The 288,358-nt window shown below is 46.6% G+C and overlaps 3 protein-coding genes across 5 annotated transcripts; 1 reads left to right on the top strand and 2 right to left on the bottom strand.

Moving 5' to 3' along the window:
• Nucleotides 1-72,195: 72,195 nt before the first annotated feature.
• LOC139232757 (ciliary microtubule inner protein 2A-like) lies at nucleotides 72,196-104,785 on the top strand. Its single transcript, XM_070863260.1, has 8 exons — nucleotides 72,196-72,251; nucleotides 79,944-80,042; nucleotides 84,789-85,009; nucleotides 87,205-87,353; nucleotides 88,162-88,297; nucleotides 93,759-93,853; nucleotides 96,574-96,682; nucleotides 104,686-104,785. The coding sequence occupies exons 1-8, from the start codon at nucleotides 72,196-72,198 to the stop codon at nucleotides 104,757-104,759; spliced, it is 939 nt and encodes a 312-aa protein (XP_070719361.1). The 3' UTR covers nucleotides 104,760-104,785.
• A 28,662-nt stretch (nucleotides 104,786-133,447) lies between these two features.
• On the bottom strand, nucleotides 133,448-137,277 carry LOC139232557 (tubulin beta-4B chain-like). The gene is made up of 4 exons (XM_070862978.1): nucleotides 137,156-137,277; nucleotides 135,581-135,689; nucleotides 135,390-135,500; nucleotides 133,448-134,660 (listed from the first exon to the last, which is right to left on the bottom strand). The coding sequence occupies exons 1-4, from the start codon at nucleotides 137,210-137,212 to the stop codon at nucleotides 133,600-133,602; spliced, it is 1,338 nt and encodes a 445-aa protein (XP_070719079.1). The 5' UTR covers nucleotides 137,213-137,277; the 3' UTR covers nucleotides 133,448-133,599.
• A 35,125-nt stretch (nucleotides 137,278-172,402) lies between these two features.
• Nucleotides 172,403-278,466, bottom strand: LOC139232556 (tubulin beta-4B chain-like). 3 transcript variants are annotated; one of them, XM_070862974.1, is made up of 5 exons: nucleotides 278,371-278,466; nucleotides 238,125-238,280; nucleotides 215,976-216,084; nucleotides 207,017-207,127; nucleotides 172,403-174,019 (listed from the first exon to the last, which is right to left on the bottom strand). In XM_070862974.1, the coding sequence occupies exons 1-5, from the start codon at nucleotides 278,425-278,427 to the stop codon at nucleotides 172,962-172,964; spliced, it is 1,491 nt and encodes a 496-aa protein (XP_070719075.1). In that variant the 5' UTR covers nucleotides 278,428-278,466; the 3' UTR covers nucleotides 172,403-172,961. The 3 variants fall into 3 exon arrangements, with proteins under 3 accessions (XP_070719075.1, XP_070719077.1, XP_070719078.1); XM_070862976.1 differs by lacking the exon at nucleotides 238,125-238,280; XM_070862977.1 differs by lacking the exons at nucleotides 215,976-216,084; nucleotides 238,125-238,280 and having other exon boundaries at nucleotides 278,371-278,452.
• Nucleotides 278,467-288,358: the final 9,892 nt, after the last annotated feature.

The following is a 288,358-nucleotide window of genomic DNA, read 5'->3' as shown; positions in this document are numbered from 1 at the left end:
TGCCAAATCCCATGACTTTACATTTCCCGGTTCATAAACTGCCTCTGCCATAGCTCCGCCCACTGATCGAGGTTGTCCAGATCCTTTTTGAATTCACCATTTGCCACTGCTCCCAGATTGGTATTGTCTGTAAATGAGGGTGTCTCCTGTTGCCATGGATTGTACAGGAGCCCTCACTCCACCAGACCTGGAACAGCCAGGACTTTATCTGTGCTATTGGGTTAATGTTTGCCTGACCTCTGATTGGACCGATAGGGAGGCCTTTGATCCATTATATAAACTCCTCTCTAGCCATGGTGGCATTTTATAAGTATTTACAGCACTGGTTAGAACAAAATGAGTAATTCCTTGAACTGAATGCTTGTAGATGGGGGTCATCAGTAGTTTTGCTCGTTTCCTCATTAGATGTGCTGATTATGTCTGTTATAAACACTTGCGTCAGAACTCCAGTTACTGTCTGATAATACGGCTAATATCTTACCAATAGCATCTTCATGGCCAGATCCTTCTCACATTTGCAATTTTATTAATGCTCGTAAACCAAAGTCCAGCAGAGGGCCTTGTTTACCGTACCGTCTGTTTCCAATCTCCTCTCTCTCCTGAAGCCATTGTCTCTGGCAAGGGAATGTTCTGGGAGCTTGGATCGCCATCTGATACCCTGGCCCACTCCTCGTGCGTTAATCTGAACAGTCTGGATATTCAACTGTGAAAATCAACCTTCCCCTCCTTGACCCAGGGTACTGAGGCCAAATGTACAGCTTCCATTGCTGCACAGTCTGAACTCAACTAATCCTGTGGCTCAGTTCCTCTTTTTATGAAAGCTGTTTTGGTGAAGATCAAAACACTTTCCTTGGAAGCCCAGATGTAGCAGTGCGACCACTCCTGATCTTTAGGCACCCTGTGCGGAGGGGAGCGGGTAGGTCCGAAGGCCTCCTCGTAGGACTGCTCCTGGGCACAGCGAAGGGCGCCATCAGCCGGTCCAGGCAGCGGGTGGTTGAGGGGGTCGTTCAGCCCGACTGCCTGCCTCTCTTCCGCGGTTACATATGAGCCAGGGTGTCCCTGGAGATGGAGCACGCGGTGTCCACCGGTACGCTCACGGCCTTCCGCGAGAGGTGGGCGCCGAAGGGACTGGAGTGCATCATCACCCCCGGCAACTAAATTTTAATTTGATTTTATATGTTTTAAAGTTTAATTTGTTTTATTGTTTCAGGTTTTAGTGTCCCCTCCCTTTTAGCCAGGGGGCACTTGTATAATTTGTGGTTTTAGTGCCCCAAAAAAAACACAAAAAAAGAAAAAAAAACACAAGAACAAACAAAGAGGGGCACTTGTAATCTGGTTGGAGTGTACCCTCCTTTAATCAGGGGGCACTTGATTTAATTCATTTATTGTTTTACAGCCAAAAAGAGTTGTAGCAGTGCGACTGAACTGAGTATGAGTTTCCGAACTGGATTCTTGCATGATAGAGTATTTGTATGCCTTGCATCATATAATTAACAGTTGCTCTCAGTGCTAACCCTTGGCAAATTGCAACGCCGCCTACAATTCTTAGACACTCTGCTCGTCTGTAGGTTGTCCTTCAACCACTTCACCTCCCCTCACACCATCCACAATAATTCAGTAAGGCTGTTTGCTCTATAAATGCTCCAGTATCTGCACTCCACAGCTGAACAGACCACTGTGTGTATCTATAGTCGTTACAGATGGTCACCAGGTAGGACAGCAGCTTTATTGGAGGCGCATTCTGATAGTCAGTTCCAACACAAGTCTCAAAGACTCACACGTCTAGGCCAGCCCTTCAGTGCAGCACCGAAGGAGCGCTGCACTGTCAGAGATGCCGTCTTTAGGGATGAGACGTTAAACCGAGCCTCCGTCTGCCCTCTCAAAGGTTGATGCCAGGAATGCGGGGCCTCAACATTGTGCATCGGTCCAAGAGGGTTACAGTAGGAAGGCACCACACACCACTGCTCCCCCCTCTCCCCCAGCCTCAGGGCCAGGAACGGGGACCTTTTCAATGCCAAAGTGCTCCCACGCAATTCATTGGCTGCATGAATCAGCAGGAGGCCTGATATCATGAGTGGCTAACGCCACTTAAAGGCAACCTGCAGCTCTTAAAGGGGAGGTGCATTGTGGCTCTAATAGATGATGGCTGTTCTTTATGAACTGAATCTGCCTTGTGAAAGATTGAAGAATGGCTGAACATGGTAGAGTGTGCACCAAGATTTTAAGACACTGCACTGGAGGTCTTGGAGAAGCTGGAAAGAACTAGAGATGTCCTGTATCCACAGTGGGGCAGGAGGCCCACCAGACACACACTCAGGAGGCAGTGGGAATAAGTAGCAGCAGTGGTCAATGCCGGGAGTATTGATGTGAGAACATGGATACAGTGCTCAAAGTTTAATAAGTTGTTAAGGTAAGTGAATTCATCCTACCAAATGCACCAATAGCTTCATCCACTGCTCAATTCACCACACCCCTATTACTCACCTACCAATAATCTCGATCAATCAGGACTCAACCCTAAAATTCATCTGCTTTACCTCACCCTAACACACTGTTGCAAGCCTTGCGCCCACAATTCACAGCTCACACACACTGGCAACTATTCAACCATGACAGCCACATTACCCAACAGATTGCACGACACACTTCACTCTTTCTTGCAGGAGAAAGTGGCGCACAACCAGAGGCAGCAGCAATTAACAGGAGGGGGAGAGATGCGTCTGCATGCTGTAACACCATGGGGGAGATGGTGCTGGCAATCAGGGGAAGGGGCATTGCTGAGGCCTTGGCCACCAGTGGGGCTGAAGCAATCAATGATGAGGGTATCAGCATCCCTAATCATCCTTCTCTCATCCCACTTCTCCCTCATCCCTCAATGTCTTCTGATTGAGAAGCTACAGAGGGTATAAGCACGTAGTTCTTTCTTTCTCCTCTCCCCTCACCACAACCCAACCCTTGTCCCTTTTTCATATCTGATACCCAAAAACTGGAATCTGCAGTGGAGGAAGAGGAAGAAGATGGTGAAGATGAAGAGACACCATCATTCGATCATACACTCAGAGCCACCAGCACAGACACTGACACTGCGTGTATTTTAGAGGTTCGGATAGAGGAGGGCATGCATGTGGTAAGACACCGGGCACAAGTGCACAGGTGCCAAGGCTGGAGGAAAGGATAGCGCTGGTGCCAGCTCATCAGAGGGCGAGGTCGCACACTAGTTCTGCTTCAGAGGTCTCAGATGAAGACTTTGATCGGCCAGGATACAGAAGAAGGATGTACATAACCAAATTCTTGGTGCGCTGGAAAGTCTTCCAGAAAGCTTGTGCATGATGTCACGGTGCATGGAAGAATTTGGCACCAACTTGGCACAGGACTTTGCACAGAGCTTGGAATCCATCCTTTCCAACATGGAACCTCCATTACCACACCTGTGGAACACCATGATACAGCGCCTGATGACCAAAGTCACAGCTTCCATTGCAGCACAAACAGATTCCATCAAAGGTCTGAGTGGTGCAGTAGAAGCTCAGATTGCTGCCATCATGGCTCTGGACAAAAGGAGCGGCAAATGGCAGCCATGGGCAGTGTGGAGGCCCTGACCTGCAAGAAACATCAGCGGCAGGTCGGGGCCATAAAAGGAGCGGCATGCGGCCCAGGGAGCAGCGTGGAGGCATGCCAGTACAAGGTACAGAGCAAGCTGGTGCAGGAGGGCAACGGCAGCGAAGAGTGATGTCAGCAAGGTCCAGGTCGGTGATTGGAGTGTGGGCAGATGCAGCAGGAGCGGCGAGATCGGGGCAAAGGAGCTGTGAGAGACTGTGGAGGGATGTGATCAGGGCCCAGAGGAGGCGTGAGTTTGGGGCCAGGGGCCCAGGGGCAGCACGGACCAGCCCACACTGCAACAGGTCTCCAGTGGCCTTAGATAATCCTTGCCACTGGACCAAGTCCTAGCTCTGTCAAGCCCGTGTGGTGGCTGGTGTGCAACGGTTATCACACGTTAAAAAAATCCACACACAGGCATTTTCCACCCTTGAGGATGTAGTTTGGGTCCTTCGTTCGAAACAGGTTTGAACTCATCCTTTTTTTTGTCATGGAAGCAAGTCATCCTCGTTTCGAGGGCCTGCCTATGATGATGATGATGATGGACACCAGTGTTCAAAGGGGCTTCCAGGACGTCACAGCGGTCCACCTATCTGTTCTCCAACAGATCTGTAGGATTGCTGAGGTGCCGCCCTGGGTGAATGGCAGTGGCTGCATGGAGAACAAATCTGCTGTCCTCTCTCAGGATGGCAGCGTTTCTGCACCCACCCATGCCACTCTGCCAGTGCCCTTGCTGTTTCCTGTCAGCCTGCTAGCCCAGTCTGCTGCAGTCCAGGTGCAGTCTGAAGCCGGGCCTTCTAGAGCCCAGAGCTCCTTGAGGTCGTCCTCCAAGGCTATCTGCAGTCTCCTCAAGTGGAGGTCAACAGCCTTCCACCAACTATTCTGCATCCACTTGGGAAACACCTCGTAGGAACGCTAGGAGAGGAAAAGGCACACAGAAGACAGGCACCAAGGGAATGACCAAGGACGATTAGTTTAATTTTGTATGCACTATGTCAAAATTTTATTTATAAATTTAGATTGGAATGTGCATTTTCTGCTGGTTTTTATTTTTGTGTTGTCGGAAAGAGGACAATGTGATGGTCAGTGATTGAGGAAAGGTAAGGAGTGTGGGACTGTTCGTGAATCAATCCGGCCAATTACCACCCCATCAGTCTCCTCTTAATCATCAGCAAAGTGATGGAAGGTGTCATTGACAGTGCTATGAAGCGACACTTATTCACCAATAACCTGCTCACCGATGCCCAGTTTGGGTTCTGCCAGCACCACTTGGCTCCAGACCTCATTACATCCTTGGTCCAAACATGGACAAAAGAGCTGAATTCCAGAGGTGAGGTGAGAGTGACTGCCCTTGAAATCAAGGCAGCATTTGACCAAGTGTGGCATCAAGGAGCCCTAGTAAAATTGAAGTCGATGACAATCAGGGGGAAAACTCTCCACTGGCTGGAGTCATACCTAGCACAAAGGAAGATCATTGTGATTGTTGGAGGTTGATCATCCCAGCCACAGGACATCACTGCAGGAGTTCCTCAGGGCAGTGTCCTCGGCCCAACCATCTTCAGTTGCTTCATCAATGACCTTCCCTCGATCATAAGGTCAGAAGCGGGGATGTTTGCTGATGATTGCAGTGTTCAGTTCCATTTGCAACTCCTCAGAAAATGAAGCAGTCTATGCCCGCATGCAGCAAGACCTGGACGACATTCAGGCTTGGGCTGATAAGCGGCAAGTAACATTCGCGCCACACAAGTGCCAGGAAATGACCATCTCCAACAAGCAAGAATCCAACCACCTCCCCTTGATATTCAATGGCATAACCATTGCTGAATCCCCCACCATCAACATCCTGGAGGCCACCGTTGGCCAGAAACTTAACTGGACCCACCACATAGATACTTTGCCAACAAGAGCAGATCAGAGGCTGGATATTCTGTGGCAAGTGACTCACCTCCTGACTCCCCAAAGCCTGTCCACCAGCTCCAAAGCACAAGTCAGGACTGTGATGGAATATTTTCCACTTGCCTGGATGAGTGCAGCTCCAACAACACTCAAGAAGCTCGACACCATCCAGGATAAAGCAGCCCGCTTGACTGCCACCTCATCCACCACCTTCAACATTCACTCCCTCCACCACCGGCGCACCGTGGCTGCAGTGTGTACCATTTACAAGATGCACTGCAGCAACTCGCCAAGGCTTCTTTGACAGCACCTCCCAAACCTGTGACCTCTACCACCGAGAAAGACAAGGGCAGCAGGCGCATAGGAGCATCAGCTCCAAATTCCCCTCCAAGTCACACGCCATCCTGACTTGGAAATATATTGCCGTTCCTTCATCGTCACTGGGTCAAAATCCTGGAAATGTGGGAGTACGGACTGCAGCGGTTCAAGAAGGCGGCTCACCACCACCTTCTCAAGGGCAAGTAGGGATGGGCAATAAATGCTGGCCTTGCCGGCACTGCCCAGATCCCATGAATGAATAAAAAATAAATAAACCCAATTAACTAATCCAATAGAACAATCTGTCCAATCAGTGCCATAAAGACAATAATGATCGGCAGAAAACATTTTCATATATGTTACATCCAATAAATAATGCGCTATAAAAACATGTAAATGATGCTCCTATAATCCATTTCTAAAAAAAAAAGTAAAGAGAGCGAAGATAGAGTATGAGAATAAACTAGCAAGAAATATAAAAACAGACAGTAAGAGCTTCTACAGCTATATAAAAAGGAAAAGAGTGGCTAAAGTAAATGTTGGTCCCTCAGAGGATGAGACTGGGGAATTAATAATGGGGAACAAGGAAATAGCAGAGACATTGAACAAATATTTTGCATTGGTAGAAGACACTAAAAACATCCCAATAATGGATAATCAAGGGTTATAGGGAGGGAGGAACTGAATACAATCACTATCACTAAAGAAGTAGTACTCGGTAAAATAATGGGACTAAAGGCGGACAAGTCTCTTTATTATTTTTTTAGTCGTCCTTTGTTGTTTTTTTTAAATTTCCCAATCCTCTGGCCTCCCACTAATCTTAGCCACTTTGTATGCCCTTGTTTTCATAGAAACATAGAAACATAGAAAATAGGTGCAGGAGTAGGCCATTCGGCCCTTCTAGCCTGCACCGCCATTCAATGAGTTCATGGCTGAACATTCAACTTCAGTACCCCATTCCTGCTTTCTCGCCATACCCCTTGATCCCCCTAGTAGTAAGGACCTCATCTAACTCCTTTTTGAATATATTTAGTGAATTGGCCTCAACAACTTTCTGTGGTAGAGAATTCCACAGGTTCACCACTCTCTGGGTGAAGAAGTTCCTCCGCATCTCGGTCCTAAATGGCTTACCCCTTATCCTTAGACTGTGACCCCTGGTTCTGGACTTCCCCAACATTGGGAACATTCTTCCTGCATCTAACCTGTCTAACCCCGTCAGAATTTTATATGTTTCTATGAGGTCCCCTCTCATTCTTCTGAACTCCAGTGAATACAAGCCCAGTTGATCCAGTCTTTCTTGATAGGTCAGTCCCGCCATCCCGGGAATCAGTCTGGTGAACCTTCGCTGCACTCCCTCAATAGCAAGAATGTCCTTCCTCAGGTTAGGAGACCAAAACTGTACACAATACTCCAGGTGTGGCCTCACCAATGCCCTGTACAACTGTAGCAACACCTCCCTGCCCCTGTACTCAAATCCCCTTGCTATGAAGGCCAACATGCCATTTGCTTTCTTAACCGCCTGCTGCACCTGCATGCCAACCTTCAATGACTGATGTACCATGACACCCAGGTCTCTTTGCACCTCCCCTTTTCCTAATCTGTCACCATTCAGATAATAGTCTGTCTCTCTGTTTTTACCACCAAAGTGGATAACCTCACATTTATCCACATTATACTTCATCTGCCATGCATTTGCCCACTCACCTAACCTATCCAAGTCGCTCTGCAGCCTCACAGCATCCTCCTCGCAGCTCACACTGCCACCCAACTTAGTGTCATCCGCAAATTTGGAGATACTACATTTAATCCCCTCATCTAAATCATTAATGTACAGTGTAAACAGCTGGGGCCCCAGCACAGAACCTTGCGGTACCCCACTAGTCACTGCCTGCCATTCTGAAAAGTACCCATTTACTCCTACTCTTTGCTTCCTGTCTGACAACCAGTTCTCAATCCATGTCAGTACACTACCCCCAATCCCATGTGCTCTAACTTTGCACATCAATCTCTTGTGTGGGACCTTGTCGAACGCCTTCTGAAAGTCCAAATATACCACATCAACTGGTTCTCCCTTATCCACTCTACTGGAAACATCCTCAAAAAATTCCAGAAGATTTGTCAAGCATGATTTCCCTTTCACAAATCCATGCTGACTTGGACCTATCATGTCACCTCTTTCCAAATGCACTGCTATGACATCCTTAATAATTGATTCCATCATTTTACCCACTACCGATGTCAGGCTGACCGGTCTATAATTCCCTGTTTTCTCTCTCCCTCCTTTTTTAAAAAGTGGGGTTACATTGGCTACCCTCCACTCCATAGGAACTGATCCAGAGTCAATGGAATGTTGGAAAATGACTGTCAACGCATCCACTATTTCCAAGGCCACCTCCTTAAGTACTCTGGGATGCAGTCCATCAGGCCCTGGGGATTTATCGGCCTTCAATCCCATCAATTTCCCCAACACAATTTCCCGGCTAATAAGGATTTCCCTCAGTTCCTCCTCCTTACTAGACCCCCCGACCCCTTTTATAACCGGAAGGTTGTTCGTGTCCTCCTTCGTGAATACCGAACCAAAGTACTTGTTCAATTGGTCCGCCATTTCTTTGTTCCCCGTTATGACTTCCCCTGATTCTGACTGCAGGGGACCTACATTTGTCTTTACTAACCTTTTTCTCTTTACATATCTATAGAAACTTTTGCAATCCGTCTTAATGTTCCCTGCAAGCTTCTTCTCATACTCCATTTTCCCTGCCCTAATCAAACCCTTTGTCCTCCTCTGCTGAGTTCTAAATTTCTCCCAGTCCCCAGGTTCGCTGCTATTTCTGGCCAATTTGTATGCCACTTCCTTGGCTTTAATACTATCCCTGATTTCCCTTGATAGCCACGGTTGAGCCACCTTCCCTTTTTTATTTCTATGCCAGACAGGAATGTACAATTGTTGTAGTTCATCCATGCGGTCTCTAAATGTCTGCCATTGCCCATCCACAGTCAACCCCTTAAGTATCATTCGCCAATCCATCTCAGCCAATTCACGCCTCATACCTTCAAAGTTAGCCTTCTTTAAGTTCTGGACCATGGTCTCTGAATTAACTGTTTCATTCTCCATCCTAATGCAGAATTCCACCATATTATGGTCACTCTTCCCCAAGGGGCCTCGCACAACGAGATTGCTAATTAATCCTTTCTCATTACATAACACCCAGTCTAAGATGGCCTCCCCCCTAGTTGGTTCCTCGACATATTGGTCTAAAAAACCATCCCTTATGCACTCCAGAAAATCCTCCTCCACCGTATTGCTTCCAGTTTGGTTAGCCCAATCTATGTGCATATTAAAGTCACCCATTATAACTGCTGCACCTTTATTGCACGCACCCCTAATTTCCTGTTTGATGCCCTCAATTTGATACCATCCCTTATTTCCTTAGTTAGCCACTTGTGGTTCTCCCTTCTCTTAAAATCTTTCCTTCTCACTGGAATATATTTTTGTTGAGAGTTATAAAATATCTCCTTAGAAACATAGAAACAGAGAAAATAGGTGCAGGAGTAGGCCATTCGGCCCTTCGAGCCTGCACCGCCATTCAATAAGATCATGGCTGATCATTCCCTCAATACCCCTTTCCTGCTTTCTCTCCATACTCCTTGATCCCCTTAGCCGTAAGGGCCATTTCTAACTCCCTCTTGAATATATCCAATGAACCGGCATCAACAACTCTCTGCGGCAGGGAATTCCATAGGTTAACAACTCTCTGAGTGGAGAGGTTTCTCCTCATCTCAGTCCTAAATGGCCTGCCCCTTATCCTAAGACTATATCCCCTGGTTCTGGACTTCCCCAACATCGGGAACATTCTTCCCGCATCTAATCTGTCCAGTCCCGTCAGAATCTTATACGTTTCTATGAGATTCCCTCTCATCCTTCTAAACTCCAGTTTAGGCCCAGTTGATCCAGTCTCTCCTCATATGACAGCTCAGCCATCCCTGGAATCAGTCTGGTGAACCTTCTCTGCACTCCCTCAATAGCAAGAACGTCCTTCCTCAGACTAGGAGACCAAAACTGAACACAATATTGCAGGTGAGGCCTCACTAAGACCCTGTACAACTGCAGTAAGACCTCCCTGCTCCTATACTCAAATCCCCTAGCTATGAAAGTCAACATACCATTTGCCTTCTTCACCACCTGCTGTACCTGCGTGCCCACTTTCAGTGATTGATGAACCATGACACCCAGGTCTCGTTGCACCTAATCTGCCGCCATCCAGATAATATTCTGCCTTCGTGTTTTTGCCCCCAAAATGGATAACCTCGCATTTATCCACATTATACTGCATCTGCCATGCATTTGCCCACTCACCTAACCTGTCCAAGTCATCCTGCAGCCTCTTAGCGTCCTCCTCACAGCTCACACCACCACCTAGTTTAGTGTCATCCACAAACTTGGAGATATTACACTCAATTCCTTCATCTAAATCGTTAATGTATATTGTAAAGAGCTGAGGTCCCAGCACTGAGCCCTGCGGCACTCCACTAGTCACTGCCTGCCATTCTGAAATGTTTGCCACTGCTTATCAACCATCTTACATTTTAATCTATTTTCTCAGTTCACTTTAGCCAACTCTGCCTTCATACCTTTGTAATCGCCTTTATTTAAGATCAGGACATTGGTTTGAAATCCAAATTTCTCACCCTCCAACTGAATTTGAAATTCAACCATGTTATGATCACTCTTTCCTAGAGGATCCTTTAATCCTGTCCCATTACATAGTACCAGATCCAGGATAGCTTGCTCCCTGGTTGGTTCTGCAACTTACTGTTCAAGGAAACCATCCCAGATACACTCTATGAACTCTTCCTCAAGGCTACCTTAGCCAATTTGATTTGTCCAGTCAATATGAAGAATAAATTCGCCCATGATTATTGCTGTACCTTTCTTACAAGCCTCTATTATTTCTTGATTTATACTTCATGCAACTGTGCAGCTACTGTTAGGGGGCCTATAGACTACGCCCACGAGTGACTTCTTCCCCTTATTATTTCTTATCTCCACCCAAATTGATTCTACATCTTGATTTTCTGAGCCAATATAATTTCTCACTACTGCACTGATCTCATCTTTTATTAACAGAGCCACCCCACCTCTTTTTCCTTTCTGCGTATCCTTCCGAATTGTCAAATGCCCTGAATATTCAGTTCCCAGCCTTGGTCACCTTGCAACCACGTCTCTGTAATGGCTATCAGAACATACCCATTTATATCTATTTGTGCTGTCAACTCATCTATCTTGTTGCGAATGCTGCATGCATTCAGATAAAGAGCTTTTAATTTTGCCTTTTTACCATTTTTTCCTGCTTTGACCCCACTTTCTGATACACTCTTATTTTTATACATTCTGTCCTTTCCTGTCTAGTTATCATTTCCCCCACCACTACCCTGCTCTATTGCCTTCTCCTTGCTCTTTGACTTTTTAAATTTTTGCTCACCGGAATCCTCCCCCCCACCATCCGCCCCCCACTATTTAGTTTAAAGCCTTCTCTACAGCCCTAGTTATTTGATTTGCCAGGACACTGGTCCCAGCACGGTTCAAGTGAAGTTCGTCCCAATGGATCAGCTCCCTCTGACCCTAGCACTGGTGCCAGTGCCCCATGAATCGAAACCCAATTCTCCCACACCAGTCTTTGAGCCACGTGTTCATCTCTCTGATCTTATTTACCCTGTACAAATTTGCTCATGGGTCAGGTAGTAATCCAGAGATGGCCCTTGCAGGTTGGGGCCGCCTGCAAGGACCATCAGCAGGTCGGGGTGTTCAAAGGAGCAAACCACTTCAAGGTACAGCGCATACAGGAGAGCGACGGCTGTGAAGAGGGTGACTGGATTGAGTGTCACCAAGGTCCAGGTCGCTGATTGGAGCGTGGGCAGGTACAGCAGGAGAGGCGAGGTCGGGGTGAAGGAGCAGTGAGAGTTTGCAGAGCGATGTGATCGGGGCCCAGGAGAGGCGTGAGTTCGGGGCCCAGAAGAGGCGAGGGTCCAGGGGCAGCACGGGCCAGCCCACACTGCGATATGTGTGCACACCAGGTCCGTGCAGCAGAGCTGATCTCCAGTCGTCTTGGTTAACCCTTGCCACTGGACCAAGACCTAGCTCTGTCAAGCCCGTGTGGTGACTGGTGTGCAACGGCCACCACACGTTAAAAAAATCCACGCACAGGCATCTTCCACCCTTCAACATGTAGTTCGAGACCTGGAATATTAGGTCCTTCATTGAAACACCTGTAAGCTTATCCCTTTTTGGCGTGAAAGCAAATCATCCTCGATACGAGGGACCGCCTAGGATGATGAATCCCTTTCTGTACCCTGTGAAACTGATGAATCCCATACCCACTTTCTAGTGACTAACTAAATTGAAAGATGCCAGTGAGACAGCTCATTCTTGTTGCTGAGGCTCTTTATTGCATCTCACATTTATTGCTTAAGGTGTGTCACTGTCACGAAGGATAATATCCACTCTCCTCACCCCGTTTATGAATAGTTTTACTGGAGCGCCCCCTGTTGGTTTTCCTGAAAGAGAGTGCACAGAGATTACCTGTTATAGTTAGGAATACGTCAATCAAATGCAACCCGATACAGTAAATCTCACAGGTTCTATTCCTATTAGACTTCATTGAGTTATACTGTCAGCCATGGCTCAGAGGTAGCACTCTCACCTCTCAAGTCCTAAAGGTTGTGGGTTCAAGCCCCTCTCTAGAGATGCGAGCCTATTGTCTAGGCTGACACTTCAGCAGAGTGCTGCTTTGCCAGATGTGCTGTCTTTTGAATGAGAGGTTAAACTGTTTGCCTCTTAGGGGGATGTAAAAGATCCCATGGATCTATTGGAAGAAGAGCAGGGGAATTCTCTCGGTGTCCTGGCCAATGTTTATCCCTCAACCAACATCACTCAAACAGGTTCTCAGGTCATTTATTTCATCGTTGTTTGAGGGACTTTGCTGCGTGCAATTTGGCTGTCCTGTTTCCTACATTACAATAGTGATTATACTTTAAAAGCAGTGAAGTGCTTTGGGATATCTTGAGGATGTGAAAGGCACTATAGAAATGGAAAATGTTTCTTTTTTGTATATGCCAGGTGTGCCAGGGCAGAAGACTTTCCATTAGGGTGATCAACAGCAGCAAAAGACACTCTACCACTGTGAATAGCTACCTTTTACCCCTACTCTCTGCTTTCTGGCTGAAGCCAACTAGCTATCCATTCTGCGACTTGTCCCATGACTCCACATTCTCTGACCTTGTTCATCAGTCTATTATGGGTACCTTATCGAAGGCCTTTTGAAAATCTAGATAAATTACATCTACTGCATTACCATTATCTACTCTCTCTGTTACCTCTTCAAAAAATTCAATGAGGTTGCTCAAGCAAGACTTTACCATTTGAAATCCATGCTGACTGTTCATCATTATATTTTTGGTTTCTAGATATTCTATTTTCTCCTTTAGTAGTGATTCCATTATTTTTCCTACCTCCAATGTTAAGCTGACTGGTCTATAATTCCCTGGACATGTTCTATCCCCCTTCTTAAATATAGGTATTACATTAGCTATCCACCAGTCGTCTGGCACTACACCTATTTCTAACAAATTATTAAATATGTATAGTAAGGCCTCTGCTATCTCTTCTCTAGATTCTTTTAAAATGCATGGATGCAAACTATCCGGATCAGGGGTTTTATCCTCTCTGAGTTTGATGAGTTTATTTACTATATCCCCTCTTTTTATTTATATGCACTTATCTCATTACTAATCTCATCATCCAATGTCATGTCCACCTGTTCTATCTCCCTGGTAAATACTGAAGCAAAATCATTATTTAATATTTCTGCCATCTCTCTATCGTTACCTGTGGTATTATCCTGTCTATCCCTTAATGGCCCTATTCCCATCCCAACCTTCCTTTTTTTATTGATGAGCCTGTAAAATATTTTACTATTTTGTATTATGTTCCTTGATAATTTAATTTCATAGTTCCTCTTTGCCTTCCTAAATGTTTTTTGACCTCTCCTAATCTTTTCGTATTCTCCCTTATCGTGCACTCCCCTGCTATCTATGTACTTAATATATGCCTCTTTCCTTATCCTCAATTATTCCCTTATGGCTTTAGTCATCCATGGAGTCCAATTAGTGTTTAGATTGTTCTTTCTTTTTAGCAGAATATATTGTTCCTGCACACTGTTGAACACAGTTTTAAATGTTTCCCATTGCTGCTCCACATCATTTTTTGCCAATATTGTTGCCCATTTTATTTTCTTAAGTTCTATTCTCAGCCCTTCAAAATCAGCTTTTCTTCAATTTATTACCCTGGTTTTCATTATCCTTCTGTCCTTCTCAATTATTACCTTAAAATGTATTACATTATGGTCACTATTGCCGAGATGTTCCCCTACTTTTACTTCTCTTCTCTGCTCTGGTTCATTCCCCATTACTGGATCCAACAGCGAATCCTCCCTTGCTGGGCTTTTTACATATTGGGTTAGAAAGGAGTCCTGTACACATTGTATGAACTCTATTCTCTTATCCTCTTTACCTACCTCTTTTGTCCAATTAATATCAGGGTAGTTGAAATTCCCCATGATTATTATTCTATGTTTTTTATTCATTTCCCTAATTTGGCTACATATTTCTTCCTCCACCTCCCTTCCACTATTAGGTGGTCTGTAGAACGCACCTATTTGTGTGATTGATCCTTTATAATATTTTATATCTATCCATGTGGATTCCATTTTTGTCTTGCTGATAGCTGCGTCACTTTTTTCTACTGCCATTATGTGATCCCTAATAATACAGCTGCTCCACCTTCCCTTTCATCCCGCTCTATCTTTTCTAAATATGTTATACAGGAGGGTCAGGAAAGGCCAGAGGAAGATAGTTACAGTGAGGCTGAGAAGGTGTCAGTGTGGTAAGTGAAACTTTGCACTGGCTGTGTATTTTGTAGTCAGTTAGAAGCAGTTGTGGCTGTTGAATCTTTCATTCATGTCTATCAATATGTACCTGAGAGAGACATAAACAGAAACAGCAGAAATACAATCACAACTATACTCACAGGGGTCAATTTAAACTCAATCCGTCTGGATGAAACGAGGTGGGACGCGGTTAAAATGGAGTGAGTGGGTTGGGGGATCTGACCCATGCCGTTCCTGTCAAGATCTGGCCAACTGCAAGAACACCTGCCCAAAACCTGTGGAGGTTCCCCTTTAAATATGCAGTTTGGGCTCCAATGACGTCATTGGGGCCTGATCTGTTATTTTAACTTGAGGCCTGAGCTGTGAGCAGTGCTGGCATCCTTGGTAACTGAAATTAATAACCGTACAAGTCACCCTTCGCACTGCACTCTGATGAAGGGGGCATTAACTTACAATATGTGCCCCCATCGCCCCAAACAGCAATTCCACACATGCAGAAACTTACATAGAATGTACAGCACAGAAACAACCAGTCCATGCTGATGTTTATGCTCCACATGAGTCTCCTCCCACCCCTCTTCATCTAACTCTATCAGCATAATCTTCTATTCCTTTCTCCATCGTGTTTATCTAGCTTCCCTTTAAATGCATCAATGCGATTCATCTCAACTACTCCTTGTAGTAACGCGTTCCACATTTTAACCATTCTCCGGGTAAATATGTTTCTCCTGAATTCCTTATTGGATTTATTAGTGACTACCTTGTATTTATGGCCCTTAGTTTTGGATTCCTCCACAATTGGAAACATCTTCTCTACGTCTCCTCTATCGAATCTCAGAGAGCTGCCCCACTGTGAGGAGTTGACCCAGGAGCTCCCAGGATGGCCCTCTGCTCCCTGGGAGATGGCACGTATTGTGTTGCGAGCACAGATGAGACTGCACAGAGAGGTTAAAGTAACAGTGACCTCAGTCTTTATTAAGATACTCCAGAGTGAGTAACAGGTCTTAAGGGCCGGCTTATATACAGTGCTCCCAAGGGATGCTGAGATCCTTGGAACTTCAGGGGATGCGCTCCCTGGTGGCGGAACATGGGGGTGCATGCTTTACAGATGCACAACATCACTCCCCCCAAAAGTCAAAGTGAAAACTATTTACAAGGTGAGGCGGTCGGGAGCCTTTCTTTCCCTGGTGGACCGCCTCGGTACAAATGTCTGTTCTGGTGTGTTGGCAGTGCCCTCGCTGGGCTGGCGTGTTGTTGGCCCGACAGGGCTGCTGGGTGAGCCTGGCCTTGCTGGGCTGTTGGGCGTGATGGGTTAGATTTCCTGGTCCGGCGTGGTGTCGTTGATCCTCTGGGTGTGTGTTCTGGGCTCGGTAAAGGTGGTGTCTGCTGTGGGTTGTTCAGGGCAGTCTGTGAACCGCAGCCTCCTTTGGTCCAGGTGCTTTCTGCAAATTTGTCCATTGTCTAGTTTGACTACAAACACACTACTCCCTTCTTTAGCTATCACCATGCCCGCGATCCACTTGGGACTATGTCCATAGTTTAGCACATACACAGGATCATTCAGCTCAATTTACGTGACACAGTGACGCGACCATCATTTACATTTCGTTGCTGCCGCCTGCTCTCTACCTGATCATGTAGGTTGGGGTGAACCAGCGAGAGTCTGGTTTTAAGTGTCCTTTTCATGAGTAGCTCAGCCGGGGGCATCCCTGTGAGCGAGTGGGGTCTCGTGCGGTAGCTGAGCCGTACTCGGGACAGGCAGGTTTGGAGTGAGCGTTCTGTGACTCGTTTAAGGCTCTGTTTGATTGTTTGTACTGCCTGCTCTGCCTGCCCATTGGAGGCTGGTTTAAACAGTGCCGAGGTGACATGTTTGATCCCATTGCGGGTCATGAATTCTTTAAATTCGGCACATGGTAAAACATGGCCTGTTGTCACTGACCAGTATGTCAGGCAGGCCGTGGGTGGCAAACATGGCCCTCAGGCTTTCAATGGTGGCGGTGGCAGTGCTTCCTGACATTATTTCACATTCAATCTATTTTGAAAAAGCATCCACCACCACCAGGAACATTTTACCAAGAAACGGGCCCGCATAGTCGACATGGATCCTTGACCATGGTCTGGAGGGCCAGGACCACAAACTTAGTGGTGCCTCTCTGGGCGCGTTGTTCAACTGAGCACACACGCTGCATTGCCATACACAGGACTCTAAGTCAGAGTCAATACCGGGACACCACACGTGGGATCTGGCTATCGCTTTCGTCATTACTATACCCGGGTGTGTGCTGTGGAGATCCGAGGTGAACGCCTCCCTGCCCTTTTTGGGTAGCACTACGCAGTTACCCCACAACAGGCAGTCTGCCTCAATGGACAGCTCGTCCTTTCGCCGCTGGAACGGCTTGATTAGCTCTTGCATTTCAACGGGGATGTTGGCCACGCTCCCATGCAGTACACAGTTTTTTACTAGGGACAGCAGAGAATCATGGCTGGTCCAAGTCCCAATCTGGCGGGCCGTGACAGGTGATTTATCAATTTCAAACGCTTCCATGACCATCAACAACTCTGCGGGCTGCGCCACCATAAACAAGTTTACAGGCTGCGCCATTTCCACCCCCGTGGTGGGCAATGGTAGCCGACTGAGAGCATCCGCACAGTTCTCGGTGCCTGGCCTGTGGTGGAAGGTATAGTTATACGCTGATAGCGTGAGTGCCCACCTTTGTATGCGGGCTGAGGCATTAGTCTTTATCCCCTTGTTTTCAGTGAACAGGGATATGAGGGGCTTGTGATCGATTTCCAGCTCAAATTTGAGGCCAAACAGGTACTGATGCATTTCCTTTACCCTGAACACAAACGCTAATGCCTCTTTCTCAATCATGGGGAGGGCAACAGCAGCCAAGTTCATGGCACCGTGGCTGGCTCTGTTGCACAGGAGGGCAGGAAAAAGAGTGGGAGAGCGATAGTGATAGGGGATTCAATTGTGAGGGGAATAGATAGGCGTTTCTGCGGCCGCAACCGAGACTCCAGGATGGTATGTTGCCTCCCTGGTGCAAGGGTCAAGGATGTCTCGGAGCGGGTGCAGGACATTCTAAAAAGGGAGGGAGAACAGCCAGTTGTCGTGGTGCACATTGGTACCAACGACATAGGTAAAAAAAGGGATGAGGTCCTACGAAATGAATTTAAGGAGCTAGGAGCTAAATTAAAAAGTAGGACCTCAAAAGTAGTAATCTCGGGATTGCTACCAGTGACATGTGCTAGTCAGAGTAGGAATTGCAGGATAGCGCAGATGATTACGTGGCTTGAGCAGTGGTGCAGCAGGGAGGGATTAAAATTTCTGGGGCATTGGAACCGGTTCTGGGGGAGGTGGGACCAGTACAAACCGGACGGTCTGCACCTGGGCAGGACCTGAACCAATGTCCTAGGGGGAGTGTTTGCTAGTGCTGTTGGGGAGGAGTTAAACTAATATGGCAGGGGGATGGGAACCAATGCAGGGAGACAGAGGGAAACAAAAAGGAGGCAAAAGCAAAAAACAGAAAGGAGATGAGAAAAAGTGGAGGGCAGAGAAACCCAAGAAAAAGAACAAAAAGGGCCACTGTACAGCAAAATTTTAAAAGGACAAAGGGTGTTAAAAAAGCAAGCCTGAAGCCTTTGTGTCTTAATTCAAGGAGTATCCGCAATAAGGTGGATGAATTAACTGTGCAAATAGATGTTAACAGATGTGATTTGATTGGGATTACGGAGACGTGGCTCCAGGATGATCAGGGCTGGGAACTCAACATCCAGGGGTATTCAATATTCAGGAAGGATAGAATAAAAGGAAAAGGAGGTGGGGTAGCATTGCTGGTTAAACATAGAAACATAGAAAATAGGTGCAGGAGCAGGCCATTCAGCCCTTCTAGCCTGCACCGCCATTCAATGAGTTCATGGCTGAACATGAAACTTCAGTACCCCCTTCCTGCTTTCTTGCCATACCCCTTGATCCCCCGAGTAGTAAGGACTTCATCTAACTCCCTTTTGAATATATTTAGTGAATTGGCCTCAACTACTTTCTGTGGTAGAGAATTCCACAGGTTCACCACTCTCTGGGTGAAGAAGTTTCTCCTCATCTCGGTCCTAAATGGCTTACCCCTTATCCTTAGACTGTGACCCCTGGTTCTGGACTTCCCCAACATTGGGAACATTCTTCCTGCATCCAACCTGTCCAAACCCGTCACAATTTTAAACGTTTCTATGAGGTCCCCTCTCACTCTTCTGAACTCCAGTGAATACAAGCCCAGTTGATCCAGTCTTTCTAGATAGGTCAGTCCCACCATCCCAGGAATCAGTCTGGTGAATCTTCGCTGCACTCCCTCAATAGCAAGAACGTCCTTCCTCAAGTTAGGAGACCAAAACTGTACACAATACTCCAGGTGTGGCCTCACCAAGGCCCTATACAACTGTAGCAACACCTCCCTGCCCCTGTACTCAAATCCCCTCGCTATGAAGGCCAACATGCCATTTGCTTTCTTAACCGCCTGCTGTACCTGCATGCCAATCTTCAATGACTGATGTACCATGACACCCAGGTCTCGCTGCACCTTCCCCCTTCCTAATCTGTCACCATTCAGATAATAGTCTGTCTCTCTGTTTTTACCACCAAAGTGGATAACCTCACATTTATCCACATTATACTTCATCTGCCACGCATTTGCCCACTCACCTAACCTATCCAAGTCACTCTGCAGCCTCATAGCATCCTCCTCGCAGCTCACATTGCCACCCAACTTAGTGTCATCTGCAAATTTGGAGATACTACATTTAATCCCCTCGTCTAAATCATTAATGTACAATGTAAACAGCTGGGGCCCCAGCACAGAACCTTGCGGTACCCCACTAGTCACTGCCTGCCATTCTGAAAAGTACCCATTTACTCCTACTCTTTGCTTCCTGTCTGACAACCAGTTCTCAATCCATGTCAGCACACTACCTCCAATCCCATGTGCTTTAACTTTGCATATTAATCTCTTGTGTGGGACCTTGTCGAAAGCCTTCTGAAAGTCCAAATATACCACATCAACTGGTTCTCCTTTGTCCACTTTACTGGAAACATCCTCAAAAAATTCCAGAAGATTTGTCAAGCATGATCTCCCTTTCACAAATCCATGCTGACTTGGACCTATCATGTCACCTCTTTCCAAATGCGCTGCTATGACATCCTTAATAATTGATTCCATCATTTTACCCACTACTGAGGTCAGGCTGACCGGTCTATAATTCCCTGCTTTCTCTCTCCCTCCTTTTTTAAAAAGTGGGGTTACATTGGCTACCCTCCACTCGATAGGAACTGATCCAGAGTCAATGGAATGTTGGAAAATGACTGTCAATGCATCCGCTATTTCCAAGGCCACCTCCTTAAGTACTCTGGGATGCAGTCCATCAGGCCCTGGGGATTTATCGCCCTTCAATCCCATCAATTTCCTCAACACAATTTCCCGACGAATAAAGATTTCCCTCAGTTCCTCCTCCTTACTAGACCCTCTGACCCCTTTTATATCCGGAAGGTTGTTTGTGTCCTCCTTAGTGAATACTGAACCAAAGTACTTGTTCAATTGGTCTGTCATTTCTTTGTTCCCCGTTATGACTTCCCCTGATTCTGACTGCAGGGGACCTACGTTTGTCTTTACTAACTATTTTCTCTTTACATATCTATAGAAACTTTTGCAATCCGCCTTAATGTTCCCTGCAAGCTTCTTCTTGTACTCCATTTTCCCAGCCCTAATCAAACCCTTTGTCCTTCTCTGCTGAGTTCTAAATTTCTCCCAGTCCCCAGGTTCGCTGCTATTTCTGGCCAATTTGTATGCCACTTCCTTGGCTTTAATACTATCCCTGATTTCCCTTGATAGCCACGGTTGAGCCACCTTCCCTTTTTTATTTTTACGCCAGACCGGAATGTACAATTGTTGTAATTCATCCATGCGGTCTCTAAATGTCTGCCATTGCCCATCCACAGTCAACCCCTTAAGTATCATTCGCCAATCTATCTTAGCCAATTCACGCCTCATACCTTCAAAGTTACCCTTCTTTAAGTTCTGGACCATGGTCTCTGAATTAACTGTTTCATTCTCCATCCTAATGCAGAATTCCACCATATTATGGTCACTCTTCCCCAAGGGGCCTCGCACAATGAGATTGTTAATTAATCCTCTCTCATTACACAACACCCAGTCTAAGATGGCCTCCCCCCTAGTTGGTTCCTCGACATATTGGTCTAAAAAACCATAACTTATGCACTCCAAGAAATCCTCCTCCACCGTATTGCTTCCAGTTTGGCTAGCCCAATCTATGTGCATATTAAAGTCACCCATTATAACTGCTGCACCTTTATTGCATGCACTCCTAATTTCCTGTTTGATGCCCTCCCTAACATCACTACTACTGTTTGGAGGTCTGTACACAACTCCCACTAACGTTTTTTGTCCTTTAGTGTTCTGCAGCTCTACCCATATAGATTCCACATCATCCAAGCTAATGTCTTTCCTAACTATTGCATTAATCTCCTCTTTAACCAGCAATGCTACCCCACCTCCTTTTCCTTTTATTCTATCCTTCATGAATGTTGAATACCCCTGGATGTTGAGTTCCCAGCCCTGATCATCCTGGAGCCACGTCTCCGTAATCCCAATCACATCATATTTGTTAACATCTATTTGCACAGTTAATTCATCCACCTTATTGCGGATACTCCTTGCATTAAGACACAAAGCCTTCAGGCTTGCTTTTTTAACACCCTTTGTCCTTTTAGAATTTTGCTGTACAGTGGCCCTTTTTGTTCTTTGCCTTGGGTTTCTCTGCCCTCCACTTTTCCTCATCTCCTTTCTGTCTTTTGCTTTTGCCTCATTTTTGTCTCCCTCTGTCTCCCTGCATAGGTTCCCATCCCCCTGGAATATTAGTTTAACTCCTCCCCAACAGCACTAGCAAACACTCCCCCTAGGACATTGGTTCTAAAGGGGAGATTAATGCAATAGTTAGGAAAGACATTAGCTTGGATGATGTGGAATCTATATGGGTAGAGCTGCAGAACATCAAAGGACAAAAAACGTTAGTGGGAGTTGTGTACAGACCTCCAAACAGTAGTAGTGATGTTGGGGTGGGCATCAAACAGGAAATTAGGGGTGCATGCAATAAAGGTGCAGCAGTTATAATGGGTGACTTTTATATGCACATAGATTGGGCTAGCCAAACTGGAAGCAATACGGTGGAGGAGGATTTCCTGGAGTGCATAAGGGATGGTTTTCTCGACCAATATGTCGAGGAACCAACTAGGGGGGAGGCCACTGGGTGTTGTGTAATGAGAGAGGATTAATTAGCAATCTCATTGAGCGAGGCCCCTTGGGGAAGAGTGACCATAATATGGTGGAATTCTGCATTAGGATGGAGAATGAAACAGTTAATTCAGAGACCATGGTCCAGAACTTAAAGAAGGGTAACTTTGAAGGTATGAGGCGTGAATTGGCTAGGATAGATTGGCGAATGATACTTAAGGGGTTGACTGTGGATGGGCAATGGCAGACATTTAGAGACCGCATGGATGAATTACAACAATTGTACATTCCTGTCTGGCGTAAAAATGAAAAAGGGAAGGTGGCTCAACCGTGGCTATCAAGGGAAATCAGGGATAGTATTAAAGCCAAGGAAGTGGCATACAAATTTGCCAGAAATAGCAGCGAACCCGGGGACTGGGAGAAATTTAGAACTCAGCAGAGGAGGACAAAGGGTTTGATTAGGGCAGGGAAAATGGAGTACGAGAAGAAGCTTGCAGGGAACATTAAGACGGATTGCAAAAGTTTCTATAGATATGTAAAGAGAAAAAGGTTAGTAAAGACAAACGTAGATCCCCTGCAGTCAGAATCAAGGGAAGTCATAACGGGGAACAAAGAAATGGCAGACCAATTGAACAAGTACTTTGGTTCGGTATTCACTAAGGAGGACACAAACAACCTTCTGGATATAAAAGGGGTCAGAGGGTCTAGTAAGGAGGAGGAACTGAGGGAAATCTTTATTAGTCGGGAAATTGTGTTGGGGAAATTGATGGGATTGAAGGCCGATAAATCCCCAGGGCCTGATGGACTGCATCCCAGAGTACTTAAGGAGGTGGCCTTGGAAATAGCGGATGCATTGACAGTCATTTTCCAACATTCCATTGACTCTGGATCAGTTCCTATCGAGTAGAGGGTAGCCAATGTAACCCCACTTTTTAAAAAAGGAGGGAGAGAGAAAACAGGGAATTATAGACCGGTCAGTCTGACCTCAGTAGTGGGTAAAATGATGGAATCAATTATTAAGGATGTCATAGCAGCGCATTTGGAAAGAGGTGACATGATAGGTCCAAGTCAGCATGGATTTGTGAAAGGGAAATCATGCTTGACAAATCTTCTGGAATTTTTTGAGGATGTTTCCAGTAAAGTGGACAAGGGAGAACCAGTTGATGTGGTATATTTAGACTTTCAGAAGGCTTTCGACAAGGTCCCACACAAGAGATTAATGTGCAAAGTTAAAGCACATGGGATTGGGGGTAGTGTGCTGACGTGGATTGAGAACTGGTTGTCAGACAGGAAGCAAAGGGTAGGAGTAAATGGGTACTTTTCAGAATGGCAGGCAGTGACTAGTGGGGTACCGCAAGGCTCTGTGCTGGGGCCCCAGCTGTTTACATTGTACATTAATGATTTAGACGAGGGGATTAAATGTAGTATCTCCAAATTTGCGGATGACACTAAGTTGGGTGGCAGTGTGAGCTGCGAGGAGGATGCTATGAGGCTGCAGAGTGACTTGGATAGGTTAGGTGAGTGGGCAAATGCATGGCAGATGAAGTATAATGTGGATAAATGTGAGGTTATCCACTTTGGTGGTAAAAACAGAGAGACAGACTATTATCTGAATGGTGACAGATTAGGAAAAGGGGAGGTGTAACGAGACCTAGGTGTCATGGTACATCAGTCATTGAAGGTTGGCATGCAGGTACAGCAGGCGGTTAAGAAAGAAAATGGCATGTTGGCCTTCATAGCGAGGGGATTTGAGTACAGGGGCAGGGAGGTGTTGCTACAGTTGTACAGGGCCTTGGTGAGGCCACACCTGGAGTATTGTGTACAGTTTTGGTCTCCTAACTTGAGGAAGGACATTCTTGCTATTGAGGGAGTGCAGCGAAGATTCACCAGACTGATTCCCGGGATGGTGGGACTGACCTATCAAGAAAGACTGAATCAACTGGGCTTATATTCACTGGAGTTCAGAAGAATGAGAGGGGACCTCATAGAAACGTTTAAAATTCTGACGGGTTTAGACAGGTTAGATGCAGGAAGAATGTTCCCAATGTTGGGGAAGTCCAGAACCAGGGGTCACAGTCTAAGGATAAGGGGTAAGCCATTTAGGACCGAGATGAGGAGAAACCTCTTCACCCAGAGAGTGGTGAACCTGTGGAATTCTCTACCACAGAAAGTAGTTGAGGCCAATTCACTAAATATATTCAAAAGGGAGTTAGATGAAGTCCTTATTACTAGGGGGATCAAGGGGTATGGCGAGAAAGCAGGAAGGGGGTACTGAAGTTGCATGTTCAGCCATGAACTCATTGAATGGCGGTGCAGGCTAGAAGGGCCGAATGGCCTACTCCTGCACCTATTTTCTATGTTTCTATGTTTCTATGCTGTAGGTCCTCTCGTCCTTAGACAAGCTCCTCGAAGCATAGGCAACAGGTTGCAACTTCCCCACAACGTTAGCTTGTTGTAATACACACTCGACTCCTTACGACGACGCATCACATGCTAGCACAAGTCTTTTACACAGGTTATACAATACAAGCAGCTTGTTGGAGCATAAAATGTTTCTGGCTTTCTCAAAAGCAATTACTTGTTTGTTTTCCCCATACCCAGTTATCACCTTTACACAATAACACATGTAGAGGCTCCAAGAGGGTGCTTAACCGCTGTAGGAAGTTACCAACATAGTTGAGAAGTCCCAGGAACGACTGCAACTCCGTGACGTTCTGTGGCCTGGGCACATTCCTGATAGCCTCTGTCTTGGCGTCTGTGGGCCGAATGCCTTCCGCCGTGATCTTTCTCCCCAAAAACTCCACTTCTGCTGCCATGAAGATGCATTTCGACTTCTTCAGCCGCAGCCCTACGTGATTCAGTCGCTAGAGGACCTCCTCCAGGTTTTGTAGGTGCTCGACGGGTCCCGATCCATGACCAATATGTCGTCCTGAAAACCACCGTGCATGGTGCCGACTTGAGTAGGCTCTCCAAGTTTCTCTGGAAGATCTCTGCAGCCGACCGAATTCCAAACTGGCATCTGTTGTAAATGAACAGTCCCTTGTGCGTGTTGATGCAGGTGAGGCCCTTCGAAGACTCCTCCAGCTCCTGCATCATGTTGGCCGAAGTCAGGTCGAGCTTGGTGAATGTCTTGCCTCCTGCCAGCGTCGCAAATAGGTTGTCTGCCTTAGGTAGCGGGTATTGGTCCTGTAGCGAGAAACGATTAATAGTTACTTTATAATCGCCGCAAATCCTGACCGTGCCATCACTTTTGAGTACTGGAACAATCGGGCTGGCCCACTCACTGAATTCCACTGGGGAGATAATGCCCTCGCGTTGAAGCCTGTCCAGCTCGATTTCCACTCTCTCCCTCATCATGTGAGGTACCGCTCGCGCCTTGTGGTGAATGGGTCGTGCCTCTGGGACCAAGTGAATCCGTACCTTCGCCCCGGAAAAGTTTTCAACACCTGGCTCAAAAAGGGAAGGAAATTTGTTCAGAACCTGGGTGCATGAGGCCTCATCGACATGTGATAGCGCTCGGTGTCATCCCAGTTCCAGCGGATTTTGCCCAAGTCAGCTCCTTCCAAGCAGTGTGGGGCCATCACCCAGACAATCCAGAGTGGCAGTTCGTGCACCGTGCCCTCGTAGGTGACCTTGACCATGGCGCCGCCCAGGACAGTGATAAGCTCTTTGGTGTACGTTCTCAGTTTCATGTGGATGGGGCTCGGGGCTGGTCTGAATGCCTTGTTGCACCACAGTCTCTCAAACATCTTTTTACTCATGATGGATTGGCGCCAGTGTCCAGTTCCATGGCTACGGGTAAGCCATTTAAATTTTCCATTTAGCATTATAGGTGGACCTTTCGTCGAAAATGTGTGCACCCCGTGTACTTCAGCATCTGCCTCCTCTCTCTGAGGCTCGAAATTGCTTTCATCCACCATGGACCGATCTTCCACATGGTGGTTAGCAGGTTTAGCAGAGCTCGCAGCACGTCTGCAAGCTCATTGGAGTGCCCCATTATTCCACAGCTCTTGCAAACATACCCTTTGAAGCGGCATAAATAGGCTGAATAGAAGCCTCCACAACGCCAACAAGGTGTGAATTGCCTTGCATTCATCCTTTGTTGCGGACTCTGTGTATCTGGGTCACCTGAGGCCTGCTGGCAGTTGCAGACTCGTGGTTTCTGCGCTGTACATTTCTGCTCGCAAACACAGTTCCAGTTAATTTATGAACATTGCCAGCACTTGTGTGCTGAGAGATTTGTTTGGTGTTCTCACTGGTGGACATAAATGCCTGTGCTATTGCAATGGCCTTACTGAGGGTCGGTGTCTCTACAGTCAAGAGTTTTCGTAGGATGGTCTCGTGGCCAATGCCCAGTACAAAAAAGTCTCTGAGCATTTGCTCCAGGTAGCCATCAAACTCACATTGCCCTGCAAGTCGCCTTAGCTTGGCGACGTAGCTCGCCACTTCCTGACCTTCAGATCGCTGGTCCTTATAGAACCGATATCTCGCCATCAGCACGCTCTCCCTCGGGTTAAGCTGCTCCCAAACCAATGTACACAGCTCCTCATACGACTTATCTGTGAGTTTCACCAGAGCCAGAAGATTCTTCATGAGGCTGTAGATCGATGCCCCGCAGACCGTGAAGAGGATCGCTCTCCTTTTTGCAGCGTTTCCTTCTCCGTCCAGCTCGTTGGCTACAAAGTACTGGTCTAGCCATTCGACATAGGCTTCCCAGTCCTCACCCTCTGAGAATTTCTCCAGGATGCCCACAGTTTGCTACATCTTTGCGTTGGATTCGTGTACTCGTTGCCAGTTATTGTGTTCCTAACACAGATGAGACTGCACACAGGGAGGTTAAAGTAACAGTGACCTCAGTCTTTATTAATACACTCCAGAGTGAGTAACAGGCCTTCTGGGCTGGCTTATATACAGTACTCCCAAGGGATGCTGGGATCCTTGGGACTTCCGGGGATGCGCTCCCTGGTGGCGGAACATGGGAGTGCATGCTTCACAGATACACAACAGCACGATTGGTGTAGGTAGCATATTAGTGGGTGCAAACCAAACCATCACCATGACATCGCTGTGAAACAGTACAAAAGCCTAACGCCGTCATTAACACTAACACCATCAGTAAACCAGTCATTTACACTAACCATCAGTGAACCAGTCACCAACACTAACAGGGCACAGAATATACTCTATGAGGGGGACTTCAATATCGATAACAATGCTAGATAAACCCAATGGAGAAAGGAATGGAAGGTTATGATGATAGAGCCCAGTCAGTAGCACCACTACTGATTGAGTCCTGAAGGAACATACCTGCCAGACTGGGCCTGCGGCAGGTGGTGAGAGAACCAACATGAGGGAAAAACCTAATTGACCTCGTCCTCACCAATCTACCTGTCACAGATGCATCTGTCCATGACAACATTGGTCGTAGTGACCACCGCACAGTCCTTGTGGGGACAAAGTCCCATCTTCACACTGAGGGCAGCCTCCGTCATGTTGTGTGACACATCCACCGTGCTGATTGGGATAGATTCAGGACAGATCTAGCAGCTCGAAACTTGGCATCCATGAGGTGCTGTGGGCCATCAGCAGCAACAATATTGTATTCCACCACAATCTGTAACCTCATGGACCGGCATATCCCTCACTCTATCATTGCCATCAAGCCAGGGGACCAACCCTGGTTCAATGAGTGTAAAAGAGCATGCCAGGAGCAGCACCAGGTGTACCTAAAAATGAAATGCCAACCTGGTGAAGCTATAAGACAGGACTACACACATGCTAAATAGCGGAAACAGCATGCTATAGACAGAGCTAAGCGATCCCACAACCAACAGATCAGATCAAAGCTGTGCAGTCCAGCCATATCTCGTCGTGAATGGTGGTGGAAAATTCAACAACTAACGGGAGGAGGAGGCTCCATGAACATCCTCATCCTCAATGAAGGCAGAGCCCAGCACATGAGTGCAAAAGACAAGGCTGAAGCGTTCACAACCATCTTCAGCCAGTAGTGCCGAGTGGATGATCCTTCTCGGCCTCCTCCTGAGGTCCCCATCATCACAGAAGCCAGTCTTTAGTCAATTCAATTCATTACTCGTGATATCAAGAATGGGCTGAGCGCACTAGATACAGCTGTCGTGCTGAAGACTTGTGCTCAGAACTAGCTGCGCTTCTAGCCAAGTTCTTCCAGTATAGCTGCAACCCTGGCGTCTGCCCGACAATGTGGAAAATTGCCCAGGTATGTTCTGTCTGCAAAAAGCAGGACAAATCCAATCTGGACAATAACCATCCCTACGCTCAATAATCAGAAAAATTATAGCACTGTCGACGACACTTTCTATCAAGCAGAACTTACTCACCAATAACCTGCTCACCGATGCTCAGTTTGGGTTCTGCCAGGACCACTCGGCTCCAGATCTCATCACAGCTTTCATCCAAACATGGACAAAAGAGCTGAATTCCAGAGATGAGGTGAGAGTGACTACACTTGACATCAAGACACCATTTGACCAGGTGTAGCATCAAAGAGCCCTAGTAAAATTGAGGTCAATAGGAATCATGGGGAAAACTCTCCACTAGCTGGAATCATATCTAGCACAAACGAAACAGTTGTGGTTGTTGCAGCCTATTCATCTCAGCCCTAGGACATAATTGCAGGAGTTCCTCAGGGCAGTGCCCTAGGCCCAAATATCTTCATACTAACATAAGAACATAAGAATTAGAAGCAGGAGTAGGCCATTAGGCCCCACGAGCTTGCTCCGCCATTCAGTAAGATCATGGCTTGCCTTCAACATCAACTCTACTTTCCAACCTAATCCCATATACCTTGATTCCCTTAGATTCCAAAAATCTACTGAGTTCAGCCTTGAATATACTCAACAATTCAGTATCCACAGCCCTTTTGGGTACAAACATTCCAAAGATTCACAACCCTCTGAGTGAAGAAATTCCTCATCTCTGTCTTAAATGGCTGACCCCTTATACTGAGACTATGCCCCTAGTTCTAGCCTCTCGAGCCAGGGGAAAATACCTCTCAACAACTACCCTGTCAGTTCCCCTCAGAATCTATATGTTTCACTGAGATGAACTCTCATTCTTCTAACCTCCAGAGAATATATGCCCAATTCATTCAATCTTTCCACATAGGACAACCCTCTCATCCTAGGAATCAATCTAGCTTCTTTATCAATGGCTTTTCCTCCATCATAAGGTCAGAAGTGGGGATGTTCGCTGATGATTGCACAGTGTTCAGTTCCATTCACCACTCCTCAGATAATAAAGCAGTCCATGCCAGCATGCTGCAAGACCTGGATGACATTCAGGCTTGGGCTGATAAGTGGCAAGTTACATTCGCCCCATACAAATACCAGGCTATGACCATCTTATACAAGCGAAAGTTTAACCACCGCCCCTTGACATTCATCAGCATTACTATCACCAAATCCCCCAACAGCACCATCCAGGGGTCACCATTGACCAGAAACTTAACTGGACTAGCCACATAAATACTGTGGCTACAAGAGCAGGTCAGAGGCTGGGTATTCTGCGGCAAGTGTCTCACCTCCTGACTCCCAAAAGCCTTTCCGTCATCTACAAGGCACAAGTCAGGAGTATGATGGAATACTCTTCACTTGCCTGGATGAGTGCAACTCGAACAACACACAAGAAGCTCGACACCATCCCGGACAAAGCAGCCCGCTTGATTGGCACCCCATCCACCACCTTAAACATTCACTGCCTTCACCACCGACGCACCATAGCTGCAGTGTGTACCATCCAAAAGATGCACTGCAGCAACTCGCCAAGGTTTCTTCAACAGCTCCTCCCAAACCTGTGACCTCTACCACCTAGAAGGACAAGGGCAGCAGGCACATGGGAACACCATCCCAAGTTCTCCTCCAAGTCACACACCATCCTGACTTGGAAATATATCGCCATTCCTTCTTTGTCACTGGATCAATATCCTAGAACTCCCTCCCTAACAGCACTGTGGAAGTACCTTCACCACGCTGACTGCAAAAGTTCAAGAAGGCAGCTCACCACCACCTTCTAAAGGGCAATTAGGGACGGACAATAACTGCTGGCCTTGCCAGAGATGCCCGCACCCCAGGAACGTATATAAAGAAATACTCAGTTTCACTAATACGGTCACTAACACGAACACCATCATCAAAACATCCACTAGCACCATCATTAACACCATCGCTAACATCATCACTAATAATATTACCATGACTAACAATCACACAGTCACGAACACAGCCACTAACAGTAAAATCATCACTAACGCCATAAGAATATAAGAATTAGGAGCAGGAGTAGGCCATAAGGCCCCTCGAGCCTGCTCCGTCATTCAATAAGATCAGGGCTGATCTTCTACCTCAACTCCACTTTCCTGACCTCTCCCCATGTCCCTTAATTTACTTAATGCCCAAAAATCTACCGATCTGTGTTGAATATACTCACCAACTGTGCATCCGCAGACCTTTGGGATAGAGAATTCAAAATATTCACAACCCTCTGAGTGAAAAAATTCCTCCTCATCTCAGTCCTAAATGGCCAACCCCTTATCCTGAGACTATGATCCCTAGTTCTAGACTCTGCAGCCATGGGTAACAGCCTTTCAGCATCTACCCTATTAAGGCTTCTAAATATTTTATACGTTTCAATGAGATCACCTCTCATTCTTCTAAACTCCAGAGAATATAGGCCCAATCTACTCAAGCTACTCAATCTCTCATGGGACAACCCTCTCATCCCAGGAATGAATTGTCAATCTCTGTTGCACCCCCTCTGAGGCAAGTATATCCTTCCTCAGACAAGGAGACCAAAACTGTGCACAGTACTCCAGATGTGGTCTCACCAAAGCCCTGTACAATTGTAGCAAGACTTCCTTACTCTTATATAAAAGCTGGAAATACTCAGCGGGTCAGGCAGCATCTGTGCAGAGAGAAACAGAGTTAATGTTTCAGGTCGATGACCTTTTGTCAGTGTAATGTCTGTAAGCTTGTAATGTTTGTAGCTCCACACTGTGGATGTGGACGTAATGTGTACTGCAAGTGCAGGGTTAATAGTAAACAGAACCAGGCAGATTTCTGGAGACTTCCGAGAGATGTTAGGAAGCTGAGTGTGCTGGGCTCTATGAATATATCACATTTGGCGATGGAAGATGGGATTTTTCAGATGATTTAAAGCTAAAATTTTGTTGGTGAAGGATTCAGCCAGCCAACAGAGAGACTTTGGAATTTTCTGTCTTTGGAAAAAGCTACAAAATCCAAGGTAAAATACAGCACATGGTGTGAACAGCTAGAGATTAAAATGGCAGGTGTAGTTGGAGATTTGGGAGAATATAGACACGACCGGGAACGTTTTAAAATGTATGTGGATCGGCTAGAAATGTATTTCACTGCAAATAACATAATCGAAGTTCCAGACAATGCAGTCCAGAACAGAGCTGTGTTGGAACGTAAGAAAGCGATCTTCTTATCGGAGGCAGGTCCGGCATTATATGACACTCTTGTAAATCTGCTTGTGCCTGACGAGCCAAAGGACACAATGCTTAAAGAGATTTTAACGAAACTGGAGCAGCACTATAACCCCAAACCTTTAGAAATTGCTGAAAGCTATCGTTTCGGGATTCGGAATCAAAAAGCTGATGAAAGTATCAGTGATTACATCGTTGCATTAAAGAAGCTATCGATGCACTGTAATTATGGAAACTTTCAAAACCAAACATTACGGGATTGTTTTGTTTGTGGGGTGAAAAATGATACGATCAGAAGGAAGTTATTGACGACAATGACTTGACTTTTGAGATTGCCTGTCAGACAGCGAGGTCGATGGGCATGGCCGAACAATATTCCCGAGAATTAAATAATGATTACGGTTGTCAATCAACTGAGGTAAATCACCTGCAGGTTCAAAGTAAAAGACGATGGGGGCCCAAAGTCTCAGAAACTGGAAATTCTAACATAGCGTTGAAGTCATGCTCTCGGTGACAACACATTGCTCAAAGTTGCCCATACGTGAAGGCAGAGTGTTTCTTCTGCAGGAAGACTGGACATCTTGTGAAGGCATGCCGACTGAAGGGTAAACCAGTTTTCAAAGCTATGAGTCCAGCGTTCAAAGCTATGAGTAGAAATTCCCAGAGACTACATAGCATGGAAGAACAACAACAGGACGAGGAGATGTTAGAGTTACACGTCATCAGGAGCACAAGGTTAACGGACAGCGATTTGGAAAGCATCAAAATCCACATAGATGTTGCGGGATTCAAGATACCAATGGAAATCGACACGGGTGCATCCGTGAGTGTAGTACTGGAGTCACTGTATCTCAACAAATTGCGTGGTTCCCAACTGGAGAAATCCAAGATAGAGCTGCGAGGCTATTCGGGAGAGAAAATTCCTGTGGTAGGTCGTTTCACTGTACCGATGAAATATAAAGATCAATTTCAGAACTTGCCTCTAATAGTAATGAAAGGAGACAAGCCTGCCTTACTAGGAAGAAATTGGTTGAGCTCACTGAAGCTGGATTGGAGTAATATTTTCTGTGTGAAAGCGAGATTTTCATCAACGGATGAGGTTATCAAGCAGTATCCGAAGGTGTTCTGCGAAACGGGCAGTCCGATCCAAGGCTTCAAGGCGAGTGTCAGGGTGCAGAAGGATGCTAGATCAGTTTACTACAAGCCACGTTCCGTACCATATGCACTCAAGGAGAAAGTTGAGCAAGAACTCAAAAGACTAGAGACTGAGAACATTATTTGTAAGATAGATCGATGTAATTGGGCTACTCCCATTGTTGTTGTACCTAAGTCTGATGGTAAAGTAAGATTGTGTGGTGATTATAAAGTAACCGTAAACCAAGTTCTAGAGGGTAATGTCCCCAATACATTGCCGAATATGAATGTTTGTTCACAACGCTGACAGGTGGTCAGATCTTCTCAAAACTGGATCTTACGAATGTCTACTTACAGCTTGAATTAGATGAGGAGTCCAAGTCATGTTTGATTATAAATACTCATCTAGGCTTATATCAATTTAATAGGCTACCATTTGGAGTGTCTTCCGCCCCTGCCATATTCCAAGGGGTGATGAACCAGATTTTGCAAGGTATTGAAGGGGTAGTATGTTATTTGGATGACATACTAATTTCAGCACCAAATAGGCAAATTCATAATAACATATTGAATGAAGTCCTCAAACGGCTAGAGAAGCACAGAGTACGAGTGTCTGCTTGTAAGTGTGAGTTATTCAAAAACTCAGTGGCGTATTTAGGGTACAGAGTAGACAAGGATGGAAAAATTGGATGCAATTAGAAATGCACCCACTCCCAGGAATGTCACTGAACTTTGTTCATTCTTGGGTCTTTTGAACTATTATGGGAAGTTCCTACCAAATTTGGCTACAGTATTACATCCACTGAATGAACTATTGAAAAAACAGGTCCATTGGAAGTGGTCAAAAGAATGCAATACAGCATTCAAGGAGTGTAAAAGCAAATTGGTAGAGAGCACCATGTTAGTTCGCTATGACATATCTAAGGAGATTAAGCTAGCATGTGTGTGCTGTGCTCTGTGAATATATCACAGTCAGAACTGAAAAACGTTAAAGATATAACAGGTTTTAAGCAAGTACAAAGGCAGGGAAAGGGGGAAGGGGAGGAAAGAACAAAATAGAAAGTCTGTGATAGGGTGGAAGGCAGGAGAGATTAAATGGCGATCATCAACGTGAACACCATGAGTAACGTTAACACTAACACAATCACAAACATCATCACTAACATAGTCACTAACACAGTCACTACCAGTATCACAAATGCAGACACTAACACAGACAGTAACACAAAGACAATCTCTAACACAAACTCTAGCACTAACTTGAACACAGACTCTAACGTAAGCACGAACTCTTAACACAAATTCTAATATAGCCACAATACAAATGCATCTTCAAACACAAAATTTTATTCCATGAGCAATAAAGAGGAAATGTATCTATTTTAATAGCTCGATGTTACCGGCAGCTGAAGGGAGAGTATCTGTACTTATCACAGTATAACAGTCTCCCTATGCTGCACTTTCATGTAGCCGCCAAGAAGCAGTATTGGGAGTGACATCATGATTGGATTAAGCTAGCTGTGAAGAGAACAGACAATGACTAGAATACATAAGAACTATGAGCTAGGAGCCCCTCGAGCCTGCTCCGCCATTTAATAAGATCATGGCTGATCTGATCATGGACTCAGCTCCACTTCCCTGCCCGCTCCCCATAACCCTTTACTCCATTTATCGCTCAAAAATCTGTCCATCTCTGCCTTAAATATATTCAATGACCCAGCCTCCACAGCTCTCTGGGGCAGAGAATTCCATAGATTTACAACCCTCTGAGAGAAGAAATTCCTCCTCATCTCAGTTTTAAATGGGCGGCCCCTTATTCTGAGACTATGTCCCCTAGTTTTAGTTTGCCCTATGAGTGGAAATATTCTCTCTGCATCCACCTTGTCGAGTCCCCTCATTATCTTATATGTTTCGATAAGATCAGCTCTCATTCTTCTGAACTCCAATGAGTAGAGGCCCAACCTACTCATCCTATCTTCATAAGTCAACTATCTCCAGAATCAACCTAATGAACCTTCTCTGAACAGCCTCCAATGCAAGTATATCCTTCCTTAAATACGGAGACCAAAACTGTACACAGTACTCTCGGTGTGGCCTCACCAATACCGTGTACAATTGTAGCAGGACTACTCTGCTTTTATACTCTATCCCCTTGCAATAAAGACCAACATTCCATTTTCCTTCCTGATTATTTGCTGTATCTGCAGACTAACTTTTTAGGTCCCTCTGTACTGCAGCACTTCGCAATTTTTCTCCATTTAAATTATAATTTGCTTTTTTATTTTTTCTGCCGAAGTGGACAACGTCACATTTTCCCACATTATACTCCATCTGCCAAATTTTTGCCCACTCACTGAGCCTGTCTATATCCCTTTGAAGATTTTTTCTGTCCTCCTCACAATTTGCTTTCCCACCCATCTTTGTATTATCAGCAAACTTGGCTACATTACACTTGGTCCCTTCATCCAAGTCAATAATATAGATTGTAAATAGTTGAGGCTCCAGCACTGATCCCTGCAGCACCCCACTAATTACTGTTTGCCAACCGGAAAATGACCCATTTTTCCCGGCTCTCTGTTTTCTGTTAGTTAGCTAATCCTCTATCCATGCTAATATATTATCCCCAACCCCGTGAACTTTTATCTTGTGCAGTAACCTTTTATGTGGCACCTTATCGAATGCCTTCTGGAAATCCAATAGACCAGATCCACTGGTTCCCCCTTATCCACCCTACTCGTTACATCCTCAAAGAACTCCAGCAAATTTGTCAAATATGATTTCCCTTTCTTAAAACCATGCTGGCTCTGCTTTGCCATGCTTTGTCAAATGTCCTGCTGCTGCTTCCTCAATAATGAACTCCAGCAATTTCCCAACCACAGATGTTGGGCTAACTGATCTATAGTTATCTGTTTTCTGTCTGCCTCCTTTTTAAAATAGGGGCGTTACATTTGTGGTTTTCCAATCTGCTGGAACCTCCCCAGAATCCAGGGAATTTTGGTAGATCACAACCAGTGCATCCACTATCTCTGCAGTCACTTATTTTAAGACCCTAAGATGCAAGCCATCAGGACCAGGGAACTTGTCTGCCTTTAGTCTCTTTATTTTACCGAGTACTATTTCTTTAGTGATAGTGATTGTATTAAGTTCCTCCCTCCCTATAGCCCCTTGATTATCCACTATTGGGATGTTTTTAGAGTCTTCTACCGTGAAGACAGATACAAAATATTTTTTCAATGTCTCTGCCGTGTCCCTGTTCCCCATTATTAATTCCCCAGTCTCATCCTCTAGGGGACCAACATTTACTTTAGCCATTCTTTTCCTCTTACCATCTGTTATTATATTTCGTGCTAGTTTACTTTCACAATCTATCTTCCCCCTCTTTATTATTTTTTAATTGTTCTTTGCTGGCTTTTAAAAGTTTCCTAATCCTCTGGCCTCCCACTAGTCTTGGCCACATTGTATGCCCTTGTTTTCAATTTGATACCATCCTTTATTTCCTGAGATAGCAACGGATGGTTATCCCTTCTCTTACATGCAGGAAATGGCGTGATATAGGGTCCTGAACTCTGTCATGTCAGGTGATGGGTGGGTCAGACATTGTCCTGTCAGAGCGTGGGTGGGTCTGTGGGTCAGACACTGTCCTGTCAGGGGGTGGGTGGGTCTGTGGGTCAGACACTGTCCTGTCCAGTGGTGGGTCTGTGGGTCAGACACTGTCCTGTCAGGGGGTGGGTCTGTGGGTCAGACACTGTCCTGTCAGGGGTTGGGTCTGTGGGTCAGACACTGTCCTGTCAGGGATTGGGTCTGTGGGTCAGACACTGTACTGTCAGGGGGTGGGTCTGACACTGTCCTGTCAGGGGGTGGGTGGGTCTGTGGGTCAGATACTGTCCTGTCAGGGGGTGGGTGGGTCTGTGGGTCAGACACTGTCCTGTCCGGGGGTGGGTCTGTGGGTCAGACACTGTTCTGTCCAGGGTTGGGTGGGTCAGACATTGTCCTATCAGGGGGTGGGTCTGTGGGTCAGGCACTGTCCTGTCCGGTGGTGGGTCTGTGGGTCAGACACTGTCCTGTCCGGGGGTGGGTGGATCAGACACTGTCCTGTCAGGGGGAAGGTGGGTCTGTGGGTCAGACACTGTCCTGTCAGGGGGAAGGTGGGTCTGTGGGTCAGACACTGCCCTGTCAGGGGGAAGGTGGGTCTGTGGGTCAGACACTGCCCTGTCAGGGGGTGGGTGGGTCTGTGGGTCAGACACTGTCCTGTCAGGGGGTGGGTGGGTCTGTGGGTCAGATACTGTCCTGTCAGGGGGTGGGTGGGTCTGTGGGTCAGACACTGTCCTGTCATGGGGTGGGTGGGTCAGACACTGTCCTGTCAGGGGGTGGGTGGGTCAGACACTGTCCTGTCTGCGGGGTGGCTCGTTCAATGGGTCAGACACTGCCCTGTCAGGGGGTGGGTGGGTCTGTGGGTCAGACACTGTCCTGTCAGGGGGTGGGTGGGTCCGTGGGTCAGATACTGTCCTGTCAGGGGGTGGGTGGGTCTGTGGGTCAGACACTGTCCTGTCATGGGGTGGGTGGGTCAGACACTGTCCTGTCAGGGGGTGGGTGGGTCTGTGGGTCAGATACTGTCCTGTCAGGGGGTGGGTGGGTCTGTGGGTCAGACACTGCCCTGTCAGGGGGTGGGTGGGTCTGTGGGTCAGACACTGTCCTGTCATGGGGTGGGTGGGTCAGACACTGTCCTGTCAGGGGGTGGGTGGGTCTGTGGGTCAGATACTGTCCTGTCAGGGGGTGGGTGGGTCTGTGGGTCAGACACTGCCCTGTCAGGGGGTGGGTGGGTCTGTGGGTCAGACACTGTCCTGTCATGGGGTGGGTGGGTCAGACACTGTCCTGTCAGGGGGTGGGTGGTTCAGTGGGTCACACACTTTTTGGGGGTCTGTTTGCATCAGTTTTAATACAGTTTTTGGTCACATTTAACGTGTTGTGTGAACAGTATTAAGAATATAAGAAATCGGAGCAGGAGTAGCTCATTTGGCTCCTCGAGCCTGCTCTGGCATTCAATAAGAGCATGTCTGAACTTGTACATCAACTCCACTTTTCCTTCCTATCCCTATATCCCTCGATTCCTTTAGTGCCCAAAAAGCTATCGATCACAGTCTTCAATATACTTATCGACTGAGCATCCACTCTGGGGTAGAGAATTCTAAAGATTTACAGCCCTTTGAGTGAAGAAATCTCTCCTCATTTCAGTCCTAAATGGCCAACCCCTTATCCTGGGTCAATGGTTCCTAGTTCTTGACTCTCCAGCCAGGAAAAGCAGCATCTCAGCATCTATCCTGTCAAGCCCACTAAGAATTTTATATATTTCAATGAGATCACTTCTCATTCTTCTAAACTACACAGAGCATAGGCCCAGTCCACATGATCTCTTCTCAAAGAACAGCCGTCTCATCCCAGGAATCTAGTGAATCTAAGGCAAGTATATCCTACCTGTCATGTACGTATGCTTGGGGTTACTAGCCACTAGGTGGCTCCACTGTTGGAGGTCATTGGGCTGTACGCACGTGTGTGTGGCCCAGGTATAAAAGGAAAGCCATTATGTAATGTAATCACTTTGGGCCCTAATAAAGCAGAGCCAGGTTTGTACCTGTGTTAGTTTACAGTATTCAGTCTATCGAGTTATTACATACATAACATTTGGCGACAAGGTAACTCAAGAACCTTCGCATGCAAAAATGAGCACAATTGGAATTCTGAAGAGATTTGTGGAGGGAGGATTCGTGGGGAGATTTTGTAGCTCGCCTGGACCAGTACTTTGTGGCCAACAAAATGGAATAACCCACTGACGCAATTAGGTGCAGGGCGGTCTTCCTCACGGTTTGCGGTCCGAAAATCTATGGACTCATAAAGAATCTTCTCTTACCTGCAAGTCCAATGGACAAAGATTATGAGGAATTGTGTGCTCTGGTATGTGACCATCTCAAACCAGAAGAAGGCATCATCATTTCACGATATTGATTCTACAAGCACGTTCGTTCTGAGGACCAGGATCTGTCGGAATTCGTTGCCAATCTAAGATGTCCAGCTGGACCATGTAAGTTCGAAAACGCATTGGGAGACATGCTGCGGGACTTCTTTGTAATCTTTGCCACGAGGTGATCCTGCGTAAGCTACTGGTGGCAGAGACATTGGATTTGAGCAAGGCCATCACAATTGCTCAGGCATGCATGATGACAGACAAAAACTTAAAGCAGATAGCATCGAAAAATCGGAACTCGGCAAGTATTGTAAACAAGATTGTATCGTCGTTTGGCAGAGCAGCATATGGCAGGGCCTACTCGACTACATATGCAAAACCTGTGGCTGCCCAAAGTCTGCCAACGGAAATGAATCCGATTTCACAGTGTGGGCATTATGGGGGCAACCATCGGCCTCATCAGTGTCAGTTTAAATAGTGCATTTGTAAAGGCTGTTCGAGACTGAGGCATCTCCAGTGCATGTGTCCGCAACTGAACAAGCGTGCTGCGACACACCACGTGGAGGATGATGACCAGTATAGCGCGGATCAGGATATGCAATCCGGATACCAGAGGAGGAAGTGTATGGACTGTATTCATTCCTAACAAAGAGCCAACCAATAATGATTAATGTGGGCCGGTACCGATAGAATTGGACACGGGTGCGAGTCAATCAATAATGAGCCAGAGGACATTCGACAAGCTGTGGGATACTAAGGCTGTGAGGCCTAAGCTGAGTCCAGTCAATGCCAAGTTGTGTACGTACAACTAAAGAACTCATAACGGTGATTGGCAGTGCAGTAGTCAAGGTGTCATATGATGGCGCAGTTCATGATTTACCATTATGGATTGTTCCAGGAAATGGTCCAACACTGTTCAGCAGGAATTGGCTAGAAAAAAATCAAATGGAATTGGAACGATATCAAAGCGTTGTCTTCGGAGTATGATACTCCATGTGCTCAAGTGCTGAGCAAGTTCCCCTCGCTGTTTGAACCAGGCATCGGCAATTTCATGGGAGCCAAGATGCAGATCCACATAGACTTGAATGCAAGACCTGTCCATCATAAAGCTCGGGCAGTTCCGTACATGATGAGGGAGAAGGTCGAAATCGAACTGGGCAGACTCTAGCGTGAAGGGGTCATATCACCGGTCGAATTTAACGAATGGGCCAGCCCCATTGTTCCTGTGCTGAAGAGTGATGGCACTGTCAGGATTTGTGGAGACTACAAGGTTACGATCAACCGAGTTTCGAAACAGGATCAATACCGGTTACCGAAGGCCGATGACCTGTTTTCAATGCTAGCAGGGGAGAAGTCGTTCACTAAACTGGATCTGACGTCGGCCTACACGACACAGGAGCTGGTCGACACGTCGATGAAACTTACGTGCATCAACACTCATAAAGGACTGTTTATCTACAACAGGTGTCCTATCAGAATTTGCTCGGCTGCAGCCATATTTCAGAGGAACATGGAGAGTCTACTAAAGTCCATCCCTAGAACCGTCGTGTTCCAAGATGACATCCTGGTCACAGGTCGAGACACCGCCGAACATCTGAACAACCTGGAAGAGGTTCTACATCGTCTGGACAAAGTGGGACTCAGTCTGAAATGTTCAAAGTGCGTCTTTATGGCACCGGAAGTCGAATTCCTGGGGAGGAAAATTGCTGCTGACAGCATCAGGCCTACGGACTCGAAAACCAAGGCCATCAAAAATGCACCCAAGCCTCAGAATGTGACGGAGCTGCGTTCGTTCCTTGGTCTACTCAACTACTTCGGTAATTTCCTCCCTAGATTGAGCATTTTATTACAGCCACTGCACATGCTGCTAAGAAAAGGTGACAACTGAGTTTGGGGTGCGGCTCAAGATAGAGCTTTTGAGAAAGCTACTAATCTGCTTTGCTCAAACAAGCTGCTGTTACATTATGATCCGTGTAAGCGTCTAGTATTGGCCTGTGATGCTTCGTCATATGGAGTTGGTTACGTGCTCCAACAGGCTAATGAGTCGGGTAAACTACAACCTGTTGCATATGCTTCTAAAAGTTTGTCAAAGGTGGAAAGAGCCTACAGCATGGTGGAAAAAGAAGCATTAGCCTGTATGTATGGGGTTAAAAAGATGCATCAGTACCTATTTGGTCTTCGGTTTGAACTGGAAACAGATCACAAGTCACTCATTTCATTGTTTTCGGAAAACAAAGGTATAAATACCAATGCATCGTCCCGCATCCAGGGGTGGGCGCTGATATTATCTGCCTATGATTATGTCATTCGCCATAGACCTGGCACCGAGAATTGTGCCGATGCACTGAGCTGTCTGCCATTGCCCACACCGGAGGTGGAGACGCCACAACCTACAGACCCATTGTTAGTCATGGATGCTTTTGAAAGTGAAGGAACCCCTGTCACGGCTCAACAAGTTAAGACCTGGACCAGCCAGGACCCAATATTATCGGTTTTGAAACGTTGTGTCTTTAGTGGTGATTGGTCTGCCATACCCAAGCAACTAGGTGATGAGACCAAACCTACAACTGTCGCAAAGATGAACTGTCCATTCAGTCAGATTGTTTATTGTGGGGTAATCGTGTTGTTATGCCTAAGAAAGGCAAAGAGAAATTTGTACATGATCTACATAGCACTCATCCCGGTATTGTCATGATGAAAGACATTGCAAAGTCTCATGTATGGTGGCCTGGAATTGACTCTGATCTGGAATCATGTGTGCATCAGTGCAACACTTGCATGCAGCTAAGTAAAGCACCAGCGGAATCGCCGCTGAGTCTGTAGTCGTGGTCATCCAAACCATAATCCAGGATCCACATCGACTTTGCAGGTCGCTTCCTGGGAAAGATGTTTTTAGTTGTGGTGGATGCATATTCCAAGTGGATAGAGTGTATAATCATCTCATCCAGTACAGCCACAGCTACCATTGAGAGCCTTCGTGTCATGTTTGCTACACATGGTCTGCCCAACATCGTTGTAAGTGACAACGGACTTTGCTTCACTAGTCTGGAAATTCAAGAGTTCATGAAACTCAATGGTATCAAACATGTGAGGTCAGCGCCATTCAAACCCACATCTAATGGTCAAGCAGAGCGTGCTGTCCAAACCATCAAGCAGAGTATGAAATGTGTAACTCAAGGTTCACTGCAGACTCGCTGGTCATGCATATTGCTTAGTTACAGGACAAGACCCCACACGCTTACTGGGGTCCCCCCTGCTGAACTATTGATGAAGAGAGGTCTCAAGACCAAGCTCTCGCTTGTCCACCTTGACTTGAACAATCATGTTGAATACAGACATCAAAGTCAGCAGTGGTATCATGATCGCTCTGTTGTATCACACGATATTTCTGTTAACGATCCTGTGTATGTACTAAATTATGGTCAAGGTCCCAAGTAGATCGCCGGTGCTGTTACGGCCAAGGAGGGTAACAGAGTGTTTATCGTCAAGCTGAAGAATGGGCAAACATGCAGGAAACACGTTGATCAAATAAAGCTGCAGCACACGGATGAACCGGAACAGTCTGAGGAAGAAACAATCAGTGACCAACCAACCTACCGTCAGTCATCAGAGGACTCTGCTGTGATCAATGAATCTGGACTTTCAATCCCTGACATGGCCATTGTCACTCCCAACAGATCGGCTACCCAGCCCCCAGTCATAACAGACTCAGAACGCTCGCCCAAGGCTAGAGTTGATCTGAGACGATCAACTCGGGAGCAGAAAGCCCCGGATCGTCTCAATTTGTAAAAAGACTGTTACTAATATCTTAAAGGGAGATATTGTCATGTATGTATGCTTGGGGTTACTAGCCACCAGGTGATGCCACTGTTGGAGGTCATTGGACTGTACGCACGTGTGTGTGGCCCAGGTATAGAAGGCAAGCCATCATATAATGTAATCACTTTGGGCCCTAATAAAGCAGAGCCAGGTTTGTACCTGTGTTAGTTTACAGTATTCAGTCTATCGAGTTATTACATACATAACACTACCTTAGATAAGGAGACCAAAACTCTGCATAATACTCTAGGTATGGTCTCACCAAAACCCTATATAATTGCAGCAAGACTTCCTTAGTCTTCTACTCCAACCCCCTTGCAATAAAAGCTAACATACCATTTTCTTTCCAAATTGCTTACTGTACCTGCATGTTACCTTTTTGTGATTCATGTACAAGGACAATCCCATCCCACTACATACCAATATTAAATAGTCTCTCGCCTTTTAAAAAATATTCTGCTTTTCCATTCTTCCTACCAAAGGAAGAATGGGAAAGCATTGATAATGGTTGATAATGAAGAAAAAAGCTGCGGACTGCAGGAAGTTATCAATGTACTGGTCAGGTGGGCAGAACAGTGGCAAATGGAATTCAATCCAGAGAAGTGTGAGGTAATGCATTTGGGGAGGTCTAACAAGGCAAGGAAATACACATTAAATGGTACAGCACTGAAAAATGTAGAGGAAAAAAGGGACCTTGGAGTGCAGGTCCACGGATCCCTGGAGGTAGCAGGACAGATAGATAAGGTGGTTAAGAAGGCATATGGAATACTTGCCTTTATTAGTAAAGGCATGGAATACAAGAGCAAGAAGGTTATGCTTGAACAGTATAAAACACTGGTTAGACCGCAACTGGAGTACTGTGTGCCATTCTGGTTACCACATTACAGGAAAGATGTGATTGCACTGGAAAAAGTGCAGAGGAGATTTACAAGAATGTTGCCTGGACTGGAGAATCTTGGCTATGAGGAAAGATTGGAGATGCTGGGTCTGTTTTCTTTGGAACACAGAAGGCTAACGGGAGACCTGATTGAGGTGTAAAATTATGGGGAGCCTGCATAGTGTGGATAATGTTATGTTCAGAATAAATCCACAAGACTGTATACAGTAAGCTCAAACAGTTGTGACCTTGGTCTCTTTAATGTAACTCCGGAGTGAGGAAGCAGCATGGTAGACTGCCTTTTATACCTGCTTGCCCGCTGTATCCAGGTGACCCTTGGGTCTCCCAAAGGAGCGCCCCACTGGTGGCAAGTCTTACACACTAGTAAGGTTTACATACATAAATTAACTCCGCCCCCCCTCCACCCCGAAAGTCTTAAATTCAAGTTATTTACAAGTTGAGGTGATCCGGGGCTCTACGTTCCCGGGTTGATCGCCTGAGTTGAAGTCCTGGCATGGGTGAGTTGGTCGGATCATTGCTGCACGGCAGCGCAGCTGGTCCGATCGGACTGTCGGGCATGGTAGGTTCATCCTCATGGTTGACCGCGAGGTCGATTGCTGGTTGGGTGTGTGTAGGTGGATCAATGATAGTAATGTCCTCTTCAAACTGTTCTTAGTTGTCAGTGAATCACAGTTTGGTCTGATCCAAATGCTTTCTGCACATTTGTCCATTCAAAAGTTTGACAACAAACACTCTATTCCCCTCCTTGGCTAAAACAGTGCCAGCAACCCATTTGGAACCATGACCGTAATTAAGAACAAACACAGGGTCGTTAACCTCAATGTCACGCGATACAGCCGCGCGATCGTGGTACACGTTATGCCGGTGATGCCGGGTTTCTACATGATCATTGAGATCCGGGTGGACTAAGGAGAGCCTGGTTTTGAGTGCTCTCTTCATTAACAATTCTACAGAGGGAACACCAGTAAGCGAGTGGGGTCACGTCCGGTAGCTGAACAGAATCCGAGATAACCGGGTCTGCAGGGAACCGTCCGTCACGCGTTTCAAGCTCTGCTTGATAGTTTGGACTGCCCGTTCCGCTTGACCATTGGATGCGGGCTTAAATGGGGCAAACCTGACATGCTTGATGCTATTGCGAGTCATGAACTCATTGAATTTCGAGCTGATGAAACATGGTCCATTGTCACTAACAAGGAAGTCGGGCAAACCATGGGTGGCGAACATAGCCCGGAGGCTTTCAATGGTGGCAGTGGATGTACATGATGACATTTTTATAGATTCAATCCATTTAGAGTAAGGTCCACTGCTACCAGGAACATCTTTCCTAGAAAGCGGCCTGCGAAATCTACATGGACTCTGGACCACAGTTTGGAGGGCCATGACCACAGACTCAGTGGGGCCTCCCTTGGTGCATTGCTCAACTGTGAGCAAGTGTTACAAAAGGCCCATCAATCGGGGAGCGGTGACTCGTCGAGGAGGAGGCAGAGCGGGAGATCCAGGAGGCCTACAAAAGGCCCATCAGTCAGGGAGCGGTGAATCGTCAAGGAGGAGACGGAGCAGGAGATCCAGGTGGCCTACAAAAGGCCCATCATTCTGGGAGCGGTGAGTCTTTGAGGAGGAGGCGTAGCGGGAGATCCAGGAGGTCGACAAAAGGGCCATCAGTCGGAGAGCGGCAGCGTCAAGGAGGGGGCCAGCTGGTGCAGCTGCAGCACGGAGAGAAGGCAAAAAAGAAGTAGAAAAAAAATCGAAGGGTGACGTCACAGCCAAGTGGGTAAGTGATTGGCTGGTGATTGGTGAGTAGTTTTTCTTTTTCTTTTCCTTTATCAGTAGGTAACCTTTATCATTGTTGTTGCCAAATTAAGTTAATCTAGGGGCTAAGTCATGGCAGGAGTCCCTGATGACTACATGTGCGAGAAGTGCATCCCCTGCAGCTCCTGACAGACCACATTGCGGCACTGGAGCTGCGGGTGGATTCACTCTGGAGCATCCGCTGAGAATGCCGTGAATAGCATGTTTAGTGAGTTAGTCATACCGCAGGTTACACAGACAGATAGGGAATGGGTGACCAGCAGGAAGAGCAGTGGAAGGAAGTTAGTGCAGGGGTCCCCTGCGGGCATCCCCCTCCAAAACAGATACACCGTTTTGGGTACTGTTGCGGGGGATGACTCATCAGGGGAGGGCAGCAGCAGTCAAATTCATGGCACCGTGGGTGGCTCTGCTGCACAGGAGGGCAGGAAAAGAGTGGGAGAGCTATAGTGGTAGGGGATTCTATTGCAAGGTGAATATATAGACATTTCTGCGGCCGCAATCGAGACTCCAGGATGGTATGTTGCCTCCCTGGTGCAATGTTCAATGATGTCTCGGAGCGGCTGCAAGAAATTTTAAGGGGAGAGGGTGAACAGCCAGTTGTCATGGTGCATATAGGTACCAACGATATAAGTAAACAACGGGTTGAGGTCCTACAAGCTGAATTTAGGGAGCTAGGAGTTAAATTAAAAAGTAGGACCTCAAAGGTAGTAATCTCAGGATTGCTACCAGTGCCATGTGCTAGTCAGAGTAGGAATTGCAGGATAGCTCAGATGAATACGTGGCTTGAGGAGTGGTGCAGAAGGGAGGAATTCAAATTCCTGGGATATTGGAACTGGTTCTGGGGGAGGTGGGACCAGTACAAACCGGATGGTCTGCACCTGGGCAGAACCAGAACCAATGTCCTATGGGGAGTGTTTGCTAGTGCTGTTGGGGAGGAGTTAAACTAATATGGCAGGGGGATGGGAACCTTTGCAGGGAGACAGAGGGAAGTAGAATGGGGGCAGAAGCAAAAGATAGAAAGAAGAAAAGTAAAAGTGGAGGGCAGAGAAATCCAAGGCAAAAATCAAAAAGGGCCACATTACAGCAAAATTCTAAAGGGACAAAGTGTGTTAAAAAGACAAGCCTGAAGGCTCTGTGCCTCAATGTGAGGAGTATTCGTAATAAGATGGCCAAATTAACTGCGCAGGTAGCAATTAACGAATATGATATAATTGGCATCACAGAGACATGGCTCCAGGGTGACCAAGGCTGGGAACTCAACATCCAGGGGTATTCAGCATTCAGGAAGGATAGACAGAAAGGAAAAGGAGGTGGGGTGGCGTTGCTGGTTAAAGAGGAAATTAACGCAATAGTAAGGAAGGACATTAGCTTGGATGATGTGGAATCTGTATGCATGGAGCTGCGGAATACCAAAGGACAGAAAACGCTAGTGGGAGTTGTGTACAGACCACCAAACAGTAGTAGTGAGGTTGGGGACAGCATCAAACAAGAAATTAGGGATGTGTGCAATAAAGGTACAGCAGTTATCATGGGCGACTTTAATCTACATATTGATTGGGCTAACCAAACTGGTAGTAATGCGGTGGAGGAGGATTTCCTGGAGTGTATTAGGGATGGTTTTCGAGACCAATATGTCGAGGAACCAACTAGAGGGCTGGCCATCCTAGACTGGGTGATGTGTAATGAGAAAGGACTAATTAGCAATCTTGTTGTGCGAGGCCCCTTAGGGAAGAGTGACCATAATATGGTAGAATTCTTTATTAAGATGGAGAGTGACACAGTTAATTCAGAAACTAGGGTCCTGAACTTAAGGAAAGGTAACTTCGAAGGTATGAGATGTGAATTGGCTAGAATAGATTGGTGAATGATACTTAAAGGGTTGATGGTGGATAGGCAATGGAAAACATTTAAAGATCACACGGATGAACTTCAACAATTGTACATCCCTGTCTGGAGTAAAAATAAAACGGGGAAGGTGGCCCAACCGTGGCTAACCAGGGAAATTAAGGATCGTGTTAAATCCAAGGAAGAGGCATATCAATTGGCCAGAAAAAGCAGCAAACCTGAGGACTGGGAGAAAGTTAGAATTCAGCAGAGAAGGACAAAGGGTTTAATTAGGAGGGGAAAAATAGTGTATGAGAGGAAGCTTGCCGGGAACATAAAAACTGACTGCAAAAGCTTCCATAGATATGTGAAGAGAAAAAGATTAGTGAAGACAAACGTAGGTCCCTTGCAGTCAGATTCAGAATTTATAATGGGGAACAAAGAAAAGGCAGACCAGTTGAAGAAATACTTTGGTTCTGTCTTCACGAAGGAAGACACAAATAACCTTCCGGAAATACTAGGGGACCGAGGGTCTAGTGAGAAGGAGGAACTGAAGGAAATCTTTATTAGGTGGAAAATTGTGTTAGGGAAATTGATGGGATTGAAGGCCGATAAATCCCCGGGGCCTGATAGTCTGCATCCCAGAGTACTTAAGGAAGTGGTCCTAGAAATAGTGGTTGCATTGGTGATCATTTTCCAACAGTCTATCGACTCTGGAATCCTATGGACTGGAGGTTGGCTAATGTAACACCACTTTTTTAAAAATGAGGAAGAGAGAAAGCAAGGAATTATAGACTGGTTAGCCTGACATCAGTAGTGCAAAAAATGTTGGAATCAATTATTAAAGATGAAATAGCAGCACATTTGGAATGCAGTGACAGGAACGGTCCAAGTCAGCATGGATATATCAAAGGGAAATCATACTTGACAAATCTTCCAGAATTTTTTGAGGATGTAACTAGTAGAGTGGACAAGTTAGAACCAGTGGTGTATTTGGACTTTCAAAAGGCTTTTGACAAGGTCCCACGCAAGAGATTGGTGTGCAAAATTAAAGCACATGGTATTGCGGGTAATGTACTGACGTGGATAGAAAACTGGTTGGCAGACAGGAAGCAGAGAGTCGGGATAAACGGGTCCTTTTCAGAATAGCAGGCAGTGACTAGTGGGGTGCTGCAGGGCTCATTGCTGGGACCCCAGCTATTTACAATATACATTAATGATTTAGATGAAGGAATTGAGTGTAATATCTCCAAGTTTGCAGATGACACTAAACTGGGTGGCGGTGTGAGCTGTGAGGAGGACGCAAAGAGGCTGCAGGGTGACTTGGACAGGTTAGGTGAGTGGGCAAATGCATGGCAGATGCAGTATAATGTGGATAAATGTGAGGTTATCCACTTTGGGGGCAAAAACACGAGGCAGAATCTTATCTGAATGGCGGCAGATTAGGAAAAGGGGAGGTGCAACGAGACCTGGGTGTCATGGTACATCAGTCATTGAAAGTTGGCATGCAGGTACAGCAGGCAGTGAAGAAGGCAAATGGTATGTTGGCCTTCATAGCTAGGGGATTTGAATATAGGAGCAGGGAGATCTTACTGCAATTGCACAGGGCCTTGGTGAGGCCTCAGCTGGAATATTGTATTCAGTTTTGGTCTCCTCAGCTGAGGAAGGATGTTTTTGCTATTGAGGGAGTGCAGCGAAGGTTCACCAGACTGATTCCCGGGATGGCAGGACTGACATATGAGGAGAGACTGGATCGACTGGGCTTATATTCACTGGAGTTTAGAAGGATGAGAGGGGATCTCATAGAAACATATAAAATTCTGATGCGAGTGTACAGGTTAGATGCAGGAAGAATGTTTCCGATGTTGGGGAAGTCCAGAACCAGGGGACACAGTCTAAGGATAAGGGGTAAGCCATTTAGGACTGAGATGAGGAGAAACTTCTTCACTCAGAGAGTTGTCAACCTGTGGAATTCTCTACTGCAGAGAGTTGTTGATGCCAGTTCATTGGATATATTCAAGAGAGAGTTAGATATGGCCCTTACGGCTAAAGGAATCAAGGGGTATGGAGAGAAAGCAGGAAAGGGATACTGAGGTGAATGATCAGCCATGATCTTGTTGAATGGTGGTGCAGGCTCGAAGGGCAGAATGGCCTACTCCTGTACCTATTTTCTATGTTGCTATGTTTCTATTGGTGTACGCATGACTCCAATTCTGAGTCAATGCCGGGCCACCAAACGTGCGACCTGGCGATCGCCTTCATCATGACTATGCCTGGGTGGGTAATGTCTAGGTCACGTATAAACGTTTCCTTGCCTTTTTTTGGCAAAACTACACAATTCCCCCATAGGAGACAATCCGAATGGATGGACAGTTCATCCTTGCGTCGGTAAAACGGCTTAATTTAATCTTGCATTTCCCCGGGAACCGCCGACCAACCCCCATTAAGGACACAGCTTGTTACTAGTGATAGCACAGGGTCCTGGCTAATCCAGGTGCTGATCTGGCGAGCTGTGACGGGTGACCTCTCGCTCTCAAAAGCATCCATTACAAGAAGCAAGTCTGTGGGTTGCGCCATTTCCACCCCGGTGGTGGGCAATGATAGCCAACTGAGGGCATCAGCACAGTTCTCAGTGCCTGGTCTGTGGCGGATTACATATTCATACACAGATAATGTTAGTGCCCATCTTTGGATGCGGGACGAAGAATTAGTGTTAATGCCTTTGCTTTCTGAGAACAACAAAATGAGTGGCTTGTGGTCTGTTTCAAGCTTGAACCGGAGTCCAAATAGGAATTGGTGCATTTTCTTAACCCCGTATATGCATGCTAATGCTTCTTTCTCAACTATACTATAGGCTCTTTCAGCCTTAGATAAACTTCTGGACACATTTGCAACCGGTTGCAGTTTGCCTGACACATTGGCTTGCTGTAACACACCCCGTACGAAGATACATCACAAGTTAGTACTAAATGTTTACACGGGTCATACAATACAAGTAACTTGTTAGACCATAGCAGGTTTCTGGCCTTATTAAAGGCTGTGTCTTGAGATTTACCCCAAACCCAGTTGTCACCCTTGTGTAGCAATAAATGCAAGGGTTCCAGCAAAGTGCTCAACCCCGGTAGAAAGTTACCAAAATAGTTGAGGAGTCCCAGGAACGAACGCAGTTCCATCACATTCTGTGGTCTGGGTGCATTCTTGATGGCCTCCGTCTTGGAGTCCGTGGGTCTGATGGCGTCCGCCACAATCCTTCTCCCCAGAAATTCGACCTCTGGCGCCAGGAAAACAAACTTGTAGCATTTCAGCCTGAGTCCCACTCTGTCCAGTTGCTTTAAGACCTTTTCCAGGTTGTGCAAGTGTTCGGTGGTGTTGCGATCAGTGATCAGGATGTCGTCTTGAAACACCACGGTGGGCGAAACCGATTTCAGCAGACTCTCCATGTTCCTCTGGAGGATGGCCACAGCCGAGCGAATCCCAAAAGTGCATCTGTTGTATATGAACAGTCCTTTGTTCGTGTTGATGCATGTCAATTTTTTCCAAGGTTCAGCCAGCTCCTGTGTCATATAAGCAGAGGTTAGATCCAGCTTGGTGAATGACTTCCCCCCGATAGCGTTGCGAACAGGTCATCCACTTTGGGTAGTGGGTACTGGTCCTGTAACAAGACTCGGTTCATCGTTACCTGGTAGTCCCCGCAGATTCTGACCGTCCCATCTCTTTTCAACACCGGAACAATTGGATTGGCCCATCCATTGAACTTGACTGGCGATATGATCCCCTCTCGTTGAAGTCTGTCCAACTCGATCTCGACTTTCTCTCGCATCATGTATGGAACTGCTCGGGCCTTGTGATGAACGGGTCGTGCATCAGGGACTAGATGGATCTGCACTTTGGCGCCTGTGAAGTTGCCGATGCCTGGCTCAAATAACGATGGGAATTTATTTAGCACTTGGAAGCACGAGGTGTCATCCACCGAAGACAGTTCTTTGATGTTGTCCCAGTTCCATCGGATCTTTCCTAGCCAGCTTCTGCTGAACAGCGTTGGGCCATCGCCTGGTACAATCCATAGTGATAAATCATGCACAGCTCCATCATACGATACCTGCACTGCCAATGACTGGTATGAGCTCTTTGGTGTAAGTGCGCAGCTTGGTGTGAATCGGGCTTAGTTTTGGCATTTGTGCCTTGTTGCCCCACAGTTTCTCAAAAGCCTTCTGGCTCATAATTGACTGACTTGCCCCCATGTCCAATTCCATGGAAACTGGAATGCTGTTTAATTTGACTTTCAACATTATCGGAGGGCTTTTGGTGGTGAAGGTGTGTACCCCGTACACTTCCTCTTCAGCCTTGGGATGAGTTGCCTCTCTTACACGTTCAGCATCGGATCGGTCATCTTCTGCCGACTCTGCCACATGGTGAGTTGCAGCACGTTTGTATATCGCTGGAGGTGCCCCATTGTTCCACAGCCTTTGCACACATCGTGCTTGAATCGACATTGATGGGCCTGATGATTACCCCCGCAGCGCCAACATAGCGTTAATGGATTTGCATTTGTTATATACGTAAACTTGTATATACTCTGTACAGACAGCAGAGGGCTCACCCCCAGGAGCCCCAAGGGATCCCATTATCCCTTGGTGGCACAGGTACTTAAGTAGGCCTCACAGGTTGGAGAGGCACTCTGGAGACCTGCAATAAAAGACTATGGCCACACTTTACTTTGAGCTCACAGTATCCAATCAGACTCTTTATTCATACATAACAACTGGCGACGAGATACAGATAACAAACCCAATGATGCAGAGAACAGTGGGCATCCTGGAGAAATTCTCGGTGGGAGATGATTGGGAAATCTTTGTGGAGTGACTCGACCAATACTTTGTGGCCAACGAGCTGGAAGGAGAAGTGAACACTGCCAAATGAAGGGCGATTCTCCTCACCATCTATGGGGCACCAATGTATGGCCTCATGAAAAATCTGCTTGCTCCAGCGAAACCCACAGAGAGATCATACGATGATTTGTGCACACTGGTCCGGGAGCAGTTGAACCTGAAGGAAAACGTTCTGATGGCGAGGTACCGGTTCTACACCTACAAAAGGTCTGAAGGCCAGGAAGTGGTGAGTTATGTCACTGAGCTAAGATGCCTTGCAGGACATTGCGAATTTGAAGGACGTTTGGAGCAGAAGCTCGGAGACTTTTTCGTACTGGGCATTGGGCTTGAAATGATACTTGACAGAAGAGACCCCAACCTTGAGTAAGACCATAGCGATAGCGGCCAGGTGTTCATTTCCACCAGTGACAATATTAAGCAAATCTCTCAGCATACGAGTGCTGCTACAAGTACTGTGAATAAAGTGATGTTGTTTTCAAATCACAACATACAGGGCAGGCCCCACATGCCTGCAGCTGCACGTCCACAGATGTCTCAGAGTCCACCATCAAGGGTGATGAATGCAAGGCCATTAACAGCTTGTTGGTGCTGCAGGGGTGATCATCATACCTGTTGTGTATCTGCAAAGCATGCACTCCCATGTTCCACCACCAGGGAGCTCATCCCCTGAAGTTCCAAGGGATTCCAGCATCCCTTGGGAGCACTGTATATAAGCCGGCCGCTAAAGCCTGTTCCTCACTCTGGAGTGTCTTATTAAAGACTGAGGTCACTGTTACTTTAACCTCCCTGTGTGCAGTCTCATCTGTGTTAGGAACACAATAACTAGCGACGAGAATACGAATCCAACGCAAAGATGCAGCAAACTGTGGGCATCCTGGAGAAGTTCTTGGAGGGTGAGGACTGGGAAGCCTATGTCGAACGGCTAGACCAGTACTTTGTAGCCAACGAGCTGGACGGAGAAGGAAGCGCTGCAAAAAGGAGAGCGATCCTCTTGACGGTCTGCGGGGCACCGACCTACAGCCTCATGAAGAATCTTCTGGCTCCAGTGAAACCCACAGATAAGTCGTATGAGGAGCTGTGTAAAATGGTTTGGGAGCATCTTTACCCGAGGGAGAGCGTGCTGATGGTTCTCCACGTGCCAGCGATCTGAAGGTCAGCAAGTGATGAGCTACATCGCCGAACTAAGGCGACTTGCAGCACAATGTGAGTTTGATGGCTACCTCGAGCAAATGCTCAGAGACTTTTTTGCACTGGGCATTGGCCACGAGACCATCCTATGAAAACCTTTGACTGTAGAGACACCGACCCTCAGTAAGACCATTGCAATAGCACAGGCGTTTATGTCCACCAGTGATAACACCAAACAAATCTCTCAGCACACAAGTGCTAGCAATGTTCATAAATTAACTGGAACTGTGTTTGCGAACAGAAATGTACAGGGCAGAATCCACGAGTCTGCAACTGCCAGCAGGCCTCAGGTGACCCAGATGACTCAGAGTCCCCAACAAAGGATGAATCCAAGGTAATTCACACCTTGTTGGCATTGTGGAGGCTTCCATTCAACCTATTTATGCCACTTCAAAGGGTATATTTGCAAGACCTGTGGAACAATGGGGCACCTCCAACGAGCTTGCAAACGAGCTGCAAGCTCTGCAAAACCACATGACAGAGGAAGATTGGTCCATGGTGGATCAAAGCAATTTCGAGCCTCAGAGAGAGGAGGCAGATGCTGAACTACACAGGGTGCACACATTTTCGACAACATGTCCACCTATAATGCTAAACATAAAATTGAATGGCTTACCCGTAGCCATGGAACTGGACACTGGCGCTAGCCAATCCATCATGAGTAAAAAGATGTTTGAGAGGCTGTGGTGCAACAAGGCATTCAGACCAGCCCTGAGCCCCATCCACACGAAACTGAGAACGTACACCAAAGAGCTTATCACTGTCCTGGGCAGCGCCATGGCCAAGGTCACCTACGAGGGCACGGTGCACGAACTGCCACTCTGGATTGTCCCGGGTGATGGCCCCACACTGCTTAGAAGGAGCTGACTGGACAAAATCCGCTGGAACTGGGATGACATCCGAGCGCTATCACATGTCGATGAGGCCTCATGTACCCAGGTTCTGAACAAATTTCCTTCCCCTTTTGAGCCAAGCATTGGAAACTTTTCCGGGGCGAAGGTGCGGATCCACTTGGTCCCAGAGGCACGACCGATTCACCACAAGTCGTGTGCGGTACCTCACATGATGAGGGAGAGAGTGGAAATCAAGCTGGACAGGCTGCAACGCGAGGGCATCATCTCCCCAGTGGAATTCAGCGAGTGGGCCAGCCCGATTGTTCCAGTATTCAAAAGTGATGGCACGGTCAGGATTTGCGGCGATTATAAAGTAACTATTAATCGTTTCTCGCTACAGGACCAATGCCCGCTACCTAAGGCAGACGACCTATTTGCGACGCTGGCAGGAGGCAAGACATTCACCAAACTCGACCTGACTTCGGCCTACATGACGCAGGAGCTGGAGGAGTCTTCGAAGGGCCTCACCTGCATCAACACGCACAAGGGACTGTTCATCTACAACAGATGCGCGTTTGGAATTCGGTCGGCTGCAGCGATCTTCCAGAGAAACATGGAGAGCCTACTCAAGTCGGTACCACGCATGGTGGTTTTCAGGACGACATATTGGTGACGTGTCGGGACACCGCCGAGCACCTACAAAACCTGGAGGAGGTCCTCCAGCGACTGGATCGCGTAGGGCTGCGGCTGAAGAAGTCAAAATGCGTCTTCATGGCAACAGAAGTGGAGTTTTTGGGGAGAAAGATCGCGGCGGACGGCATTCAGCCCACAGACGCCAAGACAGAGGCTATCAGGAACGCGCCCAGGCCACAGAATGTCACGGAGCTGCGGTTGTTCCTGGGACTCCTCAATTATTTTGGTAACTTCCTACCGGGGTTAAGTACCTTTTTAGAGCCTCTACATGTGGTATTGCGCAAAGGTGAGAACTGGGTATGGGGAAAAAGCCAAGTAATTGCTTTTGAGAAAGCCAGAAACATTTTATGCTCCAACAAGCTGCTTGTACTGTATAACCCGTGTAAAAGACTTGTGCTAGCATGTGCCGTATCGTCGTACGGAGTCGGTGTGTATTACAACAAGCTAACGTTGCAGGGAAGTTGCAACCTGTTGCCTATGCTTCCAGGAGCTTGTCTAAGGCCGAGAGGACCTACAGCATGTTTGAGAAAGAGGCATTAGCGTGTGTGTTCGGTGTAAAGAAAATGCATCAGTACCTGTTTGGCCTCAAATTTGAGCTGGAAACCGATCACAAGCCCCTTACATCCCTCTTCGCTGAAAATAAGGGGATAAATACTAATGCCTCATCCCGCATTCAAAGGTGGACACTCACGCGATCAGCATATAACTATACCATCCGCCAAAGGCCAGGCACCGAGAACTGTGCGGATTCTCTCAGTCGGCTACCATTGCCCACCACGGGGGGTGGAAATGGCGCAGCCTGCAAACTTGTTGATGGTGGCGCAGCCCGCAGACTTGTTGATGGTCATGGAAGCATTTGAAAATGATAAGTCACCTGTCACAGTCCGCCAGATTAGGACTTGGACCAGCCACGATCCTCTGCGGTTCCTAGTAAAAAACTGTGTACTGCATGGGAGCTGGGCCAGCATCCCCTTTGAAATGCAAGAGCTAATCAAGCGAAAGGACAAGCTGTCCATTCAGGCAGGCTGCCTGTTATGGGGTAACCGCATAGTGCTACCAAAAAAGGGCAGGGAGACGTTCATCTCGGATCTTCACAGCACACACCCGGGTATAGTAGTGATGAAAGCGATAGCCAGATCCCATGTGTGGTGGCCCGGTATCGACTCTGACTTAGAGTCCTGTGTACGGCAATGCACATATGTGCTCAGTTGAGCAACGCGCGCAGAGAGGCACCACTAAGTTTGTGGTCCTGGCCCTCCAGACCATGGTCGAGGATCCATGTCGACTATGCGGGCCCGTTTCTCGGTAAAATGTTCCTGGTGGTGGTGGATGCTTTTTCAAAATGGATTGAATGTGAAATAATGTCGGGAAACACTGCTACCGCCACCATGAAAGCCTGAGGGCCATGTTTGCCACCCATGGCCTACCTGACATATTGGTCAGTGACAACGGGCCAAGTTTCACCAGTGCCGAATTTAAAGAATTCATGACCTGCAATGGGATCAAACATGTCACCTCAGCCCCATTGAAACCAGCCTCCAATGGGCAGGCAGAGCGGGCAGTACAAACCATCAAACAGAGCCTTAAACGAGTCACAGAAGGCTCACTCCAAACCCGCCTGTCCCGAGTACTGCTCAGCTACCGCACGAGACCCCACTTGCTCACAGAGGTGCCCCCAGCTGAGCTACTCATGAAAAGGATGCTTAAAACCAGACTCTCGCTGGATTACCCCAACCTGCATGATCAGGTAGAGAGCAGGCGGCAGCAACAAAATGTAAACGATAGTCGCGCCACTGTGTCACGGGAAATTGATCTTAATGACATGGTCCCAAGTGGATCGCGGGCACAGTGATAGCTAAAGAAGGGAATAGGGTGTTTGTAGTCAAACTAGACAATGGACAAATTTGCAGAAAGCACCTGGACCAAGCGAGGCTGCGGTTCACAGACTGCCCTGAACAACCCACAGCAGACACCACCTTTTTCGAGCCCACAACACACACCCAAAGGATCAATGACACCACGCCGGACCAGGAAATTTAACCCATCACGCCCAACAGCCCAGCAAGGCTAGGCTCACCTAGCAGCCCTGCAGGGCCAACTAGCAAACACACCAGAACAGATATTTGTACCGAGGCGGTCCACCAGGGAAAGAAAGGCTCCCGACCGCCTCACCTTGTAAATAGTTTTCACTTTGACTTTGGTGGGGGGGAGTAATGTTGTGTATCTGTAAAGCATGCACTCCCATGTTCTACCACCAGGGATGCGCATTCCCTGAAGTCCCAAGGGATCCCAGTATATAAGCCGGCCCCTAAGGCCTGTTCCTCACTCTGGAGTGTCTTATTAAAGATTGAGGTCACTGTTACTTTAACCTCCCTGTGTGCAGCCTCATCTGTGTTAGGAACACAATCATTTCCATTCATGCCGGTTCAAAGGGTACGTTTGCAAGAGCTGTGGAACAATGGGACACCTCCAACATATGTGCAGGCGAGCTGCAAATCCTGTTAAACCTGCAATGTTGCAGAGGACAGATCCACGACGAACCAGAGCCTCAGACCGAGGAGGCAGAGGTATATGGGTGGCACAAAGTGTCCCCCGATAATGCTGAATGTTGAACTAAATGGACTCCCGATGTCAATGGAGCTGGACACGGGTGCGAGCCAGTCCATCATGAGCAAAAAGACTTTCAAAAAATTGTGGTCAAGGCCTCAAGGCCAGTCTGACTCCAACTCGCACGAAACTCAGAACTTACACAAAGGAACTGATTCCCATAATCAGCAGTGCTAGGATCAAGGTCTCCTACAATGGAACGGTGCACAAGCTACCACTCTGGGTGGTCCGGGCGATGGTGACGCTGCTCGGCAGGAGCTGGCTGGGAAAGATACGCTGGAACTGGGACGACGTCCCAGCGCTCTCGCCTGCTGACGACACTTCGTGTGTCCAGGTCTTAAACAAGTTTCTTTGCTGTTCGAACCAGGCATCAGGAAATTCCAAGGAGCGAAAGTGCAGATCCACCTAATTCCGGGTGCGCGACCCATTCACCACAAGGCGAGAGCAGTACCGTACATGATGAAAGAAAGAGTAGAGATCGAGCTAGGCTGGCTGCAAAGAGAGGGCATAATTTCACTGATCGAATTCAACGAGTGAGCCAGCCCGATCGTTCCAGTCCTCAAGGGAGATGGCACCGTCAGAATCTGTGGTGATTCCAAAGTAACTATCAATCGTTTCTCCCTGCAGGACCAATACCCACTACAAAAGGCCGACAACTTCTTTGCAATGCTGGCGGGAGGAAAGACATTCACGAAGCTGGACTTGATCTCAGCCTACATGACGCAGGAGCTGGAGGAATCATCGAAGGGCCTCACCTGCATCAACACGCACAAAGGTCTCTTCATTTATAACAGATGCCTGTTTGGGATTCGATCAGCCACGGCGATATTCCAGAGAAACATGGAAAGCTTACTGAAGTCAGTCCCATGCACGGTGGTCTTCCAGGGCGACATCTTGGTTACAGGTCGGGACACGGTCGAGCATCTGCAGAACCCTGGAGGAGGTTCTTAGTCGACTCAATCGCGTGGGGCTCAGCTTAAAACACTCAAAGTGCGTTTTCCTGGCGCTTGACGTGGAATTCCTGGGGAGAAGGATCACGGCGGAACGCATCAGGCCCACCGATTCGAAGACAGAGGCAATCGAGAACGCACCAAGGCCACAGAACCTGATGGAGCTGCGGTCGTTTCTAGGACTCCTGAACTACTTTGCTGACTTCTTACTGGGTCTCAGCACACTGTTAGAACCACTGTACACCTTACTGCACAAAGGAGATGAATGGATATAGGTGCAAAAGTCAAGAAAATGTCTTTGTAAAAGCTAGAAAATTGTTATGCTCAAACAAATTGCTTGTGTTGTATGATCCATGTGTGGTATTAGCATGTGATGCGTCGTCGTATGGCGTTGGGTGTGTATTGCAACAAGCTAATGATTTGGGGAAACTGCAACTGGTTGCTTATGCATTCCAGAAGTCTGTCCAAGGCTGAGAGAGCCTACAGCATGATTGAAAAAGAAGCGTTAGCATGTGTCTATGGGGTGAAGAAAATGCATCAATACCTGTTTGGGCTAAAATTTGAATTGGAAACTGACCAAGAAGCCACTTATATCCCTGTTTTCCGAGAGTAAGGGGATAAATACTAATGCATTGGCCTGCACCCAGAGATGGGCGCTCACGTTGTCCACATACAACTTCGCCATCCGCCATAGGCCAGGCACAGAAAACTGTGTAGATGCTCTCAGTAGGCTGCCATTGCCCACCACAGGGGTGGAAATGGTGCAGCCCGCAGATTTAGTCATTTGTGGAAGCATTTGAGAGTGAGCAATCACCCATCACAGCCCGACAGATTAGAACCTGGACGAGCCAGGACCCCTTATTATCTCTAGTTAAAAACTGTGTGCTTCACGGGAGCTGGTCCAGTGTCCCAGTGGAAATGTAGGAAGAGATAAAGCCATACCAGTGGTGCAAAGATGAAATGTCTGTACAGGCAGACTGCCTTCTGTGGAACAATCGGGTAGTGGTCCCCAAGAAGGGTAGAGACACCTTCATCAGTGACTTCCACAGTACCCACCCAGGCATTGTAATGATGAAAGCGTTAGCCAGATCCCATGTGTGGTGGCCCGGTATCGATGCATAGATGTAACACATGCTCGCAGTTAAACAATGCACCCAGGGAGGCGCCACTATGTTTATGGTCTTGGCCCTCCAAACCGTGGTCTAGGGTCCATGTCGACTATGCTGGCCCGTTCTTGGGTAAAATGTTCCTTGTGTTTGTAGATGCGTACTCCAAATGGATTGAATGTGAGATAATGTCGGCGAGCACGTCCGCTGCCACCACTGAAAGCCTGTGGGCCATGTTTGCCACGCACGGCCTGCCTGATGTCCTAGTGAGCGACAAAGGGCCATATTTTACCAGTGCTGAGTTCAAAGAATTCATGACCCGTAACGGGATCAAACATGTTACATCTGCCCCATTTAAACCAGCATCCAATGGTCAGGCAGTGCAAACCATCAAACAGGGCTTGAAGAGGGTAATGGAAGGTTCACTGCAGACTCGCCTATCCTGAGTCCTGTTTAGCTACTGCGCGAGACCCCACTCGCTCACTAGGATCCCACATGCTGAACTGCTCATGAAAAGAGCACTTAAGACAAGGCTCTCGTTCATCCACGATGCTGAGAATGACGTGAGTATCACGTGTAGCGAGTTGGTCGTACCACAGGGAAAGGGTCCACAGCCAGATAGGGAATGGAAGACCAACAGGAAGAGCAGTGCAAGGAAGGTAGTGCAAGAGTCCCCTGTGGTCATCCCCCTGCAAAACAGATACACTGCTTTGGGTACTGTTGAGGGGGATGACTCATCAGGGGAGGGCAGCAGCAGCCAAGTTCATGGCACCGTGGCTGGCTCTGCTGCACAGGAGGGCAGGAAAAAGAGTGGGAGAGCAATAGTGATTGGGGATTCAATGATGAGGGGAATAGATAGGCGTTTCTGCGGCCGCAACCGAGACTCCAGGATGGTATGTTGCCTCCCTGGTGCAAGGGTCAAGGATGTCTCGGAGCGGGTGCAGGACATTCTAAAAAGGGAGGGAGAACAGCCAGTTGTCGTGGTGCACATTGGTACCAACGACATAGGTAAAAAGAGGAATGAGGTCCTACGAAACGAATTTAAGGAGCTAGGAGCTAAATTAAAAAGTAGGACCTCAAAAGTAGTAATCTCGGGATTGCTACCAGTGCCACGTGCTAGTCAGAGTAGGAATCGCAGGATAGCGCAGATGAATACGTGGCTTGAGCAGTGGTGCAACAGGGAGGGATTCAAATTCCTGGGGCATTGGAACCGGTTCTGGGGGAGGTGGGACCAGTACAAACCGGACGGTCTGCACCTGGGCAGGACCGGAACCAATGTCCTAGGGGGAGTGTTTGCTAGTGCTGTTGGGGAGGATTTAAACTGATATGGCAGGGGGATGGGAACCAATGCAGGGAGACAGAGGGAAACAAAAAGGAGGCCAAAGCAAAAGACAGAAAGGAGATGAGGAAAAGTGGAGGGCAGAGAAACCCAAGGCAAAGAACAAAAAGGGCCACTGTACAGCAAAATTCTAAAAGGACAAAGGGTGTTAAAAGAACAAGCCTGAAGGCTTTGTGTCTTAATGCAAGGAGTATCCGCAATAAAGTGGATGAATTAACTGTGCAAATAGATGTTAACAAATATGATGTGATTGGGATTACGGAGACGTGGCTCCAGGATGATCAGGGCTGGGAACTCAACATCCAGGGGTATTCAACATTCAGGAAAGATAGAATAAAAGGAAAAGGAGGTGGGGTAGCATTGCTGGTTAAGGAGCAAATTAAGGCAATAGTTCGGAAGGACATTAGCTTGGATGATGTGGAATCTATATGGGTAGAGCTGCAGAATACCAAAGGACAAAAAACGTTAGTGGGAGTTGTGTACAGACCTCCAAACAGTAGTAGTGATGTTGGGGAGGGCATCAAACATGAAATTAGGGGTGCGTGCAATAAAGGTGCAGCAGTTATAATGGGTGACTTTAATATGCACATAGATTGGGTTAACCAAACTGGAAGCAATACGGTAGAGGAGGATTTCCTGGAGTGCATAAGGGATGGTTTTTTAGACCAATATGTCGAGGAACCAACTAGGGGGGAGGCCATCTTAGACTGGGTGTTGTGTAATGAGAGAGGATTAATTAGCAATCTCGTTGTGCGAGGCCCCTTGGGGAAGAGTGACCATAATATGGTGGAATTCTGCATTAGGATGGAGAATGAAACAGTTAATTCAGAGACCATGGTCCAGAACGTAAAGAAGGGTAACTTTGAAGGTATGAGGCGTGAATTGGCTAGGATAGATTGGCGAATGATACTGAAGGGGTTGACTGTGGATGGGCAATGGCAGACATTTAGAGACCGCATGGATGAACTACAACAATTGTACATTCCTGTCTGTCGTAAAAATAAAAAAGGGAAGGTGGCTCAACCGTGGCTATCAAGGGAAATCAGGGATAGCATTAAAGCCAAGGAAGTGGCATACAAATTGGCCAGAAATAGCAGAGAACCCGGGGACTGGGAGAAATTTAGAACTCAGCAGAGAAGGACAAAGGGTTTGATTAGGGCAGGGAAAATGGAGTACGAGAAGAAGCTTGCAGGGAACATTAAGACGGATTGCAAAAGTTTCTATAGATATGTAAAGAGAAAAAGGTTAGTAAAGACAAACGTAGGTCCCCTGCAGTCAGAATCAGGGGAAGTCATAACGGGGAACAAAGAAATGGCGGACCAATTGAACAAGTACTTTGGTTCGGTATTCACTGAGGAGGACACAAACAGCCTTCCGGATATAAAAGGGGTCGGAGGGTCTAGTAAGGAGGAGGAACTGAGGGAAATCCTTATTAGTCGGGAAATTGTGTTGGGGAAATTGATGGGATTGAAGGCCGATAAATTCCCAGGGCCTGATGGACTGCATCCCAGAGTACTTAAGGAGGTGGCCTTGGAAATAGTGGATGCATTGACAGTCATTTTCCAACATTCCATTGACTCTGGATCAGTTCCTATGGAGTGGAGGGTAGCCAATGTAACCCCACTTTTAAAAAAAGGAGGGAGAGAGAAAACAGGGAATTACAGACCGGTCAGCCTGACATCGGTAGTAGGTAAAATGATGGAATCAATTATTAAGGATGTCATCGCAGTGCATTTGGAAAGAGGTGACATGATAGGTCCAAGTCAGCATGGATTTGTGAAAGGGAAATCATGCTTGACAAATCTTCTGGAATTTTTTGAGGATGTTTCCAGTAGAGTGGACAAGGGAGAACCAGTTGATGTGGTATATTTGGACTTTCAGAAGGCTTTCGACAAGGTCCCACACAAGAGATTAATGTGCAAAGTTAAAGCACATGGGATTGGGGGTAGTGTGCTGACATGGATTGAGAACTGGTTGTCAGACAGGAAGCAAAGAGTAGGAGTAAATGGGGACTTTTCAGAATGGCAGGCAGTGACTAGTGGGGTACCGCAAGGTTCTGTGCTGGGACCCCATCTGTTTACACTGTACATTAATGATTTAGATGAGGGGATTAAATGTAGTATCTCCAAATTTGCGGATGACACTAAGTTGGGTGGCAGTGTGAGCTGCAAGGAGGATTCTATGAGGCTGCAGAGCGACTTGGATAGGTTAGGTGAGTGGGCAAATGCATGGCAGATGAAGTATAATGTGGATAAATGTGAGGTTATCCACTTTGGTGGTAAAAACAGAGAGACAGACTATTATCTGAATGGTGACAGATTAGGAAAAGGTACGTGCAAAGAGACCTGGGTGTCATGGTACATCAGTCATTGAAGGTTGGCATGCAGGTACAGCAGGCGGTTAAGAAAGCAAATGGCATGTTGGCCTTCATAGCGAGGGGATTTGAGTACAAGGGCAGGGAGGTGTTGCTACAATTGTACAGGGCCTTGGTGAGGCCACACCTGGAGTATTGTGTACAGTTTTGGTCTCCTAACCTGAGGAAGGACATTCTTGCTATTGAGGGAGTGCAGCGAAGGTTCACCAGACTGATTCCCGGGATGGCGGGACTGACCTATCAAGAAAGACTGGATCAACTGGGCTTGTATTCACTGGAGTTCAGAATGAGAGGGGACCTCATAGAAACGTTTAAAATTCTGACGGGGTTAGATAGGTTAGATGCAGGAAGAATGTTCCCAATGTTGGGGAAGTCCAGAACCAGGGGACACAGTCTAAGGATAAGGGGGAAGCCATTTAGGACCGAGATGAGGAGGAATTTCTTCACCCAGAGAGTGGTGAACCTGTGGAATTCTCTACCACAGAAAGTTGTTGAGGCCAATTCACTAAATATATTCAAAAAGGAGTTAGATGAAGTCCTTACTACTAGGGGAATCAAGGGGTATGGTGAGAAAGCAGGAATGGGGTACTGAAGTTGCATGTTCAGCCATGAACTCATTGAATGGCGGTGCAGGCTAGAAGGGCCGAATGGCCTACTCCTGCACCTATTTTCTATGTTTCTATGTTTCTATTCACCCTGATCTACATGAACAGGTAGCGAGCAGGCGGCTTCAACAAAGTAAATATCATGATAGCGCAAATGTGTTACGCGAGATTGAAATCAATGATCCTGCATTTCTTTTGAATTATGGACAAGGTCCCAAGTCCCTTCCCAGCACTGTTATGGCCAAAGAGGGGAGCAGGGTGTTTCAGGTCAAACTTTCAAATGGACTCATTCACTGGAAACACTTGGACCAAATCAAACTCAGATTCACGGACTATCCTGAGCAACCCACCTTGGACCCTATTCTTTGACCCCCCCAACATACACACCAGTGGCAACCGACACCGCGGTTGGCCACGAAGCAGAACCCATCATCCACAGCAGCCCAGCAGGACTCATCACACCAGGCAGCCCAGCAAGGCCAGCTGTACAGCAGCCCAGCGAGGGCCCAACAGATGATTCATCAATACCAGCATTTGCCCCGAGACGATCAACCAGGGCAAGAATGGCTCCAGATCGACTCACCTTGTAAATAGTTACACTGTTGACTTTTGGGTGGGGGGGGGGGGGAGTGTTGTTATATATGTAAACTTGTATCTACTCTGTACAGCTACCAGAGGGCTCACCCCCTGGAGTCCCAAAGGATCCCATAATCCCTTGGGAGCACAGGTACTTAAGGAGGCCTCACAGGTTGGAGAGGCACTCTGGAGACCTGCAATAAAAGACTAAGGTCACACTTTACTTTGAGCTCACAGTATCCAGTCAGACTCTTTCTTCATACATAATAGCATTCACGCCCCACAGCAGCCTCTGAGTCATCCTAGGTCTGGCCTCTGCAGGCTTGTAGGCCCTGCCATGTACAGTTCTGCCTGTTGAAGGCATTATTTTATGCACAGTACTTGCCGGTGATCTTCGATGCTGCAAAGATATCTTTTTAGTGTTATCGTTCGTGGACATAAAAGCCTGGGCTATCATGATGGCCTTGCTCAGATCTAGGGATTCGGCAGACAGCAGTTTGCGAAGAATGACCTCGTGACCGATTCCAAGCAGGAAAAGGTCCCGCAACATTTCCCCCAAAAATCCAGCAAATACGCACAGTCCCGCAATGAGTCTTAGGTCAGCAACATAGCTCGGAACGATGGTGCTTGTAAAAGCGATGCCTGGGCATTAAGATGCTCTCATTTGACTTGAAGTGTTCCCGAACCAGCTTGCACAACTCTGCGTATGTCTTCTCCATTGGTTTCGTCAGTGCTAGCAGATTTTTGATGAGGCCATATATCGTGGACCCACAAACGGTAAGGAGAATCGCCCTGCGCTTGATCGCGGTCTCTTCCGTATCCAGCTCGTTGGCCACGAAGTATTGGTCAAGACGCTTAACAAAGGCTTCCCAATCATCACCCTCAACAAATCTCTCAAGAATGCCAACAGTAGCCATAACTGCATGAAAGTTCATGATCTGTTACTCGTCGCCAATTGTTATGTTCAGAATAACTCCACAAGACTGTATACTGTAAGCTCTAACTGTTGTGACCTTGGTCTCTTTATTGTAACTCCAGAGTGAGGAAGCAGCATGGTTGACTGCCTTTTATACCTGCTTGCCCGGGATGTGCAGGTGACCCTTGGGTCTCCCACAGGTGCGCTCCCTGGTGGCAAGTTTACACACTAGTAAAGTTTACATACGTAACAGATAGGAAGGACCTGTTTCCCTTGGCAGAGAGATCAACAACCAGGGGGCGTAGATTTAAAGTAATTGGGGAGAGGTTTAGAGGAGATATGAGGGGACATTTCTTCAGCCGGAGGGTGGTGGGGGTGTGGAACTCACTGCTTGAAAGGGTAGTAGAGGCAGGAACCCTCACCACATTTAAAAAATACTTGGATGTGCACTTAAAATGCCGTAACCTACAGGGCTATGGACCAAGAGCTGGAAAGTGGGATTAGGCTGGATAGCTCTTAGTCAACCGGTGCAGACACGATGGGCCGAAAGGGCCTCCTTCCAAGCTGTAAATTTCTATAATTCTATGATTCAAGAGCATATTATATTCCATCCGCCACCTTTTTGCCCAATTACTTAACCTTTGCAACCTCTTTACATCCTCCTCACCCCACCTAACTTTGTATCCTCAGCAAACTTGAATATATTACACTCGATCCCCTCATCTAAGTCATTAATATAGATTGTAAATAGCTGAGGCCCAAGCACTGATCCTTGCGGCGCCCCACTAGTAACAGCCTGTCAACCTGAAAATGACCCTTTTATCCCTACTCACCGTTTTCTGTCTTTTAACCAATCCTCCATCCAGGCTAATATATTACACCCCAATCCCATGAGCCTTTAACTTGTGTAACAATCTTTCGTGTGGCATCTTATTGAATGTCTTCCATAAACCCAAATATCATACATCCACTGGTTCCCTCTTATCTATCCTGCTAGTTATACCTTCAAAAAACTCCATTAGATTTGTCAAACACAATTTCGCTTTCCCTGTCCCTGTGTTGACTCTGCCTAATCATATTGGCACAGAAATCACTGCCTCTGCGGGTCCGTACGAGTTTCTGCAGACCCGGGAAGGCATTGGAAAATCCGGTTTTCTGCGCACAATGCACATGCGCTGAAAACCGGCTTTTCTGATCTGTCAAGTTGCCGGCTTGACAGATCTCGCGCATATCGGGAGCGAAGACATTTGCAAGGGCAAGATTGCGGGATTTACGCATATCTTGCCCAGCAAATGTCCTCAAAGCTCTTGTGCCTGATAAAAGCAGGCGCATCGCCTATTTTACAGGCATAAGAGTTTTAAAATACACAAAAACATTTTAAAATAAAGTTATAAAAACACATTTTATTGTTAAAAACCCTCTTCACTACGATAAGTTTATTTTAAAGCATAATTTTAAAACTTTTTTAAAAATCGGGAAAATATATATTTTTTAAATACATTAATAACTTTAATTTAAACTAATAAAAATATGTTGTGCATTTTTTCTATCTTTTATTTGTGATTTGGGGGTGTTTCTCATTCATAGTAACAGGAGTTTCAGACGTACGAAACTCCTATTACTATGATTGAGAATATACGATACCTGATTGGCTGCCCAGAGCCATGTGACTCCAGCTCCAGGCCTGCGAACGTCCCAACGTGCACGTGCTGCGACGCACAGTCAGGAGAGGCCTCAGGACCGGGATCCCTTGTGGCTGCAGCAGCTTCAGGTAGGTACGCATCTTTTCTCCTATTTTTAGTCGAACGCCCGCGGGAAGAAGAAACAGGAATTTCTGGGCCAATGTGTTTTTTCATGTGCCCTGTTACCTGTGTCCTTAATAATCCACGGTGTATCCTTGGACAATGTGGACCATTTTGCATACCTTGGGAGCCTACTATCAGCAAGGGCAGACATCGACGACGAGGTCCAACACCGCTTCCAATGTGCCAGCACAGCCTTCAGTTGCCTGAGGAAGAGAGTGTTTGAAGACCAGGACCTCAAATCTGGCATCAAGCTTGTGGTCTACAGGACAGTAGTGATACCCGCCCTCCTTATATGGCTCAGAGATGTGGACCATATGCAGTAGACACCACAAAGCGCTGGAGAAGTACCACCAGCGCTCCCTCCACAAGATCCTGCAAATCTATTGGGAGGATAGACGTACCAACGTCAGTGTTCTCGATCAGGCCAACTTCCTCAGCATCAAAGCACTGACCACACTCGACCAGCTCCGTTGGGCGGGCCACATCGTCCGCATGCCCGACATGAGACTCCCAAAGCAAGCGCACTATTTGGAACTCCTACACGGCAAGCGAGCCCCAGGTGGGCAGAGGAAATGTTTCAAGGACACCCTCAAAGCCTCCTTGATAAAGTGCAACATCCCCACCAGCACCTGGTCATCCCTGGCCCAGGACCACCCTAAGTGGAGGAAGAGCATCCAGGAAGGCGCTGAGCACGTCGAGTCTCGTCGCCGAGAGCATGCAGAAACTAAAAGAAGACAGCGGAAGGAGTGTGCGGCAAACCAGACTACCCACCCACCCTTTCCTTCAACCACTGTCTGTCCCACCTATGACAAAGACTTTAATTCCCGTATTGGACTGGACAGTCACCTGAGAACTCACTTTTAGAGTGGAAGCAAGTCTTCCTCAATTTTGAGGAACCGTCTATGATGATGATGAATAGATTCTTGCATTTTTCCTACTACTGATCTACAGATGTCAGGCTAACTGGTCTGTAGTTCCCTGCATTCTTTCTCTCTCCTATCTTGAATAGCGGGTTACATTTGCTACCTTTTAAACCACGAAGACCATTCTAGAATCTAGTGAATTTTGGAAGATCGTAACTAATGCATCCAATATCTCTGCAGCCATCTCATTTAGAACCCTCGGATGTGGGCCATCAGGTCCAGGGGATTTGTTGGCTTTTAGTCCCATTAATTTCTCCAGTATTTTTTCTTTACTAATATTAATTACTTTAAGTTCCTCACCCTCAATAGACCCTTGGTTCCCCACAATTTCCGGTATGTTCTTTGTGTTTTCTACTGTGAAGACAGACATAAAATATTTGTTTAACGTCTCTGCTATTTCCTTATTCCACTTTATAATTTCTCCTGTCTCTGCCTCTGTGGAATGTTTATTTTCGCTAATCTCTCCCTGATTACGAGTTTGTAAAATCTCTTACAATCTGTTTTTATATTTCTTGCTAGTTTATTCTCAAATTCTATTTTTTCCCTCAATCAATTTTTTGGTCAACCTTTGCTGATTTTTTAAAAACCCTCCCAATCCTTAGGCATGTTATTCTTTTTGGCAACATTGAAAGCCTCTTCTTTAATTTAATACTATCCTTACCTTCTCTAGTTAGCTCTGGATTTACCACTTTTCCAGTGGAATTTTTATTCCTCAAGGGAATTTGTTGAGAATTATGAATTATTTCTTTAAATGTTTCCCATTGCTTATCTACCATCATACCTTTGAATCGAATTTCTCAGTCTTCCTAGACAACTCACCCCTCATACCTCCATATTGGCATTATTTAAATTTAACACCCTAGTTTCGAACTGAACCACATCACTCTCAAATTAATATGAAACTCTATCATATTATGATCATTCTTCCCCAGAGAATCCTTTAGGATTATAAGATTACTAATTAACCCTGTCTCATTACATTATACTAAACAGAGTGACTGCTGGAAGCTGCTGCCAAAGAACTGGATACTGCGTAGATGCATTCTGCATATAAATCAAGGAGAAGAAAAATAATAAGCGCCATGTGAAGGGAAAGGAGAAGAAAAATAATAAAAATGGACATTTGCTGAGTTCTGCTAGCGTAGGAACCCGCCTCGATCATTGACTCTGTCATTCCCAGAGATGATGACGAGCTCTCTCTCTCTTACCTCAGAAATGCACTGAGGCACCGAAATAGCCACAAAGCTGTGGCTTTTAAAAAATATATATATTGAGTTGTTTACTTTTATTTAACTAGGATTTCTTTTTAAATGTTTAATTTCATAAGCCGATAGAAAAACAAATTCAACTTTTAATTTTAATTTTATTTTCCTGACGTGGCTCAGTTCAGCAGCAGCAATCTCTGGCCACATATCCACGGCATAACTAGAACTGCCTATATCTACCTCCGTAACATTGCCCGTTTCCGCCGCTGCTGAAACCCTCATCCGTGCCTTTGTAACCTCTAGACTTGACTACTCCAACACTCTACGCTAAGTAAACTTGAGGTCATCCAAAACTCAGCAGCCCGTGTCCTAACTCGTACCAAATCCTGCTTACCCATCACCCCTGTGCTCGCTGACCTACATTGGCTCCTGGTTAAGCAACATCTCGATTTCAAGATTCTCATCCTTGTTTACAAATCCCTCCATGGCCTCGCCCCTCCCTATCTCTGTAATCTCTTTCAGCCTCACACAGCCCCCCCCCCCCCCCGAGATGTCTGCGCTCCTTAAATCCTGCTCTCTTGAGCATCCCTGATTATAACAGCTCAACCATTGGTGGCCGTGCCTTCAGCTGCCTGGGTCCTAAACTCTGGAAGTCCCTCCCTAAACCACTCCGCCTCACTACCTCTCTTTCCTCCTTTAAGACGCTCCTTAAAACCTACCACGGCCAAGCTTTTGGTCATCTGCCATAATTTCTTCTTATGTGGCTCGGTGTCAAATTTATTTGTTTTGCCTTATAACACTCCTGTGAAGTGCCTTGGGACGTTTTACTATGTTAAAGGCACTTTGTTGTTGTTGTTAGCAAAGAAGCAAAAAAACACTGGAACTATTTCATTTTGTTGGCAGCAGACATGTCCTATACTAAAACTAAAATAGCCTGCTCCCTAGTTGCTTCCTCAACATATTGTTTTAGAATGTGCATTACATGATTAGGTGACGCAGTCACAATTTCTACTGGAATTGACACTGGTGGAACATAACTTACCCCTCAGGGCACATCTGGTGTCCTCGCTGATTCATTTCACTCTCTTTATGATGTCAGAGTAGCTTCCTCATCATATCATAAAACAATTCAACTGCATGTTTCAAAATTGCATTCGGTAATGGTCCAACTGGGCCCAACACCCAGGGATGCTCTCACACCGGTTCTTTAGAAGCATGGTCTCTTGTATGTATCATACCCAACATTTCATGCATCGACCTTACTGTCAGGAGTGACTGGAATGGTAAGTAGACATTTTCCTGGAGGAAGGGAGATTTATCCACTAGCACTTATTTATAAGAACATTTGAGTATGTCTTTCCGTCATTGAGTGTAGGTGATATTATTAGGGTGTTGAGAGACAATGCATGGGAGGTGTTTTAAACTCAACAGTGTGAAGTAGCTGGACACATCTCTCCTTGATTTGTGCTGATGCCAGGTCGGGGCAGGAACTCCTCAATGATTCACCCAGTATATAATTAACTCAGGCTATGCATACAAAATACTAAAACCATCAACCTAAATAAACAAATAAACAAGTGAGTCAGAGTTCTCCATAACCACCTGATTTTTAAAAGGGGTCCTTTTTCCTCCAAGTTGTGTGTATGATTACCTGATGGTGATGTATCAATCCTTCTATGCTTCAATGAGAGATGTTTCTAAGTTCTCCGGTGGTTCAGGAGATGCTCCCAAGTTCTCCGATGGTTCAGGAGATGCTCCCAAGTTCTCCTGTGGTTCAGGAGATGCTCCCAAGTTCTCTGGTGATCCAGGAGATGCTCCCAAGTTCTCCAGTGGTTCAGGAGATGCTCCCAAGTTCTCCTGTGGTTCAGGAGATGCTCCCAAGTTCTCTGGTGATCCAGGAGATGCTCCCAAGTTCTCCGATGGTTCAGGAGATGTTACCAAGTTCTCTGGTGGTTCATGAGATTCTCCCAAGTTCTCTGGTGGTTCAGTGGGAGATGTTTGCAAGTTCTCTGATGGTTCAGGAGATGTTCTCAAGTTCTCCAGTGGTTCAGTGGGAGCTGTTACCAAGTTCTCTGGTGGTTCAGGAGATGTTTCCAAGTTCTCTGGTGTTTCAGTGGGAGATGTTTCCAATTTCTCTGGTGGTTCAGTGGGAGATGTTTGCAAGTTCTCTGATGGTTCAGGAGATGTTCTGAAGTTCTCTGGTGGTTCAGTGGGAGCTGTTACCAAGTTTTCTGGTGGTTCAGGAGATGTTTCCAAGTTCTCTGGTGGTTGAGCGTGTGATGTGAGCAATGAATCTATTCCCTGCTGGTCTTGTGTGCCCTGTACTGAAGCTCTAGGCCTACATGGACAATAAGCTCGGGTTGTCACCTCGCACGGGCATCGTGGCTGAAATCCTTGTGGCAGGGGCTCTGGGCAGACTGATTCAATCAGCATCCCTCCCTGAAAAAGTCTTCCAGTTCCTTGGCTCTCCAGGCAATATCTCATTTGACCTGTCTCAGAATTGTCAGGGCTCCGAAGCGCTGATGTCGCCTGGCTGTCAGGGGCCTGTGACACTAATGTTCTTTGACTGCCCATGTCTGTCTGGCCTCCTTGGCTGTCCAGCTGAGCTCGCTGGGACTGATCAGCTGTTATGGCTTGACCAGCTAACGAAGGTCGTATCCCAGTTCCTTGAGGGGCTTGCAAAGCTTGAGCCAGAGCCTGCTGCTCCGCTGGGGTAGGGATGTGTACTCCCACACATTCCAGTCCAGGTTGCACCATGGTCCTTGCTTGGTATTGAGCGAGAAGTGTTTGAAATTGTTGGCTGCCATGAGGGAAATATTTCTCTTTGAAACAGCTGCGCCGAGGTGGGTGGAGGGGGGTTCTCCCACGATAGGCGGGTTTGCGGTATGTCGAATTGCCCGCATCATACTTCCCTACATTTGGCCCTGTTACATTTAAGAAATGGCCGTTGCTATCTACACTTACTTTTGGCCAGTGCGACCGGAACGGGATTGATGAGCCCATCATGTTTGCTGAAAGGACAGTGCCTTTATTCCCAAAGATCACCTCAGCAATAAGCAGCAAGTTGAGGACTGCTGACTGGCAGTGGTGCCAATGCTGATGTCATGGGCACTGTAAGCTGGTTGCTTAGTAACTGCTTGACACTGACAGTAAGAAAGGTGTTGTGCCCTGAGGCTCCTAAACATCCAACAATTAGCAACAGACCTGCATCAAGATGATGACTACTAAGAAAGACAATCTCTTCACCCCAGAACCACATTATATACCTGGGTAAGTGACGCACTCAAACTGTCAATAGAAGCACTTCTACGGCGTATAAAACAATAAACTGTATAGTTACTCCTTTAACATGAATTACTGCATTAAGGCTGCCTGACCTGCTGAGTATTTCCAGCATTTTCTGTTTATATTTCAGATTTCCAACATCCACAGTATTTTGCCATTTTCCATTACTGCATCAAGGACCTGTTGGGAACCACCACTCATCAGTCTTTAGCCTGTATTCCACTCCAAATCCTCTCTATCACCTCAGTAACATCGCTCGTCTCCGCCCCTGCCTCATACCATCTTATTGCTGAAACTCTTATCAGTGCCGTTGTCACCTGCAGACTCGACTATTTCAATGCTCTGCTGTCATAGAATCATAGAAATTTACAGCATGGAAGGAGGCCATTTCGACCCATCGTGTCCGTGCCGGCCGACCAAGAGCTATCCAGCCTAATCCCACTTTCCAGCTCTTGGTCCGTAGCCCTGTAGGTTACGGCACTTCAAGTGCACATCCAAGTATTTTTTTTAATGTGGCGAGGGTTTCTGCCTCTACCACCCTTTCAGGCAGTGAGTTCCAGACCCCTACCACCCTCTGGGTGAGGACATTTCCCTTCATATCTCCTCTAAACATCCCCCCAATTACTTTAAATCTATGGCACCTGGTTGTTGACCTCTCTGCCAAGGGAAACAGATTCTTCCTATCCACTCTATCCAGGCTCCTCTTAATTTTATACATCTCAATAAGGTCTCCCCTCAACCTCCTGTGTTACAAAGAAAACAGACCTAGCATCTCCAATCTTTCCTCTTGGCAAAATTCTCCAGTCCAGGCAACATTTTTGTCAATCTCCTCTGCACCCTTTTCAGTGCAATCACATCTTTCCTGTAATGTGGTGACCAGAACTGCACACAGTACGCCAGCTGCAGCCTAACCAGTGTTTTATACAGTTCAAGCATACCTCCTTGCTCTTGTATTCCATGCCTCGACTAATAAAGGCAAGTATTCCATATGCCTTCTGAACCATCTTATCTACCTGTCCTGCTATCTTCAGGGATCTATGGACCTGCACTCCAAGGTCCCTTTGTTCCTCTAAACTTTTCAATGTCGTACCATTTAACGTGTATTCCCTTGCCTTGTTAGACCTCCTCAACTGCATTACTTCACACTTATCTGGATTGAATTCCATTTGCCACTGTTCTGCCCACCTGACCAGTATATTGATAACTTCCTGCAGTCCGCAGCTTTCTTGTTCATCATTAATCACACAGGCTATTTTAGTGTCATCTGCAAACTTCTTAATCATACCCCCAACATTCAAGTCATTGATATATACCCAAAAAGCAAGGGACCCAGCACCGAGCCCTGCGGAACCCCACTAGATACAGCCTCCCAGTCCCCAAAACACCCATCAACCATTACCCTTGGCTTCCTAACTGAGCCACTTTTGCATCCAACTTGTCACTTTGCCCTGGATTCCATGGGCTTTTACTTTCGTGTCCAGTGGGACCCTAACAAAAGCTTTGCTAAAATCCATATACACTACATCATACACACTGCCCTCATCAACCGTCCAGATTACCTCCTCAAAAAATTCAATCAAGTTAGTCAGACGCAACCTTCCCTTAACAAATCCATGCTGATTGTCCTTGATTAATCCATCTCTTTCCAAATGAAAATTTATTCTATCCCTCAGGATTTTTTCCAATAATTTTCCCACCACTGAGGTTAGGCTGACTGGCCTGTAATTAGTCGATCTATCCCTTTCTCCCTTTTTAAACAAAGGTACAACATTAGCACCAGCCTGTAGCCAGAGAGGACTGTAAAATGATGGTCAGAGCCTTTGCTATATCCTCTTTTGCTTCTCTTAATAGCCTGGGATACATTTCAGTCGGGCCTGGGGATTTATCCACTTTCAAAGATGCTAAGTCCCTTAATACTTCCTCTCTCACTATGTTCATCTCGTCTAATAGTTCACACTCCTCCTCCCTGATTGCAAAGTCTGCATCGCCCCTCTCTTTTGTGAAAACAGATGCAAAGTATTCGTTAAGAATCATACCCACATCTTCTGCCTCCATACATCAGGTTTCCTTGATGGTCTCTAATAGCCCCCGCTCTTTCTCTATTTATCTTCTTGCTCTTAATGTATTTATAAAACACCCTTGGGTTTTTCCTGATTTTACTTGCCAACATTCTTTCATGCTCTCTCGTTGCTTTCCTGATACCTTTTTTAATTGCACCCCTGCACTTCTGCAGTATGTCCCTTGACATCCAAGGGGCTCTAGATTTGTTAGACCCACCCTTTTTTTAAGGGAATATATTTGCTCTGTACCCTGATTTACCATCAAGTAACCATTTCCAGTCTACTTTGGCTAAATCCCATCTCAGCTCAGCAAAATTGGTTTAACCCAATTGAGAACTTTTATTCCTGGTCCACCTTTGACCTTTTCCATAACTATCCTAAATCTAACTGAATTATGATCACTAGCACCAAAATGCTCTCCTACTGATACCCCTTCCACCTGCCCCTCTTCATTCCCCAAAACCAAGTCCAGAACCGCCCCCTCCCTTGTTGGACTTGTTACATACTGGCTAAAAAAGTTCTCCTGAATGCATTTTAGGAATTCCGCACCCTCTGTACTATTCACACTGCTTTTTTCCCAGTTAATATTAGGGTAGTTGAAATCCCCCACTGTCCTCCCACCTTGAATGCTCCATAAATTTCAGCTTATCCAAAAATCTGCTACTCGTATCCTATCCTGCTTGCATGCTGTCCCCCAACAGTTTAGTCCCTAGCTGACCTACATTGGCTCCCTCATCTGACGCCTCAAATTTAAAATTCCCATACTTGTGTTTAAATTTATTCATGGCCTTGCCCTTTCCTATCTCAGTAACCGCCTCCAATCCAACTCCACACTCCCAAGTGCTCTGTGTTCCTTTGACTCTGGCCTCTTGTGCAAACTACCTTTCGCTTCACTCCACCATTGGCGGCTGTGCCTTCAGCCATCTAGGCCCTAAGTTCTGAAATTCCTTCCCTCAACATTTCCGCCTCTCCACCTCTCTCTCTCCACTTCTTTGACCAAGCTTCTAGTCACTCCTAATATCTCCATCTTTGTCTAGCTCTCCATTTTGCTTTGGTGAAGTTTCTGTGGATTGCATTGGGATGTTATTCTACTTTAAAGGTGAACTAGATTTGGGCATAATGAGCTCTGCACTGATAAATTAATAGAGATGGAGCGTTACTGGCTGCTGATACTGGCTGCAGTTCTTTAAGGTTGAAACGGTCTTAGAATGAGTGTGTGCGAGACAGCACACATTGAAAAGAGGGGTGTCAGTGCTGGATGATGGATACTCTGCCTCTCTGTCTCGATGCCTCAGTGCTGGGACATATGTTATCAGGTGGTTTGTTTTCAGTTGTCTCCTACTTCAGCTTGGAAACATTAGGAAGAGAAGCATGCCTTGTTTAATGATTTGCACTGCTCTCTCCGTCTGGCCGTTGGAGGCCGGCTTGAACGGTGCTGTCTTGACGTGATTTATGCCGTGGTCAATTATAAAGTCTTGGAATTCTGCGCTGGTGAAGCACGGACCATTGTCACTGACCAATATGTCAGGGATTCCACGCGTTGCAAACATGGTTGCGAGGCTCTCCACAGTGGTGGAGGTTGTGCTCGAGTTTAAAATGGTGCATTCGATCCACTTTGAAAATGCATCTACAACTACGAGGAACATTTTGCCCATGATTGGGCCCGCATAGTCTACGTGCACCCGCGACCACGGTTTGGTAGGCCAGGGCCAGGGGCTCAGTGGAGCCTCCCTGGTGGCATTGCTGAGTTGGGCACAAATGGTGCACCTTCGGACGCAGAGCTCCAAGTCCGCGTCAATACCAAGCCACCAGACATGGGATCTGGCTATGCCCTTCATGAGAACGATCCCCGGGTGCTCGCAGAGGCATGACTACTCGGCTGCCCCACATCAGGCAGTCTGCTTGTAGTGATCGCTCATGCATGCGCCTGTGAAAGGGTTTTAATTCCTCGGGGCAGGCATCGCGAGCCTCTGCCCAGTTACCGGTTAGGACACATCTTTTTACTAAGGATAACGTGGGGTCGCTGGCTGTCCAGGCTCTGATTTGGCAAGCCGTCATGGGTGAACCTGTGGACTCAAAGGCATTGATTGCCATGACTATCTCACAGTCCTGTTCATCAGACCCTTCCGTGGTCGCCAGGGGTAGCCTGCTGGGCGCGTCGGCACAGTTGTCTGTGCCTGGTTTGTGCCTTATGCTTTGTCGTAGGACGCCAGCATGAGTGCTCACCGTTGAATTCGCGCCGAGGCGTTGGCATTTATTGCCTTGCTCTCGGATAGGAGGGACGTGAGGGGTTTGTGGTCAGTTTCTAACGCGAACTTGGCCCCGAAAAGGTATTGGTGCATCTTTTTGACCCCGTACAGGCACGCGAGCGCCTTCTTCTCTACCATTCCGCTCCGCCCGCGAAAGTGACCTGGAGGCATAAGCTATGGGTTGTAATTTGCCCGCACTATTGACATGTTGCAAAACGCACCCGACCCCATACGCTGACGCATCGCATGTGAGAACTAGCTTTTTACCTGGATCAAAGAAAGTCAAAACACTGTTGGAACACAGAAGGTTGCGTGCCTTATTGAAGGTGCGTTCTTGGGTGTCCCCCAAAACCAATCGCACCCCTTCCTGAGTAGCACGTGGAGAGGCTCCAGCAGCGTGCTTAAGTTCTGCATAAAGTTCCCAAAGTAATTGAGTAGCCTGAGAAAGGCGCGCAGTTCTGAGATATTCCAGGGCCTGGGTGCCAGGCGAATTGCTTCTGTTTTGGACTCTGTTGGGCAGATTCCATCAGTGGCAATCCTTCTGCCCAAAAATTCAACCTCGGGTGCGAGAAACAGGCACTTGGATTTCTTGACTCATAGGCCTACCCGATCCAACCGCTTTAGTACTTCCTCCAAATTATGGAGATGGGAATCGGTGTCCCTGCCCGTGATAAGTATGTCATCTTGAAATACAACCGTCCCCGGGATGGACTTGAGCAGACTCTTCATGTTGCGCTGGAATATGGCAGCTACTGACCTGATGCCGAATGGGCATCGATTGTACATGAAAAGGCCTCGATGTGTGTTGATGGTGGTGAGTAGCTTGGATTCCTCGGTCAATTCTTGTGTTTACCTCCAGCCAATGTGGCAAATAAGTCCTCCGCTCTGGGCAGCGGGTACTGGTCCTGTAGGGAAACTCTGTTTATGGTAGATTTGTAGCCCCACAGATTCGTACAGATCCATCAGGCTTCATAACTGGGACGATGGGACTTGCCCAGTCGCTAAATTCCACAGGTGATATATGCCTTCCCGCAGAAGCCTGTCCAGTTCGTGTTCAATCTTTTCCCTCATCACATAGGGTACAGCTCTGGCCTTGTGATGGACTGGTCCAGCATCCTGTGTGTTGTAGATTTTGACTTTGGCCCCTTTGAAAGTGCCCACACCTGGCTGAAAGAGATGTTCAAATCTGTTGAGCAGGAGGTCCATTCCTCTAATGACATGGCATGGACATCATCCCATTTCCAGTTTAGTTTTGCCAGCCAGCTTCTCCCCAGCAGTGCTGGGGGGTCTCCGGGGACAATCCACAGGGGAAGTCGGTTCACTGTCCCTTTGTGTGTGACAGAGAGCATGGCGCTGCCGAGGACTGGTATGATTTCTTTGGTACAGGTCCTTAGTTTGGTGTCGACCCTTGTGAGTTTTGGTCTGTCTCTTTTATGCGGCCACAGTTGTTCAAATTGTTGAGCGCCCATGAGAGATTGACTCGCTCCCGTATCCAGCTCCATGTTGACAGATATCCCATTGAGTAGGACCCACATCATTATAGGAGGCGTCCTGTTGTAGGAGCATCAGTCATTGATCGTGTTGACATCGGTGTCCCGGGTACTGTCCCCACCATCTTCTCGTCCGCTTTCTGACCCATCCGATTCGTATACCAGCCGAGCTGCTGTTTTTTTGCACATGCGGGCCAAATGCCCTGTATATTCACAATTTCTGCAAACAGCCTGCTGAAATCGACATCCCTTTGACGAGTGCCCACCCCCACACCACCGGCACAGACCTATTCCATTGTTCAAAGTGTTCCCAAAAAATGAGCTGCGTCTGGCTGATCTCTCTTGAGCTTCTCTCAGTTTGTAGTTGATTGCTTGCATTGTGGGTTGATGAGGTGTGAACGGCCGTTCCTGTGGCCCTTGATGGCTTCTGCCTGCTGTCGAGAGCCTGTTCTCCCTGTTTTGTCTGTGTGTGGGGGTAGCAGCTTGTTTAGTGCTGTGAACTTCTTGTTCTGATATTTCGTTAGTTGTCGTACCTGCATTGTAAATCAACCTTGTTTCTTCTTCCCCTACCAAGAATGTCTGTGCAACCAGTGCTGCTGCCTCTAAGGTCAGGTTCTTGGTCTCTGTGAGCTTTCGGAATATGCCTGCATGGCCTATTCCTTCAATGAAAAAGTCTCTCAGCATTTCTCTTCTCAGTTCATCGGAGAACTCACATAAACTAGCCAACCTCCGAAGTTCCGCCACGAAGTCGGGTATGCTCTGGCCCACACAGCGTCTGTAGTTGTAGAACCTGTGTCTGGCCATGTGTAGGCTGCTCGCTGGCTTCAGGTGGTCTCTTACCAGTGTGCTCAATTCTTCAAACGATTTGCTTGCTGGTTTCTCGGGTGCCAACAGATCCTTCATTCAAGCGTATGTTTTTGAGCCACAGCTGGTCAAGAGATGGGCTCTTCTCTTGTCTGCCTTATCGTCGCCTAACCAGTCTTTGGTTACAAAGCTTTGCTGGAGCCTTTCTATAAAGTCCTCCCAATTGTCTCCCGCATTATACTTTTCATCTGATCCGTTGTTCACCATTCTGTGGATTCTATAATCCCGTAACTCGTCACCACTGTAAAGTCCTGTCCCCTCAGTACAGATTCACATGAGACATGTAGTGAAGTCAAGGTCACTCTGGACCTGCACCTTTATTTCACAGCTCTGGAATGCTGCACTTGCCTGAGACCTGTCATTATATACCTGTCTCTTGCAAGTGCACCCCTGGTGGTAAGGTATGCTGGTGTTTACAGGTCATATCTTGTTACAGTCATGTATAGCATGTTAGGATACAGTTATATATAATAATGTAAGATACATGACATATATCTATTAGCAACTCTCCAGACATTTGAGCACAAAAATCTAGGCTGACACTCCAGTGCAGTGCTGATGGAATTCTGCACTGTTGGAGCTGCCGTCTTTCAATGAGACCTTAAACTGAGGCCTCGTCTGTCCTCTTAGGTGAACATAAAAGATGCCATGGCACTATTTCAAAAAGGAGCAGGGGAATTCTCCCCGCTGTCCTGGCCAATGTTTATCTCTCAATCAATATCACTAAAAGAGATTATCTGGTCATTATCACATTGCTGTTTGTGGGAGCTTGCTGCGCACAAATTGGCTGTCCCGTTTCCTACATTATAACAGGGACTACACTTCAAAAGTCCTTCATTGGCTGTAAAGTGCTTTGAGAGGTCCTGTGGTCATGACAGGCACTATATAAATGCAAGTTTTTAATTTATTTTTGTACCATTTAGTGTGTATATCTATTAGGGGCAGTGTGTATCATTCAGTGGATATATCTATTCATGTGTCTCAATTTATCATGGTCTGCTGTATTCTCCTCAGCTTGGCCATCATGATGGCACAGCCTTTGCCACCAGGGATATGGCCACCAGCTCAGCAGCAGGAGAAAGAGGAAGATGAGGGGGTGGAAACAGATGGGAGGTTGGAACCCAGACAGCCCTTTTCTTGCTGGGATAGCAAGGATCGAATCATGTGGTACAAGTGACCGCAACCCCACTCCCATATTCAACATTAGTCCCGCACCTTACCTTCCCTCTGTTACTGGCCATCACAGTCATCTTGGCCACAATCTATAATAATAAGTCAGTTTTTGTCTGTCTAGGAGCGCGGGCGAGGCCAGGGGCTGGGAGCACGTGGTGACAGTTGCACTGACCAATGGGCAATCAGGGCCGGCCTGGCCTCACAACCAATCAGGGAGGGGAGCGATGGTGGGACGCTGGGTCTGCTCCAATGAGGAGGTGGCAGTGGATGCGGCGGTGACAGGGCCTCCCAGGTGGTACTGCGGAGCCAAGAGGAGCGCGTGATGGGAGCGGCGGATGGGAGAAAGAGAAAGAGAGAGGAAGGGGAAGAGAGGTAGGCAGGGGAGAGTGGGAGGAAAGGGGAGAGAGAGGGAGGGATGGGGCGAGAGGGAGGGATGGGGCGAGAGGGAGGGATGGGAGAGAGGGAGAGGAGGGAAGGGATGGGGAGAGAGGTAGGGAGGGGGAGGGAGGAGAGAGAGGGAGGAAGGGGAGAGAGAGAGGGTGATGTTGGGAGGGAGAGAGTGGGAGAGAGGGAGGGAGAGGGTGTGAGAGGGTGGAAGGGAGAGGGAGGGTGTGAGGGAGGGAGGGATGAAAAGGGAGAGGATGAGAGGGAGAGGGGGAGGAGAGAGAGGGCTAGAGGGGAGAGATGGAAGGAGAACGAGAGAGGGAGGGGAAAAGAGAGGGTAGGAGGGAGAGAGAGGGAGGAAGGGGAGAGGGAGGGAGAGGATGGTAGGGATGGAGAGGGTGAGAGGGAGCGGGAGTGAGGTAGGGAGGGAGGAAGGGAGAAGGTGGGAGGTAGGGAGAGAGAGGGAGGAAGAGGGTGGGAGGAAGAGGGAGGGATGGAGAGGGTGTGAGGGAGAGGGAGGGTGGGAGAAGGAAGAACAGTGAGAGAGAGAAAGATGGAGGGAGAGGGAGGGAGGGAGATGATGGGGGGAAGAGAGGAAGGGGGAGAGAAGGAAGGAGAGTAAGAGAGAGAGGGAGGGAGAGAGGGAGGGAGAGAGAGAGGGGAGGGAGAGAGGGAGGGAGGACATCAATGTTGATTCTATAGAAGATGATAGTCTAAACAAGTATTGTTGCAATAAAGATACTAATTTGACTACAAATGTTTTGCAGGTCTCTGCTAGTGCTGAAATAAAAGTCACCACAAAGCAAACTTTCCAATCAAACTTTATCCATATATCTATTCAATATGATACCAAAAATTTAACTCACCACCCTTGTGCATTCTGTTAGTGATTATCTTGCGAGTGTCTTTGCCTATCCTAGTGCTCCTACGCAGTGCTACCCGCGGTGGCTGCAGCTTGGCTGGTGGAAGGCTGCTGACTTTCAGTTAGGGAGACTGCAAATCGCCTTGTAGGATGACCTCAAGCAGTTCTAGGCCTCGGGGGCCCGGCTTTAGACTGCACCACCTTGGCAAGGGTGGCTGGTTGACAGACAACAGCAAGGGCACTGGCAGAGTGGCAATGGTGGGAGGACAAATGCCTCCCACCACAAAAAAATCTAGGCTGACTGTTGGAGGTGCCGTCTGCTCTCAGGTGGACGTAAAAGATCCCATGGCACTATTTCAAAGAACAGGGGAGTTATCCCCGGTGTTCTGACCAATATTTATCCCTCAATCAACAAAACAAGACAACAGATTATCCGGTCATTTTTACATTGCTGTTTGTGGGAGCTTGCTGTGTGCAAATTGGCTGCCCGCGTTTCCTACATTACAACAGTGACTACACTTCAAAAGTACTTCACTGACTGTAAAGCGCTTTGAGACATCCGGTGATCGTGAAGTTTTTCTTTTATCCTTTGCTACACCCCAGTGGCAGCACCTCAGCTATCCTATTAATCTGCTGGACTGCTGTGACACCCTTTCCACATTAGTAAACCCAGCCATGAAGGCAGCAGTCTGTGCTTGGATGACTTCAGGCTGAGCTTCCATTGCAGCACTCAGATGTTGAGTGTCTTGGGCTTGTGCTGCAATGGAAGCTGAGACTTCAGCCATCAGACACGGCATCAGCGTAAGGTCCACAAGTGTGTTAATTGATCTGCCCATCCCTTTCACACTGGAAAGGATGGGCTCCAAGTTCCACCCAAAGCCCTTTGCGAGGTTGGAGCTGGACTCCTCTATGCTCCTTGATATTGCATTCAAGCTTTCTAGCAGGGCTGCCAATGCATCAAGCATTTCATTGTGCATACCCATCAGCATTCTTCTGTAGGCCGCACCATTGAAGTCTTCATCAGAGTCCTACGCAGCAGAACTCGTGTGCGACTTCGCTCTCCAGGGAGTTGGCACCTGAGCTACCCTTTCCCCCTGCCCTGGCTGCAGGTTGCTCATGCCCGGTGTTTCACCACATGCAGATCCCGCATGTAACCTATCCTCTAAAGTACGTGGGATTTCGGTACCTGAGCTGGTGGCTGGGAGTGTGAAGGCTCTTGTTCTTCGACCACTGGGTTGGCAGGTTGCATTTCTTGGGTGTCTGAAATGCGAAAGGCACAAGGGTAGAGTTGTGGTAATAGAAGGGTGGAAGCAAGAGCTGCATGCTTACACCATGTGCAGATTCTAAATCAAAAGAGATTGACGGGGAAGTGGGAAGGAGGATGGCGTATGAGAATACCGGCATCTTGCATTCCTTCAGCCCCACCACTGGCCATGGGTTCAGTCATGCCCCTGCCAAGAATGGCCAGCACTGTCTCCTCCAAGGGAGTGAGCTAATGCACATGAGCCTGATCCCCGACGGTTAAGGTCTGTTAAGCACCACATTTTCCTGCAAGTGAAAGGGAAGTGAGTCAGCGAGTGTGGTGTAATGTGTTTAGGTGATGTAGTTGACATGGTTGAATAGCTGACAGTGTGTTCAATCTGTGAGATGTGGATGTGAGGCTTGCAGCAGTGGTAAGTGTGTGCGGGTGAGGTGAAGCTGTGAGGTATGAGTTGTATTTGATAGAAACTGTTAGTAGGTGAGTGGTGGGAATCTGTTGTATTGAACAGTGTGTGAGGCCTGGGGTGCAGATGCTGGGATAAGGCATTTGAAGATGAATCCACTGACCTTGACCATGCGTGTGAGGTCATTAAACTTCTTCCTGCACTGAGTCTAGGTACTCACAGCTATACTGCTGGCAATGGGCTATCTGTTCCCACTGCAATCGTGTCTGTTGTTTGGAGGGCCTCCTGGCCACCTGTGTGAAGAGGACCTCTCTCCTGGAGTTGACCTCCTGGACCAATGCCTCCAGTGCTGCACTGGAGAATCTTTGAGCCCTTTCTTTGGCCTGTTGCACTCTTCTTTTTCAGACAGTAGCCCCCACAAGCACTTCCACCACTTGTTGCAGGCAGAAGGCACCTTCCCTTTAAGAGGTGCAGTCTGCCTTTAAGTTGTCCAGGCTAGCTTTAATTGGAGCTAGCCTCGCACAAACTTAGGCCCCTTGCTGAGCGTTCAGCCACTCAGCAGTGAGTTCAGCACTCAATTGAACGCTGCAATCATGCAAAGTAGCAAGCAGCACAAATTTCACATGCTGCCTGCAGTGCTCCAAACAGGCGCGGGTACATGGCGCCTCGAGATCTCCGCGCTAAATTTCAGGGGCTACCAAATTTCTAGGCCAGGGCGTCAATCTTTGGAGGCCAGTGTGTACCAATCAGTGAGTATGAGCCCGAGTTTGGTGAAATCTAAGGTCCGACCAAGTACCGTCGAAAAGATTGCTAAGATCATGATGGTACTTTGGGTGGACGTTTGGTGAAAAAATGTAGAAAAAACCTCCCGGTGGAAAAATGGGCCTTACATGCCGATTCTGGGTGGCAGCGGGCGCTAGGTCACATGCTGGGTGGCAAATGCAATCCTCGGCAAACTAACGCCGAGGATAGAGCCAGGCCCAGGCAGGGGGGAACGGCAAAAATAAAAACTACTAGAAATTCTTCAGAGGACCCCATTGACCAAAATCCCTGCAAAAGAAATGAAAAAAGGAAGTGCACTAAGCTTTTCTTGCAGGTCTTTATACTTACCATTCAGGTAAGACCTGCCTCCACGTGGCGGTCTCTTCTGTTGCTGGAGCGGAGGACTGCCCGGACCAATCTGGGGAGTGAGTGGGCGGGAGGACTTTTGTCACCAGCGGACATACCCCAGCGGTCTTCTCTCCCCGCCGGCATGAGGACCTGACCAAACTCGCTCGGAGGGAAGAGCGCCCAGAAAACATGAAGACCGCCGAGTTTAAGTCAACCAAACTCAGGCCCTATATCTATTAACAACTCGAGAGAGAATCAAGCACAAAAATCTAGGCTGACACTCCTGTGCAGTACTGAGAGAGTGCTGCACTGTCGGAGGTGCCATCTTTCGGATGAGACATTAAGCCAAGGCCCCGTCTGCCATCCCAGGTGGACAAAAACGATCCCATGGCACTATTTGAAGAAGAGCAGCGGAGTTCTCCTGCCAGTGTCATGACCGATATTTATCCCTCAATCGCTAAAACAGATTATCTAGCCATCATCACATTGTTGTTTGTGGGAGCTTGCTGTGCACAAATTGGCTGCCACATTTCCTACATTACAGCATCAATTACACTTCAAAGGTACTTCATTGGCAGTAAAGAACTTTGGGACGTCCTGACGTCATGAAAGGCGCTGTTGTCAGTGGTCATTCTGAAATTATGTTTGCTTTTGTCTTTGGTACAGATATGGAGGGTACACCCAGACATTCCCATTCCGTACTGGCAAGACTTACGGGAAGACTACCCATGATATCCTGAAGGATCCTAAAATTGTGAGAGCTGACCAATCGATCCTGTTGCCAACAACCGAGCCTCCAGATGACAATTTTCTGGAATATGAGGAATATTGTCTCCCTGATGTGTCGGACCAGGTCCACCCACAGAAACTTGTTCCTGGCTACACCGGTGAGTCACATGTGGCAGGGTACAGATCCAAAACCCAATCTGTCATGTATGTAACCACAAGTAACACCACTGTATTACTGTATACTCTCAACCTAGATGCACACCTTGACCACTAGGGGTGAACTTGTGGGAGACACTCCTTACCTGATCACACAGGTATAAAAAGGGAGGTCCCACGCAGGGTCAACATATTTGGAGTCCTGTGAATAAAGAGTTAAGGTCACAGAGTGACTTTGTCCCCAGAATGTGCCTCGTGTGGTTTCATGCTGTAGAGTAAGGACTTTACATTGGCGACGAGAAACGGGAATTCACGGCCCACGAGAATGGCCACCGGTAGCACAGAGGAACGGTACTGTGTTGGGGAAGACTGGGATGATTTTGTCGAGAGGCTTCAGCAAAGCTTCATTAGGAAAGAATGGCTGGGGGATGCAGCGGCCGACAAGCGAAGTGCTCATCTTTTGACCAGCTGCGGACCAAAGACATACGCGCTCATGAAGGACTTACTAGCACCCGAAAAGCCGGCAGACAAAACATTTGAAGAAATTAGCAAATTGATCGGGGAGCACCTCAAACCGGCGAGTAGCATACATATGGCCCGACACAGATTCTACACTCACCGACATCGTGAAGGACAGAGCATACCGGACTTCGTAGCAGACCTCCGCCGTTTGGCCAGCCTCTGTAAGTTCACAGACGCCTGCAAGGAGGAGATGCTAAGGGACTTCTTTTCCGCAAATTAATTGAGACCAAGGATTTTACCTTGGAAGCGGCAATCCAAAGCCCTGTAATGTTCCACAGATCAGTATCAGCGGTAGGACTCGAATATGTTGCACCCTGGACAGTTATGCTTCCCGACAGTCCCAGACAGCTTGTGCTTTGCCTTTCAGTTACTGAGCAATGACAACAATCGCCACTAACACTTCCTTCCTTCACTTTTACAAGTTATGGGCGGGCTTCAAAACAAAACAAAACTCGACTCCAGGGGGATCATTTTAACGTCTCCAGGTGGGCAGGAGAGGGACAGGAGAAGTTAAAATTTTTAAAGTATGACACCCAACCCCAACCCTAGGTTCTAACGGAGACTAGTTAGGGGACGAGCGACTAACCTGCAGTCCTTAGGCGGTTAGTCATTTAAACATTTTAATGAGACTCCGTGCCTCAAAATGAACCAGTTTTAAATTTAACAGCTGTGGACTGAGTTTTCCAGGGCTCGGCATACCCGGCAGCTGGAGGGAGGCAAGAAAGGCCAGATCCAACAGGTGAGTGCTTTTCCCTCACTGCAAGTAGGTCAGGAGGAACAGGAGTGCTTTCCCCCGGAACCTCAAGCAAACCTGCTTCCCGCCATGACCGAATCCCCCGTGAATGGACCCCACCCCGTGATCTACCTCCCACACCCCCCGCGATCAGATACCTAGCGCGATCGGTACCCCTCCCCCCCACCCACTGTGATCAACCGACATCCTCCCTCACTCCGTAGACGGAATTCCCACCCCAGTGATCCACCAATCCCCCCGCGATCAGACACCCCTACGATCTTCCCCCACTCCCACCACTGTGAAATACCACCGCTCCCTCACCTCCATATCCCTGCGATTGGACCACCTGCGATCTTTTCTCCGACCCTCCGTGATGTCCTGTCCGGCCTCCAGGATCTCTCCCAACCCTCCATTCCTTTCCACTCCCCAGCTGTGGCCTGCTAGCCAACCAACTCTCAATTCGTCCGGCTGAATGAGGTCCTGCCATTTAATTAGGCAGCACCTTCGTAAAACCCATGCATTTCAGGTTTTCTGGCCGCTGCGACCTCCACTACCGCCCTTCCCCCCCCCCCCCCATCATATCCTTTAATCATCTTAAACACTTCAACTAAATCAACCTTTAATCTTCTATATTCAAGTGGATACAAGCCTAGTCTATGCAACCTGTTCTCATAATTCAACCCCTTTAGCCCCGGTACCATTCTGGTGAATTTGCGCTGCACCCCCTCCAAGGCCAATATATCCTTCCTGAGGGCGGGCCCAGAACTGAACACAGTACTGCAGCTGGGGTCTGACCAGAGCTTTATACAGCTGTAACATAACTTCCACCCTTGGTATTCCAGCCCCCTTGAGATAAATCCAATGTGTCACATCCCAGAGGACCAGGTTACAGTGGTGACTCTCGCACTCGTCTCATCTCTCACTGTCTTTATTCATCAGGCTACATCCCTCAAAAGTTATTCAACTATGGTGGAAGCTACTACAAGCAGACCCTTGAGTCTGGACTAGACTTACGGAGACGGCAAATGGAATACGCACAAAAACTTAAAGAGCCCGTGCTCATCATCTATATGGATGGGGGAAGAAAGGTACAAACTATAGGACGCTAAGGGGAACAGGAAGTTTAACACCCTCACCTACATCGGCAGCTGCACACATGCATGGAGTGGATAGGAGGAGCTTAGATACTGACCATTCACCATTAACATATGGCACAACTTGATTTCAACTCAATGGGATTATTATTTAATTATGAGGAGTGAGGAGGGACATGGGTTCAATCTGAGGGGAAGAATGTTCCCTCTGGCTATAAGAGTCCAACTTGAAATGAGTTTGGACAGACCTCTTAGTGGGCAAAGGTCTACAGTTCAGAACTACCTCCAATGCTGCACTAACTGGCAAGCTTGGAGAAGCCACATGGAGAATGGAAAAGTGTCACATCAGTGAAGTAGGGGTGCTCTTCCAAGGTTGGGGCTAAAGGCCACTGTTGTGGCAGAGGAGCGGGAGCTTAAGACTGCAGCTAACTATTCTATACCTGACTGGAAGTGCTTGAGGCTGAAGTCAGAAACTGTTCCATTCACTCAGCACCCAGAGGAGTATAAAGTTCACAGAAAAATGGTGGATACTGTCGAAAATGGACTGCACTCACAACATGGAGCTACTGGCTGTGGGGAGTATCATAGAGGGGAGCAACTACACGGTTAACACTCACACCTGAACTAATGCCTGGGCTCATACACTGGACTGCAACACCCAGGAACATGCGAAGAGGGAGAGGGGCAACAAAGAAGGGAAGAGGCATCAATAGCACCTACAGTAACAGAACACTCATACTTACACCAGGGCATAGGCGAGATATTACAGTTCCGGCTAATGTGGTGACATTCCCTTTCTCAGCTGGCAGTCGCCGGTGAGAACAGGCCACTGAAACCGGTGGCTGCAAACGTGGATCCAGTAACCTGGACTCATCTGTACAAGCACAAGCATCGTTTCGCGATCCAACCTCCCGAAATCCAGAGGAGAGGAGTCTCAGGTACGTGACAAGAACAATCCAGAAAAATAATTTAGACTGAAAGGCGACAAGTCCAAGATAACCAAAGCCTGTTCCTTGGAATGTGTGAACCAGTTACATTTGAGTTAAAACAGCAGACAGTGAATGTTTCAGCCCATTACCATGTCCCACTGCTCGATTTCAATCCAATGGGATGATATTTCATTTAGGAGTAGCTGAAAGGAAGTTGAGAGGAACTCTTTCAACCAAAAGGTAATCGACTTGCGGAATTACATACCAGAGAAGGGGACAGTATATAGGTCGAGGAGCAATTAGATGTGTTTCTGATGAGAAAAGGGATTCAGTAATATGGTGAGAAGTTGGGTAGATGGGATTGAGGGATATGGTGAGAGGGTGGGCAGGTTGGGGTTGAGGAATATGGTAAGAGAGTGGGTAGGGGCGGGGTTGAGGGATATAGTGAGAGGTTGGGTATGTGAGGTTGAGGGATATGGGTAGAGGTTGGACAGGGTGAGGTTCAGGGATATGGTGAGAGGGTGGTGGGTAGGTGGAGTTGAGGGATCTGGTGAGAGGGTGGGTAGGTGGGGTTCAGGGATATGGTGAGAGGGTGGGTAGGTGGGGTTCAGGGATATGGTGAGAGGGTGGGTATGTGAGGTTGAGAGATATGGTGAGAGGGTGGGTAGGTGGAGTTCAGGGATATGGTGAGAGGGTGGGTAGGTGGAGTTGAGGGATATGGTGAGAGGATAGGTAGGTGGAGTTCAGGGATATGGTGAGAGGGTGGGTAGGTGGGGTTCAGGGATATGGTGAGAGGGTAGGTAGGTGGGGTTCAGGGATATGGTGAGAGGGTGGGTATGTGAGGTTGAGAGATATGGTGAGAGGGTGGGTAGGTGGAGTTCAGGGATATGGTGAGAGGGTGGGTAGGTGGAGTTGAGGGATATGGTGAGAGGATAGGTAGGTGGAGTTCAGGGATATGGTGAGAGGGTGGGTAGGTGGGGTTCAGGGATATGGTGAGAGGGTGATGGGTAGGTGGGGTTGAGGGATATGGTGAGAGGGTGGGTAGGTGGGGTTGAGGGATACGGGAAGAAGGTGGGTGGGTGGGTTTGAGGGATATGGGGTGAGATGTTCAGGTGGTGCTGATCTATTTGTTGAGCCTAATGGATTTTACCTAAACATACTTCTGTTATAAGATTTGCCCAGCTTCATAACTCACAGTGGCACAGGCTGATTGGACATACAGTAAAACACAATTTTATTTTAGATTGTACTTGTGAATCCTGTGTTCAAACAGAATCAAATATCCTCTTTTGATGAATCATGAAACAATTTATAATCTTAGCAGCAGTTTATTTTTATCATTGGTGCCAATTTTGTCCAGCTCTTCAGAGGCCAAGGAATGTAATCTCATCAGAGGGATGTCAGAGAATGTGATCCCACAGGAGAAAGGAGAAGGTAAAAGTGCAGGGTAGCGATAGGGGTAATGATAACCAGAGTGGGACAAGTAGGGACAGAGCATATACACATAAGACAAAATTAAAAAGCTCTATATCTGAACGCACGAAGCATTCATAACAAGGTAGATGAGTTGACAGTACAAATAGAAATAATGGGTATGATCTGATTGCCAATACAGAGATGTGTTTGCAAGGTGACCAACCCTGGGAACTGAATATTCAGGGGTATTTGCCATTTCATAAGGATAAACAGAAATGAAAAGGAGTGGGGTAGCTCTGTTAATAAAGGATGAGATCAGTGCAGTAGTAAGAAATGATATTGACTCAGAAGATCAAGATGTAGAATCAGATTGGGTGGAGATAAGAAGTAATAAGAAGTCACTGGTGGGAGTAGTCTATAGGTCTCATAACAGTAGCCACTCTGTGGCATAGAGTATAAATCAAGAAATAATGGAGGCTTGTAAAAAAGGTACAGCAATAATCATGGACGATTTTAATCTTCATATTGATTGGAAAATCAAATTGACAATGGTAACCTTGAGGAAGAGTTCATAGAGTGTATGCGGGATGGTTTCTTGGAACAATATGTTGTGGAACCAACCAGGGAGCAAACTATTTTAGATCTGGTAATGTGTAACGAGTCTGGATTAATTAATGATCTTGTAGTGAAGGATTTTCTTAGGAAGAGTGATCATAACATGGTAGAATTTCAAATTCAGTTTGAGGGTGAGAAAGCTAGGTCTCAAACTAGTGTCCTGAACTTAAATAAAGGTAATTACAAAGGTATGAAGGTAGAGTTGGTTAAAGTGGTCTGGGAAAATATATTACAGGGTAAGACTGTAGAAACGCAGTGGCAAACATTTAAGGAGAAATTTCATAACTCTCAGCAAAGATTTATTTCAGTGAGAAATAAAGACGCCAAGAGAAGGATGAACCATCCCTGGCTAACTAAGGAAGTAAAGGATGGTATCAAATTAAAAACAAAGGCATACAATGTTGCGAAGGACAGTGGAAGGCCAGAGGATTGGGACATTTTTAGAAAGCAGCAAAGGATGACTAAAAAAAATGATAAAGACAGAGAAGACAGCATATGAGAGTAAACTGGCAAGAAATATAAAAACAGACAGTAAGCGCTGTATATATAGGTATATAAAAAGGAAACAAACAAAAAGGATACAAGTAGCTAAAGTAAACATTGGTCCCTTAGAGGATGGGACTGGAGATTTAATAATGGGAAACAGGGAAATGGCAGAGACTTTGAACAAATATTTGATGTCGGTCTTCATGGTAGAGGATACTAAAAACATCCCAATAATTGATAATCAAGGAGCTATTGCGGTGGGGGGGGAACTTAAAACAATCACTGTCACTAGAGACAAAGTACTAGGCAAACTAATGGGACTAAAGGTGGACAAATCCCCTGAACCTGATGGCATGCATCCTAGAGTCTTAAAAGAAGTGGCTTCAGAGATCGTGGATACATTGGTTGTAATCTACCAAAATTCCCTGGATTCTGGAGAGGTCCCAGTGAATTGGAAAACCACAAATGTAACTGCCCTATTTAAGAAAGGAGGGAGACAGAAAGCAGGAAACTATAGACCAGTTAGTCTAACATCTGTCCTTGGGAAAATGCTGGAGTCCATCATTAAGGAAGTAGTAGCAGGACATTTAGAAAATCATAGTACAGTCAAGCAGAGTCAGCATGGTTTTGTGAAAGGCAAAACCATGTTTGACAAATTTTCTAGAGTTCTTTGAGGATGTAACGAGCAGGGTGAATAAAAGGGAACCAGTAGATGCAACATATTTGGATTTCCAGAAGACATTCGATAAGGTGCCACATAAAAGGTTACTGCACAAGATAAGAGCTCACTGGGTTGGGGATAATATATTAGCATAGATAGAAAATTGGCTAACTAACAGAAAACAGAGAGTTGGGATAAATGGATCATTTTCAGGTTGGCAAACTAACTAGAGTGACACAGGGATCAGTGCTGGGGCCTCAACCATTTACAATCTATCTTAATGACTTGGATGAAGGGACCGAGTGTAATGTAGCCAAATTTGCTGATGATACAAAGATAGGTGGGAAAGCATTGTGAGGAGGACACAAAGGGATATAGACAGGCTAAGTGAGTGGGCAAACATTTGGCAGATGGAGTATAATGTGGGAAAATGTGAGTTTATCCACTTTTGTACGAAAAATAAAAAAAATTATTATTATTTAAATGGAGATTACAAAATGCTGTGGTACTGAGGGATCTGGGGACCCTTGTTCATGAAACACAAAAAGTTAGCATGCAGGTACAGCAAGTAATTAGGAAGGCAAATGGAATATTGGTCTTTATTGCAAGGGGGATGGAGTATAAAAATAGGGAAGTCTTGCTACAACTGTACAGGGCGTTGGTGAGACCACACCTAGAGTATTGCGTACAGTTTTGGTCTCCTTATTTAAGGAGGGATATACTTGCATTGGAGGTAGTTCAGAGAAGGTTCACGAGGTTGATTCATGAGATGAAGGGGTTGTCTTATGAAGAAAGGTTGAGCAGGCTGGGCCTCAACTCATTGGAGTTTAGAAGAATGAGTGATGATCTTATTGAAACGTAAAAAATTCTGAGGGGGCTTAACAGGGTAGATGCAGAGAGGATGTTTCCCCTTGTGGGGGAATCTAGAACTAGGAGCATAGTTTCAGAATAAGGGATCACCTATTTAAAATGGAGATAAGGAGGAATTTCTTCTCAGAGGGCTGTGCATCTTTGGAATTCTCTGTCCCAGGTGGAAATAGACAGATTTTTGAGTGATAAGGTAGTCAAGGGTTATGGGGAGAGGGCAGGGAAGTGGAGTTGAGGCCAGTGTCAGATCAACCATGATCTTATTGAATGGTGGAGCAGGCTCAAGGGGCCAAATGGCCTACTCCTGCTCCTATTTCTATGTTCTTATGCAGGAAGGTCAGGGAATGTGATCCCACAGGAGGGAGGCCTGGGAATGTGATCCCACAGGAAGGAGGCCTGGGAATGTGATCCCACAGGAGGGAGGCCTGGGAATGTGATCCCACAGGAGGTCAGGGAATGTGATCCCAGGGGAGGGAGGCCTGGGAATGTGATTCCACAGGAGGGAGGCCTGGGAATGTGATCCCACAAGACTTGAGGTGGAACGCACCAGAATGCGGCAGGAACCTGGTTGCCCTGTTTCCAGGGTATTGCAGCCTCCCTTTTAAGGGGAGGAACCTCAGCCATCGTCACAGGACAAGTGATGGCAAGCGGCCGGACGGGCTCTGGGCCTTCCTGTGCCAGGAGTACCAACTTCCCCAGTGATTAGGGACCGAGCATTGGTTCTGGAGGCCAGTGCATCAAGAGAGATAATGTATATCGGCCTTCAGCTGGCTGCAAGTGGGCTCCACCGGGGTGCCAGGCCCGGGATACATCTGGATTATCCGCCTTACACAAAGGCATCCAAAGTGAAGAGGCCTAAGGTTCAGAAAGGGGGTCAACTTCCAAGCCTTACCAGCCAATCCCGCCCCTCCCCCGCCCCAATGCAGCTGGCTATCAGTCTTCTGTTTGAATGGGACAGGCAGACACTGGAGATGGCACTTATGCGCAAAGCCCCGTGTAAATGAGGTGCCCTCTCACTTACCACACAAACCCCGGCAGGGTTGGTGCTGAGGGCACCAGTGAGCACCATACCAGCAACATCACTATCATAGGCAGTCCCTCGGAGTCGAGGATGACTTGCTTCCACTCTAAAAGTGAGTTCTCAGGTGACTGAAGAGTCCAATGCGAGACCTACAGTCTCTGTCACAGGTGGGGCAGACAGTGGTAAGACAGTGGCAGACAGGTGGGGCAGACAGTGGGGCAGTGGTACTACCACTGAGACAGCATCCTGTGGGTTTACAGGGCCTCAGTATTGAGTATCTGAGACTCCTGAGCTAGTTGACAATTAGACGTCTTTGTTGCGGTGAGGAGGATGCAGCAGGATAAGCGGCAGCACACTGTGTACAGATTAACGGTACTCTCTCCTCCTCTCATTGCTCGGTGTAGGTTACACTGGATTTATTCCACGAATGGAGAACGAGTTTGCACATCCTTACCAGGAACGGGTGAAGAATGCTATGGACAAGTTTCAGCGCAAACAGGTACCGGCATCTCTCTGACACGGTTTCAAGAGCGCCCTGCCGAATGCTTCTCGAAGATGCTGTCCCTTCATTTGAAAAACTTTTCCGTTCAAACTTTGATTGATAGTCCTTTCATGGAAAGAATCATAGAAATTTACAGCACAGAATGAGGCCATTCGGCCCACTGTGTCCGTGCCGACCAGCAAAGAACTATCCAGCCTAATCCCACTATTCAGTTCTTGGTCCGTAGCCTTGTAGATTACGGCACATCAAGTGCATACCCAAGTACTTTTTAAATGTGGTGAGGGTTTCTGCCTCTACCAGCCTTTCAGGCAGTGAGTTCCAGACCCCCACAACCCTCTGGGTGAAACAATTTCCCCTCATGCCTCCTCTAAACCTCCTACCAATTACTTTAAATCTATGCTCCCTGGTTATTGAATCCTCTGCTAAGAGAAATAGGTCCTCCCTGTCCACTCTATCCAGGCTCCTCATAATTTTATACACCTCAATTAGGTCTCCGCTCTGCCTCCTCTGTTCCAAAGAAAACAACCCCAGCCTATCCAATCTTTCCTCATAGCTAAAATTCTCCAGTCCAGGCAACATCCTCGTAAATCTCCTCTGTACCCTCTCTAGTGCAATCACATCTTTCCTGTAATATGGGAACCAGAACTGCATGCAGTACTCTAGCTGTGGCCTAACTAGTGTTTTATACAGTTCAAGCATAACCTCCCTGCTCTTATATTCTATGCCTTGGCTAATAAAGGCAAGTATCCCGTATGCCTTCTTAATCACCTTATCTACCTGGCTTGCTACCTTCAGGGACCTGTGGACATGCACTCCAAGGTCCCTCTGTTCCTCTACACTTCTCAGTGTCTTACCATTTATTGTGTACTCCCTTACCTTGTTAGCCTTCCCCAAATACATTACCTCACACTTCTCCGGATTGAATTCCATTTGCCACTGTTCTGCCCACCTGACCAGTCCATTGATATCTTCCTGTGGTCTACAGCTTTCTTCTTTATTATCAACCACATGGCCAATTCCTGTATCATCTGCAAACTTCTTAATCATACCGCATACATTTAGGTCTAAATCATTGATAGATACCACAAAAAGCAAGGGACCTTGCTGGTATTGAGCCCTGCGGAACCCCACTAGAAACATCCTTCCAGTCACAAAAATACCCATTAACCATTACCCTTTCCTTCCTGTCTCTGAGCCAATTTTGGATCCAACTTGCCACTTTGCCTTGGATCCCATGGGCTTTTACTTTCATGACCAGTCTGCATTGTGGGACCTTATCAAAAGCCTTGCTAAAATCCATATGGACTACATCAAATGCACTATCGTCATCGACCCGCCTTGTTTCCTCCTCAAAAAATTCAATCAAGTTAGTCAGACACGACCTTCCCTTAACAAATCAATGCTGACTGTCTTTGATAAATCCGTGTCTTTCTAAATTAAGATTTATTCTGTCCCTCAGAATTTTTTTCAATCATTTTCCCACCACCGAGGTTAGGCTGACTGGCCTGTAATTACTCGGTCTATCTCTTTCTCCCTTTTTAAACAACGGTACAGCACTCGCAGTCCTCCAGCTCCACTGCTGTAGCCAGACAGGATTGGAAAATGATGGTCAGAGCCTCTGTTATTTTCTTTCTTGCTTCTAGGCCTGGAACTTTCAAATATGGTAAACCATTTACTACTTCCTCTCTCACTATGTTTATTTTGAAGTTAACCCTTAGATGACCTCATTAGAGTGCAACCAGACTGCTGGCACCAGTGAGTGGGTAACTTATAGGTGGTGATGTTTTTCTTTTTGATGATTAAACATCATCGCAAAAGGTGATCTGGTCACATCTACTGTGAAGTCCTTAGACTTCTGAGCCTGCATTGGCTCAAAAAAAAGCCTGTTTTTAGCCAATCAGAAGTCAATATTTGAAACGCAGTGTCATCTCCAAAGTAAAGAAGGTGAAAAATCAGAGGTATGGCAGTGGGTGGTGGGGGGAGGGGGTAGCACACAGGTTAGGACAGTATTTCAAGTTCTCTGGTTTCAGTTCCCAACCCCAAGGTATGGGGAAGCATCAGTGTCCGAGTCACACAATCTACCAGGGGTGCCAGGCTTCAGTTGGTTCTCCACACATCCACTGACTGGGTGAAGATAACTCCTAGCAGATCCCATGCCCGGGGGAGTCTGGGCAGGGGTAGGAAGCTCAACACAATGTGAAACCAAATGTTTATGATTTTTTATCAAACGCACTGGGGTAGATTCCCAGCTGAGCAGCCATCCAGCCAGGAAACCACAGCCCGAAATAGAGCACCCACCCCCGGGGCAGGCTGTTGCATTCAGGCAATATCTGGCAGCTCAGCCAATTGGTCTCCGGGCCAGGAGAAGGCCGGTCCCTGGGGCAACCTGGATGTCCTGAGGCAGTGAAGGTGAAGCCGCTGGATTTGTGGAGCCTGGTGGGGGAGCTCTCCTGCTCCTCCTGGGCTTTTACCTGCAGGCTCCTCTGCAGCCCAGTTGCTATCTGATACTGCACGCTTTTCCCAGTTCAGTCCTAAAATGGTGTTGGGGTCCTATTGACGTTAGAGGACCCCCATTTAAATATTGCCCTTCACAGGCAGCCCCCAACAGGATGGGTCACTGTAAAATGGTGATAAGGGGAACAGTGAGTTCATGCTTAGAAAGATTTGTCTGTTTTCATTTTTAAATCTCAAACTGATTGTGAACTTTTCCTTTTCAGTACTACGTGCGGAACAAGCTGAGAGGTTACCAAGAAGAGGATCCACACCCTGACAGTAAACTTTACCTTGACACACCGCTGGTTCCTAACTATGGTGGTCATGTGCCAGGTATGTTTTGTTTATGACTGTACGATCACTGCGCATACCCTCCATACACACCCCATATACCAAACTCTCACTGAACACTGGTGTACACGCTGAATACTTTCTGGATTCTCACCGCACATTTACTGAGTGCGCAAGTACACTTACCGAATTTCACACAATTGACAGGTTTTTATAGTTTGAGCTTTGTCCAAAGTAGAGTATAGGAATTATCTGAGATAAGGGTGACTCTGCTCTTCACTTAGCCACATCACTGTGCAGATAGCCTGAACATGAACACTTTGCTATGCTATGACTGAAACAGCAAATTTAATTCCTGTTCATTTCAAGCTACTTAGTGCCACACTTGACGAGCTCCATCCATCAAACATCAGACTTCAAGTATTCTAGGAACACTGGAACAGGAGGCCATTCAACCCCTCAAGTTTGTTCAGCCATTCAACTAGATCATGGCTGATCTGTATCTTAACTCCGTTTAACCGTCTTGATTCTATATCCCTTAATATCCTCACCTATTAAAAATCTATCGATCTCAGTTTTGAAATTTTCAATTGACCCCCAGCCCCAGCAGCTTTTTGGGGGGGAGAGTTCCAGATTTCCACTAGTCTTTGTGTGAACAAGTGCTTCCTGAAATCACCTCTGACCTGCCTTGCTTTCATTTTATGTCCCCTTGTTCGGGATTCCCCCACCAGAGGAAATAGTTTCTATCTGTAATATAGAGCTCCCTAGTGGACAACTGTGGTAATGCAACTACTGCTGTAAATACAATAGAAGGACAGGGTCACATGACAAGTTCCTGTAGAGCCATCTTGTGTACGTGTGTGTTTGTGATGTTGTAAATAATACTTCTTCTTAGGCAGTCCTTCGTATCGAGGATGACTTGCTTCCACACCAAAAAGGGATGAGTTCACAGGTGTTTCAATGAAGGACCTGACAGTCCAGGTCCCGAACTACATATTGAAGGGTGGAAGATGCCTGTGCGTGGATTTTTTTAACGTGTGGTGGCCGTTGCACATAAATATATCACACTATCTACCCTATCAAATCCTTTAATCATCTTAAACACCTTCAAACAATAGAGAGACTTTGAGAAGTTCTTTGTTATGTAGCACAGCTAAAAAGTCCAAGGTAAATTTCAATCGCACCATTGACATTGCCAGAGTCCAGATGGCTGCGCCTATGGGAATAATAGGGCACTTGGGTGAGTTCCATCGCAACCGAGAGACTTTCCAAGCATATATTGTAAGAGCGAAGAACCTTAATCAGGGCTAAAGTAATTTGGTGTAATTAAAATACAAAGTAAGAAAGACAGAGAAAGGTTTAAATGCGTTCATGGTAGAATAACTGAATTAGGCAGAAACACTAAGGTCAGAGAAATTCTCTTAGGAGATAAGAACACCCACAGGATTTATGTAGACAGCTCACAGAAATAATGAGAGGAGGCCACGATGTTCCAGCCACAGGAGATAACAGGGACAAAGCCTCTTTTAAGCAGAGAGTAACCAGACATCTACCAAGGACAAGTTAACCTGGGAAGATCTTTCCAGAAAAGTAACACGTAACCTGCAGGGGCTGTTCCCTAGCAAAAGTCGTCAGAACTGAATATACCAATGGAACCATTAGAAATTACTGTAATCAATAAAATTTATGTAATTGTAGCACGCAATGAAATTGCTGTAGCCTGTATTAACCAATGGAACACTTCCCCGTGTAGTTCCACCAGTTTGACTGTATCTCAACTGTATAAAAATGTAATTACACAGCCTGTCCTGTGAGATCGGCATGGAGAGCACTCAGTAACGGTACTGATGCGTCCAGATCTCTCTTGATTAATCAGGTTTTAATAAACAACTCCTTTCTCGATAAAAGACCTTTCATGTGAGTATTATATTTTTAATACTCCACAACATATATGGAGTGGCTAGAAATGTTTTTCATCGTGAATAGTATCGTCAAAATCCCCCAATGATGGTTTTAGAAAGAAAACGGGCTATTTTCTTTATTCTGTATGGAGAAAGAGTCAGACTGAACACTGTGAGCTCAAAGTGTGACTTCAGTATTTTATTGCAGGTCTCCGGAGTGCCTCTCCAACCTGTGAAGCCTCCTTAAATACCTGTGCTCCCAAGGGATTATGGGATCCCTTGGGACTCCAGAGGATGAGCCCTCTGGTGGTTGTACAGAGTAAATACAAGTATACATATATAACAACACACCCCCCCCAAAGTCAATAGTGTAACTATTTACAATGTGAGTCGATCTGGGGCCCTTCTTGCCCTGGTTGATCGTCTCAGTGTGAAGCTCGTGTTGTTGAATCATTTGTTGGGCCCTCGCTGGGCTGCTGTGCAGCTGGCCTTGCTGGGCTGCCTGGTGTGTTGGGCCCTGCAGAGCTGCTGTGGATGATGGGTTCTGCTTCATGGTCAACCGTGGTGCTTGATGCCACTGGTGTGTCTGTTGGGGGTCAAAAAAGGTAGGATCCAAGGTGGATTGCTCAGGATAGTCCGTGAATCTGAGTTTGATTTGGTCCAAGTGATTCCGGTGAATGAGTCCATTTGAAAGTTTGACCCGAAACACCCTGCTCCTCTCTTTGGCCACGATAGTGCCAGGAAGCCACTTGGAACCTTGTCCATAATTTAATACAAATACAGGATCATTGATTTCAATTTCGCGTGACACATTTGCGCTATCATAGTATGCACTTTGTTGAAGCCGCCTGCTCTCTACCTGTTCATGTAGGTCAGGGTGAACTAATGAGAGCCTTGTCTTAAGTGCTCTTTTCATGAGCAGTTCAGCAGGTGGGATCCCAGTGAGTGAGTGGGGTCTCGTGCGGTAGCTAAGCAGGACTCAGGACAGGCGAGTCTGCAGTGAGCCTTCAGTTACCCTCTTCAAGCCTTGCTTGATGGTTTGCACTGCTCTCTGCCTGACCATTGGATGCTGGTTTAAATGGGGCAGATGTGACATGTTTGATCCCGTTACGGGTCATGAATTCTTTGAACTCAGCATTGGTAAAACATGGCCCGTTGTCGCTCACCAGGACATCGGGTAAGCCGTGTGTGGCAAATATGGCTGGCAGGCTTTCAGTAGTGGCAGCGGATGTGCTAGCCGACATTATCTCACATTCAATCCACTTGGAGTATGCGTCTGCAACCACAAGGAACACTTTACCCAAGAATGGACCTACATAGTCCACCTGTAACCTAGACCACGGTTTGGAGAGCCAACACCATAAACTTAGCGGTGCCTCCCTGGGTACATTGCTTAACTGCGAGCATGTATTATATCTGTGAATGCAGGGCTCTAATTCCGCAACGATACCAGGCCACGTGGGATCTGGCTATCGCTCTCATCATTACGATGCCTGGGTGGGGTACTGTGGAGGTCATTGATGAAGGTGTCTCTGCCCTTCTTGGGGACCACTGCTCGATTGCCCCACAGAAGGCAGTCTGTTTGTATAGACATTTCACCTTTGCGCCATTGAAGCGGCTTTATCTCTTCCTGCATTTCCACTGGGACACTGGACCAGCTCCCGTAAAGCACACAGTTTTTGACTAGAGATAATAAGGGGTCCTGGCTTGTCCAGGTTTTGATCTGCCGGGCAGTGACGGGTGATTGCTCACTCTCAAATGCTTCCATAACCATGGCTAGATCTGCCAGCTGCGCCATTTCCACCCCCGTGGTGGGCAATGGCAGCCAACTAAGAGCATCGGTGCAGTTTTCTGTGCCTGGCCTGTGGCGGATGGCATAGTTGTATGTGGACAACGTGAGCGTCCATCTCTGGATGCGGGCCGATGCATTGGTATTTATCCCTTTACTCTCGGAGAACAGGGATATAAGTGGCTTATGGTCAGTTTCCAATTCGAATTTTAGCCCAAACAGGTATTGATGCATTTTCTTTACCCCATAGACACACGCTAATGCTTCTTTCCCAATCATGTTGTAGGCTCTCTCAGCCTTAGACAGACTCCTGGATGCACAAGCAACTGGTTGCAGTTTCCCAAAATCATTAGCTTGTTGCAATACACACCCGACGCCATATGACGACGCATCACATGCTAGTATCAAACGCTTACGTGGATCATACAATACAAGCAATTTGTTTGAGCATAACAATTTTCTCGCTTTAACAAAGGCATTTTCTTGGCTTTTGCATCAAACCCATTCATCCCCTTTTTGTAGTAAGACATGCAGTGGTTCTAACAGTGTGCTGAGACCTGGTAAGAAGTTACCAAAGTAGTTCAGGAGTCCCAGAAACGACTGCAGTTCCATCACGTTCTGTGGCCTCGGTGCGTTCTCGATTGCCTCCGTCTTCGTGTTGGTGGGCCTGATGCCATCCGCCACAATCCTCCTTCCTAGGAACTCCACTTCAGACACCAGGAAAACGCACTTCGAGTGTTTTGACCTGAGCCCCACGCGGTTGAGTTGACTAAGAACCTCCTCCAGGTTCTGCAGATGCTCGACTGTGTTCCGGCCTGTGACCAAGATGTCGTCCTGGAAGACCACGGTGTGCGGGGCCAACTTCAGTAAACTTTCCATGTTTCTCTGGAATATCGCCGCCGCCGATCGGATTCTAAACGGGCATCTGTTATAAACAAAAAGACCTTTGTGCATGTTGATGCAGGTGAGGGCCTTCAATGATTCCTCCAGTTCCTGCGTCATGTAGGCTGAAGTCAGATCCAGCTTCGTGAACGTCTTTCCTTCCGCCAGCGTTTCAAAGAGGTTGTCGGCCTTTGGTAGTGGGTATTGGTCTGCAGGGAGAAAGGATTGAAAGTTACTTTGTAATCGCCACAGATTCTGACGGTGCCGTCTCCCTTGAGGACTGGAACAATCGGACTGGCCCACTCATTGAACTCGATCGGGGAAATGATGCCCTCTCTTTGCAGCCGGTCTAGCTCGATCTCTACCCTTTCTCTCTTCATGTATGGTACTGCTCCTGCCTTATGATGGATGGGTCGCGCTCTCGGAATTAGGTGGATCTGCACTTTTGCTCCTTGGAATTTCCCGATGCCTGGTTCGAACAGCGAAGGAAATTTGTTTAAGACCTGGTCACACGAAGTGTCGTCAGTGGGCGACAGCGCTCGGACGTCGTCCCAGTTCCAGCGTATCTTTCCCAGCCAGCTCCTGCCGAGAAGCGTGGGACCATCGCCCGGTACCACCCAGAGTGGTAGCTTGTGCACTGCTCCATCGTAGGAGACCTTTACGGTAGCACTGCCGATTACAGGAATCAGTTCTTTCGTGGAAGTTCTTAGTTTCGTGCGAACTGGAGTTAAGACTGGACTTGAGGCAGTGTTGCACCACAACCTTTCGAAAGCCTTTTTGCCCATGATTGACTGGCTCGCGCCCGTGTCCAGCTCCATTGACACTGGGAATCCATTTAGTTCAACATTCAGCATTATCGGGGGACACTTTGTGTGCCACCCATATACCTCTGCCTCCTCGGTCTGAGGCTCTGGTTCGTCATGATCCGTCATGGATCTGTCCTCCTCTGCAACATGGTGGTTTGCAGGTTTAATAGGATTTGCAGTTCGCCTGCACATACATTGGAGGTGTCCCATTGTTCCATAGCCCTTGCAAATGTACCCTTTGAATTGGCATGAATGGAAACGATGATCTCCCCCGCAGCGCCAACAAGGTGTTAATGGCCTTGCATTCATCACCCTTGATGGTGAACTCTGAGACATCTGTGGACGTGTAGCTGCAGCTATGTGTGACCTTCCCTGTACGTTACGATTCGAAACAACATCACTTTGTTCACAGTACTTGTAGCAGTACTTGTGTGCTGAGAGATTTGCTTCGTATTGTCACTGGTGGCAATGAATGCCTGGGCTATCGCTATGACCTTACTCAAGGTTGGGATCTCTACAGTCAAAAGTTTGCGAAGTATGGTTTCGTGGCCAATGCCAAGTACGAAAAAATCTCTGAGCATGTGCTCCAAATGTCCTTCAAATTCACAATGTCCTGCAAGGCAACATAACTTGCCACTTTCTGGCCTTCAGACCTTTTGTAGGTGTAGAACCGGTACCTCGCCATCAGAACGCTTTCCTTCGGGTTCAAATGTTCTCGGACCAGTGTGCACAAATCGTCGTACGATTTCTCCGTGGTTTCACTGGAGTGAGCAGATTCTTCATGAGGCCAGACGTTGGTGCCCCACAGACGGTGAGGAGGATCGCCCTTCGTTTGGCAGCACTCTCTTCCCCATTTAGCTCGTTGGCCACAAAGTATTGATCGAGTCGCTCCACAAAAGTTTCCCAATCATCTCCCTCTGAGAATTTCTCCAGGATGCCCACTGTTCTCTGTATCTTTGGGTTCGCTATCTGTATCTCATCGCCAGTTGTTGTGTATGGAGAAAGAGTCAGACTGAACACTGTGAGCTCAAAGTAAAGTATGACCTCAGTCTTTTATTGTAGGTCTCTAGAGAGCCTCTCCAACCTGTGAAGCCACCTTAAATACCTGTGCTCCCAAGGGATTATGAGATCCCTTGAAACGCCAGGGGATGAGCCCTCTGGTGGCCGTACAGAGTAAATATACGTATACATATATAACAGTCTTGACTGAAGCAGGTCCCGAGGTGTATGAAACCCTGAAAAATGTGCTTGTACCCGTAAAGCCAATGGACACACCACTGATGGAGTTTCTAACCAAATTAGAATAGCACTACAGTCATGAGCTCCTGGAAGTTGCTGAAAGTTATCATTTTGGAACATGAAATCAGTTGAATGATGAGAGTATCAGTGAATACCGATTGACATGTTGTACACTGACTAATGATGTACTCTATCTGGACATAGCCACCGTAAGTAACTGCATGCAAAACTCTTGGTCAAGCACATTCACAGGTGCTGATCATGAAGATCTCCTAACAATTTGTACCTGAATTTATTTGGAATAACTACTCTTGCACCCCACATGATACAATCTTTATCCACTGATAATTCATTCCTACGAACAAAGTATGTTGTAATTACACTCTCCCTGTAGTGGAGATACTGCAGCCCCACCACTGGGAGGAGGCTGTCATTACAATAGACATTTACATAGACAGTTTTCATTGTAACTGAGGATATAGGAATTTATAATAGAAACATAAAAATAAAGCCAGAACCTATGTACTTTGTGTCAAGGACTTATTACAGAGATCCAGACTGGTCTAATTGTCCCGCGCCTTCTAATCTCACTTAATCTGATTCCCATGAGCAAAACCACAGGAGATCAACGAATAATATGTATATAATACAGTATAACAGTATAAAATAACACAGCCTGACCCTGGGTATAGCTCCCTGTGCTCTGCCCCACTTCCCCCACCTTCCAAGCAATGATTTTTCTGTCAGGCTAGACTGAAATTGATAGATTTTTGTTAACCAAAGGTATTAAGAGATATCGGAACAAGCTCGAGGGGCCGGCACCTATTCCTATGTTTTTGGAAGTCTGGTTGAAAATACATACACAAGAACATGAGAATTAGGAGCAGGAGTAGACCATACAGCCCCTCGAGCCTGCTCCACCATTCAATAAGATCATGGCTGATCTTTGACCTCCCCTCCACTTTCCCACCCGATCCCCATATCCTTTGATTCCCTTAGAGTCCAAAAATATTTCGATCTGTCTTGAATATACTCAACGACTCAACACCCTTATCCTGAGACTATGCCCCCACCAGATGTCTTCCTATAACCTGGGATACTCTGCTGTTTTGTTACCTCAGTCTTGAAAAAAATAATTTAAACTTGAAAAAGCAATTGCAAACTATCCAGAATGCAGGGTTTGAAACATTTTCACAGGTACAAATGAATGTCAATGTTCACAACAAGTACTCGCAAATGCGTATTGGAATCAGTAAAGTCTTCAGCAGGTTCCTGCTGTAACAGGTAGCTGTGTCAGTCAATAAACTGTAATGCAAGCTATGAGACTGTTGACACTTCAGACTGATTCGTGAGCTCATCCTTTTGCCAGCTGATGTGATGAGAACCATTATTCTGCTTCTCAATGGTTCAATACCTTGTGTTTTACAGGTTCTAACTTTGATGTCGGATCAACATTTGGCAAGAATTCGAAGATCGCTCATAGACAAATCCACTGTGTGTGATTTCAGCTCATTACGCAAAACCGTAATAGCGGGACAATTTTATTGGCGTCGCTATAGTATTTGTAACTGAAGCATAGAAAACACATAAAAAGTACCAAAGAAGAAAGGAATGGCATTGTTAAAATAGGCTGGAATGTGATAAATAAAGGAAAGTTCTGAACAAAATATACACAATATTGCTCCTTGACCTGTGTAAAATAGCAAAATAGAACAAAAGTAATGTCAGGCATAAGTAACCATGAGGGCTCACACTAGTGCCGGGCCATTTATTATGCTAACTCCATACCTGATTTTAACCCAGGGCAGGAGTCGTGTGGGCAGGGCCTAGACGGAGGGCAAACACTCCGACCATCGGCAGCATGCGGCCTGGGAGATTTTAACTCACAGGCCTCACCTATATCGGCCATGTCAGTCTCCTGCCCTAACCTGGAGGGTAGCCCTAGCTGGCCGGTGGACGAGAGAGGAATGTCAGGCAGTAAGAGGCAGCTGTCGGGGATCATGACAAGGTCCCACGCAGGAGATTGATGTGCAAAATCAAAGCACATGGTATTGGGGGTAATATACTGACGTGATAGAGAACTGGTTGGCAGACAGGAAGCAGAGAGTCGGGATAAACGGGTCCTTTTCAGAATGGCAGGCAGTGACTAATGGCGTGCCACAGGGCTCAGTGCTGGGACCCCAGCTCTTTACAATATACATCAATGATTTGGATGAAGGAATTGAGTGCAATATCTCCAAGTTTGCAGATGACACTAAACTGGGTGGCGGTGTGAGCTGTGAGGGGGACGCTAAGAGGCTGCAGGGTGACTTAGACAGGTTAGGTGAGTGGGCAAATGCATGGCAGATGCAGTATATGTTGATAAATGTGAGGTTATCCACTTTGGGGGCAAAAACACGAAGACAGAATATTATCTGAATGGTGGCAGATTAGGAAAAGAGGAGGTGCAATAAGACCTGGGTGTCATGGTTCATCAGTCATTGAAAGTTGGCATACAGGTGCAGCAGGCAGTAAAGAAGGCAAATGGTATGTTGGCCTTCATAGCTAGGGGATTTGAGTATAGGAGCAGGGAGGTCTTACTGCAGTTGTACAGGGCCTTGGTGAGGCTTCACCTGGAATATTGTGTTCAGTTTTGGTCTCCTAGTCTGAGGCAGGACGTTCTTGCTATTGAGGGAGTGCAGCGAAGGTTCACCAGACTGATTCCTGGGATGGTCGGACTGACATATGAGGAGAGACTGGATCAACTGGGCTTAGATGCGGGTAGATTGTTCCCGATGTTGGGGAAGTCCAGAACCAGGGGACACAGTATTAGGATAAGGGGTAGGCCATTTAGGACTGAGATGAGGAAAAACTTCTTCAGTCAGAGAATTGTTAATCTGTGGCATTCCCTGCCGCAGAGAGTTGTTGATGCCAGTTCATTGGATATATTGAAGAGGGAGTTAGATATGGCCCTTACAGCTAAAGGGATCAAGGGGTATGGAGAGAAATCAGGAAAGGGGTACTGAGGGAAAGATCAGCCATGATCTTATCGAATGGTGGTGCAGGCTCGAAGGGCCGAATGGCCTACTCCTGCACCTATTTTCTATGTTTCTATGGAGAAGCGCACTGCAGCACTCTGGTAACTGGTTGGTTGGAAGGGGATTTGGAAGGGGTACATGGTCGGGGGAGCTAGTCGAGGCCCAGAGCAGGGGAGGCCTAGACTTTCTATGTGGGGTTTGAAGCAGCACTCCTGCCCCCACAAGGAAAGTTTATTTAAATAAAAGAGAAAATCCACTTTTTTGGGGGCCTTTTTTGCCCCTGCCTCCTCTTCCCACTCAGCTGGACTTGTGGGGAAGGCACAATAGCTTCCCATGCAGACACAATGGCCTCCCCATATAGGCAGGTGGCCTCCCCATGCAGGCCTCAAATTAAAATTGTAATCGGACCCCGATAACATCATCAGAGCCCAATTTGCATACTTAAAGAAGATCCACATTGCCTTCAAGCGGCTGACCCTCATGCCTGCTCAGAAGAGTAGGTTACAATCAGAACCTGGGTAAAGTCAGCATGGTGTATTCATGCAAGTAAGAAAGAGATTTTGAAACAATAGCTGGTAAAGATGCTAATAATATAGTTTTGATGTTTCTCCATAGACTGCCAATATTAAACAATTCAGTAGCATATCTCTACTGGGAGGAGATAACAGGAAGGTCACAACTGAGCCACAGGTTCTGATTAGCAAGTACAATGTACAAGAAACATTGTGCAGACTCGTTGAAGGGAGATTCACCAGACGCAGTTATAACACGTTGACATTATGGAATTACGTTATAAGGACATAATTAAACTTATAAAAGGTACTGACACTGGGGCTTCTCAGGGTTTTAAATTAAAGTACTTCATTGGCTGTAAAGCGCTTTGAGACGTCCGGTTGTCGTGAAAGGCGCTATATAAATCCAAACCTTTCTTTCTTAACTGGTCTTGCTGAGTCTACCGTAAGCAGTCAAAATGTACAGACTTTTGATTTCCTGAAGAGTTCTTTGGTATGTTATATTTGGTACCTATATCTCATATAGACTACATGTAAGGGGTTGTGGTTTATTAGCTCATTGAATTGATGTAATAAAGAAGTATTAACAAGAATTTCAATGTTTCTCAGTTCTTGAATTTGTATTAGAGATTAAAAAAATAAATGACAATATCCTATAATACCTTCATATAAGGACAATAGAGATATATGGCATTATCCTATATAAACCCAACACTTCTCATTTCCTCCATTATTCTTCTAGTGATAAGCCTCAGTCTACGCTTCTTCTTAACTGAATCACCAATTCTTCACTATTTACCCTCTTAAAACCTTTCCTAATTTTTAAACACTCTATTAGATCCTCTTTAACCTTCTCTGTTCGTTTTAAAAGTTCCAATTTTTCAAGACTTTCTCCGTAACTATAACCTCTTATTCCTACTGAATCCTCATTATCCCCTTTCTATGGCTCTAATATTCTTCCCATAATGGAGTTCCCAAAACTACATGCAGTACTTCACCTGTGGTCTAACCAGTGCCTTGTACTCATTCAAATTCTGTGAATCAAAATGCTGGAACTCCCTAACAGCATTTTGGGAGTACCTGTACCACACAGACTGCAGTGGTTCAAGGAAGCTCACCTTGAAGTTTAACTAGCGATGGGCAGTAACTGCTGGCCTTGCCAGTGACGCCCATATGCCGAGAATGTATAAAATAAAAATACAAAAACAAAATACTGCGGATGATTTTACTTCTGATCTGCTTATAGAATCTCTTGTATTTTCCTTTATGTTGATGATCACAGGGATACAGTAGCACAGTGGTAATGTTACTGGACTAATAATCTGGAGACGTGAGTTCAAATCCCACCACTGCAGCTGGGGGAATTTAAATTCAATTAAATAAATCTGGAATTAAAAAGCTAGTATCAGTAATTTTTATTTATTTTTTTTAATTTTTCGTTGCCAATCTTTCCAATTCTTTGTCAAATCACAAACGCCAGAGGTCACCTTGCACACATCAAGGATCACTCTGCGCCAATGCTCTTAGCCAAAAGGCCGAGAGCCACTGCACCGTTCCTGGAAGTACTGCAATACCAGGTTCGTGCCATGGAGGTGGATGGGTCAAGCCACCCCACCCACCTCATACTACACTTGATCTTAGCCAAAAGGCCGAATGGTGACCATGAAACTACTGGATTGTTGTAAAAACTCAACTGGTTCACTAATGTCCTTTAGAGAAGGAAATCTGCTTACCTGGTCTGGTCTATGTGACTCCAGATGCACAGCAATGTGGTTGACTCCTAACTGTCCTCTGAAATGTCCTAGCAAACTATCCAGTTGTACCAAACAATTAGGACAAAGTCAGCACTGTGGGAGTACCTTCACCACTAAGACTGCAGCAAGAAGGCAACTCACCACCACCTTCTCAAGGGCAATTAGAGATGGGCAATAAATACTGGCTTTGCTAGTGATGCCCACTCCCATTAAAAATCATTTTGATCTCCTCTTAGCATTGATAATCTCCATTTTCCCTTCGATACCTTTTATAATCTGATAGAACAAGAATGAGAAATTTTCTTTATTTCAATGTTTCCCTAATTAGGCTCTGATCACTATTCCTTATAGTGCGTGGAAACAGGAGTTATCCTCAGTTCATTCTTCATACCTCTCCATCTGCCTGTTCCCTATTTCTTTGAAGAAGCAGTCCATTCCCACATGCAGTAAGACTTAATAACATCCAGGCTTAGGCTGATAAGTAGCTAGTAATATTCATGCCACACATGTGCCAGGCAATGATAATCTCCAACAAGAGAGAGCATAACCACGTCCCCTTGGCATTCAATGGCATTACCATCGCTGAGACCCCCACCATTAACATCCTGGGGGTCAGTACTGACCAGAAACTCAACTGGAATACCCACACACAAATGTCGTTGCTACTAGAACAGGTCAGAAAGAAAGAAGACTTGGATTTATATAGCGCTTTTCACAAACTCAGGATATACCAAAGTGCTTTACACCGTATTAAGTACTTTTGGAGCGTAGTCACTGTTGTAATGTAGGAAACGCGGGAGCCAATTTGCGCACAGCAAGCTACCACAAACAACAATGTGATAATGACCAGATAATCTGTTTTAACGATGTTGATTGAGAGATAAATATTGGCAAAGACACCGGGGATAACTCCCCTGCTCTTATTCAATATAGTGTCATGGGATCTGTTACAACCACCTGAGTGCAGACGGGGCCTCAGTTTAACATCTCATCCGAAAGACGGCACCTCCGACAGTGCAGCACTCGCTCAGTACTACACTGAAGTGTCAGCCTAGATTTTTGTGCTCAAGTCCCTGCAGTGGAACTTGAATCCTGAACCTTCTGACTCAGATGCAAGAGTGCAACCAACTGAGCCACAGCTGACACAGGTTGTGTATTCTGCAGTGAGTGGCTTGTCTGACTCACCAAAGCCTCTCCAGCACTGACAAGACACGTCAAGAGTGTGATGGAATACCCTCCACTTGCCTGGATGGATGCAGTTGCAACAACACTCAAAAAGCTCAACACCATCCAAGCCAAAGCAGTCCACTTTTTCTTAATCAATCCGCTGCCTTGTACACCCACCCCCTCCACCACTGGCACACCGTGGTTGCAGTGTGCACTAGCTACAAGATACACTGCAGCAACTTGCCAAGGATTCTTTGGCAGCACCTCCCAAACTCACGGACTCCATCACCTAGAAGGATAAGGGCAGCAGGTGCATGGGAACAGCTTAACCTCTGTGTAACCCTCAAAGTCACACATCATCCTAACTTGGACATATATAGCAGTTCCTGTACCTCTCTCCCAAATACCTTTCCCATCAAAGGGTAGTTGCATTAACTGCAGAACAATGCACCAAAAGCCTACTCCGGTGCATCCATTCGTTTGAACTCTCATTTGGGAGGTTCGTGAATTTCCTATGCTGGATGAGGGTGTAACGTACAAGTATTGAATCTGCAGCTGGCTTACCTTTAAAGAGCTCCTGAATCTTGGTGGACGCTACATAGAAACATAGAAAATAGGTGCAGGAGTAGGCCATTCGGCCCTTCTAGCCTGCACCGCCATTCAATGAGTTCATGGCTGAACATTCAACTTCAGTACCCCATTCCTGCTTTCTCGCCATACCCCTTGATCCCCCTAGTAGTAAGGACCTCATCTAACTCCTTTTTGAATATATTTAGTGAATTGGCCTCAACAACTTTCTGTGGTAGAGAATTCCACAGGTTCACCACTCTCTGGGTGAAGAAGTTCCTCCGCATCTCGGTCCTAAATGGCTTACCCCTTATCCTTAGACTGTGACCTCTGGTTCTGGACTTCCCCAACATTGGGAACATTCTTCCTGCATCTAACCTGTCTAACCCCGTCAGAATTTTAAATGTTTCTATGAGGTCCCCTCTCATTCTTCTGAACTCCAGTGAATACAAGCCCAGTTGATCCAGTCTTTCTTGATAGGTCAGTCCCGCCATCCCGGGAATCAGTCTGGTGAACCTTCGCTGCACTCCCTCAATAGCAAGAATGTCCTTCCTCAGGTTAGGAGACCAAAACTGTACACAATACTCCAGGTGTGGCCTCACCAATGCAATCTACATATGCAATCTATTTGGCCAGCAGTGGGATGGGGACTTGGGTGCTTGGGCCGTAGGTGGAGTTAACTGTGGTGAAGAATCCTCGCACGTCACGACTGTCGACCAGCTGCTGGATCTCTTGTGCTTTCTCCACCCACCATCTATTCTTTAGTTCGCGAGTTTTTTGTTGGACTACGGCCTTCAGCCGCCTGTAGAGCTGCTTTGCTGCTCCAGAATTGGGTTGCTGCTTTAAGTTCAGAAATGCCTTGCGCTTGCGGCTTATTAGCTCCTGGATTTCCTGGTCATTCTCATCAAACCAGTTTTGGTGTTTTCTGGTTGCGTGACTGAGCGTCTCTTCACAGGCGCTGGTTATGGTGGCCTTGAAGGCAGACCAGGTGCTGTGAGCACTCTGTGTCTTGGAGTCATTGAGGGTCGCCAGGTTGGCAGTGAGGCGCTGGCTGTATAGGGCTTTCTTAACTGGGTCTTTTGAGTGCCCCGGTGTTGATTTTTCTGCGGCATTGTTTCTATATACAGTAGACACCTCAAAGAGCTAGAGAGAGGTACCACCAGCGCTGCCTCCGCAAGATCCTACAAATGCACTGGGAGGATAGACGCACCAACGTCAGTGTTCTCGCTCAGGCCAACATCCCCAGCATCGAAGCACTGACCACACTCGACCAGCTGCATTGGACGGGCCACATCGCCCACATGCCCGACATGAGACTCCCAAAGCAAGTGCTCTACTCAGAACTCCGACACGGCAAGTGAGCCCCAGTTAGGCAGAGGAAACGTTTCAAGGACACCCTCGAAGCCTCCTTGATAAAGTGCAACATCCCCAATGGGACCTGGGAATCCTTGGCCCAAGACTGCTGATAGAGAATTCAAACAGGCTGCATTTAGACAGACTGTGAGAATTCACAGACACCAAGTCAGAGATGCTATGTGAGTGGGAGCATGTTGCATTAAGTCATCAATTAACTTGACATTTTAGGACTTTGGGTAGCGAGCCAATTAAAAGGTTAAAAGACTATTAATTGAGCCAATAAGTTCAAAGAAGGCAAGTTCTTTTCTGTAAATTGAACCCGGTATAAATACAGCCATTTTGGCCATGTGATATCAGAAGGACAAAGACCTGGCTTAAAGCCAAGAGCTTGTTACTGCTGTTGCCAAAAATAAAGTGACATTAAAACTACAATTGGAGTTCATATTTCATTGGAAATTAAGAGATCTAACAATTTTGGCGTCACAAACACGATCGCTGAGGAAAGAAACTGAATTTTGGACATCGGACCTACATACTGAGGTAAGGACTCCTCTTTATAAAAGTCCTTGGTCAAAAGTCTAAATTCGCCTCTCCTTCTACGCGATTCCGAAAGCCTCCGGTTTGCGAACCCTCCGGTTGGTAGTCGGCTCGAGGTCCCATAGACGTCTAAACTTCAGCGGTGTGTTAGTTAATTAATCACCGACCTATTGATCGGCTGGAAAGCCTACGACTCGAGACCCCAGTAAAGAAATCAGTATTATGGCAGCAGGAGATAAGAGCAAAGAATTGCCTACAACTGTTAAAGGTGGGCAGGCACCACCTGAAGTTTTGCTAGATGAAATTCTCGAACAGTTGAAAGAATACATAGAGCAACAATTCAACTTATCTAAAACCTGTATTAAGATCGAACAAAAGTACGGAACCTCCAAAGGACAATGGTCCTTGGACGAGATTAAAAGGGTCTGGGGAAAAACGACCCGTATGAAAAATAAAGAACGAACTAGATGGTCCCTAGCCGTTATGGGCCAGATCCGAAAGCGGAATGAAATTATAATGCGTTCCCAACATGATCGAGAACTGACCAGTACAAAGGATCAATTGCAAGCTGTTTGTGCACAGCTGGGACAGAAAAAGCTTGAACTTGAAAAGCTGGAAGCGGAAGTTAAAGATCTTAAAGGTGAAATTAAAGAATGGAAAAAATCATTAGGTCAAGAGACAGTAATAGGAAAAGGAAAATGTATCGGTCAATTCCCAGGGTACCCATGTTTGGATAAATTAAAAGCGCAAACCCGAAGACACGACCGAGGAATAGATACGAATTCTGAATCCTCCGACGATACAGGGTCGGAGGATGAAGAATTAGGGGTGCGCTTTGCCCCGTTTAAAAAAAGACGAGTTGTAGTCAAATCAGAAGAAACTGCGGATGAGGGCGGAACCAAAAAAACGATGAAAAGTCTGTATGCAAAATACTTATTTCATGATCCAGCAGACCCAGAGAAAATTGTTAAATGGTCCAAGGAATTACCCAATCCAAAGAAAGGGGGAGTGAAAACGTGGGACCAATTGGACCGCTTAAGAAATATATATCAACTTCATCCCTGGGATGGAGTGCAAATTTTGACCATAATGGTGCCAAAAACACAGGGAAGAAAATTGCACGACAAGGTAAAAGAAGCTTTGGGGCAGGATGAGCAAGAATTAAACGCAGGATGGGAGGCGATTAAACACGGGCTGCAAGCCTTCAGTCCAGCTAAGACAGACTGGGGAAAAATTGCAGCCTGCCAACAGAAAGGAACAGAGGAGGTCCTGGAGTATGACGAGCGGTTTAGATGCACGTGGCTAGAACATTCGGGTATGAATAATACGGATGAGGAAATGGATGAACAAGTGTTTGGACCCCTGAAAGCAGTTTTCGTGGCAGGTCTAAAGCCAGAACTGTCCAAAATGCTTAAGGTAGTGTTACCGGACTGGGAAGGTAGAGGAACTACTTTTGCAGCATTGGTGGATCGATGTAACCAATTAGATCGGGATATGGGAGCTAAAGTCCGAGCTGTACAGGCTATGGGATGGAAATCCAAGGATTCCGATAAACAGTCATTCGGAAAATTACCCGGAAAATGTCATTATTGTGGGAAAGAAGGTCACTGGACCAAGACGTGCAGGGCAAAACAGCAAGGTCGTGGCTGGGGAAGAGGATGCAGCCAGGGATACAATTCAGCCAACAAACCAGGCTTGTCACAAGATAACAACCTCATAGAAGCATTTAATTGACTGACAATAGAACAACAGAAGGAGTTACTTGGGATAGCAAAAAACGATTAGAGCCCACTCTGGCCCACCTCCTCGCACTAATACAACAGAGGGGAGATGGGATATATATAACTGTGAGGGTGGGCGATAAGGATGTGGATTGTCTTTTAGACACAGGGGCGGAATTAACATGCTTACCCCTACAATATGGAGACTATTTGCTGTTGGATGGTAGGGCACATACAGTCTATGGAGTTGGGGGCCATAAGATGGAAATTAAAAGGACAACACCAGTACTTATAGGGCTGGGTCCACATGAACTAACCACGCCGGTCTGGATAGGCCCAGTAGATCAACCCCTTTTGGGAATGGATGTTCTAATCCAAATAGATTCATCGTTGCATTTCGAGGATGGTCGGGTGACATGGTCAATTAGAACTTTGAAGAAAGAAGAATTGAAGGAACACCCGATATGGGCTAAAGATAAGAACGATTGTGGCCTACTCCAGATGGAGCCTGCGTCATTTACCGGGACCAAGCCTCCATGCACTAAACAGTATCCCATCAGTCCAACTGCCATCGCAGGAATCTTACCGGTTATTCAGCAATTGGAGAAACAAGGGGTGCTTATTAAAACGCATAGCTCCTCCAGTAGCCCCATGTGGCCGGTACAGAAATCTAATGAGACTTGGCGTTTGACTGTCGATTATAAGAAAGCTAACCAGTGTATTGATCAAAAAGCTCCTTTGGTCGCAGATCCCTCCATCATTTTTAATGCCCTCAAACCGGAACATAAATATTTCTCGATTATAGATATGGCCAACGGATTTTGGTCGGTGCCTCTGGCACCGGAGGTTCGACATGATTTGCTTTCACGGTCCAAGGACAACAGTATACTTGGACCCGGTTACCGCAGGGTTTCCACAACAGCCCTACGGTATTCCACATGGCTTTACAAAGCCATTTACGAGAATTACCTCCCCTGTCATCCACAGTCATCCAATATGTAGACGATATCTTGCAAGCTTCAAACACGGAAGGCCAGCATGAACAAGATTTACGAGCTTTGCTGGACCACCTTTGGCTGAAAGGACATAAAGCCAGCATCGACAAAGCACAGATATCCCAAGAAGAGGTTGTGTACCTGGGACAAAAGATTTCACAAAGAAAGAGAGAACTTACCCAGCATAGAACTGCAGCCATTCGGGCTGCTAAAAAACCCACCACTATTCAGGAACTAAGGTCTTTTTTGGGATTTTGTAACTTTAACAGAAATTGGATTGACTCCTTCACACAGCTTGCTCAGCCACTGAATGATATTTTAAAGGGGAAACGTGCCTCTAAAGAAGCCATCACCCTCACTAAGGAACAGCAAGAGATCTTCCTAAGTTTGAAAAAGGCTTTGTGTTCGGCACCGGCTCTGGGAATCCCCAACAGTGGTAAGCCATTTACCCTGTTTGTCCATGAGAAAGAAGGATATATGACAGCTATACTGACACAAGAACATGGGGATCGGCAAAGACCTATTGGCTATTATTCGGCAAACCTGGATGCGGTAGCCCTCGGATGGGGAATTTGCCTAAGGGCTATGGAAGCTATTTGTCGAGCGGTAATGATCACTGCGGGTCTAGTCCTCGACCAAAAGCTGATTGTCAAGTGTCCCCACACCGTACATGCTTTGCTGTCTATGAATAGAATGTCTCAGGTGACAGCAGCTAGATGGACCCGCTGGACAGCATTTTTGGAAGCTCCTAATCTCCATAACGTCCGGGCCAGCCCGGTTAATCCCGCAACTATGCTCCCGATGTCAGAATCGTGTGAGCAAGAGGGGGGAGAATGTGAAGAACATGACTGCGTGGAGATTTTAAAAGAAACATAAGAAGCAGCCTTAGCAGCAGAGGAGCCTCTGCACAACCCAGACCTCATCCTGTTTACAGATGGTTCCTCCTTTGTTGACAATGGTACCAGAAAAGCAGGATGGGCAGTTACAACCTTATATGAGGTAGTGGCAAAAGGACGTTTACCCTCAGGAATGTCAGCACAACAGGCCGAGTTACGGGCCCTGTCAGAAGCATGTCGAATAGCAGAAGGACAGACAGCTAATGTCTACACAGATTCGCGTTATGCTTTTGGAGTCGCTCACGACTTTGGTCTGTTGTGGCGGAAAAGAGGATTCCTCACTGCTGCTGGTACACCTATCCGAAATGGAAAAGAAGTCCGAGACTTACTGGAGGCCATACAATTACCTTAGGAAGTGTCCATCCTGAAATGTAAGGCCCATACCAAGGAAAATACCACAGAAGCTTAGGGAAATGCCCTAGCCGACCAGGCAGCTGAAGATGCCGCCTCACAGGGCGTTCCTCCAGAAGAACCAACACAGATGTGCAGATTAAAAGCACTCAGGACTCTGACACGAGACCTTCAAACAATGCAAGGCGAGTGCTCCCGAGATGAAAAATGGACATGGATTGAGGCAGGAATGAAGCTATGCGAAGATGGTGTCTGGAGACAAAGAGTTACCGACAAGCCAGTCGCGCCACAAGCACTTATGCCTTTTTTAGCCCAACATATCCACTCCTGGGGACACTTGGCCTCACAACAGATGACGGCATGGTTCCAGAAAAGCTGGTGGGGTCGGGGATTTAAAAAACATGCCCAGCTGGGAACAGACCGCTGTGTGGTCTGCCAGAAAAATAATTCTGGATCCATCACGGTAATGCCCCAACTGAGGCCCCCTGCCCCTGTCGGACCATTCCAGCATCTGCAGGTTGATTATATATCTCTTCCTTCATGCCAAGGATACACTAACATTCTTGTCATGGTCGACAGATTCTCTAGATGGGTAGAAGCTGTCCCAACTAAAAGAGCCACGGCCAAACACACTGCAAAGGTCTTGTGTAAGGATTACATTCCCCAATGGGGAGTCCCGAGTAGCATTGACTCAGATCAGGGAACACACTTCACAGGTGCTGTCTGCCAAGAAGTCTGTAGGTTACTGAACATTACGTGAGATTTACACTGTCCTTATCATCCACAATCATCAGGACAAGTAGAACGAATGAATTGAACTCTGAAACAATGGCTTGCCAAATATCACCAAGAAGGAACACCATAGCCCCAGGCACTACCAATAGTGCTATGTAGCATTAGGGCAACCCCAAACAGAACTACAGGTCTAAGCCCATTTTAAATTATAACAAGAAGACCCATGTCGCTGCCAGGAACTATCGATTTACGGAAAGCTGATGTTCACTTAATGAGTGACACTTTGTTATCATACTGTCAGAACCTAACCAATGCTATTAGTTCTGTTTCCCGACAGGTATCGGCAGCTTGGGGTAATCCACCCGAAGGAGGACACGACATCATCGCGGGAGTCTGGGTGTATGTGAAAAAGTTGCATAAAGAACCTTTGGGTGCCAAGTGGGAGGGACCTTATCAAGTGTTATTGACCACCCAGGCAGCTGTTAAAGTCCAAGGAAAGAAAGCCTGGATCCACGCTTCACACGTTAAACGAGCACCCGTAACTGAAGCTGAAATCTAATAAGGACAATTACATTTTGCCAAAATGTATAAATTTACTGTATCATTGATTGTAGGTATTCTAGGCATAGGCCTACTTCTTACTAGCCGACCCTCTGCACCAAAGGGAAATAGGAGGGTAGCAAGGGAATTACATGTAAATACTTTTTTATATATGTCATATATTTATGCCAAACAAGGTAACATTTCTAGTTGTTGGGTGTGTGCGCATATTCCTATTCACTCAAAGGGAGGGATTCCCTTGAGGCCAGTTACCTTGAATATCTCGGAAATAGCTGAGTGGATAATTAATCAAAACAAAACAGGCAATGCATTTCAGGATACGGAAAACTGGGCACGTAAATGGAAGTCAGCAGGTTACAATCTGACTACCTTTGAAGGGGGATACCAACCATGCTACAGTAATTCCAAACGACCCCCATTTTTTGTGATCACTAATAGAACGGGAATAGGAAGACCGGGGGAATCGGTCTGTCTGATTAGAAACATCAAAGGAGGCCAAAATATGGGGTATAGTAACTGCTCCCGGAATTATAATATAATCAAGCCACGGAACCATCCAAACTGGGCCGATGTGGGAATTTTTAACGTAACGGGGATTCTGAATAAAACAGATGGAAAAGCCTGGACAGGCCCCGGAGTGTTGCTGACAAAGAAACAGCTAACATTCATTGCATATAATGGCACCTATTGGGTGTGCGGCCACAAGGCCTACTCTTGGTTGCCCCAGAATTGGACAGGATCCTGCTATTTAGCCTACATTGTGCCTTATATGTATCATATAAAGTCACTGTCGGAACATTTACACCGTCCTAAGATAGCTTTCACAGAAACAGAGAGGTTCTTTGCCATTCTGATCCCCAGGTATGGGACCGCCAGACTGGCAAGGGAATCCATTAACGTTGTGGAATGGGTAGCCAATGATACCTCAGAGGCCCTAGTTAAAATCAATGCAGAAATGGTAGCAATCCGCACAGTAGCCCTACAGAATAGACTGGCCCTTGATTACATCCTGGCTGAAAAGGGAGGTACTTGCACCCTACTCGGAACTGAGTGTTGCACGTATATCCCAGATAGCTCCGAAGAAATTACCCACTTAGCGGAGCATATCCAAAAGGAGGTAGAAAAACTTAAGCAACCCCCATCATTCACTTTGTGGAGTGGAGCCACTGAATGGCTAGGTTCAATAGGAACTTCATTGGTGGAAGGTTTAATTCTATTTGTTGTAATTATTTTGCTTTTATATTGTTTGTTTATGTTGATTAAATGTTGTTGCGACCAGGCGGCTGTAGCTGCTGTCTCGCAGGTGAGACAACTTGCGGGTCCCAGCAGACCGTCTGTATGTGGCACAGGGGTATGTTATGTTCAAGGGAAGGTTGTTTACTGGTTGAATTAAGATATTAATTTGGATTAAATTGGAATAAGGTTAACTAACCTACTAAAACCAGACTTCCATTGTGGCCACGATGGAACTCGGGTTGGTGTAAATTTGTGTAGAAGCTACTAGTCCGGACATGTGGCAAAACACATCAACAAATTTTAGAAGGAAACTCTATTAACATGTATGAAATTATTTTGTAGAATGTTTAACCAGTGATACCTGATGTTTTATGATTCAGTTTGTGAAAGAATCAAAGGGGGGATTGATAGAGAATTCAAACAGGCTGCATTTAGACAGACTGTGAGAATTCACAGACACCAAGTCAGAGATGCTACGTGAGTGGGAGCATGTTGCATTAAGTCATCAATTAACTTGACATTTTAGGACTTTGGGTAGCGAGCCAATTAAAAGGTTAAAAGACTATTAATTGAGCCAATAAGGTCAAAGAAGGCGAGTTCTTTTCTGTAAATTGAACCCGGTATAAATACAGCCATTTTGGCCATGTGATATCAGAAGGATAGAGACCTGGCTTAAAGCCAAGAGCTTGTTACTGCTGTTGCCAAAAATAAAGTGATATTAAAACTACAATTGGAGCTCGTATTTCATTGGAAATTAAGAGATCTAACAACTGCCCTAAATGGAGGAACAGCATCCGGGAGGGCGTTGAGCAACTTGAGTCTCATTACCGAGAGCATACAGAAATCAAGGGCAGACAACGGAAGAAGCGTGTGGCAAACCAGACTACCTACCCACCCACCCTTTCCTTCAACCACTATCTGTCCCACCTGTGACAGAGATTGTAGTTCCCGTATTGGACTGTTCAGTCACCTGAGAACTCACTTTTAGAGTGGAAGCAAATCTTCCTCGATTTTGAGGGACTGCCTATGATAATGAATCTATTTGATCATTTGCACAACAGTGCTGACCGTTGAAACCCTGGCCCAAAGAGATAACAACTTGCATTTATATAGCGCCATTAACGTGGTAAGATGTCCCAAGGCGCTACACAGGAGTATTATCATAAACATGACACCGAGCAACATAAGGAGATATTAGGACTGATGACCAAAAGCTTGGTCAAAGGGTAGGCGTTAAGGAGCGTCTCAAAGGAGAGAGGTAGAAAGGCGGAGGTTTAGGGAGGCAATTCCAGAGTTTTGGACCGAGGCAGCTAAAGGCATGGCCGCCAATGATGGAGCGATTAAAATCGGGGACAAGCAATAGGCCAGAATTGCAGAAGCACATATACCACATCGGATATATGGCACAGAAACAGTCCATTTGGCATTTATGCTCGGAGGGGTTGTGGGGCTGGAGGTTTCAGACAGAGGCGAGGCCATGGAATGATTTAAAGTCAAGGAAGGGAATTTTCAATTCTCGTTCTCTACCGCCCACCCAAGTACCACAAAAATGTTATTAACGGTATTTCTTCACTACTTTCCCCCCTCTGCCTCTGCACAGAACGACTTCACATCCTGTGATTTCAGACTCCATCTCAATTCATCATGCTCTCTCCTCTGAGTTCACTATTCTCCCTTAATCTCTCCCTCCATGTAAACTCCCCAACGACCACCCCTCGACCTTGTCATCTCTCATGGCCTCGCTACTCCCATTGTGCCATTTGCAGATAAGGCCATCTCTGACCAATTCCTCGCATAGCTCTCCACCCACATACCCCTCCCAACCGTGCCCCCCCCACCCCCCCAACTCTATCATCTTGTGTCTGCACCTCTCTCCCGGCTCTCTTACAGCTGCACCTATGAACTCCCAACTATCCAGCCTTTGGCCCTTCATTCACCATGACCATTTCTGCAGCTACCGATCTGCTCAATCACACCCTCACCACCACCATTGATGCCATTGTCCCTGTTAAAACAATTACTCAATCACCCTGGCCGTTCACCCTAGTACAGCCCTGATCTTCACTCCCTTCACTCCCTGGTGCAAGGGTCAAGGATGTCTCGGAGCGGGTGCAGGACATTCTGAAAAGGGAGGGTGAACAACCAGTTGTCGTGGTGCACATTGGTACCAATGATATAAGTAAAAAAAGGGATGAGGTCCTACAAGACGAATTTAAGGAGCTAGGAGCTAAATTAAAAAGTAAGACCTCAAAAGTAGTAATCTCGGGATTGCTACCAGTGCCACGTGCTAGTCAGAGTAGGAATCGCAGATGAATACGTGGCTTGAGCAGTGGTGCATCAGGGAGGGATTCAAATTCCTGGGGCATTGGAACCGGTTCTGGGGGAAGTGGGACCAGTACAAACCGGACGGTCTGCACCTAGGCAGGACCGGAACCAATATCCTAGGGGGAGTGTTTCCTAGTGCTGTTGGGGAGGAGTTAAACTAATATGGCAGGTGGATGGGAACCAATGCAGGGAGTCAGAGGGAAACAAAATGGAAACAGAAGCAAAAGACAGAAAGGAGATGAGTAAAAGTGGAGGTCAGAGAAACCCAAGGCAAAAAACAAAAAGGGCCATTGTACAGCAAAATTCTAAAGGGTCAAAGTGTAATAAAAAGGCAAACCTGAAAGCTCGGTGCCTCAATGCGAGGAGTATTCGGAACCCAGGAGAGGGCTCCGAGCTAGTTAGAGTGGGCGAGAGCTCAGATGAACAGGACCCCAAGAAAGAATGCAAAAGGCAGGAGGCAACAAAGTAGCACTGGGGTAAGTGTAAACCACAAGGTGATAGGAAGGGACAATATGTATGAATATAAAGGGGCTGCAGGAGGGGTCAAAACTAAAAATCATTTTTAAAAACTAGTATTAAAACACTCTACCTAAACGCACGCAGCATTAGAAATAAAGTAAATGAGTTGACGGCACAAATCATTACAAATGGATATGATTTGGTGGCCATTACAGAAACGTGGTTGCAAGGTGGCCAAGACTGGGAATTAAACATATAGGGGTATCTAACAATTCGGAAGGATAGACAAGAAGGGAAAGGAGTTGGGGTAGCTCTGTTAATAAAGGATGATATCAGGGCAGTTGTGAGACGATATTGGCTCTAATGAACAAAATGTTGAATCATTGTGGGGAGATTAGAGATAGTAAGGGGAAAAAGTCACTGGTGGACGTAGTTTATAGGCCCCCAAATAATAACTTCATGGTGGGGCGGACAATAATCAAGGGAATAATGGAGGCATGTGAAAAAGGAACGGCAGTAAGCATGGGGGATTTTAACCTATATATCGATTGGTCAAATCAAATCGCACGGGGTAGCCTTGAGGAGGAATTCATAGAATGTATACGGGATTGTTTCTTAGAACAGTATGTTACAGAACCTACAAGGGAGCAAGCTATATTAGATCTGGTTCTGTGTAATGAGACAGGAATAGTAAACGATCTCCTAGTAAAAGATCCTCTCAGAATGAGTGATCACAGTATGGTTGAATTTGTAATACAGATTGAGGGTGAGGAAGTAGTGTCTCAAACGAGCGTACTATGCTGAAACAAAGGGGACTACAGTGGGATGAGGGCAGAGTTGGCTAAAGTAGACTGGGAACACAGACTAAACGGTGGCACAATTGAGGAACAGTGGAGGACTTTTAAGGAGCTCTTTCATAGTGCTCAACAAAAATATATTCCAGTGAAAAAGGGCGGTAAGAGAAGGAATAACCAGCCGTGGATAACCAAGGAAATAAAGGAGAGTATCAAATTAAAAATCAATGCGTATAAGTTGGCCAAGGTTAGTGGGAAACTAGAAGATTGGGAAAATTTTAAACGACAGCAAAGAATGACTAAGAAAGCAATAAAGAAAGGAAAGATATATTACGAAAGTAAACTTGCGTAAAACATAAAAACAGATAGTAAAAGCTTTTACCGATATATAAAATGGAAAAGAGTGACTAAAGTAAATGTTGGTCCCTTAGAAGATGAGAAGGGGGATTTAATAATGGGAAATGTGGAAATGGCTGAGACCTTAAACAATTATTTTGCTTCGGTCTTCACAGTGGAAGACACAAAAACCATGCCAAAAATTGCTGGTCACGGGAATGTGGGAAGGGAGGACCTTGAAATAATCACTATCACTAGTGCTGGACAGGCTAATGGGACTCAAGGTAGACAAGTCCCCTGGTCCTGATGAAATGCATCCCAGGGTATTAAAAGAGATGGCGGAAGTTATAGCAGATGCATTCGTTATAATCTATCAAAATTCTCTGAACTCTGGGGAGGTACCAGCGGATTGGAAAGCAGCTAATGTAACACCTGTTTAAAAAAGGGGGCAGACAAAAGGCAGGTAACTATAGACCGGTTAGTTTAACATCTGTAGTGGGGAAAATGCTTGAAGCTTTCAAGGAAGAAATAGCGGGGCATCTAGATAGGAATAGTGCAATCAAGCAGACGCAACATGGATTCATGAAGGGGAAATCATGTTTAACTAATTTACTGGAATTCTTTGAGGATATAACGAGCATGGTGGATAGAGGTGTACCGATGGATGTGGTGTATTTAGATTTCCAAAAGGCATTCGATAAGGTGCCACACAAAAGGTTACTGCAGAAGATAAAGGTACGCGGAGTCAGAAGAAATGTATTAGCATGAATCGAGAATTGGCTGGGTAACAGAAAGCAGAGAGTCGGTATAAATGGATTATTTTCGGGTTGGAAATCGGTGGTTAGTGGTGTGCCACAGGGATCAGTGCTGAGACCACAACTGTTTACAATATACATAAATGACCTGGAAGAGGGGACAGAGTGCAGTGTGACAAAATTTGCAGATGACACAAAGATTAGTGGGAAAGCGGGTTGTATAGAGGACACAGAGAGGCTGCAAAGAGATTTAGATAGGTTAAGCGAATGGGCTAAGGTTTGGCAGATGGAATACAATGTTGGAAAATGTGAGGTCATCCACCTTGGGGAAAAAACAGTAAAAGGGGAATATTATTTGAATGGGGAGAAATTACAACATGCTGCGGTGCAGAGGGACCTGGGGGTCCTTGTGCATGAATCCCAAAAAGTTAGTTTGTAGGTGCAGCAGGTAATCAGAAAGGCGAATGGAATGTTGGCCTTCATTGCGAGGGATGGAGTACAAAAGCAGGGAGGTCCTGCTGCAACTGTACAGGATATTGGTGAGGCCGCACCTGGAGTACTGTGTGCAGTTTTGGTCACCTTACTTAAGGAAGGATATACTAGCCTTGGAGGGGGTACAGAGACGATTCACTAGGCTGATTCCGGAGATGATGGGGTTACCTTATGATGATAGATTGAGTAGACTGGGTCTTTACTCGTTGGCGTTCAGAAGGATGAGGGATGATCTTATAGAAACATTTAAAATAATGAAAGGGATAGATAAGGTAGAGGCAGAGAGATTGTTTCCACTGGTCGGGGAGACTAGAACTAGGGGGCACAGCCTCAAAATACGGAGGAGCCAATTTAAAACCGAGTTGAGAAGGAATTTTTCTCCCAGAGGGTTGTGAATCTGTGGAATTCTCTGCCCAAGGAAGCAGTTGAGGCTAGCTCAAATCACAGATAGATAGATGTTTAACCAATAAGGGAATTAAGGGTTATGGGGAGCAGGCGGGTAAGTAGAGCTGAGTCCACGGCCAGATCAGCCATGATCTTGTTGAATATCGGAGCAGGCTCGAGGGGCTAGATGGTCAACTCCTGTTCCTAATTCTTATGTTCTTATGGTAAGCAGCATTGCCGCCTACAATTCAATCAATTGAGGTGCAAGTCCTCTGATTTTGTTGTGGAAGAGTCCAATCACGTAGTTGATGGAATTATTCTCTTTACAATTCCAAAGCACAGATGAATTATCGACAGTAAGTAAAATAATTTTCACATGAAAATGTAATTAAATTGAAAGATATACTGAGTTTTCAGGACAAGGAAAGAATACAGGGATGAGTTTGAAAGGAATGGATGGAACAAATTACTCTTTCAAAGGTTCTCCTCCATCCTTTACCTTTAACCTGGTTTGACATCGACAAGCACCATTCGTGGGATAGAGATTAGGCAGCTGAACCACTCCCAAGCTTCTGCTAATGCTGATCGGAAACCAAATGCTAGATCCCTTAATTAGAGGTTGCTTGGGAGATATAAGGCTCAGTCCAGGAATGTACAATCCCGCCGGTGAGTTTTGCTTCTTGGGAGAACATATCAGGAAATTGGGGACACTGTTGTGATTGCTTTCCCAAGATGCTGTCCATATTCCAGACCTTTTCTCCACACCCTGTGCATGTGGAGCTGAGTCCACGGCCAGATCAGCCATGATCTTGTTGAATGGTGGAGCAGGCTCGAGGGGCTAGATGGCCTACTCCTGTTCCTAATTCTTATGTTAAGTCCAAGGGACAACTGTTTTAGCCAATCACTGCCATAACTGGCTGGACCACAAAAACTATTATCGGGTCCTGCTCTCGTCTGCCAAAATCGCTCACTATTCCAGAATCATTCTGGAATGTAAAGATGACCCCCAGCTTCTATTCTCCACTGCTAACCGTCTTTTTAAACCCTTCTCTCCAGTCTCCATCCTCACCTCCGACAATAACTATGAGGAGTTCAAGGATTTCTTTGTCTCTAAGATTGAGACCATCCATTCGGCCTCCTCTGCCCGGTCCCTTCCTTCCCCTAGCCCACCGAGCCAAACTTCCACTAAGGAAGCCCCCTGCCCTAGCCCTGACCTCACATCTTTTCCCAACTTCTCTCCGATCTTCCCTCATGACCTTTCCAAGCTCATCCTGTTCAGGACGGGAGAGTGGAGTGCACCAGTTCCAACTGTCACAGGACAGAGAGCACCAGTTCTAACTGTCGCAGGAGAGAGAGTGGAGAGCACCAGTTCCAACTGTCGCAGGAGAGAGAGTGGAGAGCACCAGCTCCAACTGTCACAGGGCGGGAGAGTGGAGAGCACCAGTTCCAACTGTCACAGTATGGGAGAGTGGAGAGCACCAGTTCCAACTGTCGCAGGACGGGAGAGTGGAGAGCACCAGTTCCAACTGTCGCAGGACGGGAGAGTGGAGAGCACCAGTTCCAACTGTCGCAGGAGAGAGAGTGGAGAACACCAGTTCCAACTGCCACAGGACAGAGAGTGGAGAGCACCAGTTCCAACTGTCACAGGACGGGAGAGTGGAGAGCCCAGTTCCAACTGTCACAGGACGGGAGAGTGGAGAACAGCAGTTCCAACTGTCACAGGAGAGAGAGTGGAGAGCACCAGTTCCAACTGTCACAGGACGGGAGAGTGGAGAGCACCAGTTCCAACTGTCACAGGACAGAGAGTGGAGAGCACCAGTTCCAACTGTCACAGGAGAGAGAATGGAGAGCACCAGTTCCAACTGTCACAGGACGGGAGAGTGGAGAGCACCAGTTCCAACTGTCACAGGACAGAGAGTGGAAAGCACCAGTTCCAACTGTCACAGGAGAGAGAGTGGAGAGCACCAGTTCCAACTGTCACAGGATGGGAGAGAGTGGAGAGCACCAGTTCCAACTGTCACAGGACAGAGAATGGAGAGCACCAGTTCCAACTGTCACAGGACGGGAGAGTGGAGAACAGCAGTTCCAACTGTCACAGGACGGGAGAGTGGAGAGCACCAGTTCCAACTGTCACAGGAGAGAGAGTGGAGAGCACCAGTTCCAACTGTCACAGGACAGGAGAGTGGAGAGCACCAGTTCCAACTGTCACAGGACAGAGAGTGGAAAGCACCAGTTCCAACTGTCACAGGACGGGAGAGTGGAGAGCACCAGTTCCAACTGTCACAGGACAGAGAGTGGAGAGCACCAGTTCCAACTGTCACAGGACAGAGTGGAGAGCACCAGTTCCAACTGTCACAGGGAGAGAGAGTGGAGAGCATCAGTTCCAACTGTCACAGGACGGGAGAGTGGAGAGCACCAGTTCCAACTGTCACAGGACGGGAGAGTGGAGAGCACCAGTTCCAACTGTCACAGGACGGGAGAGTGGAGAGCATCAATTCCAACTGTCACAGGAGAGAGTGGAGAACACCAGTTCAAACTGTCACAGGACAGGAGAGTGGAGAGCACCAGTTCCAACTGTCACAGGACGGGAGAGTGGAGAGCACCAGTTCCAACTGTCACAGGACAGAGAGTGGAGAGCACCAGTTCCAACTGTCACAGGAGAGAGAGTGGAGAGCACCAGTTCAAACTGTCACAGGACAGGAGAGTGGAGAGCACCAGTTCCAACTGTCACAGGACGGGAGAGTGGAGAGCACTAGTTCCAACTGTCACAGGAGAGAGAGTGGAGAGCACCAGTTCCAACTGTCACAGGATGGGAGAGAGTGGAGAGCACCAGTTCCAACTGTCACAGGACAGAGAGTGGAGAGCACCAGTTCCAACTGTCACAGGACGGGAGAGGAGAGCACCAGTTCCAACTGTCACAGGACGGGAGAGTGGAGAACAGCAGTTCCAACTGTCACAGGACGGGAGAGTGGAGAGCACCAGTTCCAACTGTCACAGGAGAGAGAGTGGAGAGCACCAGTTCCAACTGTCACAGGACGGGAGAGTGGAGAGCACCAGTTCCAACTGTCACAGGACAGAGAGTGGAGAGCACCAGTTCCAACTGTCACAGGACGGGAGAGTGGAGAGCACCAGTTCCAACTGTCACAGGACAGAGAGTGGAGAGCACCAGTTCCAACTGTCACAGGACGGGAGAGTGGAGAACAGCAGTTCCAACTGTCACAGGACGGGAGAGTGGAGAGCACCAGTTCCAACTGTCACAGGACGGGAGAGTGGAGAGCACCAGTTCCAACTGCCACAGGAGAGAGAGTGGAGAGCACTAGTTCCAACTGTCACAGGACAGAGAGTGGAGAGCACCAGTTCCAACTGCCACAGGACAGAGAGTGGAGAGCACCAGTTCCAACTGTCACAGGACGGGAGAGTGGAGAGCCCAGTTCCAACTGTCACAGGACGGGAGAGTGGAGAACAGCAGTTCCAACTGTCACAGGAGAGAGAGTGGAGAGCACCAGTTCCAACTGTCACAGGACGGGAGAGTGGAGAGCACCAGTTCCAACTGTCACAGGACAGAGAGTGGAGAGCACCAGTTCCAACTGTCACAGGAGAGAGAATGGAGAGCACCAGTTCCAACTGTCACAGGACGGGAGAGTGGAGAGCACCAGTTCCAACTGTCACAGGACAGAGAGTGGAAAGCACCAGTTCCAACTGTCACAGGAGAGAGAGTGGAGAGCACCAGTTCCAACTGTCACAGGATGGGAGAGAGTGGAGAGCACCAGTTCCAACTGTCACAGGACAGAGAATGGAGAGCACCAGTTCCAACTGTCACAGGACGGGAGAGTGGAGAACAGCAGTTCCAACTGTCACAGGACGGGAGAGTGGAGAGCACCAGTTCCAACTGTCACAGGAGAGAGAGTGGAGAGCACCAGTTCCAACTGTCACAGGACAGGAGAGTGGAGAGCACCAGTTCCAACTGTCACAGGACAGAGAGTGGAAAGCACCAGTTCCAACTGTCACAGGACGGGAGAGTGGAGAGCACCAGTTCCAACTGTCACAGGACAGAGAGTGGAGAGCACCAGTTCCAACTGTCACAGGACAGAGTGGAGAGCACCAGTTCCAACTGTCACAGGGAGAGAGAGTGGAGAGCACCAGTTCCAACTGTCACAGGACGGGAGAGTGGAGAGCACCAGTTCCAACTGTCACAGGACGGGAGAGTGGAGAGCCCAGTTCCAACTGTCACAGGATGGGAGAGAGTGGAGAGCACCAGTTCCAACTGTCACAGGACGGGAGAGTGGAGAGCACCAGTTCCAACTGTCACAGGACGGGAGAGTGGAGAGCATCAATTCCAACTGTCACAGGAGAGAGTGGAGAACACCAGTTCAAACTGTCACAGGACAGGAGAGTGGAGAGCACCAGTTCCAACTGTCACAGGACGGGAGAGTGGAGAGCACCAGTTCCAACTGTCACAGGACAGAGAGTGGAAAGCACCAGTTCCAACTGTCACAGGACGGGAGAGTGGAGAGCACCAGTTCCAACTGTCACAGGACAGAGAGTGGAGAGCACCAGTTCCAACTGTCACAGGACAGAGTGGAGAGCACCAGTTCCAACTGTCACAGGGAGAGAGAGTGGAGAGCACCAGTTCCAACTGTCACAGGACGGGAGAGTGGAGAGCCCAGTTCCAACTGTCACAGGACGGGAGAGTGGAGAACAGCAGTTCCAACTGTCACAGGACGGGAGAGTGGAGAGCACCAGTTCCAACTGTCACAGGAGAGAGAGTGGAGAGCACCAGTTCCAACTGTCACAGGACGGGAGAGTGGAGAGCACCAGTTCCAACTGTCACAGGACAGGAGAGTGGAGAGCACCAGTTCCAACTGTCACAGGACGGGAGAGTGGAGAGCACCAGTTCCAACTGTCACAGGACAGAGAGTGGAGAGCACCAGTTCCAACTGTCACAGGAGAGAGAGTGGAGAGCACCAGTTCAAACTGTCACAGGACAGGAGAGTGGAGAGCACCAGTTCCAACTGTCACAGGAGAGAGTGGAGAGCACCAGTTCCCACTGTCACAGGACAGAGTGGAGAGCACCAGTTCCAACTGTCACAGGACAGGAGAGTGGAGAGCACCAGTTCCAACTGTCACAGGAGAGAGAGTGGAGAGCACCAGTTCCAACTGTCACAGGATGGGAGAGAGTGGAGAGCACCAGTTCCAACTGTCACAGGACAGAGAGTGGAGAGCACCAGTTCCAACTGTCACAGGACGGGAGAGGAGAGCACCAGTTCCAACTGTCACAGGACGGGAGAGTGGAGAGCACCAGTTCCAACTGTCACAGGACAGGAGAGTGGAGAGCACCAGTTCCAACTGTCACAGGAGAGAGAGTGGAGAGCACCAGTTCCAACTGTCACAGGATGGGAGAGAGTGGAGAGCACCAGTTCCAACTGTCACAGGACAGAGAGTGGAGAGCACCAGTTCCAACTGTCACAGGACGGGAGAGGAGAGCACCAGTTCCAACTGTCACAGGACGGGAGAGTGGAGAACAGCAGTTCCAACTGTCACAGGACGGGAGAGTGGAGAGCACCAGTTCCAACTGTCACAGGAGAGAGAGTGGAGAGCACCAGTTCCAACTGTCACAGGACGGGAGAGTGGAGAGCACCAGTTCCAACTGTCACAGGACAGAGTGTGGAGAGCACCAGTTCCAACTGTCACAGGACGGGAGAGTGGAGAACAGCAGTTCCAACTGTCACAGGACGGGAGAGTGGAGAGCACCAGTTCCAACTGTCACAGGACGGGAGAGTGGAGAGCACCAGTTCCAACTGCCACAGGACAGAGAGTGGAGAGCACCATTTCCAACTGTCACAGGACGGGAGAGTGGAGAACAGCAGTTCCAACTGTCACAGGACAGAGAGTGGAGAGCACCAGTTCCAACTGTCACAGGACGGGAGAGTGGAGAGCACCAGTTCCAACTGTCACAGGACAGAGAGTGGAGAGCACCAGTTCCAACTGTCACAGGAGAGAGAATGGAGAGCACCAGTTCCAACTGTCACAGGACGGGAGAGTGGAGAGCACCAGTTCCAACTGTCACAGGATGGGAGAGTGGAGAGCACCAGTTCAAACTGTCACAGGAGCATCCAGTCGTGCCCCGGTAACTGCCCCCAAAGGAAATGGAGTGTGGGAAATTGCACTCCGCTTCCATTGAGGGGTGGTAAGGCCAATTCTGCGGCGGGAGCAGGACTTCCACGCTGGGGGCTAAAATTCCTGGCCCCAGAAGGTTACCGCCCCCAAGATGGGAGCCCGTGGGGAGGCAGAGGGAAGACGGGGGCGGGGGATGGAGGCGAGAGTGGTGGAGGTGGGGGGGCGGAGGACAGGAGGGGCCACATTGCAGCGAATGTCTGGGGAGTCGAAGTGTGTTGGAGGGGCAGGGCTGGAGGCTCTGTGCCTCGGTGCGGGGAGTGTTCAGAGTGGGTGGACGGGTTGACTGCGCAGATGGTGGTTGTGGTGTGGTTAGCGTCACGGGGGCGTGGCTCCGGCGTGGCCAGGGCTGGGGGCTCGACATCCGGGGGTGTTCGGCATTTGGGAAGGATTCTGACAGGGCGGAGCGGGTTGGGTGCGGGGGGAGTGTCCCTGGTGTTGGGTGGTCCGGAGCCGGGGGGGGGGGGGGGGGGGGGGCTCGGTCTTGGGATGGGCTGTTTGGGGCTGGGATGGGGAGAGACTTCTTCACTCAGGAAGTTGTTGGCCTGTGGGGTTCCCTGCCGCAGATAATTGTTGATGCCAGTTCATTGGATGTGTTCGGGAGGGAGTTGCGGCTGGGGGGGGGGGGGGGGGGGTCGGGAGGGTGATCAGCCATGATCTTATTGAATGGTGGTGCCGGCTCGAATGGCCTACTCCTACACCTATTTTCTGTGTTTCTATGAGACCCACTTCCTACTCCCTTGACCCTATACCCACCAAATTGCTGACCACCCAACTTTCTTTTCTGACTCCCATGTTAGCTGACATTATTAGTCTTTCTTTCCTCGAGAAATATCCCCTCCAAATCTGCCATCATCACCTTTCCTCAAAAAACCAACCCTCGACCCCTCCATCCTTGCAAACTACCACCCCATCTCCAACCTCCCTTTCCTCTCCAAAGTCCTTGAACGTGTTGTTGGCTCCCAAATCCATGCCCATCTTTCCCGCAATTTCATGTTTGAATCCCTCCAATCCAGTTTCCGCGCCTACCACTGTACCGCAATGGCTTTCATCAGTCACAAATTACGTCCTTTGTGACTGTGAAGAGGGTAAACTATCCCTCCTCGTCCTTCTTGTTTGCAGCCTTTGGCACGGTTGACCACTCTTTCCTTCTCCAACGCCGCTCCACCATCATTCAACTGGGTGGGACTGCACTCGCCTGGTTCCATTCTTATCTAATTGTAGCCATTGACACCTACAACAACTTCCATCGTCGTACCTCTGGTGTCCCCCAAGGATCTAGCCTTGGACCCCCCCCTATTTCTCTTGGCAACATCATCCAAAAACACATCAGTTTTCACATGTACGCTGATGACACCCAAGCTCTATCTCACTACCATTTCTCTCGACCCCTCCATGGTCTCTAAATTGTCAAGACTGCTTGTCTGGCATCCAGTTCTGGATGAGCATAAATTTTCTCCAATTTAATACGGGGAAGACCGAAGCCATTGTTTTCGGTCGCCGCCACTAACGTTCCTTAGCCATCGACTCCATCCCTCTCCCCAACTTCTGTCGGAGGCTGAACCAGTTGCACAACCTTGGTGTCATATTTGACAACAAAATGAGCTTTTGGCCACATATCCACAGCATATCGAAGGTTGCCTATTTTCACCTCCGTAATATCGCCTGTTGCCACGCTTGCCTCAGCTCATCTGCTGCTGAAGCCCTCATTCATGCCTGTTACTAGACTTTACTATTGCAAAGCACTCCTGGCTGACCGCATTCTACCCTACGTAAACCACGTAAAACTCAGCTGCCCGTGACCTAACTCACACCAAGTCCATGTGCTCGCTGACCTACATTGGTTCCTGATTAAGCTCAATTTCAAAATTCTCATCCTTGTTTTCAAATCCCTCCATGGCCTTGCCCCTCCCCATCTCTAATTTCCTCCAGCCCCACCAGAGATGTCTGCCCTCCTCTAATTCTGCACACTTGAGCATCCCAGATTATAATCGCTCAACCACTGGTGGCTGTGCCTTCTATTGCTTAGGCCCCAAACCTCTTCGCCTCTTCCCTCCTTCAAGATGTTCCATTAAACCTACCTCTTTGACCAAGCTTTTAGACATCTGCCCTAATTTCAGGTGTCAAATCTTTTGACTCATACTACTCCTGTGAAGCACCTTGGGACGTTTCACTATGTTAAAGGCGCTATATAAATAAAAGCTTTTGTTGATAGAAGGAAATGGGAGGGCTATCTGAAATTTGTGGTTTCACTATCCCGGAGAATCTCAACTGGAAGCACGCATCTTCATTGCTCAATCCACATCTGCAAGAAATGTACTTTCCTCTTTTGTGCCAAACTCTCTCACTCAGAAATTGTTCAACTCTCAATCTCAAACCTGTCTGAAATTTGACTACTGTTCTCTTACCTGGACAGAGTACATGACAAATCTGTTAAATCCTTTTCTTTCTTCTATCCTTCAGCCTCCCTCAATTATAACCTCTTTCCATTTTACTTACTGTTACTTGACTGAACTTTCCTTCCTGGTTCTTAAATTTCAACTATCCCTCTTTCCTTTGAAAATAAAAAACTCATTGTGCCACTTGGTACACAGTCAGACTTTCCCAGGATGCCCTCCCTTCGAGTGTTTCCTTCTCCCTGCAATGTACAAGTTTTTAATTGACAGCCAGCTTGGGTTTACAATCACTTTCTTGATTTGTCTAGTCTTGTCCTCTGGTCTTTTCAATCCTGGTGGTGTCATGCTATATGACCTTGACTCTTCATTATAAAAATGCAAGCATTCACTGGTTGCACTAAGTGTTACAGTAACGAGAGTTTAGCCAAACAGTTTCATGTAGAACTCCGCATATTGTGAACCATCACAATGCATTTAGTTGATCCACAAAAATGAAAAACCAATGTGTGGTCTGTCCAGAACACTACAATTTAAGCATAGCAATCTGGCTTGTACTCCGTTTTGGCTATATAAGTCAGCCTTTCATAATTGTCAACTCAAGCTTCAGGATCTTTTTATCAGTTTGCATATCTATGAATTGAAAGCATGGTGGGGAAAAACACAAACTAAATTACAATCAACAATTTTTATTTAAAACTTTTCAAACTAGCAGTCAATATAAAACAGAAAATATGAAACTACAGGGAAAAAAGACAAACTTCAGAAACAGGTCTTAATGTAACAAAGAAAACAGGTTTAGAAGTTCATAATATACAATTCTGTTTATGCAGCCTCTTCCTCACCCTCCTCCTCAAATTCACCTTCATCTCCAACTGTGGCATCCTGGTATTGCTGGTACTCAGATACCAGGTCATTCATATTACTCTCAGCCTCAGTAAACTCCATCTCATCCATACCCTCACCAGTGTACCAATGCAAGAAGGCTTTTCTCCGGAACATGGCAGTAAACTGTTCAGAGATGCGCTTAAATAGCTCCTGGATAGCTGTACTGTTGCCAATGAAGGTGGCAGACATCTTGAGGCCTCGAGGTGGAATGTCACAGACAGCTGTCTTAACATTGTTGGGAATCCATTCAACAAAATAGGTACTGTTTTTATTTTGTACATTCAGCATCTGTTCATCCACCTCTTTCATGGACATGCGGCCTCGGAAAATGGCAGCAACAGTCAGGTAGCGGCCGTGCCGAGGGTCACAGGCAGCCATCATGTTCTTGGCGTCAAACATTTGTTGGGTGAGCTCAGGTACGGTGAGGGCACGGTACTGCTGGCTGCCACGGCTGGTCAAAGGAGCAAAGCCAGTCATGAAGAAGTGCAGACGGGGGAAGGGGACCATGTTCACTGCTAGTTTACGCAGGTCAGCATTGAGCTGACCGGGGAAACGCAGACAGGTTGTTACACCACTCATGGTGGCAGACATTAGGTGGTTCAAATCACCGTAAGTAGGAGTTGTCAGTTTAAGGGTATGGAAACAAATGTCATACAGAGCCTCATTATCAATACAGAAGGTCTCATCAGTGTTCTCCACAAGCTGATGGACAGACAGAGTTGCATTATAAGGCTCTACTACAGTGTCAGATACTTTTGGTGAAGGCACAACACTAAAAGTATTCATGATTCTGTCAGGGTATTCTTCACGGATTTTACTAATAAGGAGTGTTCCCATGCCAGAGCCAGTGCCACCACCAAGTGAGTGGGTGAGCTGAAAGCCCTGGAGACAATCACAGCCCTCAGCCTCCTTTCTCACCACATCCAGAACAGAGTCGATCAATTCAGCACCATCAGTGTAATGACCTTTGGCCCAATTGTTACCAGCACCACTTTGACCTGCAAGAAACGAGAGCATGATACATTCTTACAGCTGTGAGGCAATACATCAACACACCAAAACAATCTCTTGCATAGAGAGATATCCCAAAGCTCAAAATTGATCCCCATTCCAATACAGACATCATGTTTTTAAGTCCCTAGTTTCACAGCATTGCTTTAACAGATCAGTTACTCAAAACGTCTCCATAGGAAATGCCAAAAATTGGCATTTTATAATAGCAGTATTTTATTTTAGATTATTCTTTAATTAAAACTAACCAAACCATCAAGCAGGAGAACTTTCTTTGATGCAAAACTAAGCGAGATGGAACCAAGGTGGCAAAAGAAAAAATATCCAATAGGCAACTCAGGGAAAATGCTAGATCATTCCAGATAGTTTGAGATGACCAAAACTATTAAGCCTTGTTGCAACCTTCAAGAATATGAACCATTAGATGGGAAACAAACATAAAATTTAAATCTTCTCAAAAAAGGACCAAGTAATTTTCATAAAATGTGGTTATGGCACCACTCACTTCCCACCTCCTTCAGGAATTAGTACAAGGCAATCTGGACTGCAAACATAATTGATGCTATACCTGGCAAAGTACAGCAGTTTTGGTAAAGTCTTAAGTTAATTACCCATCCATCAACTAACCATGGAATAGCAATCTCAAAGTTCATTTTCATATTACAAAAAGATGACAATGAGCTTAAGGTAGACACTTCAATAAAAATGTTACATACCAAACACAAAATTATCTGGTCTGAAAATTTGTCCAAAGGGTCCAGAGCGAACAGAGTCCATAGTACCAGGTTCCAAATCCATGAGAACAGCCCGGGGTACATATTTGCCACCTATTTAAAAATAATCAAACATAAGACATCTCGATGTTTGTAATGCAAGCAAAAATACAATCAATATTTTCAATTAATACCTGTAGCCTCATTGTAGTAGACATTAATCCTTTCCAGCTGAAGATCACTGTCTCCATGATAAGCTCCAGTGGGATCAATGCCATGCTCATCACTGATAACTTCCCAGAACTAAAAACAAAAAAGTAGTCTTAATAATAATCGTCATAGGAACAGGAGGCGCCATTCAGCCCCTTGAACCTGTTCCTCAAAAGGTCAAAAGCAGTAAGCGTCAAGTCAAGCTATCACTCACTTATGGCATCAGGAAAACTTAGAGAAACATTAAGCATTTTGACAAATTGATTTCCCCATACCGTTTTGAAATAAAATTTCAAAACTTCAAAATTCTACCAAAACGGGTAAATCTTTGCCTGTAACATTTACATTGATAGCAATCCATATTGGAAATAAATACTCACACACTGCAACCCAGTTTGGACAAAGCCTTAGTCCCTTGAATTTTGGTCGTCACACTTTGATCATATTGTTTGGCTCTTGGTTTTGCGAGTGCTTCAAGTATTTATTAAAAAAATGAACTAGACAAATTGTGCAGAAACCAATGCCAATGTATCTCTGCTGAAGGAAGCAAGCACCAACCTTACTGCCGTTGTATCAAAAGTTATACAGGTTGAACACCCTTTCCAGAACCCTCGGGACCTGGCCTGTTCTGGAGAAGGGATTTTTACGGACATGGGGTGGTCACATGAATGGTACAGGTACTGAGCAAGGGGATATCGCGGGGTCAGGCCAGTGATTGCGGGAATCGGCAGCGGGGAAGGACTTCAATTTGTTCATGTCGGAGCTCTGCACTTACACTACTTGGTGGCCGGGAATGGTTCTGGACGACGGGTGGTTCCGGATAAGCAAGGTTCAACCGGTAGAATAATGTAAGTCATCGGAGTGGGTCCTCGCGCCCTGCGGACCACCCGCGCATGCTCAGCTCACTGTGCCCGGGTAATCTATAGGAGGAGCGACGACCAATCGGAAGAGAGTGTGCGAGGGGCGAAAGCTTGGAGCGGGAAATGTGCAACTTGTCACGCGGACGATACACAAACGGCCGGGGATTCACCACTGAAATCGGTGGGGATAAAACCAGGGCGGATTTGTATTAACAGGTACCTAGGTCGCGGTACCTGAATGTATCGCAAAAGGTGAGCCCGGACCCGAGAGAGATGGAGAGTTGGCCATGATCTGAGATACATCGCCTGACGATATTCCCGACGCGGGAGGCGCGCTTCAGCCCCGCCAAACAGTACGCGTGCGCTCCCTGCTTCACTGGGCTCGCGCAGGCGCCCTGCATCTTTGCTCGCGCGCGCTTTCCAACCGCCACCCAACCGAACTCGACCGCCATTGGCTCGTCGGGAATTCAACCGTCAAACCGCCCCGCAGCCGTCCTCAGCCAACGCCTCGACAACCCCAGCCCATAACCTCCACATTATTAGCGGAATAATGTAGTGATTATCGCGCTGCGTAAAAAATGAGCAGCGTCCTCCGCCTCGGTATCGACGGGGTCTTCGCCCCGGAATCCCGGGAAGATTCTCCGGGCGCAGCCCACCGGCCCAATTTCCTCACTCCCTGACCGACTACAATACACACACCTTAGCTCCAATCTGGTTACCACACTGGCCCGCCTGAAGGTGCACGATCTCTCTCATCTTATCCACTCTACCTTCTTCACTCTGCCACTGAAAAATAACGGACGTCGAAACTGAGCACCAGGCGCTTGCGCCGCGCTTTATATAGCCCTCTGCGTCATCGCCGCACTTTCCATTGGACGGCCCATCCCCTCTTCAGTCTATTGGTTAATGCTGATGTCAATCAAAGCCAACACCCGCCCATCGCGCGGAAAGTGTGCTCCCATGGGTTCACTCCGGTACTCACGTGATTGGTTCAGTCCAGAGTCAGCACGCAGTGCCTTGGCCGGCCCACGTGGTGAGAAGGGTGGGGCAGGAGGCACGTGACTGGTATGTGCGGTCACGTGCTTGTTAAAGGCGCACCGCCTTAGTACATAGAAAATAGGTGCAGGAGTAGGCCATTCGGCCCTTCTAGCCTGCACCACCATTCAATAAGATCATGGCTGATCATTTACCTCAGTACCCCTTTCCCACTTTCTCTCCATACCCCTTGATCCCTTTAGCCGTAAGGGCCATATCTAACTCCCTCTTGAATATATCCAATGAACTGGCATCAACGACTTTCTGCGGTAGGGAATTCCACAGGTTAACAACTCTCTAAGTGAAGAAGATTCTCCTCATCTCAGTCCTAAATGGCTTACCCCTTATCCTTAGACTGTGTCCTCTGGTTCTGGACTTCCCCAATATCGGGAACATTCTTCCTGCATCTAACCTGTCCAGTCCCGTCAGAATTTTATATGTTTCTATGAGATCCCCTCTCATCCTTCTAAACTCCAGTGAATACAGGCCCAGTCGATCCAGTCTCTCCTCATATGTCAGTCCTGCCATCCCGGGAATCAGTCTGGTGAACCTTCGCTGTACTCCCTCAATAACAAGAACGTCCTTCCTCAGATTAGGAGACCAAAACTGAACACGATGGTGTTTGGCAAACCTTTATCCATGCATTAAAACACATGATGCACTTGTTCCCAAAACATTATTCGTTACTGCACTAAAACAAAAGTAAAATAGTGCGGATGCTGGCAATATGAAATAAAAACAGATATGCTGGAAATACTCAGGGCCAGGCAGCATCTGGGGAGAGTTAAGGCGCTGCATTTTAATGGGCAGGCACGCTGGGAGCGGGTTGCTGCATGTCTGTCAGTGGCTTTTTAACACAGCCACTTCACTAGCATCTGATTTCCGGGTTTCCCATCCAATTAGCATCAGCGGGCATGGTGACGACCCGCATGATGCAATCTCAACTCCAGTATTTAAAGGGACACTCCAAACATGCAAGGTGAAGCAGTTGGAGTTGGCATGGCGAGAGAAAGAAGTTGGAATGGAGTTGAGACGGGCAAAGACTGCGCCCCGCTTCACTGACGCCTCCCTGGATGTGCTGCTGGGGGCTGGGAGGACATAGAAACATAGAAAATAGGTGCAGGAGTAGGCCATTCGGCCCTTCGAGCCTGCACCATCATTCAATAAATTCATGGCTGATACTTCACCTCAGTACCCCTTTCCTGCATTCTCTCCATACCCCTTGATCCCTTTAGCCGTAAGGGCCATATCTAACTCCCTCTTGAATATATCCAATGAACTGGCATCAACAACTCTCTGTGGTCGGGAATTCCACAGGTTAACAACTCTGAGTGAAGAAGTTTCTCCTTATCTCAATCCTAAATGGCTTACCCCTTATCCTTAGACTGTGTTCCCTGGTTCTGGACTTCCCCAACATCGGAAACATTCTTTCTGCATCTAACCTGTCCAGTCCCGTCAGAATTTTATATGTTTCTATGAGATCCACTCTCATCCTTCTAAACTCCAGTGAATACAGGCCCAGTCGATCCAGTCTCTCCTCATATGTCAGTCCTGCCATCCTGGGAATGAGTCTGGTGAACCGTCGCTGCACTCCCTCAATAGCAAGAACTTCCTTCCTCAGATTAGGAGACCAAAACTGAACACAATATTCCAGATGTGGCCTCACCAAGGCCCTGTACAACTGCAGTAAGACCTCCCTGCTCCTATACTCAAATCCCCTCGCTATGAAGGCCAACATGCCATTTGCCTTCTTCACTGCCTGCTGTACCTGCATGCCAACTTTCAATGACTGATGTACCATGACACCCAGGTCTTGTTACACCTCCCCTTTTCCTAATCTGCCGCCATTCAGATAATATTCTGCCTTCGTGTTTTTGCCCCCAAAGTGGATAACCTCACATTTATCCACATTATACTGCATCTGCCATGCATTTGTCCATTCATCTAACCTGTCCAAGTCACCCTGCAGCCTCTTAGCGTCCTCCTCACAGCTCACACCGCCACCCAGTTTAGTGTCATCTGCAAACTTGGAGATATTACACTCAATTCTTTCATCTAAATCATTAATGTATATTGTGAAGAGCTGGGGTCCCAGCACTGAGCCCTGCAGCACCCCACTAGTCACTGCCTGCCATTCTGAAAAGGACCCGTTTATCTGCCAACCAGTTCTCTATCCACGTCAGTACATTACCCCCAATACCATGTGCTTTAATTTTGCACACCAATCTCTTGTATGGGATCTTATCAAAAGCCTTTTGAAAGTCCAAATACACCACATCCACTGGTTCTCCCTTGTCCACTCTACTGGTTACATTCTCAAAAAATTCCAGAAGATTTGTCAAGCATGATTTCCCTTTCATAAATCCATGCTGACTTGGACCGATCCTGCCACTGCTTTCCAAATGAGCTGCTATTTCATCTTTAATAATTGATTCCAACATTTTCCCCGCTACTGATGTCAGGCTAACTGGTCTATAATTACCTGTTTTCTCTCTCTAGCCTTTTTTAAAAGGTGGTGTTACATTATCGACTCTGGATCAGTTCCTATGGACTGGAAGGTAGCTAGACTGTTGGAAAATGATCACCAATGCATCCACTATTTCTAGGGCCACTTCCTTAAGTACTCTGTCAGTCCCCGGGGATTTATCGGCCTTCAATCCCATCAATTTCCCTAAAACAATTTCTCGCCTAATAAGGATATCCTTCAGTTCCTCCTTCTCACTAGACCCTCTGTCCCCTAGTACTTCTGGAAGGCTATTTGTGTCTTCCTTCATGAAGACAGAACCAAAGTATTTGTTCAACTGGTCTGCCAGGAGGGAGATACTGCTCCCTAGCAATGGGAGGAAGAAGCTGGCTAGGGACATCAAGGTGGTGTGGTTGGAAATGGCAGAAGAGATCAACAGCAGGAGCATGGTGCCACACTCCTGGATCCAATGCAGAAAGTGGTTCAATGACCTAAGCAGGGCAGGAAAGGTGAGAGCAATGGCATATTCATCTACATCCTGATGTGTGTATCACCCTAATCCCCTTACACTACCTTCTTAAGACTACTCCAGTACATCACTCCTCACATCAACTTACCGTGCACGCCCACCCATCGCTCTCTGTCTGTGCACTTCCTCACATTCCCATCTATCCATTTACCACTGGTACTCGCCTTCACTCTCATCCATATGCAATTTCATGCCTCTCTCTCATAGTTACACTCAGTAAATACTCTCCATCCATCAGGTGAACACATGCCATTACTCTCACTCATAGGTCTCTTCTTTCTCTGCTTGCAGGAGAAGAAAGCATAAGAACATAAGAAATAGGAGCAGGAGTAGGCCATTTGGCCCATTGAGCCTGCTCCGCTGTTCAATAAGATCATGGCTGATCTGATCATGGACTCAGCTCCACTCCCTGCCCACTCCCCATAACCCTTTATTCCCTTATCGCTTAAAAATCTGTCTATCTCTGCCTTAAATATATTCAATAACCCAGCCTCCACAGCTCTCTGGGACAGAGAATTCCATAGATTTACAACATTCTGAGAGAAGAAATTTCTCATCTCAGTTTTAAATGGGCGGCCCCTTATTCTGAGACTATGTCCCCTAGTTTTAGTTTGCCCTATGAGTGAAAATATCCTCTCTGCATCCACCTTGTCGAGCCCCCTCATTTTCTTATAAGTTTCAATAAGATCACCTCTCATTCTTCTGAACTTCAATGTCTATAGGTCCAACTTACTCAACCTATCTTCATAAGTCAAGCCCCTCAAGTCGGGAATCAACCTAGTATACCTTCTCTGAACTGCCTCCAATACAAGTATGTCCTTCCTTAAATACGGAGACCAAAAGCAGAAAAGTGGAAATGGCCCTCCACAGATCTTGCAACTAACAGCTGCAGCGGAGGAAGTGCTGGAGATCAGCTGAGTTTCGGTGTGCATGTCCGTCAGAGATGGAGGCCTCCCAGCTACCTGATGACAGAATTAAATATCAGATAGCCACATGTCATACAACACTTAGTCATGTTGACTTAATGTCAACAGTGAGGGAAATATGATCATGTGCATGATAACTTCAAACTTTCTTACCTTGATAATTAACATTCATGTCTTGTATCTTCCACAGAGCCTTCATGCGTCCAGCAGGAAGTGGTCAAGGTCACCCACAATGACGACAACTCAGAGTAGCTCATTCCTTTTGAGGGTGCACTGTAACAGGACTTATGTAGACCATGCTCCAGCTGAGTCACTCGCATTTCGGTGGGACTAGTTAGAGAGATAGTTGGGTTTTTATATGGCGACTCACACTTCACAAGAAGCTAGTGGAGTCAGGGACAGCAGCAGAGAGCCAGCATCGGAGGGTACAAGACTCTCCAAGCTCTGCTCAGCTGGACACAAGTGGTGTAACCTGGGGCTGTCGATGAAGAGGATACTTATTGAGCAGCAGCAGAGAATGTGTAATATACTGACAGCTTTTCCAAATGCACCGTCCATGATTGCAGAGAGATTGGAGGAGTTGCCTCAAGCATGAGTGGTATCCTGTTGTAAGCCATTGTGATGATGTCTTCTTCCGTAGATAGTGTTGGAGCCGACTTCCCAATGCACTGTCAATTTTGCACTCCTGCACCCAAACCCACGCGCTCCTGCACATTAAAATCCAGCCCAATGTTTCAGGTCATGACCTTTCATAAGAACTGAATATCTAAATCTAATTACCTGTATACTGAACAACAACAGCAATTTCTTGCATTTATATAGTCTCTTTAATGTAGTAAAACTTCCCAAACTGCTTCACAGGAGCGATTATCAAACTAAATTTGATGCCCAGCCACATCAGTCACTTCTGATCTATATTCGCAACTCTTCCAAAGCCCTTTGCTACTTTAACAGTTTCCAGCATCCTGGCTCTAACTGTTTCCTTTTCGCCACGGATGTCCAGTCCCCTTGCACCTCCGTCCCTCACCAGGGCGGCCTGAGAACTCTCTGCTTTTCCTTGAATGGAGCTCACATCTACCATCACCTTCCTCCGCCTAGCTGAACTTTTTCTTACATTGAATAACTTCATCTTTGACTCCACTCACTTCCTCCAAATAACAAGTGTCACTATGGGAACTTGCATGGGTCCTTGCTATACCTGTCTTTTCATGGAATATGTGGAATATTCTTTATTCCAGTCCTACATAGGTCCCCTCGCTCACCTCTTTTTCCATTGTATCAGTGCCACTTCCTGCTCTCGTCCCGGTACTGGAACCCCCAATGCTCCAGACCAGCCGTCGTTGCGGAGTTCCCGACGGGCTGAAGGCTATGAGCATTGTTGCATCTTATCATACTTCTCTTTTCTTCGTAAACTGTATTATTAATGTTTCTTTTCTCTCAGTAAACGGTGTTTTATTCTTTACTTCATTTGTCTTACCTCTTATTTAACATTCATCCAGATCCCGAACCTGGATCTATTATTATCGATCCAAAACATTTTGGCATCACGAACAGGATCTGGTAAAATGTTTAAGAGAAAAGACAAGAAGCAGTCTCCTTGTACGGGAGAGAAGTATAGAATACCAGGGTGGGGTATGAGGGATGAGAGTTTTGGCTCTCTTGCCAAGGTGCTAGCCCGGTTTGGACCCCGCAACATGGGGATACGCCGTTATTGGAACAGAACAAAGATAGAGCCATACCCCACGCGGTACTTTCTCTCCTGGAGGAAGCGGGCTTCCCCCAGGAGAAAAATAGTCCCCCAGAAATGGGATGGATTTTGTTGATAGCCTTAAGGGCGATGTGTAAACAACTTAAGGAAAGTGAGGCAGAAAACCTACAGTTAAAAACAGCTGTTAAGGTTTTGGAAAGTCAAAACTCGACCCTGATTGAAGCGGTCCGCACTGCACAAGAACGGGCTGACAAGGTCAATGAACAATCAGAAACTTTAATATGCCGTCTGGCGACAGTACAAAATAAAAAGAAAGCCAGACGACGGAAATTACAGATGGATTTGAAATATATCCTTTGTACTGCACTGATTTGCTGCTGCATGTGGTATGGACTTGCTCAATTAGATCCCAGTGAGTGTTTAAAAGCCAATGCAGAATCATGTGGGGAATATATACAAGCTGGAAAAAATTGTGGGTGGTGCACCAAAAATATCTGGTACTCCTCTGACTCAGAATATGAGTGGACAGATGGAGAGGGGGGGGGGAACAGGAGGAAACTAAAGACCCTCCCCCATATGCTCAGAGCACAGAAGCTAGACCCTTTATGACAAATAAGATGAAACAGCAAGATGGGGAACAGCCGGTAACCACTAGAGGGATGCGTGACTTTCACCACTAGTGAGTTACAAGAAATAGGGTCTCGATTTCGTCAAAAACCCGGGGAATCATTGTCAGAATGACTAACCCGGATTTGGGACCAGGGAGCATCAGGCGTAATACTTAACCCTGAAGAGTTAACAAAAATGGGGACTATGACTACGGATCACCATATCACAGCAGTGCAATGGAATGTCCAGGGCACAAGTTTACTATGGGACATGGTTACTATAGGGGTCTGGCAAAAATATCTCTCTGCCGTTGATTGGGAAGGGGAGGTAAAACCTTGGAATACTAAGGCGGAGGGTGCGATACAGTTGCGCAACATGGCAACACAGGGAGGAATATATCACCAACAATATGGGGGGCCAGATCAGGAGCCCTTTACAGCAGGAATGCGGAGCAGGCTGATGAAGAGTAGCCCTATGATGAGGGGCGCGCTACTCGTATTATTGGGACCAGCCCAAGGGCAGTGGATGGGGTACGCCTGTCTATTGTTAGGACAGTTAGAGGATGCAGAAGATAGTGTGTGAGAGTCGAGAACGGCTAATGTAGAGGGGGATCGGGACCAGCGACAAGCTTTGACCTCTGGGAAAGGTACAGGGTCAGGAAAGACAAAAAAAAGAATTACGCGGAGGGACATGTTCGCGGCTTTACTGAAGGCAGGGGTCTCCAAGGGAAAAATTGATGGAATCCCAACAGGAGCGATGTATTCTATATGGAAGCAACACTGCATCCCGGGAACAGAGAAGGGTGAAAGGAGGGAGGTAAGGGAGACTAAGTCGGATAGCGATAAGTCTGCGGATGCTGAGAAACCACCTCCCGCTAGCCTATACCCCAACGTAGAAGAGCTGTGGGAGGCTAGTAATCCCCTCGACTAGGGGTGTGGCCAGGATCCGGGAGTACCCCCATTAGAACCACATCAACCCAAGCTCCCGGGGATCTGAGGCCACACATTCCGATTACGATACATTGGCGGGGGGGGGAACATACAAAGAGATGTTGCTTTACTAGACACAGGGGCAGAAGTTACTATTATCCATGGAAATCCTAGAAAACACACAGGGACCCGTGTGATGATTAATGGGTTCGGAGGGGCAGAAACGCCCGCTGTCCGAACAACTGTCAGAATGGCGTTGGGAAATGGGCCTCCCCGCTGGGTAACGGTCTTAATATCGGCGGTAAAGGAACATATTATTGGGATGAACCTTTTAAAGGGAACCACGCACAACACCTTATTCGGGCGATTCTCATTTGGGATACGGGCGATCATTGTGATTGCAGGGGAAGCAAAGTGGGAACCAGTGGTAATACCACGGCCATCGCGTAAAGTGACTATGAAACAGTACCGAATACCTGGGGGACACAAAGAAATAGGGGAAGCCATACAAGGGCTCTTGGAGGCGGGTATCATTAGACATGCGGTGTCCCCGTACAATAGCCCTGTTTGGCCTGTGCAGAAACCCGACAAAAGTTGGAGGATGACTGTGAACTACCAACAACTGAACAAATTTGCCCCTCCCCTGGCAACCGCTGTCCCAGATGTAGTAACTATAACAGAGCGGCTGTCTGAAGAAGGTGCGGAGTGGTATGCGGTAATCGACCTGGCCAAAGCCTTTTTCTCCATTCCAATAGCGGAAGAATCCCAGGACCAGTTTGCATTCACTTGGGAAGGGAGGCAATACACGTTTAAACGCCTACCTCAAGGTTACCTACATAGCCCTATCCTATGCCACGGATTGGTGGCCCGGGACCTGGACATGTGCACGTTGGCTCCTAATGTCTCACTGGCACACTACATCGATGTTGCACTAATAAGGGGTCCCACCGAGGCAGTGGTGTCAGAAGCCCTAGCTACTTTAGTCCAACACATGCGAGACAGGGGCTGGGAGATAAATCCGAAGAATGTGCAGGGCCCTAGCCAGACTGTCCAGTTTCTGGGGATCCAATGGTCTCGGGGTGAGCGCATCATACCCGAGCCTGTGAAGAAGAAAATTCAAGAAATGGCCACCCCCATGAATAAAACTGAGACACAACGGTTTGTGGGACTATTGGGTTACTGGAGGAGACACATACCTCACCTCACGATGTTATTAAAACCGCTGTATGCCGTAACACAAAAAAAGGCCCACTTCGAGTGAGGAAAGGAACAGCAGGTGGCTTTTGATGCAGCCAAAGAAGCCATAGCTCAAGCTTTACCCCTAGCCCCGCGAGTGCCTGGACAGCCTTTCGAGCTACAGGTATCCGTTACCAATGATACTGCAATATGGAGTTTGTGGCAGGTTCAACATGGCACTCGTATACTGTTAGGGTTCTGGTCTAGAAAATTGACAGATGCTGCTACTTGTTACACTCCATTTGAGAAACAATTATTAGCATGTTATTGGGCCCTAACAGAAACAGAAGGACAGACAGGGGACGACAAAGTCAGTTTAAGAGCAGACCTACCCATATTATCCTGGGTCCTCTCAGAAAATGAGACACACAAGGTCGGGCGAGCGCAGCAAAGCTCCATAGTGAGCTGGAAATGGTATATCGCAGACAGAGCAAGTAAAGGAAAAGAAGGAATCACCCAACTACATGAGCATGTGGTTGAATACCCACAAAAAGCTGAGAGTGAACTTACGCAGTCGTCTGTCAGTTTAACCAAAGAGTCACCGAACTCCTGGGGCGTGTCTTTTGAACAGTTAACACCTGAAGAACGTAGCCATGCCTGGTTCACAGATGGTTCAGTGGTCCGGCGAAATGGCCTTCGGCGATGGCGAGCCGCTGCCTTCAATCCAAAAACCCAGACAAGAGGGCGTGGGAAGCTCCAGCCAGCTAGCAGAACTAGCCGCTGTAATCCTTGCGTGAGAAGAGGAACAGCAACAAGTATACATATATACTGACTCATGGGCAGTAGCCAATGGCATGGCGAGCTGGATGCGAAACTGGCATGAACATAACTGGCAAATAACTGGGAAAGACTTGTGGGGAAAGCACCTATGGGGACAAATATGGTCCAAAGCCCAGAAGATGAAAATAACTGTACATCATGTGGACGCTCACATGAAAAACATTTCAAAGACCTCTGAATATAATAACACCATTGATAATATAGCCTGGGTATGGGCTGTCAAAGAGGCAGAAGAGGAAGAATATGGCAATAGGCAAGTGGGTCCACCACAAATCATGACATTTGGGCATTCAGGGTACAATACAATGGGCACGAAATAGGGGGTTACATTTGACTACGGACGGTGTTAAACAGATCATAAACACCTGTGAAATTTGTCAAAAGGTGAAGCATTTTCCCCTACAACGACAACCTGGTGCCCATATTAAGAGAGGGACTCAACCAGCACAAATATGGCAAGTTGATTATGTAGGACCTTTACCAATATTTGGTCACTGCTGTTGATACCTATTCTGGACTTTTGATAGCTTATCCAGTGACTAAAGCGAATCAACAAAGTACGATTAAAGGACTGGAGAATTTAATCACGTACTACGGTGAGCCAGCAGAAGTACAGTCCGATAATGGGTCGCACTTCACAGGTCAAACAGTGCAACATTGGGCGGTAGACAACGGGATCTATTGGATGTTTCACATACCTTACTATCCACAAGCTGCAGGGTTAATAGAACGCATGAATGGACTACTTAAGCAACGGATTAAAATATTAACTCCCACTAACACATTGCAAGGGTGGTTAAAGATCTTACCACAAGCAGTGCGCAATCTGAATCACCGACCATTGCGGGGGGGCGGGGGGGGAACTCCCATAAGCCACATGTTAGGCAAAGTTAGTGTCCTTACTATTGAAAAAGAAAATCAGACTCAGGACACATTTTGTGAAGGAGGAAAGGTGTGGGTGCAGTACCCCCAGAAACCCTTACAAGCAGGGGAAATCTTAGCGAAAGGAGAAGGAAACACTTATTGGGTGCTCCTGACTGGTCAAGATATTCCTCTCTGTGTTGACAAGGGTAAATTGACTAAACGAGGCTGAAATTAATATACTTATGTTTCCTCCCACAGGAATTCTGCCAAAAATGGCGACTTACCAACTCGTGCTGGCCAGTCTCTGTGTCTCGTTATCTGTGACTGTGCTACTTCCATCCTCAAACACAGAATGGGATGGCCGTATAGGGTGGCGGTTAGCTAACACCGATTGTACGCAAGACAATCAAGGGTGGATTGTATTGGTGGGACATCCTTTACGGATGGTCCCCAAAAACATCCGCCGCTTTGAAGCTGTTAATACATCCTATTGTTGTTTTACTCGTCGCGTTATTACTGCTTGTATGTATTCTTAGGTGTAGATTGCGGGCGTTGCTTGCGCATACTCAACGTGTAATTGATGCATTACGCCTTCAACTTGATTATATTACTTTGAATGTCTAAATATCAAGGGTGGATTGTATTGTGTAGGGTTAATCACATAGGGTTAATTATGATATTTAGACATTTACAGTATGTTTCTGTCCCATGCCCCGTGGAATGTTGTTGCTATAGAGAGAGAGGGAAATCAACCTCGAGACGCACACCAGCTTGTTATGAGACGGTCAGCGCCTCGAGATCTCATGCTTTGTGGACGAGCAGCTGGGGCCATAAGCCACATGAACCCATGTTTTGTTCAATAGTATGTTTGTTTAATAGTATAAAGGTACAGCACTGTCCCGTAGCTCTTTGAACTTCACCTTGGACCGTGATTCGCGAGCGGTGCCGGGACCCCCAAGGCTCCAGACCAGCCGCCGTTGCGGAATTCCCGACAGGCTGACGGCCATGAGCTTTGTTGCATCTTATCATACTTCTCTTTTCTTCGTAAACTGTATTATTATGTTTCTTTTCTCTCAGTAAACGGTGTTTTATTCTTTACTTCATTTGTCTTGTCTCTTATTTAACATTCATCCAGATCCCAAACCTGGATCTATAATTATCGATCCAAAACATATACACGATAAGCCCACTGACTTCCACAGCTACCTTGATTACACTTCCTCCCATCCCGCTTCCTGTAAGGACTCTATTCCATTCTCCCAGTTTCTCCATTGCATCTGTTCTGACGATGCGACCTTCCATACCAGTGCTTCCTATATATCTTCCTTTTTCCTAAACTGAGGATTTTTCTCCAACGTGGTTGACAGGGCCCTCGACCGTTTCCGTCCCATTTCCCATACTTCTGCCCTCTCCCCTTCCCCTCCCTCCCAGAACCACGATAGAATCCCCCTTACCTACCACCCCACCACCTGCACATTCAACAGGTAATACTCTGCCACTTCTGCCATCTCCATCATGATCCCACCACCAAACACATCTGTACAGGTCCCACCTCCCCCAGAACCGGTCCCAATGTCCCAGGAATCTAAAGCCCTCCATCCTGTACCATCTCTCCAACCATGCATTCATCTGCTCTATCCTCCTATTTGTATACTCACTGGCTCATGACACCAAGAGTAATCTAGAGATTACTCCCTTTGAGGTCCTGCTTTTTAATCTTTCTTAGCTCCATAAATCTGCCTGCAGTACCTCAGTTCTGCATTTACAGTTCCTCTGGACCCATCTTTTGTTTCTTTACTTGTCCCATTAACACCCTCTTTTGCCTTGCACAATCCCTTTTGTCATTTAATCCCCCCTGCCTTCCAGCCTATCCCAGACCTTCCCTTTTGTTCTTTTCGCCCCTCCCCCTTTCCCTGCCTCTGTACTTGCTTCAAAACTGTTACATCGCTAATATTTTCTAGTTTTGGCAATAGGTCATCGACTTGAAACGTTAACCTGGTTTCTCTCTCCACAGATGCTACCTAACTTGCCGAGTATTTCGAGCAATTTCTCTTCTTAAGGAAATATTAGAACAGATGACCAAATGCTTGGTCAAAGCGGTAGCTTTTAAGGAGCATCTTAACAGTGAAGAGAGAGGAAAATTTTAGGGAGGGAATTCCAGAGCTTAGGGCCTAGCCAGCTGAAGGCACAGCCGCCAATGGTGGAGCGAAGAACGTGTACTTGTCTCTGATTTGGACACAAAATTACCAAGTAATTATACTATTGAATTGAACCGCTGAAACCCACTCACAAGCAACATTGGCAGAGAGCATACACATTTTTATTTTATTCCATTCAATTATACACTCGGCTCTGATATAATCAACACCCTGGCAGTCACTATTGACCAGAAACTTAACTGGACCAGCCACATAAATACTCTGGCAATAAGAGCAGGTTAGAGGCTGAGTATTCTGCGGCCAGTGTCTCACCTCCAACTACAAGGCACAAGTCAGGAGTGTGATGGAATACTTTCCATTTGCCTGGGTGAGTGCAGCTCCAACAACACTCAAGAAGCTCAATACCATCCAGGACAAAGCAGCCCACTTGATTGGCATCCCATCCACCACCTTCAACATTCACTCCCTCCCTCCACCACCGGCACACCGTGGCTGCAGTGTGTACCATGTATAAGATGCACTGCAGCAACTTGCCACGGCTTCTTCGGCAGCACCTCCCAAACCTGCGACCTCTACCACCTAGAAGGACAAGGGTAACAGGTGCAAGGGAGCACCATCACCTATAAGTTCCACTCCAAGTTACACACCATTCTGACTTGGAACTATATCGCCGTTTCTTCATCGTCACTGGTTCAAAATTCTGGAACTCCCTCCCTCACAGCACTGTGGGTGTAGCTTCACCACAAGGACTGCAGTGGTTCAAGAAGGCAACTCATCACCACCTTCTTAAGGGCAATTAGGGATGGGCAATAAATGCTGGCCTTGCCAGCGATGCCCACATCCCCGAATAAAAAAAAATAATTATACAAATCAGAGATGTGTGTGCTATTAGCAGTTAATGTTGAGGCGGGATTCACGTCAGTTTGTAATCATGACTTACACCTGCAGACTAAAAGTCAGATATTCCAAGGCCCAGCCTTCCAGTGGTTGAGGCCATCTCTCCCAGACTGGGAGCTAGGCTGTGAGCAAGCCTGATATGTTGAAATGCTAAGTAGGTGGAGTAATGAAGGAACTGAAGACCATCATTAGGGGGTCTCTATAACAGTCAAGGCTCCATGGCATTTGGAGAAAATTTTAAAGCAGGGTTGGCAGCAAAATATTACACTGAAGAAGTTGACCATGACAAAGGGAAGGGATGGTTTCTTAAAGTAGCAATGACCCAGGTAATTTGCCCATTGCAAACGCAGCTGCTGAGTGAGAAAGAATGAGGTATTTGTTTCTTCTTAGTATGTTTATTTAACAACAGACAGTGCCAGTTCTGGGACAGAATGCGAGCAGTTAGAGCAGGATAATGCAGTTGGGAAGGAGTTTGCATTCTCTGCCACTTGCACGTGGAGTTGAGATTGACTTTGATCATGTCCTGAGGAAAGGTATCGTACTGCTTCTTGCTTTACTACTTCCATTTCCTGACCCCACTCCTTGTAGGATCCAAACCTCCATCAAACAAGGCTTTCCTGCACAGCTGTTGCCTGATGGGCAATTGTTGGGCGTACAGATTTTTTACAATGTAGTGATGTCACCCAGTCCGGACCCTCTCTCGCTTTGACTATTGGGTACTTCACTCAGGCATGTATCACATTTTGGAATTGTTGACCATTTTTCCACAGAAAAGATTTGGGAAGAAGAGAGTTACTTTTAAATGTTGAATGCCGTGCGATCTATCATTTTAATGCATTTGTAGATTTCAATGGATTGTCCTAGCCTATACTTATCCCTCAACCAATGTCACTATACCAGATTATCTGGCCATGTATCACATTGCTGCCTGTGGGACCTTGCTTGCCAAATTGGCTGCCATGTTTCTTACATTACAACAGTAGGAGTGCACTTGTAATAGACTGCACTTCAAAATTACTTCATTGGCTGTAAAGCACTTTGGAACTTCCTGAAGTCGAAAAGGCACAGTATAAATGCAAGTCCTTTCCTTTTCTTAACTGTCAGAATATAACGGGTGATATTAGAGACTATTCTGTCAACACAACACAGGGGATAATCAGTGGTAATGAGGAGTCGCTTGCTTCAAAATTCAACTTACGTTTTTGAAAAATGAACTCAAATTACAGAGGAAAGACACAGTATCTCCTTCAGCTAAATGAGCCATTGGAGTTTTATAGAAAACAAAACGGAAATGAGAACATGTGTGTAATTAGTCTTTTTTCTCACTCGCTCACACACACACCCTGTTTAAAAAACATTGGCCTAGAAATTGGAGAAGGCTGGAAACCTGCTGGTAACATGGACGGCCAAAGCTAATGGGTGCCGACTGAGAGAGAGCGCAGGCTGTACCAGCATTTTGGTATTACCTGCTCATTAACAGCGTGGTGTTGATTTTCTAGCGTAACGCGCTCTTTGCAGCGCTAATGTCAGAAGGAGGCCAAAGGTCTCCTGTTTGCAGTGTAGGGGAACGGGGAAGAAAGGAGCGACCTGAACAGTTGCTGTACCTGCTCCAAAACTATTAACTGCCACCCGATGTTTGTGGATTTTTAAAATAGTTTATGAAATGAATGCATCTGTGTTCACTGTAACATTAATCAGTGTTCTTGCTTAGGCAAACATCCCCAGCATCAAAGCATTGAACCTGCTCGATCAGCTCCGATTCATGGGGCACATCGTCCGTATGCCCGATACGAGACTCCCAAAACAAGTGCTCTATTCGGAGCTTTGACACGGCAAGCGAGCCCCAGGTGGGCAGAGGAAATGCTTCAAGGACACCCTCAAAGCCTCCTTGAAAATGTGCAACATCCCCACCAGGAATCCCTGGCCCATGATTGCTCAAAACATCCGGGAAGGCACCGAACACCTCGTGTCTTTTCGCCGTTAGCACATAGAAGCCAAGCGCAAACAGTGGAAGAAGCGCATTACAACCCAAGCACCCCACCCATCCGTCCCTCCAACCACCATCTGCCCCACCTGTGTCAGATACTGTAGGTCCCGCATTGGACTCATCAGTCACCTGAGAACTCACATTAGTGTGGAAGCAAGTCATCCTCGACTCCGAGGGACTGCCTAAGAATAGAAGAATCTTTCCCCAACTTTTGAAAATGTTTAAATATGTAGTAAATTGTGGCAACTTTTAGCGAGTCTTGCATACTTGACACAAAATAATTATTTGATAAATAATTGGTTATGGAATTTTGAATAAATTATTTATAATTCCTTAAAATCTTATGTTGAGTCCAGATTTGCTGGGGGGTGGGGGAAGCTCTGGTGACACTATCATATGGATAAAAGATGTCTTCAGAGATCATCTTCAATCGTTGCAATGGCGGGTGCTGCAGGATCCTCCAACAGGTGGCAGAACAGTGCCGGCCACTGATTTTTGCGCCATTTTAAGGTGGTAATGAGTGCCAGAAATCACCCAAATTTCTAGGCCATTATCTGTTTAAAAAACTCAGTATAAACTTTACCTAAAGTTTTTGAAATTTGTCCTGCAACGTTTCTTCAAATAATTTTGAAGAACAACTAAAATGAAGAAAAATATTCCATCAGTACAGCTGATACAATGGCACTGGTACATCCCAGGAAATGATACACACTGCACACGCTCAGATTGCACAATCCAAATTCAGCTCTCTACTGTGGTCAAAAATATCAAGTCCAAGTCCAGGGTTTTGGGAGAGGTTAAAGCTTTCAAATGAAAACTTAAATGAAGGTAACAAAAAAACATAAATGACAATTAAATTTGATAATGTTATTGTGAAATATAATATTTAGATTTTTTAAAACATTTTTGTTTCAACCTTATTTTGGACATCAGAAATTTCAGTGAGAAAAGAAAGGCAGTCATAGATTTTCATATGAAAAGTATTAAGAACAATTTTTGGGGCCACCCAGTGGCCAGATTGTGCAATTACAGGATTAAGATAAGGCAGTTATAATTACTGTATAAATATGGATACAAAAATTTATAATATACATTTCATAGGCAGGAACTGCATGAAGACATAAATGCTTTTGAACTCCCATAGGTGATGCACATGGGAAGTCAGGACCAAGGGCTGGATTTTCCGCTCCCTTGTGCCTCTGGTAGCTATTCAATTACAGCAGGCACATCTCCCAAACACATAGCTGCGCTCTCACTCACACACTTGCCTTTCTCTTGCAGGCCAAGACGGTCCACAATAGGAGTGGGCAGCAACGAACAGGCGGGGGTGAAGCGGACATCCAACAGCTTTCAGACCTGGAGGAGCGCGTGCCAAGAGTCATTGGGCAGCAAGTGGTGGGCATCGTGGCCGTCGACGACATCGACCCTCTTGGGGGCAACAACGCTATCTTCATCCTCTCCCCTTCCCCCTCACACCACAAGCCTTCCCACTTTCCAGCTCCTGATACGGTCTGCATTCCTTGAACCCTTCCTGACCCGCTGCCCTCACCTTAACATGAGTCTTGTGTCCTTAATGCTTTTAGGTAATCATAGAAACATAGAAACATAGAAAATAGGTGCAGGAGCAGGCCATTCAGCCCTTCTAGCCTGCACCGCCATTCAATGAGTTCATGGCTGAACATGAAACTTCAGTACCCCCTTCCTGCTTTCTCGCCATAACCCTTGATCCCCCGAGTAGTAAGGACTTCATCTAACTCCCTTTTGAATATATTTAGTGAATTGGCCTCAACTACTTCCTGTGGTAGAGAATTCCACAGGTTCACCACTCTCTGGGTGAAGAAGTTTCTCCTCATCTCGGTCCTAAATGGCTTACCCCTTATCCTCAGACTGTGACCCCTGGTTCTGGACTTCCCCAACATTGGGAACATTCTTTCTGCATCTAACCTGTCTAAACCCGTCAGAATTTTAAACGTTTCTATGAGGTTCCCTCTCATTCTTCTGAACTCCAGTGAATACAAGCCCAGTTGATCCAATCTTTCTTGATAGGTCAGTCCCGCCATCCCGGGAATCAGTCTGGTGAACCTTCGCTGCACTCCCTCAATAGCAAGAATGTCCTTCCTCAAGTTAGGAGACCAAAACTGTACACAATACTCCAGGTGTGGCCTCACCAAGGCCCTGTACAACTGTAGCAACACCTCCCTGCCCCTGTATTCAAATCCCCTCGCTATGAAGGCCAACATGCCATTTGCTTTCTTAACCGCCTGCTGTACCTGCATGCTAACCTTCAATGACTGATGTACCATGACACCCAGGTCTCGTTGCACCTTCCCTTTTCCTAATCTGTCACCATTCAGATAATAGTCTGTCTCTCTGTTTTTACCACCAAAGTGGATAACCTCACATTTATCCACATTATACTTCATCTGCCATGCATTTGCCCACTCACCTAACCTATCCAAGTCACTCTGCAGCCTAATAGCATCCTCCTCGCAGCTCACACTGCCACCCAACTTAGTATCATCCGCAAATTTGGAGATACTGCATTTAATCCCCTCGTCTAAATCATTAATGTACAATGTAAACAGCTGGGGCCCCAGCACAGAACCTTGCGGCACTCCACTAGTCACTGCCTGCCATTCTGAAAAGTACCCGTTTACTCCTACTCTTTGCTTCCTGTCTGACAACCAGTTCTCAATCCACGTCAGCACACTACCCCCAATCCCATGTGCTTTAACTTTGCACATTAATCTCTTGTGTGGGACCTTGTCGAAAGCCTTCTGAAAGTCCAAATATACCACATCAACTGGTTCTCCTTTGTCCACTTTACTGGAAACATCCTCAAAAAATTCCAGAAGATTTGTCAAGCATGATTTCCCTTTCACAAATCCATGCTGACTTGGACCTATCATGTCACCATTTTCCAGATGCACTGCTATGACATCCTTAATAATTGATTCCATCATTTTACCCACGACTGAGGTCAGGCTGACCGGTCTATAATTCCCTGTTTTCTCTCTCCCTCCTTTTTTAAAAAGTGGGGTTACATTGGCTACCCTCCACTCCATAGGAACTGATCCAGAGTCAATGGAATGTTGGAAAATGACTGTCAATGCATCCGCTATTTCCAAGGCCACCTCCTTAAGTACTCTAGGAAGCAGTCCATCAGGCCCTGGGGATTTATCGGCCTTCAATCCCATCAATTTCCCCAACACAATTTCCCGACTAATAAAGATTTCCCTCAGTTCCCCCTCCTTACTAGACCCTCTGACCCCTTTTATATCCGGAAGGTTGTTTGTATCCTCCTTAGTGAATACCGAACCAAAGTACTTGTTCAATTGGTCTGCCATTTCTTTGTTCCCCGTTATGACTTCCCCTGATTCTGACTGCAGGGGACCTACGTTTGTCTTCACCAACCTTTTTCTCTTTACATACCTATAGAAACTTTTGCAATCCGCCTTAATGTTCCCTGCAAGCTTCTTCTCGTACTCCATTTTCCCTGCCCTAATCAAACCCTTTGTCCTCCTCTGCTGAGTTCTAAATTTCTCCCAGTCCCCAGGTTCGCTGCTATTTCTGGCCAATTTGTATGCCACTTCCTTGGCTTTAATACTATCCCTGATTTCCCTAGATAGCCACGGTTGAGCCACCTTCCCTTTTTTATTTTTACGCCAGACAGGAATGTACAATTGTTGTAATTCATCCATGCGGTCTCTAAATGTCTGCCATTGCCCATCCACAGTCAACCCCCTAAGTATCATTCGCCAATCTATCCTAGCCAATTCACGCCTCATACCTTCAAAGTTACCCTTCTTTAAGTTCTGGACCATGGTCTCTGAAATTACTGTTTCATTCTCCATCCTAATGCAGAATTCCACCATATTATGGTCACTCTTCCCCAAGGGGCCTCGCACAATGAGATTGCTAATTAATCCTCTCTCATTACACAACACCCAGTCTAAGATGGCCTCCCCCCTAGTAATCAGCAACCAGATGACCAGCCTGTTCCTGAGCCTCCCACTGAGAGTGATGAAGAAGATGTGGAGCAAAGCAGCGCGTAACTGCATCTCTTACCCACAGGTACCACCTCAGATACTGGCACTACATGATCTTTAGAGGCAAGTTTACTGTAGGGGTGTGCACTGGGTGATGCAGTGGGGATAAGTGGGCTGCAACAAGGCCAGAAGGAAAAGGTAGCTCGGGAACCAGTTCCCCGGAGCACGAGTTCTGTTGCATAGGACTCGGATGAGAACCTTGATGGGGAGGCGTTCACAAGAAAGGTGATAGGCATGCACTTGAAGGTCATAGGTGCAATGGCAAGGGTGCCCAAGAGCCTCTCGGCAATGGTAAGGAGCACGGTGGAGTCCGCTTCCAACATTGCACAGAGCTCTGCGCACACCATGGAACCCATCATTAGCAGTCTGCAAAGGATGGTAGACTCCCAGAGAGACCAGCGGATGCAGACCTCACAACACGTGTCATGCAGTCAGAAACTACACAACATCTTAGTGCTCTCATGCTAGTCAATGACTGCTGGCATCGAGTCTCAGACTGCTATCATGCAGTCTCAGCTGGATACCATGTGAGCTCTGACTGCTGTCATCGTCGCTGGATCCACCAGACCACCGGGGATCTCACCAGATTGGTAAGGATGCTAGGGTGCTGTCCCGGGGAAGTGGCAGTGTGTCAGTCAAGCAGGGTCCTGCTGTCCTCTTTCAGGATGACAGCAATCCTGATCCCATCACTGCCACTCCGCCATTGCCCTTGTCGCTGCTTGTTATCCAGCCAGCCCAGACTGCCGCCGACCAGCCTGAGATGTTGCAGTGTACAGCCGGGCTTTCCAGGCTCAGAGTTGGTCAAGGGTGTCAGATAAATTTACAGCACGGAAGGAAGCCATTTCGGCCCATTGTGTCCGCACCGGCCAACCAAGAGCTATCCAACCTAATCTCACTTTCCAGCTCTTGGTCCGTAGCCCTGTAGGTTATGGCACTTTAAATGCACACACATCCAAGTATTTTTTAAATGTGGTGAGACTTTCGGGCAGTGAGTTCCAGACCTCCTCTGGGTAAAGAAATTTCCCCTCATATCTCCTCTAAATCTCCCCCCAATTACTTTAAATCTATGCCCCTGGTTGTTGACCCCTCTGCTAAGGAAAATAGGTTCGTCCTATCCACTCTATCTAGGCCCCTCATAATTTTATACACCTCAGTAAGGTCTCTCCTCAGCCTCCTCTGTTCCAAAGAAAACAACCCCAGCCTATCCAATCTTTTCTCATAGCCAAAATTCTCCAGTCCAGGCAACATTCTTGTAAATCACCTCTGCACCCTTTCCAGTGCAATTATATTTTTCCTGTAATGGAGTGACCAGAACTGCACACAGTACTCCAGCTGCAACTAACCAGTGTTTTATACAGTTCAAGCATAACATCCTTGCTCTTGTATTCCATGCCTTGACTAATAAAGGCAAGTATTCCATATGCCTTCTTAACCATCTTATCTACCTGCCCTGCTACCTTCAGGGATCTGTGGACCTGCACTCCAAGATCCCTTTGTTCCTCTACACTTTTCAGTGTCATACCATTTAATGGTATTCCCTTTCTTTGTTAGACCTCCCCAAATACATTACCTCACACTTATCCGGATTGAATTCCATTTACCACTGTTCTGGCCACCTGACCAGTACATTGATATCTTCCTGCAGTCCGCAGGTTTTTTCTTCATTATCAGCCACACAGCCTATTTTAGTGTCATTTGCAAACTTCTTAATCATACCCCCAACATTCAAGTCCAAGTCATTGATATAAACGAAGGGACCCAGCACTGAGCCTTGCGGAACCCCACTGGATACAGCCTTCCAGTCACAAAAACACCCATCAACCATTACTCTTTGCTTCCTGCCTCTGAGCCACTTTTGGATCCAATTTGCCACTTTGCCCTGGATCCCAAGGGCTTTTACTTTTGTGACCAGTCTTCCATATGGGACCTTATCAAAAGCTTTCCTAAAATCCATATACACTACATCATACGCTCTTCCCTCATCGACCCTCCTGGTTACCTCCTCGAAAAATTCAATCAAGTTAGTCAGCCACGACCTTCCCTTAACAAATCCATGCTGATGGTCCTTAATTAATCCATGTCTTTCCAAATGGAGATTTTTCCCCATCACTGAAGTTCTCCCTTTTTAAACAAAGATACAACACTCACAGTCCTCCAATCCTCTGGCATCACACCTGCAGCCAGAGAGGACTAAAAAATGGTCAGAGCCTCTGCTATTTCCTCTTTTGCTTCTCTTAACAGCTTGGGATACAATTCATCCAGGCCTGGGGATTTATCCATTTTCAAAGCTGCTAAGCCCCTTACTACTTCCTCTCTCACTATGTTTATCTCGTCTAATATTTCACACTCCTCCTCCCTCATTGCAAAGTCTGCATCGCCCATCTCTTTTGTGAAAACAGATCCAAAGTATTCATTAAGAATCATACCGTCTTCTGCCTCCACACAGATTTCCTTTATGGTCTCTCATAGGCCTTACTCTTTCTCTAGTTATCCTCTTGCTCTTAATGTAATTATAAAATGTTGTGTCCTTAGATGCTCTAGTAATGACTCCACGAGGCAATGTGTTGTACTTGAAATGCAGTGACCTTAGTCCTTTATTTGTTAACTCCAGAGTGAGGATCACACCTGGTGGCCTGCCTTTTATACTAGGCCAGGCACACCTGTACAGGTTGTTGTGTATTGTCCAGATTCATTAAATGTATAACATAAGTACAATGGTGCACCACAGAGGGCGCTGTGGTGGGAGACCTGAAAGTACCTGCAAGAGGCCGTATAAATGGCTGCCCAAAACACCCGAGAGGCACTCTGGAGCTGAACAATAAAGGACCAAGGTCACTGCAGTTATTACAACTACAGACCGTGTGGAGTCAGTGATTTGTGTGCTACATACACCACATTGGCAACGAGGACACGGACGAACTTCACGTAAACATGGCTACTCTGGGCTCGCTAAAGGACTTTACCGTGGGCAATGATTGGGAAGCCTTTACGGAAAGGCTCGAGTACTACTTCACAGTTCACGACCTGACGGGGAGCACGGACGCAATAAGAGATAAGCGGAAGGCGATACTGCTTTCCAGTTGTGGCAGTGAGGTTTACTGTCTCGTCAAGGATTTGCTGGCACCCGCGAGCGCCAGGGACAAGTCATATGAGGAGCTGGTCGCACTCATTCGTGACCAGTTGAAACCAAAGGAGAGCATCCTCACGACCAGGCACAAATTTTACCATCACTGCAGACTTGAGGGCCAGGATGTCACCAAATATGCTGCGGACCTCAGGAGACACGCGGCGCTGTGTGATTTTGGGGCACACCTTGACGAGGTGTTGTGGGACGTTTTTGTTATGGGGATTGGCCACGAGGGCCTCCTTCACAAGCTGCTGGCCACGGAACCCACAGTCACCCTGACAAAAGCCATCACCATCAGCAGGGCATACGACTTGCAGCACCAAGCAAATGATCCACACAGTCTCGAACCCGGCAGGCACTGTCCACAGGATAGCTCCCACCACAGACAAAACTGCAGAACGTGGCTCTGCCCGGGGCAGAGAGCACTGACTTCGGGGTCCTGGAACTCAGAGTCCACTGACGGGGGGTCAATCAAGCAGCACCATGCTGGCGTTGTGGAGGAAGCCATGGGGCTCACCGGTGCAGGTTTGCGGAGTATACGTGCAATACCTGCCACATTAAAGGCCACCTTCAGCGTATGTGTAAAAGAAATCTGACTCACCGTGTGGCTGAGGAGATGGGGGATGATCCACTGTTCAGCGAGGAGCAGGTAGAAGAAGATGAGGTGTTGGGACTGTATACGTGTACCGACGATTCGCCCCCAGTGATTATGGAAGTCAAAATCAACGGAGTCCCAGTGAGTATGACAGTGGATACGGGGTCGGGTCCGTCGTTGATGAGTCAGAGAACTTTTGAAAAACTGTGGGGTAACCCGGCTGCACGACCCAAGCTGGTTCCGGTCCTGGCGAAGCTGCGTACCTACACCAAGGAACCGATACCCGTTCTCGGCAGAGCAGACGTGCAGGTATCTCATGGGGGCGAGACGCACGGTTTACCCTTGTGGGTCATTGCAGGCGATGGGCCGACACTACTCGGCAGGAGATGGATGGGGAAAGTCCGTGGGAGCTGGGAAGACTTCATTCCGCCACAGACTGCTGCTCCCCGGGTTCCCAAAGAGCAGTCTTGTAGGTGCAGGCCGATTGCTGGGGTGCAAGCCAGCGGGGCACTGCAGGTGATGAGCTGGAGGTCCACCGATGGCCGACAAACCGGGGGGGCCCACGCAGAGAATAAGTCAGGCGGCGGTAGAGACTACAGCGGCGGCCGGAACGGCAGGAGAGGAGACTACAGCGGCGGCCGGAACGGCAGGAGAGGAGACTACAGCGGCGGCCGGAACGGCAGGAGAGGAGACTACAGCGGCGGCCGGAACGGCAGGAGAGGAGACTACAGCGGCGGCCGGAACGGCAGGAGAGGAGACTACAGCGGCGGCCGGAACGGCAGGAGAGGAGACTACAGCGGCGGCCGGAACGGCAGGAGAGGAGACTACAGCGGCGGCCGGAACGGCAGGAGAGGAGGCTACAGCGGCGGCCGGAACGGCAGGAGAGGAGGCTACAGCGGCGGCAGCGAGCTCAAGATGGCAGCAGCCTCGTGGCAGCAGTCCTCGGCAGACAAAGACCAGCAGAGCGACTAAAATGGCGGAGCCCAAGGAAAGCCTCGTGGGAACCACAAGATGGCGCCTTAAAAGGGTAATGTACCCAGGAGCCTTAAAAGGGCCCCACATCATTGGTGGTCCCCACAAAGAGACTTTTGTAAGGCAAGAGCAAGTCTAGAGGAGTAATGAGACTGGTATGGTGACATGTGTGGATAAGAGTTAAATTTTTTTGTGTTGATGCTGGTTGGTTACTGTGTTTAAAAATATGAAACGAGGGATATGAAGGAATTACAATGCTAAATGGGTACTGTGTTTAAATATGATGGACTTGAATGATTTACGAAAAGAGTCACATCATGGGGTACAGATAAACAAGTAAAAGGGTTAACGGACCCGTGACTAATAATGCAAGGGTTCAACGGCTGCATATGAACCGCTAAGGTGACTACTGAGCACATAGTCAACGCGCCAGTTGCGATACCCTGTCTCAGCGCAGCCCAGTAAAAAGGGGGCAGTATACCGCCACCGTACCTTATCCAGCAGAGCTGGGATTAAACAACTGTTCAGTGCACCTGCAATCTTTTGACATACCAGCTGTACCACATATTGTATGTACCATACTAATGTACCGTCTATGTATATCTGTTTTCTGTTGGAGGTTATACCCGACATTTCATCACCCATGCGAGGACTGCAAACATCACATGCTTACACCTAATAATCTCTGCATGGGATGGTCATGGACTCACACTCACTAACCCACCAGGATGAACAAGGCCGAGGTCAGCGGCAATGGCTTTTAGAACTGTTGGGGGGGGGGGGGGGGAGGAGGGGAGTGAGATGTTGTGTATTGTCCAGGTACATTAAATGTATAACATAAGTACAATGGTGCACATGGTGCACCACAGAGGGCGCTGTGGTGGGAGGCCTGAAAGTACCTGCAAGAGGCAGTATAAAAGGCTGCCCACCACACCTGAGAGGCACTCTGGAGCTGAACAATAAAGGACCAAGGTCACTGCAGTTATTACTCCACAGACCGTGTGGAGTCAGTGATTTGTGTGCTACATACACCACACAGGTAACCTCGAAGTCTCCCACTGCTGTGCCTTCTGGTGGCACACCTTGATATAGTACCAACAGTAGCCATGTAGGATATATGACATCACTCTCCCCTGAGCCTTTAGTGCAAATCGCCTCTGAGCTGTGCTCTGGGCTTAGCTCTATGTGGGCTCTGTCTGGTTGACCCTTGGCAGGTCATTTCAATCTTGGGTGAGTGGTTGGTGCAGCAGCATGCTGTTTGTGTGTGTGTGTCCCTGATCAATCCATTCTCCACCCCCCCCCACCCCCAACATTGATTATGGTGGGGGCTCCTAGCATTCATGTACATTCAAGTTCAGGAAAATGGGTTTTGCATTATATTTGTGGCTCCGTAGTGCGACAAGTACGTTAGATGCCTTATCGATGCAGTGACCGGTGCATGAGGACAAGCTAGTTCAGGAGGTGCTGGGTTGTGTCCCTGGTGGCAGCTCAGTGCCCGGTGCTGGCAGTGGGAACCCGATTGGCTCGCATATCCTGCTCTCGGGGCTGTTGCCGTGGTTCCTAGCGTCGAGCCAGTTCACAGATGCCTGTGACCTCCCTGTCCTTACTTTGCGCCCTGGTTCGCTGCTGCTCCCTGAGGAGCTGTCATATAGCAGTGCACAGGGAGCTGCTGACTCGCTGGCCTGGGCGTCGTTTGGTTTGGGATCCTGGCTGGCGTCACCGCGTGCACTGTGGTGGGTGATCCTATATCTATGGGTATGGCCTTGGTGGCGACGGGGGCTAGGGACAGCGCATTAGTACAGTCTGTTCCTTTAGGCTCGTGGCAGTTGGTGCCATCGGGTGCCTGAGAGGTGGAGCCGATCAGGGGCAGAGTATCGATACCGGTGCCTTTGCCCTGCTGAGATCGCTTGCTCTGCAGCTCGTGTGTGTCGGCTGCTTGTGGCCACACTCCATGGTGCATGACTCTGGTCCCCAGGACACAGGCTACAGCATTGGGTAGCTCGCTGGACCTGTGTGCCTGCCCGCTGCATTGGGTGCGTGCAGTTGAAACCCTGCATTGCACAACTTTTCATTACTTATGCTGGACCCACTGGGGATCGGATTGTGATCGCGTGATTTTTTCTCGCTGATTGTATGTACACAGTTCAGATCATCAATTACACATTTTACATAATCACGCGACTGTCCCTCGCTGGTTGCATACATGCAATTCAGATTATCAGTTGCACATTTTACATGATCAATTACGCTTTTTTCCTGTGACTTACAATTACTATTACATTGCTTATGTGTGTGGAACTGTCCCTTTAATTGTGGCGGGTTGCCGGCCTCCTTTAAGAGAGCTTGCTTTCTTTACCCCAATCCGCTTCTCCGTTTGGTGCCACGTGTTGCTCCATCAGCGCTGCACCTCATGGTCTGGCCGCGGCCATCTTTGTCTTCAGTGCCTCACCTCGTGGTTTGGATGCCATCTTTCCTCAATCCACGATGTCGACTGCGGTGATCCTCTTCTCCTCCGGTTCTGCCTCCAAAGCTGGAGAGTCGTCTTTGGATCTGATTTTCTTCCTCTGGAGTCCTGCCACTGGAGCCTGGAAGGTGCGTTCGGCTTATCTCAGCTGGATCATCTCCACACAGTCATGTTGAGCGGTCTGTGTCTCAGGTGCCGTGCTGGTCAGCTCATCGGTGCCAGGTCCACCCTCAGGTGAGGGCTTGCTTTGCCTCTGAGCACGGAGGGCGTCGATAGCTGGAGGGGTGAAGTCTTCCCATTTCCAATGGATCTTCTCCATCCACCTTCTGCCAAGCAGCGTTGGTCCATCACCTGCAACAATCCACAGAGGTAATTTGTGCACTGTGCCATCATGGAGTACCTTTACATTCACGCTACCAACGACTGGGATGATTTCATCGGTGTAGGTGCGCAGCTTTGCCTGAACCGGGACCAACTCAGGTCGTTCAGCTTGATTGTCCCATAGCCTCTCAAAGGCTTCTTGATTCATCACTGACTGGCTCGCCCCAATGTCCACTTCCATGAAGACTGGAACGCCTCTATCTCAACTTCCATCTCCAGCGGGGAACACTCGGTGGTGCAGGTAAACGTGCTATGTACCTCCCCGTGGGACTGGGCTGCCTCTCTGCCTATCGATTCATAATCCACGCTGGATTCCTGGCCATCTGCAGACTCTTCATCGACACAGTGAGTCATATTTCTCTTAAACATTCGCTGGAGGTGGCCCTTTGTGCTGCATACATAGTCTTTAAAGCAGCACTGGTGAGCCCTGTGATTCCCTCCGCAATGCCAACATGCTGCTACTCGATTAGCCCCCTCGGCGGACTCTGAGTTAAGGGACTCGGAGGCCTGTTCACTCTTCCCTGAGAGGGTTCGCACTCTACAGTCCAGCCTCTAAACGGCGCCACTCTGTGCACAGTACCTGCCGGGTTTGAGTCCTGAGGGTGAGTCATCCGCCTGGAGCCGCAGGTCAAGGTCATGAATGACTGGCTCACGGAGAAGGCCTTCTGCACTGTGACTGTGGTATCCGCCGACAGTAGCTTGTGAAGAAGGCCCACATGGCAAATTCCAATGACAAAACTGTCCCACATCACTTCATTGAGGTGGGTGCCAAACTCGCACGGTGCTGCCAGCCTCCTGAGGTCTGCGGCGTACTTCGCTACTTCCTGGCCTTCGATGGCTATAGAACCGGTGTCTGGCTGTGAGGATGCTCTCCTTGGGCTTAAGTTACATGGGTTACGAGCTCCTTGTACAACTTGGTCGTTGTTTTCACTGTTGCCAGTAAGTCCCTGACGAGGCCATAGATGGTGGGTCCACAACTGGTTAGCAAGATAGCTCTGCGCTTATCAGCCAGTGTGACTGGGTAGTCTCCTGCCAGGTCGTTTGATGTGAAGAAATGTCGAGCCTCTCCACAAAGGCGTCCCAATCATCACCATCGACGAACTGCTGCAACGTACCAAGGATAGCCATTTCCACGTGAAAGTTTGTAATCTCGTCGCCAATTGTTGTGTCCTTAGATGCTCTAGTAATGTCTCCATGAGGCAATGCGTTGTATTTGAACTGTAGTGACCTTAGTCCTTTATTTGTTAACTCCAGAGTGAGGATCACAGCTGGTGGCCTGCCTTTTATACTAGGCCAGGCACACCTGTACAGGTAACCTCCAAGTCTCCCACTGCTGTGCTCTGGTGGCACACCTTGTCATAGTACCAACAGTAGCCATGTAGGATACATGACATCAAACATCTTTGGGTATCCCCGATTTTACTTGCCAACATTCTTTCATGCTCTCTTTGCTTTCCTGATATCTTTTTTAATTGCACCCCTGCACTTTTTATACTCTATAGAGTTTCTGCAGTATTGAGTTCTCGGTACTTGTCATAAGCTTCCTTTTTTTTAATCTTACCCTGTATATCCCTTGACTTCCAGGGAGCTCTAGATTTGTTAGCCCCACCTTTTTCTTTACAGATGGCATTGCAGTTCCCTTAATCTCTGGCACTGACACTCAGCAGCCTTCCACCTACCCTGCTGCAGCCACTGGGGACAGATTACAGGAGCAGAAGATTAGGAAAAGGCACTGTAAAGAGAGGAAGGAATTGCACATGGGTGGTTAGTTAATATTGTTGCTGTATATGTCTTTACCAAATCTTGATAAAATATATTAATGGAATGTTGCAGATTTGGTGCTGTCTCTCATTTCAGCTTTGCGCTGTGACATGGCATGCAAAATGGATAGAATGATGGGAACGTGGTGAGCCTCCTGAATGTGGGGTAGAATTATTTGAAACCGCATTTGATGAGGCGGCTACAGACCATCCTTCCAGAACATAAACATAAGAACATAAGAATTAGGAACAGGAGTAGGCCATCTAGCCCCTCGAGCCTGCTCCGCCATTCAACAAGATCATGGCTGATCTGGCCGTGGACTCAGCTCCACTTACCTGCCCACCCCCATAACCCTTAATTCCATTATTGGTTAAAAATCTATCTATCTGTGATTTGAATACATTCAATGAGCTAGCCTCAACTGCTTTCTTGGGCAGAGAATTCCACAGATTCACAACCCTCTGGGAGAAGAAATTCCTTCCCAACTTGGTTTTAAATTGGCTCCCCTGTATTTTGAGGCTGTGCCCTCTAGTTCTAGTCTCCCCGACCAGTGGAAACAACCTCTCTGCCTCTATCTTGTCTATCCGTTTCATTATTTTAAATGTTTCTAAAAGATCACCCCTCATCCTTCTGAACTCCAACGAGTAAAGACCCAGTCTACTCAATCTATCATCATAAGGTAACCCCCTCATCTCCGGAATCAGCCTAGTGAATCGTCTCTGTACCCCCTCCAAAGCTAGTATATCCTTCCTTAAGTAAGGTGACCAAAACTGCACGCAGTACTCCAGGTGCGGCCTCACCAATACCCTGTACAGTTGCAGCAGGACCTCCCTGCTTTTGTACTCCATCCCTCTCGCAATGAAGGCCAACATTCCATTCGCCTTCCTGATTACCTGCTGCACCTGCAAACTAACATTTTGGGATTCATGCACAAGGACCCCCAGGTCCCTCTGTACCGCAACATGTTGTAATTTCTCCCCATTCAAATAATATTCCCTTTGACTGTTTTTTTTTCCAAGATGGATGACCTCTCATTTTCCGACATTGTATTCCATCTGCCAAACCTTAGCCCATTCGCTTAACCTATCTAAATCTCTTTGCAGCCTCTCTGTGTCCTCTACACAACCCGCTTTCCCACTAATCTTTGTGTCATCTGCAAATTTTGTTACAGTACACTCTGTCCCCTCTTCCAGGTCATCTATGTATATTGTAAACAGTTGTGGTCCCAGCACCGATCCCTGTGGCACACCACTAACCACCGATTTCCAACCCGAAAAGGACCCATTTATCCCGATTCTCTGCTTTCTGTTAGCCAGCCAATTCTCGATCCATGCTAATACATTTCCTCTGACTCCGCATACCTTTATCTTCTGCAGTAACCTTTTGTGTGGCACCTTATCGAATGCCTTTTGGAAATCTAAATACACCACATCCATCGGTACACCTCTATCCACCATGCTCGTTATATCCTCAAATAATTCCAGTAAATTAGTTAAACATGATTTCCCCTTCATGAATCCATGTTGCGTCTGCTTGATTGCACTATTCCTATCTAGATGTACCGCTATTTCTTCCTTAATGATAGCTTCAAGCATTTTCCCCACTACAGATGTTAAACTAACCGGCCTATAGTTACCTGCCTTTTGTCTGCCCCCTTTTTTAAACAGAGGTGTTACATTAGCTGCCTTCCAATCCGCTGGTACCTCCCCAGAATCCAGAAAATGTTGGTAGATTATAACGAATGCATCTGCTATAACTTCCGCCATCTCTTTTAATACCCTGGGATGCATTTCATCAGGACCAGGGGACGTGTCTACCTTGGGTCCCATTAGCCTGTCCAGCACTATCCCCCTAGTGATAGTGATTATCTCAAGGTCCTCCCTTCTCACATTCCCGTGACCAGCAATTTTTGGCATGGTTTTTGTGTCTTCCACTGTGAAGACCAAAGCATAATAATTGTTTAAGGTCTCAGCCATTTCCACATTTCCCATTATTAAATCCCCCTTATCATCTTCTAAGCGACCAACATTTACTTTAGTCACTCTTTTTCGTTTTATATATCGGTAAAAGCTTTTACTATCTGTTTTTATGTTTTACGCAAGTTTACTTTCGTAATCTATCTTTCCTTTCTTTATTGCTTACTTAGTCATTCTTTGCTGTTGTTTAAAATTTTCCCAATTTTCTAGTTTCCCACTAACCTTGGCCATCTCATACGCATTGGTTTTTAATTTGATACTCTCCTTTATTTCCTTGGTTATCCACGGCTGGTTATTCCTTCTCTTACCGCCCTTCTTTTTCACTGGAATATATTTTTGTTGAGCACTATGAAAAAGCTCCTTAAAAGTCCTCCACTTATCCTCAATTGTGCCACCGTTTAGTTTGTGTTTCCAGTCTACTTTAGCCAACTCTGCCCTCAGCCCACTGTAGTCCCCTTTGTTTAAGCATAGTATGCTCGTTTGAGACACTACTTCCTCACCCTCAATCTGTATTACAAATTCAACCATACTGTGATCACTCATTCCAAGAGGATCTTTTACTAGGAGATCGTTTATTATTCCTGTCTCATTACACAGGACCAGATCTAAGATAGCTTGCTCCCTTGTAGGTTCTGTTACATACTGTTCTAAGAAACAATCCCGTATGCATTCTATGAATTCCTCCTCAAGGCTACCCCATGCGATTTGATTTGACCAATCGATATGTAGGTTAAAATCCCCCATGATTACTGCCGTTCCTTTTTCACATACCTCCATTATTCCCTTGATTATTGTCCGCCCCACCGTGAAGTTATTATTTGGGGGCCTATAAACTACATCCACCAGTGACTTTTTCCCCTTACTATCTCTAATCTCCACCCACAATGATTCAACATTTTGTTCATTAGAGCCAATATCATCTCTCACAACTGCCCTGATACCATCCTTTATTAACAGAGCTACCCCACCTCCTTTCCCTTCTTGTCTATCTTTCCAAATTGTCAGATACCCCTGTATGTTTAATTCCCAGTCTTGGCCACCCTGCAACCACGTTTCTGTAATGGCCACCAAATCATACCCATTTGTAATGATTTGTGCCATCAACTCATTTAATTTATTTCGAATGCTGCGTGCGTTTAGGTAGAGTGTTTTAATACTAGTTTTTAAACCATGATTTTTAGTTTTGACCCCTCCTGCAGCCCCTTTCTATTCATACATATTGTCCCTTCCTATCACCTTGTGGTTTACACTTACCCCAGTGCTACTCTGCTCTGTTGCCTCCTGCCTTTTGCATTCTTTCTTGGAGTGCTGTTCATCTGAGCTCTCACCCACTCTAACTAGTTCAGAGCCCTCTCCTGGGTTCCGAATACTCCTCGCATTGAGGCACTGAGCTTTCAGGCTTGCCCTTTTGTTACACTTTGACCCTTTAGAATTTTGCTGTACAGTGGCCCTTTTTGTTTTTTGCTTTGGGTTTCTCTTCCCTCCACTTTTACTCATCTCCTTTCTGTCTTTTGCTTCTGTCTCCATTTTGTTTCCCTCTGTCTCCCTGCATTGGTTCCCATCCACCTGCCATATTAGTTTAACTCCTCCCCAACAGCACTAGCAAACACTCCCCCTAGGACATTGGTTCCGGTCCTGCCTAGGTGCAGACTGTCCGGTTTGTACTGGTCCCACCTCCCCCAGAACCGGTTCCAATGCCCCAGGAATTTGAATCCCTCCCTGCTGCACCGCTGCTCAAGCCAGATATTCATCTGAGCTATCCTGCGATTCATACTCTGACTAGCACATGGCATTGATAGCAATCCCGAGATTACTACTTTTGAGGTGCTACTTTTTAATTTAGCTCCTATCTCCTTAAATTCGTCTCTTAGGACCTCATCCCGTTTTTTACCTATATCGTTGGTACCAATCTGCACCACAACAACTGGCTGTTCACCCTCCCTTTTCAGAATGTCCTGCACCCGCTCCGAGACATCCTTGACCCTTGCACCAGGGAGGCAACATACCATCCTGGAGTCTCGGTTGCGGCCGCAGAAACGCTATCTATTCCCCTTACAATTGAATCCCCTATCACTATTGCTCTCCCACTCTTTTTCCTGCCCTCCTGTGCAGCAGAGCCAGCCACGGTGCCATGAACTTGGCTGCTGCTGCCCTCCCCTGATGAGTCATCCCCCTCAACAGTACTCAAAGCGGTGTATCTGTTTTGCAGGAGGATGAATGCAGGGGACCGCTGCACTACCTTCCTTGCATTGCTCTTCCTGCTGGTCTTCCATTCCTTATCTGGCTGTGGACCTTTCACCTGCAGTAAGAAAAACTCGCTACACGTGCTACTCACGTCATTCTCAGCATCGCGGATGCTCCAGAGTGAATCCACCCTCAGCTCCAACTCCGCAATGCGGTCAGTCAGGAGCTGGAGGCGGATACACTTCCCGCACACGTAGTCGTCAGGGACACCGGAAGTGTCCCTGAGTTCCCACATGGTACAGAAGGAGCATATCACCAATTGAGTGGCTGCCTCCTCCCTCGCTGATGTTCCTCCTCCTGTCCCTCTCCTCAAGAGCAACGGTGCCCTTGTCTTCTACCTAGAGCGTGGTAGTGGTCCTTATCTGAGGCTCGAGGTCTGGCTGCAAGAGGTGGCAGAGCTCTGTAACCACATCTTTGCTGAAGCAGAGCCTTCGAAAACACTGCTCCTCAGTTAAATTTATGTAGAAGTGCTCCCGGAATGGCCTGGGAGGGTAAGGCCTGCTGTATAGAGCCATGTTGGCCCTCCTCCCTTTGGCCACATTTTCCAATCTTTCTCTCTGCCTCCGACATTGATGCTGGAGGGCGAGATCGATTGCCAGTCTAGCCCCCATTAACACATCCCAAGTGTAGGACTTTGAAATCTCAGCAGAATGAAAGTGACACGTTTTTATCAGGCAGAACACTCCTGAAAGTAATGTTCAACTCATTGAAAACGGATTGTTTCGATACATGAAACTACAAAACAGCATCAATTAGCAACTAAAATGAAACCGAATGTTGATCCCCTCAAATACCGCTCCTACGGCAGCCACCCGAAGCCAACACACCTCCTTTTGTTGCCGTTGTTCACGCCCGGCGCTAAGGCAGGGGGCGAGTCAATTTTGCATCTGGGCGTTAACAGGGCCCTCTAAACACATTGACGTCACGATCTGGTAGCCGCTAAATGTTCACGCATGCGCTAAATCCTGGGTGAATTTCACGTGCGGCGTTGGATTCGCTGCGGCAAACCTATTAACGCCCCCCAGGCACCAATGTGTGATGCTAACATGCCAAATTTATTCGCTGCGGCAAACCTATTAACGCCCCTCAGACACTAGTGGACGATGCTAACATGCCAAATTTCTTCCCTGCAATTATTACTAGTCCATCTCATATGAGCATTGCACAAGGTTTAAGTCAGAGAATATGGTTTCTCTTACGGTCTCTTGTGTTCATGTTGCAGTTTCTGGCTCTCCTCTTCTGCTTCTCTTTTTCTTGTCTAACTTCTCTAACAATTTTTTCCTCTCTCCTTCCTTTTCTACTGTTCTTTTGCTCTCGGGTGCGAGGTTGAATGGTGTGGTAGTCACCAACAGCTGAATTTTGAGTGGGATTGGGGAAAAATGTGGTCCCGAGTAATTCCATTCCCACACCCTCACTCTCATTGCATCCTTTACCCCATCACCTTCCCTTCCAACCACCTTTATTTACTGCCATCAATACTCCTACCTCTTCCATTTTGAATTACCCACTCAACCCGTGTCCCCCTCTCCACCCCGCTGCACTCATCTCACCCTTAACCCTCCATCCACTCCCCACATGGGCAACTGGAGAGGCTAGAGGCTCTCTCATCCGGTTCCCTTACTCTCTTCCTTTATCTGTTTCCTTCAGATGCTTAAGTTAGATTGTAAAATTCAACCGAAAAAAATTCAAATTAGAAATGAGCTAAGACACTGCCCTTGTAACTATGTCTCTCTTCCTTCCTATCACATTGTGCTAGCAATGACCTTTTCTAAATGTCCACAAAACATAGGTCAGATCATTAAATGGCTTCAAAATTCACTGGTTTTGAAGATTGAGCATTAGCTTGAGAAAGATTCACTCTCTGATTTCATGTCTTAGTTTAATACATTTTCTGAAGTTTAGCTATGTGTGTAACCAGTACAAACATATTTTTCTCACTCTTATTCGGTTTCAAAGACACTCAATATAAACTTTACTCTAATTAAGTTTTTGAAATTTGCCTTTCAACTTTTCAAATAATTTGAAAAGCGGACCATAAGCTAAAACATATTCCATCAGTATGTTTGACTAATGCATTTAGGTACGTCGCACATGCCCTTCTGCACAACCCAAATTCAGCTCAGAGCTCTGGGTAAAAATATGAAATCCAAACCTAAGCTTCTGAGAGGATGAGGGCTCCAAGTAAAAACTTTTATGAAGGCATTAAAAGACACAAGACAATTCAATGGATACATTTTAATCACAAATTTGGTCATTAAAAAATATATATTTTGTATAAACGGTTATTTTGGACATCGAGATTTCAACTATTGAGGGAAAAAAGGTGGATCAAACATGTTCATGACAAATGTTTAGAAAGCATTTTGAATGGCTTGTGGAAAAAGTCACCCAGTGGCCAGATTATGCAATTACAAGGTGATGAGTTTACATCCGTAATTTCCATTATAAATGTGAAGACCAGAAGCGCTTGCCATAAATTTTTCTAATTATTCTATAAAAGTTTGGGGATAATTTCAAGGTTCATCTATCTTGTTTTTCTAAGCCCGTACAATTGTTATATAACTAAAATATCTTCACACAACTACCTTACATTTTTTTGATATTCAATTTGGCCACTGATTACTATCTGTCTGGGGGTTGAGGATCCCTCATTGGGTTCAAACTTTGAAAACAACACTCCAAACAAAACTGCATTGCAATTATTTAAATTTATTCCCTTAAAAAGTAGCATTTGATCTCAAAACATGAAAGTGCGGAATGGCAATAGAGGAAATGCACATCTGAAGCTTTGTAGATAATGCACAATATATAGCTTAATTTTCTTCTCCGCCTAATTCTTCCTCTTCAGCCTCCTCCCCAGATGTGGCATCCTGGTATTGCTGGTACTCAGATACCAGGTCGTTCATATTACTCTCAGCCTCAGTAAATTCAGTCTCTTCCATACCCTCACCAGTGTACCAATGCAAGAAGGCTTTCCTCCGGAACATGGCAGTAAACTGCTCAGAGATACGTTTAAACAGCTCCTGGATGGCTGTTGTATTGCCAATGAAGGTGGCAGACATCTTGAGGCCTCGAGGTGGAATGTCACAGACAGCTGTCTTAACGTTGTTGGGAATCCACTCCACAAAATAGGTACTATTTTTATTCTGTACATTCAACATCTGTTCATCCACCTCTTTCATGGACATACGGCCCCGGAAAACAGCAGCAACAGTCAGGTAGCGGCCGTGCCGAGGGTCACAGGCGGCCATCATGTTCTTGGCATCAAACATCTGTTGGGTGAGCTCGGGTACGGTGAGGGCGCGGTACTGCTGGCTGCCACGGCTGGTCAAAGGAGTAAAACCTGGCACAAAAAAGTGCAGACGGGGGAAGGGGACCATGTTCACTGCTAGTTTACGCAGGTCAGCATTGAGCTGACCAGGGAAACGCAGACAGGTCGTCACACCACTCATGGTGGCTGATACAAGGTGGTTCAGGTCACCATAAGTGGGAGTGGTCAGCTTGAGGGTACGGAAACAGATGTCATAAAGAGCCTCATTATCAATACAGTAAGTCTCATCGGTGTTTTCCACAAGCTGGTGGACAGATAGGGTGGCATTGTAAGGCTCAACTACAGTGTCGGATACTTTGGGCGAGGGCACAATACTAAAAGTGTTCATGATTCTGTCGGGGTATTCTTCACGGATCTTGCTGATGAGGAGTGTGCCCATGCCAGCACCAGTACCACCACCCAGTGAGTGGGTGAGTTGGAACCCCTGGAGACAATCACAGCTCTCAGCCTCCTTCCTCACTACATCCAGAACAGAGTCAACCAGTTCAGCACCTTCAGTGTAATGACCTTTGGCCCAGTTGTTACCAGCACCACTCTGACCTGTAACAAACGAGAACAAATTAAATTCTTACAACTCTTGGGCAATACATCAATAAGCCTGGATTTTGTTCTTTGGAATCCATAACAGCATTACGAGTATACTATTTTTAAAGCTTATGCTTATCTGCATGAACTGCCTGCCAGCATCGATTACCAAGACTTCTGAATTGCACAATTAGACAGGAGTAAAGTCCCTGACTATGAACATTATTGTTGCTACCTCAGCAATGACCTCAAACATACCTCACAGCAATATGTCTATATATTTGCATAATATGATTTTCTTTGTGAATAATAGTGAGATTTTAGTGCTGGGGAAAGGCACCCAGTGTCAGCATTAACTGCTCCTAGGTCTGGTATATGACGGTTAGATGCAGAGTAAAGCTCCCCTTACTCTGGCCCAACAAAGTTCCTTAGCTCTAAATCACAGAAGAGCACACCATTCTATACCTGTGTATTACTAACATTTCCTGTGCCTACCTAAATGAGATTGCCAATTGCCGAGTTTAAAGTGTAATTTTGTGCTGTAGGGCAATGCTCACTAGGAACTGGACTGAGACTGCCAGCACTCATTTCATTCAATGAAGTTTGATTCCAACAGACCAGGCTGAATTTAGCCCCAAATCCTAGATGTAAAAAAACAATGTCTAATCCACTGCACCACCCGGTCCCCACAACAAGTCTATATCTACATTAATAAAAATAACTAATGTCACTTTTGAGTACGCTTCATCATGTGACCATTCTGGTTGGCAGTTATGGACAAATGCTAGTAAAGATAGGCAAGGTAGGAAATCAGCAGGCTTCAGTTTATACAAGAAACTGCACAAATACTGAAGTTCACAACTCAGTAGTGAGATTGGCGTCCATAATGATAATGACCATGGGTTAATGATTTATGCCACCCTTCTCTTTGCCAGAAACACCATTGCTTGGCACTCGCCTGCCTGACTGCAGGGGTTTCTCGGGAACCAACCACTGCTCCCGGCCACTGTGCCGGCCGGGGACTTAAAGATTTGTTTTGTTACACACTAAAAGCAAGAAAGACAAAGCCACAGTAGCAGGGACCGTTGGAGAGCTGAGATGAACACAGAAACAGCCTGGACAAAGAGGGTGTGTGGTATAGAGCAGAGAAAACAGCAGTCGCAAGAGTATAACTGAGCTAACAGCGACACAGGAACATGGAGCAGAGAAAGCACATAACCTGCCTCACTCTGGGAACTGCACGCACGCAGCAGAAGATGCATGAAGCAGATTGTAGAAGCTTAAACCCACCCTCCCATACTGCTTGGACATACTAACCTGGAATTTCCTCGGGGGTTCTCCAGCGGGAGATTGGGAGAACCCCACTAAAATCCAGGGTCAATTTAGCCAGCTCACTCTCCACATTTGTCTAAAGAAATGTACTGCACTGCCAGGAGCACACAAACATTTAAATATTCACATATGGGAGTTATCGTGAGAAGAGTAAAATAATAAAGAATCTGCAGTAATGGATTTACCACACGCAATACTTTTCTATCTGTGTTCAGAGTAAATTCCACGTTAAATCTCGGGGAGCCTTATGTCATAGTAACCACCAGCATTATAGAGGTCCCCGACATTGAATGTTGTTAGTATTGGCTGCACTTGCTTTCTCTCTCGCATTGCGTTGTGCACCCAAATCAATTCTCGAATATCTCACTATGAATTGAGATGCTGCAGAGTTGCAGTATAATTAGCTTACCAACATGCACTTTAAAAAACATGCGTCTCAAATTCAGGTTTGGTACCTTACCTTCTTGGCAACCCTGTTACTAATTACTCCCCTCCTCATTCATGGTCTTGACTCCTTCCTGGGGTATGGTTCCACAAGTACCAGCAGCTCTTAAAGTCATCCAAGCAGCCACTACTCACATACAAGTGTTGCCGTAGAGTGTTGGAGAGCTATTCAACACCTGGGGAATCACAACAGAGCCTGATCCGATCCTCAGTTGCTGTTCATATATGCACATGTCCAGCAGGGATTACTGAATAGCAAATGCTCATGGAAACGTGCAGTGATTTCCTCCCCCTCCTTAATGTCAGGGTACAGAATCAAACTGTAGCACATCTACTGCTACTGCAATACAGATCAGCACACACTGGGAAACTTGCTGGGATTTTTCTGCTGTGTCCTATCCTGCTATACACTGGATGAATTCACAGACCGGGGGGTGGGGGGGGAAGACACTTTATTTTTAAATACCACATGTAGAGTCTTCCCTGTTTACTTTGAAAGAATTTCAACATTCACACATAGATTGCCATTTGGCCATGGGGGGGAAAAAGCTAGAGACATTGCCCCTGAAGACAGCTTTCACCCTCAGTATCAGGTGATCTTCTGCTTATTCTGCCGTATCACAGAAGGATACTTTACCCCCGAAGGACGGGTGGGGTTGGGTCGGGTGAGAAGATAAAGGGGGCGAAATTGCCCCGCGCCCGGTTTTGGCCGCACAGTTCAAATGAAAAGAAAATTTTGTGCCCGGGCGAGACGGAATGCTAAATGTTTCGGAATTGGGCTCTTAGAGCCAAAAAATGTGGTGCCGGTGACAGGGCGTTCACGAGGTGCAATGCTCAGTGCTGCGCTCAGCACATTAGCGCCATGCGGATGTGTGAAGTCACAACTTCATTCCCCTTTTAAAGGGGAGGGCTATTGCGTACTCTACAGCCGCTTTAGTGGCACCCACTGGACCATCATCATAGGCAGTCCCTCAAAGTCGAGGAAGACTTGCTTCCACTCTAAGTGAACAGTCCAATACGGGAATTACAATCTCTGTCACAGGTGAGACAGACAGTCCTTGAAGGAAAGGGTGGGTGGGAATTCTGGTTTGCCTGGAGGCGACGAAGGTTGAACAGGTTCTAAAGTTTAGTTCCACTCCAGCGGGGAGCTTGTGGAGTCTGAGGTGGAGCATTGCAGCGAGGAAGATCGAGAAGAGGGTTGGTGCGATAACACAGCCCTGCTTGACCCCGGTCCGGATATGGATTGGGTTCTGAGGTGGATCGGTTGGTCAGGATCATGGCTTGCATATAGTCGTGGAGCAGGCAGAAGATGTTGACGAACTTTTGGGAGCAGCCGAAACGGAGGAGGACGCTCCATAGTCCCTCGCAGTTAACAGTGTGAAAGACCTTTGTAAGGTCAAAGGCGGCCATGTACAGGGGTTGGTGCTGTTCCCTGCATTTTTCTTGCAGTTGTCGCGTCGTAAAGATCATGTCCGTTGTACCCCGTAGTGGACGAAATCCGCATTGTGACTCCGGGAGGAGATCCTAGCCACAGGGAGAAGATGGTTGAGGAGGATTCTAGCGATGACTTTCCCAGTGGCTGACAACAGGGAGATTCCTCTGTAGTTGCCACAGTCGGACTTGTTCCCTTTTTTAAAAGATGGTCATGATTACGGCATCTCTGGGATCTCCTGGCATGCTCTCCTCCTTCCAGATGAGAGAGATGAGGTCATGCATTCGTGCCAATAGTGCCTCTCCGCCATACTTTAGTGCCTCAGCGGGGATTCCATCCGCTCCCGATGCATTGTTCTTGAGCTGACGGATGGCCTTTTCTACCTCATGCAGGGCAGGCAGGGTGTTGGCGGCCCGGTCGCACCAGTGGCCGCAGTCGGCCGACACAGAAAAGATGGCAGCCGCGGCGCTATCATCTCCCCTTTAAGGGTGGTCTGGGGCGTCCCAGTTACCACAGCTTCTCACCACGCGAAGCTGTCGGTGGCATTGCCCCACGCCGACCTCACATCGCAAAGGGGTCGGTGCACAGGGCGATTACGTCATTGGCCTGTGTGCGCCGCGCTGGTGGGCTAATTGCGGGGTGTGGTGCAAAGCACTTTTCGCGCTCCGAGCCCCGGGGGAAATTTTGGGGGTGAGTACTCTGGCCAGCTGGCCCAGGTGAAAAGCCTTTAGCGCCCCCCGGAGGCATTAACAGGCCGTTCAGAGAGGCAATTTTGGCCCCAAAATGTGAAAAATACCAAACACAACTCCACCCTGCCCGTTTTAATGGAGGTGGGACAGACAATCAATCCATTCTCAGGAGGCGGGTTTCCAGGGCCTCAGGAATCCCGGCAGCTAAAAGGTGGCGAGATGGGTCAGACCCATAGCTAGTTATTTTTGCAGCACTGCTTGTGGGCCAGAGTGTTGCCCCCCCGGACCAACAAGCTTATCTACTTCCAGCTTCACGATTGTCGATTCCCACCTATCTCCCCCCACCTCCATGGTCTTCCCCCCCCCCCACCATCTGAAACCCCTGACAATGACCTCTCCCTCCCTCCCTGCCTGTTCTCTGCTCCTTGGCTGCAGCCTTGTGCCACAGGCTTTCCCACCCAGGGATACCTGTAAAACAAATTAAAAGACGTCCTGCAGTTAACATCTGCAGGTGTCCAGGAAACCTATATTTCCAGATTTTCTGTCCAGAACTTCACCCCCTCCTCCCTCCGCCTCCCCCACAAATATTGGGGCCATACTCTCACTTTGAGGCAGGCTTCTTTGTCTGCAGAATACTGAATTATAAAATTAATACAATTTTATGATTAGCAATGAAAAAACTATTGAGTAAAACAGCTTCAACATATATCAGCCCAAAGAAAACAAGGTTTATATGTGCAGGATAAACTTTTTTCAGAGTACTACTAGACTTATTCAGAAAATAGATACACATGCGATTAAAAGGATGGTGGTAACTTGGGCATATAATTCACTAATGGGTAGGAGGCAGAAAGTAGTGGTGAATGGATATTTTTCTGACTGGTAGAGAAGTATGTAGTGGAGTCCCTCACGGGTTGGTATTCAGACCATTGCTTTTCTTGTTCATAGACTCAGAACACTACAGCACAAAAGGAGGCAATTCAGACCATCGAGTCTGCATGGCTCCTTCGAAGAGCAATCCAGTCAGTCCCACTCCCCTCTCTTTCCCCATATCCCTGAAATTATTTCTCCTTCAAATATTTATCCAATTGCCTTTTGAAGACTACTATTGAATCTGTATCCACCACCCTATGAGGCAATACATTCCAAAGCCTAACCACTCGTGTAAAAGGTTTTTCCTCAAGTTGCCTCTGGTTCTTTTGCCAATCTCCTTAAAAATGTGCCCTTTGGTTATTGACCATTCAGCCATTGGAAAGTTTCTCTTTATTTAGTCTATTTAAATCCTTCATGATTTTAAATACCTCTATCAAATTTCCTCTTGGCCTTCTCTGCTCCAAGGAGAACAAACCCAGCTTCTCTAGTCCATCCACGTAACTATATTCCATCTTCCCTGGAACCATTCTCTTCTGTACCCTCTCCAAAGCCTTCACGTCCTTCCTAAAGTGTGGCGCCCAGAATTGCTCACAGTACTCCAGCTAGTGTTTTATATAGGTTGAGCATAACTTTCTGGCTTTTGTACTCTATGCCTCTATTTAGAAAGCCCAGGATCCCACATGCTTTATTAACTGCTTTATTAACCTGTCCTGCCACCTTCAAAGATTTGTATACCCCTTTAAAATTGTACCATTTAGTGTGTCTGGTCTCTCCTCATTCTTCCTACCAAAAATATATTACCTCACGCATCTCTGCATTGAATTTCATCTGCCATGTGTCTACCCATTCCACTTGGATTGACTTGGATTGGAGTATAGAGAGCACAATTTTGAAGTTTGGGGATGATACAAAACTTGGCAATGTAGTAAATAGTAAGGAGCATAATAATTAAGTAAGTGATGCTAAACCTTTACAGTTCACTGGTTAGGCCTCAGCTAGAGTATTGTTTACAATTCTGGACACCACACTTTGGAAAGATGTCAAGGCCTTGGAGATAGTACAGATGAGGTTTACCAGGATGATGCAAGGGATGAGGAAGTTCAGTATGTGAAGAGATCGGAGAAGCTGGGATTCTTTTCCTTAGAGAAAAGAGAAGGTTAAGGAGAGATCAAATACAGGTATTCACAATTATGAGGAGTTTTGATAGAGCAAGTATGGAGAAACAGTTCCCTCTGGCAAATGGGTCAGTAACCAGAGGTCTGAAGTTTGAAACAAGAACTAGAGGGGAAATGAGGAGAATTTGTTTCACACACTACCTGAAAGGGTGGTAGAAGCAGATACCATAGGAATTTTCAAAAGGCAATTGATCAAGTACTTGAAGAGGATTGATTTGCAGAGTTATGGAGAAAAAGATGGGGTACGAGACCAAATTGGACAGCTTTTCCCCAAAGAGCCAGCACAGGCACAATGGGCCGAAAGGCCTCCTTCTGTGTTGCAAAATAGGAGTGTACGCAAGTTAAGTGATCTACTATTATTTTTCAATTGTTTAACCTTCACATACAAGTAGAAAATACCTTAAAAGTAGCACAAATTCTTGCAGTGGCTACTTCTTCAGTACCAGCTCAGACGATAGCAGCACTGAAATACTTGTTCTAAGAACATAAGAAATAGGAGGAGTAGGCTATGTGGCCCCTCGAGCCTGCTCCGCCATTCAATAAGGTCATGGCTGATCATCAACCTCAACTCCACTTTCCTGCCGGATCTCCATATCCCTGGATTCCCCCAGACTCCAAAAATCTATCTATCTCAGCCTTGAATATATTCTGATGCGGTGTGTGTGTGTCCCAGTGCTGGGTGTGTGTGTCCCGTACTGAGGGGCAGTACGCAGGCTGAACAAGATGTGCGGATAACCTCCTAGGAACCCGCCAAAAGGACCCTGACCAGCGCGCTTCTATCCCGGGCCGAAGGGACGCCGCACCAGCCCACTTCTATCCCGAGCGAAAAGGACCCCGCACCAGCGTGCTTCTACCCCAGGTCGAAGGGACCCCGCATCGGCCCGCTTCTACCCCAGGCCAAAGGGACTTCGCACCGGCCTGCTTCTACCCCAGGCCAAAGGGACTTCGCACCGGCCTGCTTCTACCCCAGGCCGAAGGGACCCCGCACCAGCCCACTTCTATCCCGAGCGAAAAGGACCCCGCACCAGCCTGCTTCTACCCCAGGCCGAAGGGACCCCGCACCAGCGTGCTTCTACCCCAGGTCGAAGGGACCCCGCACCAGCCCGCTTCTACCCCAGGCCGAAGGGACCCCGCACCAGCGTGCTTCTACCCCAGGTCGAAGGGACCCCGCACCAGCCCGCTTCTACCCCAGGCCAAAGGGACTTCGCACCGGCCTGCTTCTACCCCAGGCCAAAGGGACTTCGCACCGGCCTGCTTCTACCCCAGGCCAAAGGGACTTCGCACCGGCCTGCTTCTACCTCAGGCCAAAGGGACTTCGCACCGGCCTGCTTCTACCCCAGGCCAAAGGGACTTCGCACCGGCCTGCTTCTACCCCAGGCCAAAGGGACTTCGCACCGGCCTGCTTCTACCCCAGGCCAAAGGGACTTCGCACCGGCCCGCTTCTACCCCAGGTCGAAGGGACCCCGCACCAGCCCGCTTCTACCCCAGGCCGAAGGGACCCCGCATCGGCCCGCTTCTACCTCAGGCCAAAGGGACTTCGCACCGGCCTGCTTCTACCCCAGGCCGAAGGGACCCCCATCGAATCTTCTGGGGCCCGCCGACTCTTTGGGGCCCGCCGGCCACAAGGAAGACACTGGGGTGGAGTGTTCCGGCAGTACTGTGAAACATTCTGCCTGGGGCGGCACTAAACTGGCTGAAGGGACTCCGGGGCCGGCACTGAACCGGCCAAACGGACTCAATTCTTCAACTTTTAAACTTCTTAAACAATTCGGGAAAACTTTAAAATTTTTAATCAACTTGGAGAACTTTTTTTCTATAACTTTTAATCTATTTATTAAACCTTCAATCAACCTCTGTAACTTTAAAAAAAAATAATCTGTAAATACTTTTAAACTCTTAAACTTTTAAAACAACTTGGAAACCACTGGGGAAATTTTTAATCTTAGAAGAAACTTCCCAAAACATCCTTCGGAACACCAGCAGTCAGCTGACCTTCCCAATGCCTACCCCCCAACCAAGCCTCGGGCCATCTGCCATCAATGGCACTACTCGGCGCCGAGCTTGCGGCCAACATCTCGCCGTAGGCAATTAGGCTTATACAGCAGAGCCTGGTCTCCAGTCATCTTGGACCCCCTTGCCACTGGACCAAGACTTTGCTCAGCTAAGCCTGTGTGGTTGTCGGTGTGCAGCGGCCACCCCACGTTAAAAGAACTCACGCACAAACATCTTCCACTTCGCCAATATGAAGTTTGGGACCTGGAACGTCAGGACTCTCATGGACAATTCCAACAGCAACAGGCCGGAACGCCGCACCGTCATAGGTGCCCGGGAACTTAGAAGTTTTGACATTGACGCCCTAAGCGAGACCCGGCGGGCAGGGGAAGGCCAGCTCAAGGAACATGGAGGTTACACCATTTTCTGCAAAGGAAAACCAGAGGAAGAATGCCATCTTCATGGAGTCGGCTTTGCCGTCAAAAATGAACTGGTCGACCGCCTCAAAGGCTTCCCCTGCGGGGTTAACGAACGCCTCATGACTCTTCGCCTTACTCTATCCCAGAATCAATGCGCCACAGTCATCAGATCGTATGCCACAGTACGCGATGCAACGCTCGAGGCTAAAGAGGGTTTTTATTCCAACCTCGAAACGTCCCTGTTCTGCGTACCCACGGGCGACAAATTGATCCTCCTAGGTGACTTTAATGCCAGGGTCGGCAAAGACACAGCCCTTTGGGGAGGCGTGATTGGCAGGGAGGGGTTAGGGAAAGCCAACTCCAGCGTACCCTACCCCTGACAAAATGTCTAAAACACGAACTCCTCATCACCAACACCCTGTTCCGCCAGAGGGACAAATACAAGGCATCGTGGCAACACCCTCGCTCCAAACACTGGCACCTGCTCAACTACGTCATCGTCTGAGCCAGGGATCGCAAGGGTGTGCACATCACCCGCGCCGTGACAGGAGCTGATGACTGCTGGACGGACCATCGCCTAATCCGATCCATCATCAATATAAACATAGCCCCAAAGCAGAGGGGACAGCAGAAGCTGTGCCGCAAAAAAGTTAATGCCGGGGCACTTAAAGACCCAGCTAAGAGAGACCAATACAGCCAGTGTCTCACAGCCAATCTGGCGTGCCTCAATGACCCTGAGATGCTGAATGCCCACAGCGCTTGGTCTGCCCTCCAGGTCTCCATAACCAGTGCCTGTGAAGAGACACTTGATTACACAACCAGAAAACACCAGGACTGGTTTGATGAAAATGATCAGGAGATCCAAGAACTAACAGATCGTAAGCGCAGAGCATTTCTGAGCATCAAGCAACAACCGAACTCGGGAGCTGCAAAGCAACATTACAGACTCAAGGCTGTGATCCAATAAAAAACCTGGAGCCTAAAGAGCAGGTGGTGGATGGAGAAAGCACAGGAGATACAACAACTCCTCAAATACGACAGCCACGATATGTGAGGATTCTTCATTGCAGTCAGGGCCACCTATGGTCCAAACTCCCAAGCCGCCACCCCACTTCTGGCCAAGAATGGGGAAACACTCCTCAAGGACACCGAGCAAGTCAGGGCCCGCTGGAAGGAGCACTTTGAAGATCTCCTCAATCGAGACGCTGACTTTGACTCGAGTGTTCTCAACTCTATCCCGCAGCATGCGACCCAACAGCACCTCATTGAAACCCCAACGAAACCCCAACGCTGCACGAGGTAGGCAAAGCCATAAAACAGCTCAAGAATAACAAGGCTAAGGGTGCAGATGGAATCCCTGCTGAGGCGCTAAAGTACGGCGGAGAGGCGCTAAAGTACGGCGGAGAGGCGCGGATGCATGACCTCAACTCTCTCATTTGGAGGGAGGAGAGCATGCAGGGAGATCTCAGAAATGCAGTGATCGTGACCACCTTTAAAAAGGGGGACAAGTCCGACTGCGGCAACTACAGGGGAATCTCCCTGCTATCAGCTACTAGGAAGGTTGTCGCTAGAGTTCTCCTCAATCGTTTTCTTCCTTTGGCAGAGGAGCTCCTCCCGGAATCACAGTGCGGATTTTGTCCCCTACGGGGCACAACGGACATGATCTTTGCAGCACGACTGCTGCAGGAAAAATGCAGGGAACAGTGCCAGCCCTTATACATGGCCTTTTTCGATCTTACCAAGGCCTTTGACACTGTCAACCGTGAGGGCTAATGGAGCGTCCTCCTCCATTTTGGATGCCCTCAAAAGTTTGTCAACATCCTTCGCCTGTTCCACGACGACATGCAAGCCGTGATCCTTACCAACGGTTCCATTACAGACCCAATCCACGTCCGGACCAGGGTCAAACAGGGCTGCGTCATCGCTCCAACCCTCTTCTCAATCTTCCTCGCTGCCATGCTCCACCTCAGTCAACAAGCTCCCCGCCGGAGTGGAACTAATCTACAGAACCAGTGGGAAGCTGTTTAATCGACACCGCTTCCAGGCCAAGTCCAAGATCACCTCAAGCTCTGTCGTTGAGCTGCAGTACGCGGATGATGCCTGCGTCTGCACACATTCTGAGGCTGAACTCCAGGATATAGTCGATGTATTCACCGAGACATATGAAAGCATGGGCCTTACGCTTAACATCCGTAAGACGAAAGGTCCTCCACCAGCCTGTCCTTGCCGCACAGCACTGCCCTCCAGTCATCAAGATTCACGGCACGGCCCTCGACAACGTGGACCACTTCGGATACCTCGGGAGCCTCTTGTCAACAAAGGCAGACATTGATGCAGATTCAATATCGCCTCCAGTGCGCCAGTGCATCTTTTGGCCGCCTGAGGAAAAGAGTTTTCTTAGACCAAGCCCTCAAATCTACCACCAAGCTCGGTCTACAGGGCTGCAGTAATACCAGCCCTCCTGTATGGATCAGAGGCATGGACGATGTTCAGAAGACACCTCAAGTCACTGGAGATATATCACCAACGATGTCTCCGCAAGTTCCTGCAAATCCCCTGGGAGGACAGGCGCACCAACATCAGTGTCCACGCCTAGGCGAACATCCCCAGCATTGAAGCACTGACCAGACTCGATCAGCTTCGCTGGGCAGGCCACATAGTTCACATGCCATACTCGAGGATCCTTAAGCAATTGCTCAACACGGAGCTCCTTCACGGCAAATGAGCCAAAGGTGGGCAGCGGAAACGTTACAAGGACACCCTCAAAGCCTCCCTGGTAAAGTGCGACATCACCACTGACACCCGGGAGTCCCTGACCGAAGACCGCCCTAGGTGGGGAAAGTGCATCTGAGAGTGCGTTGAGCTCTTTGAATCTCAAAGCCGCGAGTGTGAAGAGGTCAGGCGCAGGCAGCGGAAGGAGCGTACAGCAAATTAGTCCCAACCCCCCCTTCTCCCGACGAATGTCTGTCCCACCTGACAGGATCTGTGGCTCTCGCATTGGACTGTTCAGCTACCAAAGGACTCACTTTAGGAGTGGAAGCAAGTCTTCTCGATTCCGAGGGACTGTCTATGATGATGATGATGATAAATATATTCAGAGACTCAGCATCCACAGCCCTCTGGGGCAGAGAATTCCAAAGATTCACAACTCTGAGTGAAGAAATTCCTCCTCATCTCTGTTTTAAATGGCCTACCTCTTATCCCAAGACTGTGCCCCCTAGTTCTAGACACTCCAGTCAAAGGAATCAACCTCTCAGCATCTACCCTGTCAATCCCCTTCAGAATCTTGTATGTTTCAACGAGATCAACTCTCATTCTTCTAAACTCCAGAGAGTATAGGCCCATTCTAAACAATCGCATCATAAGACAGCCCTCTCATCCCAGGAATCAATCGAGTGAACCTCTGTTGCACCGCCTCCAAGGCAAGTACATCCTTCCTGAGATAAGGAGACCAAAACTGTGCACAGTACTCCAGGTGTGGTCTCATCAAGGCCCTGTACAATTGTAGCAAGGCTTCCTTAACTCTTATACTCCAACCCCATTGCCCTAAAGGACAACATGACATTTGCCTTCCTTGCTGCTTGCTTCCGCTGCCCACCTGCATTCTAGCTTTCTGCATTTCTTGCACAAGGACACCCAAATCGCTCTGAACTCCAATATTTAAAAGTTTCTCACCATTTAAAAAAGTCTATTTTTCTATTCTTCCTACTGAAGTGAATAACCTCACATTTCCCTACATTATACTCAATCTGCAACCTTACTGCCCACTCAACGGGCCCAAGTTTCCACAAGAAAAAAAACGGGCGCCCCTCCGAGCTGGGCGCCCGTTTCTCGCGCCTAAAACGGCGCCTAAAAAAAAAAATCGCGATTCTGGAGCGTTCTGCAGCTCCTTGTCTGCCTGGCACGGCGTGCAGGGGGGCGGAGCCTACACTCGCGACAATTTTGTAAGTGGGAGGGGGAGGGGGCGGGTACTATTTAAATTAGTTTTTTTCCTGCCGGCAACGCTGCACGTGCGCGTTGGAGTGTTCGCGCATGCTCAGTGTGAAAATAACATTGGCACTCGGCCATTTTTGTAGTTCTTTGTAGCTGTTTAGTTTTTTAAATTTTTTAATAAAAGTACATTGCCATCAGCACAGAGGCTTCTTGTAGCAGTGAGAAGGGTGCAGGAAGCCTCAGAAAGTTGAGGCAGCCGTTTCCCGACGACCTCCGCCTTTTGCCGTCGGGAAATGGCTCCTCAATTTCGAGGCTTCCTGCAGCCTTCTCTCTTTCCCGCCAGTGGTCTGGAACGGCTGCATTCCCTCCCCCCCCCCCCCCCCCCGTGTTCGGTCGGCTCTCTCCCTTCTCCCCCCTCCCCTCCGCGTTCGGTAGGCTCCCTCCCCCCCGCGTTCGGTCGGCTCCCTCCCTCCCCCCCGCGTTCGGTCGGCTCCCTCCCTGCCGCCCGCGTTCGGTCGGCTCCCTTCCCTCCCCCCCCCTCGTTCGGTCGGTTTTTTCAGTTCTACAAAAATCTTCACTTGCTCCATTCTACTTTAGTTTGGAGTACATTTTCACTGTGGAAACTTTCAAATCAGGCATCAGTAGCCGGACACGCCCCCTTTTGAAGAAAAAATTCTGTTCCAAAGTAGAACTGTTCTACCTGACTAGAACTGCAGAAAACAAAATGTGGAGAATTGCGATTTCTAAGATAGTCCGTTCTCCACCAGTTGCTCCTAAAAATCAGGCGCAAATCATGTGGAAACTTGGGCCCAATTAGTCTATCTATATCCCTTTGCAAATGCTGTGTGTTCTCTTCACAGCTTATTGTCCCGCCCAGCTCTATATTATCAGCAAACTTGGATAGATTATACTCGGTCCCTTCATCTAGGTCATTAATATAGATTGTAAATAGCTGAGGTCCCAGCACTGATCCTTGCAGCACCCCACTAGTTACAGCCTGCCAACCTGCAAATGACCTCTTTATTTCTACTCTCTGGTTTCTGTCCATTAACCAATCCTCTATTCATGCCAATACATTACCTCCAATCCCATGAGCCTTTATCTTCTGTAATAATCTTTTATGTGGCACCTTATCGAATGCCTTTTGGAAATCCAAATATACTACATCCACTGGTTCCCCTTTATCTACCCTGCTAGTTACATCCTCAAAAAACTCTAAATAATGTCAAACATGATTTCCCTTTCATAAAACCATGTTGACTCTGCCTGATCATGTTATGATTTTTGAAGTGCCCCGATATCACTTCCTTAACAATAGATTCCAGCATTTTCCCGACGACTGATGCCAGGCTAACTGGCCTGTAGTTCCCCATTTTCTCTCTCCCTTCATTCTTGAATAGCGGTGTTACATTTGCTACCTTCTAATCCACTGGGACCATTCTAGAATCTAGGGAATTTTGGAAAATCACAACCAATGCATCCACTATCTCTGCAGCCACCTCTTTTAGAACCCTAGGATGTAGGCTATCAGGTCCAGAGGATGTCAGTTTTTAGTCCCATTAGTTTCTCTAGTACTTTCTCTCTACTTATATGAATTACATTAAGTTCCTCATCCGACCCTTGGTTCCCCACTATTTTGGTATGCTTTTTGCATCTTCTACTGTGAAGACAGATACAAAATATTTGTTGAACATTTCTGCCATTTTCTTATTCCCCATAATAATTTCACCTACTTCAGCCTCTAAAGGACCAATGTTTACTTTTGCTACTCTCTTCCTTTTTACATACTTGTGGAAGTCTTACAATCTGTTTTTATATTTCTTGCTAGTTTTCTCTCAGTCTATTTTTTCCCCTTTATCAATTTTTTGGTCATCCTTTGCTGGTTTCTGAAACTTTCCCAATCCTCAGGCTAACTACTATTCTTCGTAACATTATAGGCTTCTTCTTTCAATCTAATGCTATCCTTAACTTCTTTAGTTAGCCACGGATGGATCACTTTTCCTGTGTAGTTTGTGCTTCTCAATGGAATGTATTTTTGTTGAGCATTATGAAATATTTCTTTAAATGCTAGCCACTGCTTATCTATTGCCATACTTTTAAATCTATTTTTCCGATCTACCATAGCCAACTCGCCCTTCATACCTATGTAATTGGCTTTATTTAAGTTTAAGATTCTAGTTTCGGACTTAGGCAATTCTATCGTATTATGATCATTCCGCCCCAGAGGACCCTTTACTACGAGATTGCTAATGAACCCTGTCTCATTGTGTTGTGTATGGAGAAAGAGTCAGACTGAACACTCTGGGCTCAAAGTAAAGTGTGACCTTAGTCTTTTATTGCAGGTATCCAGAGTGCCTCTCCAACCTGTGAAGCCTCCTTAAATACCTGTGCTCCCAAGCGATTATGGGGTCCCTTTGGACTCCAGGGGATGAGCCCTCTGGTGGCTGTACAGAGTAAATACAAGTCCACATATATAACACTACCCCCCCCCTACCCCCCAACAATACATGAGTCGATCTGGGACCCTTCTTGTCTCGGTGTGAAAGCTGGTGTTGTTTGTTGAGCCCTCGCTGGGCTGCTGTGCAGCTGGCCTTGCTGGGCTGCCTGGTGTGTTGGGCCCTGCAGGGCTGCTGTGGATGATGGGTTCTGCTTTGTGGTCAACCGTGGTGCTGGTTACCACTGGTGTGTATGTTGGGGGACCAAAAAAGGTAGGGTCCAAGGTGGGTTGCTCAGGATAGTCCGTGAATCTGAGTTTGATTTGGTCCAAGTGTTTCCGGTGAATTAGTCCATTTGATAGTTTGACCCAAAACACCCTGCTCCTCTCTGTGGCCACGACAGTGCCGGGAAGCCACTTGGGACCTTGTCCATAATTTAATACAAATACAGGATCATTGATTTCAATCTCGCGTGACACATTTGCGTAATCATGGTATGCACTTTGTTGAAGCCGCCTGCTCTCTAACTGTTCATGTAGATCAGAGTGAACGAACGAGAGCCTTGTCTTAAGTGCTCTTTTCATGAGCAGTCCAGCAGGTGGGATCCCAGTGAGTGAGTGGGGTCTCGTGCGGTAGCTAAGCAGGACTCGGGAGAGGAGAGTCTGTGGTGAGCCTTCAGTTACCCTCTTCAAGCCTTGTTTGATGGTTTGCACTGCTCTCTCTGCCTGACCATTGGACGCTGGTTTAAACGGGGCAGATGTGACATGTTTGATCCCGTTACAGGTCATGAATTCTTTGAACTCAGCACTGGTATAACATGGCCCATTGTCGCTCACCAGGACATCGGGTAATCCGTGAGTGGCAAACATGGCCCACAGGCTTTCAATAGTGGCAGCGGACGTGCTAGCCGACATTATCTCACATTCAATCCACTTGGAATTCGTGTCTACATCCATAAGGAACATTTTACCCAAGAACAGGTCTGTATAGTCGACGTGTACCCTAGACCACGGTTTGGAGGGCCAGGACCATAAACTTAGTGGCGCCTCCCTGGGTACATTGCTTAACTGCGAGCATGTATTACATCTGTGAACGCAGGACTCTAAGTCCACATCGATACCGGGCCTCCACATGTGGGATCTGGCTATCGCTTTCATCATTACGATGCCTGGGTGGGTACTGTGGAGGTCATTGATGAAGGTGGTGTCTCTGCCCTTCTTGGGGACCTCTGCTCGATTGCCCCACCGAAGGCTGTCTGCCTGTATAGATATTTCATCTTGGCGCCACTGGAACGGCTTTAACTCTTCCTGCATTTCCACTCGGACACTGAACCAGCTCCCGTGAAGCACACAGCTTTTGACTAGAGATAATAAGGGGTCCTGGCTTGTCCAGGTTTTGATCTGCCGGGCAGTGACGGGTGATTGCTTACTCTCAAAAATGATTCCATAGCCATGGCTAGCTCTGCGGGCTGCACCATTTACAACCCCGTGGTGGGCAATGGCAGCCTACTGAGAGCATCGGCGCAGTTTTCTGTACCTGGCCTGTGGCAGATGGCGTAGTTGTATGTGGACAACATGAGCGCCCATCTCTGGATGCGGGTCGATGCGTTGGTATTTTTCCCTTTACTCTCGGAAAACAGGGATATAAGTGGGTTATGGTCAGTTTCCAATTTGAATTTTAGCCCAAACAGGTATTGATGCATTTTCTTTACCCCATGGACACACGCTAACGCTTCTTTTTCAATCATGCTGTAGGCTCTCTCAGCCTTAAACAGACTCCTGGATGTATAAGCAACCAGTTGCAGTTTCCAGAAATCACAGTTGCAATACACACCCGATGCCATATGATGACACATCACATGCTATTACCAAACGCTTACAGGGATCATACAACACAAGCAATTTGTTTGAGCATAACAATTTTCTCACTTTTAAAAAGGCATTTTCTTGGCTTTTGCCCCAAACCCATTCGTTCTCTTGTCGTAATAAGACATGTAGTGGTTCTAGCAGTGTGCCGAGACCCGGTAAGAAGTTACCAAAGTAGTTCAGGAGTCCCAGAAACGACCGCAGCTCCGTCACGTTCTGTGGCCTCGATTGCCTCTGTCTTCGTGTTGGTGGCCTGATGCCGTCCACCGCAATCCTCCTTCCCAGGAACTCCACTTCGGGCGCCAGGAAAACGCACTTCGAGCGTTTTAACCTGAGCCCCACGCGGTTGAGTCGACTGAGAACCTCCTCCAGGTTCTGCAGGTGCTCGACTGTGTTCCGACCTGTGACCAAGATGTCGTCCTGGAAGACCACGGTGTGTGGAACTGACTTCAGTAAACTTTCCATGTTTCCCTGGAATATCGCCGCCGCTGATCAGATTCCAAACGGGCATCTGTTATCAACAAAAAGATCCTTGTGCATGTTAATGCAGGCGAGAGCCTTCGATGATTCCTCCAGTTCCTGCGTCATGTAGGCTGAAGTCAGATCCAGCTTCGTGAACGTCTTTCCTCCCACCAGCGTTGCAAAGAGGTCGTCGGCCTTTGGTAGTGGGTATTGGTCCTGCAGGGAGAAACGATTGAGTTACTTTGTAATCGCCATAGATTCTGACGGTGCTGTCTCCCTTGAGGACTGGGACAATAGGACTGGCCCACTCGCTGAACTCGATCGGTGAAATGATGCCCTCTCTTTGCAGCCGGTCTAGCTCGATCGCTACCCTTTCTCTCATCATGTAAGGTGCTGCTCTCGCCTTGTGATGGATGGGTTGCCCCCCCGGAAATAGGTGGATCTGCACTTTTGCTCCTTGGAATTTCCCGATGCCTGGTTCGAACAGCGAAGGAAATTTGTTTAAGACCTGGGCACACAAAGTGTCGTCAGCGGGCAATAGCGCTCAGACGTCGTACCAGTTCCAGCGTATCTTTCCCAGTCAGCTTCTGCCGAGCAGCGTGGGACCATCGCCCGGTACCAACCAGAGTGGTAGCTTGTGCACCGCTCCATCATAGGAGACCTTTATGGTAGCACTGCTGATTACAGGAATCAGTCTTTCGTGTAAGTTCTTAGTATCATGCGAACTGGAGTTAAGACTGGCATCGAGGCCTAGTTGCAGCACAACCTTTCGAAAGTCTTTTTGCCCATGATGGACTGGCTCGCGCCCATGTCCAGCTCCATTGACACCGGGAGTCCATTTAGTTCAACATTCAGCATTATCGGAGGACAATTCGTGGTGAATGTGTGCACCCCATGTACCTCTGCCTCCTCTATCTGAGGCTCTGGTTCGTCGTGGTCCTCCGTGGATCTGTGCTCCTCTGCAACATGGTGCAGGTTTATCAGGCTTAGCAGCTCGCCTGCACACTCGTTGGAGGTGTCCCATTGTTCCACAGCCCTTGCAAACGTACTCTTTGAATCGGCATGAATGGAAATGATGATCACCCCCGAAGCGCCAACAAGGTGTTAATGGCCTTGCAGTCATCACTCTTGATGGTGGACTCTGAATCATCTGCGAACTTGCAGCTGCAGGTATGCCTGACCTGCCCTGTACGTTATGATTCGAAAACAACATCACTTTGTTCACAGTACTTGTAGCAGCACTTGTGTGCTGAGAGATTTGCTTCGTATTGTCGCTGGTGGCAATGAACACCTGGACTATCGCTATGGCCTTACTCAAGGTTGGGGTCTCTACAGTCAAAAGTTTGCGAAGTATGGTTTCGTGGCCAATGCCAAGTACGAAAAAGTCTCTGAGCATGTGCTCCAAATGTCCTTCAAATTCGCAATGTCCTGCAAGGCGTCTTAGCTCGGCGACATAACTCGCCACTTCCTGGCCTTCGGATCTTTTGTAGGTGTAGAACCGGTGCCTCGCCATCAGAACGCTTTCACAAATCGTCATACGGTTTCTCCGTAGGTTTCGCTGGAGTGAGCAGATTCTTCATGAGGCCATACGTTGGTGCCCCACAGACGATGAGGGGCTCGTTGGCCACAAAGCATTGGTCGAGTCGCTCCACAAAGGTTTCCCAATCATCTCCCTCCGAAAATTTCTCCAGGATGCCCATTGTTCGCTGCATCTTTGGGTTCTCTATCTGTATCTCATCGCCAGTTGTTGTGTATGGAGAGTCAGACTGAACACTGTGAGCTCAAAGTAACATGTGACCTTAGTCTTTTATTGCAGGTCTCCAGAGTGCCTCTCCAACCTGTGAAGCCTCCTTAAATACCTGTGCTCCCAAGGGATTATGGGATCCCTTGGGACTCCAGGGGATGAGCCCTCTGGTGGCTGTACAGAGTAAATACAAGTTCACATATATAACACATTGCACAATACAAGATCTAAACTAGCCTGTTCCCTGGTTGGTTCCATGACGTATTGTTCCCGAATGCATTCCATGAACTCGTCCTCCAGACTACCTTTGGTAATTTGATTTGTCCAGTCTATATGATGATTAACGTTCCCCACAATTATTGCATTACCATTGTTAAAAGCTCCTACTATTTCTTGGATTAATATTCTGTCCAATGGTATAGCTACTGTTAGGGGGGGGGCTATATATTACCCCCACCAGTGTTGTCTTCCCCTAGTTATTCCTTATCTCCACCGATACTGATTCTACTTCCTGATCTTCCGAGCCAAGATCCTTTCTTGCTACTGTCCGTATGACATCCTTTATCAGGGCTACCCCATCTCCCATTTAACATTCTGCCTGTCTTTTCAAAACATCAAGTACCCTGGAACATTTATTATCTAACCTTGGTCACCTTGCAACCACGTCTCTGTAATGGCTATTAGATCGAACCCGTTTATCTCTATTTGTGCCACTAGTTCGTCTATCTTGTTACGAATGCTCCGTGCATTCAGATAAAGAGCCTTTAAATTTTATTTAAACTAGTATTCCCCACTTTGACTTTATTCTCTGCTCTACTGCTACCATTAAACCCTGTCCCGTCCTGGCACACTGCTTATTTTTACCCAAATTGCTACACCTATTGCATTGACCTTTCTCTTTAGATGCCTAAATTTTCCCTCACCTAACCCCCTGTGGAAATGTATTTTTATCTCAGTTGTATCACACTGTATTTTTGTGCCCTTTTGATATAAAACAAAATGGAGTCCTGGTCCTTCCAGAAATTTCTGCAACAGACAGTCGGTTTGCATAAACAGCTAAACCTGGCTTGAAACGGCTGATAACTAATCAATGGCCACCAGACAGCTAGGAGACAAGTCCTGCTGAGACAAGTACCCCCCATGGTGCTCTCCTATTGTCCATACAACAACAGTTCCACTCCGCCCCACCCTTTTCGAGATACTCAAACCACCAGTCATTATTTCTTGTACAGACCTCATCCATTTCATGCAAAAAGATAACGGACCAGGAAACTGGAAAATCCTGACACAATGCAATGCCGGTAATAGCTCATTACCACACTCTCATCGAGCAATGGCTGACTGGCCAACTAATAACCCTGACAAAAGGAAATATTTGGAAAACATGTCAGGACAAGGATGTAGTAATTAACTCTTTATCTGTATTCACTGACTGAAAGACAGAGCCAATACACAGGAAGAGGCCATAACTTGGGTTTTTACTGTATAAATATCTCGTGAAATTGTACCATTTGGGAGGTCTCCACTTAGCCTTTGACTAGGTGAGACTTTTCCCTTGCTGCAAGTAAAATTAAAGAAACTTCTGCCAGAGCTGAAGGTGTCTGAGTCGTATGTTGTGAGTCGAGATTTCGACAGTTACTTCTTGGAGGTTCCACCGAGATCGAGTACCCACTACCCTGTGAGTAAAACGGATATGGGCATAGTGCCTCTTCAGTGAAAGGCTTCACTGGCCAGAATAAGGTGAGCCTTTAGCTCACAAGAGGTTTCTTCACTGTTGAATCGCATATGTAATCTGTTGTCCACAGGAGAGGTACTGCGATCTACGACACTCGACATTTGAAAGCTAAAGTTATTTTGTGATCATTTCTTTCTCAGCTTGCAGGCAGAAGAGATCTGGTCCTGGAAATATTTTGAAACAGCCCGGGGAGATTTTCAGTAGGAGAAGGGAAAAAGAGCGCTATTCGATCGACGGTTCTTATGTGATAAGATTAGGAAAACGGTTCTTATGTGATAAGAGTTAAGGTGATAAGTTTTAGTAGGATAAGTTAAGGACTCGGTCTGTAGTGGCGTACAACGCAGGCTGAGAATTGATTATTTGTTTAGATAGAGTTTAAGGTTATGATTTGTCTACTCGCATGAATATTGTTTGTCCTAGTTGTCCTTGTTATTGTGTTCAATACCTTTGTGCGACATTGCAATTAGAGAAACAGGATGAGTCACTAGGGAAAATTGTGATTCGGGAAAACAAGGATTGATTGATCAACTATGGTTGGTTCGTGCCAACATCTCTCACACACCCAGACTGAGCCCGAAATAAGAGCCTTTTCAGGTCACGTAACGGCCAGGAGAAGTGGGCGTAGAGAACTCAGTTGGCTGAAAGGATTGGGAGATCAGAAACTGTGGAAAATCTTAATCTTTCAAAATGGGTGCCGGAGCAAGTAAAACACCACTAAAGGGCACCACCAGCCTATTTTATGCTCCAGAATTGTGGTCAGTCTTCAATTGACCACCTAAGAAAATGGGTAAAGTGGACTAAGGGTGAAAACAGGCCATTTCCACCCGATGGTTCATTTAATTTAGAGAGAACATGTCTGGAGGAGTACCTTATAGACGAAGACCCAGGTAGAAGAGGTAAAAAGAAAGTAAATTGGTCGGCGTTTGGAGATTGGAAAAGGGAAGCTGAGGAACGACACGAAAAGAACCTAAGAGTTAGCAAGCAGTGTACTAGAGGGAGAAAGCAGGTGGATGAACGAGTAGAGCAGGTGAATCGCCTTAGACATTGTAAACATCCATCTGTCATGGTTGCTAAAGAGACAAAGGCACACTCACCTAGTTCCCCTAAGGGTTGGGAAAAAGATGAGGATGAGGACTGGGACGAGGATTGGGCTCCCTACAGCCATCGACCACCGCCATATGTTCCACCACCCCCCCCCCGGCGGGCGCTCCAGGCCAATTAGGAGGAGACGATCCTCGGGCCGGAGCACAGGGAAATGGGGTAATATCCGCTCCCAACAATGCAGGTGCAGCTGCAGGAGAAGTAGATCCGTCACAAGGAAATCAATACCGTGACGGCCCTGCAGGCAGCACGCGAAGTCTTACTCGTGGACAAGGGCCCAGTGCCCTGGAGTCATCATCATCCACATTCCCAGTAAGATTTTTCCCCAGTCCACTCCCTGACGGGGCTCCGATTCCTATTTATCGACCATGGTCACCAAGTGAGTTAAGAATAATTGTGGAAGGATTGGCAGACCCTAAAACCAGAATCGAAAAGGCCATAGACCAGTTAAAAGTGATCATCTTGTGCCATGAACCCAGTATATTAGATGGTCAAATCTTACTGAAAGCATGGTTAAAGGACACTAAATTTGCCAAACTCGAGACAAAATTCACAAATTTTAAAACCCATCGAGAGGCTCCCAATGCAGATCCCAGCACGAAGCCAGGAGAGGGGTTCTGGGAAAGATGTTGAGAAGCCTTACATCAGGTGTTCCCAAGGAAAACGAATTGGTCCAAAATTATGGAAACTACACAAAGAAAGGAGGAGGATGTTGAGGATTATGTAGAAAGAGTGCGAGAGATCATGAACCAATGTTCAGGCATGAAAATAGAGGAGGTAGAATCTCCCATGATCAGCGCCGTGGTAAACGGGCTACGACCCGATCTCAGAGATCCCTTTAAACTAATTTGTCTTGGATGGCGACAGGAATCGCTATCCAAGGTTGTATCTATGTTAAAGGACATACAAGAGCGAAATAGAGAATCTAAATGCAAGGTCACCGTGTTTGTGGAACAAGCAGCTCCAATAACACCCGCCTCAGTGACACCGTCCTACTGCCCCCCCCACCCCCCAGGGTAGAGGAAGAGGACGAGGCAGAGGAGGAAATTTCAGGGGAAAAGGGAGAGGAGGTGCAGGGCGGGAACAATATGACATCTGTTATATTTGTGGCCAATCTGGACACTGGGCTAGAAATTGCCCATCAAACCAGCCACAACCAAATTATGATTGGACTCAACAGGCAATTAATAGACCACCCCCTCCCCCTCTAGAACCCAACTCGTATGCGACCCAAGTCCAGGTACATGCTAGACCTCAGACTAATTTCTCTGTTCAAAATCCATTTGGACCACCGAATAAATTGCCCGTATAATGATCAATGACACCCAATCTCAGACCCAAGTGCTGCGAACAAACAGCTACCCGTCGTTTCGTTAAATGCCATAGGAGAACCTGAACTAAAAATACGAATACAAGGAAAGGATATCCCATTCCTGGTGGATACTGGTGCCACCTATTCGGTCTTTCATGGGAAGATACGAAGGGAATTCCCACTTCCACTAACCAAACCTCAGTGATTGGACTATCTGGACACGCACAGCAAATGTTTTTCTCAGACCCTATCAATGTACAATTAGAAGATTACGAAGATAGTCATTCATTCCTACTGTCTAAGGAGGTTCCAGTAAATCTGTGTGGACGTGACCTATTGTGTAAAATGAGTGCCACGATCCTCTGTTCCCCAGCTGGTATGGAAGTTCGAGTCCCCATAGATAAATGTGGGGCATATCCACTACTTCAACCCACAACACCCATATTGTATGCCTGGAAAAGTTTGGACCCTACACGTAGCAAAACCCTATCCTATTTGGTTGGTTCATATTGGTGTGTGACAAGGTTAATCACAAACTACCTCAAATCTCAAACCTTGGGAAATTGGCACGAAACATTACACTGCACAGTGTATTGTGACAACACTGATCAGACGCTACAGCACAAATTTTTTATCAACCATCCCTGCACCAGAAACATCAATTGATGATTGAACAAATTTTTATCGGACCTGAAGGGGTTGAATTATCCTCCCATAGTCAGAGCTTGTTTAGGGTTAAAGGGAGTGTTCCACATTGCACCCTTGCGGTTGCAGGCACACATAAACCTCAGGATTTAGGACAAATGGTTAAGAGAATGCAAGGATCCCCAGTACAAGAGGAATGGCACACACTTAATGGAACTTTGGGGCAACATGAAAGGGAGGGGGGCTATTCTGTCAAATTGAATGGGAAAATATATTTTGATGCTATCTTAGAAGAAAAGATGCTTTCGGTCACTAGTTTCCCATTGCAACAAGGCACAGCAGAACTTCTTGCTAAGGTCCCAGAGCAACTATGGTCGACACACGCTAATGAAGTAGGAAAGATGCTCACCGCACAACCATATAAGGTAGCGATCAATTCAACTGCCCCACTCCCTAAGAAGCCCCAATACATCTTGTCTCCAGCCGCAGAACGAGGTATCGAGCCAGTCATTACGTCTCTGCTGGCACAGGGAATAATAGTTCCAACTAGAAGTCCGTGTAACACACCGATCTTTCCGGTTCAGAAACCCAATAGTGACAAATGGAGATTTGTCCAAGACCTACGAGCCGTGAATCATTCTGTATTCCCAACTTATCCAGTGGTACCCAACCCGGCGATTATACTTACCAGTATTCCGGCAAACTCAACGTATTATACGGTGATTGATCTGTGTTCAGCATTTTACTCAATACCCATTCACCCCGAGTCTCAATTCCTGTTTGCCTTCACGTATAAAGGACGCCAATATACGTGGACAAGACTCCCGCAGGGATTTACCGAAAGCCCTACTATATTCTCACAATGCTTAAAGAAGGATCTGGAAGATGTAATTTTACCAGCAGGTTCTACACTTGTGCAGTATGTTGATGACTTATTGCTCGCCTCACCTTCCAAATTGGCCTGCGAAACGGACTGTCTTGTGTTATTAAAAGCCCTGGCCTCAAAAGGACACAAAGTGTCAAAGGCAAAGTTACAATTTGTCTCAGAAAAGGTTCGGTACCTAGGACACGAATTGGTCAGAGATACGAGGCAATTGACACAAGACCAAGTAAAAGCAATCTGCGCCGCTCCACTACCAATAACTAAGAGAGAAATGAAACACTTCCTCGGCATGTCAGCATATTGCAGGCAATGGATTATGAGTTATTCCGAGATCGTTAAGACATGTCCATACCCTCACTACCAGAAAAGTCGATTTAGGATGAAGTGTCCCGGAATGCTTTCCAGAGTCTTAAACAGTCCCTCACTTCAGTACCAGCCTTGGGATTACCAGATTACACTAAGCCATTCAACTTATTTGTTCATCACAAGTCAGGTTTTGCGCAATCTGTTTTGACTCAGTTGCATGGGGACAGGCAGCGGCCGGTAGCGTATTTCAGTGCCCAACTAGACCCAGTGGCACGCGGACGACCAGGATGTCTTCCTTCGCTGGCAGCAGCTTATTACGCTATACAACAGGCTCAGACAATAACCCTAAATCATCAAACCATTCTATAAATCTGTCGAGATTTTACTTACTAAATGTGCCACCCAACACCTAACTTCCGCAAGAACCACTAAATATGAAGTTGAACTGTTATCAAATCTGAACCTGATCATCAAAAGATGTACTGCCTTAAATCCAGGCACTCTACTCCCCACGGAAGAAGACGGTGAACCCCATTCATGTGAAATGGTAACCGAATTAGTGACTAAACCACGTATCAATTTAACACATGCACCAATGTGTAACCCTGATTTGGTGTACTATGTTGACGGATCAGCCTTACGAAGTGATAGGGGCAACCTAGAGCGGCTTATGCAATTGTGACCCAGTTTAATGTTGTCGAAACAGCCTCTCTTCCAGACTCCTTTTCAGCCCAACAAGCCGAATTGTTTGCGTTAACTCGAGCCTGTATTCTGGCTGAAGGACGAACAGTTAATATCTACACCGACTCCAGGTATGCTTTTGGGGCATCACATGACTATGGACAAATTTGGAAGATTCGTGGATACCTGACTTTTTCAGGAACCACTATCAAAAATGCAGAACAAGTGGAAAATCTCCTGCAAGCCATTCAATGCCCCTTGAAACTTGCCAATAGCAAATGCCAAGCACATATAGGCCAGTCGAATGAGGTGGCACTTGGGAACACCAGAGCTGATAATGCAGCTAAGTCAGCAGCTCTGTCAAAAGGGGGGGATGCAGGTGTCATTGTTCCCACTAAGGAAAAATAATTGCTCAGACCCACCACCCACTATTAATGATGTGCTGGCCTTTCAGACACAGGCCAGTACGGAGGAGGTGTTGACCTGGACAAAGGATCAATGTTATAAAAATCCAGAAGGAATATGGGTTCACCATGACGGCCGCGTGGTGGCGCCCAAATCCTTACTTCCATGGATTGCCCGATGTGTTCATACATTCACACATGCGGGCAAAGGGGGGGTGGCAGATTATATTTTGGCAACTTGGTATGCACCGGGTATTTCGGCAATTGCAAAACAAATCTGTGAACATTGTGTTACCTGTCAGACAATGAATCCGGGTAAGATGGAAAGAGTAGAATCTGCCTCCCACCCAAATCCAATGGGGCCTTTTGTACATTTACAAATGGATTTTATTGAATTACCTATGTGTATGGGATTCAAGTATGTATTAGTTATTGTAGATGTGTTCTCTAGATGGATTGAAGCCTTTCCATGTAAAAAGGTCGATGCCACTCCTGTTGCTAAATGTTTGTTAAAGGAAATCGTACTGCGCTTCGGAATCCCTGATAAGCTTTCTAGTGATAACGGGTCACATTTCACGGGAACTGTTATAAGAGAAATGTGCAAAGCTTTGCAGATTAACCAACGTTTTCATTGCAGTTATCATCCACAATCAGCTGGACTTGTTGAAAGATATAATGAAATGCTTAAAAATAAGCTGGCAAAATTGTGTAATGACACTGGACTGAAATGGATAGAACTGCTGCCCTTAAACTTGATGGTAATGCGATCTGCAACCAACAGAACAACAGGCCTGTCACCGCATGAGATAGTTATGGGACGTCCCCAACGACTACCTTTTACAGCACCATTTACTGCAAAACAAATGGACATCCACAAAATGGAGGAAAATATGTTGAATTATTGTATTGCACTAACCAAATGTATTTCCAGCTTTCATTCACAGGTAAAAGAAGCTCAAGTCAAGCCAGCGGAAGGGAAGTGTCATAACCTGGAGCCCGGGGAATTCGTTTACATCAAAATCTTTAGAAGAAAAAGCAGTCTACAGCCAGGATTTGAAGGACCATACCAGGTCTTGCTGGCGACTAATACTGCAATCAAGGTAAAGGAAAGACCAACATGGATCCATGTGTCCCATTGCAAAAGGGCACCCGACCAGGAGGAAGGAAAGAAGGAACCAGAGGAACAGAAAAAGGAAGACTGAATAAGGAACTGTACGGACTATGGGGACTGATGGTGCTGGGCTTGACAGGGTTTTGCTTTGAATTATTGATTTTACCAGGGGTGCAGACACGCAAACGAAGGGAACTGCAGGTAAACGTATTTATGGCGCTGAGTCATAAGTATTCTCAAGAAAGAAACTTGTCTAGTTGTTCCCATGTACCTGTCCACTCCGAAGGGGGTATTCCCCTAAAATCCGTCCCCTTTAACGAATCAGAAATGGTAGAATGGTTGATAGTGCAAAATAGGACAAACCTAACCAACGTGTCAGAAACGAAGGATCTAACAGAATGGAGGTCAGCAGGGTATAAACTTACAGCCTTCCAGGGATGGTACCAGCCCAATTATAATAATAACCGTCAGCCACCCTTCCTAAGTATTACTCCCGGAATAGGAAATCCTGAAGGTATAATATGCCTAGTGAGTAATGAGACTAAAGGACCAGAAATGGGACGCAGCAAGTGTTCCCAAATGACTAAATGGCAAGCCACACTGATGGGAGAAAGATAGCAACCATTAGTTGGACAATGGTCCATAACAAAGCCTCAGGTGAGACCACTTGAGTATGGATGGCACGAAAGGTCCAGGAGCTGACGTCCTATAATTGCATATACTTTATTTGTGGCCATAAAGCCTATCCATGGTTACCAGCCAAATGGACAGGGTCCTGTTACTTAGGATATGTGGTACCCTTTATCAGATCAACAAAGACTCTAAGGGATGCCTATGGAAGTCATAGAGTTAAACGGGATTTGACATGGCTAAATGGAATATTCAAGGTAATGATGCCACCCTATGGAATAGCATCAAACGAATGGCAGTTACGGGAACTGGCTAATTTAGTCGAATCAGTAGCCAACGCAACTTCCCAAGCCTTCGAAGAGGTGAATGATGAAATGGTAGCCATTCGAACAGTGGTTCTCCAAAATTGTATGGCCTTAGATTATCTCCTAGCCAAAGAAGGAGGGACATGCGCATTAATAGGTGGAGAATGCTGTACATATATCCCGGATAAGTCAGAAGAAATCGGCAGTCTAGCTGAATACATTAGGAACAAGGTATTAGACTATAGAGTATAAACAGACAGTTGGCCAGGACGGTACCACCTTGTCGGATTGGGCATCGGGATGGTTGGGATCCCTAGTATAGGGTTTGATCATATTCTTGCTGATAGTCTTCGCCCTATATCTTTTATTTGTCTTGGTTAAGTGTTGCTGTGCCAGTGTGGGAAAAACCATGTTACCTACTGAGACTGTGATGTTATGTATTGATGTGTGTATCGTCCTAGTACCTTAAATGTAATGTAAGCACAATGCTACACCACAGAGGGCACTGTGGTGGGAAACCTGGAAGTACCTGTAACAGGCACTATAAAAGGCTGACCACCACACCTGAGAGGCACTCTGGAGCTGAACAATAAAGGACGAAGATCACAGCAGTTAGATTTACACCAGACCATGTGGAGTCAGTGAGTTGTGTGCTACATACACCACATTGGCGACAAGGAAGCGGACGAACTCCACGGAACCATGGCTACTCTGGGCTCGCTAAAGGATTTTACCGTCGGCAATGATTGGGAGGCCTTCACGGAAAGGCTAGAGTACTACTTCACAGCAAACGACCTGACAGAGGACACGGACGCAATGAGAGATAAGCGTAAGGCGATATTGCTCTCCAGTTGTGGAGATGAGGTTTACTGTCTGGTCAGGGATTTGCTGGCACCCGGGAGCACCAAGGACAAGTCATACGAGGAGCTGACTGAACTCATTCGTGACCAGTTGAAACCGAAGGAGAGCATCCTCACGGCCAGATACAAATTTTACCATCACTGCAGATCTGAGGGCCAGGATGTCACCAAATATGCTGCGGACCTCAGGAGACTCGCGGCGCCGTGTGATTTTGGCGCACACCTTGACGAGGCGTTACGGGACGTTTTCGTTATGGGGATTGGCCACGAGGGCCTCCTTCACAAGCTGTTAGCCAGAGAACCCACAGCCACTCTGACAAAGGCCATCACCATCAGCCGGGCACACATGTCTTCGACTTGCAGCACCAAGCAAATAATCCACACAGTCTCGAACCCGGCAGGCACTGTCCACAGGATAGCACCCACCATGGACAAAACTGCAGAACGTGGCTCTGCCCGGGGCAGAGAACACGAACCTCGGGGTCCTGGAACTCAGAGTCCGCTGAGGGGGGCCAATCAAGCAGCATCATGCTGGCGTTGTGGAGGAAGCTATGGGGCTCACCAGTGCAGGTTTGCGGAGTAAACGTACAATACCTACCACATTAAAGGCCACCTTCAGCGTATGTGTAAAAGAAATCGGACTCACCATGTAGCTGAGGAGATGGGGGATGATCCACTGTTCAGCGAGGAGCAGGCAGAAGATGATGAGGTGTTGGGACTGTACATGTGTACCGATGATTCGCCCCCAGTGATAAGGGAAGTAAAAATCAACAGAGTACCAGAGTATGGAAGTGGACACGGGCTCGGGTGCATCGTTGATGAGTCGGAGAACTTTTGATAAAATGTGGATTAACCCAGCTGCACGACCCAAGCTGGTCCCGGTCACGGCGAAGCTGCGTACCTACACCAGGGAACTAATACCTGTTCTTGGCAGAGCGATGGTGCAGGTATCCCACGGGGACGAGACGCACCGTTTACCTTTGTGGGTCATTGCAGGCGATGGGCCAACACTCCTCGGCTGGAGGTGGATGGGGACGGTCCGTGGGAGCTGAGAAGACTTCACCACTCCACAGGCTGCCGTGCCCCGGGTCCCCAGAGAGCAGCGCCGACCGAGCTGGAGCTGCAGCCTCAATCCACCCACAGGCAAGTCCCAGCCCTGGACCTCACACAGAGATCCTGCGGCCTCAGCCCCCACAGGCAAGCAGAGCAAGCCCCAGGCCCGGACCTCACACAGAGATCCTGCAGCCTCAGCCCCCACATGCAAGCAACACAACCTCCGGAACTCCCTGCTGTGGCTGCAGAGAACAGTATCTATCCCCCTGACTATACTGTCCCCTACCACTACTACATTCCTTCTTTCTCCCCCCACTTAATTGGCCCCATGTACCACGGTGCCATGGTCAGTTTGCCCATCCCCCCTGCAATCCTTTTCCTCATCCATTCAGGGAGCAAGTACCTTGTACCTGCTGGACAGGGTCAAGGGCTGATGCTCCTCCATCACTGCATATTGGGTCCCCATACCTTCCTGACTCGCAGTGACACCCTCCTGTCCCTGACCACTGATCAACTCTAAAGTACTATTGAATCTTAAGGGTGTGACTGCTTCCTGGAGCAAAGTGTCCAAGTAACACTCTCCCTCCCTGATGCATCATAATGTCTGCAGCTCATTCCCCAGCTCAACAATTTTGAGACCAAGTTCCTCGAATTGCAGACACTACAGAAGTGATTGCTCGGGATCGTGATGCTTTTCGCCAACTCCCACATGCTGCAGTTACAACACAACACTTGCCCTGCCATCTCCAGCCTTGTTTTATTTATTAATTAGTTAAATCTTTGATTAAAATTTATATTTTAGTTGTTTAATTATTTTATGTTACAAGTTATTAATTTAATAAGTACTAGCAAGTTACAGTTTCTCAGTTCTTATTTTAACCCATCCCCAAACTTAGAAAGCAAAGAAAAGCTGTCAAGAGTCTGATGCTTGGTGAAAATATGTACACATGTATTGAAAATAGCACAAAAGGAACCAAGGAGAGCACATTAAACTCAAGATACTCTTCATTATCAATTTGCCAATTGTTTGACATTTGGGCTCCGAAATTGCCCTTCGGCCCGATATGGGGCAGTAACCTTCCAGGGCTGGCACTTCTGGCACTAACTGGAGTCCAGCGCCGCGCGGAGAAGGCACGCGCTACAACACCCTCCCCTTCAATTGAAGGGGAGGGCCGCTGCGCACTCTGCAGCCCCTTTGGTGGCCGCCATTGGGCTACCAGGGAGACGATCAACCGGGGCAGCAGCCCAGCACCCAAAACGGAGTGCCGGGCTGCACGATGCGAGGGCTGCCATTGTCAGGCCGCCGCAAGAATCATCCGACAAATAAAGATGGCGGCACGGGGCGCTAACGGCCCCCCCCCCTTGAAGGGGTGCCCCAGCGGTGGATGTCCGCCAGTCAGTCATTGCTGGTTGTGCACCGGCCCGGGACACTAATCGCGATTCTGCCGGGACAGCGCCCCCCAAACCTCCGGGGAAATTTCCTGGTGGGTACCCCACTCCCCCGGACGAAAACGCCATTGCGCTCCATTAGCGACCCCCAGAGACGATAACGGGGCTATAAAAAGGGACAATTTTGCCCCCTTGGTTTTCCTCAAGTCTCGGTTGCAATGAAACCAAATACTTGTCTTGACTGAAGAGGCCCTCTGTCCCATCAGGCTAATGCTCTGAGCGCATTACCTTTCGACGGACATTCTGGTCACTCACTTGCAACCACTATGGTCTGGCACTAAACTAACTGGAGAAGCAAGGTTTAGCAGTTTGTAACTTTGCTGACGAAAGGTCATCGATCTGAAACGTTAACTCTCTTTCTCTCTCCACAGATATTGCCTGACCTGCTGAGTGTTTCCAGCACTTTGTGGTGTTTATTTTATGACTTTGCTGAAAGAGCTGTTCAGAGCTGCACAGTTTCTGCATCTTTCTCACAATATTCATCACCCAACAGCCAAACAACGTAACAAGCATTTCAATAATATTTCCTTCAGCAAGGAATTCCCCTCTAGGTTGATGTTAAGGCCTAGATTTTCTGCTCAATATTATTCTAATGGTGTTAAAAGAACTCTAACAGAAAATCAAGGGTGTAACACTCTATAAGAGAGATACCAACCAGTGCCATGTAACAATTTACATAAAGTGTCAGCTTCTCTCACCCGAGTCAGAAGGCAATGGGTTCAAGCCCCATTCCAGAGGCTTCAGCACATAATCTAGGCTGTACTGAGAGAATGCTGCATTGTTGGAGCTACCAGCTTTCAAATGAGATGTTAAATCAAAGCCCTGTCTGCCTGTTCAGGTGGATATAAAAGATCCCATGACAGTATTTGAAGTGCAGGAGTTCTCCCCGATGTCTTGGCCAACATTTAGTAATGTTGGTTGAGAGATAAAAGCAGGTTAACTGTCATTATCCCATTGCTGTTTACGAGACCTTGCTGAGCATAAATTGGCTGCTGCATTGCCTGCCCAACAATGACTACACTTCAGAAATACTCAGGATTTGAGTACAGGAGCAAGGATGTCTTGCTACAGTTATACAGGGCCTTGGAGAGACCACACCTGGAGTATTGTATGCAGTTTTGGGTCTCCTTACCTAAGAAAGGATGTACGTGCCATAGAGGGAGTGCAGCAAAGGTTCACCAGACTGATTCCTGGGATGGCAGGACTGTCGTATGAAGAGAGATTGGGTCGACTAGGCCCATATTCACTAGAGTTTAAGAGAATGAGAGGGGATCTCATTGAAACATATAAAATTCTGACTGGGTTGGACAGACTGGATGCGGGGAGGATGCTTCCCCTGGCTGGGAGGTCGAGAACAAGGGGTCACAGTCTCAGGATACGGGGTAGGAAATTTAGGACCGAGATGAGGAGAAATTTTTTCACTCAGAGGGTGGTGAACCTGTGGAATTCTCTACCACAGAAGGCTGTGGGGGCCAAGTCACTGAATATATTTAAGAGGGAGATAGATAGATTTCTAGAAACAAAAGGCATCAAGGGGTACGGGGAAAAAGCGGCAATATGGTGTTGAGATAGAGGGTCAGCCATGATCATATTAAATGGTGGTGCAGGCTCGAAGGGCCGAATGGCCTACTACTGCTCCTATTTTCTATTTTTCTATGCTGGAGAGGCATTTTGGAAGTCCTGAGGATGTGAAAGGCAAAATATAAATGCAAGTTCTTTCTTACCGTATAAACTTTACTTACCAAACACAAAGTTATCTGGTCGGAAAATCTGCCCAAAGGGTCCAGAGCGAACAGAGTCCATAGTACCAGGCTCCAAATCCATGAGGACAGCACGAGGCACATACTTGCCACCTAGATCAAAAGACTAAATGTTAATGATTTCTCAGTCTGAAAATCCTGCCCAGTCAGTCCGGGCATCGTACCCAGTCAGTTCGGGCATTGTACTGCATTAGCTAGATCTAGAACCTAGCTTGCAGATCATGCTACAACTGAATGGAAATTTAAAATTCCATTTTAAAAAGACAGAAATGTATTTGTTGATCACAACAGATGTTTTAAAAATCCCTTTAAGGTAGAGGTTTTGAAACTAGGAGTTGTGAGGAGAGCCCAGGTCTGCAAGCGTATCCTGGAAGTTGTGCCTTTTACTGTGCTGGCTGCGCATATGGCATGGAGCAGTAAAAATACAATTCCTCCCACTAAATTCCAAGGTAAGCAAGAACAGCTACTATGGTCTCCCTACCCAAAAGCAACTGGTGCACTCTGTCGCAGGATCTCACCTACTGTTGTCCCCACCCCATTGTTCATTACCATTTTCAGCGCCCACAGGAAGCATGTGGCCTTTTCAGGTGGGCCCATGCACATGGTACTTAAGTGGCATCATGATCCACATTTTCTATCATTTCTGCTTTATTGCATGGTTTGCTCTCCCAACCTGTATAGAGCAGGCACCCAGGGTTGATAGACGCTGTGGAGAGCAAAGAGGAGTATTTTATGAGCCCAGCATTAATATTAATAGCACCAGTTTAAAGCTTACTTTTAACTCATCTTTGGCAAAAGGCTTGTTTATTTGCTGTCATCGGTTGCGTTGATATCAGCCTTTATGCTATTAGCTGTGGACCTGTTATTCCCTCTCACCACTATTTCAGATAGGGCATGTGGGTTTCCCATTGGTGATTCCTGTGTGTCTTTGCTTGTTGGAAGAGGAGGAGAAACAAAGGACCAGGTTGGTCAGACAGTCCCACAGGCGCACAATACCTCATATCTGAACACCAACCTCAAGTCGTGCCAGGAACATTATCTTCAAAAATCTTCATTTTACTAATAAAGCCATAAGCACCACTACAGCTCACCTCCACCACAAGTACCTCACTGCCAGGTCACAACCACCGTTAGCCTGGAATGACTCCATACCATAAAAGTTGTCATTGAAAATATTAACATTAGCCAATCAGCTGTGCAGATGCATTAAACAAGTCATCAATGCATTGTTTGCTACAGCAAGCAATCTCATCTCCTTCCCACCATTTACAATCAGCAGCAAGGCAATTTTAGAGTTACAGGATACTCGATGGTCCAAGCAATCATGGATTGCACCCACATGGACCAAAGTGTTCCCTTGTCAATGGCCCTACCTAACAGAACAGGAAAGGATTCCACTATTATGTAAGTGAATCCTTACTCTTTCCTGGAACAGCAACAATGCCTTCATTTTAAGGGAATGCATTGTGCCAGCACTTAATGTCCCAGAAGCTAATCTTCAGTGTGGCTTCTGAGAGACCAGGGCTTTCTTTGTGTCCATGGCTCCAGACACTTGTCTGGTATCCCAGGGCATGAGCTGACCACCAATATAATGAGGTCCATTTGTACACCAGAGTAATAATCGAGCACACCACCGGCCTGATGAAGATATGCTTCAGATGCCTGGTTCAATCTTGGGACATCCTGCAATACAGCTGGAGAGGGTGTAAAGGACAGTGAATAGAGGCTGCATGCTACACAACTCTTCCTTACAAATAGGCCTCATCATTGAGGCCCTGGAGGAAGGCGGCTCCAACAAGAACAGAGCAATCTGAAGAGGATGTGGAAGACACGGGCCATTCATGCCAGTCCAATACAGAGACCTTCTCTTGACTTCCAAATCTGGTCACGGCATTAACAGTTCTTTATATCTTCCCTGTCTATCACAAAGATATCAGCAAATGCAGATGCTTCTGTGTGTACAACAACTCATCCAGCTCCCTTTTATGCCAGCAGATGAAAGCAACTTCCAAATCTTTTTAAGAACAGTGCAACCATAATGTTAATTAGAAATCAGATTGTGTGTGTGTGCCGAGTGTTTCCCCTTGATGTGAGCATCAAGTATGGGCTTTTATTCCTAGCCTTATACTTCTCCTTCGCACTGAGTGGCAGAAGTGTGTGTGAATTGACTGGCTGCTGCGTTCCAATAGAAGCCTCCTGGTACTGAAGTTTAGGGTGGATTCTGACTTAGAGGCGTTCAGTCATAATCCCACAGATGGTAGCTTCGCAGCCTTAGTTTCATAGCTGCAGGGATGGACCTCTTGTGCTGCTGCCTGGGAAGCTTAGCCCTGTACCCTCCTCTGTCAGATATATAGCCATCAGAGAGGACTGGCTGTGGGTCATCATCTGTGCCTATTCCTGCCATCCAGTATTACTGGGCATTGGCTCCTCGCGACCAGTTACCCCGTGGAAGGCAGACATAAACTTAGACTTGGGTGTAGGGAGCAGTTTGCAGATGATACGAAACTTGGCAAAGTAGTAGATAGGTGATGAGGATAATTATAGGCTTCAGGATGATATTGACAGGATGGTGAAATGGGCAGAAGGATAGCAGTTGGAGTTTAATGTGGAGAAGAAGTGTGAAGTGATGCACTTTGGAAGGACTAGTATGGAAAGACAGTACATTATAAATAGCACAACTTTGAAAATTGTAGATGAGCAGAGAGCCCTTGGTGTCCAGATACACAATCCAAAGGGATCATTAGTTAGGCCTCAGTTGGATTATTGTGGACAATTCTGGGCACACTTCAGCAGCTTAGATGTAAAAGCAGAGGAAATTTACCAGGATGTTACTAGGGATGAAGGACTTCAGCTATGAGGAGAGATTGGAAAGGTTAGGACTGTTCTCCTTGGAACAGAGAAGGTTAAGAGTTGACATCATTGAGGTTTAAGATGGTGATAGAGTAGAGTCAAACTATTTCCTCTGGTGAATGGGTCAATAACCAAAGGTCATAAATTTACAATCATTAACAAAAGATCTAGAGGGAAGATGAGGAGAAATGTTTGCACAGAGTTGTTGGGATCTGGAACGCTCTACCTGAAAAGGTGATGGAAGCTGGTTCTATAAATAATTTTAAAAAGGGAGTTGGACAGGTACTAGAGGATGAGGAACTTACGGACAAAAAGCAGGGATGTGGGACTAAGCACAACTGCTCTTTCAAAGAGCCAGCACAGGCATGACAGGTTAAATGGCTTCCTTCTGTGCTGTATCTATAATGCCCAATGAGATCAGTGAAACCCCGATGTGATGGTTTTTTTCTGGAATCCAAGCTGCAAGAGACAACCTCCTCCATTCTGGCACACCAAGCAGCCATCTGAACATTCATTGAAGAGACACAGCCCACTCTGAGCCAGTCAGGAACTCTTCACTACAGATGTCCCTAGAGCAGCCACATGTTCCATGGCGGACTGCAGAGTTGGCAATCTGTATTCCAATGCCCTGCACATGCTGTGCTGGACTCCTCCATCCAAGCCACCATCTGCAGTACACTGTCCTCAATGCCTGATGCTCTGCAAGCATTGTTCTTTTAAAAAGGACTGTAAGATTCAGGTGCTTTGGCTCTTCATTCAAGGGGAGTACACAATCGGATTTTTTGATCAGCAACACCTTCCTCCTCACATGCCACAGGAGCTCCTTTCTGCTCATTCATGCTCTGTGTGTCACTCGTGGTCTCCCTTCTGGTTCACTGTCCAACAGCAGCCCCACCCGTCTCCCCGCAAGATGGACATCTGAAGTGGTGCTTGGGAAGGAATAAAATGAGTGAGTGAATGACTGTAAAGTGTTGGCAGAGCTATATGTACTAGGTTCTTCTTCAGGGAGATAGAGAGGATAGAGAATGAATGCATAGACTAGGCTTGTATTCCCTTGCATATAGAAGATTAAGGGTGATCTAATTGAAATGTTTAAGATAATTAAAGATTTGATAGGGTAGAGAGAGAGAAACTATTTCTTCTAGTAAGATAGAGTCCAGAACAAGGAGGCATAACCTTAAAATTAGAGCTAGGTCGTTCAAGGGTGATGTCAGGAAGCATTTCTTTGCAAAGGGTAGTGGAAATTTGGAACTCTTTCTCCAAAAATCTGTTGAGGCTAGGGGTCAATTGAAAACTTCAAAATAGAGATTGATAGATTTTTGTTAGGCAAGGGTATTAAAGGTTATGGAACAAAGGTGGGGAGATGGAGTTAAGACACAGATCAACCCCATCATAGGCGGTCCCTCTAACGAGGATGACTTGCTTCCACAAGAGTTCACAGATGTTTCAATGAAGGACCCGATGTTCCAGTCCTGAACTCCAGTTGAGGGGGTGGAAGATGCCTGTGCATGGATTTTTTTTAAACGTGTGGTGACTGTTGCATATCAGCCACCACACCTCAACAGAGCTCGGCCTTTATCCAGTGGCAAGGGTTGAACCAGGACAAGTGAAGACCTGCTCTGCTGCACGGACATAGTGCGCACACACATCGCGGTGTGGGCAGGCCTGTGCTGCCCCTGGGCCCTCAGCTCATTCGCCGCACCTTCGCCCATGATGTTCCAGGGCCCAACCATGATCTAACTGAATGGCGAAACAGGCTCAGGGGTTAAATAGCCTACTTCTGGTCCTATGTTAAGAATAGTTTCTTGGTCTCTATCTCAAACGGGCCTGGAATACAAAGGGAAGGAAGTTATGCTTCAGCTGTATAATCTTGGTCAGACCCCACCTGGAGTACTGTGTTCAGTTTTTGTAGTGTGAAACTAAGGATGTAGGCACTGTCTCATAGGCATCGGTAAGCAATCATCTGTGCTCGCAATCATCTTCAGCCAGAGGTGTCACGCGATGATCCTGAGTTCTCCACCATGACAGATGCTAATCTTCAGCCCATTCAATTCACTCCATGCGGATAAAGAAGTGCACGAGACACAGCAAAGGTTACGGGCTGTGACAACATCCCAGCTGTACTACTGAAGTCCTGTGCTCCAGAATTAGCCTTACCTTTAGCTAAACTGTTCCTGTACAGCTATAGCACTGGCAACCCACCTGCCAAATGTGGAAAATTGCCCAGATATGTCCTGTGTAGGACAAATCTAACCCAGCTAACTACCACCCCATCAGCCCACTCCCAATCATTAACAAAGTGATGGAAGGGGTCAGCAAAACTTCTATCAAGTGGCACTCACCACTCACCAACAACCTGCTCATTGATGCTCAGTTTGAATTCAGTCAGGACCCCTCAGCTTCAGACCTCATTACAGCCTTGGTCCAAACATGGGCAAAAGAACTGAATTCCAGAGGTGAGGTGAGTGACTGGCCTTGACATCAAGGCAGAATTTGACCGAGTGTGACACCAAGGAGCCCTAGTAAAACTGAAGTCAATGGGGATCAATGTGAAAGCTGTCCTGTGGCTGGATACATACCTAGCACAAAGGAAGATTGTTGTTGTTGTTGGAGGTCAATCATCTCAGCCCAGGACATTGCTGAACAAGTTCCTCGGGGTATCATCCTAGGTCTAACTAACTTCAGCTGCTTCATCTATGATGTTCCCTCCATAAGGTCAGACATGGGGCTGTCCACTGATGATTGCAGTGTTCAGCTTCATTTGCAATTCCTCTGATAATGAAGCAACATGCAGCAAGACGTGGACAACATCAAGGCTTGAGTTGATAAGTGGTAAGTAACAATACTGCCACACAAGTGTCAGGCAATGACCATTTCAAACAAGATGCACGGCAGCAACTCGCCAAGGCTTCTTTGTCAGCACCTTCCAAATCCGTGACCTGCATCACCTAGAATGACATGGGCAACAGGTGCATGGAAACACCATCACCTCCAGGTTCACCTCGAAGTGACCAAATATCCTGACATGGACACATATCACATTTCCTTCATAGATGCTAGGTCAAAATCCTGGAACTTCCTACCTAACAGCATTGTGGAAGCATGATATTCACCCCTCCACTGGCACACTGTGGTTACGGCTTATCTACAGGGAAGCACAGCAACACGCCAATATGACCTTGACAGCACCTCCCTCCTCTCTGAACTCTGCCACTGAGGCAGACAATAAAAGCAATATTGTGGGATCACCATCACCTCCAAGTTACACACCATCCTGACTTGGAAATATATTGCCGTTCTTTCATTGTCGCTGGCTCAAAATTCTGGAACTCTCTACCTAACAGCACAGTAGGAGCACCTTCACCACACAGACTGCAGCGATTCCAGAAGACAGGCCACCACCACCTTCTCCAGGGCAACCAGGAATGGGCAATAAATCCCGGCCTTGTCTGCGATGCTCATATCCAGATAATTAATTTTAAAAATTAGATCCCTAGAATGTTACTGCACAGTAAGTTTTGCATTGCTGTTTTTCTCTACATGAATACTAACACGTGATGGGGGGTGGGGCGGGCAGGGGAAAGATCAGTGTAAGTGGTTTAACATGTTAATACTGTGCATGCTGCAAGGTGTGGCTAGCTCCTATTACCTTGCTTCATTTGGAAAGGTCATTGAACTTCTTTCTGCACTGCTTGGTTATGAACGAGGTGGTTGAGTTGCCGCTCACTGCCCTGGCTAGCTCTTCTTGGGATGCTCTTTGCCAAAAGGGATCTCCCTTCCTGCAACAGCACTTCTACTGCTACTTCTGCAAACCTGGGGATTTTCTCAGTCTTCCTGCCGGACATCTTCTCAGAACCTTACTTTAGCAAAAGTATTAATTCAGATCTAAAGGCTTGCAGCATCATTAACACTGAACGGATTCCCAATCGGAAGTGTTTCTGACACCTAGTACTTTGCAAAGAATTATAATGATGCTAACTCCGGACATTTCCCCAGTGTTCCCCGTACGAATTGTGATCATAGGAATTGTTAGACGAATAAAGACCAAGATCAATTTAGTTCGCTTCCCACCATCCTGGTAGTCACGTGATACAACCCACTTCCAGCCATCTTTGTGCCTAATCAGAATATCCAGGCTTTTGTGTCAGCTGCCAAAGCAATACATTCATGAAAGAGGTCCTTGAATATCTGTCAGACTGATCAATCTCAGCCAAGGATCATGTTCGTAAATTTGAGAGAGCATGTCGAACAGTACAAGTGTAATCATTATTTGTTAGAGCTTAATGAAACCAAAGGAATGTTTCAAACTGTATGGATAATTTAAGGAATATACTGCCTGGTTTTATTTGTGGTTGACTGTCTGACTGGCCACAACTAAAAAAAGGCAGAAATACCTGGAGCTCTGGAGTAGGAATGTAATGATTTAAAGGAAGGGTAAATACCAGGATATCTATAACTCTCAAATCTCTGGTTAGCAAACATGAAGCAGATCGATAGTCAGTAATGTGGAATAGATGTGCCTGAAGGGGTTTGGAGCTTAAACATATCTGGAGAGCCTCTCCTGAGGCAATCCATGTCTGAAATGGAAGCTGAGCTACTTGTCAAACAGTCACTTTTCTGGGTATCTTCAGTATAGAGCATTGGGGTAGAAATTTGGGTGTGCCCATTTTTGGACATGTGTGTGGGGTGGGGGGGGGGGGGGTGCGGTTTACTGTGAAATCACTGCATGTGAATGGTGAGGCTCGAGACGCCCAATATTGGGCCTCATTAACATCAAGCTGGCATGGTGCAAACAGCCAGGTGGTGAAAAATAAAACAAAGATCAAGCCGCTACTAATGTCACAGTGGCCCTTAGTGGGGGTTTGGGAGGTCTGGGGCCGGAGTGGGGAAATGGCAGCTGGGGAGGGAAATTGGAGGCTAGGTTGAGGGAGCGGAGGCTCCAGGGTTTGGGATGAGCACACCTGCTCCCCCGGCTCCACATTCAGATAAGTACATTTCAAAACCATATCTTTTTGGTAGCAGGCGGTCCCAGGGTCTGGTTTTACTGATTGTAGCAGGCATCGGCTACCTCAGGGCAAACCAATCTTGCACTGGAGGCCTCAAACAGACATTAGGCCCTTTATTTGCATATGCAAACTGCCTAAAGCCTGTTGCAGAAGTGGGTACTATCAATGTTCCCTCTAAGCTGCGTGTGTGCGTGGCCGAGCAGTAACCTGCAAGGTACCACACAGGCTGCTCACAAGCTTTTCCATTTGAAATACCGCACAGGCGCAGAAATTTAAAGGGACCGTGCATTGAAATAAACAGGCTGCACAGAAAAAGGCAATTTAGGGGGAACATTGGGCGCTATCCAACATTTTATTACCCCGCCCGCCATATTGGGGACTTAGTAGGTCGTTTATTGCAAAAAAAAACAGCGCCATACATCCAAATTCTTCATCTTCGGATGACTATCTGCCCTTGTTTAGACTTGGATTTTAAACTGGTTAGTGGTTCCATTAAAATAGCAGACAAAGGAATGTTATACAAATCCATTAAATGGATATCAAAACCAGTAATTTCCTGGTTTACACTGGTTATAATAAGTCCTTTGATTTGGGGTGCTTATGCTGAGGGAAGAGGTTTTAACATCCGGCACCTCCTTTCAAAGCATGTCACCCATGTTTTTTTTTAAATTCCCGGAGCTTGAAGGCTGTTTGATTTAATCCAGAAACCAGTGATTGCTACTGGAAACATCCCTCCCTGTGCTGATAGAAAGCTAGCATGATGCTTTGCATTTTTAATTCCACTGCTAGCAACAAATTTGTTTGTGAAATTCTACTTTTAAGATAGTAGACAGAGTGCACCGGGAGTACTGTACTGTATCACCTGTGTGCCAAACTCCAGCTGATACAGTACTGCAGAGCTCTCCAGTGGCCAGAGTTTAAGTACCAAATTTGCTAGTGGCAGTAGAATTTAAAAAATAAAAATAAAATCCTGAAAAGCTGAAATTTAAAAAAGTGAGATTGATCACAGGATGCCATGTTGGGAGAAATCACTACTCTTATCCATATTATACAACCTAAAATACGTAAAATATGCCAATTAATACCTGTAGCCTCATTATAATAGACATTAATTCTCTCCAGCTGGAGATCACTGTCTCCATGGTAGGTTCCGGTGGGATCGATGCCATGCTCATCACTGATAACTTCCCAGAACTAAAAAAAGTATAAAGTCAACATTAACATAAGTAAATTAGTTAAGCATATTTAAGAGGACTAGGTCTAGTATGCATGGACATGGTCATTAATCGGACACACACACATCCCAGATCCCTGGAAGATTTTGCTCCTTTAATGTAGTTTACCTTTAACACCCTACTTGAACTAATGAAACAACGCAAGTATTCTTCACTCTGCAAATAAAAAAAGAGTGCACCACAAGTTCAAGGAGCACAGTTACACATGGATACCATTAAAGTATTTCTGCATGCAGCTGGAATAGGTTTGCCACAGGGTGGTTGAGGCCAGAACACTCAACTCCTTTAAGAAACAGCTAGATGGAAAGAGAGTAGGGGATGGTATTCTGAAAGAGATCAAATGGATTAAAAGGCTTTCTTCATCCAAACCTACCTCATAATATGGTGAAACAAAAGCCCAACGATATAACAATTTTATCAACTTTACAGTAACAAAGACGATGACAGCACAGATCTCCCCCATTATCAAATTCCACTTGGGTGACAACAGGCATGGGATGCTCTTCTCAGTTACTCACCAACAACCTGCTCATTGATGCTCAGTCTGTCAGGACCACTCGGCCCCAGACCTCACAACAGCCAGAGACAAAAGAGCCAAATTCAATGGGGATCAGGGGGACGTCTCCACTGGCTGGAGTCATACCTAGCACAAAGGAAGATGGTTCTGGTCGTTGGAGACCAATCATCTCAGCCCCAGGACATCGCTGCAGGAGTTCCTCAGGGCAGCGTCCGAGGCTCAACCATCTTCAGCTGCTTCATCAATCAATGACCTTCCCTCAATCGTAAGGTCAGCTTCGTTGATTGCACACTGTTCAGTTCCAATCGCAATTCCTCACCATCCATGGACACATGTAGCAAGACCTGGACAACATCCAGGCTTGGGCTGATAAGTGGCAAGTAACATTCACACCACACAAGTGCCAGGCAAGGACCATCTCCAACAAGATAGTCAAATCAGCTCCCTATGAGATTCAATAGCATCACGTGATTCCCCACCATCAACATCCTGGGAGTGGGGGTGCGGTCACCATTTACCAGAAACTTAACTTGTCCAGACAAGTAAGCCGTGACTACAAGAGCAGGTCAGAGGTTGGATATTTTCCGGCAAGTGACTCACCTCCCGACTCTCCAAAGCCTTTCATCACCCACAAGGCACAAGTCAGGAGTGTGATGGAATACTCTCCTTTTGCATGGAACACCACAAGAAGCTCGACACCATCCAGGACAAAAGCGGTCCGCTTGATCAGCAGCCCACCCATATGCTTAAACATCCACTCCTTCGTCACAGATGCACCATGGTTGCAGTGTGTACTAACTCATCAAGGCTTCTTTTACAATAACTCCCAAACTCTCAACCTCCACCAGCTAGAAGGACAAGGACAGCAGGTGTAGGGGAACACCTCCAGGTTCCCCTCAAAGTCACACCATCCTGACATGGACATACATCGTCGTTCCTTCATCGTCACTGGGTCAAAATCCTGGAACCCCCAGCTAACAGCACTGTAAGTGTACTATCACCACAGATTGCAGCGATTCAAGGCGGGACCTCACCACCACTTTCTCAAGGGCAACTCGGGATGGGAAACATATGCCTTGCCAGTTACGCCCATATTACAAGAATATATATATATTTATTTTAATTCCTGTTATAGCACTGGAATGGAACCTCGTGGGTTAGAGCATTAAGGATGGCAATCTAAAAAACAATCACCAAAGTTCCATTTGCACTATGGGCCATAATCCTAAAAGCTATCTGGATTTGCACCGTGTGAAAGGACCTCAGTTGCTAACCTTCTTTCCTGTTGAATAGGCAGATCCATCACAGAAAATACTGCTGAAAATCAAAGTCCTTTCCATCCCTTCGGGTAGAACAGAAGTTAATATTGGGACAGAATGTAAGATTTACTGACATTCAGGAAAGATATCAGACAAAATAATTTGCAAATCCATTATGGGATTGTTAAACGATTTCTCCTTCCTTTGTCTTTACCAAAACACGCACGTTGTCAGCAGGAGACAGATCCAAACAGTATACCTCAGAAAACCCATGGAGACTCCTCCAAGTACTTTCCTGAAGGATGGAGTCTAGAGATTGTTAGCGTTGGCGAATAGCAGCTATCACTTGGTTAGAATAATCTGACAATTTGTGACTAGGTTACTCGGCGCTAGGATTCATGCCCCATCTCACAATATACAACTTGTAGATGGTGTAATTAAAATTATGTTTCCAAAAGAAATGGTGATCTGAAAACATATGAAAATGATGGCCAGGAAAAGACCCACTGGTCCATATAGCTGGGCCCATCTTGTTGCGATTCCTAGTGCATCATAGTACAGACACTCCCCACCTCCTGATAGCCATGTAATTTCCTGGGAGAGGCAAAATATCAGATTAAAACCCCAGGCCAATTAGGGGAAAAAATCTGGAAAGCCCCTCTGACCCGCCCTTTAAGCGATCGAAGCTAGTTCAGGAGATCACACAGACCCTGATTTATATTATGGGATACGTATATCTTGTATGAGGTAATCTCCACCCCAGAAAGAAATAGGTTCAGATCTTTCTTGAAAGACTACGTTGAATCAGCATCCACTACACGAACCGGTAGCTTGTTCCTCAGGACTACTATTCTCTGGGAAAAGAAGAACCGCTTCACTTCAAACCTAGCTCTGCCATTTCATAACTTGTAAGTGTGACCCCATGTCCTATTCAACCTATTCAGTTGAAATAATTGGTCTATATAAACAAACATACTAGTCCCTTCATTATTTTATAAAGTTCAATTAAATCTCCTGAGTTTACGGTTACAGACCAGCTCTTTGAGCCTCTATCTGTGGGAATTAATCTTGTGAGCCTCCTCTGCACCCTTAATATCACCCACCATGTGAGAAGACCAATACTCGAAAATACACTAACTGAGGCTTAACCAAGGTCATAAACAAGGAAAATATGGTATGCTTTATATTATAGTGAATTGTCCTGTAAATACAACCTAGAACCCTGTTTGCTTTAGTTATAGCTTCACAGCAATGATCATAAACCATGAGAGTGATGCACAAAAACACCCAAGTATCTTTCACCACTGGCTTTAATTCTGTTTCTTGTAGGTGCAAGTATAATTCAGCATTTAATTGGCCCACATGCATAACACCACACTTTTCTAAGCTAAACATAATTTGGCAAACACAGGCCCATTCTTCCAACATTGAGATCTGCTTGGAGTAGTAGAGCATCCTCTACAGTCCCAACATGCGCACATATCTCTGTATCGTCCACAAACTTGTGGATCATTCTCCCAACTCCTACATCTAAATCATTAATGAAAACAGTAAATAGCAAAGGTCCCAACAACCATCACTGCACGGCACCACTGGTAATCAAGCAGATCCAAATCTATTGACTACAACTTTCTGCCAAAAGGCAATCAGCCAGTCCTCCATCCACCGCAGCAGGTTATCACTAATTCAACAAGAGAAGCCTCGTGAGGTACCTTAGTTACGTTGATTAGTTAGTTACCTTGCAGCCGTACAAATATCAAGGTAATAAAACCTGTGTTGAACTTGAGAATCAGATTGCCCAGGGTAAAATTTAGGTATTACTTTGAGATAACACAAACTTAGAAATACTTTTAGGGAAAGATTTAGTGAGAGCCAAGATCTACTCCCCATTCTGACAATTAAAAGGACTATGATAGATTCTTGATCACACAAAATGTTCAGATATTCAGCATTTTGAAACAAGAGCTGGAAAGTGACTGTTGTGTGCAAGGAAGGCTAATGCCACATGAATAAGCTCAAAACACGAATAGATCAGTTTGAGATAAAGTAAGATGGGAGGTTAATGTGGAGCATAAACACTGGCATAGATCTGTTGGGCCAAACGGCCTGCTTTTATGCTGTAAAATTCTACGAATAATGTTTTGATCTCAATTGGGAATATTTAAAAAATTGAAAGAAAAAGAACTTGCATTTTTATAGCGCCTTTTACAACCTCAGGACTACCAGAAATAATGGAGGCTTGTAAAAAAGGAACGGCAATAATGGTGGGCGATTTTAACCTTCAGATCGATTGGACAATGCAAATTGGGCAGGGTAGCCTTGAGGAAGAGTTCATAGAGTGTATCCGGGATCGTTTCCTTGAACAGTATGTTGCAGAACCAACCAACCAACAATGAGTGACCATAACATGGTTAAATTCAAATTCAGTTGGAGGGTGAGAAAGTTGGATCTCAAACCAGTGTCCTAAGCTTAAAACAAAGGAGACTACAAAGGTATGAAGGCAGAGTTGGTTAAAGTGGACTGGGAAAATACATTAAAGTGTGGGACAGTTTAATGAGCAGTGGCAGACATTTAAGGAGATATTTCATAACTCACAATATATTCCAATGAGTCGGAAAGACTAAGAGAAGGGATAACTATCTGTGGCTAACTAAGGAAATAAGGGAGGGTATGAAATTGAAAACAAGGGCATACCAAGTGGCCAAGACTAGTGGGATGCCAGAGGATTGGGAAACTTTTAAAAGCCAGCAAAGAACGACTGAAAATATAATAAAAAGAGAGAAGGGAAGATAGATTATGAAAGTAAACTAGCACAAAATATATAGAGATAGTAAGAGTTTCTACAGGTACATAAAAAGGAAAAGAGTGGCTAAAGTAAATGTTGGTCCCTTAGAGGATGAGACTGGGGATTCAATAATGGGGAACAGGGAAATCGCAGAGACTTTGAACAAATATTTTGTATCAGTCTTCACGGTAGAAGAACACTAAAAACATCCCAATAATGGATAATCAAGGAGCTATAGGGAGGGTTGTGTGTAATGGTGGACAGGGAAGGGTGAGCACAGCCTCTGCAAAGTCGGGAAGGTGCAGAGCCTCGCCATCTTGATCCAGTGAGTAACACAGCATGGAGGCCCCGACCTACGAGGGAACATCAGCAGCAGGTCAGGTCCATAAAAGGAGCGGAGGCCCGGGAGCAGCGTAGAGGAATGCCACTGCAAGGTACAGCGGGAGCCAGTTTAGGAGGGCGACTGGATTGACTTCGCCATAATCCAGGTCACTGATTGAAGCGTGGGCAGGTACAGCAGGAGAGGTGGCAAGCAGCAGAGGAGCAGCAAGGTTGGGGCGAAGGAGCGGCGAGAGATTGCAGAGCGATGTGATCGGGGCCCAGGAGAGGCGTGAGTTTACTAGGTCCATGCAGCAGAGCTGGTCTCCAGTCGTCTTGGTTAATCCTTGCTACTGGAGCAAGACCAAGCTCGGTCAAGCTCATGTGGTGGCTGGTGTGCAACGGCCATCACAAGTTAAAAAAGTCCACACACAGATATCTTCCACCCTTCAATATGTAGTTCAGGACCTGGAATATCAGGTCCCTCATTGTAACACCTGTGAACTTTTTGGTGTGGAGGCATGTCATCCTCGATACGAGGGACCGCCTGGTGTGGAAGCAAGTCATTCTCGATATGAGGGACTGCCCAAGAAGAATAGGGAGGGAGGAATTTAATACAATCACTATCACTAATGAAGTAGTACTCGGTTAAAATAATGGGACTAAAGGTGGTCAATTCCCACTTAAAAAGAAGTGGCTGCAGTGATAGATTACAATCAATGCATCCACTATCAAAATTCCCTGAATTCTGGGGAGTTCCCAGCCGATTGGAAAACTGCAAAAGTAACGACCCTATTTAAAAAAGGAGGCAGACAGAAAGCAGGAAACTATAGACCAGTTAGCCTAACATCTGTCATTGGGAAAATGCTGGAAGCAGTAGCAGGAAAAACATGATTCAATCAAGCAGAGTCAGCATGGTTTTATGAAAGGGAAATAATGTTTGACAAATTTGCTGGAGTTCTTTGAGGATGTAACGAGCAGGGTGGATAAGGGGGAAACCAGTGGATGTAGTGTATTTGGATTTCCAGAAGGCATGCGATAAGGTGCCACACAAGAGGTTACTGCACAAGATAAGAGCTCACGGGGGTTAAGGATAATATATTAGCATGGATAGTGGATTGGCTAACTAACAGAAAACAGAGAGTCGGGATAGACAGGTCATTTTCCGGTTGGCAAACAGTAACTAGTAGCATGTCGCAGGGATCGGTGCTGGGTCCTCAACTATTTACAATCTTCATTAATGACTTGCATTAAGGGACCAAGTATAATCTAGCCAGGTTTGCTGATGACACAAAGGAGGGTGGGAAAGCAAATTGTGAGGACACAAGAAATCTGCAAAGGGATATAGACAGGCTAAGTGAGTGGGCAAAAATATGGCAGATGGAGTATAATGTGGGAAAATGTGAGGTTATCCACTTTGGCAGGAAAAACAGAAAAGCAATTTATAATTTAAATGGAGAAAAATTGCAAAGTGCTACAGTACAGAGGGACCTGGGGGCCCTTGTGCATGAAACACAAAAAGTTAGTATGCAGGTGCAGCAAGTAATCAGGAAGGCAAATGGAATGTTGGCCTTTATTGCAAGGGGAATAGAGTATAAAAGCGCACACGCACACACACACTGGACCGGCAAGTCCTTTGGGCAGGGTTGGAGTCAAGTTGTGTTTTTCAATTATTTTAATGTATTGGGAACTGGCTGTTTGCTTCACTTTGCAGCCTCGCGTCGTGTCCCTGGTTACCATGGCAGCCTGATCTTTTTGGCACACATCAACACTCCACCCCCAAAACTAAGGGTCGGGTTAGGCCAGGCCACGCCAAAATGAAGAAATCCAACGGGGAAACTTAGAGCATTTTATTTTTGGCCTACTTAAGCCACCCCAAAAAAAAAAAAAATCGGTCGCAACTCTTCAAGTACGCCAAAAAAATGCTTTGGGGAAAATTGAGCCCAATGAGGGGGCTCGACAAGGTGGATGCAGAGAAGATATTTCCACTCATAGGGGAAACTAAAATTAGGCAGCATAGTCTCAGAATAAGGGACTGCCCATTTAAAACTGAGATAAGGAGGAATTTCTTCTCTCTGAGGGTTGTAAATGTGTGGAGGCCGGGTCATTGAATATATTTAAGGCAAAGATAGACAGATTTTTAAGCAATAAAGGAAGAAAGCTTTATGGGGAGCCGGCAGGGAAGTGGAGTTGAGGTCAGGATCAGATCAGCCATTATCTTATTGAATGGTGGAGTAGGCTCAAGGGGCCAAATGGCCTGCTCCTATTTCTGATATTAAAGCATTTTATGGTCATTGAAGTACTTTTGAAATGTAGTCACGAATGCTCTGTAGGGAAATTGTAATTTGTTCTTAGGAGATGGGTGATGCCTACAAGGCCACATTTATTGTCCACCCCTAGTTGGCCCAAGGTTGGGGTGGGTCTTCTCCATGAACCACTGCAGTCCTTGTGACAATGATGCTCCCAGAATTCCAGGATACGGAGCCAACGACGATGAAGGAACAACGGCGATATATGTCCAAGGCAGGATAGTGTCGATGTTGCCACAATATTGCTTTTCTTGCCCATCTTAGTTGATCAGAGGAGAGAGGTGCTGTCATGGTAACCTTGGGTGAGTTGCTGCAGTGCAACCCTGTAAACAGTGTGCCCATGGAGGGGTGGATAATCAAGTTCACCGACAGGGGGCACTGATCAAACGAACTGCTCTGTCCTGGAGACCTGAAGAACAAACAGTGCTATTTTCCAATTACCTTTAATGAATCTCAATGCATTGAATACAAAAGCAAAGAAGCAATGCTAACCTATACAAAATCACTGGTTGGGCCAGTTTTAAAACATTACATCTAGTTTTGAGCACTTTACTTTAAGAAGGATGTCAAGGTCTTGGAGAAGGTGATTTACCAAGATGCTGTCTGACTTTAGCTCTGAGGCAATGCAATATCTTTTTTATACTGTGGCGACCAAAACTGTACACTACTGTGTCCTTAGATGCTCTAACAATGACTCCATGAGGCAGTGTATTGTACTTGAACTGTAGTGACCTTAGTCCTTTGTTAACTCCAGAGGGAGGATCACACTTGGTGGCCTGCCTTTTATACTAGGCCAGGCACACCTGTACAGGTAACCTACGCGTCTCCTACTGCTGTGCCCTCTGGTGGCACACCTTATGCATAGCCACTGTTGGTACTATAAGATATATGACATCACTCCCGCCTGAACCCTCAGTGCAAATCGCCTCAGCATTAACTATGCTCTGGGCTTAGCTCTATATGGATTCTGTCTATTAGACCTCTAGCAGGCCGGCTCAACCTTGGGTGGGTCGTTGGTGCAGTGGCGTGCTGGTGGCTGGTGTTTGTGTGTGTGTGTGTTTGTTTCATTCTCCCCCCTTCCCATGTTGGTGTGGCGGGGGCTCCTGGAATTCATGTACCTACAAGTTCGGGTGAGTGGGTTTTGCATTTTGTTTTGTGGTTGTGCTGTGACAAGAGCGTTAGATGCCTTGTCGAGGCAGTGACCGGTGCGTAAGGACGGCTAGTGCCAGAGCTGCTGGGTAGTGTCCCTGCCGTCTGGTGGCGGTTCAGTGCTTGGTGGTGGCAGTGGGAAGCCGGTTGGCTCGCATAGCCTGCTCTCGGGGCTGTTGCCATGGTCCCTAGCGGCAGGCAGGTTCACGGATGTCTGTGAACCCCCTTGTCCTTTCTTTACGCCCGGAGTCCCAGCTACTCCCCGAGGAGCTGTTGTCTACCGGTGCACAGGGAACTGCTGACTCGCTGGCAAGGGCGTCGCTTGGTTCGTAATCCTGGCTGGTGCTGGTTTCCTCTGGGGAAACATTGGCGGGTGACCCTACATCTAGGGGTGTGGCCTTGGGGCAGTCTGCTCCTTCAGGCTCATAGATGTTGATGCCATCGGTTGCCCGAGACATGGAGCCGACCCAGGGCATCGTATCACTACCGGTGCCTTTGCCCTGCTGAGGTCATTTGCCTCGCAGCTCATGTATGTTGGCTGCTTGTGGCCACACTTCGTGGTGCCGGACTCTGGTCCCCGGAACGCAGGCTACATCATTGGACCTGTGTGCACCCGATAGGTGTCTACCCGCTGCATTGGCTGCGTGCAGTGGGAATCCTGCATCGCACAGCTTTTCTTTGCTTATGATGGACACTCTAGGGGTACGATCACGATCGCACGACTTTACATATGCACAGTTCAAATCATCAATTACACATTGTACATAATCGTGTGACTTTTCCTCATTGATTGCATGTATACGCCTTCGATCATCAGTTACATATCTTACATGGTCAGTTACACCTTTACTCTCTAACTTATAATTCTTGTTGCATTGCTTAATTGTGTGGAACTGTCCCTTTAATTGTAGTGGGTTGCCGGCCTCCTTTAAGAGCCTTGCTTGATTTACCCCAATCCGCTTCTCCGTTTGGTGCCACGTGTTGCTCCATCAGTGTTGCACCTCATGGTCTGGTCGTGGCCATCTTTATCTGCAGTGCATCACCTCGTGGTTCGGGCACCATCTTTTCTTCGTCCACGATGTCGACTGCAGTGATCCTCTTCTCCCCGGGTCTGCCTCCGCAGTTGGGAAGTCGCTGCTGGATCCATTTTTCTCCCTCCAGAGTCCTGCCACTGGAGCCTGGAAGGTGCGTTTAGGTCCTCTCAGCTGGATCATCTCCAACCAGTCGTGCTGAGCGGTCTGTGTCTCGGGTGCCGTGCTGGTCAGCTCAGCGGTGCCGGGTCACCCTCAGGGTGAGGGGTTGCTTTGTCTCTGAGTGCAGAGGGTTTCCGATCGCGAGAAGGGTGAAATCTTCCCACTTCCACTGCATCTTCTCCATCCACCTTCTGCCGAGCCGCGTTGGTCCATCACCTGCAACAATTCACAGAGGTAACTTATGCACCGCGCCATCATGGAGTACCTTTACATTCACACTACCAATGACTGAAATGATTTCATTGGTGTAGGTGTGCAGTTTTGCCTGAACCGGGGCCAACTCAGGTCGTTCAGCTTGATTGTCCAATAGCCTCTCAAAGGCTCCTTGATTCATCATTGACTGGCTCACCCCCGTGTTCACTTCCATGAAGATTGGCTCACCCCTCTATCACGACTTCCATCTTCAGGGGGGAGCACTCGGTGGTGCAGATAAACATGCTATGTATCTCCCCGTGGGACTGAGCTGCCTCTGTCTAAATGATTCGAAATCCATGCTGGATTCATAGCCATCTGCAGACTCCTCATCGACAGTGAGTTCTATTTCTCTTACACATTCGCTGGAGGTGGGCCTTTGTGCCGCAGCCTTTGCAATCATAGTCTTTAAAATGGCACTGGTGAGCCCTGTGATTCCCTCTGCAACGCCAGCATGGTGCTACTCAATTAGCCCCCCTTGGCAGACTCGGGGGCCTGTTCTCTCTCCCAAGAGGATGTGCGCTCTACAGTCCAGCTCCTGAACGGCGCCACTCTGTGCACAGTACCTGCCGGCTTGGAGTCCTGAGGGTGAGACATCTGCCTAGAGCCACAGGTTGAGGTAATGAATGCCTGGCTCACCGAGATGGCCTTCTGCAGTGTGACTGTGGTATCCGCTGACATTAGCTTGTGAAGAAGGCCCTCCTGGCCAATGCCAATGACAAAAATGTCCCGCAGCGCTTCGTTGAGGTGGGTGCCAAATTTGCACGGTGCCACCAGCCTCCTGAAGTCTGCAGCGTGCTTTGTGATTTCCTGGCCTTCGGGCCGTCGGTGGGTATAGAAGCAGTGTCTGGCTGTGAGGATGCTCTCCTTGCTCCTGGATCAGGGTTACCATCTCCTTGTACGACTTAGTCGTTGTCTTCGCTGGTGCCAGCAAGTCCCTGACGAGGCCATAGACGTTGGGCCCGCAACTGGTCAGTAGGATAGCATGCCGCTTATCAGCCAGTTCGTCTCCTGCCAGGTCGTCTACTGTAAAAAGTGTTCTAGCCTCTCCACAAAGGCGTCCCAATCATCATTGGTGAACTGCTGCAACGTACCAAAGGTAGCCATTTTCGTCGCCTGTTATTGTGTCCTTAGATGCTCGAACCTCTGAGGGGATCTCATGGAAACATTTAAAATCCTGATGGGTTTAGACAGGTTAGATGCAGGAAGAATGTTCCCAATGTTGGGGAAGTCCAGAACCAGGGGTCACAGTCTAAGGATAAGGGGTAAGCCATTTAGGACCGAGATGAGGAGAAACTTCTTCACCCAGAGAGTGGTGAACCTGTGGAATTCTCTACCACAGAAAGTTGTTGAGGCCAATTCACTAAATATATTCAAAAAGGAGTTAGATGTAGTACTTACTACTAGGGGAATCAAGGGGTATGGCGAGAAAGCAGGAATGGGGTACTGAAGTTGTATGTTCAGTCATGAACTCACTGAATGGTGGTGCAGGCTCGAATGACCTACTCCTGCATCTATTTTCTATGTTTCTATGAACAATGACTCCACGAGGCAGTGTGTTGTACTTGAACTGTAGTAACCTTAGTCTTTTATTAGTTAACTCCAGAGGGAGGATCACACCTGGTGGCCTGCCTTTTATATTAGGCCAGGCACACCTGTACAGGTAATCTACAAGTCTCCCATTGCTGTGCCCTCTGGTGGCACACCTTGATATAGTACCAACAGTGGCCATATAAGATCCATGACATACACAGTCTTCGAAGTGCGGTCGCATCAATGAGTTATAAAGTGGCAGGATTATCTCACTATTCAATAGTGACCTTTTAATGCATCAAGATCTGATTTGCTTTACTCACTGCCACTGAGCATTGTTGCGATAGCTTCAATTTATTGTCAATCAGGACCCCCAGATCTCTTGTATTTTCCATGCACAGCATTTTCTTTCCACTTAAGTAATGGCCTCTCAATATGCTTTGTCCCTGTGTGAAGCACTTTGCAGCTCTACATGTGAATTTCAACTGTCCAAGTCACAAGTATTTTCAATTCCTCCTGTAGCTTATCCTTTTCAACTTTGCAGTCTACCACCTTCATTAGTTTTGTATAATTTGCAAATTTAGCCACCACTTGTGATTCCTAGCGCCAGACATCTATAAAGATATTAAACAAAAGAGCTGCAAAAACAGAGCTCCCTGTGGGACTCCACTGATACCATTTTCCCAGGCTGGTGACAATCCCTGTACCATCACCTTCTAGGTTCCATGGGTGAACCTGTTCATATACAATTAAAGTATTCTCACTTACTCCAACTTTCTTCATTTTCAGTACCAGCCTTTCCAGAGGAATTGTAATAAAGGACTTACAGAAATCCAGTACACCACATCTACTGCTTAACCCTATTCAGCTCCTTAGTTACAACCTCAAAATAAAATTACATTGACAAGTTCTCCCCTTCACAAACCTGCAATTGGCCATCTTTTATGATTTTATTTCTATCCCGATGCTCCACAATCTTATCTTTAGTAAGGGTTTCCATAACTTTACCCACAATGGATATCAAACTCACTGGTCTGTAGTTTCCTGGGTCATTCACTACCTTTATCCAGTCCCCAGGAACCTCTCTGGTATTAAGTAATTTCTGGAAGATTTGTACCAGAGTTCCTGCAATTTCCTTAAGGACATGCGAATGGACCTTATCCAGCTCGCAAGATTTATTTACCTTGCGTTTGCACAGCTGTTCGAAAGCCATACTGGTAGTAATAGGAATAGTGTCACAACTTTCCTCTGCAACACCCTCTAGTTCCTTTTCCAGATCAAAAGTTACCTGTCTCCTCCTTGGTAAAAACGGAGGCAAAACAATTTAGTACTTTTACAGCCTATGTAGCATCAATTGTCCTGCTCTCAGCCGCTCCCACTTTGTGGCCCCATTCCATCCTTCATTTTTCTTTTGTTCAATGTAACAAAAGAAAGTCTCACTTTTTTTTTAAACCATATTCAATACAAAAATTTTCTTTGCCATTTTGATGTGCTTTTTACCCTCCAAGCATGCCTTTTGGTATTCATTCAATCAGTCTTAATTCTGTGCCATTTTTGTCATGGCCTTAAATGCTTTTTTCCCGTTCTTTATGATTTGCTTGGTAGTCCTATTCAACCAAGCAGGAGAGCCATTAAGCCTGGTACCTTTGCTTTGCATGGATACACATTGGTCCACTGAATTCAGAATCATCTCTCTGCAGGAGCTCCACAGTCCCTCTACTCTCCTAGCCAGTGTCAAACTTTCCAGGCCCACTTTAACAAGACTTCTCAAGCACTTCTCAAATTGGTCAACTTTGTTTGGGTTTCAGTAATCTCCCCAATTCTTCTGTCAAATGTGACATGATGGTCCCTGATACTTAAAGCCTCACTCACCTTTGTGTTGGATCTTTGAGTGAGAATTGGGGACGATCAATCAAAACCAGGCTAGTTTCTTCCCTTGTTGGCTTCTTTTACAGAGTCATAAAACTGTCTTCCGTTAAATCTAGAAGCCCCTTCGTCTTACCAGTAGAGGCAGTATTGTCCCAGTCAATTTGTGGCATGTTGAAATCTCCAACTGCTATAGTCCCTTACTCGTCACCATCCTTATCTCATCCCACATTTCCATATCAAGGCTTTCACTCTGGCCTGGGGGTCTATAATATACACCCAGTAATAATTCACCTTTATTACCATCTATTAATTCTACCCAAAGTGCGTCTGCCCTTTCCTTTTTTATATCCTCACTTGTGCCTCAATACCAGTTTATATATACAGCCACACCACTCCTTTTCTCCCAATACAAAATCTCTTCTAAACAATTTATATCCATCCAGATACGTTTCCCATTTATTCCCAGGTCTCTGTGACACTAATGGTATCCAATCTATCAACCCCTGCAAGACCTTCCAGATCACATATCTTATTTGTCAGACTTCTTGAAGTAATGCAAGTACAGCTCCAATGCCGCTTACCTGTCTCATTTACTTGATGTAACAGATTTACTTTATTTATATCCCATTACTGTAATTAGACATATTAAACTTTGATTTGTGTTTTCACTGGTACACCTTAAGGCTTACATCGACTGCAACCACCCCACACCCATTCTACCTATCCTGCCTGCCAACAAGGCCCCTTTTGTTTAGGTGGAGCTTATCCAGTCTGTTTGAGGAACCAAAATCCTGATTCCTTGCAGCAAAGCTGTATCCACATGTTGGTATCTATTTCCCCTCTGTCTCTTCACTAGCATGGGGAAAATATCTACTTGAGGTTCTTCCCTCAAGTTTCCCTCCTTATGCCCTAAATTTAGCATGAAGGACCTCTGTTCGTCCGTGTGGCAACAAATAACTCTGGTAGAACAAGACCAATTAGTTCATCACCTAATCCCTCTCGCATTGTCAACCCGGGACATCAGATCCTTGACCATGTACCCGTGAGGCAACACCATTTGTTTTTCTGAGGCTGATTTGCAAAGAATTCTCTAAACCAAATGATCGAATCCCCCAATACCACATCTTGTCTGCTCCCCTTTTCCCCGATAGGCTGCTGGATTGCCCCAATGCATGGCACATCCTCAACAATCTCTCGAGTCTCCACATCATCTCTCTCCAGAGGAGGGAACCTGTTAAACACCAGGGATAACTTGATTAGGACTTCTCACCCCCTTTCTAACAGAGATCCTCTCTTCATCTAGGTACCTGGGCCTCCTCTCCTACTTCAACCGCAGTGCGGCCTTCTCCAATATCTCATCTATAAAATCTTTGCTCTCCCTATTATGTTGATGCATGCACAGTTGTACACTAAGGTTGACCACTTCAGTCGCGAATGCATCATCCAGCTTGCAGTTGTTGCAGATGAAACTCTCAAGAAACACGAGTGGAAGGAAAACATCTCAACTTCTGCAACCCACAAGGTATTTAATCTTGTGCAACTTTAAAGTTTGAAGGTTATATATATATTTTTTTTTAAAAAAAAGATAAAACCCGTTCAATTTAAATTCTTGAATTTCCCCTCTTTTTTTTCTTTTGCTTTTGTCCCTTGGTTAAATTACTTAGTACCTCAATCCCCCCTCTGCACCCAATGCCCACTCACTTAATTTTTTTGTTTTAGTCCTCACTCAGTGCAGCTCACTTTGCCGAGCCATGTGCGCTTGCAGATATACCCTCTATTAAAGACCTTTTGGGAGGTTTTCCCTCCATTCCATGTCTTCAGGCAGGAGAATGCAAAAGGGTCAATAAAGAGGCGGGACTCAGATCAGGTGCTTGGACTAGAGTCGCATTGCAATTTCACCACTGAAGATTTGACAAAGAAAAGAAAGGCGAGCTGCGCTGAAGGATCTGCAACTGATCGGGTGCGGAGGTACGGTCTCGGGTCACAGACCTGGAGATGTGGTTCTCCCTTCTACTCGCAGAGAAAAGGCACCACGTTCACTAGGCTGTTGCCTGACAATGAATCCCTTGTCATAGATCCACAGGGGTGCAACAGCAGGGCCAGTGACTGTTATGATGCACCTTTCTCAGGAGCTGCCCAGCAAAGGACACCCTCAGAGTTTTGTGGGAGGTCCTGCCGAAATTCATGCTGAGCAACTCAAGATTTCACTAACCTTTGCAGTGCTGTCCAACACCCTCCAACAATTGACCCGGAATAAAGCTCCGGGACTGACCATGGACGACTATGCACAGGTCTTGGGAGAGGCATTAGCAACCGGGGAGATGATTCTCTCTTGGCACAATGCAGTCATCATCCTGCTGCCGAAGGGGAATTCTCATCTCGAAATACTGGCCCAGTCTCCCTGTTGAGCACGTTCCATCCAGAGATCAGGTGTAAGTGTTTGACAGGGTGGATCACAGATATTGGTTTGGAAATCTGCTGGGTTTTGGTTTTAGAATGCATTTTGCTGCTTGGATCAGACTTCTGTGGATTTTCTGATTAAAGTTAATGGATCTTTACTTTGGGAGAGAATTGTCAGGGATGTCCAATTATATTCTAATCTGCATAGCCCCTTTCCTGCACCCCTTATTTGAGATTGTTGGGACTGGTTCTGTGTAAGCCAGGCGTGAAGATCATCCTTTCAGATTATGGCGATGACGTGTTTTGTGCTGGAATATCTGAAGTGGGGCTTTCGAGTTCTGCTATAATTAAAGGGTTAAGAATGGATCTCAGAACTAAAACGAGCTGAAGTAGGCTTTTGTAGTGGTCAACTTTACAAGCTGTGCAACCTGAGGACAATTACAAATAGCCAAACTATTGAACCACAGGAGGCCCAGAGAGGCAGTTAAACAGGGCAAGGGGTCAAAAGTGACATGTTGGAAAAACTCCATTTGGTACGAGACATAGGCGAATGATTGTGTGATGCAAAAGGAAATTAGTCAAGCAACAATTGTGCACGTGGGCTTTGGGCCAATTAAACGGCATAGGGGGATTGTGCACGAGGCTGATGTGCATCATTAACTGTATAAAAGGTAGCTTGGAACTTTGCATCATTGGAGAGGCTACAGAGAACCAGCAGGCAAGCTCTACATCAGTGCAAAATAAAGACTACTCGAATCTTCAAACCCAGACCTAGTGTTGAGTGTTTATTTTAAATGCTCCACTATAATTGGTATAGTCAGCAAGGTCTCAAGTGGATGGTGGACACCGGCAGATGGAAGCCATGTCAAAGGCATGAGTAAGTTTTAATTACCACGCACAGTTAGGACAAGGGTAGAAATCTGTCTGGTGTCAGCTGCCTGAGAGATCCGAATCTGTAGGTCTGGCCAAGACTTCAAGTAGTCAGCGGATGATCCCAATTACAAGCGGTTATATAGAAGTGTAACGGTGCGATTGATAATTGGTGTAGGTTGCAAGCTACAATCACACTGACAACCAATAGGTTGCAAGTATTAGTCTCACTCATAAGTAAGGGACATACTGCCGACAACAAATAGGTTGCAAGTATCGGTCTCACTCAGGACGAGTAAGTAAGGGACGGTGATAACCAATAGCCATGGGAAGTTAGAAACTCGAGTGGGGACCAGAGGGTCTCTGACACGGTACCTAGCAGACAAAAATTGAAAACTAATCGAAATAATGATTAAACAAAATTGGAAATCAGATGACCCACCCACTGAACAAAAAAAATGGGAGTCAGAAAATAAATAAAAGGCGAAAGCCCTCGTTTTAGTCACACGCGTATTATGAATTAAGCAGACGGACTAGACTATTGACTGAGAAAGCGACAAAATAAACTGATAGTAGGCGCGATGATGACAGCACCCATCAGGACACACGAAAAGGAACAACTTCCAGCAGCCTCCATTAATTAGAAACAGTGGGGGTGGTAGGAAAATCCAAAGGCTGTTATAACTGCAACAAACACGGACAAGAGAGATGTGTGGAATATGGAGGGGCCCCTTTGTGCTGCAAGAAATAAGGGGGGAAAAAAGGATGTTTAATGGGAATTCAAACCATGAAATTGGAGGCATATAGCAGCGAAAAGTGCTAAAAACCTATAGGGTACATAGGTTTAAAGTAATTGGGGGGAGGTTTAGAGATCTCTTCATCCAGGGGGTGGTGGGGGTCTGGAACTCTCTGCCTGAAAAGGTGGTAGAGGCAGAAACACTCACCACATTTAAAAAAGGTAATTTGAGGTGCACTTGGAGCGTACAGGGAATCAGAAGAAAGAGAGACTATGATGTTTCTTCTGTTCTGGTGCTTTTCTTTGGCGTTTAAAGCTTTTGGGAAGACATATTCCTGTGTGGCTCCTCCCCTTTTCCAAGTGACATTTGGAAGCTTAAGATTGGAATTCCAGAGGTTACTTAACCTATTAAAAATCAAACTTTTATTATGGCCATGATAAAATTCTGGTTAGTGTAAATTATGTGGATTGCCTTTAGTTCTAGACATAAGGCATTTCACATCAATAATTGGTATGGTTTTTTAAAAATTCTAACCAATGTGTAACTGGGGAGAAAAGGATGAAATGCTATTGTGTGCAAAGTTGTTTTTCTGAATGTTTTATTTTGAGTGTAAAAGATTTTTTAAACTGGAGAATTTAAACTGAAAAGACTGCAGGCTATGGGACTGAAGTTAACATTCATTGATGTTCACCAGACAAATGCTGCAAGTCGAGGAAATCAGGAGAGTCTCAGGCCCAAACTATCAATGACAAGTGTGTGACTAAATGATCTAACCCAAGAAACACAAAGAACTTGTATGTGCAATGTACGGCACATGGTTAGTAGGGAACATCTGATACAATGTAAACCAGATGAAACAGGGAAAAATACACGATTGGTTAAGTAATGAGCAGTTGTCCAAATGGACTAAGGACAGTATTATCCTCTGTTGTTCGTAAGACAACACACGTGTTCTTGTCCAAGTAATCGTATTACTAGAGAATTGAAATTGATAGGTATGGTTCTAGCTACCCCAGATAGAGGGTATGGATGCCGAACCTCTGGGCAGTACAGAACATAGGCGAAATACAAGGCCAATCCCGGGTTCAGTTCCACGATATGCCCCCTTATGCAGTAAAACTCTCTGGCACATTTCAAGGGGTGCATACTGATAATTGCACTTGATATTTGGATATGGTAGTGTGCACACACCCCATGGAAGGAGAGCAACTTATAGCATGCGGGTTCACTCAGGCAGTTAATTACATGTTGGAGATGAGTCCGCTTAGTCAGGGAGAGGCTGAGGTGGCAGCCCAGGACATATTGAATATCCACCAAAGAAACTAAGTACGAGTATGGTGGTGCTGAATGCGCAATCCCACAACCTAATTTCTATTTTACACCTAAAGCTGTGATCAAACTAGGCCATTGATATCTATTCCCACAAAGAGAGAAACGCATCGAGAACATCACTTTAAAACAACCCGAGATGGGATGATGAAATGGAATAGGAGATACCAAGTTGGCAAGACATTCCCCGTCATTTGACGGAACTGGAAACAGACACTAAGAAAGGGCATACTGGAAGATTCCATACGGCATTCAAAAGGACGATAAAGAAACCCTGAAGGACATGCAATGGTGGGAACATGTATGGAATTGGGGAATGAATGTGAATATCCATCCATGGATTCATATAGCCCCTCATATATTGGTGGTCAAACAGTTAGGGCTAGCTGTTGGATGGGGAATTAGATTATGCATGGCATGCAGAAAGAGGCAACGGAGAAGGAAAGCAAAAGCTTTAATTATGGAACAGCGAGAGTTGTTAGCCGAGTACCCTAAAATACTTTGACACGTAGGTCACATCCCGAATCCCACAAACCACATGGCTAATCATCACAGAATGGAGCAGGGGACATGGGGACTGAAGTGGGACTTTCAAGTTCTGTTATAATTAAAGGGTTAAGAATGGATCTCAGAACTAAAATGAGCTAAAATAAGCTTTTGTAGTGGTCAACTTTACAAGCTGTGTAACCCGAGGACAATTACAAATAGCCAAACTGTTGAACCACAGGAGGCCCAGTTAAACAGGGCAAGGGGTCAAAAGAAATATGTTGGAAAAACTCCATTTGGTACGAGACATAGGCGAATGATTGTGTGATGCAAAAGGAAATTAGTCAAGCAGTAATTGTGCACGCAAGCTTTGGACCAATTAAACGGCACGGGGGGGGGGGGGAGTAAGGGGGGCCATGCACAAGGCTGACATGCATCATTAAGTGTATAAAAAGGTTGCTTGGAACTTTGTACCATTGGAGAGGCCTGGCTACAGACAACCAGCAGGCAAGCTCCCCACCAGTGCAAAATAAAGGCGACTTGAATCTTCGAACCCAGACCTGGTGTTGAGTGTTTATTTTAAATACTCCACTATAATACCCCACTGATTTGCGGAGGTTGTGGGAGTGTCAGGTATATTCTGCTGCATCCTCCACAAAGATCAACTGGAATAAGTGTTCAGGGCTCTTGGTAGCTGAAGTACCACCTGCCTGCGTTATCTGGGAGTCTACCAGAGGCCCGAGGAAGCTTGACAGGCAACTGAGCTGGAGACAAAAATTACCACTTGTCTGGATGCTAAGCAGGACTGCTCAGGAGTGCTTGCCTACCAGGGGTAGAGTGTTGGTCATAAGTCAACTGGTGGCCTCTGCTTTGGCACCAGTTGGTCACTTTGATGCCGTTCCTGAATTTTTCACTACGATCCAGAGGAAAGTCATGGATTCCTTCTGGGATAAAGGGAGGCATTGCGCCACTGCCAGAGCTCGGAGTCTCTCACTTGGGAGGATGGTCAAGCACCCAGGTATAGACTTACCATCTTCAGACCCTGCAGAAATACCTGCAAGTTGAGGATCTTTCTAAGTGGCATGTGCTGGCAACACTTTTCTTCAGTCAGATGCAAGGCCTGAATTATATCAGGCAGCTTTTCAACAAACTGCAGGGAATATTTCCATCACCGTCAGCTGTGTTTTATTTTAAAACTGGGACATAAAGGGTCTGGAACCTGGGTGCTTCCAGAAGGGGCTCTCTCCTGACTGAAGTGGAAGCGATTTTAGCAGAAGCACTCCTCCACAACCGCTGGTTGCATGCCTGGCCTGAATGACACACGGCTGCTGCAGAGAACAGCCCTTCCTGCAAAAGTAACCAGAGTCATGGTTATGCTGAATGGTGGTGGAACCAGGTGAATATCAGAGGCATGCGCTGCCTGCGTGCCCTGTCGTCCAGCTTGCAACCAAAGCCAACCAGGCATCGATATTCACATTTTGCCCAGACTCTGTTGGGTGCATTGAGGAAGCTCAAGTGTGTGGAGCCATTCCGTCAAATCTCAGCTCCATTCAGATGGCACTGCTCATCAGTGAGAGGCCCCTCGGTGGAGTCATTTTTAAAAGATTGCTAGGTTTTTGTTAGGCAAGGGCATCAAGGCATATATAATGAAACAAGAGCAGGTAGATGGAGTGGAGGTACAGATCAGCCATGATCTAATAGAATGTCAGGGGCTCAAAGGTCTACTGCTTTTACTGCATTGGCAACCTTTGCGTCAGAACTTGACCAGTCTCTTGGAAATGCCCATCATTCCATTCTGTAGAGGCACTTTCTGTACAGGCTGCTGATGCACACTCTACTTCTTTGCCTTGGTGTTCTATTGATACATGCCCTGGAGTAACATCTTGCCAGCCAGCAGAGGTAAGCACTCCAGTTTAAAGTCTTGTATCCAGGGATCCATCCCAGGACTACTGGGGTGGAGTGTGTTGGCTGTGTGGTTAATGACCAGAAAGATTTTCTTTTTAGGCCATTTCACAAATACCCAGATCACGTTTTCTATTCTACAACTTAAATGAGACAGCCTCTCACATGTATGCACATTGCCAGAGGTTGCTGCTGCTTTTCCAATATTTGAAGAGCTGTTCCTGAACTTCTGGCTGCACTTAAGCCTAACCCTATTCATCTTCAGTCATCTGTGTGCAGAGGAATGAGGATACCCTCATGGGTCTGACTAAAATCACAGTCCACAGATTCAAAATGCATAGCTTGTGCAGAGGGTCACTGACTGCTTGCCACTCGAGGCTTTGTGCATGCCAGGGTGACCAGAGAGAGATCGCGTGGTGTCCACCATTTCGCTTGATAACTTCCATGACCAGTGAGCACCACAGAATATTGTCTGTTTTATCAAGCCAGACAATTGGGTCACAGTATAGAATGATACTGATTTCAGTTTAAAATAGACCAAATGTATCAGTGCTACCCTTCTCCAGGGAAAGCACTTGGAGCGTGTGCACGCGTTTTTTTGCGTGTTTAGTGGTACCCTGATCTTGAAGAGGGCACTAGTAGTGTGCTCCTTGTCTTAGTTTCATTGGATGCACCCTTGGTCTATTTGAAGAAAAGACAGTGTTAATTTGCCCACTCAGCAGTCCAATATGATCATAACTTTGGTTGGAGAGTTTATAACTGATTGAGTGTCAGACAGCCAACAACCATTGGGTTTTAAAATTGTCCCATGTCATTTGAAATCATAGAATGGTTACAACAGGAGGCAGCCATTTGGCCTGTTGAGTTTGTGCCGGCTCTCTACAAGAGCACTTCAGTGAGTCCCACTCCCCCATCCTTCCCCACAGTCCTGCAAGTGTTTCTCCCCCCACTTCAGGTACTTATCAAATTCCCTTTTGAAAGCCACGATTGAATCTACCTCCACCACCCTTTCAGGCAGTGCATTCCAGATCCTAACCATTCACTGCTTAAGAGTTTTCCCTCAAGTCGCCTTTGATTCTTCTGTCGATCACCTTAAATCTGTGTCCTCTGGTTCTCAACCTTTCTGCCAATGGGAACAGTTTCTCTCTATCTAGTCCCCTCATGACTTTGAACACCTCGATCAAATCTCCTCTCAACCGTCTCTGCTCCAAGGACCCAGCTTCTCCAGGTAACTGAAGTCCCTCAACCTAAATGTGGAGTTTAAAGGAGCAGCTTCAGTTAAATGCACTCTATAGGTGAGGAGGTTTGTTTTTCTTTCAAAGGGAGAGCTACATATCTATCCTTCGAGATGGATTCTTGTTCCATCCCTTCAAAAACACTCCTTCCTTTGGTTTGGAAGTTAGTGGAATGTTACATAGGGGATGAATTAATTCCAACATCAACACAGTTTTCTCCCCACTTTGTCATTATACAGTAAAGTGTGGTGGATTTTCCAGCTAAAATATCTGCCCATGGAAAAGGAAGACTTTTACATAATACAGGGTATGCTGTCCCTATAAAATAGAAGCTCTGGAAGGAAAGTGGAGTTTTCCAGCTGCACGTTAGACTTAAGCTGTTACAGAACTGGAATTTGGTGGACTCTTCCAAGAGATCAGAAAGTAAATCTCCTCAGTCAACATGAGACTGTCATTCTTTTCTAAACTAAAAAGATCTTAAAAATAAGGAAACTGGAGGAATAATTCATGCAAGAAGTCCTAGAGCATGAACACCCAACTACTATAAGTAGTTATCATCAAGCAGAAGTTTGATAACTTTTATTAAAAAAACATTGCCATCAGATAAATACATTGATCATCTCATGTGTCATAGACACAACCACATCCAAATGGTGAAGGGCCATTAAAGACAGGAAACCCACTCACTAAGAAAATTTGCAGTAACATGGACACTTGATAAGTGCCGAGCAGAAAAATAAGTGATTCTGGCAATGCCAGTATCACAATTACTATACGAGGAGTGTGTGTCACCCTATTTGTGGATAGTATTGTCGAGCCATTGCGTCGCAACATATTCAGAGGGCTAGCCACAACGCTGTGAGTTCCTGCTCATTGACGTGCCAGCTGGCAGGTGTCCGTCTCAGTACAAAGGTCCAGGCTTTCACCAACTATCATTAAAAGCTGCCATGTATTTGCAGTTTGGTCTTAATGCTAAATCATTGCCATTTTCCTACTCAGAAGATTTGGGTTGCCAATCACCTTCAGGTCTCCATTACCCAGAAGACAGAGTCTGCCCATTTACAGATGGAAACATAGCTCTTGATAGAGAATCAAATCAGTCACACAGTGCCTTGTCCCAGCATATTGGCCCCAAGTTTCCACATGATTTGCTCCTGATTTTTTTTTTTTGGAGCAACTGGTGGAGAACGGAGTATCTTAGAAATCGGAATTCTCCACATTTAAGTTTTCTGCAGTTCTAGTCAGGTAGAACAGTTTCACTTTGGAACTGAATTTTTCTTCAAAAGGGGGAGTGTCCGGCCACTGACACCTGATTTGAAAGTTTCCACAGTGAAAACGTACTCCAAACTAAATTAGAATGGAGCAAGTGAAGATTTTTGTAGGCTTGAAAAAAAACCTTGTCTACACATTTTAAAAAAATCAGGCGCAGGTTACAAATTAGGCGTCCGGAACTGGGGGGGGGGGGGGGGGGGAAGGGAAGTCATTACATTCTACAATAAATCCTTAGTTATACTTATACAAATAATTCCAACCTGAATAAAAATTTATAAGCAAAGATTAAATAAACCATGTTCCTACCTGTGTGAAAGTGCTTCAGGCACGCCTTTCAGGCAAGGAGAAGGCTGCAGGAAGCCTCACAAGTTGAGTCAGCCATTCCCGACAGCAAGGGGGGGGGGGGGGGGGGGGGGAGGCAGTGAGGGTCCGACCGACGGCAGCAGCCGTTCCTGACAGCTGGGGGGGGGGGGGGGGGGGGGGGAGGAGGCAGTGAGAAGGCTGCAGGAAGCCTCAGTTGAGGCAGCCATTCCCGACGGCAGCAGGGGGGTGGGGGGTGGGGGGGGGCCGTCGGTCGGGCCCGTCGGGAAACAGCTGCCTCAACTTCTGAGGCTTCCTGCAGCCTTCTCACTACTGCAAGACGCCTCAGTGCTGATCATGTAAGGGCAATGTGGTTTTATTAAAAATTGAACAGCTACAAAAATGGCCAAGTGCCAATGTTTCCTTCACACTGCGCGTGCGTTCCAACGCGCAGGCGCAGGGTTGCCGGCATGAAAAAACTCATTTAAATGGTGCCTGCCCCCTCCTACTTACAAAATCGGCGCGAGTGGTAGGCTCCGCCCCCTGGGCGCCACGCCAAGTTGACATCGAGCTGCAACGCGCTCGAGAATAGCAAGTTTTTTTTCAGGCGCCATTTTCGGCGCAAAAAACTGGCGCCCAGCTTGGAGGGGCGCCCGTTTTGCCGCGTGTGGAAACTTGGGGCCATTATCTGGGGCAGTGTGTCAGAGTCAGCTTTATTACCTTAAATCATCCCTCCCGCAAAAAACCAATGCAGGTAGATTGTTGATTCCCATAGCATTAATCTTGGGATTACAAAGCTAGCCTTGCCGTTATATTTTCTTTGGTTATGGTTGGAGTCCTGCCTGTACCAGAGTCAGGGGCATTATTTATGCCTAGCCTAGATTATAATCTGAAGGGCAGCCATTGCTGACCAGCACCAGGTTTGCTTCAGTACTTTTCCCTGGACCGAGAATTGTCCATTTAAAGCGAGGACTGTGTTACTAGAGATGAAAGCAATCTACCCTTCATTTATATGGAACTTGGTGACAGTTGATGCTGACATTGTGTCAGTGCCATCAATAAACACTCCAGACCAAGGGACGCAATAGGGTTTTGCGCTTCATTCAACACCAATAAATGCCTCAAGTTGACTGAAGGCGTCCGCATCCTTCAGTGCTGGTGTTTTCTCTGCCATCAGTGTAGATTCAGCAACATCCAAATGGACATGGTTGGATTTCTATGGTTTAGGTAATAAGTTGACAGCACTCTTGCATCAGGCAGTAGGTTCAAGCCCACACCAGCATCTAATCTGGACCAAGATCCACTGGAGCATGGAGAGAGTACTGTAGAGTCACAGGTGCTGCCTTTTACCCAACTGTAAACACAAGCCCCATCTATCCAGTCAGAGACATTAAAGATCTTCTATCACTGTTTGAAGAGCAGGGAGTTTTCCTGATGACTTGGCCAACATTCCACCTGTAGTGTATGAGTAAAGAATCTGAGAGCTCAAAGTGTGACCGTAGTCTTTTATTGCAGGTCTCCAGAGTGCTTTTCCAGCCTGTGAAGCCTTCTCAAGTACAGGTGCTCCCAAGGAATCCTTTAGGACTCCCACAGATGAGCCCTCTGGTGGGTAAACAAGGTACTTACAGGTTTACATATATAACACCACCCCCTGCCCTAAAGTCAATAGTATAACTATTTACAAAACGAGTCAATCTGGGACCTTTCTTTCCCTGGGTTGATTGTCTCAGTGCAAATGCTGGTTTTGGTGAGTCGTTTGTTGGGCCCCTCGCTGGACTGCTGTGCAGCTGGCATTGTTGGGCTGCCTGGTGTGGCAAGTCCTGCTGGGCTGCTGCGGATGATACCATGAAGCAGAACCCAACCGCTGTGTCGGTTGCCACTGGTATGTATATGTTTGGGGTGGGGGGGGCGCGGTGCAGTCGAAAAAGGTAGGATCTAACAGTGGTTGCTCTGGATAGTCCATGAATGAGTTTGGTTCAAGTGTTTCGTGTAGATGAGTCCATTTTAAAGTTTGACTCAAAACACCCTACTTCCCTCTTTGGCCACGACAGTGCCAGGAAGCAACTTGGGACCTTGCCCATAGTTCAACACACACAGGAGCATTAATCTCAATTTCAAAAGCATGACTCATACTTTGTTGAAGCCACCTGCTCTCAATCGTTTCTCTTTGCAGTTCAATACCCACTACCAAAGGCAGACTACCTTTTTTTGCGACACTGGTTGGAGGAAAGACATTCACGAAGCTAGACTTGACCTCGGCCTACATGATGCAGGAGCTGAAGGAATCATCGAAGGGCCTCCCCTGTATCAACACACACACAAAGGTCTCCTCCTCTTACAATGGGCATCTGATCAGCCACCGCGATATTCCAGAGAAACATGGAAAGTTTACTGAAGTCGGTTCTGCGCACCGTGGTCTTCCAGGACGACATCTTGGTTACAGGTTGGGACAGTCAAGCATCTGCAGAACCTGGAGGAGGTTCTTTGTCAGCTTAATCACATGGGGCTCAGATTAAAACGCTCCAGTGCATCTTCCTGGTGCCTGAAGTGGAGTTCATGGGGAAGAATCGCAGCGGACGGCATCAGGCCCACTGATTCGAAGACTGAGGCAATCGAGAACGCATAGAGGCCATAGAATGTGACGGAGCTGTGGTTGTTTCTAGGACTCCTGAACTACTTTGGTAACTTCTTACCGGGTCTCAGCACACTGTTAGAACCACTGCATGCTTTACTGTGTAAAGGAGACGAATGGGTATGGGGTAAAAGCCAACAAAATGCTTTCGCAAAGCTAGAAAACTGTTATGCTCAAACAAATTGCTTGTGTTGTATGATCCTTGTAAGCGTTTGGTACTAGCATGTGATGTGTTGTCATAGTGTCCGGTGTGTATTGCAACAAGCTAATTAATCTGGGAAATTGCAACCAGTTGCTTATGCATCCAGAAGTCTGCAAGGCTGAGGGCCTACAGCATGATTGAAAAAGAAGCTAGTGTGTTTTTATGGGGTAAAGAAAATGCATCTATCTGTTTGGGCTCAAATTTGAATTGGAAACTGACCATAAGCCATTGATATCCCTCTTTTCTGAAAGTAAGGGAATAAATATGAATGCATCGGCTTGCGTCCACATACAACTACGCCATCCACTACAGGCCAGGCACAGAAAACTGCGCCAATGCTCTCAGTAGGCTGCCATTGCCCACCATGGGGGTGGAAATGACACAGCCTGCAGGTTTAGTTATGGTAATGGAAGCATTCGAGTGTAAGCAATCACATGTTACCGCCTGACACATTAGAACCTGGATGAACCAGGACCCCTTACTGTCTTTAGTTAAAAAAACTGTGCTTCACTGGAGCTGGTCCAGTGTCCCATTAGAAATGTAGGAAGAAATAAAGCCGTACCAGCAGTGCAAAGATGAAATATCTATACAGGCAAACTGCCTTCTGTGGGGTAATCGGGTAGTGGTACCAAAAAAAGGGTGGGGACACTTTCTTTAATCTCCACAGTACCCACCCAGGCATTGTAATGATGAAAGCGATAGTCAGATCCTACGTGTCATGGCCCAGTATCGACACAGACGGAGTCCTGTGCACAAATGTAACGTGTTCAGTTAAGCAATGCACCCAGGGAGGTGCCACTAAGTTTATGGTCTTGGCCCTCCAAACTGTGATCTAGGGTCCATGTCGACTATGCAGACCTGTTCTTGGGGGAAAAATGCTCCTCGTGGTTGTAGATGCATACTCCAAATGGATTGAATGTGAGATAATGTCGGCAAGCACATCCACTGTCACCACTGAAAGCCTGTGGGCCATATTTGCCACGCACGGCCTGTAAGGGGAGGAGACCTTTGTGTGTGTTGATACAGGGGAGGCCCTTCGATGATTCCTTCAGCTCCTGCATCATGTAGGCCGAGGTCAAGTCCAGCTTCGTGAATGTCTTTCCTCCAACCAGTGTCGCAAAAAAAGGTAGTCTGCCTTTGGTAGTGGGTATTGATCCTGCAAAGAGAAAACGATCGAGTTACTTTGTAATCACCACAGATTGACGGTGCCATCTCCCTTGAGGACTGGAACAATCGGACTGGCCCACTCGTTGAATTCGATTGGTAAATGATGCCCTCTCGTTGCAGCCAGTCCAGCTCAATCTCCACCCTCTCTCCATCATGTATGGTACTGCTCTCGCCTGGTGATGGCTGGGTCACACCCCCGCAATTAGGTGGATCTGCTCCTTGGAACTTTCCGATGCCTGGTTTGAACAGTGAGGGGAACTTGTTTAGGACCTGGGCATATGAAGCGTCGTCGACGGGCGAGAGCGCTCAGATGTTGTCCCAGTTCCAGCTTATCTTCCCCAGCCAGCTCCTGCCGAGCAGTGTGGGGCCATGGCCGGTACCACCCAGAGTGGTAACTTGCGCACCACTCCATCGTAGGAGAGCTTTACAGTAGCACTGCTGATTACGGGAATCCGTTCCTTTGTGCAAGTTCAGGTTTAGTGCGCATGAGAGAGTCAGGACTGGCCTCAAGGTCCTGCTGCACTACAATTTATCGAAAGTCTTTTTGCTCATAATGGACTGGCTCACACCAGTGTCCAGCTCCATTGACACTGGGAGTCCATTTAATTTCAACCTTCAGCATACTGTGGTAAATGTGTGCACCCCATATAACTGCCTCCTTGGTCTGAGGCTCTGGTTGGTCGTAATCTGCTGTGGATCTGTCCTCCTCTGCAACATAGTAGTTTGCAGGATTAGCAGCTTGCCTGCACATACGTTGGAGATGGCCCATTGTTCCACAGCCCTTGCAAACATATCCTTTGAAGCGGCATGAATGGAAATGATGATCACTCCCGCAGCGTCAACAAGATGTTAATGGCCTAGCATTCATCACCCTTGATGGTGGACTGCGACATCTGTGGATGTGCAGCTGCAGGCATGTCAGGCCTGCCCTGCCCTGTACATTATGATTCAAAAAACATCACTTTGTTCACAGTACTTGTAGCAGCACTCATTTGCAGAGAGATTTGTTTGGTATTGTCACTGGTGGCGAAGAACACTTAGGCTATTGCTATGGCTTTACTCAAGGTTGGGGTCTCTAGTCAAAAGTTTGCAAAGTATTGCTTCATGGCCAATGCCAAGTACAAAGAAGTCCATGAGCATGTGCTCCAAAATGTCCTGCAAGGCATCTTAGCTCGGCAACTTAACTCACACCACTTCCTGGCCTTCAGATCTCTTGCACCTGTAGAACCGGTACCTCGCCATCAGAATGCTTTCCTTTGGGTTAAGATGCTCCCGGACCAGTGTGCACAAATCATATGGATTTCTCTGGGTTTCACTGGAGCAAGCAAATCTCATGAGGCCATACGTTGGTGCCCCGCAAACGGTGAGGAGAATTGCCCTTTGTTTGGCAGCGTTCGCTTCTCCTTCCAGCTCGTTGACAACGAAGTATTGGTCGAGTCGCTCCACAAAGGTTTCCCAATCATCTCCCTCCGAAAATTTCTCCAGGATGCCCACTGTTCTCTGCATCGTTGCGGTTGGGTTTGTCATCTGTATCTCATCACCAGTTGTAGTGTATGAGTAAAGAGTCTGACCAGATACTGTGAGCTCAAAATAAAGTGCGACCCCCTTAGTCTTTTATTGCAGGTCTCCAGAGTGCCTCTCCAGCCTATGAGGCTTCCTCAAGTACAGATGCTCCCAAGGGTCTGTGGGATCCTTTGGGACTCCAGGGGATAAGCCCTCTGGTGGTTAAACAAGGTATTTACAAATTTACATATATACCACCACCCTCAAACAGCACCAAAACAAGATTAATTGATTATTCAACTCTTATTTATGAAATATTGGGCACATGCAAAATGACTGTTGTATTTACCTGCATTAGTAATTAATTGTATATGAAGTACTTTGAAATGTTTTTCAGCACCATATAAATATAACTCAATCTGGTTCTAAATAATGTAAAACAGGCCAGATATTTAGGCATCAATAGTGAATCATAGAAACATAGAAAATAGGTGCAGGAGTGAGCCATTTGGCCCTTCGAGCATGCACCACCATTCAATATGATCATGGCTGAACATGCAACTTCAGTACCCTATTCCTGCTTTCTCTCTTTAGCCATAAGGGCCACATCTAACTCCCTTTTGAATATATCTAACGAACTGGCCTCAACAACTTTGTGGTAGAGAATTCCACAGGTTCACAATTCTGAGTGAAGAAGTTTCTCCTCATCTCGGCCCTAAATGGCTTACCCCTTATCCTTAGAATGTGACCCCTGGTTCTGGACTTCCCAACACCAGGAACATTCTTCCTGCATCTAACCTGTCTAATCCCATCAGAATTTTATATGTTTCTATGAGATCCCTTCATTCTAAATTCCAGTGAATATAAGCCTAATCGATCCAGTCTTTCTTCATATGTCAGTCCTGCCATCCCGGGAATCAGTCTGGTGAACCTTTGCTGCACTCCCTCAATAGCAAGAATGTCCTTCCTCAGATTAGGAGACCATACCTGTACACAATATTCAAGGTGTGGCCTCACCAAGGCCCTGTACAATTGCAGTAAGCCCTCCCTGGTCCTATACTCAAATCCTCTCACTATGAAGGCCAACATGCCATTTGCCTTCTTAACCGCCTGCTGTACCTGCATGCCAACTTTCAATGACTGATGTACCATGACACCCAGGTCTCGTTGCACTTCCCCTTTTACTAATCTGACTATTGTATTTTGCACAGTACATGTTAGTGCAGGTACAGTGACCCAACTCCAAAAAGGTAGTGTTAGTGTGACACAGGACATTAGACATAGGAACAGGAGTAAACTGGTCAGCCCCTTGGGCCTGCTCCCCTAAATAGATCATGGTTGATCAGAGTCTCAACTTTATTTTCCCACCTTTTGAGAGATGGTTCCAAATTTCTACTATCCTTAGTTTGAAAAGGTGCTTCATGATTTCTCTCCTGAATGGCCTAGCTCTAATTTTAAGATTGTCCCCTTACTCTTGGTTCCACCAGAGAAAAGACTGAGCCCAAATTCAGCCAGGAGTTGCTCAGTTTTGAGCAGCTTGATTTTTCTGGAGTATCTTAAAAATCCCCATTCTGCACATTTCATTTGCACCAGTGTAAGTGAGTTAGTTAGGATTTTTTTTTTTTTTTTTTAAGTTTAGGTTTTTCTCCCCAAAAGGGGGTGTTACCAGCCACCTAGGCCTGTTTTGGCCATTTAAGCCAAATAGTTGCTCCAAACTAACTTAGGCCAGCATATGTGGCCACTTGTGGCCACACAGAAAGCCTTGAGAGTTAAGAAATCAGCACAGGTAGCCTCCAAATGACAGTGTTGATAGGAATCCCCTTTTTTTTTTTAAATCCCAAGAAGAGAGAGAGAGACTGGACAGGGTGTTGGTGCTATCAGCCTGATTAAATTGAGTATGGGGTTTTTAAACAAGAATAAAAATGATCTTGTAATGAAGGCTGAAGTATAGGGGCCACTTAAGTAAAAAGAGGGATTTCTTTGTAAATAATAGATCAAGAGCACCAACGCTCTCGTCTAATGGCGAGTGAGCGGCCTCACCACATTGGATTTTGATTTCTGCAGCACCAAAGAATTGCCTTGACTAGGTTTAGAAATTTAAAATGTTAGACTTAAAAAAAGACATGTCACGATGTAAACTTAAATTTGTGTTCAGCATTGCTTAGGGTGACTGATTAGTAATTTTAGAATTCTATACAGTACATAACATAATAGGAACAAGAGTAGGCCATATGGCCCCTCGAGCCTGCTTCGTCATTCAATAAGATCATGGCTGATCTGATCTGATCATTGACTCAGCCCCAATTCCCCACCCACTCCCCATAATCCTTTATTTAAGAAACTGTCTATTTCTGTCTTAAATTTATTCAATGTCCCAGCTTCCACAGGTCAGAGGCAGCAAATTCCACAGATTTACAACCATCAGAAGAAATTTCTCCTCCTGTTTTAAATGGGTGGCCCCTTATTCCAAGATCATGCTCTCTAGTTCTAGTCTCCATCAGTGGAAACATCCTCTCTGCATCCATTTCATCAAGCCCCCTCAATCTTATATGTTTCGATAAGATCACCTCTCATTCTTCTGAATTCCAATGAGTAGTGGGTGAGCTGTAAGATACTGCAGATAGGGAATTTTTAGTAAAGATAGTTAGATATTAAAGAACTGGAAAATCTTTGAAGATTCTTCCTGCCCCCCCCCCGCAACCTGTTTCTTGTAGCCCTCAGCGCGGGAAGGCAGCGGCCAGCCTGTGTGGCAGGCCACTCGGCCCGGGAAAGGGGCAGGACACATTGGGTCCCACGCTGCAGGCATCACCACAATCATGGGAGGGGCTACTGCGCATGCTCTACTGTGCATGCGGACAGCTACCGGCACGGTTTTCGGTGCAGGGCTGTAGCTCCGCCCCCCCATCCCACGAGAAACGGCGCGCCAGGACCCAGGACACAGCAGAGCGGCCAGAATTGTAAGTTTTTTGGCGCCGTTTTGAGCGCACAAAGTTGGTACATCTCGGGAGAGTACACCGGAAAAAAGGGTTGGGGAAATTTGGACCCTTTGTATCTAACCCATCAAATCCTTTTAACATCTTGAACAGATCACCCCCAATACTCAAGGGAATACAACCCTGGTTTATGCAATCTGTCCTCATAATTTAACCTTCCAGTATCATTCTGGTAACTCTGCACTGCACCCACTCCAAGGCCAATATATTCTTCTGAGGTGCCATGCCCAAAATTAAGCACGGTACTCCAGATAGGGTCTGACCAAGGCTCTGTACAACTGAAACACAACTTCCTCCCTTTTGTATTCCAACCCTCGAGGTAAAGGCCTACCTTCCATTGCTTCTGGTGCCTATATACTGGCTTTTAATGATGTGTACTTGGATTCCCAAATTTCTCCTCTGCAGTCCCTAGTTTGTCAGCATCTATAAAATATTTTGATTCATCTTTCTTGGATCCAAAGTGGATGACTTCACTGGTCTACATTGAACTCCATCTGCCAGTTTTGCCCACTCACTTAATCTGCAAGTCCCTTTGCAACTTCCTGCTCCCATCTGCACTACTTACTGTGCCTCCTAACTTAGTGTCATTTACAAACATGGATATACATCAATCTATTCCTTCATCCAAATCATTAATAGTGAAAAAGATGAGGCCCTGGTACAGATCCCAGCAGAATACCACTTGTCATATCCCACCAGAGTTGCTACCCTTTATCCCCACTCTGGATCCTACTCCCAACCAATTTCCAACCCAAGTCAAGAGGCTACCTCCAATTCTGTGCTCTCATTGTTGCCAATAGCCTCTTGTGTGGAACCTTATTGAATATCTACTGGAAGTCCATATTGATAACATCCATAGACATTGCCTTAACCACTTTATTGGTGACCTCAAAACATTAAACTAGATTAGTCAGATGTGACTGCCTTAAAACCAAGGGAGACACCAGCAGTGGTGGAGGATAAAACAGCAGGAGAACAGGGCCAACCTGATTGAAGACACTAGCAGTGGCATATCTTCCATGGTGTATTTCAAAAAAAGAGCAATGTCAGCATTAAAAAAGTGAAGTCGGCACAAAGGAAGGAACTGATCGGAGAGCAGCTGGAGTGTGTTTTTTTTTTAGTTTTAAGTTTATTTCTGTTAAGTTAGTTCTTAGTCGATTAAATAAATAGAGGCATGGCAGGGCAGCTCATTCCTGTGGAATGCACATCCTGTGCCATGTGGGAAGTCCTGGACACTTCGCATGGCCTGGATGACCATATGTGCAGGAAATGTCACCAGCTACGGCAGCTCGAGATCCGTGCTTCAGGAGCAGCTGGCGTTACTGTGGTGCATCCGGGAGGCTGGCACGTTTCAGGAGGAGGTCTTCCCACAGTTTGAGAGTGTGCAGGCAGAGGGAATGGGTGACCACTACACAGAAGAGGACCACCAAGCAGCTAGTGCAGGAGTCCCGAGTGCATCTCGCTCTCCAACCAGCTGGGGAGTGCAGCCAAAGGCAAGTCCATGGCACCACAGGTCAGTGGCAGGGGAAAGAGTGGAAGAGCAATAGTGCTAGGGGATTCGATAGTTAGGGGAGCAGACAGGGGTTTCTGTGGCCACAGACATGACTCCAGGATGGTATGGTGTCCTTGACCCTGGCACCAGGGAGGCATCACTGAGTGGCTGCAGGACATTGAGAGGAGGTGGTGAACAGCCAGAAGTCATGGTCCACATCAGTACTAATAACAGGTAGAAAGAGGTATGAGGTCCTGCAGGCAGATTTTAGGGAGCTAGATTAAAAAGCAGGACCTCAAAGTTGGTAATCTCTGGATTACTCCTGCGAGTACAGAAATAGGAGGATAGAAGAGATGAATGCATGGCTGGAGAAAGGGCTTTAGATTCCTGAGGCATTGGGAGAGATGGTCCTGTACAAGCGTGATGGGTTGCACCTCAACAGAGCCGGGACAAGGCAGATGAGCCGAGAGCACAGAGACACTTGGGAGTACAATATTATAGCTATTACTGAGACATGGCTGAAAGAAGGGCAGGTTTTCAAACAGGATTGAGAGGGGGTAAAAAAGGCAAGGGGGGGGGGTGGGGGTCACATTATTAAAGAAACAATTACAGCTGTGAGAAGAGATGATATGTTAGAAGGATCAACAAATGAAGCCATACGAGTTGAACTGAACAACAAAAAAAAAGGGGCGATCACACTGTTGAGAGTGTACTATAGACCCCAAACAAAGAGGGAGATAGAAGAGCAAATATGGAAGCACATTTTTGAGAAGTGCATAAACTATAGGGTAGTAATTGTACAGGATTGCAACTACCCTATTAGCTGGGATAGCAGTAGTATGAAAGGTAGAGGGTGCAGATTTTCTAAAATGCATTCAGGAGAACTTTAAAAAATCCAGTACTGTATGTAGCAAGCCCAACAAGGGAGGGATCATTTCTAGACTGCTTTAAGGAATGAAGCTGGGCAAATGGAAGGGGCATCAGTGAAAGAGCATTTTGGTGCTAGTGATCAGAAGTTAGATTTAGGGTAGTTATTGAAAAGGACAAAGATAGACCAGGAATAAAGATTCTCAATGTGTGTGGTGTTTGGGGGGGGGGGGGGGGGGGGAAGAAAGGGAGCCAATTTTACTAAGCTGAGAGGTGATTTAGCCAAGGTAAACTGGAAATAGCTACTAGAAGGTAAACCAGTGATAGTATTCAAGGTGATCCTGGGGCCGAAATTGCCCACCGCCAGAAATGTGGGACACATACCCTGTTTCAGCTGTTTTTACCGATGCAGTGACAGAGCAAAATTCCACTCTTTGGCTTTTTTTTCTTCGTGGCATGGAAGATAGTCATAATGGGGGCGGAAGTGCAACGGAGAGCAGAGGTTCGCACACTAGAGTCTGCCCACCGCTGTCACTCATCAGCATAGCTGATGTCATCGCACTGGCACACCACCACATCTCCTCTTCACTTAAAAAGGGAGAGCTGTTGCCATTATTTAAATTAAGTCCACTGGACCACCAGGGGAAATTTCAGCCAGGCCAGCAGCTGGAGAGGGTGCCAGGATGCCCGTTGGTGGCCTGGCTGAACCCAGGGGCAGAATTGTCAGCCCAACATGGCAGTCAGCCAACAAAAAAAAAAGATGGTGGCCGTGGCAGGAGGTCTTCTCCTTTAATGCTACACCTCCATTTTGAGCACACTCCTAGCACAGTGCACCAGCTGTCGGTGGCACTGAGCGGCGGGAGCAAGCTTTTCTCGGTGGAATTTTGCAATCGGGGAGGAATATTGGCGGTTCACACTGATGACAGATCGGCAGCAGGGGAGCAGTAGTTGGGGGGGTGGGGTGCAGGTCACCACCAGCATACCACAGGAGCAGAATTCCACCCCACAGCAGGGGTGTAACTGGTCTTAAGGGAAGGGGCAATTTCTGGCCCGAGTGTTATATCAAAGAAAAAGGGTGGGATTAGCAAATCTAGAGCACCTTGGGGAGGTTAAGGGGCATACAGGGTAGGATAAAGAAAAAAAAATGGAGGCTTATGACAGATACCAAGGGCTCAATACTGCAGAAATGCTAGAGTATAAAAAGTGTAGGGGTGAAATTAAAAAGAAAATTAGGAAAGCAAAGAGCATGAAAACATTTAGGCAATTAAAATCCAAAAGATGTTTTATAAATACATAGGATCAAGAGGATATCTAGAAGAGTAGGGCCTATTAGATACCCTAAAAAAGGTAATTTGTATAGGGAGGCAGAAATGGGTATGATTCTTAATGAATACTTTACGTTTGTTTTCAGAGTGGGGCAATGCAGACATCGCAATCAGGAAGGAGGAGTGTGAAATATTAGATAAAATAAACAAAGTGTAAGTAGGAAGAGGTTTTGTAGCTTTGAAAGTGGATAAATCTCCAGGCCCGGATGAAATTTATCCCAAACTGTTGAGAAACAAGGAGGAAACTGTAGAGGCTGATTATCATTTTCCAATCCTCTCTGGCTACAGGTGTAGTGCCAGAGGACTGCTAACATGGAAGGTAGTGTCTGACTAACTTGATTGAATTTTGAGAGGTGACAACAAGGTGGGTCGATGAGGGTAGTGCGATTTATGTAGTGTATATGACTTTAGCAAGGTTTTTGATAAGGTCCCACATGGTAAACTGGTCACAAAAGTAAAAGCCCATGGAATCCAAGGCAAAGTGGTAAGTTGAATCCAAAATTGGCTCAGTGGCAGGAAGCAATGGGTGTTTGTGACTGGAAGGCTGTTTCCAGTGAGGTTCTGCAGGGCTGGTTCCCTTGCTTTTTGTAGTATATACACCAATGATTTAGACTTGATTAAGTTTGCAGATGATACTAAAATAGGCTGTGTGGTTGATGAAGAAAGTTGTCGACTGCAGGAAGATATCAACATACTGGTCAGGTGGGCAGAACATTGGCAACTGGAAATCAATCCAGAGTGTGTGAGGTAATGCATTTGGGGAGGGTTAACATGAAGTGGTAGAATACTGAAGTGTAGAGGAACAAAGGGATCTTGGAGTGCATGTCCACCCACAGATCCTGAAGGAAGCAGGCCAGGTAGATAAGATGGCATATGGAATACTTGCCCTTATTAGTCGAGGCATGGAATACAAGAGCAAGGAGGTTATGCTTGAACTGTATAAAACACTAGTTAGGCCATGGCGAGAGTACTGTGTGCAGTTCTAGTCACCACATTACAGGAAAGATGTGATTGCACTGGAGAGGGTAGAGAGGAGATTTACAAGGATGTTGCCTGGGACTCAACTATTTTGGTAACTTTCTACCCGGGTTGAGCATGTTGTTAGAGCCTTTACACGTTGCTACGCAAGGGTGATGACTGGGTTTGGGGCAAATCTCAGAACAGCCTTTGAGAAGTCAGGAACCTGCTATGTTCAAAGAAGTTACTTGTATGACCCATGTAAACGTTTAGTGCTAGCTTGTACGGGGTCGGCTGTGTGTTACAGCAAGCCAGTGTATCGGGCAACCGGTTGCATATGCGTCTAGAAGTCTGTCTAAGGCTGAGAGAGCCTATAGTATGGTCGAGAAAGAGGTGTTAGAATGTGTATATGGGATTAGGAAAATGCACCAATACCTATTTTGACTTCGGTTTGAGCTTGAAACTGACCACAAGCCGCTCATTTCACTGTTTTCAGAGAGCAAAGGTATAAATACCAATGCTTCGTTCCGCATCCAAAGATGGGCACTAACATTACCCGCTTATGACCGTTATCCACCACAAAACTATGCCGATGCTCTCAGCCAGCTACCATTACCCACCACACAGACTTGCTACTGGTCAAATGCTTTTGAGCGCGTCACAGCTCGCCAGATCAGGACCTGAACCAGCCAGGATCCTGTGCTATCATTAGTAAAGAGTTACGTCCGAAATGGGAACTGGTCAGCCGTTCCCAGGGAAATGCAAGATGAAATTAAGCCGTTTCACCGATGCAAAGATGAAATGTCCATCCAGTCGGATTGCCTCTTATGGGGTAATCTTGTGCTTTTGCCAAAAAAGGTAGGGAAACGGTTATATGCGACCTACACAGTACACACCCAGGCATAGTCATGATGAAGGCAATTGCCAGGTCGCATGTTTGGTGACCCGGCATTGTCTCGGACTTGGAGTCCTGCGCGTATCAGTGCAATACTTGCTCGCAACTGAGCAATGCACCAAGGGAGGCTCTACCGAGTCTGTGGTCATGGCCCATCAAACCGTGGTCCAGGATCCACGTAGATTTTGCCAGCCCCTTTCCAGAAAAGATGATTAGTAGTTGGGGACGTTTACTCCAAATGGATTGAATGCGTAATCATATCATCCAGCACGTCCACAGCCACCGGGCCATGTTCGCCACCCGCAGCTTGCCAGACGTCCTGGTCAGCAACAATGGACTGTGTTTCACCAGCTCGGAAGTCAACAAGTTTATGACCCGTAATGGCATCAAGCATGTCAGGTCTGCTCCGTTTAAACCTCGCTGTCAATCACGAGGATGAACTCACTGTTCTTGACAGTCCAGTCAGACCAGCCACGGTGCAGTGCAGCAATGGTCCGGCCAACTCACATGCCAGGGTTTGAACTTCGATGATCAACCAGGGAGCAAAGGGCTCTGGATCGCCTCAACTTGCACCGAAGTCTTGGGGGGGGGGGGGGGGGGGAAGAGAAAGAAATAAAGTGACGTTATGTATGTAACTATGTAATACTTGCCACTAGAGCGCGTGACTGATGGAGTCCTAATGGTCACCTGCACACATGCAGAGCCAGTATAAAAAGGTTGGCTACAATGTTGTTTAGGCACTCTGGAATTGTAATAAAGACTAAGGTCACACTAAGTTTAGCTCACAGTACTCAGCCTCGTGGAATTCTTCCATACACAACATCCTCCATCATTGCAGTCACTGTTGCCACTCAACATATTTATCCCCTCTAACCTGAGCATGTCCATCTCCCAGCTCAATGCAAACCTTTCCCAAAACTTCCTGTTCAAATCCTTTATTCTGGTTTCCACCCTGCACGGCACGGAGATCATTACTTTCAAAATCATCAACAGCAACCTCTAGCCACAGTGCATCATCTTTACTTATTCACAACTTTTCTGCAGGGCGTGATCAGCCACACCATTCTCCTCCGTCACCCCTGTTCTGTTGTCCAGCTTAATGGGATTGTCCCACTACTACATTGCCTAATACAAGCAACACATATCTAGCAACTGCTCATTTCCCATCCTGCACACAACTTGGTTCCCTTTTCTTCCCATCTACATGTTATCCTTCAGGGACATCTTCCACAGGAACAGGGTCAGCTTCCAGAAGTATGCTGCCAGACTGCTACCTGTACCATTTCCCTTGAGTTCAGACATCAAATCATTAGGATGACCAAAAACATTGTTTTCAGCCACTACCATAAACTTAATTCCCTTGCCCCACAAATTCTTGCCTCTTCAGGTCACGAGTTGTGCAAAACCCTGTTGTCTTGTTCATCATAAATGGTAATTTGTGAGTTTGGTAAGTGGGTGAGTTCAGGCAAGTGGGGGTGGCAGGTGCCGTTTTGTCTTGCTTTTCCTACCAGTGCTGACACTAGAGCAGCTGATAAGGAGTGCAAGAGTAGGAGACGGAGGCCCAGAGACCAGCCCAACAGCTGCAGACAAAGATAGAGGGGTGAGAAATCGAGAGGTGACGTCAGAGTGCAGGGAGGAGCAGCGTCAGTGGCAGTCCGAGGTCAGTGGCCTACAAAGGCCCAGCAGCAGTCGGTGAGCGAGCAGTGCAGGGAGGAGGGACAAGAAATCAAAAAGTGACGTCACAGCCAAGCTGGTAAGTGGTTGGTTGATGATTATATCTCTTTGATTTTGTGTTCTAATAGATAAGAGGATAAATTACTAAATAACTGTTTAGTGTGTGTAGTGGGAGTCCGTGTTTTTGCTGGGTAATTTAGGGGTAACTGGTGGGATGGCAGGGCCGCTCATTCAAACGGAATGCAACACTTGTGCCATGTGGGAATTCCTGGATGCGTCCCACAACAGGGATGACCACATGTGCAGGAAGTGTCTCCAGCTCCTCCAACTCGAGCGCCAAGTCTGAGCTTGAGCGAGGACTGGAGGCACTGAGGAGCAGAGAGAACGACAGGGCCGTGGATAGCTCATTTCAGATGTTGGTCACCCCACAGATTAAAAGGGTACAGGAGGATAGGGAATGGGTGACCGTCCCACAAGAGTATGGCGAGGCAGGTAGTGCAGGCTATCCCGCTCTCCAACCAGTACTCTATTCTGACTACTGGAGAGGGCAGTGATGCCTCTGGGGAGTGCAGCTAGGGCCAAGTCCACAGCACTGTGGGTGGCTCAGCTACACAAGGGGGGAGAAAGAAGACAGGAAGGGCTATAGTGATAGGAGATTCAATAGTTAGGGGAGCAGATAGGCACTTCTGCGGCAGCAAAAGTGACATCAGGATGGTGTGTTGCCTCCCTGGTGCAAGGGTCAATGATATCACTGAGCGACTGCAGGGCATTCTGGGGAGGGAAGGGGAACAGCCAGTGGTTGTGGTCCACATTGGTACCAACGACATAGGTAGAAAGAGGGGTGAGGAGCTGAAAGCTGAGTTTAGGGATCTAGGAGTAAGAGTGAAAGCCAGGAACCTCAAAAAAGTGGTAATCTTGGGATTACTGCCAGTGCCACGTACTAGTGAGGGTAGAAATAGGAAGGCTAGTCAGATAAATACGTGGCTGGGGCATTGGTATAAGAGGGAGGGCTTTAGTTTCCTGAACAATTGGGACCGCTTCTGGTGGTTGGGACCTGTACAAGTCGGACAGGTTACACCTCAACAGAGACGGGACCAATGTTCTTGCTGGTGGTTTTGATAGTGCAGTTGGGAGGGCTTTAAACTAGCTTGGCAGGGGGATGGGAACCCAGGAGAGGTCTCTGAGCTAGTTAGAGTGGGTGAGAGCTCAGATGAGCAGAACCCCAAGAAAGGATGCAAAAGGCAGGAGGCAACAGAGCAGAGTAGCACTGGGGTAAGTGTAAACCACAAGAGAGGAAGGGACAATATGTATGAATATAAAGGGGCTGCAGGAGGGGTCAAAACTAAAAATCATGGTTTAAAAACTAGTATTAAAACACTCTACCTAAACGCACGCAGCATTCGAAATAAAGTAAATGAGTTGACGGCACAAATCATTACAAATGGGTATGATTTGGTGGCCATTACAGAAACGTGGTTGCAGGGTGGCCAAGACTGAGAATTAAACATACAGGGGTATCTGACGATTCGGAAAGATAGACAAGGGAAAGGAGATGGGGTAGCTCAGTTAATAAAAGGATGATATCAGGGCAGTTGAGAGATATATTGGCTCTAATGAACAAAATGTTGAATCATTGTGGGTGGAGATTAGCTATAGTAAGGGGGAAAAAGTCACTGGTGGGCATAGTTTATAGGCCCCCAAATAATAACTTCACGGTGGGGCGGACATTAATCAAGGGAATAATGGAGGCATGTGAAAAAGGAACAGCAGTAATCATGGGGGATTGTAACCTACATATCGATTGGTCAAATCAAATCGCACGGGGTAGCCTTGAGGAGGAATTCATAGAATGCATACGGGATTGTTTCTTAGAACAGTGTTACAGAACCTACAAGGGAGCAAGCTATCTTAGATCTGGTCCTGTGTAATGAGACAGGAATAATAAACGATCTCCGAGTAAAAGATCCTCTCGGAATGAGAATGTGTGAAAATGTATAAGCAATAGAGACAGTGAAGTGAACAAAGGAATCATGGAAGGATAACTAAAAGAATGTCAGACTGCAAATGTTACAACATCAGCACAAATAACAGACTTGCTCAAGGTCTTAGTTACTAGTCACGCCAGTAAAATTGTAACATTTACAAGCAATGGGTGAAAAAGCTCTGTGCAAAACAGTTACTATAACCACTTGCCCGTATCTAATTGGGCAAGGAAGGCCAGGTATCGGCTCATGAGTGGACAACGGGAAGGAGGGATCACAAAAGGATAGGGTGAATTGAATGTCACTCAATTGTATTACGTACTGAAAGTGTATAACCGTTGCGCCCCTACATTGTAACGGGGCTTGTCCGAGGGAAGTGGACGCACTGAGGGAGAGCATTCCTTTGTTCTGATAAGTCCCGGCCGGTGAAACAAATAATAAAGACTGCTTTGTTATAAGCTGCTTTGGTGTTCATGTGTCAATGTATTCGCTGAAACAGATTGAGGGAAAAAGAATCCGTATTAACATTTGGTGTCAGAAGTGGGATCTCAACAGACGACTGCTGAAAACTTGCGAATTAAGAGCCAGACTAGCCTTGGACGAGACGGGAGGAAAGTGGTGGATGTCTTGCACGAATGCAATATGATGCACTTGATCCATTTCGATTACACAACAAGGAACATTTTTCCCATGAACGGGCCAGTGTAGTCTGTGAACATATGACCATGGCCTGGTGGGCCAGGGGCTGAGTGGGACCTCCCTGGGGGCATTGCCCAGCTGGGCACACATTGTGCACCTGCAAACAGTGTTTCAGGTTGGAGTCAATTCCCAGCCACCATCCATGTGACCGGGCAATGGCCTTCATTAGCAAGATGCCTGGGTGCTCGCTGTGGAGTTCCCTGATGAATGCTTCCCTTCCCTTCCCTTCTGGGGCATGACTACCCGGCTGCCCCATAGTAGGCAATTGGCTTGGATGGAGAGCTCATCCATCCGTCTGTGAAACGGTCTGACCTCCTCGGGGCATGCTCCTTGTGCGGGCACCCAATCCCCAGTCAGGACACATTTCTTGATCAAGGATAGGAGGGGGATCTCTGTTGTCCAGATTTTGATCTGGCGGGCTGTGATGGGGGAGCCTGCGCTGTCAAAGGCATCAACAACCATGACCATCTCAGCGCTTTGCTCCGCTGCCCCCTCAGTGGTGGCCAGTGGAAGCCTGCGGAGTGCATCAGCGCAATTTCCGATGCCTGACTGGTGCCGTATGGTGTAGTCATATGCAGCCAGCGAGAGAGCCCATCGCTGTATGCGAGCTGACGCATTGGCATTGACAGCTTTGCTGTCAGACGACAGGGATGTTAACAGCTTGTGGTCCGTTTCCAATTCGAACCTTCTGCCAAAAAGGTACTGGTGCATCTTTTTCACCCTGTAGACACGAGAGTGCTTCCTTTTCAACCATCCCAGATCCCCTTTCTGCTTGGGAGAGCGACCTGGAAGCATAAGCCACAGGTTGGAGTTGGCCCTCATCGTTACTCTGCTGCAACACGCACCCAACCCCATAGGATGATGCATCATATGTCAAAACCAATTTCTTACAGGGGTTGTACAGGTCAATAGCTTATTAGAACAAAACAGGTTCCACACCAGATTGAAAGCCCGTTCCTGACAGTTCCCCAAAACCAAATCGCAACCCTTACGCAGGAGCACGTGTAGCAGCTCCAACAATATGCTCAAGTTTGGCAGAAAGTTCCCGAAATAGTTCAAGAGTCCCAGAAATGAACGCAACTCTGTTGCCGGGCCTGGGCGCACGACGAATCGCCTCAGTTTTGGATTCGGTAGGCCGGATCCAGTCTGCAGCAACCCTCCTGCCCAAAAACACACACTTGGACTTCTTTAGTCACAGGCCTACTCCAGGCTGTGGAGGTGTTCCTGAGAATGTATAAAGAAGGGTTGCGAAGGTGGTAGACGAAGAGAAGGTGGCAAAAGGATGGAGATACGGAATCATGGGAAAATAGCTAAAGAAATGTCAAGATGCAGACAACTGCAGAATCAACAGAAAAAAAAAAGGGGTTACCAAGAGTTGAAGTTGAGGTTAGACACGGGTCATGAGAAAGCTGCAAGACAGCACAAAGAAAGCAATCCTAGATAGGAAGGGAAAAGTAATAGCTTCTACTGATAAGGAAGGGAAACTAATTGGGTTCTTCACTGACAAGGGAAGACAGTGTAGCAAAGCTATAACTAACCTGACCTGACACCAGCCCAAATTGGGAGACTTTCTTGCCTGCCATTGGACGTACTCGGGGGGGGGGGGGGCGCAGAAAGGGATTGGATAGACCAAGTGCTAATCAAATGTGTTCTGTTTTGAAAATGTATATCTACTGTGCTTTTCATGCTGAAAAGGGCTTGTCCAGGGGAAGGTAAACAGGTTCTGATTGAGTGTTCCTTTGTCTTGACAAGTCCCGGCCAGAGAATCTTCAATAAAGGTCTTTTACAGAAAAGGCAAAGAGGTGTTCGCGTCAGTGTATTCGCTGAAACAGATTGACGGAAAAAGAATCCGTATTCACATTCTCAGTGTCTCGACCCGTGATAAGGATGTCGTCAGGACAGGAAGCAAAGAGGAGGAGTAAATGGGGACTTTTCAGAATGGCAGGCAGTGATTAGTGGGGTACCTCAAGGTTCTGTGCTGGGGCCCCAGCTGTTTACATTAATGTACAATGATTTGGATGAGGGGATTAAATGTAGTATCTCCAAATTTGCAGATGACATTAAGTTGGGTGGCAGTGTGAGCTGCGAGGAGGATGCTATGAGGCTGCAGAGTGACTTGGATAGGTTAGGTGAGTGGGCAAAGAAGTATAATGTGGATAAATGTGAGGTTATCCACTTTGGTGGTAAAAACAGAGAAACAGATTATCATCTGAATGACAGATTAGGAAAAGGGGAGGTACAACGAGACCCGGGTGTCATGGTACATCAATCATTGAAGGTTGGCATGCATGTACAGCAGGCAGTTAAGAAAGCAAATGGCATGTTGGCCTTCATAGCAAGGGGATTTGAGTAACATTTGGTGTCAGAAGTGGGATCTCAACAGACGACTGCTGAAAACTTGCGAATTAAGAGCCAGACTAGCCTTGGACGAGACGGGAGGAAAGTGGCCACTGGAGTGAGTATACTTTAAATACCATTTCAGTTTCAAAAGTCTGAGGAAAGTTTGGCCACTCGCTGGTTCTCAGGTAGCGTCTGAACGAGATCCAGGTAAATCTGGCGAATACCTTCTAAACTTAGGATAGGGAAGGACAGGAAGCAAAGAGGAGGAGTAAATGGGGACTTTTCAGAATGGCAGGCAGTGATTAGTGGGGTACCTCAAGGTTCGCGCGGCAATGCGAACCGCACGGCGATGTGGAAGGATAGGGAAATCTGGAACCTAGAACAAATTAAATAAGGCTTATCGCACGGCGACACGAACAGGAAAACCGCGGGGCGACGCGGAAGAAAAAGGAAATAGACAATCACGCGACGACGCAGAGGTTAGGGAATTACGTAAAATTAAGCCGCGGGGCGACGTAAATTTAAAATTGTACTTATTCCAGGTACGGCGTCGATCTTGTATATCACTTGGTCCGCCTAGGCTCTGGATAAGATAACTTATTCCACCGCGGGGACAATCGGGATTAATTAGGACCCTGATCCTACACGGGGCGACGAGAGGATGGGTAATTTAGATAAAACTACGAATTCCCTGAAAGATCATGGATCGAAAAATAGAGCCGGCCAAAACAATTAATAGGAAAGAAAAGACTTTTGTGAATGTCTGTTTTGAATGAGAAGTACTTGTGTGATTTTCACTGCAGAATGAAAGCCTGTTTGGGAAACCGGGGAGTTGTGGTTTGTTTTAGCTCCACCCACTTTTTCCAAACAGTGAAAGTTTTTTTAACCCTTTGTAGTGTTGTCCTGTATGTGGGAAGTTTAAGAGTGTGAACCTTATTGAATTACATTTTAAGTTAGGAACGCAGGTGTGGATATATTCGGATAAGTTACGGAGTTAGGAAATGCACATAGGATAGGTTTGTTGAGTAAAAGATAAAAAAATACATGGTCCCGGTGGTTGAAAAAAAAAAGAATTTATTTGACACGCTCACTTACTTGTCAAAAGAAAACATGCAATGATTGATTACATTGGGTTGAAAAACATAAATTTAGTCTCAGAATGAGATAAAGAATGCCTTTTAAAAAAGCTTCTAAGCGCAAAAAGAAAGTTTTAAATAAAGATTGAAATTACAAAATTTGAATTGGGATTTTGAGATATTAAGAGAAGGCACAGCAAAATACGGAGGTGGATTCAAAAAAAAAAATATTAAATCTGATCTCTTAAAGAAAATAGGAGATATAAAACAAAGGTTTGGAAACAATCTAGAAATACCTTCAGGGATCAGGTCAAACTCCTGGGCGAGTGGCAAGCTATCTGCGAAGGTGTAAAAGGAACTTGAAAAATGTTAAAAACAGCAAGCTTTAGCAGTTTAGAAGAGACATTGTAACGACCTTGAAACTGAAACAATTGAGATAACGAAAAGCAGCCCCCTCAGCCTACGTGCCAGACTCCCCTCTAGTTATGGGAAAGACGAAAAAAAGACGCAACCTTGAAAGAAAACAAATTGAACGAATTTGAAAGAAAGTGTCTTCGATTGTCTGATGATTTTAAATTAACAAATTTACCGAGACGCGAGCCCTCTGTAAAATACAAAACCTAATTTGAAGAAGGGAGATCTTAAAAAAAAAACAATGTACTAAATAGGTGCTGAAAGAAAAAAAAAAAAGTGTTCTGAGATGGAAAAGGACATAACTTACTAAATACTAGCTGATATTTGCTGTGAAAAAGATATTGACTTAATTGAAAAAAATTTGGAAGAGGTAAAAGACACTCCATTGATAATGATTTTAAATGATGAGAAAGTTCCACTGCAGTTTGAAAAGATGCATCACTTCTGTCAAGTTGGCAGGAGAACGCCACTAAATGAGGACTCTTAGACAGAAGGAGGACGTTAAAACCGTAGACGTCAGAAAGAGTGCGCGCACGAAAAACGTACCAAGAGCTCCACTCGGACCTCTGAAAAGGGTATTGATAGACTACGTAGTCAAATGGTTGGCCTTGCATTGACCGAGGCTGATGAAATTGAATTTCAGTAAACAAATAGCTATTAAAAATGTGTGGTCTTGTTGTAAATCAATTTAAAAAAATCTTTGGCAAGTACTTGAATTAGAAGTTAAAAAAAATTGGAGTTTAATCTAAAATGCTGCCTTTCCTGAGAAGACTTTTATTATGACGGCTTTACTAATGATTTCTGCTGTTTAACAGATTCCTAATTTCTAAGCAAGTTTTCACAAAGACTTTTTTTTTCAGATGATTACGTGAAGTCACGTAATGACATCAGGTCTTCTTACAAACCTGTAAAGGAGTTAACCCTTTCCATTGACAGCCATTTTATACTGAACATTATTAATTTGGATTTCTTAATAGAATAAAGACTCACCTGACAGATAAAGGAAATGGTGGGATAGTCAGAATAAAATAGAACTAGCTTATGTAATAATACTTGACTCAAACAAAACAAATTGAAGAGTTAAAAGGCTAAGATAAATAAGCTGAAAGAGATTAAAAAAAAACAGGACCAAACAGATACAGATAGTACAGTGCACAGCCATAGCACCATCACCTGTGGCAAAAGAGCCAATGTACCCCACGGTGGGAAATCCACAAACCCAACCTAACCCTGACCTCCGATTTAACGGAGTGACCTCGACATGCATGGATAAAAGATGAGTCAGATTAAAACCTTGCAAAAGATAAGTCAGCCTCGGGAAAAACCAATGCCAACCATTCAAGACGTCATTAAAGCACAGGAGGACGCTCCTGAAAAAGAAAAACTGTTGTGGAAAAATTATGGATGTACTTATGACAATGTTTCTAAACTCTGGACTACACCCGCGGAACAGACTTGCATGTCTGACGAGTTGGCTCTATGGGTTATTGAATGTATGCATTTTTGCTACTCATTGTGGAGCAAGGACCATGAGTGACACACTTTTGGCTACTTGGTGGCACCCTAGACTCCAGGCGCTCGCCCAGATCAGTAGTCGTTGCCTGGTTTGCCAGCAACATAATCCAGGGAAGGGAGTCCCCTGTAATTCGGGTAAGACGCACCTTTGACACATTTCAGTTGGACTACATGGAGTTGCAAAAAGTTCAGTGTTACAAATATGTGTTAGTAATAGTAGATGTGTTTAGCAGATGGATTGAAGCCTACCCTACCCTGGACAATAAGGCTCAAACTGTTGTTAAGGTGTTAATGAGGGAAATTGTTCCTAGATATGGTATCTCAGCTTGACTGATGACCACCTATGTTCTTTCTCTGACTCAGGTTCTGCGACTAGCTCACAACCAGGTTCGAGAGGCTCACCTCGACCTCCCAGTTTTACCCGAATCGTCCTTCGTGGTACCTGGGAAGTATGTCCTGATTAAGAGGTGGATTCGGAAGGATTGGAGCCATGATGGGAGGGGCCTTTTTAGGTGTTGCTTGCTACCCCCACTGCAGCCAAGGTTGAGGGGAGGGGTGCCTGGGTTCACCTGCACCACTGCAAGCTCACCACCCTCTAACGAACCTATTTTACTGGTATTCTAATTCCTGTTTCTGTTCCAGATTTCCTCTTCTCCATAGCTGAACAAGGCCGTTGAGATCCTAACTGTAACGTGGACCAGTTTGAACTTTTACCCATAGTGATAGACAGCCAGCTACACCGACGGTGACCTAAGAGAGACGGGAGAACCGAACTCTTAATCAGCAAAATAATTGGACTATTTATCTGAATCCTGAGCCATAAGATGAAACTGTGTCTGTATAATATGACAGTTTCGGCGCATGGGAGGGGAGACAGAGACGAGAGCTCCATGTAAACACCTTTTTGTATATGTCTTATGTTTATGCGCAAAATAGGAACTTTGAGATGTTGGGTGTGTTCACATATCCCTATACATTCCAAAGGGGGAATTCCTTTGCGCCCCGTTCCACTAACCCTGAGACTGTCAGATGGATTCAGAGCCAAACTATCACGAAAGAAGTGGGGCCAATACAAATGAGAGGAAAGGCGGGTCAAAAGAGGGATCACAGAGATCAGGAGGAGTGTCATACCGTCACCACATGAATGACCACGGGGAGGTCACCAAGTGCGAGAGTACTGGAGACCCCATTAGTCAGACGTTCCAGGGATGGTACCAACCAACCTACGACTGGAAAGGAACCCCCATTCTTAGCCCTGACCAATACCTCGGGGATTGGGAGGCCAACCGGGGACATATGTCGAACCCAAAATGACACCAGTAACAAGGGACATATCATAGGGTACAGCAAATGCCCAGTCTCAACATCACCACAGGTGCACAAGTCACCATCCTCACCTTCCAAATAAAACAGGTGGAGGTTTGTGGGCCCAGTCCTGGGACCCGGAAGCAATATATCAGAAAGCAGCTTTTAACGGCACGTATTTCATGTGCGGTCATAAGGCATATCCTTGGTTGCCTAGGCGATGGACAGGGTCCTGTTATCTGGGATATGTGGTGCCATTTGTGCAGCAAGTACGTACCCTAGCGGAAGCACATGCCTCCAGCCGATACAAGCGAGCCATCACCCCCGACAAGTTCTTTGGGGTCATGATGTTCCCAATCAGGATAGGACATCTCATGGATGAAGTACAGAACCTAGAGACGATATTGGAACAGATAGCTAACAATACTGCTGAAGCTCTGGAGGGCATCACAGCTGAAATGGGAGCAATTAGGACCGTAGCATTACAAAACCGAATGGCCCTCGATTACCTGTTAGCTGAGAAAGGGGGAACGTGTGCCCTGATAGGAATGTAAGGATCTGAATGTTGCACTGATAGTTCAGAAAACATAACCAATCTCACTGATCACATAAGGGAGGTGAAGAAGTTATCCACACCAGCAGAAGGATCTAGCTGGGTTGATGGGCTATCAGATGGATCTTGGAGATCCTATCTAATGCATGGGGCAATTATTCTCATCGTAGTAATAATTACCTGTTTGATTGTTGGTTGCCTTAACCTTTGTTGTAAAGTAATGATGGCAAGGTTAGCAAACCCTCGTGGTCAAGGGCTCCCGAGTTATGATCCAACGAACTAAAGAACTACTCGACACTAACAACAATATGATTCAGGAAATAGAGTGTGAACGGATGAATGCGATACTCCTAGAATGATCCTAAGTGTTATCATGGAATGATAAGGGGGGGAATGTAAATGTTTAAAAATGTATAAAGTCGAGAAGTTGAGAACGTGGGAATTATATATGGACAGTATAAGCTAACAAAGAATGCATGGAGGAATAGCCATGACATCTCAGTCAAGACTGCGAAATGTTACAACATTAACATATTGAAACAAAACCCACAGCTTGCAGAAAAACCTCAGTCTTATTAAATCATGTTATTAACCTGAAACATTAACAGAAGGCCTTTGTTTAAAATCAGACCATACTTAGGTCAGCTTATGAGTGGACAAAGGGAAAGAGGGATCAAAAGGGATAGGCTGAACTAGGATGTCACTCTAGCCCTATCTTGTTATCTTTTGCTGAAAATGTATAACCGTCGTCCCTTTACAATGTAACGTCACTTTGTCCATAGGAAGTGAGTGCGATCAGAGTTGCATTCCTTCTGTCTGATAAGGTCCCCGATCGGGATTTGCTTTTTAAATAAAAGCTTGCTTTGTTTAAAGCACAATCGGTATTCGACTCAGTGATTTCACTGAACCAGATTGAGGGAAAAGAATCCAGAAATCAACAAAAGAGTGCGTGAATGTTTAAAATGTATAGAGACATTGAAGTTGAGAACGTGGGAATTGGAAAGGGACAGTATAAGCTAACAAAGAATTCATGGAGGAATAGCCATGACATCTCGGACTCGAGACTGCGAAATGTTACAACACGAACACATATTGAAACAAAACCCACAGCTTGCAGAAAAACCTCAAGGTCTTATTAAATCATGTTATTAACCTGAAACATTAACAGACGGTCTTTGTTTAAAATCAGACCATACTTAGGTCGGCTTATGAGTGGACAAAGGGAAAGAGGGACCAAAAGAGATAGGTTGAACTAGGATGTCACTCTAGCCCCATCTGGTTATCTTTTGCCGAGAATGTATAACTGTTGTCGCTTTACGATGTAACTTCACCTATCCGTAGGGAGTGTGTACGCTCTATCCAGAGGGTATATCTTCTGTCTGATAGGTCTTGCCGGCCGGTAAAATAAAGACTGCTTTGTTCAAAGCACAAGAGGTATTCGACTCAGTAATTTTACTGAACCAGATTGAGAAAAAAGAATCTACATTTACAAGTGTACGTAATATCATCTTTAAATTGAATTGCAGTGGAAAATGTGAGCATCTGTATATGTCCCACCCATCAGAAGCACATCATGTCTGACAATTTATATTTTCATCTTTGCAGAAGAATTTGGCCCACAGCAAGAGGGAGAACTAGAACAGGAGGAGGTCCGCCAAATCTGCACCAACTGACACCCCTGGAACAGAGGGTTGCTGCCTTGCATTGGCAGAAAAAGCAGCAGCTCTGCACAAGCTGGACCCACACACGAGGGCAAGGGCGAGTCATTAAAATGCATAGTGGCCCTTCAAATCAACCTGCTGACTGGCCTGCTACATGGGAGACTACTCATGCCACCCATCCTGCCCCCTCCTGTGCTGCTAACCATTTGACCGTTGTGTTGTCTTTTGCAGAAAAAGACAGCACTCAAGATCCTGAGGATCCAGATGAGTGCGCTCCAAACCAAGGCGGGTGGGGGGGCGTCCATGGAAATATGTGCTCAGGAGAATGCCGATCGCGATATCGATCAGGACATATCAGAGCATCACACAGCCAGAACCCTCCATTGGCTCCTCGGCAACCTTCTGTTGTAGGCATTAGGCACCTGATGAATATATCTAAACTCATAGGTTTAAAGTGGCCACATATAAAATGGCTGCCCAAACATGATGGGAACTCAGTCAGTCAAGCAATGAACTGTTGACTGAGGCTGACCGAGCAATGACCTAGTGAGGCCCACTACCGGGAATGCCTTGGATCATCCACTTGAGACAAGATAACTAACGAACCATTATAGTACCCAGTATGGAATGTCCTTAATCAAGGACTTCGCACAGCAAAGCCCCGAGGAACAGAGATAAGGAGGCCTACCTCATAACGAGGTTATTAATCAGCCCGAGCTGACAAAAACCAAACATACAGCCCCTGAGGTATCAGGGGAATTCTACTGGGTTAAAGAAACCTATAATCGTTATGATTGGATTGTGTCCAGCCGAAGTGGGCTGAGTAACTGTAATGAACTATTGTAAAACATATAAATAATCGATGAATTTCTTTGTTTGTTGGAGAGAGGTGCCTGGATCTAGACCAGAGGCTTCCTCCCCGCCGGCGTAATAAAAGGCCGCTTTGGCGTTGGAACCGATTGAGTGTTGAGTGATTCTTCCGAGAAAACATTCACGCTAACAGTTCCATGGGTTCACACCTTCGAGGTCGAGGGTCCGAGTGGCGGTCGGAAAATGCATCTTGGGACACCCAGTGCCCCACCGTGCCAGCCTACGCCTTGCACTGGAGGGGTGCCACTAGGTAGACCCACAATGAGAAGGAGAAGCCGACCAGTCTCTCCTGAGAAGCAGCCCTCAGCAGAAGTAAATCAGGTTTTTTCATTGGGCGAGAAGACCAATGCCCTCATAAGATCACTCATGGCGGCCGTCAGAAGGGTGCGTGATGAGGTCGCCATACTACCGGGTGAAATCTCTGCACTAAGATGGGAAGTCAGGGCGGGCATTTCAGAGGGTGTGCAGACAATGGCAGATGCCATGAGGGAGCTGGCTTCTGCAATAAGAGCACAAAGGCCAGAGACTCAAATTTCACTCCCACTTCACGCACCAGCCAGACCCAAGCTGGGTGCCCCCCTCCCCCCACCAGCCTCACCCAATCTCTGGCTCCCTGCACTGATTTCTTAAATGTAGGTAAGATTTTTCTGTGCCTACAAAAGTGGCCACATACTCTAAACTAACTTAGGCCAGTGTAACTTTCAGCTGGCCAAATCAGACGCAAGTGGCTGGTCACGCCCCCTTTTGGAGGAAAAAAAACGAAACTAAAAGAAAACCTAACTAACTGACTTACACTGGAGCAAGTTAAATGGGGAAATTTGCAATTTTTAAATGGGGAAATTTGCTCCAAAAAAAAAAGCGGGGTAACTCCTGGGGAAATTTGAGCCCTCTGGTCTAGCCAATGTTCGATACAGGTTTAACAAAATTCTGTACCTCTAGTGCGTGGTTTGCTTTTTTCACAGCCTTGCTAACTTGTGTATTTGTACACAGATCCTTTGCTCCTCTACCCCACCCAGACTCACACCTTCCAAGTAATAAGTGACCTCTGTATTCTTCCCACCAAAATGTAATAACTCACATTTATCTGTGTTGAATGTAATTTGCCAATTATATGCCCATACTTGCTAGTTTATTAATGTCCTCCTGTAATTTGTTGCAGTCCTCCTCAGTATTAGATTATCTCTCCCCCCCCCCTCCAATTTGGTGCCATCTGCAAATTTATAAATTGTGTTTTTGATTCCAAAGTTTAAATTGTTAATGTAAATTGTGAACAACAATGGTCCCAGCACTGATCCTTGTGGACCACCACTACCCACCTTTAACTCCCACTCTGCTTTCTGTCTTGAAGCCAGCTAGCTATTCATTCTGCTACTTTTCCCCCCTAACTCCACATTCACTGACCTCATTCATCAGTCTATTATGGGATACTTTATCAAAGGCCTTTTCAAAATCTAGATAATTGCATCTACTGCATTAGCATGGTCTACTCTCTTACCTCTTCAAAAAAATTAAATGATATTGGTCAAGCAAGACTTTCCCTTTTGAAATCCATGCTGATTATATTTTTGGTTTCCAGGTGTCCTTCCATTTTCTCCTTCACTTAGTAAATCATTATTTTTCCTACTACCAATGGTAAGCTGACTGGTCTATAATTCACTGGACATGTTCTAGCCCCCTTCTTAAATAATAGGCATGACGTTAGAAAAAGCCTGGCGGATAGCCAACGAATTATTAAATGTGTAGCAATGCCTCTGCTATCTCTTCCCCGGATTATTTTTAAATGCATGGATGCAATCCATCTGTACCGGGGGCTTTATCTTCTTGAGTATGATTAGTTTATTGAATATATTCCCTCTATTTTAAATGCACAGCTCATCACCCAATGTCATGTCCACCTGTTCTATCTCCCTGGTAAATACTGAAGCAAAAATGATTTAATATTTCTGCCATCTCTATCGTTATCTGTGGTATTACCCTGTCTATCCCTATTCCCATCCCAACCTTCCTTCCTTCTTTTATTGATGTGCCTGTAAAATATTTTACTATTTTGTATTGTTCCTTGATCATTTAAATTTCATAATTCCATTTGCCTTCCCAATTGTTTTTCGACTTCTCTCCTAATCTTTTCATTTTCTCTCTCATCATGCACTCCCTGCTGTATGTACTTAATGTAATCCTCAATTGTTCCCTTATGGCTTTATTAATCCATGGAGTCCAATTAATGTTTAGATTGTTCTTTCCTTTTAGCAGAATATATTGTTCCTGCACTCTGTTGAACAGAGTTTTAAATGTTTCCCATTGCTGCTCTATTGTTTTTAGCCAATATTGTTGCCCATTTTATTTTCCACGAGATCTATTCTCAGCCCCTCAAAAATCCATTACCCTGGTTTTCATCATACTTATGTCCTTCTCAATCATCTTAAAGCGCTTTATATTATGGTCACGATTGCCTAGATGTTCCTACTTTTACTTCTCTGATCTTCCCCATTACTAGATCCAACACCAAATAGTTTTTTTTTTTTACATATTGGGTTAGTCCTGTACACATTGTAGGAACTCTATTCTCATCTCCTTAACCCATGTCCAATTAATATCGGGGTAGTTGAAATCCATGATTATTGCTGGGTTTTTTAAAACTCATTTCCCTAATTTGTATGCATATTTCTTGCTCCACCTCCCTTCCACTATTTTAGTAGTCTGTAGTCTGCACCTATTAGTGTGATTGATCCTTATTATCCTTCATCTCCATCACAACTTCTATTTTTGTCTTGCTGATAGCTGCGTCACTTTTTTCTAAATGTTCTACGCTACAATGTTTAATTCCCAGTACTGATTTTTCTGTAGCAATTCCTACTATGTCTGGTTCCTCAATGCATAATTGTCTCTGTTTGGTATCTGTAAAGCATGCACTCATGTTCTGCCACCAGGGAGCTCATCCCCTGAAGTTCCAAGGGATCCCAGCATCCCTTGGGAGCACTGTATATAAGCCAGCCCCTAAGGTCTGTTCCGTCTTAAAGACTGAGGTCACTGTTACTTTAACCTCCCTGTGTGCAGCCTCATCTGTGTTAGAAACACAATAACTGGTGACGAGAATACAAATCCAATGCAAAGATGCAGCAAACTGTGGGCATCCTGGAGAAGTTCTCAGAGGGGGGAGGATTGGGAAGTCTATGTCGAATGGCTAGACCAGTACTTTGTAGCCAACGAGCTGGACGAAGGAGGAAGCGCTGCAAAAAGGAGCACGGTCCTCCTCACGGTCTGCAGGGCACCGACCTACAGCCTCATGAAGAATCTTCTGGCTCTGGTGAAACCCACAGATAAGTCATATTAGGAGCTGTGTACACTGGTTTGGGAGCATCTTAACCCGAGGGAGAGCGTGCTGATGGCGAGGTATCGGTTCTACACATGCCAGTGATCTAAAGGTCAGGAAGTGACGAGCTACATTGCCGAGCTAAGGCGACTTGCAGGACAATGTGAGTTTGATGGCTACCTGGAGCAAATGCTCAGACTTTTTTGTACTGGGCATTGGCCACGAGACCATCCTATGAAAACCTTTGACTGTAGAGACACCGACCGTCAGTAAGGCCATTGCGATAGCACAGGTGTTTATGTCCACCAATGATAACACCAAACAAATCTCAGCACCCAAGTGCTAGCAATGTTCATAAATTAACGAACTGTGTTTGTGAGCAGAAATGTACAGGGTAGAAACCACAAGTCTACAACTGCCAGCAGGCCTCAGGTGACCCAGATGATTCAGTCCCCAACAAAGGATGAATGCAAGGCAATTCACACTTTGTTGGCAGTGTGGAGGCTTCCATTCAGCCTATTCATGCCGCTTCAAAGAGGTATGTTTGCAAGACCTGTGGAACAATGGGGCACCTCCAACAAGCTTGCAAATGAGCTGCAAGCTCTGCAAAACCTGATGATCACCACGTGTGGCAGAGGAAGATCGGTCCATGGTGGATCAAAGCAATTTCAAGCCTCAGAGAGGAGGCAGATGCTGAAGTACATGGGGTGCACACATTTGAGACGAAATGTCCACCTACAATGCTAAACGTAAAATTGAATGGCTTACCTGTAGCCATGGAACTGGACACTGGCACTAGCCAATCCATCATGAGTAAAAAGATGTTTGAGAGACTGTGGTGCAACAAGGCATTCAGACCAGCCCTGAGCCCCATCCACACGAAACTGAGAACGTACACCAAAGAGCTCATCACTGTCCTGGGCAGCGCCATAGTCAAGGTCACCTACAAGGTGCACGAACTGCCACTCTGGATTATCCCGGGCAATGGACCCACACTGCTTGGAAAGAGCTGGCTGGGCAAAATCCGCTGGAACTGGGATGACATCTGAGCGCTATCACATGTCATTGAGGCCTCATGTACCCAGGTTCTTAACAAATTTCCTTCCTTTTTGAGCCAGGCATTGGAAACTTTTCCAGGGAGACAGTGCAGATCTACTTGGTCCCAGAGGCTCGACCCATTCACCACAAGGTGCGAGCGGTACCTCACATGATGAGGGAGAGAGTGGAAAGCGAGCTGGACAGGCTGCAACGCGAGGGCATCATCTCCCCAGTGGAATTCAGCAAGTGGGCCAGCCCAATTGTTCCAGTACTCAAAAGTGATGGCACGGTCAGGATTTGCGACAATTATAAAGTAACTATTAATCGTTTCTTGCTACAGGACCAATACCCGCTACCCAAGGCAGATGACCTATTTGCGATGCTGGCAGGAGGCAAGACGTTCACCAAGCTCGACCTGACTTTGGCCTACATGACGCAGGAGCTGGAGGAGTCTTAAGGGACTCACCTGCATCAACACGCACAAGGGACTGGTCGTCTACAACAGATGCCCATTTGGAATTCGGTCGGCTGCAGCGATCTTCCAGAGAAACATGGAGAGCCTACTCAAGTCGGTACCACACACGGTGGTCTTTCAGGACGACATATTGGTCATGGGTCAGGACACTGCCGAGCACCTACAAATCCTGGAGGAGTCCTCCAGCGACTGGATCGTGTAGGGCTGCGGCTGAAGAGGTCGAAATGGGCAGGCAGAGCGGGCAGTACAAACCATCAAACAGAGCCTTAAACGAGTCACAGAAGGCTCACTCCAAACCCACCTTTCCCAAGTACTGCTCAGCTACTGCACGAGACCCCACTCGCTCTCAGGGGTGCCCTGGCTGAGCTACTCCTAAAAAGGACACTTAAAACCAGATTCTCGCTGGTTCACCCCAACCTGCATGATCAGGTAGAGAGCAGGTGGCAGCAACAAAATGTAAATGGTTGCGCCAGTGTGTCATGGGAAATTGATCTAATGACCGTGTATGTGCTAAACTATGGACATGGTCCCAAGTGGATTGCGGGCACGGTGATAGCTAAAGAAGGGAATAGGGTGTTTGTAGTCAAACTAGACAATGGACAAATTTGCAGAAAGCACCTGGACCAAACGAGGCTGCGGTTCACAGACAGCCCTGAACAACCCACAGCAGACACCACCTTTTGCGAGCCCACAACACACCCAAAGGATCAACGACACCACGCCAGACCAGGAATTCGAACTCATCACGCCCAACAGCCCAGCAAGGAGAGGCTCACCCAGCAGCCCTGCAGGGCCAACAGCACCAGACCAGCAAGGGCACAGCCAACACACCAGAACAGACATTTGTACAGAGGTAGTCCACACAGGGAAAGAAAGGATCCCAACCACCTCACCTTGTAAATAGTTTTCTCTGACATGGGGTTGGGGGGGGGCGGGCGAGGTGATGTGTATCTGTAAAGCATGCAGTCCCATGTTCCGCCAACAGGGAGTGCATGCTTTACAGATACTCATCACCTCGCCATCCCTTGAAGTCCCAAGGGATCCCAGCATCCCTTGGGGGCACTGTATATAAACCGGCCCCCAAGGCCTGTTCTTCACTCTGGAGTGTCTTAAAGACTGAGGTCACTGTTACTTTAACCTTCCTGTGTGCAGCCTCATCTGTGTTAGGAAGTCAATAGTTCCCAGCTCCCCTGTTTTATTACGGACACTGTGTGCATTGCTGTACAGGCAGGTGAACCCATTTTTAATAAGACTTCTCACTTTGTGTAACTATTTTTTTTAGACTCCTGTTCTATAACTATTTATTCCCTTGCCATAAATGTCCTCCCTTACTTTATTCTTTCCTATGCTCTCTTTTCCTGTTTGGTTTATATTTAGGCTGGTTCTGTTTCTTGTAGATACCTCCCTCCATCTTACTAGTTTAAAGCCTTTGCCACCTCCCTATTTACCCTTTCCACCAGGAGACAGGTCCCATTCCAGGTTCAGGTGGAGCCTGTCCCATCGATACAGCTCCTCCCTGTCCCAGAACTGGCACCGGTATCCCATGAAAGGGAACCCCTTTCTCCCCGCCACACACCAGCCCTTTAGCCACATGTTAATTCTCCTGATCTGTCTGCTTCTATGCCAATTTGTACACGGCTCGGGCAATAATCTGTAGATTACCGTCGAACCCTGATGTTTAAATTAAGAGCCCAAATCCTCATACTCAGTAGGACTTTCTCCCTGTTCCTACCCATGTTGTTTGTTCAAACATGGATCACGACAACTGGATTTACCCCCTCCCTTTCCAAGTTTCTCTCTAGCCGCTGAGAGATATCCTTTACCCTAGCAACACACCCTTCGGGATTCTCATTATTAGTGACAGAAGACAATCTATTCCCCTAGTTATAATAATAATAAATAATAATGAGTCCCCACCATTACCACATTTCTATTCTACTCTTACACCACCAACCCCCCCCCCCCTTGGACAGCCTTCTGAGTCAAGGTGCCTTGGTCTGCATGGTGGCTGTGCTCCCTGCAGTCTTTCTCCTTGTCCTCACAGGTAGAGAGTACACTGTAAAGCTTGACCACAAATTCATTAGAATGAAATAAGGGAATACACACATCAGCCTTATGAATGAGGTGGAAGTAGAAGAGATGCTACATATTATATTACCAAGGTTTGTGCTCAAACTCCAACCTGTATCCAGGTCGTTTGGATGAATAATAAACAGGGGTCCAAAGCATTGTCCCCTGCAGTACTGCAATTAGCACTTCACCTAGTCCAACAATCTCATTCACAAGTACCCTTACAGTTCACATTTTTTTTTAAAAAGCACTTATCCAATCACACATTTTACTCTGACTCACTTGAAATGTTAACTCTTCTGCTCCCTCCACAAATCCTGACTGACCTAGTGAGCATTTCCAGTATTATTTTTTTTTTAATTTTTATTTGATTTCCAGCATTGGCAATTTTTTTGGTTGACTAATTGATATTCATTTGATTAGTCTCATGTGGGATGTTTAAAGCAGAAGAAATGCACAACAGGGGGAAATAAAACAAAAATATATCCAAGTATCAAAATGAAAGACTCAAAAGGATCTGAAAAATAAATCAATCACTATAGGCCCCCTAACAGTAGCTATACTGTAGGACAGAGCATAAATCAAGAAATAATGGAGGCTTGTAAGAAAGGTACTGCAGTAATCACAGGCGATTTTAATATTCATATAGATTGGACAAATCAAATTGGCAAAGGTAGCCTGGAGGAAGTGTGTATTCGGGATGGTTTCTTTAGAAAATTGTGGAACCAATCAACCAGGGAGCAGGCTATTTTAGATCTGGTAATGTGTAATGAGATCGGATTAATGAATGATCTCATAGCAAAGGATCCTCAAGGGAAGAGCGATCATAGCATGGTAGAATTTCAAATTCAGTTTGAGGGCAGGAAACTTGTGTCTCAAACTAGTGTTCTGAACTTAAACAAAAGCAATTACAAGGGTATAAAGGCAGAATTGGCTAAAGTGAAATAGATTAAAGGGCAAGATGGTAGATAAACCGTGGCAAACATTTAAGGAGATATTTCATAACTCTCAGCAAAGATATATTCCAGTGAGAAACAAAGACTAAGAGAGGATGAACTATCCCTGGCTAACTAAGGAAGTAAAGAATGGTATAAAATTGAAAACAAAGGTGTACAATGTTGCAAAGATTAGTGGTAGGCCAGAGGATTGGGAAATTTTTAGAAACCAGCAAAGGACGACTAGAAAAATAGAGAAGGTAGCTTATGAGTGTAAACTAACAAGAAATATAAAAACAGACAGCAAGAGCTTCTACAGGCATATAAAAAAAAAGAAAGTAGCTAAACTAAACATTGGTCCCTTAGAGGATGAGACTGCGGAATTAATAATAGGACACAGGGAAATGGCAGAGATTTTGAATAAATATTTTGTATCGGTCTTCACAGTAGAAGACACTAAAAGCATCCCAATAATAGATAATCAAGGGGCTATAAGGAGGGTAGAACCTAAAACAAACACTGATCAAGAGAAAAAGTACTAGGCAAACTAATGGGACTAAAGGTGGACAAGTCCCCTGGATCTGATGACCTGCATCCTAGGGTCTTAAAAGAAGTGGATGCAGATATAGTAGATGCATTGGTTGCAAGCTACCAAAATTCCTTAGATTCTGGAGAGGTCCCAGCAGACTGGAAAACTATAATTGTAACACTATAATTGTAAAACTATAATTTAAGAAAGGAAGGAGACAGAAAGCAGGAAACTATAGCTCAGTTAGCTTAACATCCATCATTGGGAAAATGCTAGAGTCCATTATTAAGGAATTAGTAGCAGGATATTTAGAAAATCATAGTAGTCAAGCAGAGTCAGCATAGTTTTATGAAAGGGAAATCATGTTTGACAAATTTTCTAGAGTTCTTTGAGGATGTAATGAACAGGCAGGGTGAATAAAGGGGAACCAGTAGATGCAACATATTTGGATTGCCAAAAGACATTGGATAAGGTGCCACATAAAAGGTTGCTGCACAAGACAAGACAAGAGCTCATGGGGTTGGGGGGCAATATATTAGCAGGGATAGAGGATTGCCTAATGAACAGAAAAGAGTAAGGATAAATGGATCATTTTCAGTTTGGCAAACTGTAACTAGTGGGGTGCCACAGGGATCAGTGCTGGGGCCTCAACTATTTACAATCTATATTAATGACTTGGATGAAGGCACCTAGTGTAATGTAGACAACTTTGCTGATGATACAAAGATAGGTGGGAAAGCAAGTAGTAAGGACACAAATAATATGCAAAGGGATATAGATGAGGAGATTTCAAGATTATGGAGATGGCTTGACAGGGCAGATGCAGAGAGGATGTTTCCCCTCAGGGGGAAATCTGGAGGCATAGTTTAATGGGGAGGGGGGTCACCAATTAAAATAGAGATGGAGGATTTTCTTCTCAGAGGGTCATGAATCTGTGGAATTCTTTACCCCAGAGCACTGTGGATATTGAACATATTTTTAAAAAAAGGTGGAGATCAATAGAGTTTTGAACAATAAAGGAGTCAGGGTTTATAGGGAGCAGGCAGGGAAGTGGAGTTGAGGCCAAGATCAGATCCACCATGATTTTATTGAATGGCAGAGCAGGCTAGCAGGGTCTAATCCTGCTCCTATTTCTTATTTTCTAATGTTCTTTATATTTCTAAAGCACCTTTCAGAACATCCCACAGCCAATCAATTACTTTTTGAATTGTAATGACTGTTGTAATGTGGGAAACACAAACAGCCAATTTTCACACAGCAAGCTCCCACAAAGAGCAATATAATAATGACCAAATAATCTGTTTTAGTGATGTTGAATGAGGGATTAATATTATCCAGGACACGGGGAAACTCCCCTACTCCTCTTGAAATAGTGCTATGGAATCTTCTACATCCACTTGGGGTTGGGGGGGGGGGGCACAGTGCAGCACTACCTCAGTCTTGCACTGCAGTGTCAGCCTAGATTATTGGAGTTCATCTCTGGAGATGAGACTTGAACACACAACCTTCTGACTCAGAAGCGAGTGCGTGTTAGCGGAGACCAGTAAAACCAAGTACATCAAGCCGATAAAGGACACAACTCTCGCGGCGGGAATGTGAAGCGCAAGACGAAAGGAGGCAGGCGGGAAGCAGCCGAATGCCAAGTACATTTTTTCCTGTACATCTCTCCCCCACACGGCACCACAGCCCATGCGCAGCACGCCGCCTTGCCCACATTGACAGCGCCGGGGCTGCAACCGCGCACGCGTGCTGCCGGAGCGCGCAGCTTTTTCAAACGCTCGAGCGCCGGCGGCCGCCATTCACCATGACGAAGGAGCAGCGGTGAGTTCGGCGCGTAACGGTCAGCCATGGGCCTGAGCGCCAACCCAGCCCACACACAGCCCAAGCAGCCTCCACAAATTGGGCTTTAAAATCCGACCCGACATTCGGCCCCACGCGGCCACTCTCTGGCCGCAGCGCAACAGAGGTCCGGCCCCCATTTCCCCACCCCCCACCATCCGTTCCAAAAATGTCCGACTTGCCCTAATCCTAATCCGGCCAACTTTACATACCTTGGCCCCTATCTGGTTGCCACACTGGCCAGCCTGAAGATGCACGATCTCTCGCATACCGACAGCTCTGCCTAAACCACTCTAACCCGGATAACTGGTCGTTCAACTGAGGTGCGAATGCCCGCATCATTCTTTATATCATACTGCGTCATCGCCGCCCTTTTCCTATTGGACAGCTCCTACCGTCAATCAACCCGATCGCCTTCCCATTGGTTCAATTCAACGGGGGGGGGGGGCGTTTGCTTGCTCGCCCTTGGTTAGTTTTGAGTGGCTGTTGCCAGGGAACAGCTGTACTCCAATCTGTCACAATAACTGCTGTGACTTCACAATGTCCTTTTCATGGTGTCATAAAGCACCTTAACTGCCTCAGTGTTCAAATTGTCAAAACAAAATAATACTTTAAAAATGACCATTAGTTTGCACTTTCACACCTTGGCAGCTGGTTAGGATGGGATGTGTGATGGTGCAATATGAAAGACCTACTGATAATTCTCTGGTGCTGATCACCAAACAAAAGTCTCCTGATTGTTGTCCAGGAGTTAGGAGGCTATCTTCACTGATGAAACATAAAATGGGAATATATTGAGCAACAAAAGATATATGATAGCAATACTGAGGCGTGCATCAAAATGTTTTTCTTTATGGGAGTCGCAATTAACTGGGCTAAATTTAATTGCATCAAGCATTTTATCCTCCTAGTGTTTATCCATTTTTCTGTTTTACAGAACTATCTGAGACATAGTCCAATTGCACCATGCACAACACATAATAGCTGGTGTACTTAGCACTTCTCCATTGACAGTTCCATTTCTAGGTTGCACAAGTTTGGTACATAACTAGTGAGTGGTTGCTTGATATCAGAAATGTGAGTCGCTGGCCTTCCAGCTCCAGTCTCTGGCAGACCTCCTTCCATATGAATTACTGTCCGGGCTACCGAGCAATACATGACCACTTTACAATAAACAATATTCTGCAGTTACTAAAATAGCTGCCAGGTGAATAGAATTCATGTAACTCTTTTTTAAATGTCACATTTCTGACTTAACTGCATTTCAAGAACATGTTACAAGAGGCATAGCAAACAGTTTGTTTTACACCAGGGAATGCCAAGATTTGTGGAAACAAAGATAACTGTACAGTAAAAGGTACTGCTAGATACAGGGTAAGATTATTTGCTGCATGCCAATCACTCATGACTATTAGACCAAACAGGTATGACTAGGCTTTAACCAACCTTCAGATTTTTGTTTTCCTTCCATAGATTTGTTTTTGGTGCAAAAAATGGTACTTACTAAAAGTAGAGTCTTACTCACTCTTTGAGTGAAAAACAACCTCCATTTTTAGTCCTATCAACAAAATCATACCCTAGGTATCAAGTGCCCCTCCTTCATTGTATCTTCCAGCTGAGGAGGGTCAGCTTGGCTCAGTTGATAGCACTTTCACGCCTTAGAATGTTGTGGATTCAAATCCCATTCTAGGCTATAAACACATACTCTAGCCTGACATTCCAGTGCAATACTGTGGAAGTGTGGCATTGTTGAAGGTGCCATCTTTTGGAATGAAGTGTTAAAGGCCCTGTCTACTTATGTGATTCAGGTGATATTTAATATCATGAAACCATTTCAGGAGCAGGGAACTCTCCCAGTGTCCTGGCCAACACTTCTCCCTCCACCTCCAAAAAATTGCTATAATAGTGTGATGTATTCTGTAGGTACATCAGAATTATATAGAATGTACAGCACAGAAACAGGCCATTTGTCCAAGCCAGTGTTTATGTCCCACGCATGCCTCCCCCCACCCTACTTCATCTAATCCTATCAACATATCATATTCCTTTCTCCGTCATGTATTTATCTAGCTTCCCCTTAAATGCATCTATGTTATTTGCCTCAACTACTCCTTGTGGTAGCGAGTTCCACATTCTAACCACTCTATGGGTAAAGAGGTTTCTCCTGAATTACCTATTGGATTATTAGTGACTATTTTATATTTATTGTCCCTAGTTTTGGTCTCCCCCCACAAGTGGAAAGATCTTCCCTACATTTCTTCTATCAAACTCTTTCATATTATAAACCTCTATTAGGTCACCCCTCAGCCTTCTCTTTTCCAGAGAAAAGAGCCCCAGCTGATTCAATCTTTCCTAACAGGTATAACCTCTCAGTTCGATATCATCCTTGTAAATCATTTTTGCACCTTCCCCAGTGCCCTTATATATATATCCTTTTTATAATATGGAGACCAGAACTTCGTACAATACTCTAAATGTGATCTAACCAAGGTTCTATACAAGTTTACCATAACTTCTCTGCTTTTCAATTCTATCCCTCTAGAAATGAACACCAGTGCTTTGTTTGCTTTTTATGGTCTTATTAACATGTGTCACTACTTTTAGTCATATGTGGATCTTTTCTCCTCTACCCTATTTAGACATTTATTTTCCAATGAGTATGTGGCCTCCTTATTCTTCCTACCAGAATGTAATACCTCACACTTATCTATATTGATGTTCATTTGCCAATTACACGCCCATTCTGCAATTTTATTAATGTCTTGTATTTTGTCGCAGTCTTCCCCAATATTAACTAGAAACCGCAATGTGGTGTCATCCGCAATTGTTCTTCCGATTCCTGAGTCCAAATGGTTTAACAGTCAACAACAGTGGTCCCAGCACTTACTTGTGGAACACCACTTCCCACCTTTTGCCAATTTGAGTAACAACCCTTTACTCCATCTCTCTGTTTTCTATTTTGTAGCCAGCTTGCTATCCATTCTGCTACTTGCACCCTAAATCCACATGCTCTGACCTTAGTCATGAGTCTACTATGCGGTACCTTATCAAAGGCCTTTTGAAAATCCAAATATATTACATATACTAGCTTATCCTTGTTTGCTCTTTCTGTTACTTCTTCAAAAAATTCACTAAGGTTAGTCAAGCATGATCTTTCCTTTTGAAATCCGTGCTGACTACTCTTTATTATAGAATCATAGAAATTTACAGCACAGAAGGAGGCCATTTCGGCCCATTGTGTCCGCGCCGGCCAACAAAGAGCTATCCAACCTAATCCCACTTTCCAGCTCTTGGTCCATAGTCCTGTAGGTTACGGCACTTCAAATGCATACCCAAGTACTTCTTAAATGTGGTGAGGTTTTCTGCCTCTACCACCCTTTCAGGCAGTGAGTTCCAGACCACCAACACCCTCTCGGTGAAAAGATTTCCCCTCAAATCCCCTCTAAACCTTCTGCCAATTACTTTAACTCTATGCCCCCTAGTTGTTGACCCCTCTGCGAAGGGAAATCTTCTCTTAGGCAGTCCCTTGAAGCTGAGGATGACATCCCACACTAAAAATGAGTTCTCAGGTGACTGATGAGTCCAATGCGGGACCTACAGTCTCTGTCACAGGTGGGGCAGACGGTGGTTGAAGGAACGGGTGGGTGGGGCGCTTGGGTTGCCATACGCTCCTTTCGCTGTCTACGCTTGGCTTCAGCTTGATCCCGGCGAAGAGACTCGAGGTGTTCGGCGCCTTCCCGGATGCTTTTCCTCCACTTTGAGCAGTCTTCGGCCAGGGATTCCTAGGTGTGGGTGGGATGTTGCACTTTTTCAAGGAGGCTTGAAGCATTTCCCCTGCCCACCTGGGGCTTGCTTGCCGTTTTGAAGCTCCGAGTAGAGCGCTTGTTTTGGAAGTCTCATATTGGGCATACGGACGATGTGGCCCACCCAGCGGAGCTGGTCGGGTGTGGTCAGTGCTTCGTTGCTAGGGATGTTGGCCTGATCGAGAACACTGACGTTGGTGCGTCTATCCTGCCAATGGATTTGCAGGATCTTGTAGAGGTACTTCTCCAGTGTTTTGAGGTGCCTGCTGTACATACTCCATGTCTCTGATCCATATAGGAGGGCGGTTATCACTACTGCTCTGCAGACCATGAACTTGGTGCCGGGTTTGAGGTCCTGGTCTTCAAACACTCTCTTCCTCAGGCAACCGAAGGCTGCACTGGTACACTGAAGGTGGTGTTGGACCTCGTCGGCGATGTCTGCCCTTGTTGACAGTAGGCTTCCGAGATATGGAAAATGGTCCACGTTGTCCAAGGCCACGTCATGGATTTTGATAATCGTGGGGCAGTGCTGTGTGGCGGGGGCAGGTTGGTAGAGGACCTTTGTATTACGGATGTTGAGTGTAAGGCCCATGTTCTCGTACGCTTCAGTGAAGGTGTTGACGATGGCTTGGAGTTCAGCCTACAATTGTGCACAGACGCAAGCGTCATCTGCGTACTGTAATTCAATGACAGAGGATGGGACTTCCTTGGATCTGGCCTGGAAGTGGCGGAGGTTGAGCAGTTTCCCGTTTGTTCTGTAGATTAGCTCCACACCAGCAGGAAGCTTACTGAGGGTGAGATGGAGCATTGCAGCAAGGATGATCAGGAAGAGCATTGGTGCAATGGCACAGCCTTGCTTGACCCCGGTCCGAACATGAATTGGGTCTGTGGTGGATCCGTTGGTCAGGATCATGGCTTGCATGTCACCGTGAAGCAGGCGAAGAATGGTGACAAACTTTTGAGGGCAGCCGAATTTGAGGAAGACACTCCATAATCCCTCACGTTTGACAGTGTCGAAGGCTTTGTGAGGTCAAAGAGGGCCATATACAGGGATTGGTGCTGTTCCCTACATTTCTCTTGTATTTGCCGCGCGGTGAAGATCATGTCCATTGTGCCCCGTAGTGGGCAGAATCTGCATTGTGACTCTGGGAGGAGCTCTTCAGCCACAGGGAGAAGGTGATTGCAAGAATCCTCCTCCTCACTGACCTTCCCTGTGGCAAACAGCAGGGAAACTCCTCTGTAATTACTGCAATCGGACTTGTCGCCTTTCTTGAAGATGGTCACGAGTACGGCATCTCTGAGATCCCCTGTAAAGTGCCTAGTCCTCGAGCTTCCGGTGAACTTCATTAGAATACCGTAGGAAGCAGAGGACAGAGATGTCAGAGTGCGCAAAAAGGGGAGTTGTAGTAACCTAGAGTTGAGTTTTTGTCATAACGCCCTCAAGTGGTGATACTCGCTAAAGCATGTTTTTTGTAGTTACGATAGCATCCATCTTGTCTGACAGTATTTGATTAAACCCACGAGTTATTCCCCCTAACACAGTTGTATCGAATGTATTTTGTAAGATATAACATATACCACATACAGTGACCCACATACTGCCGTAAACATCATCATACAGTGACACACATCATCATCATAGGCAGTCTCTCGAAATCGAGGAAGACTTGCTTTCACTCTAAAAGTGAGTTCATAGGTGACTGAACAGTCCAATATGGGAACCATAGTCTCTGTCACAAGTAGGATAGACAGTCGATGAAGGAAAGGGTGGGTGGGACTGGTTTGCCGCACGCTCCTTCCGTTGCCTGCGCCTGTTTTCTGCATGCTCTCGGCGACGAGACTCGAGGTGCTCAGTGCCCTCCTGGATGCACCTCCTCCACCTAGGGCGGTCTTTGACCAGGGACTCAAAGGTGTCGGTGGGAATGTTGCATTTTATCAAGGAGGCTTTGAGAGTGTCCTTGAAATGTTTCCTCTGCCCACCTGGGGCTCGCTTGCCGTGTAGGAGTTCCAAGTAGAGCGCTTGCTTTGGGAGTCTTGTGTCAGGCATGCAAACAATGTGGCCCGCCCAACGGAGCTGGTCGAGTGTGGTCAGTGCTTCAATGCTGGGGATGTTGGTCTGATCAAGGACGTTAACGTTGGTGCATCTGTCCTCCCAGGAGATTTGCAGGATCTTGCGGAGACATTGTGGTATTTCTCCAGCGATTTGAGGTGTCTACTGTATATGGTCCACGTCTCTGAGCCATACAGAAGGGCAGGTATCACCATAGCCCTGTAGACCATGAGCTTGGTGGCTGATTTGAGGGCCTGATCTTCGAACACTCTTTTCCTCAAGCGGTCGAAGGCGGTGCTGGCGCACTGGAAGTGGTGTTGAACCTCGTCGTCGATGTCTGCCCTTGCTGATAATAGGCTCCCGAGGTATGGAAGGTGGTTCACGTTGTCCAAGGCCGCGCCGTGGATCTTGATGACTGGGGGGTAGTGCTGTGTGGCGGGGTCAGGTTGGTGGAGGACCTTTGTCTTACGGATGTTTAGTGTAAGGCCCATGCTTTCATACGCCTCAGTGGAGATGTTGACTATGACTTGAAGTTCAGTCTCTCAATGTGCGCAGACGCAAGCGTCGTCAATGTATTGTAGTTCGATGATAGAGGTTGGGATGGTCTTGGATCTGGCCTGGAGACGTCGAAGGTTGAACAGGTTCCCACTGGTTCTGTAGTTTAGTTCCACTCTAGTGGGGAGCTTGTTGAGTGTGAGATGGAGTATTGCAGCGAGGAAGATTGAAAAGAGGGTTGACGCGATGACGCACCCTGCTTGACCCCGGTCCGGATGTTGATTGGGTCTGTGATGGATCCGTTGGTCAGGATCACGGCTTGCATGTCATCGTGGAGCAGGCGGAGGATGGTGACAAAGTTTTAGGGGCAGTCAAAATGGAGGAGGATGCTCCATAGTCTCTCGCAGTTGACAGTGTCAAAGGCCTTTGTAAGGTCAAAGAAGGCCATGTACAAAGGTTGGTGCTGTTCCCTGCATTTTTCTTGCAGCTGTCGTGCCGTAAAAATCATGTCCATTGTACCCCTTGGCGGACGAAATCCGCACTGTGACCCCGGAAGGAGCTCCTCAGCTACAGGGAGAAGACGGGTTAAGGAGGATTCTAGCGACGACTTTCCCAGTGGCTGGTAACAGGGAGATTCCTCTGTAGTTGCCGCAGTCGGACTTGTCCCCCTTTTTAAAGATGGTCACGATTATTGCAACTCTGAGATTTCCCGGCATTCTCTCCTCCTTCCAGATGAGAGAGATGAGGTCATGCATTCGTGCCAATAGTGCCTCTCTGCCATACTTTAGTGCTTTAGTGGGGATTCCACCCGCTCCCGTTGCCTTGTTGGTCTTGAGCTGATGGATAGCCTTTTCTACCTCGTGCAGGGCTGGGGTTTTGCTGAGATGGTAGCGGGTAGCATGCTGTGGGATGGAGTCAAAGACAGAGTCTTGGTTAAGGAGATTTTCGAAGTGACACACATACTGCCATATACTTCATCATACAGTGACACACATACTGCCATATACTTCATCATACAGTGACACACATACTGCCATATACTTCATCATACAGTGACACACATACTGCCATATACTTCATGATACAGTGACACACATACTGCCATAGACATCATCATACAGTGACTCACTTACTGCCATAGACATCATCATACAGTGACTCACATACTGTCATAGACATCATCATAGAGTGACTCACATACTGCCATATACTTCATCATATAGTGACTCATTGCTATATGCATCATCATACAGTGACCCACATACTGTCACAGGCATCATCATACAGTGAGTGAAGTGCTGTCATAGATCCAGGGGCAGTTCTGGACAGTACGGTAGTTGGAGTCTGATTGGCTGAGATAAGGCTTTGTACCTCTGCTTGCTGACCAACATTGGCTCCTCGTGCGGCAACTCCTCCATTTAAAAATTCTCATTCTTGTTTTCAAATCATTCCATGGCCTCACCCTTCCCTATCCCTGTAACCTCTTCCATCTCTACAACCCTCCAAAATCTCTGCATTCCTCCGATTCTGGCCTCTTGCACATATACCATTGGCGGCCGTGCCTTCAGCTGTCTAGGCTGTAAACTCTGGAATTCCCTCCCGAAAACTCTCCACCTTTCTACCTCTTTCTTCTCCTTTAAGATGCTCCTCTGTCTTTCAGATGAGACATTAAACGGGGGCTCTCTCAGGTGGACTTAAAAAATCCCGTGGCACTATTTCGAAGAAGAGCAGGGGAGTTATCCCCAGTGTCCTGGGCAATATTTATCCAGAAAAAAAACAAGGATTGCGGGAGAAATTCGGTAACCCCCCATTTGGGGTGCTAACTTTTAAAATTTTGAAAAGTTAGCGCCAAGTGCAAACGAATCCTAACTTCTTCTAAATTGGGCTTTACCGCCCCAGGAAGGAAGGGGGCGTTAAATGAAGCGCTAATGACCTCAGTGGGGCACTATAGGGTTAATAATAGCAGAGCGCTACCCAGTTTCAGGACACTTGTATTTAGCAATCATCCTTCAATTCTTCACACTGGCTCATTCCAGCTCTTAAGGGGAGGTTATATTAAGCTGCAGCTGTTCATTTTCACCAGTGCTGCATTTGAGGGAGAGCTGACAGTAAGTGGAAGAGGTTTCTGGTATGGCTGCTGCAAATCCAGCTGTAAGGGAGAAGGCATGGAGTTTTAATGCCGTGGCATTGGAGTCATTGGTGAGGGCAGTTGAGAGAAGGAGGGAGGCGCTCTTCCCGCCAACTGGAAGGAGGCCATTGCCACAGGTCTTCAAGGTCATGTGGAGGGAAATGACAGAGGAGGTGTCAGCCAGCACTGTAGTGGATCGAACACTCACACAATGCAGGAAGAAGTTCAATGACCTCAGTTGGTTGGTCAAGGTGAGTACATGCTTTCACACCTCCTTCATACCAGCCTCTGAACCTCTGTCTGTGCGCACTGCACAAAACACCACTCCCCCACCAAACATGTGCAGCTACTCAAACTCACATCCTCATCTCACGCCTTGCCTACATTCACTACTATTCAGTGATGGCAGGCAGATCTCCCTTCACACATAGCTGGACTCTTACTCACACAAATTCCTTTCTTTTGCACATGGCACATAATCAGAGGGAGCAACAGAGGACTGGCGGGGGTGAACCTCAGCTGCAGGAGTTGTTCGACGTGGAGGAGCGAGTGCTGCGGCTCATTGGCCCACATGTGGTGGGCGCCATGGAGATGTGGCAGCTTCCATTGGAGCACAGGTGGAAACAATGCAACGTCTTAGTACTGTAATGCAGGGAATGGTTGGTGGCATCGAGTAGCAGACTGTTCTCATGCAGTCTCCGCTGGATGCCATGCGAGCTCTGACTGCTGCCATCGCCGCTGGGTCCACCACAGTCGACTGGAGATCTCACAGTGTCACAGCAGACCACCAATCTGTGGTCCAGCAGATTGGTGGGATGCTGAGGTGCTACTCCGGGGGAGTGGCAGTGGGTCAGTGGAGCAGGAACCTGCTGTCCTCTCTCAGGATGACAGCATTCCTGAGCCCACCACTGCCACCCCACCACTGCACTTGTTACCCAGCCAGCCAGACTGCCGCTACCCAGCCTGAGGTGATGCAGTCTACAGCTGGGCCTTCCAGGCCCAGAGCTGGTTGAAGGAATCCTGCAAGATCATCTGTAGTCTCTGGCCTGACACTCAGCAGCCTTCCACCAGCCGTGCTGCCGCCACAACAACAACAACTTTTATTTATATAGCATCTTTAACGTAGTAAAACATTCCAAGGCACTTCACTGCAGTGTTACAAGTCAAAACAGATAAATTTGACACCGAGCCACAAAAGAAGAAATTAAGGCAGATGACCAAAAGCTTGATTAAAGAGGTAGGTTTTAAGGAGCGTCTTAAAGGAGGAAAGAGAGGCAGAGAGGTTCAGGGAGGGAGTTCCAGAGCTTAGGGCCCAAACAGCTGAAGGCACGGCCACCGATGGTTGAGATGTTATAATCAGGGATGTTCAAGAGGGCAGAGTTTGAGGAGCGCAGAGGTGGAGTTGTGAGGCTGAAAAGGATTACAGAGATAGGGAGGGGCAAAGCCATGGAATAATTTGTAAACAAGGATGAGAGTCGGTTCCAACGCCAATGCGGCCTTTATTAACGCCAGCGGGGAGGAAGCCTCAGGACTGGATCCAGGCACTTCACTCCGCAGAACAAAGGGTTTCATGGATCTTTATATGTTTTACAACAGTTTACTACAGTTACATACAACAGTTTACTACAGTTACATTAGACCAATAGATAGAGTTAGTCTCTAAACGTAAAGTGGCTCATGTGTTGCCAAGAGATGTGTTGCTAAGGGGTGTGTTGCTAGGAATG

The sequence above is a fragment of the Pristiophorus japonicus genome, chromosome 20 (genome assembly GCF_044704955.1).
Source record: "Pristiophorus japonicus isolate sPriJap1 chromosome 20, sPriJap1.hap1, whole genome shotgun sequence".
Lineage (NCBI taxonomy): Eukaryota > Metazoa > Chordata > Chondrichthyes > Pristiophoridae > Pristiophorus > Pristiophorus japonicus.
Note: the sequence above shows the minus strand (reverse complement) of the source record. Positions and strands in the feature narration are given on the sequence as shown.

Bases quoted from the DNA above. Each gene is read 5' to 3' on its own strand.
- LOC139232757 (XM_070863260.1), top strand. From the start codon at position 72,196: ATGATGACTACTAAGAAAGACAATCTCTTCACCCCAGAACCACATTAT. The intron at 85,010-87,204 runs GTGAGTCACATG...TTTATTCATCAG, and splicing joins ACTTGTTCCTGGCTACACCG to GCTACATCCCTCAAAAGTTA. The intron at 96,683-104,685 runs GTATGTTTTGTT...TGTGTTTTACAG, and splicing joins CTATGGTGGTCATGTGCCAG to GTTCTAACTTTGATGTCGGA.
- LOC139232557 (XM_070862978.1), bottom strand. From the start codon at position 137,212: ATGAGAGAGATCGTGCACCTTCAGGCGGGCCAGTGTGGTAACCAGATT. The intron at 135,690-137,155 runs GTGTGTGTATTG...TTTTGTTTTTAG, and splicing joins GTAACCAGATTGGAGCTAAG to TTCTGGGAAGTTATCAGTGA. The intron at 135,501-135,580 runs GTATTAATTGAA...ATTTTTAAATAG, and splicing joins CTACTACAATGAGGCTACAG to GTGGCAAATATGTACCCCGG.
- LOC139232556 (XM_070862974.1), bottom strand. From the start codon at position 278,427: ATGCGAGAGATCGTGCATCTTCAGGCTGGCCAGTGTGGCAACCAGATA. The intron at 238,281-278,370 runs GTATGTAAAGTT...CTCCACATTTAG, and splicing joins GCAACCAGATAGGGGCCAAG to GTTGAGGGACTTCAGTTACC. The intron at 174,020-207,016 runs GTAAGTAAAGTT...CGTTTGTTACAG, and splicing joins ACCAGATAACTTTGTGTTTG to GTCAGAGTGGTGCTGGTAAC.